This window comes from Electrona antarctica (genome assembly GCF_951216825.1).
Source record: "Electrona antarctica genome assembly, chromosome: 9".
Lineage (NCBI taxonomy): Eukaryota > Metazoa > Chordata > Actinopteri > Myctophiformes > Myctophidae > Electrona > Electrona antarctica.
Window position 1 is genome coordinate 46,506,965 of NC_136790.1, and position 288,358 is coordinate 46,795,322.

At 43.1% G+C, this 288,358-nt stretch overlaps 3 protein-coding genes across 4 annotated transcripts; all 3 read left to right on the forward strand.

Annotated features, from left to right (window-relative positions):
- The first annotated feature begins 20,304 nt into the window (after positions 1 to 20,304).
- On the forward strand, positions 20,305 to 31,821 carry park7 (parkinson protein 7). The gene is made up of 6 exons (XM_079510148.1): positions 20,305 to 20,623; positions 22,623 to 22,724; positions 23,758 to 23,817; positions 24,569 to 24,638; positions 29,533 to 29,619; positions 30,732 to 31,821. The coding sequence occupies exons 1-6, from the start codon at positions 20,534 to 20,536 to the stop codon at positions 30,890 to 30,892; spliced, it is 570 nt and encodes a 189-aa protein (XP_079366274.1). The 5' UTR covers positions 20,305 to 20,533; the 3' UTR covers positions 30,893 to 31,821.
- Positions 31,822 to 32,454: 633 nt separating this feature from the next.
- kcnab2a (potassium voltage-gated channel subfamily A regulatory beta subunit 2a) lies at positions 32,455 to 232,517 on the forward strand. 2 transcript variants are annotated; one of them, XM_079510145.1, is made up of 15 exons: positions 32,455 to 32,526; positions 103,447 to 103,626; positions 198,951 to 198,994; positions 201,177 to 201,214; positions 201,625 to 201,704; positions 205,448 to 205,492; positions 206,612 to 206,656; positions 208,882 to 208,925; positions 209,695 to 209,781; positions 220,172 to 220,257; positions 220,507 to 220,627; positions 221,330 to 221,424; positions 224,147 to 224,267; positions 229,116 to 229,204; positions 230,873 to 232,517. In XM_079510145.1, the coding sequence occupies exons 2-15, from the start codon at positions 103,553 to 103,555 to the stop codon at positions 230,960 to 230,962; spliced, it is 1,059 nt and encodes a 352-aa protein (XP_079366271.1). In that variant the 5' UTR covers positions 32,455 to 32,526; positions 103,447 to 103,552; the 3' UTR covers positions 230,963 to 232,517. The 2 variants fall into 2 exon arrangements, with proteins under 2 accessions (XP_079366271.1, XP_079366270.1); XM_079510144.1 differs by lacking the exons at positions 32,455 to 32,526; positions 103,447 to 103,626 and adding an exon at positions 166,009 to 166,341.
- LOC306930021 (bolA-like protein 2) lies at positions 73,628 to 73,912 on the forward strand (the record flags this gene model as incomplete). Its single annotated transcript, XM_079510760.1, has 1 exon — positions 73,628 to 73,912. One exon carries the CDS (start codon positions 73,628 to 73,630, stop codon positions 73,910 to 73,912), a length of 285 nt encoding a protein of 94 aa, XP_079366886.1.
- Positions 232,518 to 288,358: the final 55,841 nt, after the last annotated feature.

Genomic DNA, 288,358 nt, shown 5'->3' on the forward strand with positions numbered 1-288,358 from the left:
TTAATGAAATAAACTCCTCTGACTTCACCAGCATGAAGTTTGACATTCCGAGCGAGAGCTGAAGTAATTTCAGTATGTAGATTTTTAGACTTAAACCGATAGCCGTGTTGTGTGTGTCTGCGGTGCATAACCACCCCCACCCACCACCCGCTCAGCGGAGAGCAGACGGCATAGGGATGAGCATGACGGGATAGGAAACCTGTCCATGAGACACGATATAGGCCCCAGTGTTGCTTTTGGCAGCACATTTTGATTTTACTTTTAGTCAAATAGTCTCTTGAATAGCTTTTCATTTAGTTTTATAGTCACATTTTAGTCACCTGGAATGTTTTAGTGTTTAGTCTAGTTTTAGTCGACTAAATGTCATACGATTTTAGTCAACTAAATCTACAGTTGATTTAGTCGACTAAAATTTATTTTGACGGGCCTTGATACCGTAATGACTGATTTTACACTTGATACACGTAATGACTGATTTTACCTCTATGCTGAAAATAGCCAATCTACAAGCTCACAACGCGTCGCACTGCGACGCTTTGTGAGCTATTTTCAGCATGCAACCAAGTGTAAAAGGAGTTTCCTCTCCTCTATGGTCCTCTCTGCATTATATTCAGTGTCTCCTCTCCTCTCCTCTATGGTCCTCTCTGCATTATATTCAGTGTTTCCTCTCCTCTATGGTCCTCTCTGCATTATATTCAGTGTCTCCTCTCCTCTATGGTCCTCTCTGCATTATATTCAGTGTCTCCTCTCCTCTATGGTCCTCTCTGCATTATATTCAGTGTTTCCTCTCCTCTCCTCTATGGTCCTCTCTGCATTATATTCAGTGTCTCCTCTCCTCTCCTCTATGGTCCTCTCTGCATTATATTCAGTGTCTCCTCTCCTCTATGGTCCTCTCTGCATTATATTCAGTGTCTCCTCTCCTCTATGGTCCTCTCTGCATTATATTCAGTGTCTCCTCTCCTCTCCTCTATGGTCCTCTCTGCATTATATTCAGTGTCTCCTCTCCTCTATGGTCCTCTCTGCATTATATTCAGTGTCTCCTCTCCTCTCCTCTATGGTCCTCTCTGCATTATATTCAGTGTCTCCTCTCCTCTATGGTCCTCTCTGCATTATATTCAGTGTCTCCTCTCCTCTCCTCTATGGTCCTCTCTGCATTATATTCAGTGTCTCCTCTCCTCTATGGTCCTCTCTGCATTATATTCAGTGTCTCCTCTCCTCTCCTCTATGGTCCTCTCTGCATTATATTCAGTGTCTCCTCTCCTCTATGGTCCTCTCTGCATTATATTCAGTGTCTCCTCTCCTCTATGGTCCTCTCTGCATTATATTCAGTGTCTCCTCTCCACCACAGACTATGGTCCTCTCTGCATTATATTCAGTGTCTCCTCTCCACCACAGACTATGGTCCTCTCTGCATTATATTCAGTGTTTCCTCTCCTCTCCACCACAGCCTGAGGCAATCCAAACAAAAAGCTGTATACACCAGGGGCTAACGTATAATTACGCTATAGATTCTATAACGTAATTTTAGCACGACAAATACAATGCTGTTTTTCCTCTCAATTAAACATTCACATGTATTTTCTAGTGGCTAGAAGAAAATACATGTGAATGTTAATTGAGAGAGAAAAAAACCCCACACTGCTAACCAATCTGCATGGAGGAAATTGGTTTCATCTCTGATTTGACAAATTTCATGTCAAGTGAAGACATAAGTGGTGATGGTCTAGGTGCGTGACCTCTGTAATTGGAATTTATGGAAAACACTGTACACATTGTGTATTATGATGTGCGTTGTTGTTGTTGTTGTTACTGGACAAAAGAAAAACAATGTTGACGGGCCGGGAGTGGGACCACCTTGCTTCAGTGCGGCATTTGCATGGTGCATATTATGCAGGCTGCAGCGCTCTCTCATTTTGCTAAGCATGTTTGGGGAGAATTGCACCAAACAATTTTCAAGATCAATTCCCTGCGTCAAGAACAATGCCCACAAATCCCATTTATTCAAACCCATATTGTGTTGGAGAGGGCCCCTGTGTTTGCATGAAGGTAATTACAGTGGGATTTGATGCTGTGGTGTGCCCAGAATTCTCCAGCTTTAGATCAGGCTCAGGGGTTGCTCCACCCCATTAATACTCCATATGGGGAACCCAGCTGTGATCCGAATTGGAAGAGCGGGAGGGGAAATCGATTTCATTTGCTAGGATTATTGGTGTAACCGAGATGCCATTTGTATGAAACATAAAGTCTCATTTCAGAGGTTATGGATAAAACTGGATCAAGGGGTTGGGGTGTTTGTTTTATTCAATCAAACATTACAGAAATAGAGAAGTCAGTATTATACACACACTGGAGGCGGCGCTCCCCATCTGCACTGTGCAGAATTTTAATAGTGTTCCCTCACACCGTGTTGTGTTTATAATAATACTACTAACACAAAGCACACTTTGTTTTCACCACTTTCAACCTGGCATTCCTATTTTGGACACGTCATTATTATATAGGCAGAAATCCTTCATTATTTTTGATAAATAGCCACCCTATAACAACGTGGCAAATCAAATGTGTTGTTGTCGTCGTCAGCTTACAGGCTATTTTCGCCAGCGGACACCGCGGTAAATGGTGCATTTATATAGCGCCTTTATCCAAGGCGCTTTACATAGATTGTGCATCAATTCACCCATTCACACACGGCGGAAACCATGCAAGGCGCCAACCTGCACATCAGGAGCAATTAGGGGTTCAGTGTCTTGCTCAAGGAAACTTCGACACTAACTCTGGGGGAGCCCGGGTTTGAACTGGCAACCTTGCGGTTACCATCCAGCCACTCTACCCCTGAGCCACCGCCGTCCAAATGACGCCTGAGGGTCGAGAAGCGGCCTCAACCCTAAAGGCCGGGAAGCGTGCACGCATCCGCCTGGGTGACAGCAGACTGCTGGGCGAGCGCTGGCGCTTTAATTGCCATGGGGGGGTCAGATCAACATATGGAATGAATTCAGTACTGGCCATAAATGGAGCGTGTCTTGAGTGTACATGCTTTGATGAGGGTCAGATCAACATACTATGGAATGTCAGAACAGGTCAGCTCCATGGAGATCTAAGGGTGGCAGCGGGGGCATGTGTCTTGAGTGTACAGGGTTTGATGAGGGCCCAGGTATAGGGCCGGGCCTTAATTTTCAGGCCTGTTGAGAACTCTAGTATTCGCCGGATGCCGGGCACGGGGGGCAGGCCCGTCTAGAGTTTAAATGGACAGGTATCAGTCAAAAGGGAGACATCGAAGAGGAATGATGCATGGATGGGGAAGGATCAACATATGGAATGAATCAATCACACAAAGCCAACACACCTGCCGTGTAAGGACCACAGCAGACATATCAGACAGGGCTTATCAACACACCTGCCGTGTAAGGACCACAGCAGACATATCAGACAGGGCTTAGGGTGGTCAAAGATGATAAATGTACGTCTCATCGAATCATTGTTTGAAGTAAAGAACGTTCATTGCAACGGATGGTGTTGGCAAGGGTGAAGGGATCCTGGCACACTTCAAGGGTGAAAGGATCCTGGCACACTTCGCACCTTTGCCCCCCCCCCCCCCCCCCCCCCAAAACAGCTGAAACTTTCAACTGCCGGCGCGGTGCTCTACTCAACCCAAAGCTCGTGCCAGACCACTGCAGTTCCCACGTGTTTGAGGCAGGCCTTGGAGTGATGACAGGCCAGATGGGCAAATCTTTTCTTTTCTTCGCAAATCAAAGCCTTTTGGAATCAAAGGCGTATTTATCACACGCTCATACAAGTATGTGCAGTGAAACTTTATACTGTTGACAGGGTAACACAACTGGATGGCTTTGCTGATAACTTTGGACATAGTTGTTGTATTGACCTGTACTTTCGTTTCAAATGTATACCCAGAATACTGCAATCAATCAATCAATCAATCAATCAATCAATCAATCAATCAATCAATCAATCAATCAATCACTAATTATACTGTATAATGGACAACACCTTTATATATTATTTTGGTCTCAAACAAACTATTGAGATATTAACAAAGTCTCTTAGCTGAAAATAGCCAATCTATGAAACTGCAGTGATACGCGTTGTGAGTTTGTATGTAGATCTTCTATTTTCGCTCAATATTTGCCTGTTTTGACTGAATGTTTGCCCATTCATCTTTTTAACGTTTTAAAGTTAACCTATAAGTAAGGAACAGCTGTGTACTTGAATCGGAGACAAAGAGGTTGTGGTCTGTCCCGAAGGTTGTGCAAAATCTTCTGAAGCTCATTCTGGTAGACAAAATGGAGTGATGAAGGTCCTGGTTGATGTTGGGGGTGTTCCAGAGTAGTGGTGGGAAGGATAAAAGCATGTGTTCAGATCGCCATATCGTTACTACAGCTGAAGAGGGAAGTTATGTCATCAAGGCCAGCTGGCTCCAATACAGGCTGCACGCCTGCACCACTGTGAGAAAATGTTTGAACAGGGGTGGAAACATTAGGACAAATGATGTTCTACTGCTCTGGTGACATTTCTTCAACTATCCTGTACGTATAGCACTGATGTTTGTGGAATTGTGGAACGTGTCGAACGTTGCGAAGTTCGCTATAGAGCCGACTCAGCCCCGGTCGAGGTTGCGACCCGATATGGACCGAATAGTAAATCTTTGTCCCACTCATGCGAGGGGGGCGTCGCCATTTACTGGTGCTCTGACACAGATGTTCGCAAATGTGACACATATATGACTAGAGGTCGAAACAGTTCCGCGTGCGTCACAGAAGGGTAGCGCAGAAGTGCATTAATGGCGCTAAAGAACACCCTTGAGGGTAATATTGCAATTATACAACAGTTACCCTTAAAAAGAGAATCACTGAAAAATTATATCACCACAAATGTCCCAAGAAACTATAGCTAAAACAACGCAGATGAAACGATGCAAAGACGTGTTGTGAGCTGATTTGGAGCATCATTCTGTCTTTGCAACTAAACTGCATTGTTTAATCTGTCCTGACGTGTGAACGTAACATTAGCGCCAAGCTCCATTGTTAATCCAGGCCTGTCAGTAGTGGTGGATGACGCTTTGTGAGCTTGTGGATCTGCTATTTTCTAAAGATTTTTATGCATTTGAAATCTTGAAATGGGACATATTCTGTACAATGACTGCTTGTACTGTTGGTATACTTATTACTTTAAGTCCATTTCTGAAGCCAATACTTTTACTCAAGTACATTTTGAATTCCAGACTTTTACATATAACATATGAGTATTTCTATATTGCAGTATTGATACTAAAGTAAAAAAAATTGAGAACTTTTCCCGCCACTGTCAATCATGTATAATTCTTGGTACCGCCCCTGATCACCAGGTGGGGCGGAAAAAGAAGTCACTTCCTGTTTTGCTGTTTATACTTGAAAAAGGACAGTTGAAATGTCGTCCACCTATTGTAAATGTCGTACACACTATTGTAAATGTCGTACACACACACACACACACACACACACACACACACACACACACACACACACACACACACACACACACACACACACACACACACACACACACACACACACACACCCAGTCAATCCTTTTTCTTCAGTTTATTTTCTGTCATAATAATTAACAGGTTTAACAATTGAGATTTAGGCTTGTTGTCGATGATAAAGGAAATTGCAGAATTCCAGCATACAGTCTTTGTATTTTGACAGACAGGGAGAAAGCTGAGCCAAGTGTAAAAGGAGAATACGGCGGCTTCGTGCTGTATGTCCATGAGGGGCCAGTGTTTTCTTATGGGCCCGCTGTGGACTCCATGGAGAGAGAGAGAGAGAGAGGGGAAAGGGGCTTAGGTCTCCATGATCTCCATCTATGCTAATAAAAACACTTTAACCCATTTTGGGCTATTTTTGAAAACTCGCAAATCTTTGAATATATATTCTTTCAGTGTGTACGTTTTTTTACTACAAAAAGTGATAGTCCAATGCCAATCCAAATAGTTTAGCAACGGTTGCTATGCAGGTCAAGCTTTCTTCGCTGCTAATGTGCCTATTGGACAAGGATGGGTTGGGGAGGGACTTAGTGAAGGGCTAATAGAGAGTATGCACATGACATCATCGTACCTGGAAGTTATGCGGGAACGCCCACTAGTGGCAAAAAAATACTTTCTGGCCATGACAGCCCATTCATCCAAACAGAAAAGTCCTGTCTGATTGCATTAGACAATGTTAAACTCACCAGCAGCAATAGCTGTATGAAAAGCTTGAATTATCCTCTTTCTACCTGCAAAGTTTTTGTTTCATAAAAATAGAAACGTTATGAGCTACTTTCTGTCAAGAAATGCCCTGCATTTGATTATTTTTTCTAAGTGTCAGAGTTTGGAAGTGCTTGTTTTCAATAACACAACATTTTGCTGCCTCCTGCATTATGTGACATTTAGAAACAGGTGGTACGCAGGGCGGTTGAGTGATTTCCAACGAGCGCTTCCAAACTCCAACACTCCATGCTGCTCAATGTTTTGTCTGTCTAGATGAGGGGGGCGTGTCCTGGTGGGAAAATCATGCATGTACAAAAGCACTTCCACTTCTGCCCATGGGGGGGCACCACAAATGCCAAAGGTTTAACCGTAATGTTGTAGAAACCCTATTTTCCCCTGTAGCTTCACAAAACTGCAACCCATGACGTCCACAGCCCTGGGTAGGCCACCCAACCTGGTGGAGACATGTGCTCCTCTTTCTATTCAATTTTGACTTTGGCTTTTTTCCCAAACTTTATTCATTGGGAACACACTTCCCAACTCATGTTTGTGCTTTATTTTCTCTTCATCCATTTATTTTGCTCAAGCTTTTTTTAGGCACTATTCTTTGATGGTGTTTATGGAGACACTTTGAAGCTTTCTCCCTATGCCACTGCATAATCTCCATTTCTGTTCAACACAGACCCTCGTATGAATGAGGAGCAATGCAATGAAAGACTCGTGTTGTTGGCAGTCCTGAGCCAAAATAAAAAGTGGCATTTTTTATTTGTTTTGCCTCCCGTTTTGATTCTTGGTAATGCAGACAATCAACAGGGTAGAGGAGTTAAGTGCATTATACATTACCGAGGGTTAGAGAGCCACCTCGCTCTTGGAGCTCATCCTGACATAGCTGCTGCCACTTTGGGTTATGTGAGGAGTAAAGTACTTTACCAGGGACCGTGGAGCCGCACCGCGACGCTCCTTTGCATATCAAATAAACAGCAGCAGGGCACTCCAACGGTGCCAACCCCGACATGTATATGTACATATATCGTACAGCCAGGCACATGCACGCTTTCACTGAGATGTCATTGAAGCCTATACTATACCACTTGAATGTCCTCTGTCAAAGATGGAATTCACAGCAACCAAAGGGATTGAGAATATGCATAAATGGTAGTATACTTCCTGGGCCTGAGATTTTTCTTTTTTTTTAACCGAGACCATGGGGGGTGGGGGGGATAGTTGATTAAAGGCAAACCATTCTCTTAAAACAGAGTCATGTGTTAATACAATATAACAGAGCAGCGTCACTGGCGATAGTGATTGCATGTTCATTATAATATCGCAGACTATTCTGCGTGTTTTCACTTTTTCATATATTACATTGTTTCGATAAATCGTTGTATTTCAATAGCACATGCTTTCATATATACAGTCATAATAAGTGGAGGTTTTCATGGCTAAATCACAGGTTTATAGTCCCCCCTATTCTGTGTCCTCAATCCGTGAGGTAAAGAGATCCATGACTCTTATTTTCATCACAAAGCGTCTCAGGGTCCAGCAAAACAAACTGTTGTATGGATGTACCATTGATTTCACATTCACACGTCCGGACTTAAAGGGCCTATGGGATTGCCCATGAATTCCAAATCTTGTGTGCTTATACTCAACAGTCTGTCAAGTTGACATTCACTCTGCTCTGTAAACCGGCAAGATTATTCACTCAACAGGATCTCTTCTCCCTTTCATCCTGCAAACTACAGGCCAATGCAGCCGCTGACAGCCGAGCGATAGCATACAGATGGAAATGAAGCACCGAGCGACAGAATGGTGCTGTTTGTCAGACACAAGAGGAGAGGAGGGAAGGCTTCTGGGTTCAGGGAGCACATCACCGAGGAGAGGAGGGTAGGCTTCTGGGTTCAGGGAGCACATCACAGTGCTGAACCGGGTCCGCCTGCAGCCTGTGCCACTAAAGCGTTCTAGTCTGGATAGTGGTGAGATGACCACCGAACTACAACATGACGTCACGAGCCGCGGTAAAAAGCAAACCACTGCCACCGCCCCAGCCCTTCTCTCTGTTTTTACTCACCACCGCTCAACGTTATTTCAGCTCCGGTGGTCACCTCACCACCGGAAATCCAGACTATGAATGAGCCTTAACTTTTCTTCTCTTGTGGTCGTGGTGGAAGGTTTCATCACCCCTAAAAAAGCCTCACCCAAAACACCTGAAACAGGTTATTAACAGTGGTGGAAAGTAACTAAATTGATTTTCTTTAGTACTGTACTAAAGAAAGAAAATAAATACTGTAATATAATTCTGAGGTATTTGTATACCTTACCGGAGTATTTCCAATTTCCAATACTACTTCTACTCCACTACATCTCGGATCCAAGTATTGTACTTTTACTCCATTACATTTATTTGAAAATGTTTAAGTTACTATAGTTACTTGGTAGATTTTGATAATTATTACAAAACATACATTAACCACTTCAGCTCTCAAGATTTGCAAAGGCAAAACAGAAGTGCGGAGATGACATAATAGCTTTATTTTCTACACATAATACATACCGGTAGGCGAACATGAACATTATGAACGAACATAAGAATCTGGATTTTTACAGGTTGCTGCGCTGTAGGAAATATGTGTGGGTGTACAGTACAGATATGTTAAGTGTAGCGCGTAGGTCAAAGGCCTATTCCATTCACTTTATAATGTTTATGTTAGCCTCTGGTTATTCTGTCTCTGCTTTAGTGAGTTCCCAAACTTTGAACGTGAAGGACACTATTCTAAGCTGAAGGGAAGTGTTATCAATTGAATGTGTGGTTCATGTCAGTTGTGGAAGTTAAGTTATTGCCACAACACTGATAACAATCATGTAACAACTGACTGGCCTCAAAAACCGATATGAGTTATATCTACTGTGAAATATATATTTCCTTTTCCTTGGGCGAGAGGAAATGTGCACCACTATCCAGTTCAAAGAATATACATTCTGTCCAAATTCAATCATACTGTTAGTTACTACTGGAGATGGACATTGTGCTCTGTGGATCAAGGTTTGATTTGTAACAAACAAACAAACAGAAAATCGCAGAGGGATGTCATAATTAGTTAAGCTACTTAATCTATAGATCTCTGTGTATGACTAATAGGGAAAATAGTTCGCAGATCTGCCATTTTTGGTATTTTTTGAATTAAAAGGTCTTTTGACACATTTTGACACATCTTTTTCAAATTGACCCAAATAGGGCCACCAAATAGTAAAATTGTGTCCGATATTATCGAACATAAATATCAAACGTATAGCCTATACATTTCTCAAAAGGAAATTAAATGAATGTATTGAATTCAGTCTGAGCAGTGACTACAAGCAGGTATAATATACTGGTACTGAATATTCCCACAGCGATACAAATTAATGAGTGTGTGTGTGTATGTGTGTATGTGTGTGTGTGTGTGTGGGGGGGGGGGGGTATCAAAAGCAGAGGTACGGATCACAATTCACAGCCGTCCAGAGTAAACTAATCGGAGTTCTTCCCAGCATAATGCAAAGAAATACTAACTCCGATTTGCCTGTTTTCCACGAGTTCTCTCTCTCCTATACCCCGTTATCAGCACATAGAGCGTTCCACTCTCTCTCTCTCTTAAGGATGGAATAAAAGGCTCCCTCTTTTCTTGGGAATCAAGGCGGAGGCAGAGCCTTGGTGCCAGGGCTGATTCATGTCGCTCACACTGGTGGGATGTTATGCATGGGTAATTGATTGTGGATGCAGCATGGTCACCGTTGGATCTTGATGGTTGCTGCTGAAATGTCACCTTACTGATGTTACAGCGAGCGCAGATATTAAAAAGGCTGCTCTCAAAGGCTTCCATCCCAACCCCTCTCGTCTCCCACTGTGTCTGGGAGAGGCCGCTGCTGTTTGTCAGGGTTCCATTTCAGAAGGACGGATCTCGCATTCGCAACCTTATCTGCACAGGACAGTGCAAACCCACTTCCAGAAGTGCATTGAACATTTCCAATCGTAGGGGTATATCACTTTCGTCTTTTAAGTGGAAATCAAAAGTGTGGGAAATGTGGGGGAAAGGAGGACATAATTGCGATACCAGAGCTGTCTATGTTTATTGGCGGTTTGTGTCCTCTCCAAGACCCAGAAAAATTACACTCTGCGCTGAAAAATATCCCCTCTGACAACAATAAAGAAGCCATCATCTGGTGGAAATGTTTTCATGCTAGCTCGAAGAAGTTTTCAGATTTCAGATTGTTTGGAAGCGTCTCAGACATTAAGTCAGATAATGCAACACACACACACACACACACACACACACACACACACACACACACACACACACACACACACACACACACACACACACACACACACACACACACACACACACACAAAATATATATATATATATACATATATATACTGTATATATATGGGATTAAGGAGTGTACCAAAACTATGCAGAGACAGGTAAATCCCAAAAGGCAGGAACAGATAGACAACTTCATGCTTTTTACGCAACATGTTGCTGAGACAGTTAACTGTCGAGCATCCATTTTCCAATACCAAAGGATAGTTTGCTGCTCAGTAGCTTATAGGGTACATTGTTCCAAGCATACAGCTGCCACCATTTTTAGATGCCTTTGGAAAACCTGGAAAGGTGTGGCATGTTTCTTAATTTATGTTTTATGGTATGTTACAATTAAAAATAGTCAAAGTCATACTATTATTGCTGAAGTTGCAAAGTTGTACAGATTTTCACAAATTTAAATTAGCAAGCCTGCCTCATTTTTCTGCTTTAGGTATTTCACCATACTGTATAACATAAGCTGTTGAGCAACGTTCTGTTATACAGTATATGTATTTCCTTTGTGCTTCTTGTTGAAGGAATGAGCCATTCCTCGTTTTTTTTCCCTCGCTTATCGTACACACTGAAACCATTCAGAACCATGCAGGTTTTTCCCCATAATCAAGTGTGAATGAACATGTAAACTTAGCCAAGTATTAACCCATTTCGACCGAGACTAAAAAAAAAATCTTCTAAACCATAAAGGCGGGAAAAACCCATGTTTCTATGTCAGTCGTCCTCAAACAATTTCATGACTCCCAAAAATATATGTAATTGGCCGCCGACCCCCATCTGATAATATGTTGTTCCAGTGACCCCCCCAGAAGCAAAGGTATGAGTTAAATACTCGCTCTGAAAGAATATTATATTCAAAGATTTGCGCCACATTTTCATGATTTTAAAAAAAATAGCAGACCTACAAGCTCATAGCGCGGCACTCGGTGCCGCGCTATGAGCTTGTAGATCTGCTATTTTTCAATAGCTAAAGTATGACAAAATGCTTAAAACACCAAAAGGGGTTCCCGCCCAGAATGTGTTAACAGAACCTGGCCTTTCTTCTACACACCGTGGTTCTGGTTCATGCTGCTGTGTGGATCCTGGCTGGCGTGACAGAGGGAGAAGGCAAACAGCTTGAGGAGGGAAGAGGGCCCACAACAGACAAGCTCGACCAGGGGGGAGATCGAGGGCTGCAGCTGAAGGGGGGGAGAGAGAGAGGAGCATTAATGGCCAACATATGTGTGCATATTCCGGGGGTCTCTCAGGAGTAAATTACATTACCCAGTGCGCAAAATGGCCCGCATCGACGAGACGTGCGTAACGTGGCCTGAGACAGCTACCGTGTGAAAAAAGCCGGCCGTTGTGTGTGAGAGCCATGGTCTGATCTGTCACGGTGGGGCTTTTAAAGGAGTAACGGGGGTAGCAGCTGTTTCATTCACCTGTCCTGTCCCATATACGGCTCTCCATCAAGGCCAGAGGCTCACATCCTGCGCAGGTCTGCACCTACAGCAGTGTTCCTCCACAGTAATCTCACATGTAACAGTCCTATCTAATGTGACAACTTTTACAAGGCCCACAGCCCCACTGTTTTGCAGACTTGTAGAATGATATGCTTTTCCAATTGTATAAACACACCGGTTTAACCATTTAAACCCTGTGTATAGTATAGCCTACCGGTATTTTGTTTTCCCACCAACAGCGAACGTGTATCCGATCTACGAGCTCACAATGCATTTGTGTTGTGAGCCTGTAGAGCTGCTGTGTTGGCTGAATTCTCACCGAACATTTGCCTATTTTCGCCTGATGCTATGGCATGCTATAGGTTAACCAGGCTAATGGCATGCTATAGGTTAACCAGGCTAATGGCATGCTATAGGTTAACCAGGCTAATGGCATGCTATATGTTAACCAGGCTAATGGCATGCTATAGGTTAACCAGGCTAATGGCATGCTATATGTTAACCAGGCTAATGGCACGCTATAGGTTAACCAGGCTAATGGCATGCTATAGGTTAACCAGGCTAATGGCATGCTATATGTTAACCAGGCTAATGGCATGCTATAGGTTACCAGGCTAATGGCATGCTATAGGTTAACCAGGCTAATGGCATGCTATAGGTTAACCAGGCTAATGGCATGCTATATGTTAACCAGGCTAATGGCACGCTATAGGTTAACCAGGCTAATGGCATGCTATAGGTTAACCAGGCTAATGGCATGCTATAGGTTAACCAGGCTAATGGCATGCTATATGTTAACCAGGCTAATGGCATGCTAGGTTTCTATAGGTTCATGCGTTTCAGAGTGATAGCCATAAACGGGGTGCAGAGATTAAAATAGGGTGCATTTTGCATCCCAAAACGCAGTTCATAGTCAAGGGACGCAATAAAACAACGACCTCTGCATCCACGGGATGCACTACTGTACTGTTTTTTTATTCTAGTTTATTTTGCTAGCTTTAGTTATAATAATAATTTCTTCTTCTGTTTTCTACATGAATATAACCACATTATAACCATATAAAATGAAATGCTGCAATTTGTCAAAATGGCAAAATATGACTCCTAACGTCGTTGAAGTGGGACTCATAAAATGTCCCTGGGACTCATCTAAAAGACCATCCCTGCATCCTGGGACTGATTACATTGAAAACCTATTTCAGTCCGACAGGCATTAGTCCGAAACACCGTCGCTCTCGACATGCATGGTCGGTTACAACTAACCCGTGGCCAGGTTAAAACTCACCCGTGGCTCCCGACATGAGCCAATACTCTGTAACAAACCGATATGTAGATATTTAGCAGGGCATATGCTTTTAGCACTGGACAGTCCACGGGGCAAATCAATTCAAACACATGGTGACTCAGCCAGCTGGTCTCCGTCAGACCAACAGGTTGGTCTGTGGGCTAAATACGCTGTCATGATAATGTTGTTGTTGTTGATGATTTACTGTCCAGGTTCAAAACACTTAACTGTGTTGGAACTCGGAACACACTGGAGGACTTTACTGTGGTATAACGTCTTAAGAGGGGGGAAACACGAGCACAACACAAGCACACGATGGAATTAAAATACTGTTTGTTTATTTATTTATGCATGTGTTCCCTTGTTTGTATGTTTGTTTGAGGGGGTAAAGTTGATACAGTGCTGCTTAAGCCGTGGATTATCTGTCCGCGTCTTTTACTCTCTGCCTGTTTAGCATCAGCATGAATTCACCCACACTCAGCGTCTATATCACACATGCACAGAGCTCCCCGAGAGAGAGCGGACCTTAGGGAAAGCCCAAACCTCGGGGTGGTGGGGTGGGGGGCTCCCGCAGAACCGAGGAGAAGAGCCACCAAACGGGGCTGCATGGGGTTGAGCCCATGGGCATGGCCTTCTGGCTCTCTGGCAACCACTTCGTTAGGCACACACAACACTAATCCTCCTTGTGTCTCTATTACCCCTCTCTCTCCCTCGCAGAGGAGAGGAGTGGGCTGCATGGGGTTGTTAGGGTGGTGGTGGTGGGGTTGCACCGCTGCGGGGCCAGCAGTGTGTCATCAGCATATTCCCGCTTAAAGATAGGCCATGGCTGTACGACATTACGGCTTCTAATAGAGGCAAAGACAAGGCAACCAAGAGAGATATACATGCAGGAATGATGAACAAGAATGAGAGAAGGGAGAGTCACTTAGCCCCCCCCGTCAAAATAGTATTGTTAGAGGCATAATCTGAGGGTAGGCAGATTAGGCTATATTGCAAGTTGGATGGCTGTGAGGCAATTTAGGTTTATGTGGTTACACATACTCAATAATCTAAACAACACATTAATGTGCTGCCTTAATTTGTAATACTGCGTCTGTGCTTGAAAACAATTTGTTATGCATTGGATTTGTAGGAATCTCATTCTGGGGTAATTCTTAAGCATTTAACACAGATATTTTTAATGAATGTTGAGACATACTGAAGCCTACATCAAAGTATTCCATTTGATTTGTGCATTTTTAATGTCTCCTATATATGCATCCTAAAATCTTTGACGGTTTGATAATAAAAACAAATACAACAGATTGCAGGTATTATAAATGTTTTTTTATTTTTTATAAATGCAACATTTTACTATAGATTCATCATTACATCTTCTCTCATCATGCTTATACATGAGCCATGTTACTGAACGCTCCTGCTCTGAGTTCAAATCACTCAATTGGCGCCATCTTGTGGCTGTACTTGTGGCTGTCATCTGCCAACACACAGGTGCATGAAATTCAATGTCACCTTTTTTTTCCTCCCAGATAGCCTTGCTCGTCAGCCTCCAGCTGTCACCTGGGCTCTTGGCAGCGTATGGTAATAACATCAATCTGCAATCAAGATTATATGCTTGTCACTCATTTCTTGTACTCAGTGGCTCACAATGCGTGAACACAAGGTAAAGCCTGTGCACAGATGGGCAGATAAAATGCCCCTAAATATTCATCAGTTTGTCAGCATTCATCTCGACTGCTGCAACAACAAGCACTTGAGTACTTCCATTAGTTGACTGGCAAACTGTTTGCAAGTTATCACAGGTTTTGGTGCAAATTGGGCTGAAATGTAGCTACAAACTCAACAAATAGCCCTACATTTGAGGAAACATTCTCGCCGTTTTAATCTGTCCCCGTAGAAGAAAATGTACTGGAACCACTTTGAAAATTTGCAGCACCTCCTTTACTGTGAATCTGAAACAGGGTCTGCAGCTGTATTATATCTCAACTGAACAGAGCCTATAAAGCATGGAAGCGACGACATCCTGGCATTTCAAGTTTATTTCCATGTTTACACCATTCGTTGCAATAGTAACAGGATTACTTTGTGACAAACAGTAATTTGTGGAATTCCCTCATTTCATTCTGTGGATTTCTCTCTCTCCTCTCTCTCTCTCTCTCTCTCTCTCTCTCTCTCTCTCTCTCTCTCTGAAAAAAGATCCTTCATTCTAGAATGCACAGAGGTTTGATTCCAGAAGCCCTTCAAGTCTGAATAGACCAGATAATATAAAGCAGAGCACATGGCAGGCCTGGTGCGATAGGCGTAATAATAAGGGAGAGGTATATAGAGAATATTAAAAAAACACCTTTCGCTGATGAGCACCCTAACCCTGTTTTTCCTACATTTTTCACACAATTTTATGACATCGTTTAAAAAAATGTCAGCAGTTCCAACAGGTCAGGGACATTAATGTTACCGCAATATATACGAAATGAGGAAAGATCTTGGAGGGTTATAACACTATAATTGAGCCTTATCATTCCTCATGCCACTTGTTTCTGACACTGCTGTGCTGACAGTGTTACAGGCATTTAAAGCTGCACCCTTCCTGCTGTTTCCAGGGTAATTCTTCTGTGAGATCACATACTTTAGGGGTTGCATGAAAGGAATAAGTAAGTACATACATACTGTACAAACATACCGGTATACATACATAAATGAATTAACAAATGGAAATGAGCTCGAGTGCCACCGTGGGTCTGGTTAAGTTGATCCCCAGCTGCATATGTTGGTAATCACCGCTGCCTCTTGGATTCTCTCACAGGCACGCAATAAACAACCTTCTGCCAGCACCCCCTACGCTTTTGTCTAATCTGCCGTTTCACTGGGCTCTAGTTTGTTGCACAAATATGAAAGTAAATCTCTGCCGCAGAATGCACAGAGGCACATTAACCGGGATGGGTGCCTGCATACTAAAGCCCCAGACATTAAGTCTGGGATTTACAGTGGAATATGATTCCCCAAGGTGTCTTACGAGTTCCCAGACGGAGCTACATGCACAAACTTGGTGACCTTTTTACAACCTGCTGCCTTAATGTGTCAGTTTTTAAAACAATGCTTATGATCTAATTTAAATTATACTCGAGAGTAGTTCTGGTGCCATGAGGAAATGTGTGGCTTGCTTTAAATTAATATAACCTTTCAGAATCAGCTTTCTTGTCACATCACAGTTTTAAAGTAAAGTAAAAAAAAAGTGCAAGGGGGAAATTCGTTTTGTGCATATGGGGATCCATTTTCGTCACCGCTAAACCCCTTATCCCTACTTCTTTGCCTTTTTTTTACTATTTTGAAAAACATTTTTGAATAGTTCAACTAGCCAATCTACATTTACATGCTGTGAGCTTGTAGACTGGCCATTTTAACTATTCAAAAATATTTTGCAAAATAGTAAAAAAAAAAAAAAAGGCAAAAGAAGTTTAGGGATAAGGGGTTTAGCGGTGACGAAAATGGAGCCCATAGTGTCCTTTTTCCAAGCTTTTGCTACAATTAACGTAATATATTTTATTTTTTATATTGTATAAACACAACCGTTGTTTTGTTATAAACAGCATGGGTGCATGACATTTACTATTATTGATAAAGCACTTTATCAATGCCACATAAACGTTCACGTTTCTGATGTATGGGTAACTACCGCCACCTGCTGGAAGAAGTACTATACTGTACTTCTTTCATGGGTGATGATGCACATGATCTATGTTGTTTAATCTCGTTGTTTTGACAATTCACGTTAAACGTGCAAGCCAGGTAGCCTATTTACATTCATTAATAGGCTTAATTCAACAATATAGGCTACACCTTTAAGCACCTTGTGTGCAAAATGAAGTACATTAAAATGAAGACATTGAATCCAAAAGACTCACCAATGTATTTCTGCACAATGGGTTTTCTTTCCTCACATCTGCTTTGGCTTTGGAGATGGCATATTTGGCATTCATGAATTCTGTAAAAAAACAAAAAAAACACAAAAGCAACAGGTGAACACTAAGCACTGAGCTATAAGTCAGCATTTTTGTTAAATGTTTACCATCCTAATCAGTCTCAAAAGATCACAAAAACCTTCAAGAGGACCAAAGATAGCCATGCAGAGTTATTTGGTGGCTCCCACCATTTAATATTGTTCAAGTCTTATAATAAAACATATTGTATTTTGACCAATTGTCAACCTGAGATGAGATGAGAAGGGAAGAATCTGTTCAATGGGATGATATAGGAATTTACAGTAGGCCTATACAATAGGCCTATAGTGAAAAGTGTAGTTTGGTTGCCCTCGGTTGGCTTAATTTCCTCCAATAAATGTCACAGGAAAAGGAAAACTTGATGGTCAAATAAGATTATTGTTATCAACCTGTTAATTTGATTGTCCCCCAGGCACTCAACCCATTACAGAATTTCACACCTTATTTTACAATGTTTTGTCATTTATACTCTCATAATGTGGTCATAAATCACAACAGCTCAACTCTTACATGGAATAAAGATAGAAAACAATTATTTGTGAAATTGTGTTTGTTATTTGAACAATATAGGCCTATCTGATGTGATTTCTTAATCTCATGCACAGGTAGAATGTAGTGGCCATCTATAGAGTAAAAAAACACACCTGTGAAGTGACTAAAGTGAGTGGTGCAACTCCGTGTGGGGGTCCCCGGGGGGTCCGCGGAAGTCCCAGACCCACAGGCCCGGTTCCGGCTAGCCGCCCCGCGTCTGAAACAGTCGAGAAATGACAGAGTTACCGTGTGGGGGTCCCCGGGGGTCCCTGGAACATCCAGACCCCCAGGATTGTGCCCAGGGGGCCGGGCCGGGTCCGGTCCGTTTCCGGCAAGCCGCCCCGCGTCCGAAACGGTTGAGAAATGTGAAAACCAACCAGAAGCTATTTTCGTGCTTGGACAGACAGACCCAGGGACAGACAGACCCAGGGACAGACCCCGGGACACACATAGCTGTGTAATCGTTAACTGGGTTGCCTCAAACCCGTTATTATTTTCTTCTTCTAATCATTATCTAATACGGTATCTAGGTACATGTATATACAAATAATGCCTGAGATGGGAAAATATGTTTTTTTCCTAGTTAAAGATATCCCTAACCAATTAATATTGTGGGGTAGGCCTATTCAGAAAGTAAAACCTTTCGGTCAATAAATAGGCTAAATAAAGTCCAAAATCGTACCGGTTTCGTGGACTCATTTACCACTCGCCTCCACAGAAAGTTAGTCCACAACAATTCTCCAAGATGCATAGGCTAAATAATATAAGTTGGTGGTGCAGAAGACAAAAACTTAAACCGTAGGTTGCAACGGGTAGAAATAAAGTAAGTGAACAACTTTGAAGCAGTTTGCGCTGTTGCCCATAGCTTTTAGTAGTGATTAACCGAGAGGAAATCATCTAAAAACGCAAGCTTAATTTACTTTGTGTTATGATGTTTCTAATGTATAGGTTACTAGTAGGCTACCACCCCCTGCTGGACGAAGTATACTACTGTACTAATATTGCTTTTCAAACAATACGAAATAAGTATTAAACCTCGCGTTCACCAGGCTTTTAACGAAATAAGAGATTCTCAGACTTTTACACCCCAAGTATTATGCATGTGTAACGTGGACTGACAGGGGATAATGTAAATGTAACGCAAAAATATAATAGGCCTATAAGGTTCTCTGTCTGGCGCATGGGGTTGGCCCCGGCGTTAGACCATGTGTTACACCAACATTGGCAACCTATCGATTTATGTGAGGTCACGGTGGCGCATACTCCGCATAGCTCTGGTCCACAGTGGACACTGGACTGCTTCGCCTTCTATGATTCTGCGTTTTCGGTGTTGCTAATAAATTATTAGCAACACCGAAAACGCAGAATCAATCAAAACAAAAATTGGCACCAGGTCACATGTGTTTTTTACCTGTGACCTGGTGCCAATTTTTGTTTTACACCTCTGCTGCTTAGCGGACAGTGTGGTGTTGTAGAGGAGGTCTCCCCGGACGCGTGCATATGTCACACTAGTCGAAACATAGCAGGGATTTTTGTCCAGCGTCCACTTTAGTCCACTGTAGTCTGGAAATGGGAAGTTTTTTTATGTTTTTTTACCTGTGACCTGGTGCCAATTTTTGTTTTACACCTCTGCTGCTTAGCGGACAGTGTGGTGTTGTAGAGGAGGTCTCCCCGGACGCGTGCGTATGTCACACTAGTCGAAACATAGCAGGGATTTTTGTCCAGCGTCCACTTTAGTCCACTGTAGTCTGGACATGGGAAGTTTTTTTGACATTTTTTGACCTGTGACCTGGTGCCAATTTTTGTTTTACACCTCTGCTGCTTAGCGGACAGTGTGGTGTTGTAGAGGAGGTCTCCCCGGACGCGTGCGTATGTCACACTAGTCGAAACATAGCAGGGATTTTTGTCCAGCGTCCACTTTATAAAGTCCATGCTCTCCAGTGAATAGCATTTATCCATTTAGATAACTTTTTAATTACTTATCTTTACACAGAAACATTACTTATTACTTATTTTTACACAGAAACATAATGTGTGTCCTATAGCATCGTTTAAATGCTTAATTTATAGTTTTAATGTGCAAATTAATCTTTTTTTCAATACTCTAGAGGGTACTCTTATTTTGAAGAGATCGTCCACCGGAAGTCTTATATTTGCTCACTTAGATTTGCCAAAAGAACAGTGCTATAACTCACACAGAAGGCAGGAGAAATAGACTCCGCGGGCAGTCGGGGCTTTATTATTTTTTAAATCTTGCTAACAAAATGAACAGGGACACATTATAGTAACGGGATTACTTTTTTGGAAATGTAACTAGGTAACTAACTACTAAATTGCAAAACTAAGTAGTTACTTTATTCCGTTACCAATGAAAGTAGTCCGTTACATAACGCCGTTATTAATAGCGCCGTTACACCCAACACTGCTAATAATGCTATATTATCGGTGTGTTATTTATTGTTATCTGCGTTGGTATCTCTGAAAAGATTAACAAGCTAATTCTGTGCCGACCACAGAATTCGATATGTGACCGCAGTGTCGGCATAACACATTCTCTCATAACCACAGAATTCGATAGGTGACCAGTGTCGGCATAACACATTCTGTCATAACACGGTGGCGCAGTCAGACAACTGAGCTGCTGAAAGTATCCAACCCTCCACCATTATATCACCATGGCGGGCAAGAGAGCACTGGTGATCTTATCAAAGGGTGCAGAGGAGATGGAAACGGTCATTCCTGTGGACATCCTGCGCCGAGCTGGGGTCTGTACTCTGTAACGAGCCCGCATGGTGTTGTTGTGGGCTTTATATTAGCCACTAGCCTAGCCATGGTTGATGGTTCACATGACGCAACTGCCTCCTGTTTTACGCGATCGCTACATTTACAGTCCAAACGTGTATATAAACATTCCGATTTCAAATATAAAGTACTCGCCACATGTGCCACGGGTGTTAGACATTTGCTGGTACAGCGATTAGCATTGCTGTATCCCGCGTTGTTTAATAAAAAGCATTTTTATCCGAGCTGTTTTTTGCCATTGGCTTTCAACTACGCGCCCCTATCGGTCGGGAGGAGTGTGGCACTCGGTGTGTTCGATATAGGCACGCTGACCGCACTGCCAATACAGACTAATAGGCAAGTGCGCTCCCGGTGTGCAACTTTGTTATTTCCCAAACGAACCCCGCTTGAGAAAAGTAGCCGGGGCGCCTCCGTTATTGTCAATGCACGGCGGCGTCAGAAAAAGTTATGATGTATCAGAATGCAATACACCACCCAAACCGATAGTGTCGCGTAGTTAAAAGCATAATGGTGAAAAACTGAGCAACTGGCCGACGGTCGGATTAAAATGTTTTTTATTGAACAATAGGGAATGCACGGGTGATAATACTCGCCCGTGCAGAGCTCTATCATCCGTGGCCCCCGGGGGGTGAGCACTTTAGAGTTGAAATCTGGACGTTTATGTAGACTTTAACGTTGTAAATGTAGCAAGTGGCGCAAAACAGGGTGAAGTATTATGACAGTCCTGTTTCAGGGCTAGGCTTTACCACTTAATATCTATTTGCGTAACGTCCGTGAGGCTCATGACAGATTTTTCGCCAAGGTTAATAATCTGATGCATTCATTCATTCATTCATTCATTCATTCATTCATTCATTCGATAGTGAAAGTTATGCTGCAGCAAGACGTAAGCTACGTTAATATTAGTTGCACTGTCTGGCAAGATAGCATAGCTAAATGTTTTCTTCCATTAGTGTTTGGCAAGTAGGAAAGGTTGGTGCACTGCAGAGGCCAGTCTCTAAATGTCAAAGTTTAAATTGTCACTCACTGTAGTCTGTAGCTGTCTTAAGGTCCAGCTCCTCGCCTAGCCAGTGGTGGAAAAAGTACTCAAATGTTTTACTTAAGTAATAGTATAAATACTGCAATGTAGATGTACTCAAGTAAAAGTACAAAAGTATCTGCATCAAAAGATACTTAAAGTACTAAAAGTCAAAGTACTCATATTGCAGAATGTCCCATTTCACAAGTTAAAAATGTGTTCAAAATCATTTGATAATAGCCGATCTACAAGCTCACAATGCGTCGCATCGTGACGCATTGTGAGCTTGTAGATCTGCTATTTTCAAATGGCCGAAATGTATATATGGTTGAAGGTACAAATAAAAAATAATAATAATTGAAAGTTTACTTAAGTACAGTACTTGAGTAAATGTACTTTCCACCACTGCGCCTAGCCCTGGTCCAGCGCGCTCCTATGCCACCAAAATGTGGAACGCCCTACCAACAGTCATTAAGACATGCAAATCCCTTGACTCCTTCAAAACCGCTCTCAAAGGGCACCTACGGACGGCTGCAAGTCGAAACTGGCCCCCATAAAATCTGAATTCCTGTTCTGTTTGACTATATAGAAGTGTCTATTTGTACGTCTCTAAATGTTTTTGATGAATTGAACAAGGTGGACCCTCTTGTAAACAAGTGTAATGCTTAATTGGGTCGTCCACTCACAGTTAACAGTCTTTGTATTGAGTTTGTACTTGAAATGTACTGTAATTCTGTTAAACTTCTTTAAATTCTGTAAAACTGTTAATAAATATTTCAATCAATCAAAAAGCGAGTCTAGACTCGCTATATAATAAGCACTGGACCAGGGCTACTCCTCGCCATGTCTTAGCCCATAATGCCTATACATAAATGCTGATTGATATGCAATTTTGTTTCATTGGAATTCTAACACTTTTCAATATTATGACACCACTTCTACAGATTGCTGTGACTGTAGCAGGACTGACGGGTACAGAGCCAGTTACGTGCAGCAGAAATGTTGTCATTTGCCCAGATGCCAGCCTGGAGGATGCCAGCAAACAGGTGATCAGCATCCCTGAGAGAGATCAATGCTTTATTACAGGAGCCTTAAAGCCCTAGTAGTGACACATGGCTGTCGGTTAATGAGCTGTTCATTGTGGTCACAGCAATGCAGCTTTATTTCCGTGTCCCCCAGTAGTACAGTATTGTTCAAATGTACTGTTGCCAAAAAGGAGAAGGGCAAAGGAAAACACTAGCCCCCCCTCACCCTCTTCTCGCATTTTTATTGTATATGGAACATAGCCTCAAATTGCACCTTCTTAATCTAAACTGTGTTGTATATAGGCAACATAACCTACTGTGAAGCTGTTCACAAAAACGTTTACCTAATTGCTACTACAGGGAACACATGCACATTATATGTTACAATTTTTCTAGCACTCTTTATTCTATCCATTTGTTTGCTGTGCTTGCTGTGTTTTTTATATTATATATGTACACAAGATGTCCAACCTTGAACCTTGAAGAACGGAAATAAAGCCATCGTGCCATTGACAGCACTGACACTGTTTAAAAAAAGAAAAATCACACTTCCCGTGTGAAGTGAGGGGCGCTCTTATCATTATACATCGTCTCATGAACAACTGAATTTATGTGATTAGTTGGCCGATTTGCTCGTCTACATATGACGTAAATTTTCCCTTCATTGTCAATGGCATTTAATGTTTTTGTTGCCACAAATTTACGTCATATTTGGCGGACATTTGACCTAATTTCTCCTTTCGTCGTCAATGGCAAAAAATATTGAGACGTGTGGGGACAAAATGTACGTCATACACATGTGACCTAATTTCTCCTTTCATTGAAATGAATTGAACTGAATTTATGTGATGGCATTTATTGTTTGTGTTGGCACTGGCGGACATTTGACCTAATTTCTCCTTTCATTGGGTTAGGTTAAGTTAAGCACCGGTATTGTGGACACAGTTAAAATCCCAAACGATACCCACCACTGCTATTGAGCCCTACTGGCTGGTGTTCTGTCACATTCAACCTCACCCTGCTTGCTATAACATTTTGTCATGTTGTGTCTCAGGGTCCGTATGATGTGGTGCTTCTCCCAGGGGGGGGGCCAGGTGCGCAGAATTTGGCAGAGGTGAGAAATATACAATTCTTAAGTATTTTGATCTGCCAGGTTGCCTTTTGTAACCACTTTGTAACCGCAAGAATTTGAATAGGTAAACTAGAGATTTAGTTTAAGTAGGATTAGAAGGGTGCGTCCAGGTGGCGCAGGTCTCTCCTGATAGTCACTGTGTGTTTGGTGTCCATGCTGTCTCTCCTGATAGTCACTGTGTGTTTGGTGTCCATGCTGTCTCTCCTGATAGTCACTGTGTGTTTGGTGTCCATGATGCTGTCTCTCCTGATAGTCACTGTGTGTTTGGTGTCCATGCTGTCTCTCCTGATAGTCACTGTGTGTTTGGTGTCCATGATGCTGTCTCTCCTGATAGTCACTGTGTGTTTGGTGTCCATGATGTCTCTCCTGATAGTCACTGTGTGTTTGGTGTCCATGCTGCTGTTTCTCCTGATAGTCACTGTGTGTTTGGTGTCCATGCTGCTGTTTCTCCTGATAGTCACTGTGTGTTTGGTGTCCATGCTGTCTCTCCTGATAGTCACTGTGTGTTTGGTGTCCATGCTGTCTCTCCTGATAGTCACTGTGTGTTTGGTGTCCATGTCTCTCCTGATAGTCACTGTGTGTTTGGTGTCCATGCTGCTGTCTCTCCTGATAGTCACTGTGTGTTTGGTGTCCATGCTGCTGTCTCTCCTGATAGTCACTGTGTGTTTGGTGTCCATGATGTCTCTCCTGATAGTCACTGTGTGTTTGGTGTCCACGCTGTCTCTCCTGATAGTCTCCTTTGGTGAAGGAGGTGCTGAGAGATCAAGATGGCAGAAAAGGCCTGATTGCTGCAATCTGTGCAGGTACTGTTCCGTCTGCTCGGACCGGTGAATGGAACTATGTGTGATTTGCATTACATCAGGGCTGGATCTAATTCACATTTTCTCTCCGTCCTGTTTTTATATAGGTGCCTATGTTTTAAACTTTAAAACCCTTTAAAATGTAACCCATTTAGACCTGGGAACGATTCTACAAATGCCTTCTAAATCCGGACAGTTTTCTGAAAAACCCCATGTTTCTATGTCAGTGGTTTTCAAACTATTTCATGTCAAGGACCCCCAACAATATATGTAATTGTCCAACCGACCCTCATCTGAAAATATGTTGTTCCAGGGACTTCACCAGAAGCAAAGATTTGAGTTAAAAACATTCGCTCTGAAAGAATATATAGTCAAAGATTTGCGCCACATTTCACGATTTTTCAAACATAGCAGACCTACAAGCTCGTACCTACTAGCTTGTAGATCTGCTATTTTTCAATAGCTAAAGTGTAACATAATGCTTAAAACACAAAGGGGTTCTTGCCCAAAATGGGCAGGAACACCTTTTAAAATTTAAAGGGTACATTTCAACGTGTATTGATCACAGATTTGGCCATCATGCATGTCGCCTATAAGTTAAGTGAACTATGTGTGATTTGCATTACATCAGGGCTGGATCCAATTCACATTTTCTCTTATATAGGTGCCTATGTTTATAGGGTACATTTCAGCATGTATTGATGCACTATCAGAGGTGGCCATCATGCGTATGTCACCTATAAATTAAGTAAACATTTTTTAACTGTTAAACTTTTTATTTTATTTATTTTTTCATTTCTTTTTAATGCAATAACATTTTATACATTACTGTTTTAAAATCATACCCCTGTGTTAAATCAATGATACCCCTAAATGTGGATTTACACACACAACCTTTTATCTTTGTATATGATGTGTAATCTGTTAAAAGCTGTTTATTTGACAAATTGGAGCCGTGGTGGGTTAATTATTGACACCCCCATTATTGAAAATAGCTGGGTGTCCTAAGGTGATGCGTGTCCTATGGGACCGGGAGCTGTAACCAATGTTTTAACATGGCAGCATTTAATCATGGCAATACCATTTTGAAATGTACTCCCTCAGAAAGGCTAACCTGTGTATGTTTAGAGCGGAAGTTCACGTTTTGGGCGGGAACCCCTTTTGGTGTTTCGAGCATTATGTTATACTTTAGCAATTGAAAAATAGCAGATCTACAAGCAGATCTACGGCACCTAGTGCCACACTACGAGCTTGTAGGTCTGCTATTTTTGAAAAATCGTGAACTTTGAATATAATCTTCCAGGGTGAACGTTTTTAACTCAAATCTTTGCTTCCCGGGGTGTCACTGGAACAACATATTTTCAAATGGGGGTCCTTGGCCATATACAGATAATTCTGGGGGTCCTTGACATGAAAAAGGTTGAGCACCACTGACATAGAATCATGGGTTTTTCAGAAAACTGTCAGGAATTAGAAGATATTTGTTGAATCTTTTCTCAGGTCTAAATACTGTAGGTTAACAAGAATCACACCACCAGGAGACTACATACAGTTGGAGGCCATCGATATTGTCCTTTTCTTTTTGCTGAGGTTTGCGTGATCTGCACAAAAGGACAGTTAACCCATTTTGGGCGGGAACCCCTTTTGGTGTTTTAAACATTATGTTATAATTTAGCTATTGAAAAATAGCAGATCAAGCTCATAGCGCGCCACCGAGTGGCGCGCTACGAGCTTGTAGGTCTGCTATTTTTGAAAAATCGTGAAAATATTTATTTCAGAAAACTGGAGGATTTAGAAGGATTTTTTAAAATTTTGAGGTCAGGCCTAAATGGGTCAAATGATAAGGGACAATATCGGTGGCACCCAACTGTACATACAACATAGTGTACATGCCTTTTTGTGACTGAAAAGACTGGGCTCGTTTGTGTTTGACACGTAGAGCACACAATAACCGCAAGCCCACAATCGCCAGTCATATTTTTATTTGACAGCTTGTGGTTTAGGAAAGGACAATGGAAGGACGTTATGAATTGGGTCATGGGACCCATGTGGCACAGTGGGGTCCTAGAAAATGACTGAAATCCTCACTGGATTGAAATGGTATAAAGCACCTTCCACCACTGGTAACACTGGTAGCCAGTCCTTATTAACCTTTTAACCCATTTAGACCCGACACAAGATTCTACAAATGTCTTCTAAATCCTGACAGTTTTCTGAAAAACCCATGTTTCTGTGTCAGTGGTTCTCAAACATATCATATAATCAATACATATAATTCTCCGGCTCCTTGACATGAAAACCTTTGAGAACCACTGATATGAAACATACGGTTTTGAAGAAAACTGTCAGGATTTAGAAGCCTTTTTTTTGTTAGAATCGGCCTCAGGTCTAAATGGATTAAGGTTGACATAATTCACAGTGTTTTTTTTTTTTTTTTTTTTCACAAAATAACCTGACTGATGATAAATAAGTAATGATAAATTACTCGTAGCAATAATTGTGTCTCGTTCTAGTGTGTAGGGGACCTTGCATTATACTAGGATCACAGTAGCAGTCCGCACAGCAATAGACTAACAACATGTACCCCGGTCATAGACACATTATGAGTCATCGGAGAACAGCAGGGTGCACACAGCCACACAATACTCCATCACCTCCCTTGCTGTGTGGGTTTCAGTCTCTTTTCCAGGCTAGTTCTGTCTGGAGATTGTCAGTAACAAATGCACGTATGTTTTAGCTCGGCTTGAACCAGAGCCATCTAATAGAGTTATGATAATAGAGGGGGCAGAAACCGAGCGCTGTTCATGCAGCCTGAACGGAGACAAGCTGGAGTTGGAAATACATTGTTTTCAACGAGGGCGTGCAAATAAGAGCTATTTTAAGCATGTGTGCAACTAGCTCTGGTCCATAGCTCTAAATGCGTTTCATTTAGAGCTATGTTACTCTCAACTTCCGCCGCTCGCATGAATGCAGACCAGCCCCTCCTCTTTAGCGTAAATAAAAAGAACGATTTTGCTACTCACCAAAACAAAGGCGAGTTGTGTCATTAGAAAGCCTACTTTCCTTAGTGGACGCACTCTGAGCCCCCCACCACACGTATAAACTGTACTTTTTGGCCAGAAAGGGATTTTTTTTCACCGGAGGAAAAATATTCTCTATGAGGCAGTTCTCTGGGCAATATCGGTAGAGGGCGCAGCGGAGTAACTAAAAGTATTTTTTTCCCGGTGGAAACAAAATCCCCTTTTGGCCAAAAAGTACAGTTTATACGTGTGGTGGGGGGCTCAGACTCAGAGTGCGTCCACTAAGGAAAGTAGGCTTTCTAATGACACAACTCGCCTTTGTTTTGGTGAGTAGCAAAAACGTTCTTTTTATTTACGCTAAAGAGTAGAGGCTGGTCTGCATTCATGCGAGCGGCAGAAGTTGAGAGTAACATAGCTCTAAATGCAACGCATTAGAGCTATGGACCAGAGCTAGTGTGCAACATGCCAACTGTTTTAAAGTATTGTACAGTAACAACTAAAGTCTCTTTAATGTTTATGTTGTACTATTACTAACAATCTAAAATAAAGGGATTTAAGATCATTAAAGCTGGGCTGTTGCCTGAGTCCAATGCATTTCTGCCTACTTCCGGTCCAGGACTTGTCCCAGTTGGTTGTCCCCATTCTCAATAGAAGTCTATGTAGGAGAGCCTCCATTGGACTGAAGCCCCATGAAGTGAACGCAGTTTGTGTAACTCTTGTCTATATCTAAGGCTCTGGCTTGAACTAGCAAGACTGCTGCTCTTGCCAGAGAGAGGTGTAATCTTTAGACTGCACGGGAAGGCAGCCAAGCAGCAAAATCGATAACCTTCTATTGATTAGCAGTCTTTGCATGAGCTCACTGCAGTGGAGCAAACGATATCCTTTTCTCTTGAGTATGGGTCGAGGTCTTAAAACTGTATGCAGTACGTTATTCTTAGGCTAAATAACCTCCAAGGGACAGTTGTTGAAACTTAGTATGAGCTACAAACACTACGATACAAACACTACGATACGTGTATTAATAATATAATAATAAACCTTTATTTGTATAGCTGCATTCCATGACATGGAATGCAGCTCAAAGTGCTTTACAGAGCAATGGAGAAAGAAAAAAGAAGCAAGGCATAACACATTAAAAATAATAGCAGTAATGCAATACAGTGAGGACAAAAACATTAAAAGATCAATTAAAAGCAAGAGTGTAGAAGTAGGTCTTGAGCTGTGCTTTAAAAATGTCTATAGAGGCTGCCTGTCGAAGGTACAGTGGGAGTTTGTTCCACGCCGTCGGCCCGTAGAAGCAAAAAGCTGCTTCACCGAGCAGGCCAGCAGTGGAAGAGCAGTATTGAGTTTATATCACTGTGGATTTCTATTTGCACTGTTGCACATATGGCTACATTGTGTTGTAGTCGAGCATAACCTTTAGAGTTAGTCTGGCATCACATATTGCCATCGTGGTTCCATCAAAGGGCTGTTTTCTAGGCCTATCTCACAGCCCGCTTTCCACGCCCATTAGCATTTACACGTTTTTTTCTCTGGAGAATCTAAGTACATTTTCTAATGTGAAAATGTGACAGACCAATATTATTATGAAGCAAACAAGATGGTAAATCAGCTCGAACAGATAGAACAAACCTTACCTTGAGAAAACAAAAGTTGTAGACTTCTTAAATTACCTCTGTTAACATGTAGCGTCTATGGAGTGACGTCACGCTATCACCACTAACCCCGAAAGGGGACGTATTAAGGGGGCGGGGAAATTCTGTGAGATACGCTTATCTAGAACTTTGTGAAAATGAGAAGGTCACAATTATATTCTTCTATAAAGAAAAGCCAAACGATTTAAACATGAAATTCCCATTCCTTTTTTTCCCCCACAGGTCCCACTGCTCTCCTGGCACATGGCATTGGCTTCGGCAGCACAGTAACCACCCACCCTGCCATGAAGGAGAAGATGATGGCTGGAGGTATACACAGAAAACCCCTTTAGAAACCTTGAAGGTCCTTAACCCATTTTGACCCGAGATCAGATTCTAAAAATGTCTTCTACATCCTGACAGTTTTCTGAAAAAGCTATGTTTCTATGTCAGTCGTTCTTCGATTTAAAAAAAATAGCAGACCTACAAGCTCGTAGCGCGCCACTCGGTGGCGCGCTATGAGCTTGTAGATCTGCTATTTTTCAATAGCTAAAGCATAACATAATGCTAACACCAAAAGGGGTTCCTGCCCAAAATGGGTTAACACACCCGGGGAGCCTGACAAATAAATGATCCAAAAATGCATCTTATTTCACATCAAACTTATTATTTTCACTATGTTTCATTCATACAGCTTCTTGATTTGCCGTTAAAAATCTTCTAAAACATAATGATGTTGCTTTATCGCCCCGTACTATTTGTGTTCTGTGTGGATGTACTCAAAAAGAGCAGTTGACGTTCATGCAAATTAAAAGCACAACATAAATGCTGTATAATTGTATATAGGCTGTAAGGCAAAACATGGGCTGAAACCTTAACCTACTGCTAATGTTTCTAGAGATTTCAGACACGAGGGCAATTGCAGTTGTTCATAAGGTTCAGCAGATGGCGCTCTAAAAACTGTTTCTTGTGCCTGCTCTGCAGCACCATCTATGCAGTAGAGTAGAGCACACCCCTCAGAGATGATAGTGGGTGTAGGAATTTCTGACAGAACATAAGTGGGTCAATTTAAGCGATTTTGCATGCAAGTACATAAAGTAACATTTCTTCAGTTTACCTTTGGCTCTGGGAATGTTGCTAATGTATCGATTGCCGATTGATTGATTGATTGATTGATTTATTAACAGTTTGCAGAATTACAGTACATTTCAAGTACAACTCCATACAAAAACTGTTCACTGCGAGTGGACGACAATATAAAGCATTACACTTGTTTACAATAGGGCCCACCATTTTCAATTCATCAAAACATTTAGAGACGTACGAATATACAGATCAATGCATCATGCATGTTACAAGTATGAGGCTCAGACCAGGAATTGCTCAGGAAAGGAAAGTATAATTATTTTTTACCTACCGGTATCTCCTCTCTCTTCCTCTAGACCACTATACATATTCTGAGGCTCGAGTACAGAAGGACGGCCATTTCATCACCAGCCGTGGGCCCGGGACCAGTTTTGAATTTGCTCTAGCCATCGTGGAGGAGCTCATGGGGGCTGAGGTCGCAGCTCAAGTCAAAGCACCTCTGGTCCTGAAAGATTGAGTGATGACTGAACTGAAGGTGGTTCGCTTCAGCCATGGAGTTGGAAGTAGCACTAGTAGTCTATATCAGTGGTTTCCAAAGTGGGGTCCGGGGACACCCAGGGGTCCTTGAGGGAGTTCCAGGGGGTACCCAGCTAAAAGCAAATGGACCCTTATGGGTCTGTAACTCTTGAGTGTACGAATGGAACCAAATGAACCCTAACGGGTCCATTTGATTCCATTCGTACACTCTCAGAGTTACATCAACATTGATTTCACAATATAAATTGGGGGTCCCAGAGATATAAATGCCATTAAATGGGGGGGTCCGTAGACTAATGCATGTCAAACTGGGGGGGTCCTTGAAATTAAACAGGGTGAGAATCACTGCTAGAGCTGTAAAAAACTTCTCTTATGGGGGTCCCTGGCATGTCTTTTCAAATGGGGGGTCCACGGGCTCATCAGTGTCAATTTGGGGGTCCTTGACATGAAAAAGTGTGGGAACCATGGTCTATATAACTGCTGCCTAGCCCCAGCACTGTCAACTTAGCCACTGTCATGAGCACTAAATGGAATTTAAATAATTGTCACCTGTAAAGATGGGATTTATTTTTTGTAATGATGGGTTAACTTATGCTCTTTGTTCTCCTTTACTTTGTGAGGAGAAATTGCCTTTGCACTTTTAGTATTTCATAAATGACACAATAATGTGACTGGGCTTTTTCAAAATAAGTTGGAACGGTTATTGTCACAAAATTCAAATTACAATCCATCATTATTTATTACTCTACCTGCTACACAAAATGTAACCATTAAAGAATGACCTTGAACCTGCTGTAACATTATATCAAACCTTCATTGCTGTAATTAGGCTACCTACATCCAAATGTTAATTACATTGCTGTAATAATACCTACTGTATAATGTCATTAAAACGGAATGCTCTGGCTACCTTTGTGTTGTTTTAATACCATAACGTCATAGCTATTTTTATATTTGACGGGCCTGCAATACGTAGGAACTGTTTTATGGTTAACCAATTTTGGTTGGTGTTATACTTTAGCTATTGAAAAATAGCAGATCTACAAGCTCATAGCGTGGCACCAAGTGCCAAGCCTATGAGCTTGTAGGTCTGCTATTTTTGAAAAATCATAAATGTGGCACAAATCTTTGAATATATATATATATATTCTTTCAAACGTTTTAAACTCATATTTGCTTCTGGGGGGGAGGGGGGGGGTCCCTCATAATGATCATGATGAATGATGGACAAAAATCATAAATGTGGCACAAATCTTTGAATATATATATATATATTCTTTCAAACGTTTTAAACTCATATTTGCTTCTGGGGGGGGGGGGGGTCCCTCATAATGATCATGATGAATGATGGACAAAAGCCTGATTTCCTGACGGCTTCACTATAGATACAGCGCGGGAAACACAGAACGCAAATAGATTGACAGTTCGGTCTGACCAATTACAATGTGTGGGTGGCTGCAGTGAACGGCGGAAGCCAATGGGTGGCCACCCCGCAGCCAACAGGGCGGGGCTCCGCAGTAGCGCGTGGTCTCCATGTCTAAACAGCAGCAGTAGCAGGAGAGAGAAGGCAGAAGAAAGCTTCACTTCAAAGGAGAGGACAGATTTAGCAGAAGGGTAAGTGACTGAGTGTGTGTGTGTGTATTACAGCAAACATGTCAACACGGTCTGTGTGCTTGTCTGTGCGTTGTTTACACAGTTCGGTAAACGTTCATAGACACAAGACATGCTCGAGGCGAGAGTTATAAAACAGGCAAGTCTGCAGGTTTAGTTTCCTTCTTAATGAAGGCGCCATATGTATCTTTTTATAGAATTTTATGACACTACCATACATGTGTCTGTCGGCTAATAACGCTGTAGGACTGAGCAGTGTTTTCTACAGCCAACCGTGGCTTTGTTTGGCTGCATATATGGTGTAAATTAGCTGCCATGGTGGCATATGATATATATATATATATATATATATATATATATATATATATATATATATATATATATATAATGATGAGGAGGTATGATGATACGTTGTATCCAGAGCATTCTGACCGTCCATATATATATATATATATATATATGGACGGTCAGAATGCTCTGGATACAATGTATCATCATACCTCCTCATCATTCAAAGTGTGGATACAATGTACCTCTGTCTGGCTGCTCTGTCTGGATACAATGCACCTCATCTAGAGCTACTCCACATCATTCAAAGCTTCATGGCACGGATCGTTTGCGGCAAAAAGAACAGAAATACAAGCCCAATATAACGAATGCGACGTGTTGTTGGGCTTTTAGTTCTGTTGTTTCCTTTCGGCAAGCGACACCGTTGTAGGCTGCTATACAGAGCAGGCTTGCCCCCTAAGAGAAATGATGCTGCAGCAGCGCTGCGGTCAGAATGCTCTGGATACAATGTATCATCATACCTCCTCATCATTCAAAGTGTGGATACAATGTACCTCTGTCTGGCTGCTCTGTCTGGATACAATGCACCTCATCTAGAGCTACTCCACATCATTCAAAGCTTCATGGCACGGATCGTTTGCGGCAAAAAGAACAGAAATACAAGCCCAATATAACGAATGCGACGTGTTGTTGGGCTTTTAGTTCTGTTGTTTCCTTTCGGCAAGCGACACCGTTGTAGGCTGCTATACAGAGCAGGCTTGCCCCCTAAGAGAAATGATGCTGCAGCAGCGCTGTATAGCAACCACCCACATGACGTTCTCATTGCACTCCTGACTGCTGTGCTGACGTCCTGGGGATGTTTGCGACTGTTTTTTCTCAATAAACATGGAAATGCAGAGTATTGCGGGCGCGCTTTATAACGATAGGCGTCATCATATTATAGAATCTATATATGATGACGGCATATCGTTATATAGCGGTTGGCTCATGGTTGTCACTTTGTCATGATTGTGTTTTAGACTATTCTTGTATATGCTACTTATTCCCGGAACATGAGTGACTGATGGTGATGGCCAGTGTTTGGGATCATCTCTTTCTCAGTAGAATCAATTGCAGAACATGACTGTACAGCTAATTGCTGTATACTGTATGTTTCACTTGGTTGTAGCCGCTGGAAACGGATGTTTCTTCTGCTGGGTAAATAAAGTGTTTAGTCATTTCTTACCTCACAGAGCGGTGAGTAGAGGAAGGGGTTTCTCAAACAAGAAGGAAGTATATCGTTTACAACTAGTGTGGACCACCTGCATAAGCAGAAGCTCTATAGCTCTGACTCCAGTATTCTGCCACAGTTTTGTGAGTCACATGTCAATGTATGTTTGGTACCTATTCATGTGTGAGTATGTTTGGTGCACTGCACAACAATTTAGAGGCTAGTTTGACTGTGCAATGTTATTTAAAAAAAAAAACGTAATTATGATGTTTGTCCTACTTCATGAGATTAATTTATAGACTTTAATAAATAAATCATCGTTGTCATTCTCTCAGAATGCAAATCATATTGTACATTCTTATTAATGCCCCAGTGTTTTTGAGTGGTGCAGCCATTCCAAGGAACAGCAATGTCCATCCTTATAATTATGTCCCTCCATCCCTGGGCGCGTTCCTGTGGGTCTGGAAGTTCCGGGGACCCCCACACGGAGTTGCACCACTCAGTTCACACAGGAATTGTGATTTTCAGTAATTTCTGGAATGTTAATATTTTTGCACTGTTGCACTCTGCACTGCCACATAACACGTTAGAATAAGCCTATCTCACAGAATTTCCCCGCCCCCTTTTTACGCCCCCTTTCGGGGCTAGTGGTGATAGCGTGACGTCACTCCATAGACACTACATGTTAACAGAGGTTATTTAAGAAGTCTACAACTTTTGTTTTCTCAAGGTAAGGTTTGTTCTATCTGTTCGAGCTGATTTACCATCTTGTTTGCTTCATAATAATATTGGTCTGTCACATTTTTACATTAGAAAATGTACTTAGATTCTCCAGAGAAAAGAACGTGTAAATGCTAATGTTAAATGACACCACTATCTACCGGAAGTGGGCGTGGAAAGCGGGCTGTGAGATAGGCCTATTATTATGCTCGAGTACACTGACAAGTTAAGAGCTTGCTTCCCTATTTCTCTCTCTCTGTGTGTGTGTGTGTGTGTGTGTGTGTGTGTGTGTGTGTGTGTGTGTGTGTGTGTGTGTGTGTGTGTGTGTGTGTGTGTGTGTGTGTGTGTGTGTGTGTGTGTGTGTGTGTGTGTGTGTGTGTGTGTGGGGTTGGTTTGGTTTGGCTAATGAATGATGCAATTAAATTACACTGGTGCACTTTGCATCTCCTGATTAGATAAACTAGATGTTTGGGCCCTCACATCTAGAGTTCAGGCCGCTGTGCTGCAGTGTTTGGGACCTCACATCTAGAGTTCAGGCCGCTGCGCTGCAGTGTTTGGGACCTCACATCTAGAGTTCAGGCCGCTGTGCTGCAGTGTTTGGGACCTCACATCTAGAGTTCAGGCCGCTGCGCTGCAGTGTTTGGGACCTCACATCTAGAGTTCAGGCCGCTGTGCTGCAGTGTTTGGGACCTCACATCTAGAGTTCAGGCCGCTGTGCTGCAGTGTTTGTGACCTCACATCTAGAGTTCAGGCCGCTGTGCTGCAGTGTTTGGGACCTCACATCTAGAGTTCAGGCCGCTGTGCTGCAGTGTTTGGGACCTCACATCTAGAGTTCAGGCCGCTGTGCTGCAGTGTTTGTGACCTCACATCTAGAGTTCAGGCCGCTGTGCTGCAGTGTTTGGGACCTCACATCTAGAGTTCAGGCCGCTGTGCTGCAGTGTTTGGGCCCTCACATCTAGAGTTCAGGCCGCTGTGCTGCATTGTTTGTGACCTCACATCTAGAGTTCAGGCCGCTGTGCTGCAGTGTTTGGGACCTCACATCTAGAGTTCAGGCCGCTGTGCTGCAGTGTTTGGGACCTCACATCTAGAGTTCAGGCCGCTGTGCTGCAGTGTTTGGGACCTCACATCTAGAGTTCAGGCCGCTGTGCTGCAGTGTTTGGGACCTCACATCTAGAGTTCAGGCCGCTGTGCTGCAGTGTTTGTGACCTCACATCTAGAGTTCAGGCCGCTGTGCTGCAGTGTTTGGGACCTCACATCTAGAGTTCAGGCCGCTGTGCTGCAGTGTTTGGGCCCTCACATCTAGAGTTCAGGCCGCTGTGCTGCATTGTTTGTGACCTCACATCTAGAGTTCAGGCCGCTGTGCTGCAGTGTTTGGGACCTCACATCTAGAGTTCAGGCTGCTGTGCTGCAGTGTTTGGGACCTCACATCTAGGGCTCCATTTTCGTCACCGCTAAACCCCTTTATCCCTAAACTTCTTTGCCTTTTTTTACTATTTTGCTAAACATTTTTTAATAGTTAGAATGGCCAGTCTACAAGCTCACAACGTGTCAATGTCGATTGGCTAGTTGAACTATTCAAAAATGTTTTTCAAAATAGTAAAAAAAAAGGCAAAGAAGTTTAGGGATAAGGGGTTTAGCGGTGACAAAAATGGAGCCCCTAGAGTTCAGGCCGCTGCGCGGAGCTCACACACTGGCGACTGGCGCTCAGCACAAGTTGGGCAAATATGGAGATCTGTATCTGTGGACAACACACTGCATATTTTGTCATAGGCTATTTTATTTTTGGATATTAGAGAAGGTGTAAGTAGTGAGTAACATGAAATGACTGTACAAAAACACATTGAGTATGCACATGAACAGTGAGGCAGGTAGGAAAACTGCATTTTTGCACAGTATACCTAACCTATAACACAATACAAACACAACAGGTCTTACAAATCATTAGTCCAAGTTAGTTGCAAGATATCTGATAACTATTCTCCCCATCAAAGCAAATACAATTAAAGTAAAATAAGCAGATTTTAACAGATGATGGTCGTTGTCTTCATGGCATGTTGTTTTGTTGTAGGGAGTAATGTAGGGTTATTGCCTGCGTCTTGTTGCTGGTGGTGACCGGCATGGGTCCTTATTAGTGTAGTCAACACTACGTGGAAGTGTATATACCGCGGCTACTGCCATTCTAGTGAACAGAGTTATCGTAACTGTGTCTTACTATGGCTGTGGTGTGGATGCTGTCAACAAAGTGGTGACGATTTTGACGTCACAGGCTCAGCAAGCAGGCTGGTGGTGTTGCAAGAATGTGGTTTTCGTGAACATGGGTATTGTACTGTAAATATGACATTGGCATGGATGCAAGGTAGTGCGTTAGGTCTGGACAGGCGTGCTGTTGGTGTTGTGCATGGTGAGATGTGTGGTTTGGTAGGAGCAGAGTAATCTCGTAGGAGAGTAATTGTAACAATGGAATGCAGAAGTGCTCATTCTATCTCAATGGGATAGTTCCAGCCATAGGAGCAATGTTTGGAACTATAGCCCGTAGGCACCCGCTTTGCGGCGAGATCAAAGCGAGTCGCTACTCTCCTACTCTACACTCTGGGTAGGAGAAGGCGAACTTGATTTTATCTTTAGCTACTACGTAGTAGTAGCCTTGCCGAGCCATGAGGCCCATAGGGCAGGAGCCTCTCTCCTGTTTCTGTAGCATGAGGCAGCTTGATATACAAGTACACCCCCTGGACAAGACGCTAGTATGTCGCAGGGACTTACCCCCAATCCAACCCTTGATGGCTTTAGCCATAGTCTCTTGAATAGTTTTCATTTTAGTCACCTGGAATGTCTTGGTGTTAAGTCTAGTTTTAGTCGACTAAATCTACAGTTGATTTAGTCGACTAAAATGTATTTTGGCGGGCCTGGCGATGCCATCGTAGTGACTGTTTTTACACTTGCTGAAAATAGTCGATCTACAAGCTTGTAGATCTGCTATTTTCAGCATGAAACCAAGCGTAAAATGACTTATACTGGATCTCTTGTCCACTAGTCCCTTCCTAACATTTTAGTGTAGTCTCCGAGACTGGAGAAGAAGTGAAAATACCTTTTGACAAAATGACCACTTCCAGAAGCACTACTTTGCACTCTTTGTTGTGTCTCTGGAGAGTATGATCTTGACCTGCTGTACACACCGGTATACGTAACGTGTCTGCTTTAGATAACTTGTTAAAAATCAGCTGCTGAGCTTCCTTTGCAACGTGCATGGGACTTTTTCCCCTCATACGTCACGAAATTCGCTGCCACACAACCTTTAGAAATCGCGTTATAGCAGTTGCATTCAAACATTGCTCAGTAGCACTGTTTGTCTTTATTGCTCAAATCCTGCACCTTGAAGCAATACATCTAGTAATCTACCGTTATGGTACCATGCCAGTAGCTGATCGAGGCTTAGGTGGAACTTTGTGTTATAGTAGATGTTATAGAGCCTTTAACTAGCTGGCTTAACCCATTCTGAACGGGAACCCCTTTTGGCATCATGTTATACTTTAGCTATTGAAAAATTGCAGATCTACAAGCTCATAGCGCAGAGTGCACAGAGTGCCGCGCTATGAGCTTGTAGGTCTGCTATTTTTGAAAAATCGTGAATGTGGTGCAAATCTTTGAATATATTCTTTCTGAGCCAATGTTTTTAACTCACATCTTTGCTTCTGAGGGGTTCCTGGAACAACATATTTTCAGATGGGGGTCGGTGGCCAATTACATATAATTTTGGGGGTCCTTGACATGAAAATGTTTGAGAATGACAGATTTAGAAGGCATTTGTAGAATCGTTCCCAGGTCAAAATGGCTTAATACCTGTCGCTGTCACTTGCTCTGTGTCTACTAATCCTCAAGGCGGGCAGGCCTAATGGCCTTCTCTGAGCCCTTCCCAGAGGACCAGAGTCATGATTCAACATGAGGCACGCATGTCTCAATCTCTAGACTATCCTTGATTTGCAAGCTGGTCATGTTTCAGTGGCTTTATATTTAGTTTCATAAAGTATCACAGGGTCTTTATTTAAAGACCCCCATGAAGTGGGAATTGGAGCTATACTGTATATTCATGTCAAGTGAACTAATAAAATAACGGGTGGGGGCTTCGCAAGCGGAAAGGTTGAGCTAGCCAAAACGTCCACTGAATGTAACGGATCATGCAGTGGCGGTTGTGGAGTGTTGGAGCAGTATCCCACGGCTCAGCCCGGCCCCCTACCACCCCATTGAGTATTAAACCATTCTGGGTGGGAACCCCTTTTGGTGTTTTAAGCATTATGTTATGCTTTAGCTGTTGAAAAATAGCAGATCTGCAAGCTCATATAGCGTGGCACAGAGTGCCACACTACGAACTTGTAGGTCTGCTATTTTTGAAAAATCGTGTAAATGTGGCGCAAATCTTTTAATGTATATTTTTTCAGAGCGAATGTTTTTAACTAAAATCTTTGCTTCTGGGAGGTCCCTGGGACAACATATTTTGAGATGAGGGGCCGGTGGCCAAATTCATATAATTCTAGGGGTCCTTGACATGAAATAGTTTGAGAACCACTGACATAGAAACATAGGGTTTTTCAGAAAACTGTCAGGATTTAGAAGACATTTGTAGAATCATCCTCAGGTCTAAATGAGTTAACTCGACACTCGAGTCCTGACTTTAGTATTGTAGGTATTTATAGTCGACATTCATCGTGATGTCATATCTGACTGGTGCTATAATAATTTAAGATTATGATTTCATAGTATTTGAATATTTGTCTTAGTATGCTTGCAGCTATTTCATGCCCCTAAAGGCCTGGTTGTCCATTGTCCATAGCCTACTACTTTCAGAATAGAATAGTATAGTATAGTATAGTATATGTTTGTGTTTTCCTCAACTTCTCAGCTGGTGTTGAGAATGGCAAACACTTGAGCACCTGGCAGGAACACAGAGGCATCACCCTTCCCTTACCCAGCCGTCTGGCAATTAGAGGGTAAAAATAACCATACACTTATAATGTTAAAGGGACAGTTAGAAGATGTAGAACACTTCCTGGGGGTTTATGTGGTTTTATATATTTTAGCAGTGAGCCCAGTGTCTCACTTCCTTCCTGGACTACAATTCCCATAATGCTTTGGTGCACTGCTCCTCCTTGTGGATGTGTGTGTGTGTGTGTGTGTGTGTGTGTGTGTGTGTGTGTGTGTGTGTGTGTGTGTGTGTGTGTGTGTGTGTGTGTGTGTGTGTGTGTGTGTGTGTGTGTGTGTGTGTGTGTGTGTGTCCTCAGTGATGCATCTCAAGGTCATCACCTGGGACGTATCCTCAGTGATGTATCCCAAGGTCATCACCTGGGACGTATCCTCAGTGATGTATCCCAAGGTCATCACCTGGGACGTATCCTCAGTGATGTATCCCAAGGTCATCACCTGGGACGTATCCTCAGTGATGTATCCCAAGGTCATCACCTGGGATGTATCCTCAGTGATGTATCCCAAGGTCATCACCAGGGACGTATCCTCAGTGATGTATCTCAAGGTCATCACTTGGGACGTATCCTCAGGATGTATCCCAAGGTCATCACCTGGGACATATCCTCAGTGATGTATCCCAAGGTCATCACCTGGGACGTATCCTCAGTGATGCATCCCAAGGTCATCACCTGGGACGTATCCTCAGTGATGTATCCCAAGGTCATCAGGGTTTCGGGTCTACCAACATCATACCCCTCACTCAGGTGACCCAGGTGATCAAGTCCCGACTTACGTCCCAGTAGCTATACCCACGATCAGACCCATTAGGGAAAAAACAGGGCCACATAATCCGTTGGAACTACTCCAGAACTACTCTGCCAGGGCTGGGAGGTACGCTTCTGGCACATGGAAGGACTAGGCTCTGTGTATCAGTGTAATCTGAATAATGGAATTAATGTTTGCAAAACATAATTGCACGGTGTAGAGAGAGAGAGAGAGAGAGAGAGAGAGAGAGCCTAGTCAACAAACGGCAGGGTAAATGGTCATGTAAATATTGTGCAAACATGGAACCAAATAATAATGTTACGTCTACTGTAAAAAAACATTCTTAGCATTTGTGGTCAAGCAAACGGCATCTCTGTGGAAGTTAGTAACAAACTAGGCCTACACATCGGAAAATGTCTCTGCGATTATTCTAGTGATTACTTACATTTTTGAGCGGTGCCTCCGCTCCATTACGCAGCTATGTGTGTCCGTGTATGTACCGTATTTGGACGTCAGTACGAGCACGGAAAGCTGCAAAATAAAATAAAAACTAAGCTATGATAAACTAAGACTAAATATACTGACAATTTTGTCAACAAATGACTTGTCCTGTAATGGGAATTTTAGAACGCCAACTACAGTTGGACCCCAGGAAGAGTAGCTGCTACTAAGGTAGTAGCTAATGGGGATCCAAATAAACAAATAAACAAATAAACAGTTCCACATATATGCATTATTGTGTATTTATCTTCCTTCCATTAAGTCTCTTTGCTCACCGCAATGTGCTCAGTCTAATTCATGCAGCTGTCAATCTAACAGCTGACTTGACCCCTCCACGCTGTCAGCAAAGGTATACTTATTTGTGTCAGCCTTATGTTTAGCGCAGATCCATATATGGACAGTTAGTATTTGCATCTCTGTTAAGACAAGACTATAAGGACTGTCTGGGAATGGGGTGGAGGAAGCTTGCGCCCGGAGGGGCTGCTGGAAAAGGCAAGGAGGCCTGTTCCTCACTCTCTGTATATTGTTTCTCTGCTGAATCTTCTTAATAAATTCTCAATACTTGAGAACACCCTGAATAACTTTGTCATTCCTTCATCTTTGGAAGATTATTTAATCTACAACAAAGGGACCACTGGACAAGAGATCCAGTATAAGTCATTTTACAATTGTTTGCATGCTGAAAATAGCCGATCTACAAGCTCACAACGCGTCGCAGCGCGGCGCGTTGTGAGCTTGTAGATCGGCTATTTTCAGCAAGTGTAAATGTCATCGTCAATGTCAATAAACAGTCATTACGACGGAATCAAGGCCCGCCAAAATACATTTCAGTTGACTAAATCAACTGTAGATTTAGTCGACTAAAATCTTATATTTAGTCGACTAAAACTAGACTAACACTAAAACATTCCAGGTGACTAAAACTAAATAAACTATTCAAGAGACTATGACTAAAACTAAAATCAAAACTTGCTGCCAAAAACAACACTGCCGGCTTCCCTGATTGTCGGCTTCACTTGGCTGAGCTTTGCATCATATTTGTACTGCCAATATGAATTATGGTGTCTGCGAGAAGATTTGAGATAATATATTCATTGCTTGATCTAGCCGAGTCCCCTAAACCCCTTGAAACCCCCCCTCTCTCCTCAAGGACTCAGTCAGATGTACCTCTTTGTATTTTGTAAATACTGTGTTTCAATGTGTATACCCATAACCTCTGGGACTTTCATATGTGACAAGATGACAGGAAACTCCGATATTTCGCCTTTAGTCCTATATATGCATTTATGGACTTTGATGTCTATTATTTAATGACTGTCTGAACTGCTGAATATTTGCACTTGTGGTACAAGTTGGCTGTGTGTTCATGTGTCTGCACGGGACAGAGGAAGTTGTCTCACCTAGGGAGACTATATAATGTGACACTTCCCGTGTCTCCAGCAGACAACGCTGATGAAGGCTTGAATGCCGAAACGCGTTCGTTGCTGCTGCTCTGCAGCATATCATGTCAACAATTAAATAAATTAAGAGTGCCTTAAAACATGAGTTCCGTGAGTGCTGGTTTTCTCTTTTAGAGAAATGTTTGTTTAAGTTATTTACGCGACCGCGCACCCGGTAAGAATGCTCAAGAAGTTTGAGACCGTTTGGAGTTGTGCGGGCTATACCTTCATAAGATTTGAGATAAGCCTGAGACTCCAGCATGTCTGCCATATTCTGTGCAACACTCGCGTAATCTTGTGCCGTTCTCATCACTAACTTACCCGAACTTAAGTTAACAGTTCTACTGCGTATCCCGTGTTCCCCGCTATTTAATCCGGTGTCGGTGCTGCGTAATACGCTAAACCCGCTATTTGTTTAATGTGTTTAATCCGTTTTTTTTAATAATTAAAAAGAGAGCGGATTTGTCATGATGACGAAACCGGAAATCAATCTATGCTCTGGGCTACTAGGGCTTCTGGGAAAATGAGTTCAATGCAAGTGAACGGGGGGTTTGTTTGGACTGCAACATGCTGTGGAGGCTGTGTTCGTCTCGCAGCGGCATGTTTTTCTCTTTAACAACAAACTATGGGACTATTTTCCGCCGGATTTTCGCCGATCAAAGCTGCAAATACTTCGCCGTTATGCTCCAAAGGTAATCGATCAATCCTGGCAGCCTAGATAGGATGGATAGATTAATCTAAGGCCCCCGAAAGTGTTAAAGACGTAGTCCAATGTCCATTTCGGTGGCATGGAGTTTGTTTGTTTACAAGTGAGACAGTCGGCCAGCTCTACCAGATTGCTGCCATGTGGCTGATTTCTAACCTATAATGTTTTCAGATACATATTTTAGCATGCTGATTTAGTTTGAAACAAGTAATAGACTGCCTGAATGTCATCTTGAATGTGATTTAAAAACTGAGTAGTTCTGTAATCAAAATCAGCTGCGTTTGGATGAACATGCAACAATGGGAATCAAACAGGTGAATGGAATCAAGATACATTTTTATTCATGCAGGACTTTGACACGTTTTCACGCGTCATGTTTTCGTTCAAAGGAAGTAATTCAAATTGGATTTTTATGGACTTTTGATATAAAAATACACGAGTGGAAATGTTCTCATTGTTTTGGCATCCATTGTTAGGTATGCCCATATGATGGCCACGGATACCGTCTAAATGTGTGAAAAACATATTTTTAATTTCACTACGTCTTTAAGTTGCGTCTTTGGAAGTACAAACTTGCAAGTTCGCCTTACAAACTTCAGCTCGTTCACTGTGGATATGTGCAGATCTACAAGCTACGTCAACGTGTCACATGACATTTCACAAGTTTGCTAATCGCTAGTACAGTACAGACAGTAAGTGAGCATATTGAGAAACGGCCTTGGGTGTTTAGTTTTTGTTCCTTTGGTGAGGGAGAAAAGGCAGAGAAGCCTGTGCCTGTATGATTTGTTCAGAATCATTGTGTTGCTCTTCTCCCTCTGTTCTGAATGCTCTTCTCCCTCTGTTCTGAATGCTCTTCTCCCTCTGTTCTGAATGCTCTTCTCCCTCTGTTCTGAATGCGTGCCGACATGCAAAGGGAGGTGTGTTCATTTTAGAGAAAGTAAGAAAGGAGGGAGGGAACGAGAGGGGCGGGGAGGGACATGTGCTCTCATCTACGACTCTCTAGGCTGACATTCATTCTGTCTCCCCCCTTTCTCTTAATTCCCCCCCCCCCCCCCCCCCCCCCCCCCCCCCCGATGTTTGCGTGGGCCAATCTCTCGCGCGTGCGTGTCTTGGGTTAGTCTGTCTCATGTCTCACACACACACACACACGGCTCTCTGGCAACAGACGAGGGAATCCGTAGATGTGTTCGCTTCCCTCATTCTCGTTCCTTCTGTCGGAATTTGGCTGCTCTTCCTCTTATCTCGTTGCCATCCTCCTCCTCCTCCTCCTCTGTTCGGAGCTGTGACCGGTGTGTCAGGCGTTTCAGCGAGCAGACTGAGGTGGGTGTTCAGATGCATCACAGCCAGGTCTGTAGCTCTAGGTGTTGGACTATACCTCTCCGTCTCCCTCTCTCGCACTCGTCTCTCTCGGTCCCTCTCTCTCGTGCACTCTCGCTGTTTCTCTCCTCCCATATGTCAGAGAGTGTTGTGATGACGGTTGACTGTGATGTGTGTTGTCATTCTTTCCAGCGGAGCAGCAGCAGACAGATGCTACGTTTCACGACTGTCTTAAACCCTATTATGTTCTTAGCTGAAGGGTTCATATAGGTTAATAAACAGTAGGCTAATGGAGTGTAGGGCTTTTCTACCTGTCTAGATCTTCTCCCACTCGCTGTCTCTTCGTATGCTGGCCGTTGGTGCATTGAGAACTATCCTTGCATACCGTATCTCACTGGAATGCATTATTTCACTGTCTTGCATATCACATTTTATGCATAGATACCCTGTCTTCTTGAATTCTTTCCAGGGAGTCAGGGACCAGCCAATGCTGTCATGTTGTAAAAGAGAGAGGGGGAAAAATAGAAGTATCTTAAAATAGGTTTGCTAGAAGGTAAATTGCACGCACGCTACGCACACGTCCATTTCTCCTCATCTGCCCCTGATGCTGCTGCTGCTGCAGTGCTTATTGGTTGCAGTACGTTGCTGACGGGATCGGTAACACCCTGAAGCCCGGGCTTTAACTAAACTCCAGAGTTGCTGACCTGTGTGTACTGCATCATTTGAGAGGTTGTGACAGTTGGCCATGTGTTATGCTGTCACTAGTGTGTGTGTGTGTGTGTGTGTGTGTGTGTGTGTGTGTGTGTCACGTATGTGCATGCATGCCCATGTGAATTTATTTGTGTGTGTACGCATGCATGCCCATGGCCACATGTATATTTGTATCGTGTCACGTGTGTGTGTGTGTGTGTGTGTGTGTGTGTGTGTGTACTGTACATGTGTGACTGCCTGCCTGTGGGCTTTAGTCCAAGGCTGGAGAGGAAGCAGAGAGAGAAATGCAGGCTGCAGAGGTTTGGTTTGGTGCAGTATTTATAAGCTGTTGAATGCTCTGAAACAAGCGGCAGTGAAGAGAGAAGAGATGGCACATCATCTCTGTGAGTGAGCCCAATCGCTGTTATTCCCATATACTGTAGAAAACTTGTTTCCCCAAACAAAACGGAAGAAAAGAGCCGATCTACAAGCTCACAACGCGCCGCTTCGCGCCACGTTGTGAGCTGGTAGATCGGCTATTTTCACTAGTCTAATTTCTGTTTTGGGTCGCGAGTAGGGATGTGCCGATGAGACATTTTGGCCAATATCGATATCCGATTAATTGCTGGTATGGCCGATGACCGATATTACCGATGTCGATATGATCTCATTCTGTATTGAAAAATTATAATTTGTCCATTCTGAAAAATAAATGTAACAGGGTATCTGCACTGCAGGCAGATTTAACTTTAATACCTTTTATATTTAATATGGTGACTGAGTAAATGGTAAATGGTGCATTTATATAGCGCCTTTATCCAAGGCGCTTTACATAGATTGTGCATTACATTCACCCATTCACACACCGATTGCGGTGGAAGCCATGCAAGGTACCAACCAGCACATCGGGAGCAATTTGGGGTTCAGTGTCTTGCCCAAGGACACTTCGACATGTAGACAGGAGGAGCCGGGATTCGAACCGCTGACCCATGGATCATTGGACGACTACCTCTTGAGCCACAGTCGCCCCTTGAGCTTGTAGATCTGTTCAAGCTGTTACTTTCGGCTTGTTTATCTGTAAAGACTGATTGATTAATCGAACCAATGCCGATTAATCTAAAAACTAAAATAATTGGCCGATACCGATGTGTTTGCCGATTAATCTAATCTCCCATCACTAGTCTCGAGCGTTTGGGAAGCACTGCTGCAGAAAGCCTGGGCCTCCCCTCAGTCACACATGCCTACAGAGAAGACTCATGTATCCTGAAATAGCATACAGTAGTACAGTATGTCAACAGCATGTGTGTATGAACTTACAGAGGAATATAACGGTTGTCATCACTTCAACACTTCAAGAGCTACAGTGTCTCACAGTGCTGCTGTGTCTAACTTTTTTTTTGAGGGGTGCTAGCCCCTCCTATGCCCAGCTTTCCGGATTACGCAAATTGTGATTGGTCAAAATGAGATGATGTATGATGATAAGAGCGCCCCTCACTTCCCACAGGTGTGTTTAAAAAGAATGTATTAACACTTTCTCTGCCCACTAGGTGGTAGCGTAGAGCATCCAGTTCTCAATGTGTGATGATTAGAGCGTCCCTCACTTCACACGGGTGTGATTTATTAATTAATTAAAATATACCCATGTTTAAAAATAAATACAAACAATTCCATGAACATATACCGCTAAGAGCTTGTGAGCAAAGCTGCATTTCACTATTGACTTTCGTTAGGAACTAGGATGGAGCACATATCTCCACCCGGCTGGGTGGGCGACCTACCCAGGGTATAATTGCGAACGCAGTGATTGCGAATGCAGTGAGCATTTACTATGAGACCCAGCAGATCATGTCTGTGTGTCTGTGTGTGTGTCACGCTGTAACACCACCCGCCCACCACCAGAGGGCGCAGCTGTATCACACACACACACACACACACACACACACACACACACACACACACACACACACACACACACACACACACACACACACACACACACACACAACTTAACTTAAAAAAAACTTAACTTAAAAAAAACTTAACTTAAAAAAAAATGTAAAAAGAAAACTTAAAAAAAAACTTAACTTAAAAAAACTTAACTTAAAAAAAATCTTAAAAGAAAACGTAACTTAAAAAAAAACTTAAAAAGAGAACTTAAAAAAACAAAATAACTTAAAAAAAAAACTTAAAAAAAAATATAACTTAAAAAAATACCCTTAAAAAAGTACGTAATTTATTCTAATTGTTGTTATTGTAATTTACGAGCTGCGTTCACTTCCCGCGTTCGCGCGTCTTACTTATATGTGTATGGTTCAACATTTCACATTTGTAACGCCGCCTATGGGCAGAAGTGAAAGCATTTTTGGAGCTGCAGCCCTCCTCAATGATGACGCGATCTAGCTTGGGATGGATTGGTTGTGTTCACGATATGATGGTGTTCTTACAGCATGGCTAGCCATATTATCAGAGGGTCTTTCTGTGTTTCTGGAGCTACTGTAATCTCACACTTCTGCACAACGTATTTAACTTGAGTCCATGGGACATTGGTGTGGCTGAAACTTCATAGTTCAGGTGTTCTCAACCCTTCCCCCCCCCCCCCCATATTTTTATTTTATTTTTAAGCAGTGCTTAACCACTCCAACTGTGTCCAAATGATTACAACAATAGCGCTGTGTGACCACCAAGTGTCACTGTTGAGCAGCCTAACAGACACACACGCACACACACACACACACAGGTCACTTCAGATTGTCTTTTATTTTTTTCCTTTTTTTGAGTGGTGCTAACCACTCCTATAGACGGCTATGTGTGTCCCTTTGTCCCTATGTGTACGTGTCCACGCACGGAAATAGCGTTTGACCACCACCAAGTGTCACTGTTGCGCGCGCACACACACATACATACATACATACATACATACATACATACATACATACACGCGCGCACACACACACATACACGCGCGCACACACACACACACACACAGGCCAGGGAGGAGAGACAGTACAGTACAGTACAGTACAGTACCCAGTTCAGACCGGTATGATTTTTTTTTTTTTTTTTTTACACATTCAGAAAATAACTTGGTGACCCCCGAAATAACTTGGCGACCCGCAGGTTGTGAACCCCTGCAATTATAGGCAAGCAATGTTACACGTTACAAAGGTGGTCTTTATTTGCTTGTTCATGTGCCTGATGATAGTCTGGGGGGAAGAAGCTCTTTACTGTATACTGTCTGTAGCCTAATGGCTTCTGAGCCATTCCAGGCGGCATCAACTAAAACAGACCGTGGTTGGTTGGGGTGACTGCAATAATTGATGAATGATTATGCAAGCCTTGCTGACAAGCCTTCATCGTATAATGTCTCGCATGGATGGAGGGAAGTTCACATCCACTCATGCTGTGTACACGTTGCAGTACCTTGGGGCCCTGCGTACTGTCAGTGATGCAAATAGCCTGCATCCTTAGACTCACTACGTTGAGACAGGATGCAATCATGTCACCCTCTGGTAGGGATTTCACTTAGTTCACTATTTCCTATTATAATATGTAAATAACCCCCATCTGAAAATATGTAGTTCCAGGGACCCCTCCAGAAGCAAATATATGAGCTCTGAAAGAATATATATTCAAAGATTTGCGCCCACATTTCAGAAAACTGTAAGGTTTTAGAAGACATTTGTAGAATCGTAATGTGACATGAATTTGACAGTGCTGAATCCCCCCCCCCCCCCACACACCTTTTTTGAGTGGTGCAAACCACTCCAACAACCAGCTTTGTCTGTATCTATGTTTGTGTCTGTGTACGTGTCCGTGCACAGGTGAGCATGGTTGCTATGGTTAGTGTGTGACGTCACTGACATAGCTGATCAGACTATATAAGACCTTGCACCACTCAGTTCACATGGGTGTGATTTTTTTATATAGAGGGGGAATGGGGAAGCTTTTGCAATAGGATCAGATACCGTTGCTGTGCTACACTCGGCAAGAATCAAAGGGCAAAGTCAAGACTCTGAGTGCCTTGATGATGATGATGATGATGATGATGATGATGATGATGATGATGTCATCGAGTGAAATTGTGTCTCTGCTGCTGCATTAACAGTGCGTGGTGAGCTCATTTCTGGGACACAGACAGTGGCAGCACATTGTTCTATAGCTGATGACTGCATTTCAGTGGGAAAAAAGCTGAATTGCATGTACGTACATACAGTTGGAGGCCATCGATATTGTCCTTTTCTTTTTGCTGAGGTTTGTGTGATCTGCGCAAAAGGACAGTTAACCCATTTTGGGCGGGAACCCCTTTTGGTGTTTTAAACATTATGTTATAATTTAGCTATTGAAAAATAGCAGATCTACAAGCTCATAGCGCGCCACCGAGTGGCGCGCTACGAGCTTGTAGGTCTGCTATTTTTGAAAAATCGTGACAATATTTTGAGGTCAGGCCTAAATGGGTCAAATGATAAGGGACAATATCGGTGGCACCCAACTGTACATACCCCAAACATTAAATAACACCATTCCACAGTGTGCAGGTCAATGGTAAAAGGACTAGCCTCAGCTTTTGGCTTCTCGTGAATGCCGTTGACCTCTGGTTTCTAGCAGTTGGAGAGCATTGTGAAAATGAACAAATTATAGGCCTATTGTTTCAACTCTTAAACTAATTATAGGCCTATTGTTTCAACTCTAATACCGGAGTACTGATGTGAACTCTGTTAACCCCCACCTTTCAGGTCAGTATTGACACTGACAGCGTACGGTCATTTGATGACTGTAACAGTTGGAGCCATTAGTTGCAGCACTCCAACCTTCAACATAATTTGACTTCCACCTTCGTTCTTGCACTACAGACTTTGGTTATAACCGAGGTTTAATTTAGCAAGGCTTTGTTAAATATTCATGAACTGTGCTTATCTCACATTTACTGAGACCTCAGACTCTTGAGCCTCCATTGAGATCCACAGAATGTCCATTGGGGGCACCGTCCACCACCAGGTCCCAGTTTGGACATCACTGTTGTAAGTTCCTCACAGTCCTGATGGTAGCCTAAATGAGCAAGATTATGTCATCTGACTTTCTGCCTCACAGTTCTCACCCTCCTGATGTTACCGCAGGTTTTTAGATTCACACTAATGTAGGCTACAAGATTCAAGACTTTATTGCCATGTCAACAGGGTTGATTGGAATTTGTTTCAGTGCACTAAAAACAGACACATATTCATATCACATATTCAGACAGTAGACACGATACAAAAGTACAAACATCATATGAGGGGGACCAATAAATAAGAAGAATGCAAAACGTTACAATTCATGTTGAATAAATAAATAGCAATTCATCGCAGTTACAAAGCAGCTTCACGCTGTAAAGTGCGAGTGAAAAGAGGGTCAGCATTCAGGAGGCGAACAGCCTCGGGATAAGTGCTGTTCTTAAAGCGGGAGGTATTGCACTTTAGAGACCGCATCTGTGATATAAACAAATGTAAGCACGGCTAGCCAAAACATTGCTTTAAACGTAACTGTCTTTTCTCTTATGGCCTGGGGGAGCAACAAGGTTTGACCCAACGTGTGCTGTTACCGCTGCAACATTGTGTTATTGTGATGTTCCCTGCCCTTGGCTGGTAGCCTATTGTATGTCCTTGGAGCTCAATAAATCATCGTGATAGAGAGGAATCCCTGGATTCCCTGTACATGTACAGCGCTGGACAACACTCTGTTGTTCGGCTAATAAAACAAAGTTTGATTGTAATTGATGTTGTGCTTACTTGCTGTTAACCCATTTAGACCTGGGAACGATTCTACAAATGTGACCAGATTTGACTGAGAGCCTGCCATCGCGCACATTCCAGCTTTTCACCAGAGGAGAAAAACTTTTTTTTTTTTTTTTCCAAAATGAGTTAATAGCACAGGCAGACTCTTCACATACTAGAGCATGTCTGAAATAAGTGTCAGAGCTGAAATCGACATGTAAATATGAAATAAATGCTTAAACATGTAGCTAGGTGTAATGTTAGAGACCACAGAAGTGAACCTTTCAAGCCTGTTTTCTCAACTCGCTGTTTTCTGCAAGACATTACTCTATAAGCCATATCTCCAAAACTGGTGGGCCAAACTGAACAACCAATATGTCAATTTGAAGCTATGAGTCCGAAACGAAAATTCAAAAAAATCCAATGGCAGTCCCTCAGTCAAATTTAGTCACAAATGTCTTTCAAATCATGACAGTTTTCTGAAAAACCCTATGTTTCTATGTCAGTCGTTCTCAAACATTTTCATGTCAAGGACCCCCAAGATTATATGTAATTGGCCACCGACATTGCTGCTGAATGTGCTCAGTCGGAGGTGAAAATGCTGCCTGGGGGAATTCATTGCTTTCAAATGGTTTGAAAACAAACATGAAAATGATGAATTGACAACATTTACATTTGGTTTGTTGTACCAGTAACTTAACGTAATCTAAATCAGTGCTTTTCAACCCATTTCATATCAAGGCCCATTATTTATTAGGCAATTGAGTCACAGACCACCATTTGTTGAGATTTAGCCTCTCAGACCCAGAACTTAGAATGTTTCGTTGTCTCTTGATAAGATTTTGTCCACAATTCAATCCATGCTGTGTTGTTATGGTACCAGTAGGGCTTTCACTGAACTAGTGATTTGTACTAGTTCAGGGGTTCTCAACCCGTGGGTCGCGACCCCTCGGGGGGTCGCCAAATTATTTTAGGGGGTCCCCAAAAAAAAAAAAAAAAAAACTCGTATAGCGGCGCGCTATGAACTTGTAGATCTGCTATTTTTAAATAGCTAAATTATAACAATGCTTAAAACACCAAAAGGGGTTCCCGCCCAAAATGGTTTAAGGTTATTGTAGCAGTCAATTTATATTGGGGGTCGGGAGGGGGCAGGGCGGGGGTCCCGAGACATTGCCAAAGCATTTCCGGGGGTCCCCGGCCAAAAACGTTGAGAACCCCTGGACTAGTTGCCCAGTTTACTAGTCGAGTAGTCGACTAGTTGTTTAACTAGGCCTACCTACCTTTGACATGTTCAAAAGCACACTCAAAACACACCTTTTCAGACTTGCTTTTCCTACATAATCCCCCTCCCCCCTCCTTGTCCACCACCTTGTTTCTAGTTTTAACCTTTTAACTTTTTTACTAGTTTACTTTTTCTAATAAAAGTGTTTTTATTTTATTTTTCTCTAAAGCGACTTTGGGTACCTTGAAAAGCGCTATATACATTTTATGTATGTATTATTATGTAAAAAAAAGGAAATAAATGTTATGTTTTTTAATAATATTTGTACATTTAAAAACTGTACATTGGTGACTATAACTATAATCTAGCTGATCTTGAGGCCTACAAAAACGGAGATTTGTTTTTCTTATCAACTAGTCAACTAGTACCAACAAGGTCGATCGTGGATTTACTAGTCGACTAGTTGAATAGTCGATAGTTGCTTAAAGCCCTAGACTATAGGAGAGACAACGGTCAAGAATAACAATTATTCTATATTCTCTAATTGTGTAGACTTCTTGTAAATTAAGCAATGTAGAAGGTTAACAATAATTTAACGCTCATAACTCTCCATTTAGCTGGGGACCACCTGGAACCCCCTCAAGGAACTCTCCATTTAGCTGTGAGCTTGTAGATCTGCTATTTGTAGATCTGCTATTTTTCAATAGCTAAAGCATAACATAATGCTTAAAACACCAAAAGGGGTTCCCGCCCAAAATGGGCTAAAGGAAGAAAGGGGGGCTGAAATTGCACACGGTCCAGTGGACTGTCGATCGACCCCTTTGGCACAGGTTAAATTAATCATTTCAGCAGCAAGGTACTTGTCAAATACCTTTTTATTCTGCTCTGCTGATAATCTTAAACGTTTGACCTCCATTCACTTAGTACCATAATGGGTAGCAAGTTCTTCTCTGTGTGTGTGTGTGTGTGTGGGGGGGGGGGGGGGGGGGGGGGTGTTGCCTTTATTGATAGTGTAAGTGGGGAGTGACACGCAGTACAGTTGGGGGGGGGGGATTCAATAGTGAGTCAGTAGTCACGTTTCCCTGGTTTTGGGCAATATTGGCTCATGCACATAAACGTCTGAATGGAAACGCCTCGAAATGCGAATAAGTCTTCTTTTTGTTTGGATAAACACTTTTGCGCTTGAAGGGGGGGATTTTGGGGCTCTATCGAAAAAGTTAAATGCGCAAATGAATATATTTCTCCAAAACACCTCGGAACGGACGACGCTATAGTCTAGCGACTCTCGTAGATGTAATATGTATTCTGACATTTGAAAATGTCACAATCGATACATGAATCTTAGGCTAGGTTCCCTCGAAAGCTATTACCAGCCCCTGTCAAGTCAACAACACACGCCGGGTTGAAAGACAGCCTCTGGATAGCATAGATAGAGGACTTGTAGCCCAATCGCCAACCAGGCAGTCCGTGTATAATATTTGTGTATAGCCTAAAAGAACGCCAACATGTAAAATAAGTGTAAAATAATATGCGTCTAGTAGTGCCACCTACTGCTTATTTCATGAACTTGTTTCATATCTCCCATGAATCACACTATCAGTGGACGGAAATGGGTGAAAAATGCGCTTTTCTTTTTCAGTGATTCCTGAATCGTGGAGTGCTGGGGGCGTGTTCTCTCCTCCACGTAAGATGTTTATAAGCTCTAAACATGTCATGGTGCAATGCGTTGCGGGATTTTAGATCAGCTTTTTTTTTTCTCGATAAACTAAAAATATTGAAAATTAAAAAAACTAGATTTTTCGAACAAAGCTTCAAATATTATTATTTTTTGGGTTAGCCCTGCGCTAGTCTCCAGACAACTGTTCCACAATCTCTGAATGCTATATAGAGTGGAACTACACCAGAGTAAGGAAGCTGCCATTTCCTCTATTTTATTTCTTTATTTTTGCATTTCCTTTCCTGCAACAAGCTATATAATGGTGATTTCTATTCATATTAGGATAAAAGTGCGCAACTGTAAAGATGAAACGGAAGTGGGGAGGAGGCTCCACTTCCGATTTATCGCTTACTCATGATGGAGCTTCCATTGCTCCAGACTGTATGACGGAAGCATTTGGAAATTGCGAGCAACAGTCTGGCAACGCAAGACTAGCCCTGCGCTAAAGCAGGATAAAGATGTCACAGCATCGATGACAGTCAGTAATTTACAATAATGTGCCGTACACGGTTGTCACTGCAAGGAATTAAATGTGACACGGGCGCGCACATGCGTATAAATCCAAGCATCGGCCTATAAGTAATGTGGCGATGGCATCAGTAAATGTAAGAAATCGTGATACAGTCTCTCACGTGATGTGATGTGAGCATGTGACTTACTGTATGTGACGGTGCCGGTTGATGTGAGCATGTGACTTACCGTATGTGACGGTGCCGGCTGACCGGTTGATGTGAGCATGTGTCTTACCGTATGTGACGGTGCCGGTTGATGTGAGCATGTGTCTTACCGTATGTGACGGTGCCGGTTGATGTGAGCATGTGTCTTACCGTATGTGACGGTGCCCGGTTGATGTGAGCATGTGACTTACCGTATGTGACTTACCGTATGTGACGGTGCCGGTTGATGTGAGCATGTGACTTACCGTATGTGACTTACTGTATGTGACGGTGCCGGTTGATGTGAGCATGTGACTTACCGTATGTGACTTACCGTATGTGACTTACCGTATGTGACGGTGCCGGTTGATGTGAGCATGTGACTTACCGTATGTGACGGTGCCGGTTGATGTGAGCATGTGACTTACCGTATGTGACGGTGCCGGTTGATGTGAGCATGTGACTTACCGTATGTGACGGTGCCGGTTGATGTGAGCATGTGACTTACCGTATGTGACGGTGCCGGTTGATGTGAGCATGTGACTTACCGTATGTGACTTACCGTATGTGACCTACTCTATGTGACGGTGCCTGGTCATTACATAATAGCAGATCTACAAGCTAGTAGCGAGCCACCGAGTGGCGTGCTATGAACTTGTAGATCTGCTATTTTTCTATAGCTAAAGTATAACATCATTCTTAAAACACCAAAAGGAGTTCCCGTCCAAAATGGGCTAGACATTTATTTAACTTTATGTCCTCCCTCCTTCACCGTGGTGGTTGGTAATTTCAGTGGGACCCAAATGAATGCTCATTGTTCCATCCGACGAGACATTAGGGGAAGTGATCGGAGAGCAGATGCCTCAGATGGTCTTACTACTACTACCCATTCGTTTCCCAGCTCATTCATCCCTCCCTCCCTCCCTCCCTCCCTCCATTCATCCAACTCTCCCTCCATCCATCCCTACTCCAGACGTGGTACTGCGCCTGTTCCGCTCCAGGCATGCCAGTTGGCCAGAGCACATGTGGACCTAGCTATAGCTATAGTGCTCAAAAGCAATGGCTATGTACTTAATGTGGTGCCTGCCTCCATAAGGTGGACTCAAAATAGACCAAGCAGACATAACGGCTCTTAAAGGAAATGGGTTGAGGAAAACACTGTTGTGCTGAAGAGGACAGTGGCCGTATAGCCGGCAAAAGACGGTGATCAAAGAATGTTTTAACCCATTCAGGCCTGACGTCGAAATTAAAAAAAAAAGTTTTCTAAATCATGACAATTTTCGGAAAGATTTGAGGCACATTTTAACGATTTTTCAAAAATAGCAGACCTACAAGTTCATAGCGCGCCACTCGGTGGGCGCGCTATGAGCTTGTAGATCTGCTATTTTAAAATTGCTAAATTATAACATAATGTTTAAAACGATAACGCTAACGTGACATGGATGCGTTCCAGGTCTCAATGGATTAACAAAGATAAACGCATAATAAGGTTGAGAAACACACAGAAAATAATACAAAACGCCCTATATAAAATTATAATAAATTGAAAATACAAAAAAAAAAGGAAAAGAAAAGACATTACTGAATACTAGAATTGTTTGTTTTCAGTGAGCGCAGCGCAACGCATGTCTAGCAGAACCAGAAAGAAAGCAGAGAGAGAGATGCTGAGGTTGGAGAGAGGGACAGAGAAACGGAACTATGTCGGTGAGGAGCGAGGCAGAGAGAAATGTACTGTATAGTGGACTTGCCCAAGTGTAAGTGTTTCTAAGCGTGAATAGCTGTCATCTGCTAAGCTTTAACATGAGAATTACAAGAGGACATTCACAGTAGCATCCTCCATTTGTCCTCATGATGAAGGTCATCATCATGGCCGAGTTATTAAGGTCAAATGGAAATAACGACCGTAGTAACCTAGACAGGAATTGGCAGGTATAGGTAGGCTGTGCTCAACAACACCCATGGACCGTTGAATTTGTAATGGGACGTCTAATTGTTTAGCATAAGGTTTTCTGACTTGCCCTGTTGAAACTATACACAGGGATCCAATACACACTGGACCTGTATATTGGATAGGGGGCTCTGGCCCCAAAAAAGGTTGGGAACCCCTAGCTTAGATGAGTGTAAGGAGAAGGACAAAGGGTCCACTTGAGGGTCTTTGTGCGTGCGTGTGTGTGTGTGTGTGTGTGTCCGTGTCTGTGTGTGTCTGTGCGCGTGTGTGCGCGCACATATAAAAGCACACACAATACAGTTTCCTCTTATGTTCAGTGACATCCATCACATTTAATATTGTAACACCAATGTTAAGAATATAGAGTGTTACTTCTTTCCGAACATAACATATCGCTTGTTGCCGACCGACCTTTGCAATGCGTTTCCATTGACGTACTGCAAACGACCTCCTTGTTTCACTATGAGACGTGGAGACATTTCATTGGCATCCGTACAAGCGCCCGCACCTTAACACACTTAGACACTTCAGCTGCTGTTACACCAAGGAACACAGAAATAGACTGGTAAACAAGCACTTGAACTCCTCCGTACATTGATTGCCCGTGACACAGATTATGCATGCAGGCCGAAGGCGTGTATGTGGACATGCATAAACAGCATGCCGTTAACGCTTCATGCCTCCAGAAAACCTCCTGCACGCTTCACAGCACATGCACTGAAGCACTGTTGTTTTCGTCGACTGAAACTAAGACGAATTGTTTTTGTTGACTACCTTTTTCCACTGACGAAAACTAAATGAAAACTAAGCCTTGATGCCTAAAACTAAGACTAAATATACTGACAATTTCGTCAACAAATAAAACTAGACTAAAATGTTAGGAAGGGACTAGTGGACAAGATATCAAGTATAGTGATCGACCGATATGGTTTTTGGCCGATATATCCGATCACCGATTAGTGGACAATCAAAAAGCCGATAGCCGATTTATGAACCGATATTAATTTAAGTTAAAAAAATATATATGTTACTGTAAAACATTTTTTACAGTAACATAAATTCCAACACAAGAATTCCTTTAAATGCATTGGAGAATATGTATCGCTTATAAAAAAGGAAGTGCAAGAAGCACCAACATCGTTTCAGTAACACTTCCCCCCCTCCATCAAATGCAGCTTTTTTTTTAATTCAAGTGCAAACATGTACTGTAGCAGCATATATATAATTTTATCTATCTATCTATCTATCTATCTATCTATCTATCTATGAATGCACCAAGTGTTTGTGTGTGTGTGTGTGTAATTGTCCAGAACCGCCCCAAAAAGGCCTCTGCCCGGGCTCTTGACCAGGCCCATGCCCAGCGTCCATATGGAGCTGGCCTGTTCTGACCTCACAGCACTCCATATTTGGGCATGCCTGACACAGAAGACAGAACTCCACAAGCTGGCTGCATATACTCCCTATTTGGGCATGCCTTACAAAGAACTCCATATATGGGCATAAAAGGGAGACAGACCTGATATCTGGGTGGGGCATTCATTTCCAACTTGCATCGTTCCAAGTAGATCAGTGCCCAATGGGCTGTAGAGGCCCTATGGGCACCGTTCTAGTTTATCAAAATTGGTGATCTACAAGCCCACAGCACATTGCATCATGACATGTTGAGAGCTTGTAGATCTGCTGCCCAAACTCTCCAAAGCCATGTTACCTTGTTTTTACTCCACCACTGAAATTTGCCACTTTCAAGATCACTGGCCACTTTTTTAATGCATGTAGAATTTGTTTTTACCATTCATTTTATAGCAATAAAAGACAATATGTCTCAAAACACTGGCCAACAGTAAAAATTATTGGCAACTAAATGAATATGAATTAGAAATGAAGACTGCCAATGCTACTGATTGTTTCATTCTTCATTGGCTTGCAGTTAGTTATTGCATATAGACAAAATGCAATAATCATATTAGGCTGGTCAGGATGGGGGAAAAAAAAGTTGTGCTTCAGTTGGCTGGCACACACACACACACACACACAGTCACACACACACAACAGGCAATCAATAGACAACGCGTTACAGCTGTTGTTTGCAGCCATAGATATTAAGAAATAGATGCCTCATTTGCCGCTGCAGTTCATTGGAGCGACGTGTATCCCAATGAAGGCGGAAGTGCAGTGCTGAAGGCTTTTTTTTTTTTTTTTAACAAATCTTTATAACAGTCATGACCGTATACATTACAATACAAAACAAGACAAACAAACAAACACAAACAACAAAGTTATTAACAATACAACATCAGAGCAAGGGGGATTAGATTACTAACAGAAAACATTAAAGAGTGAACACAAAGCAACAGTTCTCCGCAGCTTTATTATTTAGAAGTGCTGAAGGCATTTGCTGAAGGCGACTGCGTCGCTCCCCAAGTGACGTCACTCATGTGACTCCTCCATGTCTCTCGCTGTCACTCAAGTGACTACTGGCCAATCACAGCGCGTCTTTTCCGGGACTTATGTTACGCACGCGGAAGCTTGACAAGCTTCCGCTTTGCTTCCGCTATTCTTCGCAAGGAATGTCGGGAAAATAGTGCCTTCAATGGTGACACACGCCTCAGAGCCGGAAGGGGCGTCTATGTATATATGTCTATGGTGTCTACTACTCCACTGGGAGTGGAGCACTGGGAGAGTCAGACACGCAGCTATACATCTCCTTACAACCGTACTCTACCGGATTTTCAATGAAAGTGGTTGTTTCACCATGTTTGCGCATTTATGAGAAATATAATAATCGGCCGTTTTTTTTCCGATTATTTGTTTTTAGCACCGATACCGATATTAATGAAAAACATGAATATCACGGCCGATTATCGGTCGATCACTAATCAAGTATAAGTCATTTTACACTTGGTTGCATGCTGAAAATAGCATATCTACAAGCTCACAACGCGTTGCGCTGCGACGCGTTGTGTAGATCGGCTATTTTCAGCAAGTGAGAAAATCAGTCATTACGACGGCATCAAGGCCCGCCAAAATACATTTTGTTCGACTAAATCAACTGTAGATTTAGTCGACTAAAATCTTATGACATTTAGTCGCCTGAAACTAGACTAAACACTAAGACATTCCAGGTGACTGAAAGTAAATGAAAACTATTGAAGAGAGTCTATGACTAAAACTAAAATCAAATTTTGCTGCCAAAAACAACACTGCACTAAAGGTCTATGTAGGTACTAGGTAGGCTGATGTGTGTGTCTGTGTGATGCATTGGCATTGGGCAGATAGGGGAACATTTAGGCCGATGTGTGTCTGTGTGATGCATTGGCATTGGGCAGATAGGGGAACATTTAGGCCGATGTGCGTCTGTGTGATGCATTGGCATTGGGCAGATAGGGGAACATTTAGGCCGATGTGTGTCTGTGTGATGCATTGGGCAGATAGGGGAACATTTAGGCCGATGTGTGTCTGTGTGATGCATTGGGCAGATAGGGGAACATTTAGGCCGATGTGTGTCTGTGTGATGCATTGGCATTGGGCAGATAGGGGAACATTTAGGCCAATGTGTGTCTGTGTGATGCATTGGCATTGGGCAGATAGGGGAACATTTAGGCCGATGTGTGTCTGTGTGATGCATTGGCATTGGGCAGATAGGGGAACATTTAGGCCGATGTGCGTCTGTGTGATGCATTGGCATTGGGCAGATAGGGGAACATTTAGGCCGATGTGTGTCTGTGTGATGCATTGGGCAGATAGGGGAACATTTAGGCCGATGTGTGTCTGTGTGATGCATTGGGCAGATAGGGGAACATTTAGGCCGATGTGTGTCTGTGTGATGCATTGGCATTGGGCAGATAGGGGAACATTTAGGCCGATGTGTGTCTGTGTGATGCATTGGCATTGGGCAGATAAGGGAACATTTAGGCCGATGTGTGTCTGTGTGATGCATTGGCATTGGGCAGATAGGGGAACATTTAGGCCGATGTGTGTCTGTGTGATGCATTGGCATTGGGCAGATAGGGGGACATTTAGGCCGATGTGTGTCTGTGTGATGCATTGGCATGGGGCAGATAGGGGAACATTTAGGCCGATGTGTGTCTGTGTGATGCATTGGGCAGATAGGGGGACATTTAGGCCGATGTGTGTCTGTGTGATGCATTGGCATGGGGCAGATAGGGGAACATTTAGGCCGATGTGTGTCTGTGTGATGCATTGGCATTGGGCAGATAGGGGAACATTTAGGCCGATGTGTGTCTGTGCGATGCATTGGCATTGGGCAGATAGATGGGGGGACATTTTAGTGTAACTTGGATGTTGTCAATCTTCCTTTCGTGTGAGACAGTCGGTGTCCTATTGAAGGTGTGTGGACTTTATGGTATTACTGCCTAATCTCTTTCATGTACCCACTTCATTCTATTAAAGCATGCTCCAATGGATTGGATTCATAATTGCTGTGCCTTGTAGCATTCTGCTTTTATGGGCCAACAGCCTGGACCAAATTACCACTGCGGATCAGACAGGCACCCTCTATAGACATTTTTAAGACACAGTTTAAGACTCACTTTTTTACTCTTGCTTTTAGTTGAGTTTTAAAATATCTGTTCTTATCTTTGTACCACTGCCTTTGCCTGATTTGACACTGCCTTATTGTACTATTGTTTTAACGGCATGCCTGTTTTAATGCTGTTTTTTCTTGCTTTTGTTTTTATTATCTTTTCTGCTCTGTAAAGCACTTTGAGCTACATTTATACGTATGAAAGGTGCTATATAAATAAAGTTTATTATTGTGTTGAGGCTAAGGCTTTTAGAAGGTCACTGTCCACTATACAAGATCAGGTCAGATGAACAGTTCTACTGCGTATCCCGTGTTCCCCGCTATTTAATCCATGTGTCGGTGCTGCGTAATACGCCAAACCCGCTATTTGTTTAATCCATTGAGACCTGGAACACATCCATGTCACGTTAGCGTTTAACCACATTAACCATTAACCAATTTTGGGCGGGAACCCCTTTTGGTGTTTTAAACATTATGTTATAATTTAGCTATTGAAAAATAGCAGATCTACAAGCTCATAGCGCGCCACTCGGTGGCGCGCTATGAGCTTGTAGGTCTGCTATTTTTGAAAAATCGTTAAAATGTACCTCAAATCTTTCCGAAAATTGTCATGATTTAGGCCTGAATGGGTTAATTCGCCGTTTATTAACCCATTTAGGCCTGACGTCGACATTTTAAAAATGTCTTCTAAATCCTGACAGTTTTCTGAAAAACCTTATGTACAGTATCAGTGGTGCTCAATATTTCATGTCAAGGGCCCCAAAAACTATATGTAATATGCATCCGCCCAACATCTGAAAATATGTTGTTCCAGGGACCTCCCCAGAAGCAAAGATTTGAGTTAAAATGTTCACTCTGTAACAATGTATTCAAAGAATTGAGGCACATTTTCACGATTTTTCAAAAATAGCAGATCTACAAGCTCACAGCGTGGCACTCTGTGCCGCGCTATGTAGATCTGCTATTTTTCAATAGCTAAAGTATAACATAATGCTTAAAACACCACTCTGGCCTCACTCACTGTTTGGGGGAAACGGTGATCTCTAGATCCTAGATTGACTATTTGAGACAGTGTTGTGAAAAGAGCAGTCTGGACAATGGATGGGGTGTCCTGCAGTGGTGGCGTGCACAGAGAGTGACCCTCGCTCTCTGTGAGAGAGTGACCCTCGCTGCCAACGCATCGGGGGAGTGAGTCAGACGTCGCCAGACGACGTGCATGCGATCAGACAGATGGAAGTCAGTGACATTGTCTTTCTCTTCTTGAGGCGTTTATTAACCCATGAAGACCTGAGAACAGATTCTACAAATGCCTTCTAAATCCTGAGAGTTTTCTGAAAAAACTCTGTTTCTATGTCAGTCGTTCTGAAACATTTTCAAGGACCCCCCCAAAAAATATGAATTTGGCCGCCGACCCCCCCCCATCTGAAAATATGTCGTTCCAGCGACCCCCCTCCCCCCCAGAAGCAAAGATTTGAGTTCAAAACGTTCACTCTGAAAGAATATATATTCAAAGATTAATGCCACATTTTCAAGATTTTTCAAAAATTAGCAGACCTACAAGCTCGTAGCGTGGCACGCGCTACGAGCTTGTAGATCTGCTATTTTTCAATAGCTAAAGCATAACGACGCTTGAAACACCAAAAGGGGTTCCCGTCCAGAATGGATTAATAGCATGCGTCTGATCCTGAGGCATGCAGGACAAGACACGGCGTCGCCCTCTCGCTCTCACACAGCTGATGATGAGCACAGTTAAAAGCTGTTACCTCTCAGCTGGCATTTAGAATCGCACGTCCCTTTTACGAGCAGAAGGTCACTGCTCTGCAAATCTGCAACCCTGTGAACCCTATGTAGCCTCCCTATTCTGGGCATGTCAAAATAGGTGAACATTTCAACGAAAATGGCAGGTCTCGTCTACACTACAAGCTCGTTGCATTGTGAACTTGTAGATCCATCCATCCATCCATCTTCAACCGCTTATCCGTAGTTGGGTCGTGGTGGCAACAGCTCCACCAGAGTGCTCCAGTCTTCCCTCTCCAGAGCAACATCCCCCTCCTGGGGGATCCCGAGACGTTCCAAGGCTAGTGAGTCGATGTACTCCCTCCATCTGCGCCTTGGTCTGCCCCGGGGTCTCCTCCCAGTGGCCCAGTGCATCGAGGACCCTATAGGTAGACGCTCGAGAGGCATCCTAACCAGATGCCCGAACCACCTAAGCTGGCTCCTTTCCAGGCAAAGGAGCAGCGGCTCTACTCCGAGTCTCTCCCGCGTGACTGAACTTCTCACCCTATCTCTAAGGGAGATGCCAGCCACCCGTCGGAGAAAACTCATTTCGGCCGCTTGTATTCGCGACCTTATTCTTTCGGTCATGACCCACACTTCATGACCATAGGTGAGAGTAGGAACGAAGATTGCTCGGTAGACAGAGAGCCTGTAGCTTTGCTATTAAATAGACAATCTAATTTTGGCTATTATACGAGATTTTGTGTATAAAAGGATACAAAGTATACAAAGTATACTTTATGTAGTGGTTAACCCATTTTGAACGGGAACCCCTTTTGGTGTTTTAACCCATTTAGACCTGAGGATGATTCTACAAATGTCTTCTAAATCAGTCACTGTCACAGACAGTGTTCTGAAATACCTATGTTTCTATATCAGTGGTGCTCAATATTTCATGTCAAGGACCCCAAAAATGATATGTAATTGACCACCGACCCCCATCTGAAAATATGTTGTTCCAGGGACCCCCCAGAAGCAAAGATTTGAGTTAAAAACGTTTGCTTTGAAAGAATATATATAAAGATTTGCGCCACATTTTCATGATTTTTCAAAAATAGCAGACCTACAAGCTTGTAGCGCGGCACTCGGTGCCGCGCTACGAGCTTGTACATCAGCTATTTTTCAAGTACAAGTAAGAGTAAAGAACCAAAACCAATATTAATGAAATGTCAGTAAAGCCAGCAAAGCACAAGGTATACACCCATCTAAATTTACAACGCAAATGTATTAAAAGCATTGTGTGTTGTCTCCACCAGGCCGAAGGCATGGGGAGAGAGTATGTTTTGCACTCCGTCCGTGTGTGTGTGTGTGTGTTGATGTGGCAGTTTTTGCACTGAACTAACGCGTGAGAAATACAAAGATGAGCGAAAGACTGTCTTAATAGATGATGTTTATTAACGTGACCACAGATGCTGGTTCCCCCAACCACACAGGCACGTATCCAAAAGCTTAATGTCAGAATACAGGAGGCACAGTTCATATAGCGTTAGTCCCGCCCACAAGGTGGACCCCGAGAGATGGGTCTCAGACAGGCCCCCGGAGACGGGAACACAGACAGAATAACAAGCTCACAGAGATGGAAGAACCATTTGCTTACAAGGAAGGGGGGTGGGGGGGGAACAGGTGAGAAGGGGGTTCCAAGTCACCAGAGCCAAAGTGTCAGACACACTGTGTTCTCACAGCAGGGATGAAAGCTTCAAAGTCAGGGTGTATAGACTAACTATCAATGTATGTAAATGACCTTTTGGTCAGATGGGAAATTCCTCGTCAAATCCCTCCTTTTGTTAATTAAACAACAACTTAATTTAACAATAATTGTGAATTTTCCATCAATATCAAAATAATACATCATAATATCACATTTGAAGAAAATACATAGTAAGTGAAATGGTTTAAGCAAAAGAATGACACAAAGCCCTAAGCATACAGCAATACCCATCATGATCTACACATCAAAGGGATCGTAGGCTGGATTTCCGGGTTCAATAATTTGGATCAGTTGGTACTGTACCAACTGGCCATGGATTAAATGACTTACACACTTTCTCATTAAAGGGACAATGCAACAGATAAAACAGAAAACAAAATCATATAACCAAATAAACCAAAAACCCTAAAAATGATACTAATACAGTACCCTGTTGAATTCATTTGACCTGTATTAGCACAGCAAAATATAACATAACAGATAAACAGAAAACAAAATCATATATTTCAAACAATATTTTCTTTCCAGATGAGAAACGATTTTCCCATGACGCAAACTGTCCAACACGCGTTAAGAGTCCACCGTCAAGTGATTCTCCCCACTTTTTTTTTTTTTTTTTTTTTCCCTTCTTTTTTTAATTGGGCCGTCTGATAGGGGGAGGTGTATGTGTGTGTGTGTGTGTGTGTGTGTGTGTGTGTGTGTGTGTGTGTGTGTGTGTGTGTGTGTGTGTAGGACAGTCCTCCAGGGGGGGTGTGTGTGTGTGTGTGTGTGTGTGTGTGTGCAATGGGTGCATAACCTGGACTGGCGATTGTATTCTTGTCTGGAAGCGCTGTCCCTCATCGGCCCCAGTTATCCTGTCCACCAGTCCCTGCCAGCCGGTGCCCATAATCCTCTTCGTCCCTTCGGTCTCTGCTGGCTCCCTCTGATGAATGGTAGGCTTGATCGTCATAATAGCCTGGCTCTGATGAATGGTAGGCTTGATCGTCATAATAGCCTGGCTCTGATGAATGGTAGGCTTGATCGTCATAATAGCCTCTACTGTCGTCATATGGTGTCTCCTGCTGTCGTTCTTCTTTGTCTGTTGACAGCGTAGTGACAGCACTAATCATGGCAAGTTGGAGGGCTTCGGTCTTTTCTTGATCCTGTTTCTTCTCTTTTTCGTTCATGTCGTTTTCGACTTCCTCTGCATGAGTTGCGTGCCTGAGGATGTCGGCCGGATCAGCTGTTCTGTAGCCAATGAGAGATTGTTTCACACGCTTAGAGAGTTTGTCATGCATGTTGCTTATTAGCTGACTGACCAGGAAGGCTTTGGCAAATGGGTCGTTCGGATCTTTTCCCCCTCCGTGGGTGAGTATGGCTTCCTCCAGGCGGTGGTGGAACTGACTGACCGTTTCATCTCTGCCCTGCTTACAGTTGTGCACTTCAGTCAGATTTAATATCGTTGGGAAGAGTGTCATAATCTTCTCACAAACTGTATCCACAGCAGTGATGTATCTGTAATTGTTCTCAAATTGTACATGGACGGGCCTCTCATCTTGATATGTTTGGGCAACATCTAGGACTGCTTGCATTTCGGAAGGTTCCATGTTCTTGGCACAGATGTCAAGTACCTCTTTCATGGTAGGTCTGTATGTACGACAAAAAGCCTGTAGTTCTTGAGTCCAGCGGCGTCCTCCCACTTCATTGGGCTTCTTTAGTGTAGCGGCATATTGGGATATGTCGTCTGGGGACCATAAGCGTTGTACCATCATTACGTCGCCGTACGGGTTGGCTACTTCTACCATTGGACATTGCATGTCAGCTGCCTGTATTATGTTGTCTTCCTCTTCATCCATCCATGGGTCAGAATAAAGTTCATTTGAGGTGGGCGTGTTGCCTGGCAGATGATAAAACCGTGGCGCCCCCTGTGCACGTGTTACTGCCCCAGGCCTTCTTCTTCCCTGCCCATATGACAGTGTGTTGTCCTGGGTGATGGCGATATTCTTGTGACGAGCCGCTGTCTCCCCGTTGTGAATAGGGGTGGACCGATATACTGGTGGGGGCAAGGTCTTCTGTCTTGTCGATGCGGGAACTGGAGTTGTTGGCTGTGCTGTGTTTGTATTGTTACCGTTGCCCAGCTCTGGGTTAGAAATGTCAGTGTAGGATGGACGTTGGTTATTATTGGTGTCATTGGCTTGAGTGGAGTTCATGTTGCCTTCTTTGCGTTGAACTTCTTCCAATAGGGTGAGCATAGCAGACACCAGGGATGGCGTCGGAGCGGAGGGGGGCTGTGGGTTTCCCAGAGAGGAGGGTTGAATGTTCTGGGGGGGGGTGGGGTGCGAGCTTGCAGTGAGATCAGAAGGTGTGAGGAGAGCAGTCTGTAGACAGGGGGGTTGACTGCTCTGTGGGGGTTGCGGGCTTGTGGTGAGATCAGAAGGTGTGAGGAGAGCAGTGACGTTTCGGCTGGTAGACGTCGGGGGTTGACTGGCTGGCATAGGAGGGCAGTCGAGGCCGATTTGGGATGGCGCCTGCAGAGAAGGATAAAAAATAGAATTCTGCGAATATTTGGGCCCTGAAGCGATATATGGAGGAGGAGCCTGTGGTTGGCTCTCCTCCTCCATTAAAGAATCTATGTCTGGCAGTTCTTTCATATGACTCTCCCGTTGTCTGTACTGTGCTTCCTCCATCCACATTGAAAATACTTTTTTGTTCAGGTCACATTTGTCAAGTTTGGATGTTTTTACTGTCTTTTTCTGTCTCATTTTCTTCTCAGCTTTTTTTAGTAGTTTATCTAATTCAAGCAATTTTCCCACACTTAAAGAGCCTTGCTCCGGAAACCCCATTTGTTTCCACTCATCAAGACAGTCTAACGCTCCTAGGCCATATTTCGCAACCATATCGCGCATTAGAGAAGACCACCTTTCTCTGTCCTCTGGGAGTGCGACTGCACTTTTTTTATTACCCATATTTAATTACTGCTATGTACTTTTTCAATAGTTTATCACAATCACTGAGACAGTAAAATGCTCCTAGACTATTTACTAGTATTTTCCCACCATGTTAATCTGTCACCTGTCCCTGTTCTCTGGGACCGGCACACTTTTCTCTCAGTACACAGCAATGTGGACTGTCTAGTCTTAAGTAACACGGTGTCTTTTTGTTACAATTTTGACTGCAATGTAACACGGTATCGTTATGCTACTATGTGAGGACAAAATGTCTTTATGTTGTTTTATACAACAAGGTATCTTATGTTTTCCCACAGAGTAACAAGGTGTCGTTGTGTTACAAACTTGACTTCATGCAACTATCTTTATGCTATTTTGTGAGGACAACAAATGTCTTTATGTTGTTTTATACAACAAGGTATCTTTGTTGTTTCCACAGATTAACAAGGTGTCGTTGTTTTTCAAAACATGCAACTATCTTTGTGCTATTCTGTGAGGACAGCAAAATGTCTTTATGCTGCTTGTGCAACAAGATATCTTTTGCTGTTTCCACAGTGTAACAAGGTGTCGTTGTGTTATTTAATGCAAGGTCGTTTTCTGTCCACTAGGCTAGATTTACACAATAGATAGGCTGGCAAAATATGGTCTTAGAATTTAGCATACTTAATTAAACCCTTTAAAAATGTAGCACTTCAATTGTCAGGAATATGTTTGGAAATTGGAAATTTCTCACCGTTTCAGTGTAGCCAACTAGCCACGGGTTTTTTTAAATCCAGGCGCTGAACTCCGTAGATCGCAGCCGCGGATTTCCTGTTGATCTCTGTCCTTTTTGAGCGTTGATGTGATGGACAATCGTGGCTTGATCTCCCGGAGCTCAGACATCGCTGGATCCCACTTCTAGACACCAAATTGATGTGGCAGTTTTTGCACTGAACTAACGCGTGAGAAATACAAAGATGAGCGAAAGACTGTCTTAATAGATGATGTTTATTAACGTGACCACAGATGCTGGTTCCCCCAACCACACAGGCACGTATCCAAAAGCTTAATGTCAGAATACAGGAGGCACAGTTCATATAGCGTTAGTCCCGCCCACAAGGTGGACCCCGAGAGATGGGTCTCAGACAGGCCCCCGGAGACGGGAACACAGACAGAATAACAAGCTCACAGAGATGGAAGAACCATTTGCTTACAAGGAAGGGGGGTGGGGGGGGAACAGGTGAGAAGGGGGTTCCAAGTCACCAGAGCCAAAGTGTCAGACACACTGTGTTCTCACAGCAGGGATGAAAGCTTCAAAGTCAGGGTGTATAGACTAACTATCAATGTATGTAAATGACCTTTTGGTCAGATGGGAAATTCCTCGTCAGTGTGTGTCCGTCCGTCCGTCCGTCCTTCCGTCCGTCCGTTACCAGCTAATCTCCGGCACCGTTAACCCGGTCGATGCCAAACTTTGCACACACATTCCCTGGATGCCAACGATGAACCTCTGCCCCACATTTTCCAGAACGGCCTGTTATAGCGCCACCATGAGGCAGCTTTTCACATTTTTTACCTAAAACTGCACCGATCTGCGTGAAACGTTGCATGCACACTCCCTAGAGGCCAAGGACAAACCTTTGACCTGCATTTTCCGCATCTGCCTTTTATAGCGCCACCAGGAGACTTTTGTAAAACACATTTTTTGATATTACTCCTCCAGATTCTGTCCAAAAATCTCACAAATCGTTACACAGTATCTCTATAGTCATGTGCTCAAGTCGGATCTGTCTGATATTTCATATTCCATCCTAATTGCCTATAATTGGCTTTCAAAGTTTGCAAGATTGCCCCGTTTTGAACAAAAGCCTCAAATCATGAACGCAGCATGCAATTTACGTGAAATCTTTCACACATTTTCTTACTAGGCTGAGGAATATATCCCACCCTTTTCACATTGGCCTGTTATAGCGCCACCAACAGGTTGATTTTTGCAAAACACATTTTTGGAACAAAATGCAAAATGCCTCAAATCATCCAATTGCCATCAAAGGCGTATGAAGAAATGGCACCCTTTTCACATTGGCATATTATAGCGCCACCATGAGGCCACAACCTGACCTGGCTTGGTGGAGACCTGTGCCCCGAGGGGCACTTTTTCTAGTTTGTAATGTTTTCGGCTGTCAACTTGCCCTACAGTGCTGTGTTGTTCACAGACTTGTGGATGAGAGCCTCTTTGAGTGAGTCATTGTGGGAGCTGAACATAATATGTCTGGCTGGGTTAAGTTCTATCCAAGTTGGTATTAAGCCTAGTTTGTTCTTGTTCCTGCATGACTCCTGTGGTTGTTCTTGTTCCTGCATGACTCCTGTGGTTGCAGTAACTTGTCTGAGGCTGTAAGGGTGGCATAGACCTTGGGCTACCAAACTTTTTCATGTCAAGGACCCCCAAATTGACACTATTTTAGCCCGCGGACTCACATTTGAAAATATGTGCCAAGGACCCCCATGAGAGAATATTTTTACGGCTCTAGCAGTGATTCTCAACCCGTTTAATTTCAAGGACCCCCAGTTTGACATGCATAAGTCTACGGACCCCCATTTAATTGCATTTATATCTCTGGGACCCCCACTTTATATTGTAAAATCTATGCTAATTTAACTCAGAGTGTACACGGGTCCATTTGGTTCCATTTGTACACTCAGAGTTACAGACCCATAAGGGTCCATTTGGTTCCAAACTGTCATTTAGCTGGGGACCCCCTGGAACTCCCTCACGGACCCCTAGGGGTCCCCGGACCCCACTTTGGGAACCACTAGCATAGACTAGAGGTTAAACCAAATACAGGCCTTGCACGGAATGCTTGTTTAGTTCTCTCTTCCATCATGGCTGCCTGTAACTGTTACCATTGTTTACTTCTCTCTCCCAGCACGGCTGCCTGTAACTGTTACCATTGGTGGCCAGATTGGCCACAACAAAATGCCAAATTGGTGTGCATTGGTAGAGTACGAAAAGAAAATCACACCTGTGTGTAGTGAGGGGCGATCTTGTAAAAATATCATACTTCTTCATGAATTAATTTGTCAACTTATGTTATTATCTTTTAATCATGATGATGCAATGTTTAAAAAAAACTCCACCACCATGATCATGTAAGATGACAACTGAATTTATGTGATTGGTTAGCCGATTTTCTCGCCTACATGTGACGTAAATTCTCCTTTCATTGTCAATGGCATTTAATGTTTGTGTTGCCACAAATTTACGACATATTTCAGGCACATGTGACGTAAATTCTCCTTTCATTGTCGATGGCAAAATGTGAGATGTGACGTGACGGAAAGCTGCATATAGGAGGGGCTAGCGCCCCTCAACAAACATTGTAAAAGCATTCCACAAGATCCAGTTATCATTCAGGGTTTGACATTAAAGGGTAACTAAACTTTCAGAGCGAACGTTTTTAACTCAAATCTTTGCTTCTGAGGGGTCCCTGGAACAATATATTTTCAGATGTGGGTCGGCGGCCAAATACATATCATTTCTGGGGTCCTTGACATGAAATATTGAGCACCAGTGATATAGAACATTCAGAAAACTGTCATGATTGAGATGTAGGACAATAGTCCCTCATGTGTTTCAGTTGAGATGTAGAACAATAGTCCCTCATGTGTTTCAGTTGAGATGTAGAACAATAGTCCCTCATGTGTTTCAGTTGAGATGTAGAACAATAGTCCCTCATGTGTTTCAGTTGAGATGTAGAACAATAGTCCCTCATGTGTTTCAGTTGAGATGTAGAACAATAGTCCCTCATGTGTTTCAGTTGAGATGTAGAACAATAGTCCCTCATGTGTTTCAGTTGAGATGTAGAACAATAGTCCCCCATGTGTTTCAGTTGAGATGTAGAACAATAGTCCCCCATGTGTTTCAGTTGAGATGTAGAACAATAGTCCCCCATGTGTTTCAGTTGAGATGTAGAACAATAGTCCCCCATGTGTTTCAGTTGAGATGTAGAACAATAGTCTACATGTGTTTCAGTTGAGATGTAGAACAATAGTCTACATGTGTGTCAGTTGAGATGTAGAACAATAGTCCTTCATGTGTTTCAGTTGAGATGTAGAACAATAGTCCCTCATGTGTTTCAGTTGAGATGTAGAACAATAGTCCCTCATGTGTTTCAGTTGAGATGTAGAACAATAGTCTACATGTGTTTCAGTTGAGATGTAGAACAATAGTCTACATGTGTTTCAGTTGAGATGTAGAACAATAGTCTACATGTGTTTCAGTTGAGATGTAGAACAATAGTCCCCCATGTGTTTCAGTTGAGATGTAGAACAATAGTCTACATGTGTGTCAGTTGAGATGTAAAACAATAGTCTACATGTGTGTCAGTTGAGATGTAGAACAATAGTCTGTGGTGGGTGACGTGACATGCTGTCCTTTGCTGTCCTCAGTGTCAAACGCGTATAAATACAAAATATATTTGTCAAAAACCTTCTGATTATTGTGCAGATTATTGTGCATGTGAACATACTCAAGATTAAAACATTTCATTCCTCATTTCTTCAGAATTTTCAACCAAACATAGCAAAACTCATATGGTGCGACTGTCCTGGCCCTGTTTCTCAAAGTAGGAACTTGAATAAAACTAAGGGGAAAAAATGCTAAAATTCTTAAAGAAATTCCATAAATATAATATAGATGTCTATTTGTGAGCCTAATCTTTTCAAAGTCCAAGCATAATGTTTTCAGTCATTTCTGATCAAAAAGATTTTGTCCCCCAAACCAAAATCATATTGTGTGACACCATTTTGGGAAATTTCAACAGGCAATTGTTTGGACACCCATTGGGATAGAGAGGTCCTTCTTCAGTAAGGCTGCTCAGCACTTGCATTACAATAGCATGACAGGTGTCTGTGGTGAATTATCATTTTAACATTTCCATGAAATACGATCTTGTTGGAACGCTGACCAATGCGACTCATCCGAGTGTCTGTGGGTGTGACACCTTTTTCATTAAAAAAGCTAAAGTTATTAGATTTTTTGGTCATAATTACATGAAAATCTATGTTGCTTTGTTATAGCTAGCATGTTGTTAGCATGCTAATGTGTAGCTAGTAGCCTCAAGGTTATGTTAAGTGCAGAAAACATAATATGGTGTGACACTATATCATAATGGTGTGACTGTCTGCCTGTCACGCCATATGACTTTTTTGTCTCACCATATGATGCAAACACCATATGATCCTACAGATATAACAATAAATAACAAAGACCCTTTTGTCCATTTAAACATTTGTTTTAAACAGCTTCACCTAAAACTTTCCTGTTGCTGTTTTTCCTGAGTAATTGTTTAATCAATCTGTAAAGTTCAGTACTCACTAATAGGTAGGTTAAAACACAGTTTGCTTTGAAAAATGAAGATATGATCATACGGTGTGACACTAAATCATTTGGTGTGACGTTCCAAATAGTGAAAAAATCATACCTTTATTAATGATGAAACCATTCATGTTCATGGATTAAATAGCAAATAGTATCAGGAAGAGTCACAAATATTTGTAATTTTAGAGAAAGTTTTGTCACAATAAATACAAAATATGTTGAAAGACAACATGGGCCTCACATTGAGTGTTGATTACGAAAATAATATACAGATTTAATACATTTTCACAAAACTATAGTGGATTACAGGTTAGTTATGATAAAGGACTTTGATAAAGTGAGTAACTTAAGAAAGGTGTACTCCATTTTCATTTTATAAACAATTATTGTCATGTCACACCATATGATGATTTTAGGCACAAGTACAACAACATGCTGAATACATTCTGATTCCAATAAAATATCTAAAAACAAAATATGTTTCCATAAAGATGAGAGTGAGTAGAACAAAAGTAAATCATTTTTATTCCTGTTATTTAAAGGTTTTTAAAAAACACTTTTTAGGGGTGTCACGTCACTGACCCACGTGTGTCAGTTGAGATGTAGAACAATAGTCCTGCATGTGTTTCAGTTGCGCGAGCGTGACAACATACAGCTCGTAATGACGACACTAGGCTAGGCGAAAAGTGCAAAGTATTTGCCAGTGATGTCACTGGCGGTGAGCTCGTCGTAGCGTGACGTCACGTCGGATGACATCCCTGAAGGAGTAAAGCCATCCCATATATGAAAGTTGCAGTTTGAGATTTCCCCCAGTTGTATTCCGCTGAACTCTCTGCAACGTCGGCCACAAACGAACGTGAAACAACCGTATTTAAGGTGTTACATCGTATTGATACCCCCGCGGAGGCCATGGCCGTAACCGCGGATCTTATCCGCGAGAAGCTCACCAAGGAGCTGGTGGCGATGCACGTGGAGGTGGAGGACACCTCGGCCGACAGGTGCGCTGCCAGCTTCAAGGTGTTGGTGGTGTCGTCGCGGTTCGAGGGGAAGCCTCTCCTACAGAGACACAGGCTGGTGAACGCGTGCCTGGAAGAAGAACTGAAAGAGATCCACGCCTTGGAACAGAAGACCCTCACGCCAGAACAATGGGAGAAACGACTCACGACACACGACGCACACATACCTCGCAGTTGAATACCACGCATACCATTAGGTGTGAGTACTGGGTACCAGTGTTTGGCAGTAAGTAATGCAGGGGTTCTCAACGTTTTTGGCCGGGGACCCCCGGAAATGCTTTGGCAATGTCTCGGGACCCCCGCCCCGCCCCCTCCCGACCCCCAATATAAATTGACTGCTACAATAACCTTAAACCATTTTGAGCGGGAACCCCTTTTGGTGTTTTAAGCATTGTTATAATTTAGCTATTGAAAAATAGCAGATCTACAAGCTCATAGCGCGCCACCGAGTGGCGCGCTACGAGCTTGTAGGTCTGCTATTTTAGAAAAATCGTGAAAATAAAAACATTTTGTTTTTGTTTTTGAAAATAAATTGGGGACCCCCTAAAATAATTTGGCGACCCCCCGAGGGGTCGCGACCCACGGGTTGAGAACCCCTGAAGTAATGTACTGTAATCGTTTTACCAGGGCGACATCCGACCGGACAGCGTCAAACTTTCCGCGCTTGTTCCAGTGGTTATTCGATCGGACCAGCGGGTTTCCGAGAACCAAAAAATAAATAAAACGCAAATATCCATTCCTGAACTGCTGTGAGTTCACTGAATCTGTGTATTTGGGGTCAGTTTATGCATTGCAGATTACTTCATAAATTCTTATCCCATGATTTTTGTAACCCTTCACCCAGTGTCGATTATCTAATGTAATCCTGGGCGCTACACTCCCTCTGCCAACCTGGGGAGAGCAACGGACTGACCTCATGCTTCCTTCTCTGCATGAGTAGTCCAAGCTGCTTCTTTTCACCTGACGGGAGAGAGTTTCCCTGGTTGGACGTTGCACGTGGAAGGAACACGTTATTCCAACCAGTTCCTTTCCCCTCCATCAGATGCCCCGGCTGGCCAGGGGGAGGCAGTATAGAGACCAGGGATTACTGCATGTATTTTGTGGTGCAAACTCCACACGGAAAGGCACTTTTTGCCAATCCCACCTTGGAGTATGGGCACTGATGACGCGGAGGAGAGAACACGCCCCCAGCATCCCCAGTGGAAATTGAACCCAGGACCTTCTAGCTGTGAGGCTCGGTGCTACCGACTGCATCACCGTGCCCTTGCATGCATCTCTGATTGACCAACGCGCCGTTTTCACTGATTGACGCTTGACCCCTTCTTTAGTGCGGTGTTGTTGCCACAATGAGTGGCAGCACCATGAATGGAACAGAAAGTACAGTTGGGTGCCACCGATATTGTCCCTTATTATTTGACCCATTTAGGCCTGACCTCAAAATTTTAAAAAATCCTTCTAAATCCTCCAGTTTTCTGAAATAAATATTTTCACGATTTTTCAAAAATAGCAGACCTACAAGCTCGTAGCGCGCCACTCGGTGGCACGCTATGAGCTTGTAGATCTGCTATTTTTCAATAGCTAAATTATAACATAATGTTTAAAACACCAAAAGGGGTTCCCGCCCAAAATGGGTTAACTGTCCTTTTGCGCAGATCACGCAAACCTCAGCAAAAAGAAAAGGACAATATCGATGGCCTCCAACTGTATATGGGACAAGAGGAAGATAAGTGGCAGAGTAAAATGTAATGCGCTTGACGCTTACAACAGTATTATTGTAAAACATATGTCTGTATTCCCAACTTGCATGGCTCTTATAACTAATAATAGGGATGTCAATCGACTCATATTTGGCAAATCGATAAGTCGAGGCCGCAAATCGACGTGTCGATCGATTTTTTTCCCTATTTTTTTCCATTCTTTTTTTGTTATTTCTTTGTTGTTGCTGCGCAGCAGTTGAGAACGCAACTATGCATTCCTTTAAGCAACACAACTTATGCGGCAGCTGCATCCATTCCATATGTTTAGAATTAGCATCGATGATCAAAGCCCAATAATACAAAATAAACTTTATTTTGTACACAACGACACTGAAGGAGCAGTGGCGCTATCGGCTATGCTACAGTTGGAGGCCATCGATATTGTCCTTTTCTTTTTGCTGAGGTTTGCGTGATCTGCGCAAAAGGACAGTTGGGCGGGAACCCCTTTTGGTGTTTTAAACATTATGTTATAATTTAGCTATTGAAAAATAGCAGATCTACAAGCTCATAGCGCGCCACCGAGTGGCGCGCTACGAGCTTGTAGGTCTGCTATTTTTTAAAAATCGTGAAAATATTTATTTCAGAAAACTGGAGGATTTAGAAGGATTTTTTTTTAAATTTTGAGGTCAGGCCTAAATGGGTCAAATGATAAGGGACAATATCGGTGGCACCCAACTGTATGTCCCAACTATCAAGTGTCTGCAACCTGTCACAAGTCCCCTAATGAACTGATACGGGACGCATGTTGTTCCGTATTTTAATGTCGGGTCGGGGAATAAATACAGTATGAATGACGGCGGGATTTATTTGACAACTCTGTCCTGCTTTCTTCACGAGAAGAGAAGAGCGCTCACAGCTCAGAACAGAGCGGACCTGTCTTTGAGCGTGAGCAATGAGATGTGAACCTGGGGTCTGGGGGCTCAGAGCTGCAGCCATTGGCTCATGATACGAGCACACGACCAATGGGACAGAGCATTCAGTGTTGCTAAGATACCCTTCCCCTTCACCCCACACCCTTTGACGATGGCGCCCTAACTGCAGCCAGGGCATGCATGTGAGGAGCAACGCTGACAGGCGCAGCACAGCAGTGTCACACAGACAAACACGTACCTCTCCCATTTGGAAAACATTTGAAACAGTAAAGTTTATAACGTTTTATAATAAGCCATTACAAAAAAATAAAATAAAAACGATTTTTCGACTCATACGTTTTTGAGTCGCGGAAGGCATGAGTCGAAAATCGAGTCGATTTTCAACTTTTTTCAACATCCCTAATCTAAAGTATAACAATGCTTAAAACACCAAAAGGGGTTCCCGCCCAGAATGGGAAGGGGGCAGGGCATTCCACACCTGAATAGCAGTGGTGTGGAAGGTGAATTTACCCATATTTGTTTTATAAGTGGGTGGCACCAGATCGATGTTTACGCTCCCTCCAGTATTGTGGCTGTGGGTGTCGCTTTTTTAAGGTAATTATTCAAGTAAGTGGGCACTGAGGGCATGGAGGGCAGAGCTGCATGTACAATTTTGATTGTCAGACCCATTTTTTGATTGTTTGACTCAGTCTTCTGTGCATTTGAACACACTGACTTATTGAAATGTTATGCCCACAGTTTAAAATGTACCTGCTCAGCGGTCACTAATTGAATATCACTTGTGTAATGTGGATTATTATTCAGTCATATAGCATTTTATGCTAGGGTTTCTTTTCTCTTGTGTTGCGTATAGTCGGGTAAAGGGGGTACTTGGGTTCAGAAATCGGATAAACTTGAGTACAAAGAAGAAAACATTTTGAGAACCATTTTACTATATTCAACGCATAGCAATTGTTCTGCAATCTGCACATAACTGTTGTGTCTGCCAACATGGAGGATACAGGGGCATTCTAGGTATTTCATGAAGCTCTTATTGGCTGTGTTTGTGGGTGTGGAGCTGGCAGGGGGATTGTGTCCTTGTCACTGCACTTGCAACACATTGCTTGTTCAGCAGAGGAAGGAACTGGCGGAGATGGCATGAACCTCTGTGCACATTAGGCCATTCTGGGCGGTAACCCTTTTTGGTGTTTTAAGCATTGTTATGCTTTCGTGACCGGTGACGTCAGACGCCGGTTTGACAGCTGTCAGAGAGCTAAAGCGGTATGCAGTTTGGTTGACAGAAAACTCAAACTATAACTTGTAAGTAAACACGCAATATTGTGAAAACTTACTACAAAAATATACAATGCCACCTAAGAAGAATGCCGTCCAAAAGTCAATGGAAGACAACATCGAGGATATTAAAAACTCACTCAACTATGTCACGGCTGAGCTGAGCACCCTGGTCAAACAGCAAGCATCGCTGCTGGAACTGGTGAATGAAGTCAAATCATTGAAAAACACCATCAAAGAGAGGGACAAAAGAATAGACGCATTGGAGCATAGGCTACATGATGTGGAACAATACACAAGGATGGAGGACGTGATCATAAGCGGGCTGAAAGTGAAGCCAAGAACCTACGCCGCGGCTGTAGGCAGAAGCGATGGCGAAGACGCTACGATTGAACATCAACAATCACTTGAATCACAAGTAATCACATTTTTCCTCCTCGCCGTCAGATGAAAACAAGTGGCTCATCATAACTCGTGTATCGGAGGAGGCCAGTGGTTGTCAAGACAACAGTAGAGGTTGGCAGAGATGGGGGACAAATCTCTGCAGGGGATTTGGCAAAATGACTCAATTGGGATGTTTCTCATGATTATTGGCAGCAGCAGCATTGGTAATGTTACTTTTAAAAGTAACCTGTTACTTTACCAGATTACTGTGCCATGCCCATGGGTAACGAGTGTCTGTCAGATTTGCAGCATGTCATTTTGCATTTGATGTTCACCAACAAATTCATAATTGAATCATTGGAATACTTCAATGACCTAAAGTTTAGGTCATTGAAGTATTCCAATGACCTAAGAGTTTAGGTTTAGCTTTAGTTTAGGTCCTAAACTAAAGCTAAACCTAAACTCTGCCTACGTCAACAGACAGAATCCAACTTGTTCAAAATGCGGCTGCTAGGGTTTTAACCAAAACTAAGATGAGAGATCATATTACTCCAGTTTTACACTCACTACATTGGCTCCCGGTGGTTTTTAGGATTGATTTTAAAATTCTTTTACTTGTTTATAAATCCCTAAACGGTCTTGCACCCTCATACCTCCGCGAATGCCTACCCAGATACGTTCCTAACCGCCCCCTCAGGTCCTCCACTGCTGGCCTGCTTGAAGTGCCTGAAAGAATGTCTACAAAAAAGTATGGTGAGGCAGCCTTCTGCTTCTATGGGCCTACAGCCTGGAATCGACTTCCATTTCAATTTAGACACGCACCCTCTGTAGACATTTTTAAAGCTCAACTCAAGACTCACCTTTTTACTCTTGCTTTTAATTGAGTTTTAGTTTTAGTTGAGTTCTCTATTCTGACCTTTTGCGGTGTGCTTTGTTTCTCGTCCATCTATGTTTTTATGCTTTTTTTGTTGTTTGCTCTTTACCATTGTTTTATCCGTCTAACTGCTTGCCTGTGTTTTATTGCTATTTTTATGTACTGCCCTGTGAAGCACTTTGAGTTGCATTTATGTATGAAAGGTGCTATACAAATAAAAGTTTATTATTATTATTATTACTCTGAATTAATGGTAAATGGTGCATTTATATACTGTAGCGCCTTTATCCAAGGCGCTAAGTGCATTACATTCACCCATTCACACGCACATTCACACACTGATGGTGGAGGAAACCATGCAAGGCACCAACCAGCACATCAGGAGCAATTAGGGTGTTCAGAGTCCTGCTCAAGGACACTTCGACACTAACTCTGGGGGAGCCCACAGGGATCGAACTGGGAACCTTGCGGTTCCCATCCGGCCAATTTACCCCTAAGCCACTCTACCCCTGTCTTGCTGTAGCTCATGGGTTCCCAAAGTGGGGTCCGGGGACCCCTAGGGGTACTTGAGGTAGTTCCAGGGGGTACCTAGCTCAATGTGAGATAGTTAGGAACCAAATGGACCCTTATGGGTCTGTAACTCAGAGAGTGTACAAATGGAAACGGGTCCATTTGGTTCCATTTGTACACTCTCAGAGTTAAAATAACAGTGGTTTTACAATATAAATTAGGGTACCAGAGATAGAAATGCCATTACATCGGGGGTCCGTATCATAATGCGTGTGAAACTGGAAACTGAAATGAAATGAATGTTTCGGAATCACTGCTAGAGCCGTAAAAATCCTCCCTGATAAATGTTGATTTGGGGGTCCTTGACACGAAAAAGTTTGGGAACCCCCGCTATAGCTGACACACACACACACATGGAAGGTTCCCCCGTGTGCCTCGCTGTCAACAAGTAGGAAATAAACGGAAATGCTGCGTAATTTTCTATTTTGTTTGTGTTTTGTGGCAACAAAAGTAACAGATTATATTTATTAGAAATTTGGTAAAACAAGTAGCACTTGCCCTAGCCTCGACGACCTTACAGGCGTGTGCAAAGGCTCAATTTATGTAACTTGGATAGCATTTTATGTAGACAGCATATACGCATAGATTCATTAGAGATATTCCACTGTTAGGTTCTTGGCATACGTACTGTATGACTCTTGATGACTATTTTTATGTTTTTGATGTATTACTGTGCATGTAGTGTTCTTACTTACTGTAAATCACATCTGCTAAATGCCTAAATTGTAATTGTAATCATTGGTAAACTAGTTGGTTATGGTTATACACTGGCATTCGGAAGCCCGCCATTCCGACTCGCCGCACTACTAACCCCGTCCATATAAAGGCTCATTCATACCTCACGTGACCACCGGAGCTGAAATAACGTTGAGCGGTGGTGAGTAAAAACAGAGAGAAGGACTGGGCGGTGGCGGTGGTTTGCTCTTCACCGCGGCTCGTGACGTCATGTTGTAGTTCGGTGGTCACCTCACCACCGAAAATCCAGACTATGAATGAATAACGCTTAACTCTAAGCGCACACCGAAGCCACGTCGTCTGAATGGTGGTGTATCAGAATGGCCACTCTATCCCCAATCTAGTTTTACAGTTACCATGGCAATAATCAGAATAGAAACAAGAAAAGAAGCGCTGTCTCCGTTGTGTGCCCCCCCCCCCCCCCCCCCCCCCATATTGGTACGATTATTGTTTTAGCTGTGGTGCGTCACGCGCACGCACGTGCACGAGCCAACATGAGCGCATCGCAGCATGCGAACAGAACAGCCGATATAGCCTATAAGCCTATATTGTTAAATAGAAACGTGTATGTTTGTGTGTCATAATCTCGTGCTTTGCGGCCGTTTGCGTGTGCTGTCTCCATTGTGTTCTCCCCCCCCCCCCCCCCCCTCCCTCATATTAGTATGATTATTATATTTTAGTAACGTGTATGCAGCCACGTTTGGTTTGAAGTTACATGGAGTGACGTTGTAACATTGCAAATACAGTTGTTCCGATACCGATACTGGTATCGGGTACTCGGGCCAATACCACCCTCGAGTACTCTTACTCGGTACTCGGAACCGGCCCCGATACTCTGACCCGAGTACCAAAACATCCAATTGACACTATAGGCTGAACGAATGCAACGGGAGCAAGTCTGACTCAACACTGCAGCAAATCCCCAAAAACAGCCGATCTACAAGCATAGATGACAACTGACAAGTGTAGATTGGAGATCCATCTGCATCTATGAGAAAAAGGGGGTACAATAAGTGGTTACTCAACAAAAATAAAAAGTACTTGTATCGGTACTCTGTATCGGCGAGTACTGAAAATGAATTACTCGTACTTGTAAAATGGTATCGGGACAACTCTAATTGCAAACGTGCCTGCACTGCCGCAGACAGTGTGTTAGTCTGCGTGGCTGCCAGGGATATCCCATCATAGACATATATATATATATATGCTTCCCATTGCCCAGAGGCTGCTTTGCCGTCCCATTGGCTAGAAGCAGCCAATCACGAGGTTGTTGCCAGTGTTGCCAGAAATAAGCTAACCAACCTCCAAAAACCAGGCAAGCAACTGTGGGGGAAAAAAAACAATCCAAGTTTTGCTGGAAATAAGCAGACTTGGCAACCTTGGAGTCGACTAGGTGGCGAACTGTGGTCTACATTTCACAAGTAGATAGTCAGATTTTCACCTGACAGAAAAACCTTTGGTTTGGTGGGTGGACGACACCTGCCTTTTACGTAGACACAGCTACAATGAAAGTTCTCTTTATCTGCTCAAAATAATGGTCTCAACAAAACAAACATGAATCAAGTTGTTAATGTTAATGCTTGTCATGTCACCCTGCTAGTGCTGGTATCAGAATACATTTGGGGCTCCATTCTCGTCACCGCTAAACCCCTTATCCCTAAACTTCTTTGCCTTTTTCTTTTACTATTTTGAAAAATAGTTCAACTAGCCAATCAACATTGACTTGTTGTTAGCTTGTAGACTGGCCGTTTTAACTATTTAAAAATGTTTTGCAAAATAGTGAAAAAAAGCCAAAGAAGTTTAGGTGGTTTACTTTAGTTTAGTTTATTTAGGATCCCCATTAGCTGTTACACCTGGCAACAGCTATTCTTCCTGGGGTCCTCACAGAATAATATACATACAATTTTCTTTTTTAAATAAAAACAACATTACAGATATCACAAAAGGAAAAAAAAAGAAATACATTACAGCATAACAAATATGGTTAGTGCATTCACTCTAGATTACATTAACTGGTACAGTATATTGACATAAATAGAATTACAATTTTACCATATATATAAGAAAATCCTTCAGTCTTTTCTTAAAATGCCTTTACCCTTAATGTCTGTGATGCATACTGGTAGAGAGTTCCAGAAAGTCATTGCCCTGTACATGACTGTATTCTTCATTGCGCCAGTTCTTGGCTTAGGCACTGTAAATCGACCCATTGCAACATGTCTGGTATTATGTCTGTGTCTATCACTGCTATAATGAATATTTTTATATAAGCATTTTGTTTTTTTTATTTGAACAAATGTTCCTAAAAATCCAGCCAGACTAGCAGCTAATCTCTGCTACACGCACAGCCATGACAGCTTCTGATGATTTAACAGTGTACTACAGTTGGGTGCCACCGATATTGTCCCTTATCATTTGACCCATTTAGGCCTGACCTCAAAATTAAAAAAAAATCCTTCTAAATCCTCAAGTTTTCTGAAATAAATATTTTCACGATTTTTCAAAAATAGCAGACCTACAAGCTCGTAGCGCGCCACTCGGTGGCGCGCTATGAGCTTGTAGATCTGCTATTTTTCAATAGCTAAATTATAACATAATGTTTAAAACACCAAAAGGGGTTCCCGCCCAAAATGGGTTAACTGTCCTTTTGCGCAGATCACGCAAACCTCAGCAAAAAGAAAAGGACAATATCGATGGCCTCCAACTGTACTAGATCTAGTATTGCAGTTCAGGGCAATGCGAGCTGCCTTATTCTGGGCTATTTGCAATTTACGCAGGTCCTTTTTAGCTGCATTGGACCACACAACTGGACAATAGTCAAGGTGGGCTATCACTATTGCCTGGATGACCTGGACAGCAGATGTTGGAGTTAAAAACGCAGCACATCTCCTAATCATGGACAAACCCCTCCCATTTTCTTAGTTATGTTTTCAATATGAGTAGACCATGTTAGATGAGTTTTGTTTCATCTACCTGCTCAATTGCTAAATCGCTCAGATTCAGATTCAATTTGGGTTTTGACTTGAGCATATGCTGTGATCCAAATACAATGGATTTAGTCTTTGAGATGTTCAGGACCATCCTATTGTTCACCACCCACTCTGATATGTTCTGTAGTTCCTTGTTGAGAGCTACAGACAGATCTTCCACATTAGTGGCAGACATATACAATGTAGTGTCATCAGAATACATGGCTATTTTGGCCCTGTCTAAGACCAGTGGCATGTCATTTGTAAATATAGTGAACAACAAAGGACCTAAGCAACTTCCTTGTGGAATTCCACAGTGAATATGTTTAGTGTCTGAGAGACTCCCATTATAGTATACTCTCTGTGCTCTGCTGGATAAATAGCTTTTTATCCACCTTAGTGCAGATAAGGTAAAACCATAACATGAAAGTTTGTAAAGCAATAGCTTGGGATCAATAATGTCGAACGCGGCACTACAAATCTAACAATACAGACCCCACTAGTCTCTTAGAATCCACATTCATTAGACAGTCATCTATTAACTGTGTCAGTGCTGTACATGTAGAAAGCCCATCTCTATAGGCGTGTTGAAAGTCAGTATTCAATACATTCTCAGATACATATGATTGAATTTGGTTAAAGACATATTTTTCCATTAGTTTAGCAAGAACTGGCAGAATGCTAATAGGGCGGCTGTTAACCCCTGTGATGTTTGTTTTAGAATTTTTTGGTATTGGAATAACTTTAGCTTCCTTCCATATTTGTGGACACACCCCCCACATCAGGCTTTGGTAAAAAATGTGAGTAATTGGATTAGTTACCAGGTGTACAGTGGGCTTCAGTAACTTCTCACTGTGTATTGAAAGGAACAGTTTCTCCACCACCTCAGAGCTGATGGGTTCAAAACTAAACATACAACACTTATTATTCATAATTTTGTCTAATATAGAGGAAACAATGCACACCATTACAAGACATATCCTTTCTTAACCTTTCTACTTTACTGGTGAAGAAGTTGTTAAAGTATTGAGCTATGTCATACTGTATGGCTTAGTGATAAAAGCCCCATCCACCTCAATGAAGGAGGAAGCCCTATTAGAGCAGGGGTTCTCAACGTTTTTGGCCGGGGACCCCCGGAAATGCTTTGGCAATGTCTCGGGACCCCCGCCTCGCCCCTTCCCGACCCCCAATATAAATTGACTGCTACAATAACCTTAAACCATTTTGGGCGGGAACCCCTTTTGATGTTTTAAGCATTGTTATAATTTAGCTATTGAAAAATAGCAGATCTACAAGCTCATAGCGCGCCACCGAGTGGCGCGCTATGAGCTTGTAGGTCTGCTATTTTTGAAAAATCGTGAAAATAAAATATATTTTTTTCACGACCCCGAGGGGTCGCGACCCACGGGTTGAGAACCCCTGTATTAGAGCATTGTTCAATGTTTCCCACATCATTTTACTGTCCGATTTTATTTCATTTATCCTTGTTTGATAATAACATTTCTTCATTATTTCTTAATTTATACAGTAGATCTGCCAGACTGCCAGATTCACTTGCCTTTTTCTTAGCGGTATTTCTTAAAGCCATGCAGTTTTTAATTTCATTATCAATCCAAGGTGCTCTTACAGATTTAACTAACTGGAGCATGCTTGTCAGCTATTGACAGAAATAACTGCATAAACAAATTCAAAGCTATCTCTGGATTTTCCTCTTCACCTACAGTATGGCATGGTATGTTTTCAAGTTCTTCTAGAAATGAGCCCTCCCTGAAGTTTTTAAAAGATCTTTTGTAAATTACTTTTTTTTTGGATTTTTGCCTTTCTCGTAAAAGCTACTATGTTGTGGTCATCCAAATTCAACAGAAATCACCTTTGAGCATAGATCAGCTGCATTTGTACAGATATGATCAATACAAATAGAGGAGATGCCATTTATTGTTATTTGTGTTCTGGTTGGCTTGTTTACTAACTGTGTTATCTGCAATAGCACGGAGAGTTTTCTTAAGTGAGCATGTTGGAGAGAACCAGTTAATATTCATGACTCCCAGTATATGCAATTCCTTATTACTGTCTGATGCTCTGTCCACCATGTCACATACACTGCTTAGGTACTGAGCATTGGAATCCGGTGGTCTGTAACAGCAACACAGCAATATAGGTTTAATATTAGGCAAGTGGACTTGTAGCCATAGAGCTTCAATGTCACAAGGTCATCTCTCCTCTTTACTGGAATATCATTTAAAATATAAAAAGCCACACCCCCACCATGAATATAGACTCTCAATTTCATATACTTTGTTGCGTAGACTGCAGATATTAATATGTGCAATCTTTAACCCCTTCTTTGGTAGATTGAGTGACATTGAGTCGTCTGACTGCATATCCATAGGTTAGTGTTCACCACCGACCCATAGGCCTCTCCTAAAAGAGCCCTTGGTGTAGTATGATAGACATTTGGCATTGAGCTGTGTGCAGTCCTTGTGTGCACATACAGTAACATGTTTGTCACATACAAGCGTTTGAGAAGGAAGCAGGAGGCTGCTGGGAGAGTGATGCATATTCGCCCTGCCTGTTTTATTTTAAAAAAACTGTATAGCACCTGCCTGCTCACTAGTGCATACTCAGCCCTTTCCCACAATCACTCTTCAACTACAGTTAACTCCCCCCCCCATCCCCCCCCCCCCCCCCCTCTCGCTCCCACGCACACACACACTTTATACACACCCATCTCACTGATGTGTGTTTGTGTTTGTTTTTTTTGCTGGCGGATTCACCTGGGGACGTAAATAAAGTGTCTGCTCAAAGAGCCGCCAGCCACTTGCTGCATTTGCGCCAGATTTCATTAGGAATTCTGGAACATTCTCAGTGTTTTCCTCCTGTTAGCAACGGCGTCTGTCAGCAAGCCGAGGGGGGGGGGGGGGGGGGTCTGTGGGGAGTGGGGCTGCAGAGGGAGTGAGGCTGCAGAGGCTACACAGGCTGGTAAGAGGACATCAGGATAAGGCATTTGAAAAGCTTGTGAATTATTGAACTACACTTTTTTTTTTAACAGCAGAAAAGAAAGCAACGAAACGGAGCGCACAAATCAAAGCACTTCTATCTGCCGCAGTGGCTCCGGTCCGCCCAGACTGAATCCTGTAGGAATCTATTCCATGGCTCTGGTCCGCCCAGACTGGATCCTATAGCGTGTGAAAACGTGTATGTCACCAAGAGGGGGGCGGCGTCTGAAAAGCTAGGGACAGCCCTCTCGTGGGCATTAAATTCTAGACCACATTACTCAGAATAGATCGAGTGACGGTGGTATGTTTTTGTAAATATTGAGCTCGTTCTTGGCGACAACATAGTGAACCAACACCAGGATGGATAGAAAGAACGTTGGGCCCAAATACATTACAAGGACAAGGAAAATGTTGTGAACAAACACGGCTGTGCTTAGATACTTTGTTGAACGTTATGTCTCTGCGCCCGTGTGCCGTACAGCCGAGATCCAAGCCATTCTATGTCTTTTTGTAAACTCGTCAATCTGGGTTCCTTGATGCTGTCTCCATGCTGGAAAGCTGAACATCTAATTCCGTTTTCTGGCTCATTTCCTCGACGTGACCTGCTGTGACACTTATTTCCTGAGCAAGTCTGCACCATTGTGAGGTCAGTTAAAAAAAAGAACGTATACAAGCACACGGATAGTCGCTCAATGTAAACAAACCAGACAAGCCAGCAAGTATGGCGGCCGCTACCACGTGACACATATGTTGACGCCCCCTCCAGGAGATTTTGGTACACCCTATAGGAATCTATTCCATGACTCCAGTCCACCCAGACTGAATCCTATAGGAATCTAGCTCCAGTCCACCCAGACTGAATCCTACAGGAATCTATTCCATGGCTCCAGTCCACCCAGACTGAATCCTATAGACTCAGAAATGGGTCTCATGGTCGCAGGCAACGTATTTCCTGTAGGCGGAGACGACATATCTGCGGTTTCCCCGCACCTCCTTCTACTACAGTGAATGGAAAAGTGACTGATGTTAGTCTGCCTCAAACGTTACTCTTTTACCTGCTTTTTACTAACACTAACATTACAAAGATGCCCAGAACACTTTAATGCAGGTAAAAGAGTAAAAGAGTATACGTCCGGCCGGGGAAACTCCCCCCTGTCAGGTCGAAAGAAGCAGCTTGGACTCCTCATGCTTAGAAGGAAGCATGAGGTCAGTCCACTGAATTCTTGTGGAGAAAAAGCGAGGTTCACATTTGAGCAAGAATTGTGCAGCACTAATATTGTGTGTGTGTGTGTGTGTGTGTGTGTGTGTGTGTGTGTGTGTGTGTGTGTGTGTGTGTGTGTGTGTGCGTGTCCGCGCTCTTAGGGGAGACCGCACACAACAGGTGATGTCATCTTTTGCACCTGCAGTGCTATCATATGATAATTGCACATCTCCAATTCCATCTCGGCTTTCAGTTTTGATACTTCCTCCGTTGGCTTATAATGCGATATCGTCCATCTATAATATGATTACATAAGGGCCATGTCTGGGTATGGGCTTATGATCGGGCCATCAGTCTTAGCCCACTGCATTTGAAAATGGGTTGGCTTATTATTTCTCAGTATCGGTGAAATTAAAATGCTGGGATGACATTGTACTGTTAACCCATTTAGACCTGAGGATGATTCTAAAAAAAATCTTCTAAATAAAGTTTTCTGAAAACCCTATGTTTCAATGTCGGTGGTTCTCAAACATTTTCATGTCACGGACCCCCAATGATATATGGAATTGGCCACCGACCCCCATCTGAAAATATGTTGTTCCAGGGACACCCCCCCCCCTAATATTCGAGTTAAAAAAAAGTTGTCTCTGAAAGAATATATATTCAAAGATTTACGCCACATTTTTCACGCCACATTTTTCAAAAATATTTTTCAATAGCTAAAGTATAACATAATCCTTAAAACACCAAAAGGGGTTCCCGTCCAGAAAAGGGTTAAGCAGGGGCCGCCTGAGGCCCACAGGCCGCAGGTTGAGTAGCACTGGTCCTGAACAACATGTTCCAGCGGGACATGTTGGATGGATGGTGTCAAAATGCGGGAATTTAGCTGATCTTCAAGTTCAGCTTTTAGGTTGTCTATTTTCGTCACGGGGACACCTTGGTACGACTAATTACAAGATTGGCTTCAGATCTGCTATACTTTGTAAGACCTTTGAAATTTTCCACACAAAACACTGAAAAACGGAGATCTATGCTAGGTTGACGGGACATGATCTGTGATTGCTGTAATTGCCAATACCGAGTCTAATAATGGCTGATTTCTGTGTTCTGACTGTATTGGTCTGGCCGATATATTTATATGGGCCTGGGGCTCTAGTATAAATCAGTAAGTGAAAGTTTCACTTTTTTTTTTAATATAATTTTTATCCCACAATTTTGTAACCCATTTTTCACCCCTGTGTCAATTATCTAATGTGATCCTGGGCTCTACACACTCTCCGCCAAACTCATGCTTCCTTCATGCATGAGTGTCCAAGTTGCTCCTTTACACCTGACAGGGGGGAGTTTCCCTGGTTGGACGTAGCGCGTGGAAGGAACACGTTATTCCGACCAGTTCGAAAGTTTCACTTTGAACATGACGTGTCAAAGATGAGTCATGCCAGACGATGACAAGGGGATGTACAGGATGCTGTGTGGGGCAGTGGTGTGAAGGGGGAAGCTGTCTCATGGCAGCAGACACTGATATATCTGCATTCTAGCGACAGCTAGCTGCCTGTCGGTTCAGTGACCTTAAACCATACACATCAGAGACGCCCAGTCCATAGTTACTTTGAAATGCTTAATTGCTTAACCCATTTAGAATTGAGGTCGATTCCCATGTTTCCTATGAAACCCATGTTTCTATGTCAGTTGTTCTCAAACATTTTCATGTCGAGGACCCCCAAAGATATATGTAATTGGCCGCCGACCCCCATCTGATAATATGTTGTTCCAGTGAGTATGGTGGGGGGGTCAGAGTCGGGCAGCCAATCATGACTAGGTCACGTCAAAGTCCGTAAAGCCACCAGCAGCGATCATAAGCCAGGTTTCACCTGCCAAAAATAGCTAGTCTCCTATCACGATATTGATATAATATCAATATATTGCCCCACCCTAGTTTCCAGACACTACTAGTATTCCGTCCCCTGTGTGTGTGTCCGGCAGTTCTTTGGATCAAAATTCAATTGTCTGGCGGCTGGCCCGAGGCTTTAATCCATTGAGACCTGGAACGCATCCATGTCACGTTAGCGTTTAACCACATTAACCATTAACCCATTTTGGGGCGGGAACCCCTTTTGGTGTTTTAAACATTGTTATAATTTAGCTATTGAAAAATAGCAGATCTACAAGCTCATAGCGCGCCACCGAGTGGCGCGCTATGAACTTGTAGGTCTGCTATTTTTGAAAAATCGTTAAAATGTGCCTCAAATCTTTCCGAAAATTGTCATGATTCAGAAAACTTTTTTTTTTAAATTTCGACGTCAGGCCTGAATGGGTTAATGGGATAACATTGTCCTTGACTCCGTTTCTTTCACTGCTCGCTGTTCCTTTTCTCCCTCCTCTCTTTCCCTTCACCCTCCTCTTCCACCCTGTTACTTTCCCGTCACCCTCCTCTTCCACCCTGTTACTTTCCCGTCACCCTCCTCTTCCACCCTGTTACTTTCCCGTCACCCTCCTCTTCCACCCTGTTACTTTCCCGTCACCCTCCTCTTCCACCCTGTTACTTTCCCGTCACCCTCCTCTTCCACCCTGTTACTTTCCCGTCACCCTCCTCTTCCACCCTGTTACTTTCCCGTCACCCTCCTCTTCCACCCTGTTACTTTCCCGTCACCCTCCTCTTCCACCCTGTTACTTTCCCGTCACCCTCCTCTTCCACCCTGTTACTTTCCCGTCACCCTCCTCTTCCACCCTGTTACTTTCCCGTCACCCTCCTCTTCCACCCTGTTACTTTCCCGTCACCCTCCTCTTCCACCCTGTTACTTTCCCTTCACCCTCCTCTTCCACCCTGTTACTTTCTCCTGTCTGCAGTTTTAATCTGCAAAGTGCACCATGGCCCATTAGAGCAGTACATCTGAGCTCTCTCACTCTCCCCCAAGTTGAGGGGTGTGTGTGTGTGTGTGTGTGTGTGTGTGTGTGTGTGTGTGTGTGTGTGTGTGTGTGTGTGTGTGTGTGTGTGTGTGTGTGTGTGTGTGTGTGTGTGTGTGTGTGTGTGTGTGTGTGTGTGTGTGTGTGTGTGTGTGTGTGTGTACCGACCGCAATGCTGCAGTCAGCAGCAGCACCGCAGGCATCATCATAGCATCTCTGTCGGACTGACTATGATTATAGTCATAATAATAGTCTTTTTGAATAGTTTTAGTCACCTGGAATGTTTTAGTGTTTCATGTATTTTGGTGGGCCTTGATGCTGATACTACACTTGCTTGTAGATCTGCTATTTTCAGCATGTGACCAAGTGTAAAATAACTTGTGTCTTTTCCTTGGGATCTCATGTCCACTGGTCCCTTCCTAACATTTTATATAAGTCTAGTTTTTATTTGTCGATGAAATTGTTAATACATGTAGTTTTAGTCATCATAGCTTAGTTTTCATTTAATTTCCATTTAGTCAACATATACAGTTGGGTGCCACCGATATTGTCCCTTATCATTTGACCCATTTAGGCCTGACCTCAACATTTTTAAAAAATCCTTCTAAATCCTCCAATTTTCTGAAATAAATATTTTCACGATTTTTCAAAAATAGCAGACCTACAAGCTCGTAGCGCGCCACTCGGTGGCGCGCTATGAGCTTGTAGATCTGCTATTTTTCAATAGCTAAATTATAACAATGTTTAAAACACCAAAAGGGGTTCCCGCCCAAAATGGGTTAACTGTCCTTTTGCGCAGATCACGCAAACCTCAGCAAAAAGAAAAGGACAATATCGATGGCCTCCAACTGTACGTTGTCGTGCGATGAAGTCAACGTGCTGGCAAATGAAACAGCAGATTTACAAGCGCCGCCACAACGTGCCACGTATATATACAAAGAGTTGTTGTGAGCTTGTAGATAGGCTATTTTTGGCACGCGACGTCGCGACCACATTAGTAGTACACAACAGATTATATACATACATTGAGCGTGACACACGAATCATGGAGTAATCGGCTGTATACGTACAGTACGTGCTAAGGCAGGGGTTCTCAACCCGTGGGTCGCGACCCCTCGGGGGGTCGCCAAATTATTTTAGGGGGTCCCCAAATTATTTTCAAAAAATAAATAAATAAAACATTTTAAAAAATAGCAGACCTACAAGCTCATAGCGCGCCACTCGGTGGCGCGCTATGAGCTTGTAGATCTGCTATTTTTCAATAGCTAAATTATAACATAATGCTTAAAACACCAAAAGGGGTTCCCGCCCAAAATGGGTTAAGGTTATTGTAGCAGTCAATTTATATTGGGGGTCGGGAGGGGGTGGGGCGGGGGTCCCGAGACATTGCCAAAGCATTTCCGGGGGTCCCCGGCCAAAAACGTTGAGAACCCCTGTGCTAAGAGACCAGACGTTGTGTGTCTTCACAGTATAGCTGCTCTCGGAATGATCTACACGCAGCTGTTTTCACTGGTGGAAACATGTACTCGCATGTTTTACTGAAGTGAAAGTATATCAATACTGCAATATAGAAATACTCTGGAATTCAAAATAGTCTTGTAACTTGGGTAAAAGTACAAAAGTATTGGCATCGAAATGTACTTGCACTACCAAAAGTAGTCATTATGACAGAATGTCTCATTTAAAAATTTCAAATGTATACAAAATCTTTTGAAAATAGCCGATCTACAAGCTCACAATGCGTTGCGTCGCGACGCATTGTGAGCTTGTAGATCGGCTATTTTCAAATGGCCGAAATGTATATAGGGCTGGAGTTGTTGATGCATGTTTTGTAATACATCTACAAAGTTACAAACTCGTAACTAAACGTTTTCGAAATAATGTAGTGGAGTAAAAGTACAATATTTGCCTCTGAGAGGAGTGGAAGTAAACTTATTGGAAATCGGAAAAAATACTCAAGTAAAGTAATTAAGTAAATTTACTTAGTTACTTCACACCAGTGGTTCCCAAAGTGGGGTCCGCGCCAAATAGCCAGAGGGGTCCGCAAAATAATTCCGTTTTTTTTCTTCTTTTTTTTTGCCAGTGAATTATGGTATGTGTGATATGTGAGCTTACCATAATAATCACAGTATTATTCAAGGGCTTTTGGATAGAAATTAAACAGACTGCATCACTTACAGTTGCAGAGGCTGAGTGTCTATGACTGTGACCAGCTGATGGTCGTTGACGCTTAATTGATGCATCAAGGAAGGAAATTATATGTTTCTGCACTGTCAAATAGGTCTACATCTATTCTAAGATAGCATCTTAAATACATGAAAATGTGTTGAAAATGAGTTTCATTTGTTTTAATACTGTACAAATAGTTCCAATGGCATCTAAATGTAAGGTTTCAAATTTGCTTATCGGTGTTGCAAGAATGAGGGGGTACCTGGAAAAACGTCTTCCTCCCCCAAGGGGTACCTGGGCCAAAAAAAGTTTGGGAACCCCTGCTTTCCACTACTGGGCTGTTTTGTGAGCCGTTGGCGTGCATGTGGCGCTCGTTGCACCGTGTTCTTCCTCTTGTGAGCCGTTGGCGTGCATGAGGCGCTCGTTGCACTGTGTTCTTCCTCTTGTGAGCCGGTGGCGTGCATGTGGCGCTCGTTGCACTGTGTTCTGTTTTGTGAGCCGGTGGCGTGCATGTGGCGCTCGCTGCACTGTGTTCTGTTTTGTGAGCCGCTGGCGTGCATGTGGCGCTCGTTGCACTGTGTTCTGTTTTGTGAGCCGCTGGCGTGCATGTGGCGCTCGTTGCACTGTGTTCTGTTTTGTGAGCCGGTGGCGTGCATGTGGCGCTCGCTGCACTGTGTTTTGTTTTGTGAGCCGGTGGCGTGCATGTGGCGCTGTGTTCTTCCTCTCGTGTGTCTCTCTAAAACAGTTGAAGACTTGCGTCATTTGAACTGCAGAGGAAATGCAACTGGATATCATCCATGGTCTCTTGCCAATGGCTAAAAGTGTTTCACTTAAACCTGGCGTGGCCTCTCTCTCGTCTCTCGCAGCCTTATGTCTCCAGTCCAGCGCACAGAAGCAGCGGTGGGACTATGTAAGCGATTATTAGCGATAGATTATAGCGATTATTTTCATAATCGATTTAACCCATTTTGGGCGGGAACCCCTTTTCGTGTTTTAAGCATTATGTTGTACTTTAGCTATTGAAAAATAGCAGATCTACAAGCTCATAGCGCGGCACCGAGTGCCGTGCTACGAGCTTGTAGGTCTGCTATTTTTTTAAAAACGTGAAAATGTATGGTTGAATATATTCTTTCAGAGCGAAGGTTTTTAACTCAAATCTTTGCTTCTGGTGGGTCCCGGAACAACATATTTTCAGATGGGGGTCGGCGGCCAAATACATTTTTGGGGGTCCTTGACATGAAAATGTTTGAGAACGAATGACATAGAAACATGGGTTTTTTCTGAAAACTGACATTTGTAGAATCGTCCTCAGGTCTAAATGGGTTAAATGATTTATCGATTAGTCGGATTATGGTCGGATTACCCATTTAGCTATCGCCTTTAAAATTTGATTTTATGTTGCTAACAAAACATTAAAGATGAATACCGGTAATTCATTCATAACCATGTGTTACAGTATGTCACTACTGTGCATGTGCAACTATCAGCAGATTGTACGGAGAGGGAGATGGCTCACCCCTTTTTTTTCCTTTTTTTTTAATGTATTTTTATTGAGGCTCTGAGATTTCACAACTGTTCAATCACAATTCAATGTATATAGAACCACACTTTTCTTTCTTCAACATAACATATGAAAACAACAAGAACCACAATACGGACATTACAATGCACACACAAAAAAAAAGACAAAACGAGTACACCACAGTCTTGACATGATTACATTACAGGTCACCAGAGTCTTTGTTATTCACTACCGTTCAATAAGGTACATTGAAGCACAGTCTAGAAGGGTCCACTGTATCTAAGACTGGTTCCCATACCTTTGTGAACCCTTCCATGTTATCACGGAGGAGATAAGTCAGTTTATCCAGAGGAACCACAGTCATTACCTCCGGCTCACCCCTTTTTAACTTAGTTACATTTAACACTGGAAAAACATCCACAAATAATTGCAAAAAAAACTCCAGCAATTAGCTGCCGATTCGATTACGATTACCAAAATGACTGTAGTTGGCAACTAATTGAATAATCAATTTGATTACGATGAATCGCTGCAGTCTTATATAGTAGAGGCCATAAAATCGCACCTTGAAAAGCCCTCCTGTATCCTCTGACAGAGATCAGAGAGATCAGAGACCGATGATGAGCTCTTCCTGTCCGGGAGGATTCTGCCTTCCGTCTGCCTGATGTCACAATTTAGATCTACGACCCAACGCCCCGTGACCCCCCATTCTCATCCCTTCAGGGTCATGCCATCATCATCTTTGTCGCCTCGTAGCCACGGAAGCGACCCGGGGAACACATGGCTATTCCGTTGCGCCGTGATTGAAGCGAAGAGAGCAGGCAGGCGTTAAATGAGCCCTTGAGGAGAACAAGGGACACCATATTCACCCTGCCGGGGTGGGTGATTGATGCCAGGAGAAAGTCACCTTCACGATGTCGTTATGACCCGTGTCCCTTTACGAGTGGCAGCTGGCCTTGTGTCGTCGCCAGTGTTGATTTCTTTTCTTTTTTTTTTGGCTTTCGCCTTTTTTTTTCCTACAGTTGGAGGCCATCGATATTGTCCTTTTCTTTTTGCTGAGTTTTGCGTGATCTGCGCAAAAGGACAGTTAACCCATTTTGGGCGGGAACCCCTTTTGGTGTTTTAAACATTATGTTATAATTTAGCTATTGAAAAATAGCAGATCTACAAGCTCATAAAACTGGAGGATTTAGAAGGATTTTTTAAAATGTTGACGTCAGGCCTAAATGGGTCAAATGATAAGGGACAATATCGGTGGCACCCAACTGTATATCTTTTTTTATGGCGGGACAGACAGTAGGCTGACAGGAAATAAGGAGAGAGATGGGGGAGTGACATGCAGTAAAGGCCGTCGGGATCGGGAGTCGAACCCGCGGCACACTGCCAGACTGGATTGCCAGCCAAGGTGCCTGGACCACAGAGCCGTGGCCCAGGCAGCCGCCAGTGTTGATTTTGACAGCAACATTTTGATTTTAGTTTAATTATAGTCATAATCATAGTCTTTTTGAATAGTTTTAATTTAGTTTTAGTCCTGGAATGTTTTAGTGTTTCATGTATTTTGGTGGGCCTTGATGCTGATACTACACTACACTTGCTTGTAGATCTGCTATTTTCAGCATGTGACCAAGTGTAAAATGACTTGTGTCTTTTCCTTGGGATCTCTTGTCCACTGGTCCCTTCCTAACATTGTATAGTCTAGTTTGTATTTGTTGATGAAATTGTTAATACATGTAGTTTTAGTCATCATAGCTTAGTTTTCATCTAGTCTCCATTTAGTTTTTGTCAGTGATAAAAGGTAGTCAACGGACATTCTTCTTCGTCATAGTATTAGTCGACCAAATCATCACTGCGACCCATACATACATACAGTTGGGTGCCACCGATATTGTCCCTTATCATTTGACCCATTTAGGCCTGACCTCAAAATTTAAAAAAATCCTTCTAAATCCTCCAGTTTTCTGAAATAAATATTTTCACGATTTTTCAAAAATAGCAGACCTACAAGCTCGTAGCGCGCCACTCGGTGGCGCGCTATGAGCTTGTAGATCTGCTATTTTTCAATAGCTAAATTATAACATAATGTTTAAAACACCAAAAGGGGTTCCCGCCCAAAATGGGTTAACTGTCCTTTTGCGCAGATCACGCAAACCTCAGCAAAAAGAAAAGGACAATATCGATGGCCTCCAACTGTACATAACTCATCTGCGTCCCCAGATCACCGCCGACACCACTTCCATTCTGGGTAACGTCTGCCATGTATCGTGGATCGGAAATGCTCCCACAACGTAGCCTCAGGGCTATTGGCGATATGGACCAAATACCTCCATCGATATTGTGATGATGTTATTGTATTGACAGTAATTCTTAATTTTTCAAGCATTTTTTTTGAAAATTGTAGATCTACAAAAATGGATAGTAGATCATCTTTTTGATTATTTTAGAAAAGGTATGAATACAAAGCAAGGCTTTTGCACACCTCCAGGCGACGGGTGTGTAGGAGAAAGACAGAAGAACCTCCCTCACACTGTCTTCACATGCAGTGAAAAGGTTTATTTAGACAGAAGAACCTCCCTCACACTGTCTTCACATGCAGTGAAAAGGTTTATTTAGACAGAAGAACCTCCCTCACACTGTCTTCACATGCAGTGAAAAGGTTTATTTAGACAGAAGAACCTCCCTCACACTGTCTTCACATGCAGTGAAAAGGTTTATTTAGAGACAGAAGAACCTCCCTCACACTGTCCTCACATGCAGTGGAAAGGTTTATTTAGACAGAAGAACCTCCCTCACACTGTCCTCACATGCAGTGAAAAGGTTTATTTTAAAGACAGAAGAACCTCCCTCACACTGTCCTCACATGCAGTGAAAAGGTTTATTTTAAAGACAGAAGAACCTCCCTCACACTGTCTTCACATGCAGTGAACAGGTTTATTTAGACAGAAGAACCTCTCTCACACTGTCTTCACATGCAGTGAACAGGTTTATTTAGACAGAAGAACCTCTCTCACACTGTCTTCACATGCAGTGAACAGGTTTATTTAGACAGAAGAACCTCTCTCACACTGTCTTCACATGCAGTGAACAGGTTTATTTAGACAGAAGAACCTCTCTCACACTGTCTTCACATGCAGTGAAAAGGTTTATTTAGACAGAAGAACCTCCCTCACACTGTCTTCACATGCAGTGAAAAGGTTTATTTAGACAGAAGAACCTCCCTCACACTGTCCTCACATGCAGTGAAAAGGTTTATTTTAAAGACAGAAGAACCTCCCTCACACTGTCCTCACATGCAGTGAAAAGGTTTATTTTAAAGACAGAAGAACCTCCCTCACACTGTCTTCACATGCAGTGAAAAGGTTTATTTAGACAGAAGAACCTCCCTCACACTGTCCTCACATGCAGTGAAAAGGTTTATTTTAAAGACAGAAGAACCTCCCTCACACTGTCCTCACATGCAGTGAAAAGGTTTATTTAGACAGAAGAACCCCCCTCACACTGTCTTCACATGCAGTGAAAAGGTCTATTTAGACAGAAGAACCTCCCTCACACTGTCTTCACATGCAGTGAAAAGGTTTATTTTAAAGACAGAAGAACCTCCCTCACACTGTCTTCACATGCAGTGAAAAAGGTCTATTTAGACAGAAGAACCTCCCTCACACTGTCTTCACATGCAGTGAAAAGGTCTATTTAGACAGAAGAACCTCCCTCACACTGCCTTCACATGCAGTGAAAAGGTCTATTTAGACAGAAGAACCTCCCTCACACTGTCTTCACATGCAGTGAAAAGGTTTATTTAGACAGAAGAACCTCCCTCACACTGTCTTCACATGCAGTGAAAAGGTTTATTTTAAAGACAGAAGAACCTCCCTCACACTGTCTTCACATGCAGTGAAAAAGGTGTATTTAGACAGAAGAACCTCCCTCACACTGTCTTCACATGCAGTGAAAAGGTTTATTTTAAAGACAGAAGAACCTCCCTCACACTGTCTTCACATGCAGTGAAAAGGTCTATTTAGACAGAAGAACCTCCCTCACACTGTCTTCACATGCAGTGAAAAGGTTTATTTAGACAGAAGAACCTCCCTCACACTGTCCTCACATGCAGTGAAAATTTTTATTTAGACAGAAGAACCTCCCTCACACTGTCTTCACATGCAGTGAAAAGGTTTATTTTAAAGACAGAAGAACCCCCCCTCACACCTTTGACCTGAGATCAGATTCTAAAAATGTCTTCTACATCCTGACAGTTTTTCTGAAAAAGCTATGTTTCTATGTCAGTCATTCTTCGATTTTTCAAAAATAGCAGACCTACAAGCTCGTAGCGCGCCACTCGGTGGCGCGCTATGAGCTTGTAGATCTGCTATTTTTCAATAGCTAAAGCATAACATAATACTAACACCAAAAGGGGTTCCTGCCCAGAATGGGTTAGACATTAACTTTTTCACGTCAAGGACCCCCAAATTGACGAATTAGCCCCATTAGAAAATATACGCGGTTGCTTTTACGGCAACCGCAGTGATTCTCAACCCGTTTAATTTCAAGGACCTCCAGTTTGATCTGAATCAGGCTACGGTTCCCCCATGTAATGGCATTTTTATCTCTGGGACCCTCATTTATATTGTAAAAGTCAATGTTAATATTGAACTCTGAGAGTGTACCAATGGAACCAAATGGACCCGTCAGGGGGGGGGGGGGGGGGGGGGGGGGGAACTACCTGTGAGTGGGGAGTGTTGGCTGATGAACGAATATCAACATCCTAATACATCCTAATGACTGCTGTCAAAATATGACCCCCAGTCAAAAATCACTTTGTTTGAAATAGACACTCATGCTTTCCAAGGTGTGATTTGGGGTCCTAGGGATGAATACAAAATGAATATCAACATCTTAAAACCAAAATGTTGAATTGTGGGTTTGAGCTCACATGCCCTTTTGATGTAAATCGAAAGGGGGGGGGGGGGGGGTCCATTTGGTTCCAATTAAACATTCAGTTCATTTATCTTTATCTTTATCCATAAAGATAGCCTGAAGGCCGTATAGGCACCTTGTTGTGAGCGTGTAGATCGTCTCTTTTCACTAGTTTTCTTTTCTAATTTATGGGATTGCTTAGATTTTTATTTGATTTCTTCATGAAATCACTGAAAGAAATCATCATTGACTTTGCTTTTAATTCATGGGAAATTGTAGCTTTTCTCGGGTATGTTTGACCCATAAAGGTTTGTCCGCGACCCACAAATGGGTCCCCGACAGTGGCCTACTGTATGATATGATATGATATAGTACTTTATTGTCAGTTTGCACTGAAATTTGTCTTGCGGCCCAGCGGCCTTGTATGCAACACATAGGCCATTCTTCGATTTTTCAAAAATAGCAGACCTACAAGCTCATAGCGCGCCACTCGGTGGCGCGCTATGAGCTTGTAGATCTGCTATTTTTCAATAGCTAAAGCATAACATAATACTAACACCAAAAGGGGTTCCTGCCCAGAATGCAACACATACGTAGGCCTATACACACGTTTAACAAAACACAAAAACAGAAATAAAAATACAGTTACATACATAGAGACATATAATAAGGGCACAGAGCAATGTCCACAGCTCAGTCTAGTGATGGACAAATCCCCCCACCCCTCACGCACACACACACACACACACTCCCCTGCTTTTAGTCTGCTGCGTGGCAGTGCCCTGCTTGCTGGGCACAGAATGCTGAATTATTCATAGAAGCAAGTCACGCCAAGCAGTGGATGATCAGCTGTGGCGTGCAGCTCACATGCATAACGCATTCAATGACGATGAGATTGTGAAGTAGCCTATTGTGAGAGTGTGAGTGTCGGTGCTTTTTTCTTTTTTCAGTATAAGTTTGCAAATGGAAAGAGCACAAAGTGTTGACGCAGGATGTTCCAAATAAATATGCTTTTGTCTCACAATAGAATTGTTCAGAGTGTTCCAGTTTCCACAGCCATGGATGTGAAGTAGATATTTATCTAAACTAATAAACGAAGGGGTGCGTGTGTGTGTGTGCATGTGCGTGCGTGTGCGTGCGTGCGTGCGTGCGTGCGCGCACCACACAAGCCGGCAGGGACAAATAACATAACTCTACCTATGGCAAAGATGTCCCACTGTGTGTGTGCGTGCGCGTCAGAGAGAGACATTTGTTTTTTGTTTATTTGGCATTTTTGCCTTTTATTGATAGGGTACAGCAATTAGACAGGAAAGGGGGAGAGAATTGTGGTGGGGGGGGGGGGGGGGGATATGGCAAAGGCCGACTGGCTCGGGACTCCAACCCGCGACGCCCCGTCAGGCTGGGTTACCAGCCCCTGTGCCTGGAGAGCAGTGTGGTTTTTGGCAGCAGATTTTGATTTTAGTTTTAGTCATAGTCTCTTGAATAGTTTTCATTTAGTTTTAGTCACATTTTAGTCACCCGGAATGTCTTAGTGTTAGTCTAGTTGTAGTCGACTAAATATCATAGTATTTTAGTCGACTAAATCTACAGTTGGTATGGTCGACTAAGATGTATTTTGGTGGGCCTTGATGCCATTGTAATGCCTGTGTTTTCAATTGCTGAAAATAGCCGATCTACAAGCTCACAACGCGTCACGCTGTGACGCGTTGTGAGCTTGTAGATCTGTTATTTTCAGCATTCAACCAATTGTAAAAGGACTTATACTGGATCTCTTGTCCACTAGTCCCTTCCTAACATAGTCTAGTTTTTATTTGTTGATGAAATTGTCAGTATATTTAGTCTTAGTTTTAGTCAACAAAATCAACACTGCAAGAGAGAAACATACAGTATTTATGTGAGTCCCAGTAACACACAGACCCCACCAGGGAATGAGTCCCAGGAACACACAGACCCCACCAGGGAATGAGTCCCAGGAACACACAGACCCCACCAGGAACACACAGACCCCACCAGGGAATGAGTCCCAGGAACACACAGACCCCACCAGGGAATGAGTCCCAGGAACACACAGACCCCACCAGGGAAGGAACACACAGACCCCACCAGTCCCAGGAACACACAGACCCCACCAGGGAATGAGTCCCAGGAACACACAGACCCCACCAGGGAATGAACACAGACCCCACCAGGGAAGGAACACACAGACCCCACCAGTCCCAGGAACACACAGACCCCACCTGTCCCAGGAACACACAGACCCCACCAGTCCCAGGAATACACAGACCCCACCAGGGAAGGAACACACAGACCCCACCAGTCCCAGGAACACACAGACCCCACCTGTCCCAGGAACACACAGACCCCACCAGTCCCAGGAATACACAGACCCCACCAGGGAAGGAACACACAGACCCCACCAGTCCCAGGAACACACAGACCCCACCAGTCCCAGGAATACACAGACCCCACCAGGGAAGGAACACACAGACCCCACCAGTCCCAGGAACACACAGACCCCACCAGTCCCAGGAATACACAGACCCCACCAGGGAAGGAACACACAGACCCCACCAGTCCCAGGAACACACAGACCCCACCAGGGAATGAGTCCCAGGAACACACAGACCCCACCAGGGAATGCTTCGCGGAACACTTGCCTAATAATACATAATATACATTTTGTGCCCATCTCGACTTCCCAACACTCCCCTTGACAATTCCCTCCCAATCAATAATTTCAAATTATTAATTTGATCTATTTCATCGCATTAAGTGTTCCAGTTCCAATGTGTGTCTGTTCATGTCTTTGTGTCATCACTTAACCATTCCACTTGTTTAATATGTATCCTGACTGCGTTCTCTATCCTGAGTTTCATTTTCGGGTTCTGAAAATGCATTTTCTGTTTTAATAAAAAGCTGGAGAAACATGGAGACTCCTGTTACTGAAACAAACACTTTATAGCAATGAGTACTACTAACACAATATAGAGCTCTTTTTTTTAATATTTAGGACTGACAATACAAACATTTTCAGTCTTTTGTTTCATCTTGAATCCATGTTTACTGCTCTACTTTACTTTATTTGTTTATTTGGACAGGACAATGCATATTAATGGACGTCACATGGACGTAAATACACCGGATATAGCACAGTTGCTAATTTTCATCCGCAGTCCTCACAAGAAACACAAAACGGAAAACAGACAGGCAAACAGTGGAATACATTTACATAACATTAGTGTCCTGAACCATCAGATCACGTCCTCATAGTGAGGAGATGGTGCCATCTTGTGGCCGTTTATGTGAATCAGCCAATATGATTTGTTACTTGACAGATGTGGAGTTTGACCTTTTGCTGGCCTTATACGCTAAGACAGTGGTTTTCAACCAGTGGTCCGGGGACCACCGGTGGTCCTTGCAGGGCTTCCAGGTGGTCCCCAGCTAAATGATGGAGAGTTGGTAAACAAATGGACCCTTATTAGATTGTTAACTCTTGAGAGCGAACAATTGTACACACTCGAGAGTTAAATTATTGTTAAACATCTGCATTACTTACTTTACAAGAAGTCTACACGATTAAATAATGTAGAATAGTTGTTATTTTAGGCCTGTTATCTCTCCTGACTAGCTCTTATGGTACCACATCAACACAGCATGGATGGAATTGTGGACAAAGTCGTATCCAACGACAACGAAACATTCTAAATGTTGTGTCTGAGAGGCTAAACCTCATCAAATGGTGGTTCCGTGGCTCAAATGCCGAATAAATAATGGACCCTGATATGATACCGGTTGAAAACCACTGCACTAAGAACATACAAGGACGTGGGCCTCTCGCTCTTTCTGTTTTCTGTTTTTTTTTTTTTACTTTAACTATTGAAAAATAGCAGACCTACAAGCTCGTAGCGCGGCACCGAGTGCCGCGCTACGAGCTTGTAGGTCTGCTATTTTTCTAAAATCGCAAAAATGTGGTGCACATCTTTGAATATATATTCTTTCAGAGCGGACGTTTTTAACTCAAATATTTGCTTCTGGGGGGTTCCTGGAACACCATATTTTCAGATGGGGGTCAGCGGCCAATTACAGTTGGAGGCCATCGATATTGTCCTTTTCTTTTTGCTGAGGTTTGCGTGATCTGCACATAAGGACAGTTAACCCATTTTGGGCGGGAACCCCTTTTGGTGTTTTAAACATTATGTTATAATTTAGCTATTGAAAAATAGCAGATCTACAAGCTCATAGCGCGCCACCGAGTGGCGCGCTACGAGCTTGTAGGTCTGCTATTTTTGAAAAATCGTGAAAATATTTATTTCAGAAAACTGGAGGATTTAGAAGGATTTTTTAAAATTTTGAGGTCAGGCCTAAATGGGTCAAATGATAAGGGACAATATCGGTGGCACCCAACTGTACATATACTGTATGTTTGGGGTCCTTGACATGAAAATATTTGAGAACGACTGACATAGAAACATAGGAGTTTTTCAGAAAACTGTCAGGATTTAGAAGACATTTGTAGAATCGTCCTTATGTCTAAATGCCATGCTGATCGTGCTCGTGTCTTTCTTGTGTCGCCCTGCAGAGGCCTTGTTGTTGTCCGGTGACAGACTCTACCCTGCCGTGCCGTCCCAGCGAATAGAGAGAACGCCCCCCAGGCAGGCTGGCCTCACCCTCACCCTCCTGCCTCCATGTATCCTGAATCCCAGGACTCGCCGGTCCGCCTCTCCAACCGACCGACTGGCTCACCTGGCATGAACTACAGGTGAGTCCTCGACACTGTGTGTGTGTGTGTGTGTGTGTGTGTGTGTGTGTGTGTGTGTGTGTGTGTGTGTGTGTGTGTGTGTGTGTGTGTGTGTGTGTGTGTGTGTGTGTGTGTGTGTGTGATTCAGCCGTGTGAACACTGTTAGATAGATGGATACTTTATTTGTCCTTTCGGACATTTGTTTTGTGCCAAGCAGTCATCAGGATACAGAAAACATATACAAACAAACAAGATCACAAAGTACATTGACGATAAAGAAACGATGCCAACAGAAGGCCACCAGTCATAGTTCCAAGAGGCATCACATAACACTTTATGCACGGAACTGAGATGGGGCCTGTTTGTTCATAAGTCCTATACTTATAGGAACAAACAATCTTGAGGCCCTAGCCCGCAGAGAAGGTACCATGCACCGTCGCCCTGATGGTAAAAGATGGTATAGACCAATTAATTGTTTACAAACATTGGGACTGGGCGGGTGACTGTTTCATGTAATCAATTCCCAACAGATCTCCAAACCTGTTGTTTTGGGGAGCGCTGGTTTCAGTCCATTCAATCTCTCTTGTGTGTTGGCTAGTGAGGTGCTCCCTAGGAGACATTTATACTTCAAAGCGCAACAGTACTCCACGCAGAGAACAGCTGATATACAAGCTCACATCGCGGATGCGACTGTTGTGAGCGTAGAGGTCTGTGTGCGTGACACCATCGCGGGACGAAGCATAAATTATACTTGATGGACTGCAGGTGCGCGTGCAGCCGACAGCCGTGCACAAATAGGCTCTGCTGCCATGTTCATGAGCGCACCTCCTGTGGTTTTGAGGACAACTGTTTTGAATTGCTATTATTGTTCAAACACGACAGAAACCAATGGATTATATATTTCAAGGGCGAGAGATCACAATAAAAATCCTAATCATTCTTCCTCCACACTGGGATAAAAACAGCATCTAAAAGTTTGATGGGGCGTTTTTTACACGTGAGTGTAGTTAGAACTTTTCCATTGCATCTTATGAGAGGTGGTGTTCTTCTGCTGCCTTTATGCGTGCACATGCTGTTGCTTATCAGTGTGACGTTGTCTGTTAAGGCGTCTATTGGCTGTGTAATGGGTGTGTATAGAGCGTCGCAGTCCCACCCCCTACCAGGGCCCAGGAAAGGATTCCCCGTTCATTTCAAAAAGTATTTATTTAAAGACCTTTTAAGCCTCGTACAAAGCCAACTCTTGTCGTGACAAATCATGACAACAAACAAATTAGAAAGAAGAAAAAAACGGCAGGTTACAACACTTTTTTTGTTGTTTTTCTTCTTTGTAATTATTTGTTTGGTCCAAAATATTGTGTTTGTTGTCATGAGTTGTCACGACTCGAGTTGGCTTCGTACCCCAGCTATTTTGCTGGACACGTTGATGATTTTATGGAGTTTGTTCTTATTAACCAATGATAATGAGCCATATGCTGTGTGTGTGTGTGTGTGCGTGTGCGTGTGCGTGTGCGTGTGCGTGTGCGCACTCGCACTTGTCCCCAGTGTCCCCACTGTGTCCTCAGTGTCCCCAGTAACAGCCACCAGGTTCACAGTATCACCGGGTGGTTTCACAGATCACAATATTTAGTATTGTGGCTTTGTGATGAAGTTGGATATAAGGATATGACAGTGACGGTGATTTATTTTCTGAATCAAGCCTCTATTGTTGGTGGAAAAATACCGTATATTGAAAACACATACCCAAACACATACAATTGAAGTATTGCTTGATTCTAAACGCCTGCCTTAAATGAACCCTGTACCAAATTTCTAAATTAAATATACATTAAATACATAGTAGGGAATATGACTTTTCTGTACGTTTTCTTTTCTTTGCCTACTTAAAATAAAAGCATATCATATCATATCATCATACTATAATTAACTCAACTAGACCTGTACGTGCTCGTCGGCCACCGGCCTACTTGAGAACGATGCAACTTGGGAACCTAATAATACCCATTGTCAACTTGTCATAGCACCCGTTTTAACTGTCTGTCTGTGTCCCACATGGAGATCTCTGTATCTGCCAGTCTGCCTGTGCCCGAAGAGTGCAAACTGACTGTGAAAAGTGTAGTGGTTAAGTAATCAATTGGCAGGTGTGGGGTTGCCATGGCAATCAATGAGGCAGAGGCTGGGAATTGCACAGGTAAGGGGACTTAGGCTGATTAGGCCCACTGGCAGAGCCTGACCAGAGCTTTTTGTGGTGGTTCTGGAGAACCGTGGGTCCGACCAACTCGATACCGGGCACTGCACTCCCTGTGGGGGTGTGGAACGTGTGTGTCCAATCTCCAATGTGAGTTGCGTGCATTCCAACCGTACACACACGCACGCAGACTGACGGAGACGTGGCGCATTTATAGTAGGATGTCTGAATGAATGTCAGAAACACTGTCGTAGCTCCTCACTGCCTGCACCAATCGCTCCCACTTTTCACACAGGCATTGACCATACTATTATGGAGGTCTTAACGAAGCCCTTTTTTTCCCCATTTAACAAATTATAAATGAAGAATTACTTTATTAGTGAATGAAAATAGCCCCACATGGGAAAACGCGCAACCTCACACCTCCTTCCCCCCTAGCGACACCTGCATCACAGGCCACTGGTGTTCATTACTGTAAGGGTGGGTGCAGGCTTTTGTTCCGCCATACAATTGGTCCGACTGGCATTAGACCGACAACCTACCTCAGACCCTATTGGTCCGACTGGCATTAGAACAACAACCTACCTCAAACCCTATTGGTCCAACTGTCATTAGAACAACAACCTACCTCAGACCCTATTGGTCCGACTGGCATTAGAACAACAACCTACCTCAAACCCTATTGGTCCGACTGGCATTAGAACAACAACCTACCTCAGACCCTATTGGTCCGACTGGCATTAGAACAACAACCTACCTCAAACCCTATTGGTCCAACTGGCATTAGAACAACAACCTACCTCAAACCCTATTGGTCCGACTGGCATTAGAACGACAACCTACCTCAAACCCTATTGGTCCGACTGGCATTAGAACAACAACCTACCTCAAACCCTATTGGTCCAACTGGCATTAGAACGACAACCTACCTCAAACCCTATTGGTCCGACTGGCATTAGAACAACAACCTACCTCAAACCCTATTGGTCCGACTGTCATTAGAACAACAACCTACCTCAAACCCTATTGGTCCAACTGGCATTAGAACAACAACCTACCTCAGACCCTATTGGTCCGACTGGCATTAGAACAACAACCTACCTCAGACCCTATTGGTCCGACTGGCATTAGAACGACAACCTACCTCAAACCCTATTGGTCTGACTGGCATTAGAACAACAACCTACCTCAAATGCTATTGGTCCGACTGGCATTAGAACAACAACCTACTGTACCTCAAACCCTAACCATAACCACAAGCATTGCATGTTCGCCAACCTTAATCCGATCGTTGTTTCCCCCCCCCCCCCCCCCTCTCTCTCCCCTGCAAGCACGCACGCACACAGTCAGGCTGTCAACATTAGCTTTTAGCAATCATTAGCATGGTCTGTGTAGCACCAAACTTTCACAACTAACTGCTATGTTTGTCAACCACAACTGCCAGAGTTTTGCTTTTGCCCAATGCCCACTTCAAAGAGCTTCTGGTCTAACACATCGTGGAGCAAACTCATTACGAGCCCAACGGAGGCATTCAGCCTAGCTGACGACAGCTCCCACACTAGTACACTCCGCACCTGGCCGGCGGCCGCACAGGCTGTCTGACGGAGAGGGGGAATGAGAGAGAGGCGGGGCTATTGGAATCTCTGGCTGCCTGCATTCACATGCATGCGTCTCTCAACCGTTCTGTCAAACTTCATCGCGCGTTAATTAAATTAACGCCGGTAAAAGGACTTTGCGTTAACGCACGATTAACGTGTTAACTTTGACAGCCTTAGTTTTATTATATATATATATATATATATATATATATATATATATTTTTTACCCCCGGGTGGGGGAAGCTTATTCCGCTTACCACCTGGGGGGGGCTCGCGTACCACAGGTTGAGAACCACTGGACTAGACAATTAAACACAATAAGCACAAGGAATTGACACTGCTGATTATAGTACAATTCCAATCACAGAGATTTGTGGAGAATTAAGACAGAACGAGACCTCTGAGCTGTGAATGTTGTGCAACATGACTCAAGCCGAGGCAGCTCCAACTCAGGTCTCACCGTCTCAGAGTCAGGAGCTCATTCTTTTATCAAACAGAATTTGCATTATGGGTGGTTTGAAGAGGCACTTTCCATGATTGTCCTAAACCTGTGTGCATAAGATAGCAAATATATAGGGAAAGCGCATCAACACGCCTACAGACACACCTCCACCCGCAAATATAGGAGTCAGCAAAATGAATAGTGGGTTGTGTGGCAGCAAGATAACGTTTACGGATAGTGGAAGCTCCTAAATGCGCAATCACGGAAAATGTTTATTACTTGAGGATAAAGCATGGCATAAGATGGAGCCCCTAATCTAGATTGCTTGCTATGAGACAATTAGACACAGGCATGGATGATTTTGGTTTAGAATGCACCTTGAGGGACCACTACACCTTTTCAACTTAACTTCGTACAGTTGGTCGTCGCTAATGTTCATGATAAAATACCACTTTTTTCCCCTACTCAGTCTGTGTCTCATAGGAGGGCTGCGGGCAGTTCAGAAACCAGTCTGTGTCTCATAGGAGCCTTTAGGAGGGCTGCGGGCAGTTCAGAAACCAGTCTGTGTCTCATAGGAGTGCTGCGGGCAGTTCAGAAACCAGTATGTGTCTCATAGGAGGGCTGTGGGCAGTTCAGAAACCAGTATGTGTCTCATAGGAGGGCTGTGGGCAGTTCAGAAACCAGTCTGTGTCTCATATGAGGGCTGTGGGCAGTTCAGAAACCAGTCTGTGTCTCATAGGAGGGCTGTGGGCAGTTCAGAAACCAGTATGTGTCTCATAGGAGGGCTGTGGGCAGTTCAGAAACCTGTCCACCAGTGACATCATCGTTAGGCAGATATGTTTTAAAGATGAAAAAATAAATAATAATAACGACATTATTATCGTGAGAACGATGGCTTCCATTTTCGCATTGCAACTTTTCAGGAATAGAAAGCCTGCAGTTTCTATTAGCTTAGTAGGAAAACAATTGTGTAATTTTATCATGAACATTTGTGAGGCCCAAGTAAAGTTGAAATGTGCTGAAGTTGTGCTATAAAGCTGCAATAATGTCTTTGTGTACTTGCTGGCATTCGAACCCTGGTCTCCCACTTTACAAATCCAATATCTGAGCAAGACGGAATCACAGCTTCTCCAGTGGTGACATTGGGCTTATTATGAGCTTCAGGCAGTGCTACCTTTGTCCAAGCAGTAGTTCTCCTACCGACGCCCTGGGTCTAAATGTCTCAGTGTAAGAGTATTAGTCTAGATGGAACGACACCCTTAGTCTAAATGTCTCAGTGGAAGAGTATTAGTCTAGATGGAACGACACCCTGGGTCTAAATGTCTCAGTGGAAGAGTATTAGTCTAGATGGAACGACACCCTGGGTCTAAATGTCTCAGTGGAAGAGTATTAGTCTAGATGGAACGACACCCTGGGTCTAAATGTCTCAGTGGAAGAGTATTAGTCTAGATGGAACGACACCCTTAGTCTAAATGTCTCAGTGGAAGAGTATTAGTCTAGATGGAACGACACCCTGGGTCTAAATGTCTCAGTGGAAGAGTATTAGTCTAGATGGAACGACACCCTGAGTCTAAAGGTCTGAGTGGAAGAGTATTAGTCTAGATGGAACGACACCCTGGGTCTAAATGTCTGAGTGGAAGAGTATTAGTCTAGATGGAACGACACCCTGAGTCTAAAGGTCTGAGTGGAAGAGTATTAGTCTAGATGGAACGACACCCTGGGTCTAAATGTCTGAGTGGAAGAGTATTAGTCTAGATGGAACGACACCCTGGGTCTAAATGTCTCAGTGGAAGAGTATTAGTCTAGATGGAACGACACCCTGAGTCTAAAGGTCTGAGTGGAAGAGTATTAGTCTAGATGGAACGACACCCTGGGTCTAAATGTCTGAGTGGAAGAGTATTAGTCTAGATGGAACGACACCCTGGGTCTAAATGTCTCAGTGGAAGAGTATTAGTCTAGATGGAACGACACCCTGGGTCTAAATGTCTCAGTGGAAGAGTATTAGTCTAGATGGAACGACACCCTGGGTCTAAAGGTCTCAGTGGAAGAGTATTAGTCTAGATGGAACGACACCCTGGGTCTAAATGTCTCAGTGGAAGAGTATCAGTCTAGATGGAACGACACCCTGAGTCTAAAGGTCTCAGTGGAAGAGTATTAAGGTCATTACACACTGGCGAATTAGCGACGCGAATAAAAAATTCGACACCGGAGCGAACACCGGAGCGAACAAATAAAGAGCGAAAACGGTCGCATTTTCGCACATTCGCACATTCGCCACTGATGTGGAAGCTTGCATTGACTTCAATTGGTTTTAAAAAAAGGCGAATTATTCGCACGAATAATTCGCGTCGCTAATTCGCCAGTGTGTAATGACCTTTAGTCTAGATGGAACGACACCCTGGGTCTAAATGTCTCAGTGGAAGAGTATTAGTCTAGATCAGGGGTTCTCAACCCGTGGGTCGCGACCCCTCGGGGGGTCGCCAAATTATTTTAGGGGGTCCCCAAATTATTAAAAAAAAAAAAAAAAGATTTATTTTTAAATTTAATTTTCACTTTTTTTCAAAAATAGCAGACCTACAAGCTCGTAGCGCGCCACTCGGTGGCGCGCTATGAGCTTGTAGATCTGCTATTTTTCAATAGCTAAATTATAACAATGCTTAAAACACCAAAAGGGGTTCCCGCCCAAAATGGTTTAAGGTTATTGTAGCAGTCAATTTATATTGGGGGTCGGGAGGGGGCGAGGCGGCGGTCCCGAGACATTGCCAAAGCATTTCCGGGGGTCCCCGGCCAAAAACGTTGAGAACCCCTGGTCTAGATGGAACGACACCCTGGGTCTAAAGGTATTTTGGTAGTATTATGAACAGTGATGGAAAAGGTGCTCAACCTTTAGCTATCGCAAATGTGCCAGTATGGTATAACATACTCTTCTACTACACAGACTGGTTAAACTAATGTTTTATTCACCAAATCAAGTTCAGAGGATTGCAGCTTTTAAAGTGCTTTCTCTTGCACAACAACATAAACAATTAAACATTTCAACATTTAGACTGCGAGGAGGACAGTTCTTTAGGTCTAAACTAGATCCTGGTTTGTCATAGTAGCTGATATTTCCTATTCCCTTTGTCTTCACTTTTTCCTCCGTGATTCTAAGCTCAACATTTCAAACTTGGTGTTCAGTGACGTCTTTCACCGTCTCCTTATTTCAGAACGGTGCCTTTTTGTTGTGGTCCTAATGGTCTCCGTTCCTCTCCTGCCTGCCTGTATCGATCTTGTTGCCAGAACTAACATCTTCTTTTGTACTGTTTTCCATTAACCCTAGTCTTTCCTCTTCTCTCTCTGTGCATCCAGTGCTCGCTATGGGAGCCCCAAACGACAGCTGCAATTTTACAGGTACCTGTCTTTCTGTCTGTCGCTCTGTCGATCTGTCGATCTGTCTTTCTGTCTGTCTGTCTTTCTGTCTGTCTAGTCTGTCTGTCTCTTATGTCTCTCTGGGACAGCCACAGTTTTCAACAGTTGGAGAATTTCAGAACGATCATATCCCATTCATTGCTACACAGTTTTAAACTCAGCAGTGCTGAGTCATCTGCGAACAGGAACAAGTTGCAGTCACAAGCTGATGTCATGTCGTTAACATTTACTAGGAACAGTAAAGGCCCTAGTATGCTTCCTTGTGTAACGCCACAGCTCACTGGGAGGGGGGGCAGTGTTCCGTTCACCTCCACCATCTGTTCTCTCCCCTCCAGGTAGGATTGTATCCAGCTCACTGGTGTGCTATCAAAACCAATTGCTTTTAGCTTGTTAACCAGTATGGAGTGGTTCACGGTGTCAAAAGCCTTTTGGAGGTCCAGCATGACCATGCCACAGTATTTGCCAGCATTCACCTCGTGTTTGATGTGGTCGTTCAAATAGAGGAGGCATGTGTCAGTGGAGTGGGATGTTCTGAAGCCAGATTGGAACTCGTACATTAATTTATTAGTGGCAAGATACTTTTCAACCTGTTCATAGACAATCTTTTCCATCACTTTCGAGATGGAGCTTAGAATAGAAATAGGGCGGTAGTTGCCGGGGTCTAATTTACGATAAGCACCTTTTAGGTGATAACCTTATCACCTTTAGGTCATAACCTTATCACCTAAAACGGTGACAAGGAGTTGAGGCCAGCATACCTTAGGTCTAAATGGGTTAAGCATTGACCCCGCCTCCCTCTGGTTCAGATATCCGAACCGCCGTGCCTGCAAATCCAAGGGGGACCACCCACCCAACTTCTAGACCAATCAGTGAACGGGGGGTGATAACCCGGAGTGAAAGGAAGGAAAAAGAAAAAATCAATCTGTGGATCTGTGAAATGAATAAGGTGGAGAAGAAGCACTGGTGATGTTATGTTCTTCCTTCATCATCACAGCTGTGTTGTTGCCGTGCTCATATGGCGTACAGCAGGGGTTCTCAACCCGTGGGTCGCGACCCCTCGGGGGGTCGCCAAATTATTTTAGGGGGGTCCCCAAATTATTTAAAAAAAAAAAAAAAATGTTTTTTAATTTTTTTTTCACGATTTTTCAAAAATAGCAGACCTACAAGCTCGTAGCGCGCCACTCGGTGGCGCGCTACGAGCTTGTAGATCTGCTATTTTTCAATAGCTAAATTATAACATAATGCTTAAAACAACAAAAGGGGTTCCCGCCCAAAATGGGTTAAGGTTATTGTAGCAGTCAATTTATATTGGGGGTCGGGAGGGGGCGGGGCGGGGGTCCCGAGACGTTGCCAAAGCATTTCCGGGGGTCCCCGGTCAAAAACGTTGAGAACCCCTGGTGTACAGTATGACTCCATCCATCTTCTGGTTGAGACAGCCAGGCCATTAGCTAAGTAGTTAAGGTGGAGCATGAGTCACGCTCTATCAAATGAAATGACTAACCAATCAGGAAGTAGACAGGCAAATCGACCAATGGCAAAGCTTCTAGGAAAATCTTTGAATGCAGATTGCGGCCCCTAGATGTGTCACAGAGGCTAATTTTTTGCGGGAGCGTTTAACTCATTGCTGGCTGTCTGAATACCAATTTTGAGGTATTTGTACTTGTACTTGAGTATTTCCAATTTCCGACTTTTACTGCACTTCTACTCCACTACGTCTCAGAGGCAAATGTTGTATTTTTACTCCAGTACAATATGAAAACTTTAGTTACTTTGTAGATTTTGATTATTATTACAAAACATACATTAACCACTTCAGCCGTATATTTTGGTCATTTGAAAATAGCCGATCTACAAGCCGATATGCATTGTGAGCTTGTAGATCTGCTATTTTGAAAATATCTGTATACATTTGAAAACTTTCAAATGGGACATTCTGCGACAATGAGTACTTTTACTTTTGGTACTTCCAGTACATTTTGGTGCCAGTGCTTTTGTGTACTTTCACTCAAGTACATTCCATTACGTGAATTCCAGACGTTGTCTTGTATTTCTATATTGCAGTATAGGTCATTTTACTTAAGTAAAACGTTTTGAGTACTTTTTCCCCACCAATGTCAGTAGGTGCCCTCCCTGTCTCGAGTGTCTTCCTATTGCTTTAGACTCAGAGCTCAGATCTACAGTTGGGTGCCACCGATATTGTCCCTTATCATTTGACCCATTTAGGCCTGACCTCAAAATTTTTAAAAATCCTTCTAAATCCTCCAGTTTTCTGAAATAAATATTTTCACGATTTTTCAAAAATAGCAGATCTACAAGCTCATAGCGCGCCACCGAGTGGCGCGCTATGAGCTTGTAGATCTGCTATTTTTCAATAGCTAAATTATAACATAATGTTTAAAACACCAAAAGGGGTTCCCACCCAAAACTGTCCTTTTGCGCAGATCACGCAAACCTCAGCAAAAAGAAAAGGACAATATCGATGGCCTCCAACTGTATAGACGATGCTTTATTCTGCTGATCGGGTTATAAAACGCCCTGCCCAGTCGGGGGATGATGTTCCCATAATGAGTTCTTTATCGGATTTTTATCTTGGCGCCTCGCAGCACATTTATATCCTTTTGTAAAGTGCAAGCCGTCCTACTAAGCTGTTCTTTTAGGTGAGAGGGGGGGGGATCAATAAGATCTGTCTGTCTGTCTGTCTGTCTGTCTGTCACATTTAACAGCTTAACGGGCAGATTCTGGGGAAAAAAAAGTTTACCCGTTTTCAATCATGCATCGAAACAATTAAGCCTAATTCATATTTACTATTCACCGCTGCACATGTTTAGTATTTACTGCGCTCAACGCTTTTGAGCGGTGCTAAGCACTCACAATTATTGTAGGGCTTTGTGTGTCGGTCTGTCTGTCTGGAGCACAGCATGTAGCATGACCTATTGACCCTTGCAGATTATTGGGGTCATTCACAGTTCATTCTCTCTCTCACACACACACACACACACACACACACACACACACACACACACACACACACACACACACACACACACACACACACACACACACACACACACACACAGCACTGCTCAGTTCACACGTGTGATTTTATTTTAGCTTTCAATTGTATTTGTTGTTGAGCGTTGGAGCATAAATCAGTCTTCCGTGGGAGTGATAGTTGCAGTAACGTTACTGTGTGATACTCAACTTATTAAGTTGCAGGACTGTATTCCCTTCGCCGTGATCTGCATTGCTTGCTTCATTGTCGGCATCATCTACCTTGTTGTTATAACCGTTGTCTGGTAAGTTTTCTCGTTGATAATGCTCACAGGTGTAATAATCACAGATGTGTGAATTGACCTGGATACGAATCGTTCATACAGTGTAGCACAACATATTAAAACGTTCGTTTATAAAGGGATGCGATAGAACCTTCCCCCCTCTTAAAAAAACGCTGCTAGGTGCACATAATGTAGGGGAAACACTGCTGGCGTGCTGGGGGGGGTGAAATCACGGCATTCCATCTTGAAGTGGTTATATGGGGCAGGAGCCACCAGGGCCTACAGTAGGTTTTGGCATTTGCTTTCATGTGGGGTGTGGCCTGGGGTTTTGACCTGCACTACAGTAGTCCCATAGAGCCATGTGGGGTGTGGCCTGGGGTTTTGACCTGCACTACAGTAGTCCCATAGAGCCATGTGGGGTGTGGCCTGGGGTTTTGACCTGCACTACAGTAGTCCTATAGAGCCATGTGGGGCGTGGCCTGGGGTTTTGACCTGCACCACAGTAGTCCTATAGAGCCATGTGGGGCGTGGCCTGGGGTTTTGACCTGCACTACAGTAGTCCTATAGAGCCATGTGGGGCGTGGCCTGGGGTTTTGACCTGCACTACAGTAGTCCTATAGAGCCATGTGGGGTGTGGCCTGGGGTTTTGACCTGCACTACAGTAGTCCTATAGAGCCATGTGGGGCGTGGCCTGGGGTTTTGACCTGCACTACAGTAGTCCTATAGAGCCATGTGGGGTGTGGCCTGGGGTTTTGACCTGCATTACAGTAGTCCTATAGAGCCATGTGGGGTGTGGCCTGGGGTTTTGACCTGCACTACAGTAGCCCTATAGAGCCATGTGGGGTGTGGCCTGGGGTTTTGACCTGCACTACAGTAGTCCTATAGAGCCATGTGGGGCGTGGCCTGGGGTTTTGACCTGCACTACAGTAGCCCTATAGAGCCATGTGGGGCGTGGCCTGGGGTTTTGACCTGCACTACAGTAGTCCTATAGAGCCATGTGGGGCGTGGCCTGGGGTTTTGACCTGCACTACAGTAGTCCTATAGAGCCATGTGGGGCGTGGCCTGGGGTTTTGACCTGCACTACAGTAGTCCTATAGAGCCATGTGGGGTGTGGCCTGGGGTTTTGACCTGCATTACAGTAGTCCTATAGAGCCATGTGGGGTGTGGCCTGGGGTTTTGACCTGCACTACAGTAGTCCTATAGAGCCATGTGGGGTGTGGCCTGGGGTTTTGACCTGCACTACAGTAGTCCTATAGAGCCATGTGGGGTGTGGCCTGGGGTTTTGACCTGCACTACAGTAGTCCCATAGAGCCATGTGGGGTGTGGCCTGGGGTTTTGACCTGCACTACAGTAGTCCCATAGAGCCATGTGGGGTGTGGCCTGGGGTTTTGACCTGCACTACAGTAGTCCTATAGAGCCATGTGGGGTGTGGCCTGGGGTTTTGACCTGCACTACAGTAGTCCTATAGAGCCATGTGGGGTGTGGCCTGGGGTTTTGACCTGCACTACAGTAGTCCTATAGAGCCATGTGGGGTGTGGCCTGGGGTTTTGACCTGCACTACAGTAGTCCTATAGAGCCATGTGGGGCGTGGCCTGGGGTTTTGACCTGCACTACAGTAGTCCTATAGAGCAGGGGTTCTCAACCCGTGGGTCGGGACCCCTCGGGGGGTCGCCAAATTATTTTAGGGGGTCCCCAAATGATTTTCAAAAAAATATATATATATATATTTATTTTTTTCATTTTTTTTTCACGTTTTTTCAAAAATAGCAGACCTACAAGCTCGTAGCGCGCCACTCGGTGGCGCGCTATGAGCTTGTAGATCTGCTATTTTTAAATAGCTAAATTATAACAATGCTTAAAACACCAAAAGGGGTTCCCGCCCAAAATGGTTTAAGGTTATTGTAGCAGTCAATTTATATTGGGGGTCGGGAGGGGGCGGGGCGGGGGTCCCGAGACGTTGCCAAAGCATTTTCGGGGGTCCCCGGCCAAAAACGTTGAGAACCCCTGCTATAGAGCAGCGGTTCCCAAAGTGGAAGTCGTTTTTTTTAACATTACAATTATGTTTATCTACGTGGTCATTTCTGCCAAGTTGCACAATACAAATATTTTTTGTGTTCATTGTGTTTCTCCCATGTTTGCTTTGGGCCAATAGCTGACATGATTACTAAAACTACAACATCAGTCAACCTGTCGTGACCCCAAACAGTAACAGCAGGACGCATGCTGCAGAAACAACAAAAAGACTCGGGACACTTGAAAGGTTTCTGCGGCCGCTTCAGATGAGGGGGTACCTGGAAAAATGTCTACCCCAAAAGGGGGTAGACCTGGTCCAAAAAAGTTTGGGAACCCCTGCTATAGAGCCATGTGCACTGCTAATGTTGCTGTGGTTGACACTGCATTCTGGGCCTCCCAAGTTACACTGGCTGTGGCTTTGTGGTAAGACTGGACTTGAACATGCTTAGTGGTTAGTTAGCCGCAATTTGCAACTCTAGATTTTTTTATAATGGGATGAATCTAGAGTTGCAATACCCTCCATTGACTCCCCACTCATCATTTTGCGTTTGCGATCTGCTTGTCTTAAACGACGTTAAACTCACCAACATTGCAGCTGTAGTCCAAGCTTGAATTATTCTCTTTCAATCTGCCGAGCTTGTTTTTCATAAAAATCCCCCGTAGACATGTTATGAGCTACTTTCTGTCAAGAAATTCTGTGCAAGTGATTCTTTTTCTAAGTTTGGAAGCGCTCGTCGTAAGTCACTGAACGTCCCTGCATGCATCTGTTTCGCATTTGCACATAATGCAGGAGGCAGCAGCGCGACCCCTTAATACAAACGAGCGCTTCCAAACTCCAACATTTCTTCTTCTTGACAGAAAGTAGCTCATAACATGTCTATGGGGGATTTTTATGAAAAACAAGCTCGGCAGATTGAAAGAGAATAATTCAAGCTTGGACTACAGCTGCAATGTTGGTGAGTTTAACGTCGTTTAAGACAAGCAGATCACAAACGCAAAATGATGAGTGGGGAGTCAATGGAGGGTATTGCAACTCTAGATTCATAACATTATAAAAGTTGCAAATTGCGGCTAGTGGTTAGTTAGTCTCTCTCTCTCTGTCTCTAGGTCGTCCTCAGACGCAGGCACGTGCAGAGAGTGTTAGAGGGGCAGGGTCTGAAATCCCGTAAGAGGGACACTTTTGGACAAAGAATTGCAGATCTACAAGCTCACAACGTGTCACAGCGATCAGCTATTTTCGGGGCGCAACCCAGCACTCTTTAGCTAGTGGACATGCAAGTGTATACGACATGGATTTCTAAACAACATGCAGCAAAATGCTGCGTTCCAAGGTCTGGAGACTTCTGAAAAAAACGCAATTCTCCTGAATGCTGCCTTTCCGGCAAGGCAGTAAATGCTGCATTCGTGGTCTGGAGAGGGCAGTTGTTTTACAGATGGGGTAAAAGGGCAGGGGCTGAAGCCCCCTTTGATGTCTCTGCTCAGACGGGCCTTCCATCGTCACTTCCAGTCATCCCGGTTCTCCATACATCCTCATCCTCGTTTTCAATGTAATGAGTCCCGGGATGCAGGGATGGTCTTTTAGTTGAGTCCCAGGGACATTTTATGAGTCCCACTTCAACGACGTTAGGAGTCATATTTTGCCATGTTTACAAATTGCAGCAGTGTTCTACATATTCATGTAGAAAACTACAAGAATAAATGATTATTATAACTAAAGCTAGCAAAATAAACTAGAATAAAAAACCGTACAGTAGTGTATCGCGTGGATGCAGAGGTCGTTATTTTATTGCGTCCCTTAACTATAAACTGCGTTTTGGGATGCAACATGCATCCTATTTTAATCTCTGCATACATGTGTGTGCGTACGTGCGACCGTGCGTGCACACGCCAGATCTGTGTGCGTGTTTGTGTGCGCGCACGCACATGCACACGCAACATCCAGGGCCCTCATTATCATCGTCTGAGCATTGTTTCCTGTGGAGCAACAATCAGAGGCTTTTAGTGCGAGAGAGGTTCTGGTGAATTATTCAGGGCTGATATTATTTGCTGCGGTTTGCAGAAACAAGCCGGTGCACTAAAACTAAATGACATAAATGGATTTCCTTCCATGAGATCTGTCTAAACGGGGAGGGGTAGGGAGGTGGGGTGGTGTACAGTACAGTACAGTGTGTGGGGGGTGTAAATGGATGCACTTTCTCATTCACTTAGACATTTCCTAGTAAGACCACTCCCAGTTTGGGTGGAACCCCGGCCAGCGCCGTCGACTGCAGTGGGTTTTATAAGATCACAGTGAAACCCCGCGACCCCCTGCTCATGAGCCGACCCCCGGTCCCAAGAAATCGGGTGAGTTTCAGGAAAGATTTGGCGCCTGTGATTTGCATCAGGAGGCTTACTGTACTGTAGGCTACTGTATGTGTTGTACTGTACGGGGGGGGGAGGGGATCCGGCTCGTTGATAAGTGGGCTTTGCCTGTCTGTAGTGTGCAGAGGGTGTGCTGTGCATGCTGCCTATAGCCTGGAGTTATCGTCTCATCCCCTTTGTCTTCTCGTGCGATAGAGACCAGTGGATGACATGCGATGGACACCCGTGGATGAGCAGCGCTGTGTGATGTGTGTCAAAGTCCTTCTTTACTAGACAGACCCCGTATCGAGAGATGGACTCTATAGACATTGGACTATACTTAAAACTGTGACAAAGTCGCTGAATAGTAGGCTAAATGGTGACAAAATCTATGAGATTTTGTGTCTGTTGAGATTTTGTTTTTTTTACGATTTCGTATTAGTTTATATCATTTTTTCGGTGTAGGTTTCATGAGTGCTGTTTGAGTCTTAAGGACTTCATCATAATCATAATAACTATATCCTTTTAGTCGCGGCAGGATACTGTATCCTCTCTTTATTATTCACACATTCCGGTGTTTGATAACACAAGTTGAGATTTCTTTCAATGCATTAATGCTGGGGGACTGACAGGAGCTGACATTGCGGAGACAAATATTGAAGCCTAAATAATTGAATTAAGGTATGTATTAAATTGATTATTGGATATTGTATTGATTGCATGGCTAAACGGGCACCTGTCCTTCACTTGTTGTTTGTACTTGATGAATCAGAGTTGGACAGAAGGGACTTTATTTTTATGTTTTGTGATTGAATTGAAAACTATATATTTATGTAGCCTATTCTAACTTGCTGGATTGAGGCGTGGTCATCTAGTATGCGTTCATAAATATGTTTAGGTCTACTCGTACCCTTTTTAGCTCATGTTTATTATCGCTTTTAGGTATTATACAATAGCCACCAACTTTTGTGGGGCGGGAAAAAAAATATTTGCTGTGTTCACAATGGTTCTCATTAACTAACAGTGCTTAACCCAGCTGTGTGTGAACATTTTCTGCAACATGTTGGGATTATTCAATGTGTTCTTACTCTACGCACACATTTACAACTGCCTGAAACCATAAGCATGCAAAAGAAATAATAGACCCCAGAGTCTTTGAAAATTTATGAAAATGTGAAAATGGATCTTGAATATATTAGAAATTGGCTAATATAGGTTAAATGTGTTCATGTAACTCAGAGTGTAAAAGTGGAGCAGGATTTATAGCATTACTATCTAACTGATTACAACTAACTTTATCATGATGATAATTAAAGCCGCAAATGTTAATGAATAAAACATTATTTTAGCCAGTCTGTATGTTATGTTATAGTATTATATAGCTATTGAAAAATAGCAGATCTACAAGCTCATAGCGCGCCACCGAGTGGCGCGCTACGAGCTTGTAGGTCTGCTATTTTTGAAAAATCGTGAAAATATTTATTTCAGAGGATTTAGAAGGATTTTTTTTAAATTTTGAGGTCAGGCCTAAATGGGTCAAATGATAAGGGACAATATCGGTGGCACCCAACTGTATGTTATGTTATAGTATTACAATATAAGTGGCACATCTCCAGCGGTTGGATTTGGTCTCCCTACTCAACCACTGAGGAATTTAGGCCCCATTTAGACTGCAGTCACATCCAGTGAAATCTGATTCAAATCTCATTCATTTCTCAAATCTGATCTTTTGGCCCGACCATTCACACTGACCAGCTATGATCTGCGTGTTCAGACTGGTAGTCAAATCCAGCCTAAATCTAGATCTGTGCCACATGCAGATTGGAATCTGATTTGTTTAACCCATTTAGACCTGACGTCGAAATACATTTTAAAAAGTCTTCTAAATCCTGACAGTTTTCTGAAAAACCTTATGTTTCTGTATCAGTGGTGCTCAATATTTCATGTCAAGGACCCCAAAAATGATATGTAATATGCCTCTGCCCCCCATTTGAAAATATGTTGTTCCAGGGACCCCCCAGAAGCAACCATTTGAGTTAAAATGTTCACTCTGTAACAATTTATATTCAAAGATTTGAGGCACATTTTCACGATTTTTCAAAAATAGCAGACCTACAAGCTTGTCGCCTCACAGCTAGAAGGTCCTGGGTTCGATTCCCGCTGGGATCGCTGTGGGTGCTGTGGGCTTGTTCTCACCTCCATCAGTGGGCATCAGTGCCCATACCCGAGGCGGGGTTGGCGAAAGGGCCTTTCTGTGTGGAGTTTGCATGTTCTCCCCGTGTCCCCTAGGGTAGGTACCCTCACAAAAAACATGCAGTAATCCTGGTCTCTGATGGAGGGGAAAGGAACTGGTCGGAATAATGTGTTCCTTCCACGCGCTATGTCCGACCGGGGAAACTCCCCCCCCCCTGTCAGGTGAAAAGAAGCAGCTTGGACTCCTCATGCATAGAAGGAAGCATGAGGGCAGTCCCCCCCAGGTTGGAAGAGGAAGTGTTGCGCCCAGGATTACATTAGATAATTGACACTGGGGGAAAAAATGGGTTGCAAAATCGTGGGATAAAAATGTAGAGAAAAAAATAAAAAAAATAAAACTAAGCTATGATGACTAAAACTAAGACTAAATATATTGAAAATTTCGTCTACAGTTAAAAACTAGATTAAAGTGTTAAGAAGGGACTAGTGGACAAGACTCACAAGCTCACAACGCGTCGCAGCAAGTGTAAAATCAGTCATTACGACGGCATCAAGGCCCGCCAAAATACATTTTAGTCGACTAAATCAACTGTAGATTTAGTCGACTAAAATCTTATGGCATTTAGTCGACTAAAACTAGACTAAAATGACTAAAATGTGACAAACTAAATAAACTATTCAAGAGACTGCCAAAAACAACACTGGTTTCCAGTTCAATCTGCTGGGTCAATAACAACGCTATGGGGAGATGAAACCCAACCGGAGAACGGGCAGTGGAGGAAAGTACAAAAATAAATAAAAAATAAAATAAATAAGTACATTTACTTAAGTACTGTACTTGAGTCCAATCTTGAGGCATTTGTACTTAAACTAATTTAGACCTGAGGACGACTCTACAAATGCTAAATCCTGACAGTTTTCTGTAAACCCCATGTTTCTATGTCAGTGGTGCTCAACCTTTTTCATGTGAAGGACCCCCAGAATTATCTGCATTTTGCAGCAGACCCCCCATCTGAAAATATGTTGTTCCAGCGACCCTCCGGAAACAAAGATTTGAGTTAAAACCGTTCACTCTGAAATAATACAGTCTATATTCAAAGATTTGCGGCACATTTTCACGATGTTTCAAAAATAGCAGATCTATAAGCTTGTAGCGCGGCACTCGGTGCCGTGCTATGAGCTTGTAGATCTGCTATTTTTCAATGAAGAATAACATAATGCTTAAAACACCAAAAGGGGTTCCCGTTCTGAATGGGTTAATCCAATTTCCAATACTTCTACTCCACTACATCTCTGATCCAAATAATGTACTTTTACCCCACTACATTTATTGGAAAGGTTTAGTCACTAGTTACAGTACTTTGTAGATTTTTAATATTATTCCAAAACATGCATTAACCACTTCAACCCTACATGCAGTACTGAAGTAAATGTTGAATTCCAGACTTGTAACAGAGTATTCCATTGCCGTATTGATACTTTTACTTAAGTAGAGTACTGGAAACGGGTACAATATGCCACCTTCTGGGAACCCAGAACTAGTCTATTTAGAATTATTCTGATTGATTCACAAGCAATGACAAAATTGACCAGTGTGCATCCGCCGTGAATCTAGCAGTATGTTTGCATGTGTACTTATTTTGTGCGCAGAGTAAGAACACTTCTATGCATACGTATATCATGTTAGTGAATAAGGCCCAACGTTGTGTTCTTCAGGAGAAGAACCTTTGGCTTCCATTGCTCAGTGGAATGGAAGTGAATTTATTAGCGGAACAGTAGTATAACCTCTACATTTCTGCCCTCTACGGGCAATACAACACATTACATGGTTATTGATATTGTCCACATTGAAATGTTGTGTTATACAAATAATTGAATTACGAACTAAGTTACCGTAGGTGTTACTTATTTCAGGTACGCAGTCGTAAAGGAGGCTACTGATGTTTAGAGCTAATAAACGGGTCCTTGGCTGAGCTCTGGTAAAAAAATCCACGAGTATTAGTGCAGGGGTTCTCAACCCGTGGGTCGCGACCCCTCGGGGGGTCGCCAAATTATTTTAGGGGGTCCCCAAATTATTTTCAAAAAAAAAAAAATAGCAGACCTACAAGCTCGTAGCGCGCCACTCGGTGGCGCGCTATGAGCTTGTAGATCTGCTATGGTTAAGGTTATTGTAGCAGTCAATTTATATTGGGGGTCGGGAGGGGGCGGGGCGGGGGTCCCGAGACATTGCCAAAGCATTTCCGGGGGTCCCCGGCCAAAAAGGTTGAGAACCCCTGTATTAGTGCATCGGCGGTGGCTCGGTTTGCTTATTCTTTTGTCTCTCGATGTGCTGGCCTATTTGTTGATCATCAGAAGTCCAGTGAGACTTTGATGGGATTTAAACCAATCGATTACTGAAAAGTTTGTCCTTCGGCTCTCCAGCCGGGCGAGAACCAGAATTATGCGACCACGGAATTGATTGTCCGAACACTGGGGTGCTTGATGCATGTGAATGCCTCCTCTCTCTCTCCCCCCAGTGAAGATGCAAATCGCATGATGATACGTCCTGTCTTTATACTACCTCCTCCTGTTCCTTAATCACCAGCCAGTCACCTGAATGCCTTCCCCTATCAGTGTAACCCTGCCATTGTGTGCCTGTCAGGGCTGAGTGGTGCCTCTGTACTGGGGCGACTCTGATTACAGAATGCATGGCTGTGTTCGGCGCGCTGCCCCAAAGCGGGAGAGAGATCTCTCTTTCATGGGAGGAGCAGGTGCTATTTAAGGAGGGCCGTTCGTTGTGTGCCCTGCTGCCGCCTCTCCGTTCCGTCCGTACGCCGCGGCCCCACTTTTCTTTCGCTCTGAGCCGCCTGCGCGGCTCGCCGCGGCAACAGCAGCAGCAGGAGGAGGAGGAGGAGGAGGGGGAGGAGGTTGGGGAGGGGGCATGTATGGGGGCATGTATGGCGGCGGCGGCGGCCCCGGCCGGGGGATGCCCATGCGGCGGCCGTCTAGTCTCAATTATACCAGCCATCACCAGAAGCCTCCGGGCGGCGGCGGCGTTCGGAAGAGCAGCAGCACCGGGAGCAGCGGCGGCACCACCACTGACGACGGCGGCGGCAAGATGCTGTCCATGTCCTACAGCGAGAGCATCCGGAGCGGCATCAGCCGCTACCACTCGGACCAGGGCCTCAACCAGCCCACCCCGCGGCCCGCGGACCCGGCCGAGCTGCAGCGGCTGCGGGAGCAGCGCATCGCCGCGCAGATCAAGAACATGGAGGACTTCCTGAAGATGAACGGCCTGGCGCTGGAGGAGTGCGTGTCCTACCAGACGGGCATGAAGTACAGGTAAGAAGGATACAGTTATTGGCAGAGCTTGGCCCGGGTTCCTGAAGGGACCACACTGGTGGCTGGTTGGTTGGTTGGTTGGTTGGGGGATGAGCGCACGTGACACTGCGCAAAAAAACATGGAATACGGATGTGTATATTACAGGAAACTCCCGTTTAAACTTTCCAACAAACTCCGGTAAACTCTCGAATTATATCATCACACCTGTATATTACCGTATTATATGCCTGCTAAACTTGAAGTTTACGGGTAAGTCTAGTGCCCATAATTGCCCGTTAACTCCTCTTTTCACGCATTGTGAGAGTGGCTGACGTTCGGAGATCCCACTGAAAGGACAGTGGGGATTCTGGTAGGATGTGGAAGGGCGAGGCTCCTCCTGTCAGTTTGTTAGGCGTTTGAAATGTGTAGCTTTCGAATTGGAGACTTTCCATAATCCTGTCTCTTTTCGACCTTTGCTGTTGATTTCATTTTCACAAGAAAAAAAGGGACGGATAATTGGAGCGTGTGTAATCTTTTCCCGCGGCTCACATCTTGTCTAGTCTTGCCATCATGTCCTCTAGCCCCGGCCGCGTGCTAAGATACTGGCTGTAGTATTATTCGTCTAGGTCGGCAGCATATTTGCCAATCTTTTCCCCCTCCATCGCAATTGGCCCGAGATATTGTCGCCCCTCTCTCTCTCTCACTCTCCCCCTCTGTCTCTGTCTTTGTCACTGCCATGCTCTCTTGCTACCGGCTTCTTCTTTACAAGCTGCGCGTTCCCATTCAGACCTGTTCCAGGGGCCACGCTGGTCTCTGTGTGTTGAGCGGAGCAGTGAGCCGTCCGTCGGTTCCGGCTCTGCAGTTCAGAAAGGCCCAACATGTGTCTCTGGAAGCGTGTCAAGCTCCTATACACTCATACGGTGGACTCCTCTTACTTCATACGTACTCTTCTTTGTACTCTTCTTACAATGTGCGGTATAGCTATAGTGTATTAGCCATGCAGTCACCTCGGTGGGTGGCAGGGGGGGGGGGGGGGGGGGGGGGGGGTCTCGTGCCTTGGGCAGGCTTAGCGGCTGTTGCTGGGACCCATGAGTCCTTTTTAGCTGATGTTGTTGTTGTCATATAAATATATATATGGACACGGATGGCTTTCATCAACACACAGGCTTGGCTGCTGCTGTTGTTTATCCAACCGAGAGCAGCAGGCACCACCAGGCACCACGGGGTAAGAGTATGGATGGACGCGGGGGGGGGGGGGGGAGGGGAGGAGGTGCAAAGGCGGTGCGGTTGTACCGCTGTGTGCTGGCACTGCAGTGTTGTGTGTCATTAACCCATTTAGGCCTGAAAAATTCTTCTAAATCCTGACAGTTTCCTGACAATACCTATGTTTCTGTATCAGTGGTGCTCAATATTTCATGTCAAGGACCCCAAAAATGATATGTATTTGGCCGCCGACCCCCCATCTGAAAATGTGTTGTTCCAGGGACCAGCAAAAGCAAAGATTTGAGTTAAAACGTTCACTGTGAAAGAATATTATATTCAAAGATTTGGGCCACATTTTCACGATTTTTCAAAGATAGCAGTCCTACAAGCTCATAGTGCGCCACTTGGTGGCGCACTATGAGCTTTAGATCTGCTATTTTTCAATAGCTAAATTATAACATAATGTTTAAAACACCAAAAGGGGTTCCCGCCCAAAATGGGTTAAAGCTGTGTTGTGTGTCATTAATGCTGGCCCGTTGCCCTGTCTATGGACGTCTCGGTCGCCGTTGCTTTAACCCTTTAAAACCGGGACAGCACAATCTGTCACTTTTAGATCTTGGCTGTGAGCTTGTCGTACATAATTCTATTTTTGAAGAATCGTGGAAAATGTGTGCAAAATTTTGAATACATGATGTGTTAATAAATATTTTGTCCCTGGAACTAAATGAAACATTTGGAGAACCACTGACATCTGACATAGAGACATACGCTTTATATGAAAACTGTGACGTTGTGCGTTTTAGTAGCGGGCGTATTGTCCGTGAAGTGTGTTCATTGTCGACGGGACCCTACTGGCGAAGAGGCGATCGTCGGAAAGTGGGGGCGGGGGAACGTCGCACAAAAACATGAAAATATTTGATCTTTGGACGGCGATAGCCAATCAAATTCATGCGTCGCTTTGTTTACCTTCCGTGCTATACCACCAATACGAGGCCATACGGTCGCCCAGAGTGTGAGGATTTAGAAGACATTCATTCTGTAGAATGGGCCTCCATGCAGGTCTTAATGGGTTAATGCTCGGTCAGTGACCCGTGCTGCGCTGGCGCCCGCGCCGTGCATGGCGGTCTTCAGTGACCCGTGCTGCGCTGGCGCCCGCGCCGTGCATGGCGGTCTTCACCCACTGCTCTGCGATCAGTGTTGTTTTTGGAAGCACCTTTTAGATTTTAGTTTTAGTCATATAGTCTCTTCAATAGTTTTCATTTAGTTTCAGTCACATTTTAGTCACCTGGAATGTTTTAGTGTTTCAGTCTAGTTTTAGTCGACTAAATATCATAAGATTTTAGTCGACTAAATATACAGGTGATTTAGACGACTAAAATGTATTTCGGCAGGCCTTGATGCCGTCGTTATGGATGATTTTAGAATTGCTGAAAATAGCCGATCTACAAGCTCACAACGCGTCGCAGTGCGACACGTTGTGAGCTTGTAGATTGACTATGTTCAGCATGCAACCAAGTGTAGGAGAAAACTATCGCACACCTAGCAATCAGGCGTATGCACAGGTGCGTAGGCCAGTGGACATCAATGAAAGCAATAAGGTACACCCGCACACTGTGTATCTGCTCGGCACAAGAGTATACTCTTGTGCCGAGCAGATACACAGTGACGAGCAGATACAGTGTGCGGGTGTACCTTATTGCTTTCAAGCATGCAACCAAGTAAAATTACTCTTGTCCACCAGTCTCTTCCTAACATTTTAGTCTAGTTTTTATTCGTTGACGAAATTGTCAGTATATATTTAGTCTTAGTTTTAGTCATCATATCTTAGTTTTCATTTAGTTTCCATTTAGTTTTCCATTTAGTTTTCAGTGAAAAAAGGGTAGTCGACGAACATTTTTCGTCTTAGTTTTGGTCGACTAAATCAACACTGCTTTGCGATGGAGCATGTAGAAACGGGGTGTCAGGTTACCCGCTGCATGGCTGACCTCCCTGATACGTCCACATCGATTCCTTATCACAACCACAGCCATATACAGTTGGGTGCCACCGATATTGTCCCTTATCATTTGACCCATTTAGGCCTGACCTCAAAATTTTGAAAAATCCTTCTAAATCCTCCAGTTTTCTGAAATAAATATTTTCACGATTTTTCAAAAATAGCAGACCTACAAGCTCGTAGCGCGCCACTCGGTGGCGCGCTATGAGCTTGTAGATCTGCTATTTTTCAATAGCTTAATTATAACAATGTTTAAAACACCAAAAGGGGTTCCCGCCCAAAATGGGTTAACTGTCCTTTTGTGCAGATCACGCAAACCTCAGCAAAAAGAAAAGGACAATATCGATGGCCTCCAACTGTATAAAGGCTAGATGGCTCAAGGCGGAGTCTCTGACGTAGTTCACCCGGCGGCCATCTTGCCTCGGGGCTACAGTACAGTATGTTCTATGGCCGCTCAAACAAAAATACTCATAACTCTTGACGGATTTACAAACAGGTTGGTTTATTACAAACGTTGTCAACGTGGCTATGATTCAGGACGCTTATCTGCTTAATTTTGTTTTTTATATGAACGTCGTATAAAAGCATATAAGAATGCGGACGTCTCTGACATTTATAACAAACCAAACCGTTTGAAAATCGGTTGAAAAGTGAGCAAGTTATGGTTATTTAAAAAGTACATGCCCCATAGACACAATGTTATGCTGCCTCGAGGTAAGATGGCCGCCACGTAGCAACGTCACTCTCCATTGGCCAGAGCGCGGGTGAGCCATCTAGCTTTCTTATAGCCACAGTTGTCCATCCATTTCCCAAGAACCACCTTTTTTCTGTCTTTTATTCTACTAGGACTGTCTCCGAATCTTAGAGTATATATTAATAGAGACGGCACCGGGAGGAAACCCTGAGGCGAAAAAGACATAGTGGCCAAATCTGGTACTGCAGCTCGAGCCAGCACTGGGCCGTTGACTATCATTGCACACGTTCATGTTATTGGGCCCATGACATGTGAACGCCCATGACACGTTCATGTCATTGGGCCCATGACACGTGAACGCCCATGACACGTTCATGTTATTGGGCCCATGACACGTGAACGCCCATGACACGTTCATGTTATTGGGCCCATGACACGTGAACGCTATGTTTCATAAGTGCGTGCAAATGGCGCAATGATAGTCAACGGCCAGCACGTTCATGTGTTTGGCCCAATCCATCCCAGAATGCACTCTGTTCCTACCCAGAAGGAGGAGTGAAATCGCCTCATGCGCTTTTGAGCAACGTAATGCAAGTGGATGGGAGGAGAAACCCGGTGCTGTCTCTATTCATATGTGACAAAAGTTGACTGAGAGACTGCCATTGGATTTTTTGGAATTTTTGTTTTTTCATGTCCTATGAAAGCTTCAAATGGACATTGATTGTTCAGTTTGACCCACCAGTTTTGGAGATATGGCTTATAGAGTAATGTCTTGCAGAAAACAACAAGTTGAGAAAACAGGCTTGAAAGGTTCACTTTTGTGGTCTCTAACGTTACACCTAGCTACATGTTTGGGCATTTATTTCATATTTACATGCCGATTTCAGCTCTGATACTTATTTCTAGTATGTGAAGAGTGCTATTAAATCATTTTGAAAAAAAAAAAAGAAAAAAAAAGTTTTTCTCCTCTGGTGAAAAGCTGTAATGTGCGCGATGGCAGTCTCTCAGTCAAATCTGGTCACATATATACTCTAAGCTCCGAATGGAAACCTGGATTGCTGCATAGCGTTCGGGTGCCACCGGATGGTGTTGTGTTTAACAGTGGGTGTTGGTTTTCCTCCGCCGGTACTTGTTGTTTCCTGAGATCAGCTGCAATTGTGTAATTGGCACCAATTGGGTCAGCGGTATAACATGCAACTTGGCAACCTCTGAGTCAAAGTGGAACTCATCATTATTTCAGGTGTGTCTGTGGTTGAGGTTCTGAAGCAGTAACGGTTGAGCTGCCTTAAACCCTATTTTATTGGATGAGGTAGAAACTGTTAGGCAATATGAGTACTCGACCAGCGTTGACACGAAAGGTTGCCCACCTGGCCAAGCCTGGCAGGTAAATAAAACGTTATTTACCTGGCCACGCCTGGCACTGGCAGGTCAATAAAACGTTATTTACCTGGCCACGCCTGGCACTGGCAGGTAAATAAAACGTTATTTACCTGGCCAAGCCTGGCAGGTAAATAAAACGTTATTTTCCTGCCAAGCCTGACGGGTAAATACAACTTTTGGCCAGGTGGAGTTTGCTTTCAGGTAACTTCCTGACCGGGCAAGTGTCCGTTTCAGAGGGGGGCGCAACCGTCAATAAACACAACACCATATATCTGTCTAAACACCTGGATGTGGCCAGAGCTCTGTCTTCTATAAACACACCAGATATCTGTCTAAACACCTGGATGTGGCCAGAGTGCTCCGTCTTCTATAAACACACCAGATATCTGTCTAAACACCTGGATGTGGCCAGAGCTCTGTCTTCTATAAACACACCAGATATCTGTCTAAACACCTGGATGTGGCCAGAGTGCTCCGTCTTCTATAAACACACCAGATATCTGTCTAAACACCTGGATGTGGCCAGAGCTCTGTCTTCTATAAACACACCAGATATCTGTCTAAACACCTGGATGTGGCCAGAGTGCTCCGTCTTCTATAAACACACCAGATATATGTCTAAACACCTGGACGTGGCCAGAGTGCTCTGTCTTATATAAACACACCACCAGATATCTGTCTAAACACCTGGACGTGACCAGAGCTCTGTCTTCTATAAACACACCAGATATCTGTCTAAACACCTGGATGTGGCCAGAGCTCTGTCTTATATAAACACACCACCAGATATCTGTCTAAACACCTGGACGTGACCAGAGCTCTGTCTTCTATAAACACACCAGATATCTGTCTAAACACCTGGATGTGGCCAGAGCTCTGTCTTATATAAACACACCACCAGATATCTGTCTAAACACCTGGACGTGACCAGAGCTCTGTCTTCTATAAACACACCAGATATCTGTCTAAACACCTGGATGTGGCCAGAGCTCTGTCTTCTATAAACACACCAGATATCTGTCTAAACACCTGGACGTGGCCAGAGTGCTCCGTCTTCTATAAACACACCAGATATCTGTCTAAACACCTGGATGTGGCCAGAGCTCTGTCTTCTATAAACACACCAGATATCTGTCTAAACACCTGGATGTGGCCAGAGTGCTCCGTCTTCTATAAACACACCAGATATCTGTCTAAACACCTGGATGTGGCCAGAGCTCTGTCTTCTATAAACACACCAGATATCTGTCTAAACACCTGGATGTGGCCAGAGTGCTCCGTCTTCTATAAACACACCAGATATCTGTCTAAACACCTGGACGTGGCCAGAGTGCTCTGTCTTATATAAACACACCACCAGATATCTGTCTAAACACCTGGACGTGACCAGAGCTCTGTCTTCTATAAACACACCAGATATCTGTCTAAACACCTGGATGTGGCCAGAGCTCTGTCTTCTATAAACACACCAGATATCTGTCTAAACACCTGGATGTGGCCAGAACTCTGTCTTCTATAAACACACCAGATATCTGTCTAAACACCTGGATGTGGCCAGAGCTCTGTCTTCTATAAACACACCAGATATCTGTCTAAACACCTGGATGTGGCCAGAGCTCTGTCTTCTATAAACACACCAGATATCTGTCCAAACACCTGGATGTGGCCAGAGTGCTCCGTCTTCTATAAACACACCAGATATCTGTCTAAACACCTGGACGTGGCCAGAGCTCTGTCTTCTATAAACACTCCACCAGATATGTCTAAACACCTGAGCGTGTCCAGAGTGCTCTGTCTTCTATAAACACACCACCAGATATCTGTCTAAACACCTGGAAGTGGCCACTGGCCAGAGTGCTCTGTCTTCTGGTCTGTCAAATAAGAGAACTGTTTACCTTTTAATGTTCTATTTTCACTGTTGCTGCACTTGAATATGAAATACTATATTCATAGCTATATGTAGGTATTTGGCCTACAAATTGAGGTATGGCATTGCTTTTATCGCACAGCCCCAGACAGGAAAAAAAAAAGGAAAAAAAAAACATATTTTACTCCTCATTTTATAATGGACAATTTACTTTTCCGGCAAGTGCACAGTTTGGACAGTTTTTGGACTGTTCCAACACAAGCCCTGCTTGATGACTGTTCCAACAAGCCCTGCTTGATGACTGTTCCAACAAGCCCTGCTTGATGACTGTTCCAACACAAGCCCTGCTTGATGACTGTTCCAACACAAGCCCTGCTTGGTGACTGTTCCAACACAAGCCCTGCTTGATGACTGTTCCAACACAAGCCCTGCTTGATGACTGTTCCAACACAAGCCCTGCTTGATGGCTGTTCCAACACAAGCCCTGCTTGATGACTGTTCCAACACAAGCCCTGCTTGATGACTGTTCCAACACAAGCCCTGCTTGATGACTGTTCCAACACAAGCCCTGCTTGATGGCTGTTCCAACACAAGCCCTGCTTGATGGCTGTTCCAACACAAGCCCTGCTTGATGGCTGTTCCAACACAAGCCCTGCTTGATGACTGTTCCAACACAAGCCCTGCTTGATGGCTGTTTCAACACAAGCCCTGCTTGATGACTGTTCCAACACAAGCCCTGCTTGATGGCTGTTCCAACACAAGCCCTGCTTGATGACTGTTCCAACACAAGCCCTGCTTGATGGCTGTTCCAACACAAGCCCTGCTTGATGACTGTTCCAACACAAGCCCTGCTTGATGGCTGTTCCAACACAAGCCCTGCTTGATGGCTGTTCCAACACAAGCCCTGATTGATGAACTGTTCCAACACAAGCCCTGCTTGATGACTGTTCCAACACAAGCCCTGCTTGATGAACTGTTCCAACACAAGCCCTGCTTGATGACTGTTCCAACACAAGCCCTGCTTGATGACTGTTCCAACACAAGCCCTGCTTGATGACTGTTCCAACACAAGCCCTGCTTGATGACTGTTCCAACACAAGCCCTGCTTGATGACTGTTCCAACACAAGCCCTGCTTGATGACTGTTCCAACACAAGCCCTGCTTGATGACTGTTCCAACAAGCCCTGCTTGATGACTGTTCCAAGGTTGTAATAATAATATCTGGGATTTATATAGCGCTTTTCATGACACTCAAAGACGCTTTACATGTGTTGGGGCCAGGGGGGGAACAAGAAAAGGACAACTTTATTAGAAAAAACTATAAGAATAAAACCAATAAACAAGTTTTAAAAACACATCAGCTTGGAAATGCGATGGTGAACAGGTGGGTTTTTAGTGCAGATTTGAAGGTGGGAAGTGAGGGGGCATCTCTGATGTGTTTGGGGAGAGCGTTCCAGAGGGTAGGGGCAGCCACAGAGAAGGCCCTGTGTTGTCATGGAATTCAAGCAGTGATGGCATTTATCAAGAAAGGTCAGCAGAGACATTTAATGTACAGACTGAGATAGTATAGGGCGGATGAAATCTGAATGAAGCTGTCTTCTGATCCTAGCGAGTATCCGCAAAATATGGCCTGGTCAACCCTGTGTGTGTGTGTGCGTGTGCGTGTGCGTGTGCGTGTGCGCGTGCGCGCCGAGCAGGTTATTCAAATAAAGTAAAACGATAACGTCTTTTTCTTCTCGGGGGGGCTTGAAACTATATCCTGTCACTCGCCACTCGGCCCATTAGGACTCTGGAAAACTTTCTACATTGTCCGTGTTGTGGTGTGCGTGCGTGCGCGCGCGCGCCGAGCAGGTCGTGTTGTTCAAATGAAGTAAAACGATAACGTCTTTTTCTTCCCGAGGGGCTTGAAACTATATCCCGTCACTCACCACTCGGCCCATTAGGACCCTGGAAAACTTTCTCCATTGTCCGTGTTGTGGTGTTGAATGAGCCTAGAGTTTACTGAGGCCAGACAGGAAGCCTCGCGTCTCCTGTTAGTGGATCTGTGGGGGATATTGTAGAAGAAGTATTGATTTCTCCTACTATTACTAATGGATATGGCAATGACCTCCATTATTTTTAGTCCATCACACATTATGTGGAACCTATGTGTTATCTTCACCTTTGAATGTGCTTCATCTTATCTTGTGCTTCATCTTATCTTGTTATAGTTACTGTACTGTACTGTGCTCTGTACTGTATTGTAGTGTACTGTGCTCTGAACTGTACTTTCATTATATTTGGAAAAAATAAATGACAGAAATGTGGGGGTCCCAGGAACATTCAGACCACCAGGAACGCGCCCAGGGGCAATTTTCGGCATTTACCATTTCCGCCCAAAGCTCGAAAATGATCTTGTGCCAAGACAAAGATCACGTATGGTCGGGAGCTTTCGTACGCTTTGTCCTCACCTGTTTTTCTGTCGTAGAACAGCGGAGCAGCATTGTTTGACCAGCTGAGAGGCTGTCACAGGCATCGAAACATATGTATTCACTCCTAAAATGTTAATATAAAACTGTATGTAGGCCTATATGGGCTACATGTAAAAAAAGAAAAAGAAAAGAAAAAAAAGCTATAGGCCTACATCAACGATGTGTCTGTGTCATATGAAATTGGTAGGAGATAATTACCAACTTTACAAGCAGTTAAAATCGCGCAATTAAAACAATGTTGCAAGTTTAGATGCTTACGCCATTTAAACAGTGTTTTCTGTTTTGCATGAGTGCATACCGTATGCGAGGATCTGCGCTGCCTGTGCTGGAATCCCCCTTTCTCGAGTTACATCTCGTCGTTTTAAGGATAAACCCGACGCAGCGCAAGTGCAGGGGAGTCGAGGGGACCGCACTAAGCCAGCCAGCCCACCACTGCCAGTGCCATGTAGGCTACATGAGGCTGGTTTAGGCCAGGGGTTCTCAACGTTTTTGGCCGGGGACCCCCGGAAATGCTTTGGCAATGTCTCGGGACCCCCGCCCCGCCCCCTCCCGACCCCCAATATAAATTGACTGCTACAATAACCTTAAACCATTTTGGGCGGGAACCCCTTTTGGTGTTTTAAGCATTGTTATAATTTAGCTATTGAAAAATAGCAGATCTACAAGCTCATAGCGCGCCACCGAGTGGCGCGCTACGAGCTTGTAGGTCTGCTATTTTTGAAAAATCGTGAAAATATATATATTTTTTAAAAAATATATATATTTTTTTTTAAATAATTTGGGGACCCCCTAAAATAATTTGGCGACCCCCCCCGAGGGGTCGCGACCCACGGGTTGAGAACCCCTGATGTAGGCTACATGAGGCTGGTTTAGGCAGCACATTCATATAATTGACAGTTGCCAGCCAGGCACTGCAGCGACTCGCGAGGCAATCTAAATAGATTGTCATAAACGTGCATGGTCATGGTGTCATGGACGGACCATCACAGTGATAGAGACAGACAGACAGACAGGACAGGACAGGAGGGAGGAGATCCAAAACAGCAGCGTGTGTGCGCGCCTATTTGTTATTTAATTCATGGTTCACAGGTTCAGCCAGGTTTTCCTTTCACTAATATATCTTGTTGTATATTAAATGAATAAAGACTTTAATAATTGAATATACAACTAACAACACACAGCAGGCGCGTAGCGTGGATCAAATAATTGACTGGGCAAATTAGCATGGGGGGGGGGGGGGCATCCCCGGCCGATAGGTGTGAAGTGTGAACGGTTTGGGGGACCATTTAAAACAAAGGAGGCTTGCATGCTGTGGTTTACTAACCAGAAAGGCAGGCGAGGCGATAGGAGAACAGACAGGGTAGGCATACAGCATTATTTAATTCATGCATGGCGTTCGTTCTTTATATATTTAAGATACAACACACTGCAGTTGCCGTTGGGCTTGCAAGTTGCGTGTGCGTGCGTGCGTGCGTGCGTCTGTGTGTGTGTATGAGAGGCGGGGGGGGGGGGGTGAGGCGGGCAGCAACTGCAAGGCAACTTTTTATTGACTTTTTTCGTCATGTAACTATGGTTTCCAAGGTCGTACTGCAGTTGTTCATGTCGCAAAAACGAGGGAGAGGCTTGATTTCATCGGGCGTGCCAGATAGATTTCAGCCGTCACATTTATTAACGTCGGAACGAAAATTATGGAAGGATCAGCTGTTTGCGATCACTTCATAAATGCCGTGGCGACGTGGGTGTACTACGAAACCTACACTCGAATTTGGGGCAGATTTTACACTCAATTGATAAATGAGGGCCATACCCTCTATAGACAGAGTTACCGTGTTGCCACCGAGTGGCGCACTACGAGCTTGTAGGTCTGCTATTTTTGAAAAATCGTGAAAAGGATTTAGAAGGATTTTTTTTTTAATTTTGAGGTCAGGCCTAAATGGGTCAAATGATAAGGGACAATATCGGTGGCACCCAACTGTACTGTACATACGTAGGGACACGCATGGCTGCGTAATGGAGCGCAGCCACCGCTCAAAAATGGCAACAAAACTGATCTCACTGAACCCAGTTTTGGCACAAAAACGGGGTGAAATTTTGACCTAACTGCTATGCCGCCAGAATGAACCAACAGACATAAAAGACGTGTGACTCCTTCCTTACCCTCCTTGAAGAGTGCTCTAAAACAGTAGTTCACAAAGTGGGGTCCGGGGACCCCCAGGGGTCCTTGAAGGAGTTCCAGGGGGTCCCCAGCTAAATGATAGTTTGGAACCAAAGGGACCCCTATGGGTCTGTAACTCTGAGAGTGCACAAATGGAACCAAATGGACCCTGGTCCATTTGGTTCCATTTGTACACATTCAGAGTTAAATTAACATTGATTTTATATAAATTGGGGGTCTCAGAGATAGAAATGCCATTAAATAGGGGTCTGTAGAATTAAACGGGTTGAGAATCACTGCTAGAGCCGTAAAAATCTTCTCTCATGGGGGTCCCTGGCATATCTCTTCAAATGGGGGTCCGCGGGGCTAATTAGTGTCAATTTGGGGGTCCTTGACATGAAAAAGTTTGGGAACTAGTGCTCTAAAAGAGCACCTTACAGGTGGCTGCAGTGTGCAACTGGCCCCTGTAAAAAGTCTAAGCTTATCAAGTTATCAACGGAGGTTTTGTGGGGGAACGGTTGTCACTTACCAGGTATATGCAGTTTATTGTTTATACCCCATGTTATGCTTAGCTTAATTTGTTTCATTTGTAAATGTTTCTTAATACTGTTAATTCAGTCTAATGTAACAACCTCCCCAAGACAAATTCCTTGTATGTGCAGCGTAGACATACCTTGCAATATAGGCGGTGCATAGTTACTTTCCTGAATTAATTCACAACCCTCTTTGTGACCATTGTAATACCACTTTAATGAGTAGACGAGTAATATTATGTGTTATTACTAAATGTACATCTAATCTAATAGCCTTGTGAAAAATAAGCATATAGACTTTTTTTTCTCTTTTTATTTAGGCTTATCTTATACCCTATATGGCACGAGCCATAACTAGAAAAAAGTACCCCAATTGGGGCACAGGTCTCCAGCAGGATAGGAGCATTTTTTTGGAAAAATGTCAAGTGGCATTTCTTCCTAAGCCTAGTGGGAATATGCGTGTATAGTTTCACCGCAATCGGACGCTGTGTTCATGATTTGCATTCCATTTAGCCTGCCTGCTCCTACGTACTTTGTGTGTGAAAGTAAAACACATGGTTAAAGATAACATAGAATAATGCTGAAGTACCATAATACGAAATAGTACTTTTGAGTTGGACATAATTGATAATAATTAACATCCCCACCACGGGAGTATAACCACTGACAACATGACGGCCTTCATTTCTGGTACTGACGGCTGTTCACCACTAGATGGTGCACATGTTCCACTTTAACTGTATTTATAGCTGCACACCACAGTACCTTTCACTGTGTATGTAGACTGTGTACTTACTGTACAGTAGGTTGGACTATCTGGATCTTTGTTTGATATAAATGTGACTATTTTCGACGTGCAACGCGTCATACGACTAAGTATGAATTAGGCTTGTCCTTTGAGAACACCCTGTGTCCAAACTACTAGCACATGTTATGGTATTTGGTTTTGTCAATTCTGACATTTCTTTAATACTTTAGGTGGGACAATATTGGACTGAAGCAATTTGAGAAAGATTGTGAATCATAAGTTAGAATGGAAAGCCAGTATTGTATGTGAAGAATGGGAACGTGGCCTTTGAATGAATCCAGTTTTCATCTGACAAGCATACATGCCCAAAGCAAAGAATACATTCAACATGAAATTATCTTTCTGGCGGGAAGTATGCACAAAAAAAACGAATTTCACCCACTTTTTGTTTACTTGTAAAACTGTGGTGTGACACTACAGTTCAGTTGATTCTGATTCTGACATCTCATCAATTATATTCATTATTAATCGTGCATAATTTCAATTTAAGGGGTGCTCCACCTAAAATGTTTTTCCCCCTATCAACACTATATATACATTGTTTTCTTCACATTTTTACATTTCGCCAACCCCACCTCGGGTATGGGCACTGATGACGCGGAGGAGGGAACACGCCCACAGCGTCCCCAGCGGGAATCGAACCCAGGACCTTCTAGCTGTGAGGCGACAGCACTACCGACTGTGCCACCGTGCCCCCTTTACTCTATCATTTAGAGTAAAGCTACTGTAGTAGGACTCTGGGCCAGCCTTGCTCTTCCTCTGTCTTTTACCCCATTTAGACCTGAGGTCGATTCTACAAATGCCTTCTAAATCCTGACAGTTTTCTGAAAAACTCATGTTTCTATTTCAGTGGTTCTCAAACATGTCAAGGACCCCCAAAAATATATGAAATTGGCCGTCGACCCCATCTGAATATATGTTGTTCCAGGGACCCCCCCCCCCCCCCCCTCCAGAAGCAAACACACTGTGTGAGTAGTTAAAAACGTTCACTCTTAGAATATATATTCAAAGATCTGCGCCACATTTTCACGATTAAAAAATAAATGGCAGATCTATGAGCTTGTAGATGAGCTCTTGTAGATCGTCCTCTTAACCATGTATACATGGTTGCAAAAATCGTGGGATAAAATATATTAAAGAGAAAACCGTCGCATGCCATTTGAGGCATCACAGCCACTTAAAACAGTGGTTAAGAGGAAGGGCCTGGAATTGTTACTTTGGATGGATCATTCCGCCTTTTACATGCACGCATGAATGCAGACGCATTCTCACACACACACACACACACACACACACACACACACACACACACACACACACACACACACACACACATGCCATGTATGCTGTGAACATTTCAGCTAGTGGCAGTGCTTAAGTTAAGTACACTGGATATGTCACACACACACACACACACACACACACACACACACACACACACACACACACGCCGTTGTACTGTACTGTATAGAGCTGCTATCTCTTCATGTGAAAATTGCTGTGCAAGAAATGTGCTGTACTGTTTGTTGTACTGGTCATCTCTCTCTCTCTGTGTGTGTGTGCGTGCGTGCGTGCGTGCGTGCGTGCGTGTGTGTGTGCGTGCGCGTACATTAGCCACAGGGCTCTGTATAGAGTGACATACCTCGTAGTGACAAGAGGAAGTGGGAGCTGGCCTCCGCTCCAGCCTCTCAGAACATTGTACTCATTGTCTCTTTGCATCCTGTAACAGTTTGTGGCTCAATAGCAGTACATTAGTACAAAATGTTTCCATTCGTCCTCCTCAATAGCAGTACATTAGTACAAAATGTTTCCATCCGTCCTCCTCAATAGCAGTACATTAGTACAAAATGTTTCCATTCGTCCTCCTCAATAGCAGTACATTAGTACAAAATGTTTCCATCCGTCCTCCTCAATAGCAGTACATTAGTACAAAATGTTTCCATTCGTCCTCCTCAATAGCAGTACATTTATACATTAGTACAAAATGTTTCCATCCGTCCTCCTCAATAGCAGTACATTAGTACAAAATGTTTCCATTCGTCCTCCTCAATAGCAGTACATTAGTACAAAATGTTTCCATTCGTCCTCCTCAATAGCAGTACATTAGTACAAAATGTTTCCATTCGTCCTCCTCAATAGCAGTACATTAGTACAAAATGTTTCCATTCGTCCTCCTCAATAGCAGTACATTAGTACAAAATGTTTCCATCCGTCCTCCTCAATAGCAGTACATTTATACATTAGTACAAAATGTTTCCATTCGTCGCTGAATAATGCATGAAGCTCTTCATGTTTTCTTGAAAGTGTGCCTTCCTAGTTCATACTGAGGCTGGCTTGTGTCCTTCCCTGAGGTACACATGCAGACACAATAAAACGCTGAATATTGTATAATATAATATCATATGAATACTTCTGAAATCCCCAAACTAAAAAAAAATGTGAAGAGATGCAGAATGATGCGGCTCTCCCCTCCTCCTGTCTTCTCCACCTTTCTCTCCATCTTTCATGGACTACTTTTCTTTTCTCCCCTGCTCCACTTGCTCCTGTGTGGGTTCCCATTCTCACTCTCTTTTGCCCATTTATTATTATAATAATAATAATATTGTATAGCACCTGTCATGACATGAAATGCAGCTCAAAGTGCTTTACAGAGTAATGGAGAAAAAAAAGAAAAGCAAGGCATAAACATTAAAAAACAAGAGCAGTAATGCAATAGGGTATAACCACTTAAACCCTATAGTATGTACTTGGTTGACCGGGGGCTCCCCCAGGGATGGGGTCTATCACCTCCTAGTATGTACCTGGTTGACCGGGGGCTCCCCCAGGGATGGGGTCTATCACCTCCTAGTATGTACTTGGTTGACCGGGGGCTCCCCCAGGGATGGGGTCTATCACCTCCTAGTATGTACCTGGTTGACCGGGGGCTCCCCCAGGGATGGGGTCTATCACCTCCTAGTATGTACCTGGTTGACCGGGGGCTCCCCCAGGGATGGGGTCTATCACCTCCTAGTATGTACTTGGTTGACCGGGGGCTCCCCCAGGGATGGGGTCTATCACCTCCTAGTATGTACTTGGTTGACCGGGGGCTCCCCCAGGGATGGCGTCTATCACCTCGTAGTATGTACTTGGTTGACCGGGGGCTCCCCCCAGGGATGGGGTCTATCACCTCCTAGTATGTACTTGGTTGACCGGGGTCTCCCCCAGGGATGGGGTCTGTCACCTCCTAGTATGTACCTGGTTGACCGGGGGCTCCCCCAGGGATGGGGTCTATCACCTCCTAGTATGTACCTGGTTGACCGGGGGCTCCCCCAGGGATGGGGTCTATCACCTCCTAGTATGTACTTGGTTGACCGGGGGCTCCCCCAGGGATGGGGTCTATCACCTCCTAGTATGTACTTGGTTGACCGGGGGCTCCCCCAGGGATGGGGTCTATCACCTCCTAGTATGTACCTGGTTGACCGGGGGCTCCCCCAGGGATGGGGTCTATCACCTCCTAGTATGTACCTGGTTGACCGGGGGCTCCCCCAGGGATGGGGTCTATCACCTCCTAGATTCACTCTCACTGAAAGTCTGCATATTAATAGGGTCTCTGGGGTTCAAGTTATTAACCTGAGGATGTCTTCTAAATCTTTTCTGAAAATCCCCTGTTTCTATGTCGGTGGCCGTGGCTCTCAAACTCATGAGTCATGTTAAGGACTTGATTTGAGTTAAAAACGTTTACTCTGAAATAATATATACAGTATTCAAAGATGTGTGCCACATTTTTGCGATTTTTGTACAGATCTACTGTACAAGCTCGTAGATCTATAGCTATTGTAGATCTATAGCTATTTGTCTATAGCTAAAGCATAAGATAATGCTTAAAACACCAAAAAGGGTTCCCGCCCAGAATGGGTTAAGACCTCCCTCACCTGCAGGCAAAGTGCACTGGACCCCGTACTTCTATAGACTTTAAGTACACTGGACCCCGTACTTCTATAGACTTTAAGTACACTGGACCCCGTACTTCTATAGACTTTAAGTACACTGGACCCCGTACTTCTATAGACTTTAAGTACACTGGACCCCGTACTTCTATAGACTTTAAGTACACTGGACCCCGTACTTCTATAGACTTTAAGTACACTGGACCCCGTACTTCTATAGACTTTAAGTACACTGGACCCCGTACTTCTATAGACTTACCATAAGTCTATAGACTTAGCATAACCTTTTGTCTTTTTTAGCTCCTGGCTTTTCTCGTCTTCCTCGTGTGTGACCTTCCTTCCACTGTTCTTCACTCTCCGTCTGCTTCACTGCCCGCCCTATTCTATATTCTTTCATTCATGTATTTATGGTATTATGTTAACGTACTCGAATTTCTCCCTGATGTTTTCCGTAAACAATGGCGTTAGCATTTTGGAAAGAAAATGCTAACGCATTCACGGTCTGCTATTTCTCCCTCGGCCCATCCCTGGGTTATTTTAAGGCATCATGTCGTTAGTGTCATTGAAGACCACCTTGGCGGGACCACCGGGGCTGGCGGTCGGGCCCGGACGCTGATGCTGCCTCCGCTGAAAGAATGTCCAGGTCAGGCATTTTGCCCGTGGAAAGTCAGTAACCGTAGAGCAGAGTAGGATCGCGCCAAGAAGCAGCCACCTGACCGTGTGATATGGCGTCTACAGAGACTATATTATGTACCGCAGTACAGGCGCATACGACATTAGACACACACACACACACACAGTCACACACAGACACACACACACACACAGTCACACACACACAGTCACACACACACACACACACCTAGGGAGGCGATGATGGCTCGTCCAGCAGACAGCTGAGAGAAACAGCTGTTTGACAACCCCTCTTTAACCCCCCCACGGGGCTTCTAGTCTGTGTCAACACCCTCTGAGGCGTTCTGAGTTCAACAGTGCACTTGTCCCAATAATAACGGCAGTAAACGCACGACGGGGTCATTCCGTTTAAAGGGTTTTCTTACCTTGTTGTTTGCCTTGTTGCACCTTGTCTCCCTGGCTTGGCCTCTGTGCCTGGAAATGTGACGGGTCTTTAGATAAGGAGGTGTTTGTTCTCACGAGTGAATTGTGAATCACACTCTGCGGGGACTGTATAAGCTTTAGTCTCACCTTCCCACCAGGTGACTGTATAAGCTTTAGTCTCACCTTCCCACCAGGTGACTTTACAGATCGCAAGGCCACAGAGGAAGGTGTGAGGGTGTTGTGTGGAACCTAGTCTCGCGTAGCCAGACAACTATTCCACAATCTCCGAATGCTATACAGAGTCTGGAACTATAGCCCCCATGAGCTGAGTAAGGAAGCTGCCATTTCCCTCTCCCGACCCCCAACGCACCTCGGACCAATGCTCCTTCGAACCAATGCTCCGTCGGATCATAGTATGCCTCCCCCTCTCACTTACAGGGACACAAAAAAATGTTAATGACGTTTAGAAGATTTAGAACACTTTCCTGGGGGTCTTTATGTGTGTAATATGTGGTTTTAGATATTTTAGATTTCAGCAGTGAGCCCAGTGTCTCTGATGTCATGGACACTGGGCTCACTTACTTCCTGGACTACAATTCCCATAATTCTTTGGTGCACTACTCCTTGTGGATAGGGGGAGGGGGCTGTCTTACTAAGACAACATGTAGAATAGTTTTGGAGATCCAAGGTTTCCGCCCGACTGCATCAATAACGGTAGATTGTCCATCTCTTGTTCTGTCTGGACATGACGACAAGGGACAGTGGAGGACTCTCTCCTGAGCCCTGCTGTCCCTCGGGAATGTCCCTGTGTTCACTGGAGAATTAAAAGCTGCAATGAGCTTCAACGCTCACAGATGTGGCTCTCGTTGATTTCCTTTAGATTTCCTTCGCTCCCTCAGTTTCTTTTCCTTTTCTTTTTTTTGTTTCTTGTTCACTAAAACCTTTAGGATTTGCTGACCTGGTACAGTATTTAGCTGGAGGAGCTCTCGGGGTCATCATAGCCTACTTGAGAGAAAAGCTTTCTCTTCATCCAAATTGCTGCTGAGACTGTAGAAATCGGCATTGCGTGTCGATGCTGCAGTTCCGCCGCCTCCAATTTATATACTGTGGTGTACGACTACTATAGTGCATACTTGACTTTTGTTTGTTGTTGACCGAAGTCGAGACAAAATGAACAATTTGTAATTAGAAGAACACACATTTAGAACACAAGATTTCAAATGGACTCATGAAGATTTCGTCCGTGATGTCACTGTGGTTTATAAATGTCTTCCGTGTTGCATAACAGTGACAACACTGTCCAATCTTTGGTATCTTCGTGGGAGTTTCACATGTGTTCATGATCAGATTGATGCGGTCGCCGCAAGCTCTCCTATTATGTCATGTTCACGCTAATGAAATGATTCATTATTATTTAAAAAATCACACCCGTGTGAAGTGAGGGGGCGCTCTTATCATCGTACATCATCATGAATCATCTCATACTGGCCAATCAGAATTTGCGTCCTCACCTTCATCATCAAGTTTGTGTTACGCAATGTTTGTGTTTACACAAACACCCACATTGGCCATTCGTTGTCAATGGCATTCAATGTTTGTGTTGGGACAGGATTTGGGTTACAGTAAACCAAAAGCTGGACATAGGAGGAGCTAGTGCCTCTCAAAAAAAGTCTATTTCATGTCAACATCCAACTACAGAATCTCAGAATATGTAACCCTTACCCAGGTAAAAAAAAAGTTTAACTAAAGTTTTCCACCTGTCCAAAAAGGCATTTCTGATGCCCATAACCTTAATAATCCCCCTATGCTTGTTGATATAACATTATGCAGTGAAATAACAACATATAAATAGCAGCCATTGACTGCATCAGTGTTGTTTTTGTTGACTGAAACTAAAACTAAAAATGTTCGTCAACTGCCCTTTTTCACTGAGGAAAACAAAATAAAAATGAGCTACGATGACTAAAACTATGACTAAATATACTGACAATTTTGTCAACAAATAAAAACTAGATAAAAACTAAGCTATGATGACTAAAACTAAAACTAAATATAATGACAATTTCGTCAACAAATAAAAACTATACTAAAATGCCAGGGAGGGACTAGTGGACAAGAGTAGAACAATAAAGAGAATTTAATGTTTGTTTTACATCACCATTACATCACCTAATCAACATGAGTTAGACTTTAATATATCGCCCCTCACTTCACACGGGTGTGATTTATTTAATTTTTTTTGTATCTAATGCATCAACTTTTCTTTTTGGCGTGTTTATCCATGAATGTGGATATGTACATCCATCCATCCATCTTCAACCGCTTATTTGTAGTCTGGTTGCGTGGGCAACAGCTCCACCAAAGAGCTCCAGACTTAAGTGGTTGACACCCAGCACAATTAAACATACACATAGTACATTTAGCCAGAAGCTTATGTTTCATACATAGAAAATGTCAAAACCTACTGTGTAATGAAAGGTAGAAAAGAAAAGCAGCACCGTGGCCCAAAATGGTTGAAAATCTGACAACATGTTACAATGTTTATTCATGCGGGCCTCGATGCGTCATCATGCATCGCGTTTTCGGAAGTAATTAATTATGGACTTTTGATACACAAAAAATTACATTTTCCCATTGTTTTGGCATATATTGGATATGCTCTAAAAGTGTGAAAAACATATTTTTCACTGGACAGCAATTATGTATCCATTTAACCCAGTGGGAGTGAGTCATTATATTAAGTTTTCCATCATGCTCGCTTGAAGCACAATTAGGTAATTGTGCTCCTATTCAGGCACACCATTTAAATGGCTTGGTTGAATGCTTCTGAAAGTTATTCTGATTGTAATTCTACTTCGTCAATGTTCAAGTATGTTATTTCAGTATATGGACTGCTGAGCTTAATAACAGCACCTGATTGCACCTCTTGAATTGTTAAACGGTGACCACAAGTTACAAGAATCAGTTGAGAATCATCTGACGAAACCACGTCAGAGTAGTTGAACTGGACATTGTTCTATAACTAGAACAATGTTGTCTTGTTAGTCTATAGGCTACTAGCCTGGTAAACCAACCACCCTGGAAGTAGGCTACTGCATGGGTTCAGTTGGTTGAACTGGACATTGGTTCAATCATTTGGTGTTGTCTTGTTGTACTGTACTGGGATCAGTAGTTAAACAGGATGCAAGCGTCGATATTTCTGTGACTGGTTATGGTTCCAAATACATTTGCAGATTCAATCAAAACATGTTCCATTCCTGGATGTATTTCTTACAATTGTGTTTTTTATCAAAAGGATGACAGAAAATGCTTTTTTTTAGATTAGATGGAAAAAAGTAAAGGGCTAAAATAATTGTCAGACTAAAACTAGACTAAAATGTCAACAGTTTTTGTTGACCAAAACTAGACAAATACATTTACGGATTATTGGACTAAGATTAAGACTAAAATGCTCAACTTTTAGTCAACTAAAACGTGACTAAATAAAAATAGGATGAGTTCGACTAAATACTATAAAAACTAACAACGGTGATTGAAACTGGACTAAGACCGAGACTAAATTTAAAAATAGCCGACAAAAACAACACTGGACTGCATGCCAGTCAACGTCTGTGTCTCGTCTTGGTACGATTGACACACCACCGCGTGACCCCCTCCCCCAACCACAGCCCCCCCTTTTGCCCCAATTACACAACACTGCTTACCACACAGATTATGAGTCACACACCCCAAGGCCAAGGGTGCTCTTTTTTGTCTTCTCTAGTCATTTGAAAAGGCCACAAATTTGCACTTAGTGTATATAATAATCTACACGTGTAACTGAAATAATACCTTGCCCTACTATGGGACCAACAACACCAGCTGCTGTCACATATGACTCTCGCAGTCAATTATACATCCTTCTTATCGCAGTGATGAAAAGCTGACGCCGCCATTAGATCTGTTTGTACACAACGCAGCGGTCGGGCTCCTGTGAGATGCGACACGATGGCGCGGATCAAGAGATCCTACAGATCCTACAGATCGGCTTTGACACGCCGTGTCAATCTGGGTGTCATCGCGATGATTTCCAACTAATCTCCATTAACCCTCTTCACATTTATCCCCTACTACCATGCTGTTTGCTGCAACCCGCCACACCCCGGCCTTAACCAATCCCTCCCAGCCCAGCCGTGCACGTCTCATATTATTTGCTGTGTTTGCAGCCCTCCTGTCCCTCAGGGCGCGGCCATCTATCTCACTCGGTCACTCAAATCCTCTCTAATGGTGTTCAATTAAACCCCCGCGTCTGTGGAACGTAAACCTCTCCCACTAGACAGCTGGGCCCGACGGTAACACGAGTCCCGATGACCGCGTGGCCACATTTCTACACTTCACTCACACTGTACTCACAAACACTGGGGACGGCCTGTCACATGGCCTTGACTCTCTGATCTCAGGATTACACACTGTGGGGATGTTGTCCCCATCACGTTGTTTTGCTCCCGATCCGATTCCGATCATTTTGATTTTGAGCATCTGCCGATACCGATTTTTTCCGATTGAATATTTATATTTTATAGAACACGTTTATGCCATATCATAATAGTACAATATCCCAAAGCACAGACCATTTCCAGTCTAATATCATGATATGGATATAATACTGATACTAGGGATGTCCCGATCACGTTTTTTGGCTCCTGATCCGATTCCGATCATTTGAAAATGAGGTGATCGGCCCCGAATTCCGATCACCCGATCCGATTTGGACAACCCTACCCTGCTGTTTGATCTGCAGCACTGGTTCAAGTAATTTATTTGGATGTGTAAACTTGAAACATTATTGTACTGTAAAAAGGTCTCTTTTCCCTTCGTCTTTATCCTTTTTAGTATAATGGTATTAGTTTACTATAATCAACACAAACACTTTATTTAGAAACACACCCAAATGTGCGTTGTGAGCTTGTAGATATGCCATTTTCACTAGTTTGGGCCCCGGCCTCGGCCTCAAGCTCAATGCCAAGAAAACAAAGGTAATGACAGTCAACAACGAGGTCAAAACCATTGCCACTGCCTCAACTGAACAGGATCTGAAGGTTCGGAGAGCAATTGCCTGGAAAGCCTTGCACGGGATGTGGAGAGTGTGGAAATCAGATATGGGAGAAGACCTTAAGAGGCTGCTCATAGCTACTGTGGAGTCAGTACTGCTGTATGGGGCCGAGACATGGACCCTTACAATACAACAGGAAAAAGCCCTGGATGGAGTCTACACAAGAATGCTACGAATGGCACTAGGTGTCACATGGACGGACCGCATCAGAAATGTGGACCTCTATGGGGACCTACCACGCGTCACGGACAAAGTCGGAGAGAGAAGGATGAGGCTGGCAAGGCACTGCGTCAGGCATCCAGTAAATTGACCCTATGGGAGCCAACCCAGGGCAAAGCCAGGAGGGGAAAGAAGCGTACCACCTATGTAGACGTGATGCGGAGCTCAAGAACCTGATGTTGGATAGTAATTTGTGGAGGGCAGCGATCCAGGAATCCCGAGTTGGTGTTGGCTAGACCTCACTCTCGCAGCAACAACATTTATCTTTCTTCCACGAAGACTACTCATCTTTAGATTTTCTCATGGGGCATGCTGTACAAAATTGATGCACCAAATTCACTATTTTTAGAGGGGGATGTTGCCAAGATTGTACTACAGTACGGTGGAAGGAACATGGATGCTCATGGACGGTGCTGTGAGGTGTATAAGTGGTCTCTAAACGTGCTAGTGTAGCTGAGAGGGGAGTCCAGGTTATTACTGCAGTGCCTCCGGCTTGGCTGGAGCATCCAAAGGTCAATTATTGTGTACTTTAGAGACCAAAGAAACAGAATAATTGACCTTTTTCACAACCATAACCTCAAACGTCCATGTCCAGTCCTATACCAATGGATTGCTGCTTGAAGGTCAGTCAAGCTGTCACAAAATCAGTGTTTTTGGCAGCAAATTTTGATTTTAGTTTTAGTCATACTCTCGTGAATAGTTTTCATTTAGTTTCAGTCACCCGGAATGTTTTTGTGTTAGTCTAGTTTTAGTCGACTAAATATCGTACGATTTTAGTCGACAAAAAAAATTTTGGCGGGCCTTGATGCCGTCGTAATGACTGATTTTACACTTGCTGAAAATAGCAGATCTACAAGCTCACAATCTGAGCTTGTAGATCTGTTATTTTCAGCATGCAACCAAGTGTAACATGACTTATACTGGATATCTTGTCCACTAGTCCCTTCCTAAAATGTTAGTCTCGTTTTTATTTGTTGACGAAATTGACAATATATTTATAGTCTTAGTTTTAGTCATCATAGCTTAGTTTTCATTTTTTTCCATTTAGTCTTTGTCAGTGAAAAAACATTTTTCGTCTTAGTTTTAGTCGACAAAATCAACACTGCTTGGCTGGAGCATCCAAAGGTCAATTGTGCACTTTGGACGGAGACCAAAGAAACAGAATAATTGACCTTTTGCACAACCATAACCTCAAACGTCCGTGTCCAGTTCTATACCATAGCAACGGATTGCTGCTTGAAGGTTGCTGCTTTCACAAAAATGAAGAAAAAGTGTGCAAGAGTGCAGAAGCAAGCATTTGAGTTAAAAACGTTCGCTCTGAAAGAACATATTGAAAGATTTGCGCCACATTTTCACGATTTTTCAAAAATAGCAGACCTACAACCTCGTAGCACGGCACCGAGTGCTGTGGATCCTGTGTTTTAGGATCCAAGATGGCCACAGCACCAGGAGGGGGTGGCCTTACTGGGCTGCGTTCACAAATTCAAGACACCTGTCTTGCGTTTGTCTTGTGTCTGTGTTTAATGGCTGCTCCAATGCATTTCCATTGGAACCCCATATGGTTTGACCAAACATTTTGTTTGATGGGGGGGGGGGGGGGGCAGAACACATCCATCGAAGCTGTGTTCAGACACAAGTCAGGTGTCAGACACAAGGCAAGTGTCTTGAATGCAGCCCAGTAAGGTCATATGTCGACCCCGCCCACTCGCCTCTGCCCCACCCCCTCCTGGTGCTACGGCCATCTTGGATCCTAAAACACAGGGAGAGAGGTGGGGCCGAGAAAGGCCCTTATTGTGTTATATGCCATCGGTCATTGATTTCCAAAGACTCCCCGTTGGCCTGGATGGACAACAGTGGACACAGTGAGGGGCAGACAAAGCAAAGCCAATAGTTTGTCTAAATCCGCTAATGTTCCATTCTTCTATCGCTGTTGACGAGGGAATACGTGAGTGGCGCGCCACAATTCTTACAGTATGTGCAACTTTCCTTCTTAAGCCTGACTTGTAGTATGATTTGATTTGCACTTAGTTGTGCGAGCCGAGGGTGTCATTGGACCGACCTCCCGCTAGTCAGACCATTACCTAACACTATCCCGACTACAGCAGTTTTGCTCTGCTGTAGTCGTGATCCCAGCAATAACACGTGTACCACCATTGTGTCTCTCCAATCCGTCCCCGGGCCTCTCTCTCTCTCTCTCTCCTTCTCCTCCCCCACACATCCAGTGAAGGGTTGTTGAGCGCTATCAGCGCTCTGCACTCACTCACCATGATTGAGGGTCCGAGAGGGGTTTTAGCAACTGGCTAGATCTTTTTTGGATAAGCACAAATCGGGCCATTTAATCAGAGCCCAAAGGAGACAGAGGCCACAGCACGAGGGAGTTGGACCGCGCACAGTCATACAGGAGGCTAGAATGGATTTTATTTTTCTTAAGACTTGAGATTTGTTCTGCACAGCTAACAGCAGAGATAGGCTATTGCATGGCTGCCTCTGTCGTGACTATACTGCTAACAGTGAGAACGCCAATGAACAAAAAGGATGCTTGTATGTTTTGTTATTTAAAGGTATATTCAGTGATTTCACTTAATTCAAATATCACTTCTTTTTTTCTTTTGTTGTGATAATCCTCCCTACTATAGAGTGTGCTGACCATATAAGGAGTTCCTCCCTGTCCCCAGTTAACCCCTGGGGGTCAAAAAAACGTAGGTTTCGTTTTTGGCTAGGTGGCCCAGCCTTCATCCAATCAGGATAGAGAGGGGCCTTCCGTCAATCATGATCGAGCGGGGGCGGGCCTTGGTGTGTGTGTGTGCTGTTGGCCTGTCGTCTGCCCCCCCCCCCCCCCCCCCACTACTGTAGTGCGTGCATGTGCACATCTTATTACTGGGGCGGACCGGGGGGTTTTCCAAATCACCCAAATCACTGAATGCTCCTTTACTCCTTTATTTTGTCCTTCTTGGTATAGGACAAAATGGGTGTCATCTTAATCCATTGAGACCTGGAACGCATCCATGTCACGTTAGCGTTTAACCACATTAACCATTAACCCATTTTGGGCGGGAACCCCTTTTGGTGTTTTAAACATTATGTTATAATTTAGCTATTGAAAAATAGCAGATCTACAAGCTCATAGCGCGCCACCGAGTGGCGCGCTATGAGCTTGTAGGTCTGCTATTTTTGAAAAATCGTTAAAATGTGCCTCAAATCTTTCCGAAAATTGTCATGATTTAGAAAACTTTTTTTTTTAAATTTCGACGTCAGGCCTGAATGGGTTAAAAGCTATAACTCCTGCATGCTGCGAAGAAGCCTACATTGTACAGTAAACGGTACAGTATGGTAGAGTGATAGTTTCAGCGTTGAGGTACAGTATATTCCATTTGAGCCCGGCTGAGCTGTGCAATATTGTGATTCGAGTGCCGCTGAAAAAAAGCCTACTTTGTCCAATCAAGACGCTTGGCTGGACGTGCGTGTCGTATAATGAGAACTCTTAACCACAGCACTTAAAAGGTTACATAAAGGTTACAGGCATACACATGAAGGTCAACGTTCTTAACCCCCGCAGCATCAAAACGGCCCAATTATTTAGTGTTTGCGTTATTTTTAGATTTGTTCCATCATGCCACATTGACAGATTTTTTTATAAATCCTAATAACTGACAATGAATAGAGCTTCATTGTGAAATTAATTGCTGCTTCTCCAAATGAAGCCAAGCGCAGAACCTCCCCAGTAATAGTGTTACTATATTTAGGATATATTCATAATCCTAATTAATGGCAGGAAGTGGCTGATTGAGGTGGTGATGGAGTTAAAAGTACAGTGACCCAGTTAGGGATGTCGGGGGTTAACCAGCTAGCCGGTTAGCCGACCGTTAAGAAATATCCGAGTATGCTTATCAGCTTTACGGTTAATTTGCATAATAATAAATGCGTGTTCTTAAATCCCTTTTATTTTAGATCGTTTTTAGTAATAGTACAACATAAACATTACAGAGACTGTAGTTGTCACTGTACAATACTTTAAAACAGTTGTCATGTTGCACACATGCCTAAAATTGCTGTTTTTTGCGCCGGCCAGCTTGTCACACTCCAGGCTGCATGAACAGCAGCGCTCAGGCGCTGTTTTCTGCCCCCCCAATGTCACAAAGTTCTCTGTTGTACTTCAATGGTTAGTTGGCTACCGCTACAACGGTAGCTTTGCGGTAGTCAAAACTTAAGCGAGTGACAGCAGGACGAGATTAACACAACATGTCGACCGTATCAATGCAGAGACCTACTTGGCATTATTAAATCCATATCCATTATTAGAACGTTTACAGCTGCCACCGCCGCTTCCTCCTCCTCCTCCTCCCCACACTGGCACAAGTCAGCCATGTGCTATCGATGTTTGAGGGTTTTCTCGTCAGCGAAAAGTCAACAAACAGAACACGGTCACATGCATGCTGATCTTCCTTAATAATAAAAAAAAGTCTTAGCCCATGCGTCCAGTGGCTTTATAGGTATAGGCTGCTCAGATTTGGACTGGACTTATTTATGTTTTGGACTAGAACCGGCGGACCTCTGTACTGTAGACGCGCAGATGCATGCATGCAGATGCGATGCGTTGTTTATTGATGATTAAGCCTACAACAATTTATTTATATTGTTAAATGTTGTTTGTCTTTTAAAAAGGAACATAAATAAATGTATACCATTCGTCTACCAACTTTAATTATGTAGCCTATACATGCATATTACATTTGGGGTAGCCTATTAAAAAAAAAAAAAAAAAAAAAAAAATCAACAACCGTTAATTAACCGGATAATGCCATCGGCTACCCGGCTGGCAAATGAACCGTTACCGACATCCCTAGACCCAGTACCGTGCATGTGTCCAATACAGCGTTGTTTTCGTCGATGAAAATTGTTCGTCGACTACCTTTTTTCACTGAGGAAAACTAAATGGAAACTACATACAAACTAAGCTATGATGAGTAAAACTAAGACTAAATATACTACAAGATTGTAGATCGGCTATTTTCAGCAAGTGTAAAAACAATCATTAAGACGGCATCAAGGCCCGCCAAAATACATTAAGGTTTACTAAATCAACTGTAGATTTAGTCGACTAAAATGCTATGATATATATATAGTCGACTAAAACTAGACAACTAAGACATTCCAGGTGACTAAAATGTGACTAAAACTAAATGAAAACTATTCAAGAGACTATGACAAAAAACTAAAATCTAAATTTGCTGCCAAAAACAACACTGGGTCTTGGCTGGCCAGGATGCAGTGCATCCAATGAGCTGCAGTTTGACCTGGCCAGGATGCAGTGCATCCAATGAGCTGCAGTTTGACCTTTCTATCAACCAGGGTTTTTTTCCCGTCATAGAGGAATTTGTGGCACCTCAAAGAGCTTTTATCCGCCTCCAAAGGAAAATCACCAGTATGAAAAAAGTATTGAGAGAGAGACATTTGTTTTTATCCTTGGTGCCCAAGACAGTAATATACAAGCTGTTACTTGCTGTTATCAACACATCAGTCACTAGGATGGTGGCCGTCAGATGGTTTCTAAGAATCACTCCCGTCCTCCTCCAACTCGCTCTCCTCCACCCCTTCAGTCACTAGGATGGTGGCCGTCGGATGGTTTCTAAGAATCACTCCCGTCCTCCTCCAACTCGCTCTCCTCCACCCCTTCAGTCACTAGGATGGTGGCCGTCAGATGGTTTCTAAGAATCACTCCCGTCCTCCTCCAACTCGCTCTCCTCCACCCCTTCCAGTGTTACAATACACAAAACTTATTCAATCATTTTGTTATCCCATTTAGACCTGAAACCTATGTTTCTATGTCAGCGGTGCTCAACCTTTTTCATGTCAAGGACCCCCAGAATTCATCTGTAATTGGCCGCGGACCCCCCCCCCCCCCCCCCATCTGAAAATATGTAGTTCCACAAAAATCTGAGTTACAAATGTTGACTCTGACTCTGATTTCTGCCACATTTTCACGATTTTTTCAAAAATAGCAGACCTACATGCTCGTAGCGCGGCACTCGGTGCCGCGCTATGAGCTTGTAGATCTGCTATTTTTTCAACAGCTAAAGTTTAAAATAATGCTTAAAAAAAACACCAAAAAGGGGTTCCCGCGCCCAGAACGGGTGTTAATTGGTGGAGCCTAATGGGCATCCGTGTTTAACAAACATTATATCAGAATTAACAAGAAAATGCACGGCCGGTGATTGTGATCGCTGTCAAATAAGGTAACGCAAACTCATTGCCTCATTTACTGTCGCGGTGGTGTAGTCAGTCACGGGTCACGACACCGACCAATCAGGTTTACTGTCATGCTTAGTCACCCCCCCCCCCCCCCCCCCCCCTTCCTCCCCCACTCCCCAGGTCCCATTCTGAGGCAGGAAAAGCCCACGTTAGTAATGAAAATGCTCCCGCTAGTGAAGTCAGCTGGGAGGCGTGCGTGTGACACGGGGAGGAATCTCTCCCCGTCTTCCTCTGCCATGGCGTGACTACTACACTGCAGCAGTTTAATGATGAGACATTTGTCTCATTGTCATTGACTTAATATGGAATGTTGTTGCATTTGCAAAAAAAACACGTATGACCTTTGGATGAATGTGAATAAATGGGAATTCCATAAAAAGGTCACCTGTTGATGATTAATTGTCACACAAATGATTGCAACTAAGGATTGAATAGTGTTTCTGACATTGGAACTGATGAATAAAGAGTACATTTCTGTTTGCCTGGTAATCAAAACACTGGCACATGTAGGGCAGATATGACAAACAACTGAAATATAACAAAGGAATTAAATTACTGACATATTCATTATTGTTATACTAAAACATTTAAAAAAAAGAAAATGTGGAATTGGCTGATCTATAAGCTTACAGTGTGTCGCAAAGTGACGTAAGTTGTAAGGTCTGCTATTTCAGATGAATGAAATGGACACAATTATGATGATTATGACAAAATTACTGCGATTTATCTCAAGTAATTGCGATTAAACAGTTATGGAATAATTGTGACAGGCCTACTTACTGTACTTAGCCGTTTGACCGCCAGGATTAACTAATCTATCTAGCGTGCATTGCATATACAACATAACAACATATTTTGAGATGGGGGTCGGAGGCCTATTACATGTAATTCTAGGGGTCCTTGACATGAAATAGTCTTCTAAATCATGACCGTTTTCTGAAAAACCCTACGTTTCTATGTCAGTGGTTCTCAAACTATTTCATGTCAAGCGCCCCAGAAATTATATACTTGGCCGCTGACCCCGCCCATCTGAAAACATGTTCTTCCAGGGGACCCCCCCCCCAGGGACCCAGCAGAAGCAAAGATATGAGTTAAAAAAATGTCCTCTGTGAAAGAATATATATTCAAAGAATTGCACCACATTTTCACGACTTTTCAAAAAATAGCCGCTCATAGCGTGGCACTGAGTGCCGCGCTGTGAGCTTGTCGATCTGCTATTTTTCAACAGCTAAAGTATAAAATATAGTTTAGGTTAAAAGCTAAAGCGACACCCATCCTTAATAATGGGTTAAAAACTGAGTATTTTACTTTGGATGTAATTCTTTGGCAAATGCACCGAATAGATAGACTGTTTTAGGTTCGGCAGGTCGGTCAGTTAGATTTAATGCCGTTAGAATCAGTACAGGTTACATCTGAAAGTGTTGATCTATCGATCCGTTCCGTGTGATGGATCACTAGCGTGTCACATGACGCATGCTCGTATTGATCAGCGTCGTTGCACGCCAGTTAATAAATGGGTATATATTCAGACTTGGAATAAATCAAGAGGTGAACAACGGGGATTATTTTGTGTAATGATGACAGGACATCAGTCATCGCCCAAATTCAGCAGTCAATAAAAAGCCATGGCTTTTGCAACGTATATTACTCTTTAACGGTAAAAATAATGGATGGAAATTCTACTTTCGTTCATATTTATTGTTGGCTTTAACCCCGTTCAGGACGGGAACCCCTTTCAGGTGTTTTTAAGCATTATGTTATACTTTAGCTATTGAAAAATAGCAGATCTACAAGCTCATAGCGCGGCACCGAGTGCCGCGCTACGAGCTTTGTAGGTCTGCTATTTTTGAAAAGTCGTGAAAATGTGGGCGCAAATCTTTGAATACATATCCTTTCAGAGTAAATCTTTGCTTCTGGGGAGCGTCCATGGAAGAGCATAATTTAAGATGGGGGGGGTCGGCGGGCCAATTACATATATTTTTTGGGGTCCTTTGAATTGAAATAATTTGAAAAAACACTGACAGAAAACTGTCATGATTTAGAAGACATTTTGTAGAATCGGTCTCGGGTCTAAATGGATTAAATAACAACACAAAAGTCCTGCTCGAGGCCCCGACCTCCCCAACGTGGTTCGAACCGACCACCATTACCATCCTTAGAGCCCGTGCTCTTTACTAGAGTGTGTAAATATTGAAATTGGAATAAGGGCCTTTCTCGGCCCCACTCCTCTCACATTGTTTATATTGTGTTTAGTTTCCAATATGGCCGCATAGGGGTTGGGGGTTGGGGCGGAGGTGAGTGGGCGGGGTCGACATAATGCCCTTACTGGGCTGCATTCAAGACACTTGCCTTGTGTCTGACACCTGACTTGTGTCTGAACACAAACAAAATGTTTGGTCAAACCATATGGACTTCCATTGGAAATGCATTGGAGCGGCCATTATACACAGACACAAGACGGGTGTCTTGAATGTGTGAACGCAGCCCAGTAAGGGCCCCCCCCCCCCCTCCTGGTCCTGTGGCCATCTTGGAAACTAAAACACAATATAAACAATGGGAGAGAGGTGTGGCCGAGAAAGGCCCTTAATGGTGCCTTAAAATGGCATGCGTGATATTGTACAGTGTGTATATACACTGAATAATTAACATTGTATGGTAAACTATAAGGGGTATTTTATAATGTTGGGTATCTAGGTCTTCTGTATGGTAAACTACAGAAGGTATTTTATAATGTTGGGTATCTAGGTCTTCTGTATGGTAAACTACAGAAGGTATTTTATAATGTTGGGTATCTAGGTCTTCTGTATGGTAAACTACAGAAGGTATTTTATAATGTTGGGTATCTAGGTCTTCTGTATGGTAAACTACAGAAGGTATTTTATAATGTTGGGTATCTAGGTCTTCTGTATGGTAAACTACAGAAGGTATTTTATAATGTTGTGTATCTAGGTCTTCTGTATGGTAAACTACAGATGGTATTTTATAATGTTGGGTATCTAGGTCTTCTGTATGGTAAACTACAGAAGGTATTTTATAATGTTGGGTATCTAGGTCTTCTGTATGGTAAACTACAGAAGGTATTTTATAATGTTGGGTATCTAGGTCTTCTGTATGGTAAACTACAGAAGGTATTTTATAATGTTGGGTATCTAGGTCTTCTGTATGGTAAACTACAGAAGGTATTTTATAATGTTGGGTATCTAGGTCTTCTGTATGGTAAACTACAGAAGGTATTTTATAATGTTGGGTATCTAGGTCTTCTGTATGGTAAACTACAGAAGGTATTTTATAATGTTGGGTATCTAGGTCTTCTGCATGGTAAACTACAGAAGGTATTTTATAATGTTGGGTATCTAGGTCTTCTGTATGGTAAACTACAGAAGGTATTTTATAATGTTGGGTATCTAGGTCTTCTGTATGGTAAACTACAGAAGGTATTTTATAATGTGGGTATCTAGGTCTTCTGTATGGTAAACTACAGAAGGTATTTTATAATGTTGGGTATCTAGGTCTTCTATATTGTGAGATATCTTGTGATATCAGCATCATATGTATTGTCACATCACAGTTTTCCCTTCTCCCTTAGAGATAGGGTGAGAAGTTCAGTCACGCGGGAGAGACTCAGAGTAGAGTCGCTGCTTCTTCGCCTGGAAAGGAGCCAGCTATGTGGTTTCGGGCATCTGGTTAGGATGCCTCTCGGGCGTCTCCCTAGGGAGGTCCTCGACGCACGTCCCACTGGGAGGAGACCCCGAGGCAGACCAAGGCGCAGATGGAGGGATTACATCGACTCACTGGCCTTGGAAGGTCTCGGGATCCCCCAGGAGGAAGTCACCAATGTTGCTCTGGAGAGGGAAGTCTGGAGCTCTCTGGTGGAGCTGTATTCTTGTTTACAATACAAGTAATGGGTTTCACAAGGAAGTGCCCTAAGGGTGGCCTTAAGCCCAAACCACACCAAAGGGTCGGGTTGGGACAAAACCTTTTTTTGAGGTAGACCGCATTGGTGTGGTTTACCTTAACCCTTTCTGGACGGGAACCCCTTTTGGTGTTTTAAGAAAATTGTGCTCGTAGCGCTACGAGCTTGTAGGTCTGCTATTTTTGAGTGGTGCAACCACTACCTTACGGAGCTATGTGTGTGGCTGGCTGGGTGGGTGGGTGGGTGCGTCTGAGCACGAAAACAGCATGGTTGTGCGCAACCTAACACACACAAACACACATGCACATATTAACTGTATATATGGTGATTTTGGGTGTGCCAGTACAGTGCCAGTACAGTACAGTACAGTAGAGGGACCCCCACACGGTAACGGTCATTTCTCAACCGTTTCGGACGCGGGGCCAGTGACGGATCAACCCCTCTCAAGGCCCTGGCGCTTCACAAAATCAAAAGGCCCTACAGATTCAGCCAATTAATTAATTAATTAATTAACATGCATTTCGCCTTTAGCACATGCACTACTGCCTGCGCTGCCCGCTGACAGCCTGACACAAGACACAGCCGCACTGGGCACAGCCTTTCCAACTTCAGTCTCTGCTAAACTATTATGTAAGGACTAGGAGATTACTTTATGGTTATTAATACAGTCATTAACAATAAACATGCAGCAGCGTGTTTTGTCTAAATTGTCTTTGTGGCCAACAAATGTAGCTACATTTGCAAACAGTGCTGTTGACCATGTTGTTACATGGTCCATATAACGTGTGTACCAACAGACAATGCCAATATGCTATATTAATATTAGAACGTTTTAAAGACAGATTAATTATTGACGACAATGCAACCAAGTTGTGGTGGGTGCAACGTCACTGAAAACTTTCATAATAGCAAATTAGCAATTACATTAATTTACTCACGAGTGCTGAAATCGTGAAATGGAGGATGTAAGAACACACTTTTGTTGCATTAGAGCAGGGTAAATATGAAGTTTTGCGCCAAGGTCTTGTGTTTATATTCCTCTTACATAGGCTGTAGGCTATGTTATTGTCGCAACAACAACACACGTTGGTCGGTCTGAGAGAGGGGGCCTTCCTGAGAGGGGGCTTCTGACGGCGTTGCTTACGAAGCGACGCGCAGCCGTCGGGAACCCCCCCAGGCCCCCCTTGCTGCTAGTATCAGGCTGCTACAGAAACTGTCAGACGAGAAGACCAAAAACACTAGCGGGGGTTCCTGTGTTGCGTTATATTTTTCGACAGAAGCAACAGTTGTACCTATAGTCTCGTACCGGGCCCTGCAAGCTTCGGGCCCTGGCGCTTAAGCTCCACCTAGTTCCATTGTTAGTCCGGCTCTGCGCGGGGCCGCTCACCGGAATCGGGCCGGCACCCTGGGTGCGTTCCTGTGGATGAAAATGTGGCCCAAATGTTTATGTATATTCTTTCAGAGCGAGCGTTTTTAAGTCAAATCTTTGCTTCTGGGAGGTCACTGGGGACAACATTATTTTCAGATGGGGTTCGGATGGGGTTCGGGGGCCTCACAACAAGAAGGTAGAGTCATCGTCATACCCCGGGGATCGTTAATGTGCACAGTACTAAATTCTACGACTCTATTTTGAGTTTTATTATCCTGAGTGATACACAGTAGTAACATTCAGAGGGTGGATGCTGGTGTTGGGTTCCTTATAGCCAGGCTTACAGGGGTTTGGACAGGCTAGGTGAGTGGGCCGGTGTGGATTACAGGACTGACACTCTATCTGAGCCCCCCCTATCCCCAGTTTCTGCTACCTGTCACTGGCTCCTCAATGCCTCCCTCCTTTCCCCCTGTGTGTCGTGACTCCCGTCCCGGGGGCTCTGGAGCGAAGCGGGCTGCAGCGTCAGGTCCCCCCCCCCCCCCCCCCCCCCCCCGGTGATAATGATAACGAAGGGAGGTGGTGGTGTAGTGGCACGATAAAGCATTGGACGGTGTGTGGCTTTTAGGGTCAAAGCAGCACACCGTTTCACACACGACCGCTTTGTTGATCGGGGGGGGGAGAGACATAAAAGCTGGAAGCCTTAGAGAGAATGGCATCGCCCCTCTTGACCTTTTCTACCCAAACCGGACCCAGAGCCCGTGACCTTATCAGCCTGAGTGAAGTGGACAAGGGACCAGTGAAGTGGACAAGGGACCAGCCAGCAGCCTTGTGTCATGATTCTGCAGCGATACTGCTGAGGATGGTGGATACTGTACACAGGCTGCCTTACAAAGCCAAACGTGCACTTGTTGGGTTTTTTGGCTGATATTGGGTTTATTTAAGAGTTTCAACTGGTCAGCCAAATGAGATATTGGCAAATAAGTGATATTACACTAATTGTAAAATAATGTTCTTGAGGTAATTGTTTTCCCCCTCCAAATCACGAAGGCTAATTATTTAAGATACACAACAACGTAGTTACTGTACTGCAGCATACAGTGTGTTTTGTGATGGAACCTTCCTCTCTCTCTCTCTCTCTCCCTCTCTCCCCCCCCCCCCCCCCCCCCCCCCGTTTGTTTTCTGTCTCATGCTCTCTCTCTCATTCTCTCTGTCACATCTGGTTTGGGGTCAATTCACTTTCAGTTTAATCAATGTGCAGGGGGTGGATTTCCAATCAAATGAAATTGTAAATCTTTCCACAAATGGGTTCATATATTCCAGTCAATGAAGGAGATCTGAGAGCACGTTGCTGTGTGAATCGCTTTGACCTGGATTGACTGGATACGAATAATAATGTTAATAGCTCAGTGCTTTTCTAAGTAAAAGGAATGGAACCGACTTCATTAGAAAAACAAAAACAATAAGTGCTATAGATAGCTATAGAAAAGATAGCTTTAAGCATGGGTTGGGGAGTCATCTTAACCAGGCCTCAGCTGGGAAAAGCTCTCTTGAAGGTGCGTGCGTGCGTGCGTGCTATAGGTGCTTCTCTGAAATTATGTGAAATCTAATTTAGATTATAGTTGCATCAAATCAGTTTCCCCTTTCACGGCCCTCTCGGTATTCTATTTTTAAGTCTGCGTGGAGAGCCAAAGGTCACGCGCTGGTTCCAAGAATAGGGCTGTCAGTTGGCAAAGAGGCTGCATGCTGTCTGCTGTATCTGTTCTGTTGTGATGGAGGCTTGCTGCCGAGGCAGCAGCTCAGCCCCTTTTCCTCCACGTCAGGCCCTGACGGCATCTCTTTTAATTATCTCCCCGGCACGCTCTAGAGCTGGCCACACTCTGATAAGTAAAGCCTCCGTGTGGTGTGGAAACTGGAAAGTAACTATAGGTACATTCACTTAACTCGTTTAGACCTGAGGACGATTCTACTGAATGTCTTCTAAATCCTGACAGTTTTCTGAAAAACCCCTATGTTTCTATGTCAGTGGTGCTCAAACTATTTCATGTCAAGGAGCCCAAGAATTATATGTAATCGGCCGCCGACCCCCACCTCCCAGAAGCAAATATTTGAGTTAAAACATTCGCAAGATTTGCACCACATTTTCACGATTAAAAAAAAGAAATAGCAGGTCGGCCTGGGCCATGGCTCAATGGTCCAGGCACCTTGGCTGGTAATCCAGTCTGGCAGAGTGCCGTGGGTTCGACTCCCGATCCCGACGGCCTTTACTGCATGTCACCCCCCCATCTCTCTCTCCCCATTTCCTGTCAGCCTACTGTCTGTCCCTCCATAAAAAATATAAAATAAAGTGGAAAGCCACAAAAAATAAATAATAGCAGATCGATCTACAAGCTCGTAGTGCGGCACTCTGTGCTGTGCTATGAGCTTGTAGATCTGCTATTTTTCAATAGCAGATCTACAAGCTGAGCGGTTGAGAAATGACCGTTACCGTGTGGGGGTCCCTCTACTGTACTGTACTGTACTGTACTGTACTGTCACTGTACTGTACTGGCACACCCAAAATCACCATATATACAGTTAATATGTGCATAACATAAAACCCAAAAGGGGTTCCTGCCCAGAATGGGTTAAATACCACTTGGAGGTGTTTGTACTACACTACATGTATTTGAAAACTTTAGTTGCCATGGTTACTTTGTAGGTTTTGATTATTATGTTATTCAAAAAACTGAAAATACATTGAAAATAGCCGATGTGCATCTATAGCGTTGTACATCTATAGCGTCTAGATCTGCTATTATCAAAGGATTTTTGTATACAGTACATTGTACTGTATATACATTTGAAAACATGTGTAACAAGTACTTTTTGATACCAATACTGTTGTACTTTTACTCAAGTCAATTTAGACTTCAGGACTTCTACTCGTCACGGAGTAGTTCTACGTCGCAGTATTGATATTTTTTACGGAAGTAAAACTTGCGAGTACCTTTTTCCACCAGTGTGTGTGTGTGTGTGTGTGTGTGTGTGTGTGCGCGCTGCCATCTGCAGCCATGGCTGCTCTGAGTCCAATCACCTTGTCTTGTTTACCTTTTGGCCACCCGCACAGCCGTTATACTCACACTCTCTATAGCTCCGCGGTTCACTGTTACCATACCACGCTATTCATTTTAAAACGGTTAGTCCCAATATTTGATTCTGATTGGCTGGTTTCTGATTAGACCACGTAGTAAATCTCACGATAATCCACACCTTCAATCACTTCATATCGTTCCCAGCTGCGTTACATTGATCCCGCAGCTCTGTAGCTGAACTTTGGGAAGGGGGAGCGCTTGATTGCCTTACGTTGTACAGACATCGAGCGCCTCCTATTCCCCCATCACAGAGACTGGCCCGAGTTAAAAACAAGGAAGTGTGGCTCGCTCTGGTGGGCGCACAAAATGTAGCTACTTTTGTGAATTAGGAATAGTTTTATGAGGTTAATATTGAATATTGATGTTTGTAACAGTGTTGCGTCGTGTCTCACTATGCCTCTCAGCCATTATAAAACACCTGGTAACCTGAGACCTCTTGTGGCTTATTGCAGGGTAACCTGAGACCTCTTGTGGCTTATTGCAGGGTAACCTGAGACCTCTTGTGGCTTATTGCAGGGGTTCTGCATGGGGACCCCCAATACAAACCCCAGACTGCAAAAATAACCATAATAATAGAGAAAATATATCATAATTGAATACTGAAACCAAAAAGTTTATGCATGCGCCACATACTATGTAAACTCTTAATTTCCATTTTCCAGCCATTCAGTTGCAAAAAAAAAGACTAACGTTTTTTTATTTATTTTTTTATAATAATGTGGTGACCCCCCAAAATAATTTGGCGACCCCCTGAAGGTCTGTTTGTAATAATAACTACATGAACTCCTAGCATCCCTATTCTGGGGCAAACATCTGATGGAAAATTAGCAGTAGATCGCTGTTTTCGGCGAAGACATTTTGTGTAGTGGGCGGTAAAATAGGGCGCCTTGTATAGACCCCTGGGGTCTCTGGTCAACTATTTACCATATATATATATATATATATATATATATATAGCATCTTACATGGAGGATAACCCAACAATAGCCAATATACAGTGCAGCATAGCACGGTAATTGGTTGTGGAGGCTTCCTCCTAGCTGGCATTGTGTGTGTACAGTGTTCTGATGAGATAGCATCATTCAACTGAATGAACGTGCCAGTGCTGATCATTTCTTCAGACTATTTCCATACCAAGTTGGGGTTGGGGAGGAGAGGGGGACGACGACAACAAACAATGCAGTTCCTTAGCTGCCAGACGCCATTGACATGCAATGGGTTCAGATAGAGTTACATAATGAATATTTCATGGGCCGCCGAACAGACGAGAGAGAGAGAGAGAGAGAGAGAGACCCCTTGGTCTGAGTGCCACGCAACGCGACACCAAGGATTCCTGTGTGATGAACGCGCCGCTCCGTTCATCTCATGGACTATTTGGCTATGCCAAATCCCTTCTTTTGAATTGTTTTCATTTAGTTGTAGTCCCATTTTAGTCACCTGGAATGTTTTAGTGTTTGTCTTGTTTTAGTCGACTAAATGTCATGGGATTTTAGTCGACTAAATCTACGGTTGATTTAGTCTACTCCAATGTATTTTGGCGGGCCTTGATGCCGTCGTAATGGCTGATTTTACACTTGCTGAAAATAGCTGATCTACAAGCTCACAACGCGTCGCAGCGCGGGGGTAAACAATAGGCCCATTGAGTATGAATGAATGAATGAATGATTGATTGATTGATTGAAAATGGTATTAACAGTTTGTATAGAATGGGTACAGTTCAATGACAGTACAGGTCAATACAAAATCTGCTATATACGAGGATAAAACCAGAAAAAAAGCACTTTTTATGTTTATTTATTTATTTATTTATTTATTTGACAGGGACAATGCTCATTAATCAACATTTCAGTTTTCACTTCCATGTAAATGTGCCAGAGTTAGCCATAAGCTAATTTTCATCTGTAGTCCCTGAGCAGGCTCTTAAAAAGTTAGTAAAACTAAACATACAATGACACATACAGTACAATACAATGCAATACAGATAAAATAAAGACTATACAGAGTGTGTAGTGGGCCAGCACACAACACCATGCGTTGATGCCATGTGTGCATATGTGCCAGCACCCAACACTATGTCCATACAAAAACACTATACAATACTGTACAATACAGGAACAGATCAACATGGTACAGGGAACAGAACAACTGCAAAGTGAAGTGAAAAATGACACCGGTGATGAATACTAAATAGTAAATAGAGTCCTCCATTTTCAATTCATCAGAACATTTATAGACATACAGATGTACACTTATATGCAACAAAATATGAAATCATACTGTAAGGGAAAATAAATGTGTAAACATAATATGTACAGTATAGTAGAAAAAGGGGGGGGGGGGGGCTTTAACTAGTTCTGAATAATAATTTAACTCGAGTGTGAAAATGGACCCATAAGTCAAATTGACCCTCTGGATTGTATATTGAAGACAGCCAGAGAGGTTATTTGAATACAGCCAGGCTTTTCTTGTGACAGCATCCATAAACATTCTGAACTCTCTCTCTCTCTCTCTCTCTCTCTCTCTCTCTCTCTCTCTCTCATATTGCTACAGCTCTCTCAATATCCCCCCCCCCCCTCACGGCTCCTCTTCACATCCCTCCCACTACACGGTCTTCCCTCCCCTCCCCCCCCCCCCCCCCCCTCTCCTCCTCTCTCTAGCCTGAGCGCACCACCACCGTGCCTCTTTTGTGCAGAGCATAAGGCGTAGAGCGTGCACATGTAAGTTTAATCCAGGCAGCGGTGTGTCTGTGTGAATGCATGGGGCTGCACACCCCCCCCACCCCCCCTTGACTGACAGAGTCGGTGTGTGTTCAGCAGCCGAATGGACAAACGGAACTGACTGGACAGACCTGGCGTTCTTGCACACTGTGCTCTCTCTCCTTCTCCTCTCCATCCCTTCTTCGTGTGGGTGGGTGTGTGTGTGCATCTTCTTCACTCCGAAAATTTTGGCAGCAAGAGGTGTTATCTGTCTACTGCTGAGCTCGGCTTAAAGGGGAAATTGCGAGAGTAAATCTTCCCGGCGGGCTCTGATGAGATTCTGAATCTGATTAATTGAGGAAGCGAGCACACATGGGACATAGGGAGGATTAACGAAAAAAAAGAAAAATCCACTTTCAGTGGAAATTCTCAGAAACGTATTTTGTGTTTTTGGAAGGTTTGAACTCATTTGTGGTGAAATGTGCTGGAACTGCTGTAGCCTGAAGTGACCTGAACTGAACTGTCGTGGTGTCTTTGGTGCACATGCACCTAAAAAGAGATGCTTTAGAATTTGTGGGATTTTGGACTACCATACGTTTGACTCAACGCGGTTCGATCTGCTTCCACGTGGATTTCTTTCATAGTCGCAAACGGTCTGCTGACCTGCTCCCCCCCCCCCCCCCTCCTCCTCCCCCTCTTCCGTCTCATCCGCTCACCCCTCCCCACCCCCCCCCCCCCCACCACCAGCAGCAGCAGCACCTCAGTCTCTGTGAGCGAGTCAGTCGGTCCAGTGGCTGCGCAGTGATTTCTGTGCTATTGAACGCGTGAGACCAGACTGGGGAAGTTATAGCTGCCGACCAGGATCCTAGAGAGCCTCTGCCTCAGGAGGAGGGACTTCTGGAATCTCTTGTCTTGACACCTGGTTGTTATACCCGGGAGGACAGTTTTTGTTTTTAATTTGTGTGTGGGGAAAGCGGCCCCGGAGGGCCACCACCACCACCAGCAGCAACAATGCAGGTGTCTCTGGTGTGCACGGAGCACCGTGGCGGCATCAGCCGCAGCACGGAGGAGCGTCTGAGGGGACAGAACGCCAGCAGCCCCGGGACGGGCACCCGGAACAAGTTCCGCGCCGTGGCCATGGTGGCCCGCCACCTGGGGCAGCTGTCTGTGCAGAGCGTGCCCTCCACCAGCGAGCAGAGCATAAGGACGGGCATGAAGTATAGGTAGGGCACCAACACCAGTCCAGTGGCCATGCCAGCGTTGGCACAAAGCAGTGTTGTTTTTTTTGTTTTGTTTTAGTCAGTCTTTTTGAATAGTTTTCATTTAGTTTTAGTCCCAGTTTAGTCACCTGGAATGTTTTAGTGTTAGTCTAGTTTGAGTCGACTAAATGTCATGGGATTTTAGTCGACTAAATCTACGGTTGATTTAGTCGACTATACAATGTAATTTGGCGGGCCTTGATGCCGTCGTAATGGCTGATTTTACACTTGCTGAAAATAGCTGATCTACAAGCTCACATCTGCTATTTTCAGCATGCAACCAAGTGTGAAATGACTTATACTGGATCACTTGTCCACTATAGTCCCTTCCTAACAGTTTTCGTCTTAGTATTAGTCGACGAAAACAACACTGGCACAAAGGAGGGTGATTGAAAAGTTTGAAAATAAAACTATTAAAAAAAAGTAGTCGTCATATAAATGACATTTATAGGCCATGTAAACTTCATCCTGCACATAATTCTACATTAATTAAAACTCTGAACTCTGACTGCAGGGGAAGCTGTTTTATATTTGAAAAAAGAGTGTTATATTTGTGTACAATCAAAATATGTTGGCTTTTTTTATTATGGTGTCATGAAAATGAATGTCGATATGTACACTGACTGAAAAATAAAAACATGGCACTTAATTTTTCTTAAATGTTGCAGACCCCTTGCTGTAATGTATGCTCCACACTGTAAACGGGTCAATTTGTACACTTTCAGAGTTAAACGGATACTTTGGTTTGATAGTGACTGAGTGTAGTGGTTTGATAGTGACTGAGTGTAGTGGTTTGATAGTGACTGAGTGTAGTGGTTTGATAGTGACTGAGTGTAGTGGTTTGATAGTGACTGAGTGTAGTGGTTTGATAGTGACTGAGTGTAGTGGTTTGATAGTGACTGAGTGTAGTGGTTTGATAGTGACTGAGTGTAGTGGTTTGATAGCGACTGAGTGTAGTGGTTTGATAGTGACTGAGTGTAGTGGTTTGATAGTGACTGAGTGTAGTGGTTTGATAGTGACTGAGTGTAGTGGTTTGATAGTGACTGAGTGTAGTGGTTTGATAGTGACTGAGTGTAGTGGTTTGATAGTGACTGAGTGTAGTGGGATGTTTTTTCTTGTTTTTCTTTTATGCCCGGGGCAGTCAACCTCCATGCCGTGCTTTCTAATCCACTAAACAACCGTCATAATTATTGAATCCATTAAAAACGTAAAGCCTCTATACTTAGTAAACTAATACTTAGTTGACCGAGGTCTTAGTGGACCTGTACTGTCCATGGTCGGTCTGCTCTTTTTATCCCTGCGATCTGCGAGTTAACACATTGCGTTGTGAGCTTGTAGATCTGCTATTTATTTCTGGGCCAACATAACACCCAGGAATATGGATTCTAGGGTTGAAGGGCTTAAGAGGACTTCCGAGTCCCACATCTCCTGCTGTGATTGGCTGTCAAATACCTGCTCTCAGGACTCGAGAGGTATTGGTTAACACCACGAACGCCTGGGTGTATTTAGGACCATTAAATCAGAGCGCCCAGCGATTTACAACAACGGAGCACATTTAGTGACGCACCAGGCGCCATCCCCGATGTAGCTGAAGTAGCTTGATGTAGCCAAAACACTCTCGAGGCGATCGGCAACAGCGGGACGTACCGCGGTGGGCCGTCTGACACATAATCTTTAGCATTGGACGGATTGATTTAGATCAAGAGTTATTCATGTTTTAAGATTTTCGGTCTCATCCGCTAAATTTTTTTTGGGGGGGGGACATTTTCGATGACGTCCCAAATCGAATGTTGCGCAACAGACGCTCCCAAGCCTGTGGAGCGATGCAATCAGTTTTGATATCCATAAATCTCCGTCCTTTTATTAATCTCCATCCTGAGCGCTGGCCGTTACTAATTGATAGGACGGAGAACTCCGCTTATGCCGCTCGGGGTGTTAATTAATCACACACACACACACACACACACACACACACACGCCCGTTTGCAATGTTCTAAGCTTGTCTTGCATGCTTCCCCCACTCGGACATGTCAAACCCTGATCTGTTTGGGATCATTTAGATGGATGTAGACATAGAACCTTATAGTGTACAGTTGGGTGCCACCGATATTGTCCCTTATCATTTGACCCATTTAGGCCTGACCTCAACATTTTAAAAAATCCTTCTAAATCCTCCAGTTTTCTGAAATAAATATTTTCACGATTATTAAAAAATAGCAGACCTACAAGCTCATAGCGCGCCACTCGGTGGCGCGCTATGAGCTTGTAGGTCTGCTATTTTTCAATAGCTAAATTATAACATAGTTTAAAACACCAAAAGGGGTTCCCGCCCAAAATGGGTTAACTGTCCTTTTGCGCAGATCACGCAAACCTCAGCAAAAAGAAAAGGACAATATCGATGGCCTCCAACTGTAGCTTTACTCTACAGAATGTTCTACTGTTAGACAGATGCTAGGTACTTAGCTTCCTTATGATTCTTGATGCCTAATGTTTATGTAGTTGATGTATTACCATGTATTGTTCTTGCTTACTGTAAATCGCTCTGGATTAAGAGCGTCTGCTAAATGCCTAAATTGTTTCCACAAAACACAACCGTGCCTTTTGGTATACACAGTGTGAGCTCTTGCATATCATCACATCCGACCTCATGAACGAGTGAGTGAGTATGTTGTTTCTGTTGTTGTTTTGTAGGTATGTAGAATTCAGATTGATCACAGTTGTCCATTCGTTCCAACTATGGCGAGAGCTGTAAGTTAAGCACATCATAGCCGCTCCAGAAAGGAGAGCGGTGGTACAGTCACCTCAAAACCAGGCTTCTCATTAGTGTATAATTATTAGACCAAAATGAGTCAAGACGTCCTTGAATTGCAGAACGCAGTGTGTTTTTTGAGTGGTGCAACCACTCCTATAAACAGCTATGTGTGTCCCCGGGTCTCCGAGCACGGAAATAGCGTTATAGCGTTTGTTCACCACCAATTGACTGTCTGCGTGCGTGCGTGCGTTTGTGTGTGCGAGCGAGAGAGAGAGAGACTGGAGTATTTCCAATTTTTACTTCTAACGACAAATATTATACTTTTACTCCGGTATACAGTAACTTAGTTACTGTGTAGATTTTTATTATTATTTCAAAACGTAGATTTGAAAACTTTAGGTTTTGATTATTATTCAAAAACACATTATATACATTACACATTACAATACATTAACCACTTCAGCCGTATATACATATCGACCATTTGAAATTAGCCGATCTACAAAGCTCACAATGTGAGCTTCAAAACATTTGTACATTTTGAACATTCGACATGGGACATTCTGCATAGTAATGAGTACTTTCTACCTCGGGTACTTTACTCAAGTAAATGTTGAATACCGGACTTTTACTTGTGAGAGAGAGGGAGAGGGGGAGAGAGGGAGAGGGGGAGAGAGGGAGAGAGGGAGAGGGGGAGAGAGGGAGAGGGGGAGGGGGGAGAGAGGGAGAGAAGGGAGGGAGCTAAGGTTAGTACTAGTGTGTGGGGAGCTGCCTGGGCTAGTGTCAGTGAGTATCATTTCAATGTGTCCGTTCAAGGAAAAGCTCGCCAGCACCACTGCATCCAAGAGATTGCATTTCAGTTCACATTTCACTGCTTTACTTCACTTATTGACATATTTATTTCATGTTTATTTCTTATCATCACCAGCTATTACACTTAATTATTTCACTGCCTAGTTTGTTAACCCATTCTGGGCAGGAACCCCTTTTTGTGTTTTAAGCATTTTGCTAGGCTTTAGCTATTGAAAAATAGCAGATCTACAAGCTATGAGCTTGTAGGTCTGCTATTTTTGAAAAAATCATGAAAATGTGGTGCAAATCTTTGAATATATATATTCTTTCAGAGCAAACGTTTTTAACTCAAATCTTTGCTTCTGGGGGGGTCCCTGTAACAATAGAATCGTTCCCAGGTCAAAATGGGTTAAATGAATACAGTATACTCAGTAATAGAGTATCACCAATACTCAGGTTTACGATACGTACAGTAGAATATTGCAGAGCCGTTATGCCATGTCAGACTGTTCCACGCCGTTACCCAAGCTGGAGAATAACATGCTGATATGCTGATGTATCCAGATCAGCCTTGTGTCGTTTGCAACGAGTCTATTCCAATTCCACGACGGCTCGAGACTCGAGAATAGATCAATGCTGACACAGTCTCAGCCCTGGGGCTAGGAATGCAACGTACTCTATCTATACGTGTGCTAATCTCCCCACAAGGCCAGGGAAAAGCATCAAATTGACTGTCTTTGGAGCGGTTTCGGATGTCATCTCCGTATTTAATGTCCGTCATCGGCTGTTATCAACACCAGTTCAGTGCAGCCAGTATGGACATTTCCACATACCGACGGTGTTGTCGGTATGTGGAACATCACGCCTACTTGTGTGCAACAAGCAAGTAGGCACTCGACAGAGTGCAGTTCTAATTTAAAATAGTTCAACATTGTGAGCTTGGTTATTTGAACTATTGTAAAAGGACTTATGGTCTTGATAAGAGCATACTGGTGAGTACAGGTTGATAACATTGGAAGCGGGTGGTCTTTTCAAGGTACGAAAGCACCGTGTACAGCTTTAGTTACCGCGAGCCAGCAGCCTGCCTGCCTGCCTGCCACAGCACACAGACGGACTGAGACATCCTCCTATGTGACACTGGGCCCGGCGTGACACCACTGCTTAAAATCATCACTGGCCCGGGCCGCGAGAGTTCGCGCTTTCCGCCGAGGAATGATTCTAAGTGGCTTTTGTCACTCAGGACTGAATTAATGATGCACACGACCAAAAAACGGCTTATTACGATTATGTAAAGTATTCAAGAAATGGAAGGGAGTAATCTGTGGGAGCGGGGAGACTGGGCAGGTGGTGGAGACAATCCCATAAGACCCCCCCCCCCTCCCTGTTCTTCACAGCCCCGTTCATAAGCCCTCTTCTCCATCCACTGAACCCGAGGTGTTAGCGCTTATGGGATTCACTCAGTCTCCGTTCCAGCGATGTCGGAGTATTTGCTTAGGCGAACCACATAAACAGCAGTGAAGTTGAATGTTTAACCCATTCAGGCCTGATGTCGAAATAAAAAAAACGTTCGCTCTGAAAGAATATTATATTCAAAGATTTGTGCCGCATTTTTACGATTTTTCAAAAATAGCAGACCTACAAGTTCATAGCGCGCCACTCGGTGGCGCGCTATGAGCTTGTAGATCTGCTATTTTTCAATAGCTAAAGTATAACATAATGCTTAGTTAAAACACCAAAAGGGGTTCCCGCCCAAAATGGGTTAAAAGCTATAATATGACACAGATGCGTCCTCAGGTCTAAATGGGTTAAGTGTGGATAATATGCACACTTCACATAGGAGTGCACAGTGTGCACTCCTCAATCTTGGCGGACCAGAAAAGCAAAAGCAAGGCTTCTTTGAACGTGCAAGAACAGACAGTTTTTAGAACACTTTTGTACGAACAGCAATCAGGCTCTTTATCTCCATGGCCAGTTATTTATGGGTCTACTGTATGTGCAATATCAAGTGACACCTTTATAATTATTTTTTTATGCTTATTCATAATACATTTTTTCATGTAATTGTCTTTTCTTTTTCTTTTTATGCTTTCGCCTTTTTTATATTTTTTTCATAGAGGAATAGACGGTAGGCTGACAGGAAATGGGGAGAGAGATGTGGGGGGTGACATGCAGTAAAGGCCGTCGGGATCGGGAGTCGAACTGACTGGACTACCAGCCAGGGTTCCTGGACCGCTGAGCCACGGCCCGGGCCGTCTCTCTCATTCTTATCCCCCCCACCCTCCCCCTTTTTGTGCTGTATTTTTAACCTTATATTGTATGCCTGTATGAGCTATGGGATCATCTGAATTTAACCTTATATTGTATGCCTGTATGAGCTATGGGATCATCTGAATTTAACCTTATATTGTATGCCTGTATGAGCTATGGGATCATCTGAATTTCCCCTCTGGGATCAATAAAGTATTTGTTTGTCTTTCTGTCTGTGTACTATTTTAAAATAGTTCAACATTGTGAGCTTGTAGGTTGGTTATTTGAACTATTGTAAAAGGACTTATACGGCAAGATATAGCTTTGCTTTAAAGTTTAACCCAAATTCTCTCCATGCACTATGGTTCCCCCTAGTCTTAAGGTTTTCTGTGTGCGTGTGTGCGTGTGTGCGTGTGTGCGTCCAGCTCCTCTTACCATGTGATTTTATGTCTAGATTGTAAATCCTTTGTGATTTGCTTCAGTTGGTGTACTGGCGCCTATTGATTGTTTGATCATCAGGCTTTAGTTTCGACATACTATTGGTCCGACTGTCATTAGACTGACAACCTCAAACCCTATTGGTCCGACTGTCATTAGACCGACAACCTACCTCAAACCCTATTGGTCCGACTGTCATTAGACCGACAACCTACCTCAAACCCTATTGGTCCGACTGTCATTAGACCGACAACCTACCTCAAACCCTATTGGTCCGACTGTCATTAGACTGACAACCTCAAACCCTATTGGTCCGACTGTCATTAGACCGACAACCTACCTCAAACCCTATTGGTCCGACTGTCATTAGACCGACAACCTACCTCAAACCCTATTGGTCCGACTGTCATTAGAACAACAACCTACCTCAAACCCTATTGGTCCGACTGTCATTAGAACGACAACCTACCTCAGACCCTATTGGTCCGACTGTCATTAGACGACAACCTACCTCAAACCCTATTGGTCCAACTGACATTAGAACAACAACCTACCTCAAACCCTATTGGTCCAACTGTCATTAGACTGACAACCTACCTCAGACCCTATTGGTCCGACTGTCATTAGACTGACAACCTACCTCAAACCCTATTGGTCCGACTGTCATTAGACGACAACCTACCTCAAACCCTATTGGTCCGACTGTCATTAGACGACAACCTACCTCAAACCCTATTGGTCCGACTGTCATTAGACTGACAACCTCAAACCCTATTGGTCCGACTGTCATTAGACTGACAACCTCAAACCCTATTGGTCCGACTGGCATTAGAACAACAACCTACCTCAAACCCTATTGGTCCGACTGTCATTAGACCGACAACCTACCTCAGACCCTATTGGTCCAACTGTCATTAGAACGACAACCTACCTCAAACCCTATTGGTCCGACTGTCATTAGACGACAACCTACCTCAAACCCTATTGGTCCGACTGTCATTAGACTGACAACCTCAGACCCTATTGGTCCAACTGGCATTAGAACAACAACCTACCTCAAACCCTATTGGTCCGACTGGCATTAGAACAACAACCTACCTCAAACCCTATTGGCCCGACTGGCATTAGAACAACAACCTACCTCAAACCCTATTGGTCCGACTGGCATTTGAACAACAACCTACCTCAGACCCTATTGGGCCGACTGGCAACCCATTCTGGGCGGGAACCCCTTTTGGTGTTTTAAGCATTATGTTATACTTTAGCTGTTGAAAAATAGCAGATCTACAAGCTCATGAGCTTGTATTTTTTTTTAATCGTGAAAATGTGGCAAGTCGCAAATCTTTGAATATATATTCTTTCAGAGCGAACATTTTCAACTCAAATCTTTGCTTCTGGAGGGTCCCTGGAACTGCATATTTTCAGATGGGGGTTGGCGGCCAAATACAGATAAATCTGGCGCTCCTTGACATGAAATCGTTTGAGAATGACTGATATAGAAACATAGGTTTTTCAGAAAACTGTCATGACTTAGAACAGGGGTTCTCAACGTTTTTGGCCGGGGACCCCCGGAAATGCTTTGGCAATGTCTCGGGACCCCCGCCCCGCCCCCTCCCGACCCCCAATATAAATTGACTGCTACAATAACCTTAAACCATTTTGGGCGGGAACCCCTTTTGGTGTTTTAAGCATTGTTATAATTTAGCTATTGAAAAATAGCAGATCTACAAGCTCATAGCGCGCCACCGAGTGGCGCGCTACGAGCTTGTAGGTCTGCTATTTTTGTAAAATCGTGAAAATAAAATTTAATTTAATTACATTTTTTTTTTTAAATAATTTGGGGACCCCCTAAAATAATTTGGCGACCCCCCGAGGGGTCGCGACCCACGGGTTGAGAACCCCTGACTTAGAAGACATTTTTGTAGAATCGTCCTCGGGTCTAAACGCGTTAAAGCACAAACTGAACTGAACTGAACTTCACAGACACAGTCCCGGAGTCAGTTAGCCCACATTAGAACGTGTGGGTTTTGCAGCTCTTCTCTGGTGCTCTACCATATCTTTTTACTGCAGTGCCCGCGTAAATATGAGGAGCTGACTTGCCGCGTCTTGCCTTGGCATAACTCTACAGTATAAACTGGCATATGCTGAGACTTCTAGCAGGGTTGTTGACGACTGAGGAGGTCCACTAGTTAGTTGTAAAATGTTGAAATTGAACCGGCGCCATGTTTTATAGCTCACTCGGCAAGAGTCGAGTTTTGAGCAGATGGCGTTCGCATCACATAGCTGACTGTGTGGGGAAGGCGAGGGGTATCATTGACAGGGACAGAGAGAGGTGGGGGGGGGGAAACGCAGCTTCACCTACAAAGCAAATTCACCGATAACATGTCTTCATTTGGTCTCACCTTGAAGTCTGATGCATTGTACACACAGGTCTGAGCAGATGGACGGTGGCATTTCCCAAGGAGATTATTTAGACATGAAAGCTGAAACATTGACTCACTTTACGCAGATAATCACTGTGTTCTCACCTTGAAGTATGATGCATTGTACACACAGGTCTGAGCAGATGGACGGTGGCATTTCCCAAGGAGATTATTTAGACATGAAAGCTGAATCATTGACTCACTTTACGCAGATAATCACTGTGTTCTCTCATGTATGTCTAATGTGAAAAATGCATGATTGGGAACTGTGGTATAGTAGTAATAATAATTTAAAGTCAAGTTGTTGTTGTTGTTTTTTTCCCCTTGTACTGTATGTCAGGGGTTCTCAACCCGTGGGTCGCGACCCCTCGGGGGGTCGCCAAATTATTTTAGGGGGTCCCTAAATTATTTTCAAAAAAGAAAAGATTTATTTTTAAATTTTATTTTCACTTTTTTTCAAAAATAGCAGACCTACAAGCTCGTAGCGCGCCACTCGGTGGCGCGCTACGAGCTTGTAGATCTGCTATTTTTCAATAGGGTCCCCGGCCAAAAACGTTGAAAACCCCTGCTGTATGTAATGCAATTGTGCTTTATATATGTTGTTATTGGAGCAGGAAGGCAGGCTTGGTAGAGGTCTGGGTGGTAAAAGACGTGGGCTTGTGATATGAATATGAGGAGCGTGGGTGGCTGCGTGCCAGGACCGTTCAGTGCTCTCGGACTTCTCTCCTCCTACTGACAGTATGGTGTGCATGTGGACCGTGGAGACTGCAAGCTGAGCACAACCCAGCAATGCACTGCAGTAGAAAAACAATACGGTCATCCACTGCTTACAGACTGCAGAACCGACGGCTCTGAGTAATCACTTAAAACTGGAATGGAATTTTTTGGACAGGCAGGCAGGCCAATAGGCGGCAGGCCACCAGGAAAGGTCCGGGCGTGCTGCCATTCTGCCAGTGCCATCATGATAATGTCACTGTACCTGTATCAGTGATTGACAAATAAACCCTCTACAAAGGGTTGTGTAGTTGTCTGTTGGTTTGTATCATTTATGTTGTTCTGTAAAAGTGGTGGTATTAGGGCTTGTTTGTTTGTGTGCCTCAACGGAGTGGGCGGTAGAGTTTCTGCTATCTGCGCGCTGGTTGTGGTGGGCCGGTCGGTCTGGGCCAAATTCACGCGAAAAGGACCGGGCCGAATTTTTGTCCCAGTCCAGCCCTGTGTCAAGTCTGTTTGACCTATTTCCCACCATTGTATCAAACGGTATTAATTATCAAATAAAAAAACGAATAAATAAACTCCCAGTAAGCGCAGCAGAGGTCACGCTCAAACTTAATACGGTCGAGAAGCAGGAGTTAAACTATAAATCTGGTGTCAGTGAGCGAGGTCAGATGTAGAGTTTCTGGCCGGCTCATATATGCAGATCTAGTACTGTATGTCAAACCATGTATGGCTATCCGGGGTTTGTCGTGACTTTCATATATGGAGATCCATTTGTTGTACCAACTGCGAGTGCTGTTGCTTTGGCTTTGACCAAGAAAAATGCACAATGAATACTGTATAGCGTGTCTTGAGTTTAGAGGGTTTGATGATGTCAGACTGACATATGGAGCGTGCCACGAGCTGTGATGTCACGAGGCGTGACGGACTGACAACTAGATATAATATAATGGAGATCTAGGCAGGTCTCCATGATGTCACTATAGGCGTGACCATTATATGGAGGCGTGATGTCACGAGGCGTGACCATTATATGGAGGCGTGATGTCACAAGGTGTGACCATATATGGAGACGTGACGTGACACACAGAAATGCAGATTTTCATAGTAAATGTGGACACATTTTTATCCAAACGATAAGAAAATATTGTACGTTTTGGGTCTGAGAGGCTAAATGTCATCAAATGGTGGTCCGTGGCTCAAATGCCGAATAAACGATGGGCCTCAGTATCTGAACCCTATTCAGTTATGAATAGGGTTGAAAACCACTGTCCTAACGCTAAGTGACTGAGTCCAGATATGAATAGGGTTGAAAACCACTGTCCTAACGCTAAGTGACTGAGTCCAGATATGAATAGGGTTGAAAACCACTGTCCTAACGCTAAGTGACTGAGTCCAGATATGAATAGGGTTGAAAACCACTGTCCTAATGCTGTGACTGAGTCCAGATATGAATAGGGTTGAAAACCACTGTCCTAACGCTAAGTGACTGAGTCCAGATATGTATAGGGTTGAAAACCACTGTCCTAACGCTGTGACTGAGTCCAGATATGAATAGGGTTGAAAACCACTGTCCTAACGCTGTGACTGAATTGCAGTCACAGCGTTCTAAATTGCAGTATTGGTACTTTTACTTAAGTAAAACAATTGAGTACTTAAGTTATCTGTAAGTAAACCTGTAAAAAGCTTTGTAGCATCAAGTCTCTTGCACACCTGACTGACCTGAAGAAATTTGCGTCAGTAGAGTGGACACAATTTAAGAAAACAGGGACGCCTGCATATACTGTCTGCACTTGTTCAATAAAGGTGCAATTTAATACACAACGTTTCGGTCAAGGACCATCTTCAGGCATAAACAGGTCCCATATTAAATTATGTCTTTATTGAGCAATGTGCAGACACTGTGTGTCGGGACATTGCCTAATAAATAGTGTCTTTATTGAGCGGACCATTTGCGGGTGTCCTTGATGCCTCGATGGCATCGGATTCTGAAATCATATGCCTAATACAGTAAGTTAGGTATGACATGTTGTTTTCAGTTGTAAACCCCTTTTGGATAGTTCAACCCTATTTTTCAGTGAGACAGGATAGCTGGGAATCGTAGTTCTTATCGTCAGTGAGGGAAAGTAACTAAGTACAGTACATGTAATTAAGTACAATGTCCAGGTATTATTTTTGTACTTTACTTGAGTATTTACAATTTCTAATACTTTTACTTCTTCAACATATTGTACTTTTACTACATTTACTACATTACATACAGTATAAACATACAGCGCTATATACATTTCGGCCAACTATTTGTATAAGTTTGAAAACTTGAAATGGGACATTCTGCACAATGAGTACTTTTACTTGTTGTACTTTAAGTACATTTTGATGCCAATACTTTAGTACTTTTCCTGGAGTACATTATGAATGCCGGACTTTTAGCTGTAATGGAGTTAGTTCTACATTGCAGTATTGATACGTTTACTTAAAGGACCACTTCACCACTTTTCAACATCTCTTCATATAATTGATCCTCACTAATGTTCATGATAAAACACCACCATTTTTTCCTACTCGGTCTGTTTCTCATAGGAGGGGTTTGGGCAGTTTGGACACCCGTCCACCAGTGACATCATCATTAGGCAGATTTTTTTTTAAACAAGATTTGTTTTAAAATATATTTAGATTTTTATTATCGTGAGAACGATGGCTTCAACTTTTGCATTGCAACTTTTCAGGAAAAGAAAGCCTGCCGTTTCTATTAGCTTGGATTCACCATCGATGATGTCACTGGTGGACGGGTTTCTGAACTGCCCACAGCCTTCCTATGAGACACAGACTGAGTAGGGAAAAAAATGGTGGTATTTTATCATGAACATTAGTTAGGACCAATTATAGGAAGAGAAGTTGAAAAGTGGTGAAGTGGTCCTTTAAAGCTTGTATTCCCAAAATTAATTTAGTCTCTGTGACACATCTAAGGGCCGCAATCTGCATTCAAAGGTTTTCCTAGAAGCTTTGTCATTGGTCGATTTGCCCGTCTACATCCTGATGGGTCATTTCGACCAGTTTTTTTAACCAGTGACAAAGCTTCTAGGAACATCTTTGAATGCAGATTGCGGCCCCTAGATGTGTCACAGAGACTAAATCATTTTCCCATTGCTGGCTGTCTGAATACCGACACAAAAGGTCATTCAAATGTTGACATAGTATTGCTTATAGCTACTTCAACCCATTCAGACCTGAGGACGATTCTACAAATGCCTTCTAAATGCTAACAGTTTTCTGAAAAACTCATGTTTCTATATCAGTGGTTCTCAAACCTTTTCATGTCAAGGACTCCCAAAAATATATGTATTTGGCCCCCGACCCCCATCTGAAAATATGCATTTCCCGGGACCCCCCAGAAGCGTAGATTTGAATTAAAAACATTCGCTCTGAAATAATATATATTCAAAGATCGTAGCACGGCACTCGGTGCCGCGCTATGAGCTTGTAGTCTGTCTGCTATTTTCCAATAGCTAAAGTAGAACAGAATGCTTAAAACGCCAAAATGGGTACTTCCCGCCCCAAAAAGTGTTAAAGGGGAAAACCACCCATTTTCAACATTTTACTATGTCATTAATATACCTTAGAGCTGTTGTGTGGAAATAATAAAAGACGTCCTCCCATTTTGTGTTTCCTAGAACTGTAATTATGAAAAAAATCATTAACATGGTGAAACACATCTTGATGACATCATCAAGATGCGTTTCACCATGTTAATGATTTTCTTCAGACCTCTAGTTCTAGGAAACACAGAATGGGGGGACTTTTTTATTATTTCCACACAACAGCTCTAAGGTATATTAATGACATAGTAAAATGTTGAAAATGAGTGGAATGCCCCTTTAAAACGCCAAAATGGGTACTTCCCGCCCCAAAAAGTGTTAAGTAAAACAATTGAGTACTTTTCCCACCACTGCAAGTACACCCATATACAGTATGGCCTGATGTCATGAGCACTGTCTGGCGTGCATCAGCGCAGATCCAGCAGCATGTTCATGAATGTTGTCGAGTGCAGGAGCTGGAGCACCGTAGGCCTGAACTACGTAGGTATACCATCTTTAATGTGAACAGAACATTCACCATCTGTTTGCCCTGGGCACACTGAGAGGAAATGCAGTGGGATGCTTCATTTATTGATGGATACTTGTGATTTGTGCATGCATGCGCACACACATTTCAGTGTGTGTGCTCCACCCACTGAACGGTGGGTGGAGCGGTTTGGGTGTTCTGTGTCAGTAGCGTCAGAGTCACAGTTGTGTTAACCCATTTTGACCTGAGTTCGATTCTACAAATGTCTTCTAAATGCTGACAGTTTTCTGAAAAACCTCATGTTTCTATGTCAGTGGTTCTCAAACTATTTCATGTCAAGGACCCCCAGAAATATATGTAATTGGTCGCCGACCCCATCTCAAAATATGTAGTTCCAGGGACGCGGCACTCTATGAGCTTGTAGATCTGCTATTTTTCAACAGCTAAAGCATAACGTAATGCTTAAAACACCAAAAGGGGTTCCCGTTCAGAATGGATTAAGTTGAATGGAGAAATGGAGACAGCTGCTCTTCCGTTGCCTGACTGATGGAGTTTAATTAGAGCCTGCGTTGTCTGTGCTTCAGCGGTGCTTTGATCTCAGAATTGTCTTCTAAAACAACACACTAGAAATAGCCTAGTGTGTATTAATTCTGCCTCTGCATGGACCAGGAATAGGGCTTCCCCTGTTTCACTCTCTTCCATCGTCAACGACTTAAAGGACCACTTCACCACTTTTCAACCTACACTGTATCTTCATATCATTGGTCCTTACTAATGATCATTATAAAATGGCACAATCTTTTTCTACTCAGTCTGTCTCTCCTAGGAGGGCTGTGGGCAGTTTAGAAACCAGTCTGTGTCTCATAGGAGGGCTGTGGGCAGTTCAGAAACCAGTCTGTCTCATAGGAGGGCTGTGGGCAGTTCAGAAACCAGGCTGTGTCTCATAAGAGGGCTGTGGGCAGTTCAGAAACCAGTCTGTGTCTCATAGGAGGGCTGTGGGCAGTTCAGAAACCAGGCTGTGTCTCATAAGAGGGCTGTGGACAGTTCAGAAACCAGTCTGTGTCTCATAGGAGGGCTGTGGGCAGTTCGCTAAACAATATTTACTTAAATTACACATTGACTGACATATTTTAACTTGGGACCGTCCCAAAATAATCATATTTGAACTGGGGTCCCCCCCAAAACACTGGAGCTGTGTGGAACTCCATATTTGGATGAACCTGACATCATATCTGATGAGGTCAGATTCCATGCATCTCTCAACGGCTTAAAAGGCTGATTCCACACAGTGTGAGGAGCAGTAGCTTGAGAGAGACGAACCAAACCCAGAGAAGAGATGGAGAAACTGTGTGAGTCTGAGATGAGGAGAATTCAACAATACTCTGTGAATGTAACTCTGGACCCTGATACAGCACAGCCCTGCCTCATCCTGTCTGAGGATGGAAAACAAGTGAGTGATGGAAACGTAAGGAAGAATCTCCCAAACAACAAAGAGAGATTCTCTACATGTATAGATGTCTTAGGAAAACAAAGCTTTTCCACAGGAAGGTTTTACTATGAGGTCCAGGTTGGAGGGAAGACTGCCTGGGATGTAGGAGTGGTCAGAGAGTCCATCAACAGGAAGGGAGTCATCTATGCGTGTCCCAACAATGGTTTCTGGACTATAGGGTTGAGGAATGGAAATGAGTACAAGGCTAATGCTTACCCTCATGTCCTCCTCCCTGTAAGAGAGAAGCTCCAGAAAGTGGGAGTGTTTGTGGATTATGAGGAGGGTCTGGTCTCCTTTTATGATGTGGAGACCAGAGGAAATCTCTACTCTTTCACTGGCTGCTCCTTCACTGAGAGACTATATCCATACTTCTGTCCTTGGCCTAATGCTGGTGGTACAAACTCTGCTCCTCTGATAATCTCTCCTGTCAATCACTCTGATATGAGAGCTGATCTGCATTTACAAGAGAATGTGTGAATGACACAGTACAAGGACGGAGCACGCCGGCCTACTTGGGGCCATGCATGTTGGTCATAGTCTTTGGAATTTAACTTCTAGTTTTAGTCGACTAAAAAAAGGCCAAACTCAGATCTACAAGCTCACAATGCGTCGCAGAGCGACGTGTTGTGAGCTTGTAGATCTGATATTTTCGCCATGGAAACCAAGTGTAAAATGACTTACACTGGATCTCTTGTCCACTAGTGCCGTCCTAACATTTTAGTCTAGTTTTTATTTGTCGATGAAATTGTCTGTATATTAAGTCTTCGTTTTAGTCATCGTAACTTAGTTTTCGTCCGTGAAAAAAGGTAGTCGACGAACAAGTTTCGTCTTAGTTTTAGTCGACAAAAACAACACAGGTCTGGTATAGGGTTATCGGATGCTGCTTTTGTCTGTTGATTAGTGTGATTCTGCGAGACAAAAGGCCGGTGTTATGTTACGTACATGGATCATGTTATATTACTCTCGTATGACGAGAGAGGATAGGGTGGATGATGCCATTTCTGGTTTGAACTTTAATGCTTATTTATACTCTGGTTACTTTTATGTTCCATGTTGCATTTAATGAGCTATAGTTTGTTGAACTGTGTTTATGTAATGTCCTGATGTCGTCTGTGATTGGTGAATAATAACAACGGGGCTGTCACTGTACCGTATAGTCTAAGCCTGACTGGCAGGCTGCCAAATGAAGACAGACCGATACAGTGGTAAACAATTATGTCTTCTCACGGCGTCGCGGCTCAGTCATCCTTTTGATATGAATAATTCTAGTCAACAGTGTTGGCATTGAATCATTTGAATAGATGCAGTCACCGTTTGGTGGTTGTCTTCACCTCGAGTGACACCACAAAGTTCAAATGTGAAATAATAAGCCTTGGGACTTGTCTGGCTAGATTTTGATGTCACTGTTACATGCCCGATATCTAGGAGGAGAGTATACTATATCTAGATAAAGTGTGTGTGTGTGTGTGTGTGTGTGTGTGTGTGTGTGTGTGTGTGTGTGTGTGTGTGTGTGTGTGTGTGTGTGTGTGTGTGTGTGTGTGTGTGTGTGTGTGTGTGTGTGTGTGTGTGTGTGTGTGTGTGTGGTCTCTGTTGGAACATGACAACGCCCAGTCGGTCTGTATTAGAACATGACAACGCCCAGTCGGTCTCTATTAGAACATGACAACGCCCAGTCGGTCTCTATTAGAACATGACAACGCCCAGTCGGTCTCTGTTAGAACATGACAACGCCCAGTCGGTCTCTATTAGAACATGACAACGCCCAGTCGGTCTGTATTAGAACATGACAACGCCCAGTCGGTCTGTATTAGAACATGACAACGCCCAGTCGGTCTCTATTAGAACATGACAACGCCCAGTCGGTCTCTGTTAGAACATGACAACGCCCAGTCGGTCTCTATTAGAACATGACAACGCCCAGTCGGTATGTATTAGAACATGACAACGCCCAGTCGGTCTGTGTTAGAACATGACAACGCCCAGTCGGTCTCTATTAGAACATGACAACGCCCAGTCGGTCTCTATTAGAACATGACAACGCCCAGTCGGTCTCTATTAGAACATGACAACGCCCAGTCGGTCTCTGTTAGAACATGACAACGCCCAGTCGGTCTCTGTTAGAACATGACAACGCCCAGTCGGTCTCTATATTAGAACATGACAACGCCCAGTCGGTCTCTATATTAGAACATGACAACGCCCAGTCGGTCTCTATTAGAACATGACAACGCCCAGTTGGTCTCTATTAGAACATGACAACGCCCAGTCGGTCTCTGTTAGAACATGACAACGCCCAGTCGGTCTCTATTAGAACATGACAACGCCCAGTCGGTCTCTGTTAGAACATGACCACGCCCAGTCGGTCTCTATTAGAACATGACCACGCCCAGTCGGTCTCTATTAGAACATGACAACGCCCAGTCGGTCTCTATTAGAACATGACAACGCCCAGTCGGTCTCTATTAGAACATGACAACGCCCAGTCGGTCTCTATTAGAACATGACAACGCCCAGTCGGTCTCTATTAGAACATGACAACGCCCAGTCGGTCTCTATATTAGAACATGACAACGCCCAGTCGGTCTCTATTAGAACATGACAACGCCCAGTCGGTCTCTGTTAGAACATGACAACGCCCAGTCGGTCTCTATTAGAACATGACAACGCCCAGTCGGTCTCTATATTAGAACATGACAACGCCCAGTCGGTCTCTATATTAGAACATGACAACGCCCAGTCGGTCTCTGTTAGAACATGACAACGCCCAGTCGGTCTCTATTAGAACATGACAACGCCCAGTCGGTCTCTATTAGAACATGACAACGCCCAGTCGGTCTCTATTAGAACATGACAACGCCCAGTCGGTCTCTATTAGAACATGACAACGCCCAGTCGGTCTCTGTTAGAACATGACCACGCCCAGTCGGTCTCTATTAGAACATGACAACGCCCAGTCGGTCTGTATTAGAACATGACAACGCCCAGTCGGTCTCTATTAGAACATGACCACGCCCAGTCGGTCTCTATTTGAACATGACAACGCCCAGTCGGTCTCTATTAGAACATGACAACGCCCAGTCGGTCTGTATTAGAACATGACAACGCCCAGTCGGTCTCTATTAGAACATGACAACGCCCAGTCGGTCTCTATTAGAACATGACAACGCCCAGTCGGTCTCTGTTAGAACATGACAACGCCCAGTCGGTCTCTGTTAGAACATGACAACGCCCAGTCGGTCTCTATTAGAACATGACAACTCCCAGTCGGTCTCTGTTAGAACATGACAACGCCCAGTCGGTCTCTGTTAGAACATGACAACGCCCAGTCGGTCTCTATTAGAACATGACAACGCCCAGTCGGTCTGTATTAGAACATGAAAACGCCCAGTCGGTCTGTATTAGAACATGAAAACGCCCAGTCGGTCTGTATTAGAACATGACCACGCCCAGTCGGTCTCTATTAGAACATGACAACGCCCAGTCGGTCTGTATTAGAACATGAAAACGCCCAGTCGGTCTGTATTAGAACATGAAAACGCCCAGTCGGTCTGTATTAGAATATGACAACGCCCAACTCATGTAAAAAGAAAGAAACCCTTCTTGCCAAAAGCCTCGCCCAGTAGGGGAGAGGTAGGGTAGCCGCTGCCTCGCCCATATTTCTGGCAGATATAGTTGAGGGGTGATTTCTCCATTCTGCGTCTATTGGCTAGATCGTCTTTATTTTATTTATTTTTGTTTGCTATTTGTCATACAAAAATCAATTTTTTAAATGTTTTGTTTTTACAAATCATTCAAACCCCCGACATTCCACCTGCAGCCAACTTTTGAACTTGGGGCCATCTGCGAGGTGGTATTAATAGTTTCTGCTCTGTGTGACTGACTGTATCCCTGCTAAACAAATTCCTCCTCACACAGCTACGTGACTCCGTTTCTCCATTCCTCATCCCGACCTGTCCGTCCATTGCCTTCACTCCGAGCCACAGCCCTGCCGCGCGCCTCTTTTCACGCCATTGACCAATGTTTCCTCCTCTCCGCTACGCACCCCTCTTATACTCCCTACCTGAGTTCCGCAGGTCTTTGCAGTGGTGTAATGCAGAGGTTCTCAACCCGTGGGTCGCGACCCCTCGGGGGGTCGCCAAATTATTTTAGGGGGTCCCCAAATTATTTTCGAAAAAAAAAAAAAAAAAAAGATTTTTTTTAAAATTTTATTTTCACGATTTTTCAAAAATAGCAGACCTACAAGCTACGACCTATGAGCTTGTAGATCTGCTATTTTTCAATAGCTAAATTATAACAATGCTTAAAACACCAAAAGGGGTTCCCGACCAAAATGGTTTAAGGTTATTGTAGCAGTCAATTTATATTGTGGGTCGGGAGGGGGCGGGGCGGGGGTCCCGAGACATTGCCAAAGCATTTCCGGGGGTCCCCGGCCAAAAACGTTGAGAACCCCTGGTGTAATGTAACTAAGTACATTTACATAACTTTATTGCTGCCGCTAGGTGGCAGCATAAGCACACCCAAGGAAGGCCACCCGTCCACTCTAACTCTACGATCCTTGTTTCCTTTCCAGGTTATTCAGGGAGGTGGGGGCTTTTGTTATGAGCACAGTGTTCAGTCGCATTAGCTCAGATCCCTTAGCTATCATTACAAACGGTTACATGTGCTCAGCGATGCGCTACAAACTCACAAATGATTTACGATCGTCGGGATGCGCGGCGGCTCACCACGGACAGCGCTCGAAGCTTTAGAGATACAGCGATTTGAAAATCCTGTTAAAATGGAGGCTTAATGGAGCTGGATTTAAAAATCCCATAGCTGGTGGGGACGGAGGCTCTCCATACTAACCAGAGCAATGCTAAAAGGTAAAGTGACGGTCGCCGCTTTCATATATGGAGTATACGGTTGTCTACGAACATGCGCGTAGTTAGCACCAGTAGGTACCGATAGCCTAGCTATGTTTATCAACGTAGATAGCAGCGAAAAAGTTAAGCTCTGTACTTACTGTAAGTACAATTTTGAGGTACTGGAGTATTTCTAAATTGAAGTGCTCTACATTTTAGAGGTGAATATATTACTTTTACTCCACTACATTTAAAAACTTTAGTGACTAGTTACTTCGTAGATTTTTACAAAATTATTGTAATTATTACAAAACATTCACTAACCACTTCAGCACTATATACATTTTGTCCATTTGAAAATAGCCGATCTACAAGCTCACAATGCGTCGCATCGCAACGCATTATGAGCTTGTAGATCGGCTATTTTCACACAAAAAATATTTTTTTTACATTTTGAAAACTTGTGAAATGGGACATTACTTGTATGTTGCAGTATTGATTTGTTTACTTAAGTAATTTTCCACCACTGGGTATTAGATGAACGGGGCCGAAAATAATCTGGGCTGAATAATGCATGCTATCACATAGTCAGCCTTTAATGGCCCCGCTTGAACGGAGTGATGCCGCGCCACACAATCAGCTAAAGTGTTCCGCCGCGTCCACTGCCAGCGACCTCGCCGCCAAAGGAAATCGGCGTGTTTGTTGTCCATTTCCCTCCTCTTTGAGAATAAATATGGCCATGGGTATGTGTGAAAAACAACTTGCGGTATCGCACGGCATTTGTCTTTTTGTTTTACCACATGAACCCTATACCGTTTCTATTCTGAGGTGAAAACATTCCCATTTAGGCCTGACATCGAAATGTTAAAAATGTCTTCTAAATCATGACAATTTTCTGAATAACCTCATGTTTCTATATCAGTGGTTCTCAATATTTCATGTCAAGGACCCCAAAAATTACCGGTATATGTAATTGGCCACCGACCCCTATCTGAAAATATGTAGTTCCAGGGACCCCCCCCAAAATCAAAGGTATGAGTTAAAAATGTTGGCTCTGAAAGATTCAAAGATTTGAGGCACATTTTCACTCTTTTTCAAAAATAGCAGATCTACTACTTATAGATCTGCTATTTTTCAATAGCTAAAGTATAACAGAATGCTTAAAACACCAAAAGGGGTTCCCGTACAGAATGGGTTAAAGTAGCAGATCTACAAGCTCTCAACATGTCACGGAGCATTGTGAAAGAGATTTTGTGTAGAGACAAACGTTTTCCAGTCTTGACTATAGTTTGACGCCCTGTCAGTCTGCAGTTCCATGCCTCTTCTCGAGCAAGAATCTCGTGACAGTGGTTGAGACTGTGTACGACTGTACGTTATCCTCCACCTCTCTTCTATCTCGGAATTGTCTGTCGCTCTAATTCAGCAACGGCACGACGTGCTGCATCGTTGAAGTGTCCAGACGTTGCAGGTCCAATGCACACATTTCCACCTGGGAGGCAAAACTATGGAGATCAGATGTCGGACTCTAAGATATCAAAATAAACACGGTACGGCTTGGGTGTTACCTGACGAAAAATAAAATAACCTTCAACAACATTTCCAAACACATGTACAGTTGGAGGCCATCGATATTGTCCTTTTCTTTTTGCGTGATCTGCGCAAAAGGACAGTTAACCCATTTTGGGCGGGAACCCCTTTTGGTGTTTTAAACATTATGTTATAATTTAGCTATTGAAAAATAGCAGATCTACAAGCTCATAGCGCGCCACCGAGTGGCGCGCTACGAGCTTGTAGGTCTGCTATTTTTGAAAAATCGTGAAAATATTTATTTCAGAAAACTGGAGGATTTAGAAGGATTTTTTAAAATGTTGAGGTCAGGCCTAAATGGGTCAAATGATAAGGGACAATATCGGTGGCACCCAACTGTACTGTAGGCTCTCTACGGGTCCGTGCTCAAACAGGCACGACGGCACACAATCAGAATAGAAAATCACACCCGTTATTGTGAACTGATTGGTGCAACTCCATGGTGGGGGTCCCCGGAACTTCCAGACTCACAGGCCCGCGTCCGAAACGGTTACCTTGTGGGGTTTCCCCGGAACATCCAGACCCCCAGGGGGCCGGGCCGGTTCCCGCAAGCTGCTCTTTCACTATAGCCTACGACTTTAACTCATTGAAAAATATCGGCCGATATGTGGCTGATATATCGGCTCATGCCTCTAGTGGCAACATCTCACATTGCTCTGGTGTGCCTGGAGGAGACCCATGCAGCCCTACTGAGCTGAGATAGGAACTCCATCTGCCATTATAGGAAACATATTATGGCAGTTCTCAGAGGAGGCAGCACCTCCGTCCAGGCCAGGGCCCCTAGCGGGGGTCATCAAAAAAGGCCTGGGTAGAGTGAGGATAATGTATGCGTCATCTTTTTGCCTACAGCCCAGCTCATGTGCAAGTGCAACACATTATATAAACAGATATAGGCCCCCGAAATAGACCTTCAGTTATGGGAACAAATAAACAAACCAGAGGATGGCTGCCTAACCTAGAGGTGGTGGTCATTAAACGGCCACTTTGCCCCTTTAGCAACCAGGTCTTATGTTAATGATGTTTAGGACACAAGAAACACTTGCTCCTGCTCTTATGTGTGTTTTTGGATATTTTAGTAGCCTAGTTTAAAATGCCTGTGATGTCACAGGCACTGGTCTGTGGTCTCACCTCCTTACTGGACTATTAAAAGAGGCCAGAAGTGAAGACCGTACGGTGGACTCCATGTTGCTCCCTGGAAGGAAAGACACATGCGCAATTGAGACCAAGGAAGCTGAACGTGGAAGTGTTGGCTGCATATAGCCCATTGCGCATGTTTCTTTCCTTCCAGGGAGCAACATGGAGTGATGGAGTCCACCGTACGGTCTTCGCTTCCTGTCCTCATTGAATAGTCCTTGACTGGACTACATGTTGTCTCAGTAAGACAGCCCTCTCCCTCTCCACAAGGAGGAGCAGTGCACCAAAGCATTATGGGCATTGTAGGAATTCAGCAATCCAGTCAAACCCTCTAGTCAAACACACTTCATTATATTTTTCTCTGGCCATAGGGTGCAAATTTCAAATTGTACTACGGTTATCTACTACAAATAACATTGAGTGACTGCTATTTCTTCCAGTGGTGAAATGACCTTTCAAACGACAACTTCAACCATTTTCAACCTATACCTTCCTTAGAGTATATATTAATAGAGACGGCACCCAGAGGAAACCCTGAGGTGAAATGGACATAGTGGCCGAATTTTGTATTGCAGCGCTGGGCCCAAACACATGAATGCGCTGGTCTGTTGACTATCATTGCGCACGTTCATGATGACATGTGAACGCTGAACGCGTGCAATGATAGTCAACGGCCAGCGCGTTCATGAGTTTGGCCCAATCAAACCCAGAAGGCACTCTGTTCCTACCCAGAAGGAGGAGTGAAATCGCCATATGCGCTTTTGAGCAACTTAATGCAAGTGGATGGGAGGAGAAACCCGATGCCGTCTCTATTAATATATACTCTAAGATACCTTTGTGTAATTGGTCATCACACTTTTGTAATGAGCATCAGTGAGGAGTCGGGCCAATTGTCTCGAGACACGAGAGCACTTAAGCATCTCTTACCGGGTCCACGGCTCAGAATGACTTCCAATAACTTGAAAAGATCAATAGCACTCACTTAAAAAGTGCTTTTTAGGCTCTTTTTTTATTTTGGTCCGGAAACAAAATAATGTTTTGGCCTAGTGTAATGATTAACGTTTTTACAGGTAAAAAAAAAGTAAGAAAAATAATTCACTTAGATTATTCATTACCCTGAGGAAGGCTCTGGCCTAAACATTAATTTGTTTAATAAGGGCCGCCAGACTGCAGTAAGAGTCCCGGTCTTCGCAGCATAGTACAGTTGGGTGCCACCGATATTGTCCCTCATCATTTGACCCATTTAGGCCTGACCTCAAAATTTAAAAAAAATCCTTCTAAATCCTCCAGTTTTCTGAAATAAATATTTTCACGATTTTTCAAAAATAGCAGACCTACAAGCTCGTAGCGCGCCACTCGGTGGCGCGCTACGAGCTTGTAGATCTGCTATTTTTCAATAGCTAAATTATAACATAATGTTTAAAACACCAAAAGGGGTTCCCGCCCAAAATGGGTTAACTGATCACGCAAACCTCAGCAAAAAGAAAAGGACAATATCGATGGCCTCCAACTGTAGTAGCTATTCCATTATTGAGGAGGATGAGAGGGGCAGGTGACCTTATGTATGGCCAGGGTCCATGTCTACCAGCGCTTAGCGAGAACCTGACCCCTTCATGGAGGGCAGTGTTCAAGTTCAGTCCAGTAAAATGTTATGAACAACAAACACGCCACTGACAATGATACTTCGTTATGACGAAGAAAAGCAGCTGTCCTGATATCCCTGTTCATTTTTAGATTTTGTGAAGAAGTCTACTCTGGTACGGTGTGCAGTATAAGGGCTGTGCCAATATATCCATATTGCGATATATCGCGATACTTCCTCCCGCGATATATATTGTCTCGTCCTCCCAATATGGTGATAGTGATTAGTTAGTAGTAGTTGTGAACGCAGTGAGCATTTACTATGAGACCCAGCAGATCATGTCTGTGTGTCTGTGTGTCACGCTGTAACACCACCCACCCACCACCAGAGGGCGCAGCTGTATCACACACAAAAACACACACACATGCACGCACACACACACACACACACGCACGCACGCACACACACACACACACACACACACACACAAAACTTAACTTAAAAAAAAACTTAACTTTAAAAAAAAACTTAAAAAGGAAAAACTTTAAAAGGAAAAACTTAAAAAAAACTTAACTTAAAAAAAATCTTAAAAAACACAAAAAAACGAGAACTTAAAAAAAACCTTAAAAAATTACGTAATTTATTCTAATTGTTGTTTTTGCAATTTACGAGCTGCGTTCGCTTCCCGCGTTCGCGCGTCTTACTTGTAGTAGTAGTAGTACTAGGCTACCCATTGTTGTGGGTAAGTTGCAAAGTTACAGTCAGTGATTTACTGTTTGGAGGACGCAAGATTCATGTACTTAACCCATTTAGACCATTTAGACCTTCATTCTACAAATGTCTTCTAAATCATGACAGTTTTCTGAAAAACCATGTTTCTGTCATTCTCAAACATTTTCATGTCAAGGACCCCCAAAATTACATGTAATATGCCGCCGACCCCCATCTGAAAATATGTTAAACATTGGCTCTGAAAGAATGTATATTCAAAGATTTGCGCCACAATTTTTCAAAAATAGCAGACCTGCAAGCTATGTGTGAGTGCCGCGCTATGAGCTTGTAGATCTGCTATTTTTCAATAGCTAAAGTATAACATAATGCTTAAAACACCAAAAGGGGTTCCCCGCCAAAATGGGTTAATTGCCAGTTTAACACACAAAATATTGTAATTTGTTTGTATTTCGGAATAAATAAATTATTCCAGATTGTTTCGCCTTTTACGGTTATCTTTTTCATTTTCAGTTACAGATATCGTGATTCGTGATATATCGTTGATGAAATCTCTCTTGCAACATATTGAATATCGCAATATATCGAATATTGCGATATTATCATTATCGATGGCCTATAATATCGCCACAAATATGGTATCGTGATGTGCCTGCATACAGTTGGAGGCCATCGATATTGTCCTTTTCTTTTTGCTGAGGTTTGCGTGATCTGCGCAAAAGGACAGTTAACCCATTTTGGGCGGGAACCCCTTTTGGTGTTTTAAACATTATGTTATAATTTAGCTATTGAAAAATATCAGATCTACAAGCTCATAACGCGCCACCGAGTGGCGCGCTACGAGCTTGTAGGTCTGCTATTTTTGAAAAATCGTGAAAATATTTATTTCAGAAAACTGGAGGATTTAGAAGGATTTTTTTTAATTTTGAGGTCAGGCCTAAATGGGTCAAATAATAAGGGACAATATCGGTGGCACCCAACTGTATCGTCCCACCCCTAGTGTGCAGCGGCCGTCTTCCAAACAGTGTTGTTTTCGTCGACTAAGACTATGACGAAAAATGTCCGTCGGCCACCTTTTTTCACTGACGAAAACTAAATGGAAACTAAATTAAAACTAAGCTATGGTGACTAAGACTAAATATACTGTCGATGTTGTCAACAAATAAAAACTAGACTTAAATGTTAGGAAGGCACTGGTGGACAAGAGTCATTTTACACTTGGTTGCATGCTGAAAATAGCCGATCTACAAGTAGATCGGCTATTTTCAGCAAGTGTAAAATCTGCCATTACGACTGCATCAAGGCCCACCAAAATACATTTTAGTCGACTAAATCAACTGTAGATTTAGTCGGCCAAAATCGTAGGATATTTAGTCGACTAAAACTAGACTAAACACTAAAACATTCCAGGTGACTGAAATGTGACTAAAACTAAATGAAAACGTTTCAAGAGACTATGACTAAAACTAAAATCCAAATGTACACTGTCAAAAACAACACTGCTTCCAAAGCCTGCTCATGCTTATCGTTGACGCGATAACCTTACGTTTCTAGCCGCCGAAAACGGTGTGACTCTGGAGGCTCTGTCTAACACGTGCCCCCCCCGCTGCCCCCCCCCCCCCCCCCCCTGTATAATTGAACGTGTTTGATTGTACATCTCGTTGTGCGAGCATGCTGCCTCGCAGTGTTTTCACACATTATAAGAATAATTCAGCTAATCACGTTAACCGGACGCGTTTGATGATATGAATATGATGCCAGAGCGCCGCAAGGCAGGAAAGACATTCGGTGCTGGAAGCTTTATATTATTCTATAGCACATGACGCAGTGTCTAGATAGAGAGAGAGAGACACACACACACACACACACACACCTCCCCACTCACCTCCCCGTTTGTCTAGAGAGAGACTGAGTCAGATTCAAAGGAAAAGAGGGCGCTGTTTTTCCTTTAACAATTGACAATTTTCAGAAAGATTTGAGGCACATTTTAACGAAAATAGCAGACCTACAAGTTCATATGAGCTTGTAGATCTGCTATTTTTCAATAGCTAAATTATAACATAATGTTTAAAACACCAAAAGGGGTTCCCGCCCAAAATGGGTTAATGTTTTGACGATGGGTTCTCAGATCGGTCTGGAGAGAGACACACACACATATATAAACACCACCAATAATACAAAATAATAAACGCAGACACCGTCCATCTCAAGCAGGGAAACCGCAGAAGCTAAACAAAGAGTTAAATATCTCAATCCACCATTAACCACTTGTACTCGTGTGAAAGGGATTCTGGCATGTCCGTTGCATGAGCACGTATATAAACAGGGCTTGAGTGGTTATTAGACCTGAGGGCGATTCTACAAATGGCTTCTAAATCTTGACAGTTTTCACAAAACCCCATGCTTCTATGTCAGTGGTTCTCAAACATTTTCATGTCAAGGACCCCCAAAATGATCTGTATTTGGCCACCGACCCCCATCTGAAAATATGTTGTTTCAGGGACCCCCCCCCCCCCCTGATTTGAGTTAAAAACGTTCACTCTGTAACAATAATATATTCAAAGATTTAAGGCACATTTTCACGATTTTTCAAAAATAGCAGACCTACAAGCTCATTTATTTTTATTTTTATTTTTTGTCTGGGAATATCTCAATTTGCTCCCTCTCCCACTGTCCCCCCTGGGTTATTTTAGCCAACGCAATTAAGAGGCATTTAATTGTACAGTAGTTTGCCTGAGGGGAGTTGTTAACCTTGCCACCATGCCCCCCCCCAACCCCCAAGGCATTGAGAGAGCAAGGTGGTCAGACCAGATAGCCTTATCATGCGGCATGCAGTCACACATGGGGGTCGGGGTGGCCTGTGTAGAGCGGCCAGATGGGAACCGCCAGATTCTCAGTTTCATCCCGGAGAGCAACGGTCTTTACACCCCGGGGCAAATAATTACCTTTTTTATTTGTGAGTGTGTCCCTGGGTCCCTGGGTCTGTCCCTGGCTGGGTCCCTGGGTCTGTCCCTGGGTCTGTCCCTGGCTGGGTCCCTGGGTCTGTCCCTGGGTCCCTGGGTCTGTCCCTGGCTGGGTCCCTGGGTCCCTGGGTCTGTCCCTGGGTCTGTCCCTGGCTGGGTCCCTGGGTCTGTCCCTGGCTGGGTCCCTGGGTCTGTCCCTGGGTCCCTGGGTCTGTCCCTGGCTGGGTCCCTGGGTCTGTCCCTGGGTCCCTGGGTCTGTCCCTGGGTCCCTGGGTCTGTCCCTGGCTGGGTCCCTGGGCCTGTCCCTGGCTGGGTCCCTGGGTCTGTCCCTGGCTGGGTCCCTGGGTCTGTCCCTGGCTGGGTCCCTGGGTCTGTCCCTGGCTGGGTCCCTGGGTCTGTCCCTGGCTGGGTCCCTGGGTCTGTTCCTGGCTGAGTCCCTGGGTCTGTCCCTGGCTGGGTCCCTGGGTCTGTCCCTGGCTGGGTCCCTGGGTCTGTCCCTGGTCCCTGTTTTCATGTCCCGGTATATAGGGCTGAAGTGGTTATTGTATGTTTTGTAATAACACAAATCTACAAAGTAACTAGTAACTACAGTTTTCAAATAATTGTAGTGGAGTAAAATACAACATTTGCCTCTGAGATGTAGTGGAGAAGTAAAAGTATTAGAAATTGGAAATAGTAAAGTACAAATAACTAAAGATGTTACTTAAGCACAGTAAACAGACTTTGTTACTTTACACCACTCGGCACACTTGGCAGTGCGAACAGGAGTGGTGAGGCTGGGACGGACGCGAAGGGTTCAAAAACACACGACTAAGCCTTTATTAGATTCGAGGGTGATTTGACATCCCTGACGGATGAGACGGGTCGCAACCTTTTTTAACCCCCTTTAAACCCTGCATGCTTCATTGATGATCTGTCTGCACCCAATCTCTCAACATTCTAGAATGTCCGCCTATTTTGGGTGTATTTCTGCCTTGCCCGGGGTATAGGGACACAAGGGCTTCCAGTTCAAGTACTGTCCGTTTGTGTAGAACGGACATTTACTAGATCAGGGGTTCTCAACCCGTGGGTCGCGACCCCTCGGGGGGTCGCCAAATTATTTTAGGGGGTCCCCAAATTATTTTCAAAAAAAAAAAAAAAAAGATTTTTTTTAAAATTTTATTTTCACGATTTTTCAAAAATAGCAGACCTACAAGCTCGTAGCGCGCCACTCGGTGGCGCGCTATGAGCTTGTAGATCTGCTATTTTTCAATAGCTAAATTATAACAATGCTTAAAACACCAAAAGGGGTTCCCGCCCAAATTGGGGGTCGGGAGGGGGCGGGGCGGGGGTCCCGAGACATTGCCAAAGCATTTCCGGGGGTCCCCGGCCAAAAACGTTGAGAACCCCTGTACTAGATTGTTAATGCGATTTCACTCAACAACCAGAGAGTAGCAGCTAATGGAGATGTTCAGTGTGAAGGGGAGACTTAATCCATTCTGGGCCGGAACCCCTTTTGGTGTTTTTAGCATTATGTTCTACTTTAGCTATTGATCTACAAGCTCGTAGCGGCACCGAGTGCCGCTACGAGCTTGTAGATCTGCTATTTTTGAAAAATCGTGAAAATGTGTTGCAAATCTTTGAATATATATATTCTTTCAGAGCAAACGTTTTTAACTCAAATCTTTGTTTCTGGGGTGTCACTGGAACATATTTTCAGATGGGGTCGGCGGCCGATTACATATAATTCTGGGGGTCCTTGACATGAAAATTTGTGAGAACCACTGACACAAAAACATAGGGTTTTTCAGAAAACTGTCAGGATTTAGAAGACATTTGTAGAATCTTCCTCGGGTCTAAATGGGTTAAGAGGAGACCAGACATTTGAGGACATTTGTTTCTGTTCTCAGTACAACACAAATCTATTGCCCACTTAGCTTGCTTTGAGAGGAGATGATATTGTCCGGATTTAGACGTATGCGTTTTAACACGGTTTAGCCGACGCCGCACAGTGCAGCTTTTAGCAGCCTGTCTTTATTTGCCATGCAGAGGAGGATGATGAAAGACATGATTTTTTTGCTTCTTTGTCACTGCGGCAGTTTAGGAATCTTAACCGCCGCTTCAACGAGACAACCCACACAGGCATAATCCCACTCACACGCACACACACACACACACGCACACGCACACACGCACTGTTCAATACACACTGACACACGCATGCACTTCGAGACATATGTTCACTCAGCCGAACCCCCCCCCCCCCCCCAGTCTCTCTCCTTTCTCTCTCTCTTCGCACATGCTAGAGGTTCTAATTGTAATTCTATCCAAACAGGCCCGCTGTAACAAAAATACTCCTACACATCTGTTACATCATCATCCCTGATCCCACATCTCTTCCATCTACACGGCACGCTTTGCCACTTTATAATTTATCTCTGCTGCCGCATTAGGACACACAGCCTTTTTTAATGTGTTTAATGGCGTCTTAGATTAAGTACATTGTGTCGCGTGCGTGCGTGCGTGTGTGCGTGCGTGCGTGCGTGCGTGCGTGCGTGTGCGCGCGTGTGTATGTGTTTGTATGTATGTGTATCACTGTATAATTAATGTGATGTTAATTCCAACAGATCTTTTTCGTGGTTTGATTCTAAACCTTGTCTCTTGTAATCTTCAGTCTCCGATGATCAGAATGTAACATAATTCAACGTCTATGTTTCTGTGTGAAAATAGCTCCATTATATTATATCATCATCTCTCTATCTGTGTACTTGAACTGTACGTGACTCACCCACTACTGTGCCGCTACAGTACTACTGGATGTGAATCTCTCACAATAACATTGACTCTCTGCTTTATATTCTGTTTGTTGTTGATAGTCAATCGGTGACTCAGCTTTTTCATTTGAGATGATCATTGTGACTAAATTTGACTGAGGGACTGCCATTGGATGTTTTTGAATTTTCGTTTTCTCATATCATATGAAAGCAGGGAATCATAGCTTCAAATTGACATATTGGTTGTTCAGTTTGACCCTCCAGTTTTGGAGATATGGCTTATAGAGTAATGTCTTGCAGAAAACAGCGAGTTGAAAGGTTCACTTCTGTGGTCTCTAACATTACACCTAGCTACATGTTTAAGCATTTATTTCATATTTACATGTCGATATCAGCTCTGACACTTATTTCAGACATGCTCTAGTATGTGAAGAGTCTGCCTGTGCTATTAACTCATAAAAAAAAAGCAGTCTCTCAGTCAAATCTGGTCACAGATGATGATCATTCATCAGTGGTGGAAAAAGTATTCACGCTTTTTACTTAAGTAAAAGTATCAATACTGCAATGTAGAACTATACTACACCGTTACAAGTAAAAGTCCTGGAATTCAAAATGTACTTGGGTAAAAGTACAAAAGTATCGGCGTCGAAATGTACTTAAAAGTACAAAGTGCTAATTTTTTGAAAAGATCGTGAAAATGTGTCGCAAATCATTGAATATAATATTCTTGCACAGTGGAGGGGGGGGGGGGGGGGGGTCTACTTTTTCCACCACTGTCCATAAGCATCCACACTACAACAATAAGAGTCAGTTCTACACAGAGCTTACCCATTTAGGACTGAGACCAGATTCTACCAATGTCTTCTACATCCTGATTCCTGACCTGTGTTTCTATGTCAGTGGTTTTCAAACTATTTCATGTCAAGGACCCCCAGAAATATCTGTAATTGGCCCCGGAACCCAATCCCAAAGAAGCAAAGATTTGAGTTAAAAGTGTTCACCTGGAGGAAATAATATCATTTTATATTCAAAGATTCGCACCACATTGTAAAGATTTTTCAAATAATAATAGCAGATCTACAAGCTAGATCTGCTATTCTTTCAATAGCTAACGTATAACATAAACACCAAAAGGGTGTTTCCCCGTCCTGATTCTGAATGGGCTGTTAAACACTGAGGACTTTACTGTACTGTACTGTACTGTACTGTACTGTACTGTACTGTACTGTACTGTACTGTACTGTACTGTACTGTACTGTACTGTACTGTACTGTACTGTACTGTACATGCAGGGCAGTCTGTCTGTCTGTCTGTCTGTCTGTCTGTCTGTCTGTCTCAGCCCAAATACATTCTGCCTCCAAAACCCTCACTCAAGTCAAAACCCGCTTTTTTTTAATTTAAATCTCCAAATCCATACAAAACCCCATCCTCCCTCCCCTTCTGTCCATAATCCCTCGTATCAGACACTTTGCAGCAGACTGTTGCGTACAGTATATACAGTATACACAGCATGGGGTAAAAACCAGAGATTATACAATACAGACCTCCGTGTCTCTTATCCCATTCTGGATGGGAAACCCCTCTTGGTGTTTTGAAGCAATTATGTTATACTTTTAGCTATTGAAAAAAATAGCAGATCTACAAGCTCGTAGCACGGCACTCGGTGCCGCGCTACGAGCTTGTAGATCTGCATTTTTTTTTTTTTTTTTTGTGAAAATGCAAGCGCTCATCTTTCAATTTATATTCTTTCAGAGCGAACAAGTCTTTGCTTCTGGGGGGGGGGGGCGACCCTGCCCTGGAGCAACATATTTTCAGATGGGGGTCGTGGCCAATTACATATAGTTTTTGGGGTCCTTCACATGAAATAGTTTGAGCGTCACTGATAAAGAAACAGGGGTTTTTCAGAAAAAAACTGTCATGATTTATAAGACTTTTCTTTTTTTTCTTCTCGACGTCAGGCCTAAATGGCTTAAATGAGGCTTGAAGTTCCCATCTAATGGTGTCTCACGTACTGCATATGTAACTCAATTCAACATTAATGCTAATGCCTTTCTGCTTTGACAGAAACCTTGGAAAGTCGGGCCTGCGGGTGTCCTGCCTTGGATTAGGTAAGAGTTCCTGGGCCAGCAAGAATAAATAAAGTGTGTGTGTGTGTGTGTGTGTGTGTGTGTGTGTGTGTGTGTGTGTGTGTGTGTGTGTGTGTGTGTGTGTGTGTGTGTGTGTGTGTGTGTGTGTGTGTGTGTGTGTGTGTGTGTGTGTGTGTGTGTGTGTGTGTGTGTGTGTGTGTGTGTGTGTGTGTGTGTGTGTGTGTGCGTGCGTGTGCGTGCACACGTAGTTCAAGCATCTATTGTTTTCGCACTGAGGGCATGTGGGCATGCACAGACTGAAAGACTGCATAATTTAGATAGATGGACTCGTATGGCTTCACAAACGGGGTTCACAAACAAACAAACACAAACTCAATTTTCATAACCAATTATGGCTTATTTAGCCAATCCACAAGCTCACAACAAGTTGCATTGCTCACCTTCAGACTTGGCTAAAATATGTAATTTAGATAGCATATTATGTAGACACACATATCATTCTATGGTGTTTATTTACTTATAGTTTCATTGTACAGACATTCTACTGTTTGCTTATGATCCTTGATGACAGTGGATTGTGCCTTCTACCTGCACTATTCATATGTTTAATTCGTCATTTTATTGCCAATAGAAAAATCTGTGACATACACACTATATATCATTCTAACACGGTAATCCTATAGTATTATACCCAGTCCTGATGGTGGCGGTAACTTCACCATTATGCCGATTTTGACCAATCAGAGCGAATCTGGCGATGTTGTTTGCTGTTAACAGAACATCAACATCCGCTATCTTTCTGCACTGTGCTACACAGTCAGATGTCCGGGATGCTAAACTATCATCGTTTATTTTATGAACTAAGTCAAATTAAGCTCTAATCAAGCCCCAAATATCGCATTTTACGCAGCGATGCACATAGCGTGCACATAGCGCGTGCGAGAGCGTGCACGCGCGGATTTTGGCCAGTTTTAGATGGATTACATCGGCCATTAGCCAAACAAGCTAAAGGTTGCTACATTTTGCTACATTAAGCCCCCGATTACAGGGAATTAAACGATTACGTCAATTACGGCAACGGTTATGAGGGATTTTTTTATTCATTACATCAATTACGTCAATAGCCATAAGAGGGATATTAACTATGTGAAAACGGAGCCGAGTTGCACTGCACTTGGTGTGATCCTCTTCAACCTACAGTGCACCAAGTCTCTTCACAAAAAATAACAGATCTACGAGCTCACAGCGCATCATGTTGTGACACGTTGTGAGCTTGTAGATTGGCTATTTTTTGGTGGATGTTCCCCACCAGAATAGGGACGCTGGGGTTTCAGTGCAGTTAAACGCCAATTATAACAGGTCGTTTCGAGGAAGCAATCCCATTGGTTGAAACAGCTTTCTAGCTGGATGAAGAGGTTATTTTTAGGGATGTCCCGATCACGTTTTGTTTGCTCGCGATCCGATTCCGATCATTTGATGTTGAGTATCTGCCAATACCGATTTTTCCTGATCCGATATTTATATTTTTATAAAACACATATCACAATAGTGCAATATCCAAAATCACAGACAATTTCCAGTCTAATATCATGATATGGATATAATATTGATACTAGGGATGTCCCAATTTCGTTATTATTATTTATTGATTTTGTTTTGCCCCCGATCCGATTCCGATCATTTGAAAATGACGTGATCGGCCCCCGACCATCACGTCATTCGGTTCGGGACAACCCTAGCTATTGTTCAGGGGTGGGCATGAGCCCCAAACAAAAACGGTGTTTTTGTATGATAACGCATGTTCAACTGCATGTATGGTACAGTTGGGTGCCACCGATATTGTCCATTATCATTTGACCCATTTAGGCCTGACCTCAAAATTTTAAAAAATAAATATTTTCACGATTTTTCAAAAATAGCAGACCTACAAGCTCGTAGCGCGCCACTCGGTGGCGCGCTATGAGCTTGTAGATCTGCTATTTTTCAATAGCCAAATTATAACATAATGTTTAAAACACCAAAAGGGGTTCCCGCCCAAAATGGGTTAACTGTCCTTTTGCGCAGATCACGCAAACCTCAGCAAAAAGAAAAGGACAATATCGATGGCCTCCAACTGTATGTATGACTGTGTTTCATTTCAATGCGTGCACCGGTATATATATCCTCACACCTACGTTGTCTCTCTCTCTCTCTTCCTCTGCAGGAACATGGGTGACGTTTGGCGGACAGATAACGGATGAGGTGAGAGCTTATGGATATAGATTAGTCTATTATTCTCCAACGTCAGTCAGTCAGCACCGGGAGGGCGGGATGGGGGGGGTTCACAGATTGCCTGTATGATCCTAATGCGCCCCGTGTCGACTCGGGGGGGGGGGGGGGGGGGGGGGGGGCAAGGACCTTCTTTCCTGCTTACTCTGCAAACGTATTGAAAGAGGGGAAAAAGCTGTGCAGCCAGAGCATATAAACATGAGCCATATATGGAAGGTGCATGCAATGCAGCCAGAGCATATAAACATGAGCTATATAGGAAGGTGCATGCAATGCATCCACTGAGGCATAATGAAAAGGCGTGCGGAGGAGGATTCATAATTGAATGGCATTCCCTCTTTAAGTAAAATAATCCACTGCTTTGCTACTTCCCCGTTCACCAGATGGCAGAGCAGCTGATGACGATGGCCTATGAGAATGGCATCAATCTGTTTGACACGGCCGAGGTCTACGCAGCTGGAAAGTGAGTTGCACCTCCTCCTCCTCTAGCTCCTCCTAATCATCTAGCTCCTCCTCTAGCTCCTCCTCCTCCTCTAGCCCCTCCTCCTCCTCACAACCACAGGTTCACTGATCAGCGAGGAAGCCTAGCACCTCCTCCTCCTCTAGCACATCCTCCTCCTCTAGCTCCTCCTCCTCCTCTAGCCCCTCCTCCTCCTCACAAGCACAGGTTCACTTATCAGCGAGGAAGGATGCCGTCGGTCACACCAAACAACTGGCCCTGAATGCTAGGCCTTATAAGGCATAGTTAACACCCTGCGCGGCAAGGACGGAGTTCTCCGTTCAATCAATTAGTAACGCCCAGCGCTTTTGATCAAAAGGAGATTGATCAAAAGGACGGAGATTATTGATATCAAAACCGATCGCATCGCTCCACAGGCTGTGAGCGTCTGTTGGGCAGCATTCGATGTTATTTTCTGGTGGGACGTCATCGAAAATGTACCCCCCCCCCCCCCCCCCCCCCCCCATTTTAGCCGACGAGATCGAAAATCTTAAAACGTGAATAACTCTTGATCTAAATCATTCCGTCCAATGCTAACCAAAGATCATGTATTAGATGGCCCACCACGGTCCCGTCGCCTGCCGCGTTAGAATGAATCATACCTCCCGTTGTTGTCGATCGCATCAAGAGTGTTTTGGCTACATCAAGCTACTTCAGCTACATCCGGGATAGCATCCGGTCCGTCGCTAAATGTGCTCCGCTGCTATAAATCGCTGGGCGCTATGATTTAATGGATTAAATAACCCTGGGCGTTCGGGGTGTTCAGGTCAAACATTCCTAACCATAAACATAATGACCTTGAAGTATAGTTCACTTATTATTATTATTATTATTATTTTTCAATAGCTAAATTATAACAATGTTTAAAACACCAAAAGGGGTTCCCGCCCAAAATGGGTTAACTGTCCTTTTGCGCAGATCACGCAAACCTCAGCAAAAAGAAAAGGACAATATCGATGGCCTCCAACTGTATTTAGACAGAGCAGGCACAATGCTGATTCCGTTCACCCGTGAGGGTACAAATCGACAGGCGAGGAGGACATATCGGTGCAGCACATGCAAACAGCTGTGACAGCCTGTCACAACTCACCATGTCTTATAGCTGCAGGTGCTAATCCTGACGGCTTGCACTGCGGCCTACTGTATATACACACATGCATATACTGGCACATGGAGTAGAATGATTCAAACACTTTACACGCAACAATCGCCAAGAGCTTTTCCTGAGACATCACACTTGCCCCCCCCCCCCCCCCCCCCCCCCCCGGTACACTGCACATCCTGTCATCAGTCAATTCAATTACATTCAATTCAAAGGGCTTTATTACAATACAGCAATACAATCAAAACAAAAAATAAGTACATTTTAACGTCAGAATCTTCAATAGATCAATTTCTATATTGTACCAAGATCACTGGATGCAGGTATAGTGCAGGAATATACACAATGATTAGTGTCACGATATCTGTCCGTGGTGGAAGGTGACAACGTGTCCAGTGTTGATTTCGTCGACTAAAAATAAGACGAAAAATGTTCGTCGACTTCCCTTTTTTCACTGACGAAAACTAAATGGAAACGAAATTAAAAGTAAGATATGATGACTAAAATTAAGACTAAATATACTGACAATTTCGTCAACAAACAAAAACTAGACTAAAATGTTAGGAAGGGACTAGTGAACAAGTATAGTAACAGTATAAGTCATTTTACACTTGGTTGCATGCTGAAAATAGCCGATCTACAAGCTCAACACGTCGCGCTGTGATGAGTATTTTGGCCATTTTTAGGTAAACATCACCGACCGTTAGCATAAAATGTTAGCGGTTGCTACTTATTTCATTTTTTACCGCTGGATCATGGGGAATAAAACAAATCTCGGGATGCCGGGCATGGCATCCATTGCAAAGGCTAATTTAATCTCGGTTTCTCGGGTACGGTGCGGAAACAGTTAATGGTAAATTGTCAGGGTGAAAAAAAAAAAGTAAACCGTTTTTTCTGTGTTCTATAGGGTCCATAGAACAGAAAAAACATGGTTTACAAGAATCTTCACGAAACGTTCACTAAAAAATTTGTTTCAGAAAAGCTTTATACCCTGCATATCCTCCACCAGTATACAGTATTTTATTATATTATGACACTTGCTTTTGGCAATGTAAACCTTTGCCTTTTCATGCCAATAAAGCTCCTTTGAATTGAATTGTTATTTCTATTATTATGTCAGTCTCTCATGGGAGTGATGAGCTGTGGTTATGAAGCAAAACAGGAGCCCAGCTGTTATTCTTCACCTAATGTACAAACGGCAGGATGCACGCACGCACGCACACACACACGCACGCACGCACACACACACACACACACTGGAGGAGAGAGGAGAAAAACCGAGAAGTGGAATGTGATGGGGTAGATGGAGCGTGAGGGAGGTGAACAGAGGGAGGATGTAGAAAGAGAGAGTGAGTAAAAGAGGGGGTGATGGAGGAGGCAGATGGATCATTGATAGCTTGAGCTCTCGACCTCACTTTGTGCGTCGAGTGTGTGCAGGTCACGTTAATTAACACAATCAGCGCCGGGATTTCTTTCAAAATAGAAGCTTGGGGGTGTCCGGGGAAGATATGGCAGCTTTTACTCTGAAAGCCAGGGTGCTTCCGTTCCATACAAAAAACCGGGAGGCATAATGTTTCTTGCTTACCTCGCTATGATTAACGACCGCGTCTCTCTAGAAGCGTTAATATTCCTGGTGAGAGGCATGTTGAAGTCAAAACCACGGAGAGCATCCCTAGATTACGCACGGCGAGCCTTTCTTTCTGATCGCTAAACAGGGAAGTGAACGGGACCGCGCGCATGCGCCAAAAGCAAGGAGTACATTGCAGAAGGTTCTCCGTTTGATATCAATGAAAAAGCGGTAGGACGTGTGTACAGTTGGGTGCCACCGATATTGTCCCTTATCATTCGACCCATTTAGGCCTGACCTCAAAATTTAAAAAAAATCCTTCTAAATCCTCCACGATTTTTCAAAAATAGCAGACCTACAAGCTCGTAGCGCGCCACTCGGTGGCGCGCTATGAGCTTGTAGATCTGCTATTTTTCAATAGCTAAATTATAACATAATGTTTAAAACACCAAAAGGGGTTCCCGCCCAAAATGGGTTAACTGTCCTTTTGCGCAGATCACGCAAACCTCAGCAAAAAGAAAAGGACAATATCGATGGCGCCTCCAACTGTACACACGTCGTCGGTTGGATTAGTGATGACGTTCCCGTGCACACACGTCGTACGGTCTGAATGTGTTAACGCGGGGGGCGCTGCGATCTGATTGCGACAGCGAGGCGAGTGGTTGGCATCTCCCATTGACAGCATCTGCTGCTATCTCTAATGGGACTCATAATGGGAATAATTAGCAAAGCCTGCTAATGAGACTCCCCCCCCCAACCCCCCCACCTGGCCTAAAGACTGGCAGGTCGTTCTGTGCTCGTGCTGCTTTTTTCACTGAAAGCATATCCTTCATGAATTATACATGTTCAGAGTTGTTACTGTGTTCTTTTTTTATTCAGCGTTTCAAAATGCTTTTGAACTTGTTCATGCGTTCATGCTCTCGTATTGTTGCTGAATGTGCCCTTATTATCTCGTCTCACCGTCTGTCTGTCTGTCTGTCTGTCTGTCTGTCTGTCTGTCTGTCTGTCTGTCTGTCTGTCTGTCTGTCTGTCTTACAGGGCAGAGGTGGTCCTCGGGAACATAATAAAGAAGAAAGGATGGAGGTATGAATCCAATGGAGTTCTTTCCAATCCCGTCGGGGTTTCTCTGCATCATTGCATCATTTCCCCTCGTAATTGTGGTATTGCGGTTGCACTTTTTCACAAGCCTGCCAGCCCTTTTGGTGTTTTAAGCATTGTTATAATTTAGCTATTGAAAAATAGCAGATCTACAAGCTCATAGCGCGCCACCGAGTGGCGCGCTACGAGCTTGTAGGTCTGCTATTTTAGAAAAATCGTGAAAATAAAAATTTAAAAAATATATATATTTTTCTTTTTTTTTTGAAAATAATTTGGCGACCCCCCCGAGGGGTCGCGACCCACGGGTTGAGAACCCCTGAGGTAGAGAATGCGAAATGAATGCACACAGGCAGACAGGCAAGGCAGGCAGCCATGATGATGCCCGCAACTCATGCGTCTCCTCCTCAAAGGCGCTGAATTATGGATCGCCAGCCTCTGGTGCCAGGAGCTGTGACACTTTGTCATCCTGGACTGGCATCCATGTAGACCTGTCAACGTGTGCCTCTGTATCATTCACTCATTCATTGTCACACAGGCTGACTTCTGGCACAGTTAAGAGGCTGATTTATTATATCAGATCTACAAGCTGGTCGCAGCGTGCGTGACTCTTTGCGAGCTTGTAGAAGATCTACCGTCTTTGGTGCGTGACACCGGCGTGCGGCAAAGTATACAGACAAAGTATACAATCATGCAGTACTGGGGGGGGCATTCAAGGACATTGTCTGCCCCCCTACCCTCAAACCAAAACCATGTTCAAATTGCTGGGGTAAAGTGAATGTCGATGGCATGCTGTCAACTTGAATGTCTCCAACGCTCGTTCCTTGTCACTGTCTGAGTTCCAGGGCACAGTTACTCACACTTGGGGTCATTCAGGGCCGTTTTAAACGGGGAATACGACTCATTAAAAACACTGGAGCGGTGCCTTTGGGCGCCTCTACAGCGCTGCCCGTTGGGTACTGGCCTACTTGGAACGATGCAAGTTGGAAATGCAAGGCCCACCCAGACCTGTGCTCCTATTGACCTACCTAGACTGGAGGAGACCTGTGCTCCGAGGAGAACTTCTTATTTATTATCAGTGTTTATCATTTCCTTTCCTGTTTACAGGCGTTCCAGTCTGGTGATCACAACAAAGATCTTCTGGGGCGGAAAGTAAGTTTTGACATGATTAATTTGTTTGTGCCTGAAGTGTCTAGATGAGAAACGATCCTCTAGGTAATATTCTCTCTGGTTGAGTGATGTTCGCCCCTAATACTAATACAGCCTCCGCTGTGGCTGTTTAATGGCAGTTTTTGGCAGCAAATTTCTATTTTAGTTTAGTCATAGTCTTTGGAATTAAACTTCATTTAGTTTTAGTCACATTTTAGTGACCTGGAATGTCTTAGTGTTAGTCTAATTTTAGTCGACTAAATGTCATGCGATTTTAGTTGACTAAATCTACAGGTGATTTCGTCGACTAAAATGTGTTTTGGCGGGCCTTGATGCCGTCATAATGACTGTTTTTACACTTGCTGAAACTAGCCGATCTACAAGCTCACAACGTGTCGCAGCGCGACACGTTGTGGGCTTATAGATCGTGGTGATGGTCAGTCTTTAGAGGCTGCCGCTGTGTCCGTGTTGATGGTCAGTCTTTAGAGGCTGCCGCTGTGTCCGTGGTGATGGTCAGTCTTTAGAGGCTGCCGCTGTGTCCGTGGTGATGGTCAGTCTTTAGAGGCTGCCGCTGTGTCCGTGGTGATGGTCAGTCTTTAGAGGCTGCCGCTGTGTCCGTGTTGATGGTCAGTCTTTAGAGGCTGCCGCTGTGTCCGTGGTGATGGTCAGTCTTTAGAGGCTGCCGCTGTGTCCGTGTTGATGGTCAGTCTTTAGAGGCTGCCGCTGTGTCCGTGGCCATGGTCAGTCTTTAGAGGCTGCCGCTGTGTCCGTGGTGATGGTCAGTCTTTAGAGGCTGCCGCTGTGTCCGTGGCCATGGTCAGTCTTTAGAGGCTGCCGCTGTGTCCGTGGTGATGGTCAGTCTTTAGAGGCTGCCGCTGTGTCCGTGGCCATGGTCAGTCTTTAGAGGCTGCCGCTGTGTCCGTGGTGATGGTCAGTCTTTAGAGGCTGCCGCTGTGTCCGTGGCGATGGTCAGTCTTTAGAGGCTGCCGCTGTGTCCGTGGCGATGGTCAGTCTTTAGAGGCTGCCGCTGTGTCCGTGGCGATGGTCAGTCTTTAGAGGCTGCCGCTGTGTCCGTGGCGATGGTCAGTCTTTAGAGGCTGCCGCTGTGTCCGTGGTGATGGTCAGTCTTTAGAGGCTGCCGCTGTGTCCGTGGCGATGGTCAGTCTTTAGAGGCTGCCGCTGTGTCCGTGGCGATGGTCAGTCTTTAGAGGCTGCCGCTGTGTCCGTGGCGATGGTCAGTCTTTAGAGGCTGCCGCTGTGTCCGTGGCGATGGTCAGTCTTTAGAGGCTGCCGCTGTGTCCGTGGCGATGGTCAGTCTTTAGAGGCTGCCGCTGTGTCCGTGGTGATGGTCAGTCTTTAGAGGCTGCCGCTGTGTCCGTGGTGATGGTCAGTCTTTAGAGGCTGCTGCTGTGTCCGTGGCGATGGTCAGTCTTTAGAGGCTGCCGCCTTGTCCGTGGTGATGGTCAGTCTTTAGAGGCTGCCGCTGTGTCCGTGGTGATGGTCAGTCTTTAGAGGCTGCTGCTGTGTCCGTGGCGATGGTCAGATCGGCGAGGTTCAGGTCTCATTTCAGATTTTTACAATTACAATATTAACGTTTCTGGAGAAATATGTGACTCTTTGATACAAAGACAGTCATGGCAGCAAGACTAAGGCCCCATTTACACTGGCAGCCAAATCCAGCCTGAATCAGATCTGAGCCACATCCAGATTGGAATCTGATTTGTCTAACTGAGTCATGTGACCATTTAAACCAATCGGATTTCAATCTTGATGAATCTGATTCAGGCTAGATTTGTCTGCCAGTGTAAATGGGGCCTAACTGTTCAGGAGAGGATGAAAAATAGCTTTAATATTCAAGCCTTTCAAGCCTGTTTTCTCAACTCGCTGTTTTCTGCAAGACATTACTCTATAAGATCTCCTAAACTGGTGAGTCAAACTGAACAACCAATATGGCAATTTGAAGCTATGGTTTCCTGATTTCACATGACATGAAAAAACGAAAACTAAAATGAAAAACAAAAATTCAATGACTTAGCCTCGGTCAGAAATGGTCACATATAGACATTGGAGGCTAACGCTAGCATTAGCTGCTTCTTCTACGTTTTTGAAAAAATAAAAAAAGTTCAGTGAATCTCCCTGCATCCGGCTGGCAGACAAGCGAGTACCACTATTGGCCACACGGTGGCAGCAAAAGTGTTAAAGCGCTGTGCTTCTTTTTTTCTTTCTAGGGCTGAGACTGAAAGAGGATTGTCCCGAAAACACATTATAGAAGGTAAGCTCCATGTGTCACAAAGCCCAGCTCGGGAACGTAACTGCTGACTCTGCGTTAAAAATCCTAATTAGTCCCCCACGTCCTCTTGGGCTCATATGAGCCTCTGAGAAAGCTCAGGCAGTCGTGGGCTGCACTATTACACACACAGCCCCATTGTTTTGGGGCTGTGTGTGTAAGTCCCACTGTCCCATTGTTTTTGCCAAATCCTCATGACATAATTTTGTCATGATTTCTTTGTGTATTGACTCGACTGTTGTTGTCTGGACTCCATAATGTAGACTGTGGTGCTGATTTTTTGCGATGACTGGCCGCATCTGTCTGTCCGTCCGTCCGTCCGTCCGTCCGTCCGTCCGTCCGTCCGTCCGTCCGTCCGTCCGTCCTTCATTCCTTCCTTCCTTCCTTCTGTATGAGGCCTCAACAGCTGCAATACCGCTGGGTGACCTAAAGTGGCACTGTTGGGCCGCCTAAAAGGGCCATTCACCCTGAGCATTTTTTACTATTTTGAAAAACATTTTAAAATAGTTCAACTAGCCGATCTACATCGAGACATTGTGAGCTTGTAAATCGGCTATTTGAACTATTTTAAAGGGTTTTGCAAAATAGTAAAACATGGCAAATTAGTTTCGGGATAAGGAATAAGGGGTGGCGCAAGATGGAGCCCTTATAACTATAACTGCAGCCAGCTGTGGTGGTGTTGTTGAGCAGCGGTGTCCGCTGCTCAACAACTGCTCAGTTCACACGGGTGTCTTTTTTGTATTCTTATTTCTAGGTTTAAAAGCCTCACTGGAAAGACTGCAGTTAGAATACGTGGACGTGGTTTTTGCAAACAGGCCGGATCCCAATACTCCTATGGAAGGTAAGGGCTACAATCTCTCTACTATCATTGCTGTGCTTACTGGTGTTTGGTGAAATCAGCTATTCCTTCAAGAAATATGAGAGGGGAAGCCTCGCCGTGTTATGTAAGGGATAATATCTGGCTAGGTGGTCATTGTCAGGAGATAATTCACCGACAGGGAGTTTAACCACCGAGGCGAAGCCGAGGTGGTTACACTCCCTGAAGGTGAATTATATCCCGACAATGACCACCTAGCCAGATATTATCCCGCTTATTACATGGCTAACTAACATAAATTAATCCATTGATCCAAAACACAACAAAAAAAGTATTCCATAACTTCGCGCTGGCTGAGTCTGCCCAGCTGCAGGGCTGAAGCACTGTCGGAAAACAAGGAAGTGAGTTGATCAAATAGAATCCATTTTCGGGTCCAGCTGCTTCGTCTATTTCTCGCTCAAATGTTTTCAAAAACATTTTTAAGAGCAATGTTTAGCTGTAAATTACATTGTGTGTCAGTAGTGTGTGTGTTTACATGGCTGTTATGTTGGAAACGGCAGTAAATCAAGCGGGCGCAGCCGCGCAGCTGGTGGTGCTCAGAGGGTTTGATTAGGCAGCGGTCATTATACAGCGGAGCGGTCATTATCATGAGATAACTCACCGCTGAATTAAGCGATTGACCAATCAGAATCAAGCATTCAACCAAGCCATGTAATAAAATCTAGTAGTCTCTGCAAAAGCATTCCAGCAGCCAGCTCGTAGCATGGCTCGTTAGGCAATAGACTTTGAATCCGTACCTCCTGGGTTCGAATCCTGTTCACGCCATCATTTTTGTGTCCATCGCAAACGACGTGTATTTTTTTTGTTAAAAGTAAAAAAAAAAATTGGATAAAGTAAAGTGCTCTGGTCCAACATGCGCTGCGTCATGCTTGCGGTTATGTTTAGGTTTGGCGTTTGGGGTTAGTAATAGTAATGTCCGACATACAGTAGCCTACATGTCCACCCACATGCGCTGCGTCATGCTTGCGGTTAGGGTTAGGTTATAGGCAGGCCCGGCCCTTCCTACAGGCCGAGCATGCAGCCGCCTGGGGCGCCACCACCTCTCAGACTGTCTGCTAAAGCAGCTAACTCCACCACCTCTCAGACTGTCTGCTAAAGCAGCTAACTCCACCACCTCTCCCCCTCTCAGACTGTCTGCTAAAGCAGCTAACTCCACCACCTCTCAGACTGTCTGCTAAAGCAGCTAACTCCACCACCTCTCCCCCTCTCAGACTGTCTGCTAAAGCAGCTAACTCCACCACCTCTCCCCCTCTCAGACTGTCTGCTAAAGCAGCTAACTCCACCACCTCTCCCCCTCTCAGACTGTCTGCTAAAGCAGCTAACTCCACCACCTCTCCCCCTCTCATGGAAGTAAATGACAATTCTATAAAGTCACAACACCAACTTTGATGAGGCAGTATTGCCTTGTTTTCAAAATATAATCTTTTCTTCCCTGATGTATTTTACATTTTTCATGTCCTGCAAAATGACCATTTTGGAGTTACTGTAGGTGGTTTCTTCTAGTTACTGTAGGTGGTTTCTTCTAGTTACTGTAGGTGGTTTCTTCTAGTTACTGTAGGTGGTTTCTTCTAGTTACTGTAGGTGGTTTCTTCTGAGTTACTGTAGGTGGTTTCTTCTAGTTACTGTAGGTGGTTTCTTCTAGTTACTGTAGGTGGTTTCTTCTAGTTACTGTAGGTGGTTTCTTCTAGTTACTGTAGGTGGTTTCTTCTTTAGTTACTGTAGGTGGTTTCTTCTAGTTACTGTAGGTGGTTTCTTCTAGTTACTGTAGGTGGTTTCTTCTTTAGTTACTGTAGGTGGTTTCTTCTAGTTACTGTAGGTGGTTTCTTCTAGTTACTGTAGGTGGTTTCTTCTAGTTACTGTAGGTGGTTTCTTCTTTAGTTACTGTAGGTGGTTTCTTCTAGTTACTGTAGGTGGTTTCTTCTAGTTACTGTAGGTGGTTTCTTCTAGTTACTGTAGGTGGTTTCTTCTTTAGTTACTGTAGGTGGTTTCTTCTAGTTACTGTAGGTGGTTTCTTCTAGTTACTGTAGGTGGTTTCTTCTTTAGTTACTGTAGGTGGTTTCTTCTAGTTACTGTAGGTGGTTTCTTCTAGTTACTGTAGGTGGTTTCTTCTTTAGTTACTGTAGGTGGTTTCTTCTAGTTACTGTAGGTGGTTTCTTCTAGTTACTGTAGGTGGTTTCTTCTAGTTACTGTAGGTGGTTTCTTCTTTAGTTACTGTAGGTGGTTTCTTCTAGTTACTGTAGGTGGTTTCTTCTAGTTACTGTAGGTGGTTTCTTCTAGTTACTGTAGGTGGTTTCTTCTAGTTACTGTAGGTGGTTTCTTCTAGTTACTGTAGGTGGTTTCTTCTAGTTACTGTAGGTGGTTTCTTCTAGTTACTGTAGGTGGTTTCTTCTTTAGTTACTGTAGGTGGTTTCTTCTAGTTACTGTAGGTGGTTTCTTCTAGTTACTGTAGGTGGTTTCTTCTTTAGTTACTGTAGGTGGTTTCTTCTAGTTACTGTAGGTGGTTTCTTCTAGTTACTGTAGGTGGTTTCTTCTAGTTACTGTAGGTGGTTTCTTCTAGTTACTGTAGGTGGTTTCTTCTAGTTACTGTAGGTGGTTTCTTCTAGTTACTGTAGGTGGTTTCTTCTTTAGTTACTGTAGGTGGTTTCTTCTAGTTACTGTAGGTGGTTTCTTCTAGTTACTGTAGGTGGTTTCTTCTAGTTACTGTAGGTGGTTTCTTCTAGTTACTGTAGGTGGTTTCTTCTAGTTACTGTAGGTGGTTTCTTCTAGTTACTGTAGGTGGTTTCTTCTTTAGTTACTGTAGGTGGTTTCTTCTAGTTACTGTAGGTGGTTTCTTCTAGTTACTGTAGGTGGTTTCTTCTTTAGTTACTGTAGGTGGTTTCTTCTAGTTACTGTAGGTGGTTTCTTCTAGTTACTGTAGGTGGTTTCTTCTTTAGTTACTGTAGGTGGTTTCTTCTAGTTACTGTAGGTGGTTTCTTCTAGTTACTGTAGGTGGTTTCTTCTAGTTACTGTAGGTGGTTTCTTCTAGTTACTGTAGGTGGTTTCTTCTAGTTACTGTAGGTGGTTTCTTCTAGTTATTGTAGGTGGTTTCTTCTAGTTACTGTAGGTGGTTTCTTCTAGTTACTGTAGGTGGTTTCTTCTAGTTACTGTAGGTGGTTTCTTCTAGTTACTGTAGGTGGTTTCTTCTAGTTACTGTAGGTGGTTTCTTCTTTAGTTACTGTAGGTGGTTTCTTCTAGTTACTGTAGGTGGTTTCTTCTAGTTACTGTAGGTGGTTTCTTCTAGTTACTGTAGGTGGTTTCTTCTAGTTACTGTAGGTGGTTTCTTCTTTAGTTACTGTAGGTGGTTTCTTCTAGTTACTGTAGGTGGTTTCTTCTTTAGTTACTGTAGGTGGTTTCTTCTAGTTACTGTAGGTGGTTTCTTCTAGTTACTGTAGGTGGTTTCTTCTAGTTACTGTAGGTGGTTTCTTCTAGTTACTGTAGGTGGTTTCTTCTAGTTACTGTAGGTGGTTTCTTCTTTAGTTACTGTAGGTGGTTTCTTCTAGTTACTGTAGGTGGTTTCTTCTAGTTACTGTAGGTGGTTTCTTCTAGTTACTGTAGGTGGTTTCTTCTTTAGTTACTGTAGGTGGTTTCTTCTAGTTACTGTAGGTGGTTTCTTCTAGTTACTGTAGGTGGTTTCTTCTAGTTACTGTAGGTGGTTTCTTCTTTAGTTACTGTAGGTGGTTTCTTCTAGTTACTGTAGGTGGTTTCTTCTAGTTACTGTAGGTGGTTTCTTCTTTAGTTACTGTAGGTGGTTTCTTCTAGTTACTGTAGGTGGTTTCTTCTTTAGTTACTGTAGGTGGTTTCTTCTAGTTACTGTAGGTGGTTTCTTCTAGTTACTGTAGGTGGTTTCTTCTAGTTACTGTAGGTGGTTTCTTCTAGTTACTGTAGGTGGTTTCTTCTAGTTACTGTAGGTGGTTTCTTCTAGTTACTGTAGGTGGTTTCTTCTAGTTACTGTAGGTGGTTTCTTCTAGTTACTGTAGGTGGTTTCTTCTTTAGTTACTGTAGGTGGTTTCTTCTAGTTACTGTAGGTGGTTTCTTCTAGTTACTGTAGGTGGTTTCTTCTAGTTACTGTAGGTGGTTTCTTCTAGTTACTGTAGGTGGTTTCTTCTTTAGTTACTGTAGGTGGTTTCTTCTAGTTACTGTAGGTGGTTTCTTCTAGTTACTGTAGGTGGTTTCTTCTAGTTACTGTAGGTGGTTTCTTCTTTAGTTACTGTAGGTGGTTTCTTCTTTAGTTACTGTAGGTGGTTTCTTCTAGTTACTGTAGGTGGTTTCTTCTAGTTACTGTAGGTGGTTTCTTCTTTAGTTACTGTAGGTGGTTTCTTCTAGTTACTGTAGGTGGTTTCTTCTAGTTACTGTAGGTGGTTTCTTCTTTAGTTACTGTAGGTGGTTTCTTCTAGTTACTGTAGGTGGTTTCTTCTAGTTACTGTAGGTGGTTTCTTCTGGAGTTACTGTAGGTGGTTTCTTCTAGTTACTGTAGGTGGTTTCTTCTGGAGTTACTGTAGGTGGTTTCTTCTGGAGTTACTGTAGGTGGTTTCTTCTGGAGTTACTGTAGGTGGTTTCTTCTGGAGTTACTGTAGGTGGTTTCTTCTGGAGTTACTGTAGGTGGTTTCTTCTGGAGTTACTGTAGGTGGTTTCTGGAGGAGTTACTGTAGGTGGTTTCTTCTGGACATCAGAAGCTGCCAAACGGCTCATGTGTCTCAACTCTCTGCCTTCGAGACGGTGCAGAAAACAGTGTGATGCTTATTGTTCAGTGATTGGACGGTTGCAGTGCAGAGATTCAGATGTACAGTACAGTATGGTGAGAGATTCAGATGTACAGTACAGTATGGTGAGAGATTCAGATGTACAGTACAGTATGGTGAGAGATTCAGATGTACAGTATGGTGAGAGATTCAGATGTACAGTATGGTGATAGATTCAGATGTACAGTATGGTGATAGATTCAGATGTACAGTACAGTATGTTGAGAGATTCAGATGTACAGTACAGTATGGTGAGAGATTCAGATGTACAGTACAGTATGGTGAGAGATTCAGATGTACAGTATGGTGATAGATTCAGATGTACAGTACAGTATGGTGATAGATTCAGATGTACAGTACAGTATGGTGATAGATTCAGATGTACAGTACAGTATGGTGATAGATTCAGATGTACAGTACAGTATGGTGATAGATTCAGATGTACAGTACAGTATGTTGAGAGATTCAGATGTACAGTACAGTATGGTGATAGATTCAGATGTACAGTACAGTATGGTGATAGATTCAGATGTACAGTACAGTATGGTGAGAGATTCAGATGTACAGTATGGTGATAGATTCAGATGTACAGTACAGTATGTTGATAGATTCAGATGTACAGTATGGTGATAGATTCAGATGTACAGTACAGTATGTTGAGAGATTCAGATGTACAGTACAGTATGGTGATAGATTCAGATGTACAGTACAGTATGGTGATAGATTCAGATGTACAGTATGGTGATAGATTCAGATGTACAGTACAGTATGTTGAGAGATTCAGATGTACAGTACAGTATGGTGATAGATTCAGATGTACAGTACAGTATGGTGATAGATTCAGATGTACAGTACAGTATGGTGAGAGATTCAGATGTACAGTATGGTGATAGATTCAGATGTACAGTACAGTATGGTGATAGATTCAGATGTACAGTACAGTATGGTGAGAGATTCAGATGTACAGCATGGTGATAGATTCAGATGTACAGTACAGTATGGTGAGAGATTCAGATGTACAGTATGGTGATAGATTCAGATGTACAGTATGGTGAGAGATTCAGATGTACAGTACAGTATGGTGAGAGATTCAGATGTACAGTACAGTATGGTGAGAGATTCAGATGTACAGTATGGTGAGAGATTCAGATGTACAGTATGGTGAGAGATTCAGATGTACAGTACAGTATGGTGAGAGATTCATATGTACAGTACAGTATGTTGAGAGATTCAGATGTACAGTACAGTATGGTGAGAGATTCAGATGTACAGTATGGTGAGAGATTCAGATGTACAGTATGGTGAGAGATTCAGATGTACAGTACAGTATGGTGAGAGATTCATATGTACAGTACAGTATGTTGAGAGATTCAGATGTACAGTACAGTATGGTGATAGATTCAGATGTACAGTACAGTATGGTGAGAGATTCAGATGTACAGCATGGTGATAGATTCAGATGTACAGTACAGTATGGTGATAGATTCAGATGTACAGTACAGTATGGTGAGAGATTCAGATGTACAGTACAGTATGTTGAGAGATTCAGATGTACAGTACAGTATGGTGAGAGATTCAGATGTACAGCATGGTGATAGATTCAGATGTACAGTACAGTATGGTGAGAGATTCAGATGTACAGTACAGTATGGTGATAGATTCAGATGTACAGTACAGTATGGTGAGAGATTCAGATGTACAGTATGGTGAGAGATTCAGATGTACAGCATGGTGATAGATTCAGATGTACAGTATGGTGAGAGATTCAGATGTACAGTACAGTATGGTGAGAGATTCAGATGTACAGTACAGTATGGTGAGAGATTCAGATGTACAGTACAGCATGGTGAGAGATTCAGATGTACAGCATGGTGAGAGATTCAGATGTACAGTATGGTGCGAGCGAGGCGATGAGGAGGAGGAGGAGGGGGTGGTGAAGAAAATCTATTTTAAAGTGTTTCACGTTGGCCGGGCTGCGCGTTCAGCCTCCAGCGGACTGGGAGACGGATGTTGGAGACTGCTGCCGTGGTCTGGTCCAGTTGTTGTTTTTCTCAGCAAATGTTTATTTTAGTTTTAGTCACAGTCTTTTGAATAGTTTACATTTAGTTTTAGTCACCTTTTTTTAGTCACCTGGAATGTTTTCGTGTTAGTCTAGTTTTAGTCGACTAAATATCACAAGATTTTAGTCGACTAAATCTACAGTTGATTTAGTCGAGTTGCTGAAAATAGCAGATCTACAAGCTTGTGAGCTTGTGGATCGGCTATTTTCAGCATGCAACCAAGTGTAAAATGACTTATACTGGATCTCTTGTCCACTAGTCCCTTCCTAACATTTTAGTCTAGTTTTTATTTATTGACAAAATCGGCAGTATATTTAGTCATAGTTTTAGTCACCACAGCTTAGTTTTCTTCTAGTTTCCATTTAGTTTTTGACAGTGAAAAAAGGTAGTCGACGAACATTTTTCGTCTTAGTTTTAGTCGACGAAAACAACACTGGTCTGGTCAGAGTTCCCTGTGTCATCATCATCATCATCTCCCAATCCTCACAAAGCACTCCGTCCTGACGGAGGGCTGTGCACTCCGTCCTGACGGAGGGCTGTGCACTCAGTCCTGACGGAGGGCTGTGCACTACGTCCTGACGGAGGGCTGTGCACTCCGTCCTGACGGAGGGCTGTGCACTCCGTCCTGACGGAGGGCTGTGCACTCCGTCCTGACGGAGGGCTGTGCACTACGTCCTGACGGAGGGCTGTGCACTCCGTCCTGACGGAGGGCTGTGCACTACGTCCTGACGGAGGGCTGTGCACTCCGTCCTGACGGAGGGCTGTGCACTACGTCCTGACGGAGGGCTGTGCACTACGTCCTGACGGAGGGCTGTGCACTCCGTCCTGACGGAGGGCTGTGCACTACGTCCTGACGGAGGGCTGTGCACTCCGACATGACGGAGGGCTGTGCACTCCGTCCTGACGGAGGGCTGTGCACTCCGTCCTGACGGAGGGCTGTGCACTCCGTCATGACGGAGGGCTGTGCACTCCGTCATGACGGAGGGCTGTGCACTCCGACATGACGGAGGGCTGTGCACTCCGTCCTGACGGAGGGCTGTGCACTCCGTCCTGACGGAGGGCTGTGCACTCCGTCCTGACGGAGGGCTGTGCACTCCGTCATGACGGAGGGCTGTGCACTCTGACATGACGATTTCAGGCTCCATTGGGCTGAGAAATGAGCTCTGTGCACACGCGCCACTTTGGAAAGAGCTTGGGCCCCTTCCCTACTTCCTTCACAGGTGTTACCAATGATACTAAATGAAGGCTGTCATGCTGGTCAAACAGAGTCAGGGTGCTGCTATTGTGCATGTTGGCTCACTGGAAACACTCTGCTACACCAGTGGGTCTCAAAGTGTCCTTGAGTGGGTTCCAAATGGCCCCGTACGGGTGTGTAACTCTGAGAGTGTACAAAATTTACAAATGGTCCATTTGGTTCCATTTGTACACTCTCAGAGTTATGGGGGTCCTTGAAATTGCATGTGTGGATGTCCTAGGTGTCATAAGTGTTCATTAGTATTAGCAATGTCCCGATACACTTTTTTTAGCTTCCGATCCGATCCTGGTACCTCAATTTCTGTGTCCCCTGTGTCGGATCGGTGGTTAGACTGGCATATTCACCGATACCGATATGACCAAATAAGGGATACTTTTCCCGATACCGATACAGTATCGGGACATCTCATCGTTAACACCTGTGAAGGAAGTAGGAAGAGTTATTCTATGTGCCTATAGGGGGTGCATACTTAGTTTAGACTAGTCATTGGTTAGACATAAGGTTGGTGAGGGGTGCGTTAAAACTACCGGATTAAGGTTAGTGAGGGGTGCGTTAAAATTACCGGATTAAGGTTGGTGAGGGGTGTGTTAAAACAACCGGATTGAGGGGTGCGTTAAGGGTTGGGAGGTTAGGGTTAGGGTGAGGGTTTGAGATAGGTTGTAGGACTAATGACTGGTCTAACCATTGCATATAGCCCATTGTGGGTTCTGCCTGGGTGTAGAGCTGTTTGTTTATTGTTTCTTTCTTTCTTTTCTTGCCCATGTACCCTTGTAGAGATTGCAAATATAGTTCACAGTTAGTTCACTGGGACAGCTTTGAACTTGCCTTTTAAAAAGGACAGCAGCAGCGCGGCCATCTGGTGCATTTTGATTGAGGCTGTACGGTAGTGAAGGACCGGACCGTCAAACAGGGGAGGGTGAGCTGAACTGCTGTTCCGTCTGTTTCCAAGAACACTCTGTCGTAGCGTGATCCTCATTAAGCTTGCTGTGGTGGTCACACACGCTGGGTAAAGGCAAGCAGTACGTAGAAATCCTGGCTCATGCTTTGTCAGTAGCTAAAATACATGCAGAGTAATATCTGAGTGACGAACCAAATATAGCAAAAGAGGTGGATGTCTGCGATAATTGACAGTGAGGCGCAGAATGTGTTTCATCATGTCAACCAATCTGTAGTCTCACGTTGCCAGACTGCATGTTGACTCTCGTAATTTCCAAAATGCTTCTGTCACACAGTCTGGAGCAACGGAAGCTCTGTCATGAGTAAAATATAAATGCTTCTGTCACACAGTCTGGAGCAACGGAAGCTCTGTCATGAGTAAAATATAAATGCTTCTGTCACACAGTCTGGAGCAACGGAAGCTCTGTCATGAGTAAAATATAAATGCTTCTGTCACACAGTCTGGAGCAACGGAAGCTCTGTCATGAGTAAAATATAAATGCTTCTGTCACACAGTCTGGAGCAACGGAAGCTCTGTCATGAGTAAAATATAAATGCTTCTGTCACACAGTCTGGAGCAACGGAAGCTCTGTCATGAGTAAAATATAAATGCTTCTGTCACACAGTCTGGAGCAACGGAAGCTCTGTCATGAGTAAAATATAAATGCTTCTGTCACACAGTCTGGAGCAACGGAAGCTCTGTCATGAGTAAAATATAAATGCTTCTGTCACACAGTCTGGAGCAACGGAAGCTCTGTCATGAGTACAATATAAATGCTTCTGTCACACAGTCTGCTCTAGAGTGAAATATGACACATGTTTGGATGTTGTTGTCGTATTTGTATGTTTGCCTTTACAGAAACGGTGCGTTGCGCTGCGACGCGTTGTGAGCTTGTAGATCAGCTATTTTCGGGGCACAACCCAGCACTCTTTAGCTAGTGGAGATGCGGTGTACGACATTGGATTTCTTTTTTTTTATATTATATATTTGTTTTTCAAAATCGTACAAAATCTAGGTTCAGTACAAAGCAGCATTACAAACATTACAACATACCGACATTGGATTTCTAAACAAATTTGTTCAACGCAAAATACTGTGTTCCAAGTTCAGGAGACTTCGGAGAAAAAGCAATTCTCCTGAATGCTGCCTTCCGGCATGGCATGGAAAGGAGAGGCATTTTGCATCTTTCACCATGCAGTAAATGCTGCATTCGTGGTCTGGAGAGGGCAGTTGTTTTACAGACGGGTAAAAGGGCAGGGGCTGAAGCCCCCTTTGATGCCTATGTGTGCACGTCCCTGAAACCAATGTATGTTTGCCTTCACAGAAACGGTGCGTGCAATGACCCATGTGATCAACCAAGGCATGGCCATGTACTGGGGAACCTCTCGCTGGAGCCCTATGGAGATTATGGTGAGAATAAGTTGTTTTGTTAAGCCATTTCGCGTTAAAGGTTATGTACGCGACATCATCGTGCCAGGATGTTATGTGGGAACGCCTACTGAGTGGCAAGAAATGTATCTGGTCTTACGAGGAAAAGCTGGACTGAAAATATAAAAACGTCCTTTGGGAACAGTCAATGTTTGGGGTTGTGTTGTGTTAAACGTCATGTTGTTCTTTTAGGAAGCGTACTCTGTGTTAAACATCATGTTGTTCTTTTAGGAAGCGTACTCCGTGGCGCGGCAGTTCAACCAGATCCCGCCTATCTGCGAGCAGGCTGAATACCACATGTTCCAGAGAGAGAAGGTGGAGGTACAGCTGCCCGAGCTCTTCCACAAAATAGGTAAGGATTGGTTGGAACTAGAGCTGCATGGGGTCCGTCTGGGTTTTCAACCCTTTTCATTATCAAGGTCCATTTTTTATTTGGGATTTGAGGCACGGATCATCATTTTGATGAGATTTAGGGCTCTATTTTCATCCATGCTAAACCCCTTCTCCCTAAACTACTTTGCCTTTTTTTTTTTTTTTTTTTTTTTACTATTTTGAAAAACATTTTTGAATAGTTAAAATAGCCAATCTACATTGACACGTTGTGAGCTTGTAGATTTTAACTATTCAAAAATGTTTTTCAAAATAGTAAAAAAGGCAAAGTAGTTTAGGGATAAGGGGTTTAGCATGGACAATAATAGAGCCCTTAGCCTCTCAGACCCAAGACATAGAATATTTTGTTGTCGTTGATAAAATAAGATGCAATTCCATGTTGTATTGATGTGGTACCATTAGGAGAGATAACAGGCAAACATTGATCAAAACATTTTCGATGACGTCCCAACCGGAATTGACATTGAATGTTGCCCAGCAGACGCTCCCAGCCTGTGGAGCGATGCGATCGGTTTTGATATCAATAAATCTCCGTCCTTTTATTAATCTCCGTCCTGAGCGCTGGGCGTTACTATTGATAGGACGGAGAACTCCGTTTATGCCGCTCGGGGTGTTAATGATAATGATAATGATGGTGATGGTGATGATTTTGTGCTTATTTCAGGTGTCGGGGCCATGACATGGTCACCGCTGGCCTGCGGGATCATCTCGGGGAAATACGACAGCGGGGTGCCTCCGTACTCTCGTGCCTCTCTGAAGGTAATGTCCTCCACTCAGCCCAGCCACCCGCCTGCCCCTCTCTCTTTCTCCCTCACTGTTTTCTGTGTTTACCAGTAGTGGAAAAAGTACTCAATTGTTTTACATAAGTAAAAGTACCAATACCGCAATTTAGAAGTACTTTGTTACAAGTAAAAGTACGGAATTGAAAATGTACTTGAGTAAAAGTAATAATTGTGCAGAATGTCCCATTTCACAAGTTCAAAATGTGTAGAAAATCTATTGAAAATAGCCGATCTATAAGGTCTCAATGCGTCGTGTTGCGACGCATTGAGAGCTTGTAGATCGGCTATTTTCAAATTGCCAAAATGTATAGGGTTGAAGTGGTTAATGTATGTTTTCTAATCAAAATTTAAATCGTCAAATTAACTAGTAGTTTTCAAATATTTGGAGTAAAAGTTAAAATTTTGTCTCTGAGATGTAGTGGAGTAGAAGTAAAAGTACTGGAAATTGGAAATACTCTAGTAAAGTACAAATACCTCAAATGTGTACTTAAGTACAGTACTTAAGTAAAAATACTTAGTTACTTTCCACCACTGGTGTTTACACTGTCGTAGTGTCATCTGTGATGCCGTTGCCAATGTACTGTACCTCTTCTCACTGCCTTTACCAGTCATCTTAACGGATGTGTTTTTGTCTCTTTCAGGTTCCTAGAACTCTCAGTGTCCCTCTAGACATCGATATTGTCCTTTTCTTTTTGCTGAGGTTTGCGTGATCTGCGCAAAAGGACAGTTAACCCATTTTGGGCGGGAACCCCTTTTGCTGTTTTAAACATTATGTTATAATTTAGCTATTGAAAAATAGCAGATCTACAAGCTCATAGCGCGCCACCGAGTGGCGCGCTACGAGCTTGTAGGTCTGCTATTTTTGAAAAATCGTGAAAATATTTATTTCAGAAAACTGGAGGATTTAGAAGGATTTTTTTAAATTTTGAGGTCAGGCCTAAATGGGTCAAATGATAAGGGACAATATCGGTGGCACCCAACTGTATATGTTGAACTCTCGCTGTCCCTCTAGACATGCGTGTATATGTTGAGTTCTGTTGACGAAATGCGATGTGTGTTCCCAATGCAGTGCCTCTTGCTGTTTCATACCACTTGTCAACTGGCTTCACCACGGCGGTGCCGATTAGCGCACGCACGCACGCACACACGCACGCACAAACAACACGAGTAGACGCTATGTACCATATACAACCAAACACAAGGTGTAATGGTTAATAATAACTGAATAACTCTTATCACAGTAGAGGCTATTCGTTTGTGCATTTGTTGCTCGCCATCACTTCAGCTAAGTTGTTTCTAAAGGCTGAGCTCAGGAACTACGGAGCAACAGAAGCCGATATGAATGAAGAAAAACAATACGTGTTTTTCTAAAAAATATTCATATATGTACATATTTTACTTTCTTACTGCAGCAAAGCTGCGCTCAACATCAAGCAGCACCAGCACAGCCTCCGTCTACAAGTTACCACATTTTTCTTCTGTGTGTGTGGGTGTGTGGGTGTGTGTGTGTGTGTGTGTGTGTGTGTGTGTGTGTGTGTGTGTGTGTGTGTGTGTGTGTGTGTGGGTGTGCGGGTGTGCGGGTGTGTGGGTGTGCGGGTGTGCGTGTGTGCGTGTGTGCGTGTGTGCGTGTGGGTGTGTGGGTGTGCGGGTGTGCGTGTGTGCGTGTGCGGGTGTGCGTGTGCGGGTGAAGCTAGACTGTAACTTGTGGACTAAGCCCAAGTGTTTCCTGGTTCCTAAAAGTAGCTGTCCCATCTTGGTGTTGTACTTGGTGTAGTACTTGGTGTTGTACTTGGTGTAGTACTGTGTAGCTCTTGTGGAATGTGACACACATCCTCCTACACATCCCAACACTGTAGCTGTAGTGTTGCTTGTGTTTGTCGGTGGCATATGGGATACCTTGGGTATCTAATGCTAGTACTTGAATAACACAATGCTGGACCAACATTCTTCCTACTGTCTTTTCTTACACATGATTCCATTCCTCTAATCATTAAAGCTGATAATGTTTTGGTGAAACTTTCAACAGTTTTTTTAAAGTTCTATTATTCTGGTAGAAATCCTTGCTATAGAGTGTTTGTTCAGTAACAGAGGTCTCCCTCAGTCTCGGTCACATTATCCTTAAAGGTATATTCAGTGATTTCACTTAATTCAAATATCACTTAAAAAGAAAATCCTCCCTACTATAGAGTGTGCTGACCATATAAGGAGTTCCTCCCTGTCCCCAGTTAACCCCCCTGGTTAAAAAAAGAAAAAAAACCTTATAGGTTTCGTTTTGGGCTAGAGGGCCCAGCCTTCATCCAGCCAGGATGAGAGAGGCCTGTTGTTACAGAACACACACTATAGAAATGTTTGCTATTGGAATGTACTGTATCGCTATTTAACCACGTACGCTACCATAAACCCCTAAAGGTCTTCAGGTATTGAATTGGTATAAAACATGTTAGTTTTGTAAACACACAATACAGTTTCAGTTAGTTATCGTTTTTTTATTTTCCTTTTCTAGTTTTTATTTAACGAAAATGTTTATTTAATTTTAGTTTTAGTTTGTTTTAGTAAACTATAATAACCTTGCGTCCGACGCAGAAGACAGAGTCCGCGTGTTTAAAAGCAGGCCCTGGTCACACGAGGAGCCCCCCCCAGGCAGCACCCCGTTTGAGCAGGGCCGTGTTTTTGAGCATCGTGTGCTGGTGTTTTTTCAGGGTTACCAGTGGTTGAAGGACAAGATCTTGAGCGAGGAGGGCCGGCGTCAGCAGGCGAAGTTGAAAGAGCTGCAGGCGATCGCAGAGCGGCTGGGCTGCACTCTGCCCCAGCTCGCCATCGGTACATATGCAGATATACAACTCTTGTCTGCTGCTCTCTCTCTTTCTGTCTGTCTGTCCGTGTCCCTCTATATGCCTCTCGCTTCGTGCTCTCTCCCGAGGGCCGAGGGTTCCCCCCTCCCCACATCTGCTGGTCTGGTGTGCCTGCCTGTGTGTGTGTGGTGTGGTGTGGTGTGTTGTGCTGTGTGTGGTGTGTGTGTGTTGTGTTGTGATGTGCGTGTGTATCAGTTTCTAGAGATGTACTAGCCTGACGCACAGTCAGAAGCAGGGACGTGCACACATAGACGTCAAAGGGGGCTTCAGCCCCCTGCCCTTTTACCCATCTGTTAAACAACTGCCCTTTCCAGACCACGATTGAATGCAGCATTTACTACATGGTGAAAGAAATGCAATTGCCCTCCTCTCCTTTCCATACCATATACCGGAAGGCAGCATTCAGGAGAATTGCTTTTTTTCCCAAAGTCTCCTGAACTTGACGGCAGTCTTCCCCGATTGGTTCATTCACACCAACCAATCAAAATAGTAGGAAAGCAGATGACGTCGTTGTCAATCATTGTGGCTAACCCGGATGCTAACCAAACAAACGCAGTCAGCGAGCGCTACTACCTTGTAAACAAACGCGGTGAAACATGTCGGATGATGATGTTTCTAAAAACATTATTTATCGTAGGGCGATTTAATAGCCAGGTCGCAAGTTACCACTGTGGGGGTCAGCCATGTTTATCTACAAGCTCATAGTGCGCCACCGAGTGGCGCGCTACTAGCTTGTAGCCGGTCTGCTATTTTTGAAAAATCGTGAAAATATTTCTTTCAGAAAACTGGAGGATTCAGAAGACATTTTTTTAATTTCGACGTCAGGCCTAAATGGATTAATGGCCGTGGCTAGCGATTAAGGACTGGAGCCAGGCTAGAGAATCTGTATACTGTAGATATGTCACTTTATTAGAAAGGCGTTGCAAATAGAAATGACAGTAATGAATCCCGACGGAGCAGACATAATATCTACAGTAGTATGCAGATGTATGTGGTGGTTCTCCATCAAAATGCAGGTCGGTGCTTGGCGGCATTCTCTGGCGTATGTGTGTTACGTTGGGGGGGTGGGCGTGGGTCCCGGTTTCCCCCACATCAGCAGTAAAATGCAACACCAGACATAAATCCGACCCCGGTGGACATTATTGATCCGCCGTCAGAAGAGGCGTGCGAGTCTGGCGTTCCCGGCAGCTGGGCCGTTAACCCTTTTAGACCTGAATGTATTTTTTGAAATGTCTTTTTTTCTGAAAAACCTCATGTTTCTATATCAGTGGTAGGGCATTCACTTCTAGTCATTTTTACTAGTTGACTAGTCGACTAGTTGTTTAACTACCTATTATGTAAAAAATAAAATAAATTAAAAAATAAACTTTTTTCTTTTTTTTTTGGGAAATAAATATTTGTACATTGAAAAACTGTGTACATGGTGACTATAACTATAATCTACCTGATCTTGAGGCCTACCAAATCGGGAAAAAAATAAAAAAAATAAAACTTATTTTTATTTGTATCAACTAGTCAACTAGTACCAACAAGGTCGACTAGTGGATTTACTAGTCGACTAGTAAACTAGTCGACTAGTTGCTTAATGCCCTAATCAGTGGTGCTCAATATTTCATGTCAAGAACCCTCAAAATTATATGTAATTGGCCGCCAACCCCCATCTGTTGTTCCTGGGACCATCCCATCCCCCGGAAGCAAAGATTTGAGTTAAAAACGTTCGCTCCGAAAAAAGAATATATTCAAAAATTCGCGCCACATTTTCACGACTTTTCAAAAATAGCAGACCTACATACAAGCTTGTAGATCTGCCATTTCTCAATAGCTAAAGTATAACGTAACGCTTAAAACATCAAAAGGGGTTCCCGCCCAAAATGGGTTAAAGCGTCAGAGATGAGAGAAGCGCCGAGTAAATCTGGGGAACTCCACAAAACCATCTGGGTGAATATGCGACCGCACCGCCACCACCACCATCCGCCTCCTGGTAATGCTGTGCCATAGATTAGGTTTCACGGCCCATTAGCAGACAGCCCCGGTCTCCCCCAATTACTATAAATCCATAGGACGGTCCTATGAGCAAGCACGTGTTGTGATTTACCATCTCGCCCAAGTGCCACTCCACGGGGCTCTGTGATATCGAGTTAAAGCGGAGATGAAATACTGTAATGCCGCCGCTGTTTGAAGGAATTGACTTTGAGGCTTGGTCGTATAAGCAGTGGAACAGGCGAAGAACTTCAAAGTTGAAGTGTGGGGAACGGCATAATGTTGTGAAACGCTCTGTAGTTCCTGAAACCTCACGTTTCCTTCTATAAAGGTCTGGTGACATAGAAAAGGTTTTTTGTAAAAAAAATAAATAGGTTTTCTGAGCTCAATTGCGCCCCTAAAACCTGAACTTTTAACATTCAGTAGATTTGCTGTGGTCTGGGGTTTTCTGGCTCAAACAAATAATGCTCTGATGTGCCTGTGGACTGTGAGTCATGGCTCGTACACACTGCACCATATTTGCTCCGATTACGCTCTCGGGGGGGGGGGGGCATTTTTTGCGCTCGCCGACAAAACCCCCCGATCTGAGGCAAGATCGGGTTTTGATCGCCAAGTTTTTGCTCGCTGTGTGTGAAAGGAGCTGCGAGAAGATCCAGCGCCGATAAAAGCGCTCGCCGACGCCTTCCCGAGCGATTCTGAATATCTAGCAGGTTTGAACAAACATTTCGCCCTGCATGTGTGTAGCCTATTCCTGTGTGTGTGTGTGTGTGTGTGTGTGTGTGTGTGTGTGTGTGTGTGTGTGTGTGTGTGTGTGTGTGTGTGTGTGTGTGTGTGTGCGCAGAGAGAGAGGGTAGGGGGGCGTCCTGTTTCGGTCTCACGCTTGTATCACGGCATCCTGCACGTACGTGCAATGTCAAAATGAATTGGAATAAAAAACAAATCATGATTGTAGCCTATAGCCGATGTATCGGGTCTGCATCACATCTGGGTGAACTCTTGCAGTGTGTGATCCCTAGTCGCCGACCAATCGTTTAGTGCAGGGGTTCTCAACCCGTGGGTCGCGACCCCTCGGGGGGTCGCCAAATTATTTTAGGGGGTCCCCAAATTATTTTAAAAAAAAACACCAAAAGGGGTTCCCGCCCAAAATGGTTATATTGGGGGTCGGGAGGGGGCGGGGCGGGGGTCCCGAGACATTGCCAAAGCATTTCCGGGGGTCCCCGGCCAAAAACGTTGAGAACCCCTGGTTTAGTGTGAAAGCCACACAGTTTTGATAATTAAAAAAAAGACTCCTGTACTGTGAAATACATAACGATCTGATGACTCGCCGACTACTTTAATTAAAACTCCTACAATGTGTAGGGGCCATTAACAGTCCACAAATCCCATATCATAACAATTTGCCAGCAGATGTCAACTGTTGAGGGAACTAGTATAGTACCAACGAGGTCAACTAAGTGGATTTACTAGTCGACTAGTTGAACAGTTGACTAGTTGCTTAAAGCCCTACCCCAGGCGCTAGGATTCAAGTGGTCAATACAGTAGATGAAGTGAAGTGGAGTGTGAATGCCGTGGTTTGTGAACATAGTGGCTAGTGAATTGTGAATGATGTGAAATGTTAGCCCGTGGCTGGCTGGCTGGCAGGTTGCAGTCCTTGATTACCTGAGGCCCGGGCAGTCTTGTGATTCAGTGTATCGGTGATCCTGATCTTCTCTCCTGTAGTAGTAGTAGTTTGTCGTCGTCGTCGGAGGAGGAGGAGGAGATGGTGACTGGCCGTTCGATTGAATTACCCTTCAGCAAAACAAGCGACAACAAGGAGACAGTGTGTCACACGGCATGTTCTAAAGGCTTGTTAAGCGCTCACGGAGGATATGTGACATTTGCACTACAGGGCCAGGCCCTGTTACTCTGTGGGCGGAAGACGTGAGTCATGAGCAGTGGTGCGAAGTAGATAAGTAACATTTACTTCTAGGTGTGGTACAGTGCTGAGGTATTTGTACTGTATTACTTTACTTTTTAATACATTCTCACAGCTTTGAAAAGGGTGTGAAATAAAATTGCTCCTGCCCCTCCCCCCCCCAAAAAAACAAAAGCAAAAAATGGACAGCTGCCCTGTATCCAATGTGTGCTTCAGTCCTCCCCCCTACCTCCCCCCCCACAAAACTGCACACGATTTTGACCTAATAGATTGCGCAAATCACGGAATTCACAAACGTCTTGCAATAGAGAGACATCGGGCTGTGTGTGTGTGTGTGTGTGTGTGTGTGTGTGTGTGTGTGTGTGTGTGTGTGTGTGTGTGTGTGTGTGTGTGTGTGTGTGTGTGTGTGTGTGTGTGTGTGTGTGTGTGTGTGTGTGTGTGTGTGTGTGTGTGTGTGTGTGTGTGTGTGTGTGCGTGCGTGCGTGCGTGCGTGCGTGCGTGCGTGCGTGCGTGTGTGGGGGGGGGGGGTCAAGGTATGTACGTTTTTTTGATCGATGAATAAAAAACATGGAAGAAAGATTTGACCGTTTTCGTGGGTCGCCCCCCCCCCCCCACTCAACCGAATCGGTATGTGGGAATTACATGGAAATTAACAGCGTAAACAGAGGACTGTGTGTGTGTGTGTGTGTGTGTGTGTGTGTGTGTGTGTGTGTGTGTGTGTGTGTGTGTGTGTGTGTGTGTGTGTGTGTGTGTGTGATGTGGGAATGTCATGGGTGTGTTGTTCTTTTGTACATCTACAAGTGTTCGTGCCTGTGTGTGCGTCTGCATGCAAGTGTGTGTGTGTGCGTGCGTGTGCGTGCGTGTGCGTGCGTGTTATCTATCTGCAGCAGGCATGTAAATGTTGTCTACGGTCTCCCACAGCGTGGTGCCTACGGAACGAGGGAGTGAGTTCTGTGCTTTTAGGTGCGTCTAGCACCGACCAGCTGATGGAGAACCTGGGGGCCATACAGGTGAGACCAACATCCTGTCTGTCTGTCTGTCTGTCTGTCTGTCTGTCTGTCTGTCTGTCTGTCTGTGTCTGAGTTCTTGTGTCTCTTGTTCAATGTCACATTTGTGTCACATTTGTATAGTACTGTAGAGCAGGGGTTCTCAACCCGTGGGTCGCGACCCCTCGGGGGGTCGCCAAATTATTTTAGGGGGTCCCAAAATTAAAAAAAAAAATAAAAAAAAAAAAACTTTTTAAAAGAAAAAATGTCACGATTTTTCAAAAATAGCAGACCTACAAGCTCGTAGCGCGCCACTCGGTGGCGTGCTAGTACAGTAACTATCACAATACAATACAAGTATAGTTGCACCGCTCAGGTCACACAGGTGTGATTTAAAAAAAATAATGTGTCACCTGACCAGTGTTGATTTCGTCGACTAAAACTAAGACGAAACGTTTTCGTCGACTACCCTTTTTCCACTGACGAAAACTAAATGGAAACTAAATGAAAACTAAGCTATGATGACTAAAACTAATTAAATATACTGACAATTTCGTCAACAAATAAAAACTAGACTAAAATGTTAGGAAGGGACCAGTGGACGAGATCCAGTACAAGTCATTTTACACTTGGTTGCATGCTGAAAATAGTGAAAGTGAAGTCATTACGATGGCATCGAAGCCCGCCAAAATGCATTTTGTTCGACTAAATCAACTGTAGATTTAGTCGACTAAAATCTTTTGATATTTAGTCGACTAAAAACTAGACTAACACTAAAACATTCCAGGTGACTAAAATGTGACTAAAACTAAATGAAAACTATTCAAGAGACTATTATGACTAAAATCAAAAATGTGCTGCCAAAAACAACACTGCACCTGACTTGCTCGTTTGCCCTGTTAGTGTTGGAATGACAGCGTGGCCTCCTGGGCAGCAGTGGTGTTTGTTACATGCTCGGGTGGTCTTATACCGTACGAGTTAATAAGGTCAGTGGAGTGTCTGTTGACAGTCTGAGGAGTAGCTGGAGGCCGCGCGCTGCTTCCTTTCCCTCGTAAGATGCACTCGTTTAATGGGATTCTCAGTCCACAGGGGGGTTCATGTGCTCTCATCACATTATGTCTGGCCTGAGGTGGTGTTTTTTTTCCATTTCCTCTCAGTTCTTCGATTGCCGTGTATGTGTGTGTGCGTGTGTGTGCGTGCGCGTGTGTACACGCGTGCGCAGTACAGAGGCATCGTATTTAATACACGTGCCGTGTGTGCGCTCATGTGTGCACGTCTCATAGCCCCCTCAGTGCATTTGATATTTCATTTCTGAAATGCTATGCTCCGATTACCACAGGAGTTACTGTGTCCCTTCTACTTTCAGCGCTGATAGACATGAGCGCGTTCGTCCCTAATGATCAAAAGGCCTTCCCGGTCAACTTTTTTTTTGTGCCCCAGTTACACCGATGGGCAAGTGGAAATCTCACAGCATTCCTGGATTCATAGTGGAGATTATAGTGGAGTGTAAAACAGAAAATCAAACATGTGCCACACGGACAAGACCAAGTCTTTGCCACGGACACATTTTTGACATGTTGGTGACCCTTGCTTTTTCAGTGAATATTGACTCTCTCTCTCTCTCTCTCTCTCTCTCTCTCTCTCTCTCTCTCTCTCTCTCTCTCATATATATATATATTGTCACACCTGCAGGTTCTTCCCAAGTTGTCGTCGTCCATTACTCACGAGGTGGACAGCATCCTGGGGAACAAGCCGTACAGTAAAAAGGACTACCGCTCCTAACGCGCGGACGGAGGCACAGCCATCCCCCCACCCCCCTCATCGCCCCTGCAGAGGGCCCCCCCCCCCTCCCCAGCCTTTTTGCCTGATCCTCTGTTTGCTTGAGCTTTTTACTGAAGAATGAGACCCTGGGCCGCATGAGTCAGGCTGCCGCGCCTCACGGGCCAACCCAGGACCACCTCACGTTAAGAGTTATAACGGAGATATGATGATGAGAGAGAAGTGAGACAGGGGAGGGGGAGGGGGGGGGGGGGGTCAAGTTAACCTCCACAGGAGAGGAAGCGATGGAGAAAAAAACCAAGAAAGAAAGAAAACAAAGAAGAGTGGTTGTTAGGGATTTGCGCTCATAGTTAAATCAGTTTACTGTATGTTCGATTCAGCTGAAACTGAAAAGACAAATACCTTTTTCTTTTATTTTTTTTTAGGGAAAAAATAATACGAAAAAAATAAGCACACGCTTGCTTGGCAGCCAGATATTCTTTTCCTTATTGCTTTTTTTTTGTTTACTTTGTTTTGTTATTATTATTATTATTATTATTATTGTTTTCTTTTTTTTAAAGGAATGCATTCAAAAGGAAAATGAATTACGTTCATGCTCTATGAATATACAAGGGTTACTCTGTTGTCTGTTCTGTTTACAAACACCCAGTCCAGGTGTACAAGTCTGTTCTATAGTCGTCTCTCCAACAGCCCTGTTTGCAGCAGTGGAAAAAAGTACTCATCACATGTTTTACTCAAGTAAAAGTACCAATACTGCAATGTAGACGTACTCTGTTACAAGTAAAAGCCCGGAATTCTAAATTCACTTAAAGTAAAAGTACAAATGAGTAAAAGTACAAAATGTATCGGCATCAAAATGGAATTAAAAGTACCGAAAGTAGGAAGTACTCATTATGAAGATTGTACCATTTCATGTTTTCAAATGTATAAAACTCTTTTGAAAATAGCCGATCTACAAGCTCACAATGCGTCGCATCGCGACACATTGTGAGCTTGTAGATCGGCTATTTTCAAATGGCTGGAAATGTATACAGGCTACTGTAGGGCTGAAGTGGTAAAATGTATGTTTTGTAATAATAATAAAAATCGACAAAGTAACTAGTAACTAACGTCAAATAATTGTAGCTTAGAAAAAGTAACAACATTTGCCTCTGAAATGTAGTGGCGTAAAACTAAAAGTACAGAAGATGTGAAGTACTCGAGTAGTACAAAGTACAAATATACCTCAAAGTTTTAAGTACAGTACATATACTTGATTACCTTTCCACCACTGCGTGTTTGAGTGCTGTGACATTGATCGGTGCAAAGAGCCTCCTTTACCAGGCTTACACAATCTGCAGCATTTTAGCATAATGCCTATTACTGGGGATGATGTCTATGATGAGGAGATCATATTTGGAGGAGATGGGGAGGATCGGGTGTTACTGTAACCGATACGTCATCATTGCACTGTAAAGGGGCAACCCAGACCTTTTTCTTTGTTTGTTTCTCGTTTGAATGTTTGATTTATGCTACGGTATACGTTGTGCAGCGGTGTCTAAAATTGGGCGTAAAACTGTTTGGGGTCCCTTCGTGATCCCTTCTTCTGGTCTGAAGTGCTATAGCCTTGAAATCATCCTGGGGCCGGGCGCATACGTTGGTTGGACATACCAACAGTCGTACAGTCATTAGTCAGACAAACCCATGCGGCAGGTTAAAAATCACTCGTGCTGCAGGTTAAAAAGCACCCGTGGCTTCCCTGTGAGGTATAGGGTTTGGTGTCTGACTCATGGTGGGTCTGTCTGACTGTATGTCGGTATGTCTAACTTAACACAACGCCTCACCAGATCCTCCATCCCCCTCTCTTCCCTACAACCCATGATGCAGCATGACATGTCTCTCTATACTCTCTGTCTTAACATCTCTTCTCCTCCTCTTCCCTCTTGCCTTATTATTACCCCCCCCCCCCCCCTCCTTTGGTTGTTGTTGATGATCAAAGCGCTGTGCTCTTAACCCATTTTGACCCGAGGACGATTCTACAAATGCCTTCTCTAAATCATGACAGTTTTTTGAAAAACCTCATGTTTCAATGTCAGTCGTTCTCAAACGTTTTCATGTCAAGGACCCCCAAAATTACATGTAGTTCCAGGGACCCCACCCCCAGAAGCAAAGATTTGAGTTAAAAAAGTTGGCTTTGAAAGAATATATATTCAAAGATTTGCGCCACATTTTCACGATTTTTCAAAAATAGCAGATCTACAAGCTCATAGCGTGGCACTCGGTGCCGCGCTATGAGCTTGTAGATCTGCTATTTTTCAATAGCTAAAGTATAACATAATGCTTAAAACACAAAGGATGCAACTGTTCACCTGAGAGTAACTGCTGCATGTTGCTGCTGCCTGTGTCACGACACTGAGAAGAGACTGCCCTCTGCTGGAGAGAGGCTCTCACATCCTTACAGCAGTAGAGCCAGTAGTATTCATCTCATCGGAATGCCAGTGGTTGTTTTGATATCTCTGCTGTCCGGAGGAAAACCTCCAAAAACTCCAAAAATGTTCATTTTTCAGGAAATGAAAAATATACGTTGGGTTGAAGTGGTTCAATTCATGATATTTTTTTTTGCTAATGTTTTTTTTTTTTTTACCGCGCACGTTCTCGGCTGCGCGCAGCTTAAATTCTGAGTTTTTAGACAGCTGGTGGATGGAAAAGAAGCTCCACCTCCGCAGACTTTTTGCGCGACGGCCAGATTCCCGTAAACGCTCTCCTCCGCGCAAAAAGTCCGCGGAGGTGGAGCTTCGTTTCCATCCACCAGCTGTCTAAAAACTCGGAATTTAAGCTGCGCAGAGCTTAAGAAGTGCGTGGCTGTCGACCGTTTTACGCTTAGGTGTGGAAAGGGCTATAGCGTGAGACACATCCCCAGAGCACGGACCCTCTCTTCAACCCAACCTACAGTATAGAGCAGGGGTGGGCAACTTTGACGATGGAGAGGGCCACTATATTTCCACACTCACTCCAGAGGGGCCACATTGCATACTGTCTTGAGCATACTGTCTTGAGCTTGTAGATCAGCTATATTTGCTATTATTTGAATTGAAATCCTGAATTATTTCTTGCCATTTTTGCATTGCAATCCTGAAAATCACCCTTTTATTTAATTTCAAATGCATTTAGTTATAGTTATGTTAACTTCAAATATATTGGACATGGGTCATGTTTGCATGCATGTTTGGAATTGTAACAGCTGAAATCAATAATATATCAGTATTCTGATATTAACCTGTGGGCCGCATTAAGTGAAGGTGGGGGCCGCATGTGGCCCCCGGGCCGCCAGTTGCCCATGTATGGTATATAGAGGGTATGCGCATGCATACAGTGAATGGAAAATCGAGTGGCAAAGTGAGTTTAACATTGTTTAACGTTGTTTAATGCAATCAGATAGGACTTTTTTGTTTGTATGTATGGGCTGTCAAGGCCAGAAAGTTGTTCTTTGCCACTCAATAGGCATTTCCTCATTACTTCCGGGTATGATGATGATGTCACATGCATACCCTCTAGTCTATACAGTTGGGTGCCACCGATATTGTCCCTTATCATTTGACCCATTTAGGCCTGACCTCAAAATTTTAAAAAATCCTTCTAAATCCTCCAGTTTTCTGAAATAAATATTTTCACGATTTTTCAAAAATAGCAGACCTACAAGCTCGTAGCGCGCCACTCGGTGGCGCGCTATGAGCTTGTAGATCTGCTATTTTTCAATAGCTAAATTATAACATGTTTAAAACACCAAAAGGGGTTCCCGCCCAAAATGGGTTAACTGTCCTTTTGCGCAGATCACGCAAACCTCAGCAAAAAGAAAAGGACAATATCGATGGCCTCCAACTGTACCTACTAGGGGGACAAGCAAGCAGTGTTGTTTTTGGCAGCACATTTTAGTTTTAGTCATAGTCTCTTGAATAGTTTTCATTTAGTTTTAGTCACATTTTAGTCACCTGGAATGTTTTAGTGTTAGTCTAGTTTTAGTCGACTAAATATCATAAGATTTTAGTCGACTAAATATCATAAGATTTTAGTCGACTAAATCTACAGTTGATGTAGTCGACTAAAAGGTATTTTGGTGGGCCTTGATGCCGTCGAAATGACTGATTTTACACTTGCTGAAAATAGCAGATCTACAAGTTCACAACACGTCGTGCTGCGAGGCGTTGTGAGCTTGTAGATCTGCTATTTTCAGCATGCAACAAAGTGTAAAATGACTTATACTGGATCTCTTGTCCACTAGTCCCTTCCTAACATTTTAGTCTAGTTTTTATTCGTTGACGTAATTGTCAATATATTTAGTCTTAGTTTTAGTCATCATAGCTTAGTTTTTTATTTAGTTTCCATTTAGTTTTCCTCAGTGAAAAAAAGGTAGTCGACGAACATTTTTCGTTTTAGTTTTAGTCGACGAAATCAACACTGCAAGCAAGGTGATGCCACTCAAAGCTCACTAACACATGTAAATTAGACGTCTTTACTAACATAACAACTCTCCTCCTTCTTAGCTATAATGCAAAATTACGTTTTTGTTTCGTTTCGTTTTAGTGTTTTCTTTTTTTTTTTTTAACTGTGCTGCCGATACAAAATGATGACATTATTCGAGATTATAGTTCTCAGGCAAAAGTGGAGGGGATGGGAGTTTTCTTTTTTACACAACAGAGTAATTGCTGTCATTGGCATAGATACTGTGAGCGTATGGTGGGAGGGGTGAATTACTCCATCCCTCATTTTAGTATCAGTTGACCTCTTGGTATGTTTTTCTTTGCTGTGTCTGCTATATGGCTGTGAGTGAATTAAAAGTGGCCCAAGACATTTTTTACTTTTCTTGGAAGAAAAAAAATATATATAAAGAAACATATGTCAAGATTATGAAGAACGGTTAGTTCAGTTTAGTCTGTGAAGTTCCTGTGTCTTAATATTTTCAACAGCTCAGCGAAGGGACATGTATTCATTTTGTAAACCTTAATACTTTGTTTGTACAATGGTGTCCCCCTCTACAAAAAGATAGCAGATCTACACGCTTTTATAGCTTGGCTATTTTCAGAAGTATAAATTAGGCTTAACGAGCACTGTGGAAGACTGGAGCGAAAGCCTTTGATGTATAGTAATGGCCATGTTCTTATCAGCTGTGTCTCCCTCGCCACCATGCTGCACAGTGCCCCAAGTTCTATACGGAGATGTGTGAAACTCGCCCCCCCATCCAACATGCTGTGAAGGACTTAAATAACCTGTCTATATGCAGCAGTGTCACGTATACGCAGTGTTTCCCAAATGTTATAGCTGTTAGAGGCCCGAAAGTGAAATTCGGGTTGCGTCCGAACTGAATACATACGCTATCTTCAGCCTACTGTTTAGTACTATACTATACAACTTTGTACATTGCTGTTCGACATACAGTAGAGCTGAAATCGCTTAAATTGGAGAGTTATTAACGACAGCCTTTGTTCCCCCGGAGTCCGCTATCGCTGTTTTGAATGGAAGCGGGGAAACTACTGCATTGCATTGTGGGATATTTCTAGCCGCAGTAGTGTCCACTGTTGAATACTACAAAATCACCTGAATTTAGTATGCAAACTCAGGTAGCCAACTAAGTAGCTAATAAGCTTTCGGACATACTCGCATACTAAATAGTATGTTAGTATGCAATGTTGTACGGGGCCTTAGTTAGTATGCATCACACGTACTATGTAGTAGATCTATATACTAAGCTTTCGGAAAATCGCACATACAAAAGCGTAATGTGGGATACTAAACGTGTAGTATCAATGTTGTCAGCAACCTGGTCTATGAAAACAAGCCCAAAAGATGCAATTATAGGCCACATGAGAATTGGATATTTGAAAATAGCCGATCTACAAGCTAACGAGCTTGTGAGCTGCTATTTTCAGAAGGAATACGGTGGTACGGCCGGGGGTCACAATACTTTTAGATGGAGGGGGTCTGTGGATAAAATGCATATTCATTTTGGGGGTTCCTTGACATGATTATGTTTGACAACCACTGGGTTTCATATTGGGAAGCAAACCCAAATAAGAAACTACACTTTAGAAACGAGCAAAAAAAAAAAGACAAAAATGCAAACCTTTTTAAACCTGCATTTACAGAAATACAAGCCCAAAGACGCGTCTAATAAGCAGACCTGATGGCAACCCACTGGTTTGTATGCCATTTCGGATGGGGGCCATTGGTGTTTTCCTGGGACCCAAACGTAAAAAGATCAACCACTTAAGCCCTATTATTGCTATTGTTTAAAATATTTATATTTTAAAAAAAATGGGAAACATTGATATAAAGGCTACAGTACTGGGTGCTGTTGCCAGCCTCGGGGTATAATTTATGGGAAAGTCACACTTTAAGAGGCCTGTATAGTTTAAACACGGTTTGCTATATTTTAACATGATAACAATAGCTTCAGAAGTGAAGTCAGACCTGCAGACCGATATAGAGAGCTTATTTCATGGAAAGACTAGGTTACAAAGAGATTTATATTTTTTATGTTTGAGCCTTTGATGTGGTAGTGGTGAGAAAAGAACGTCTGTGTTTTTGGGGGTTTTTCACCATGCTGCTTTCCTATGTTAATATTGTATCAATGTAAAGAGACAAAATAAGCAATTTCTTTGTACCATGTATGCATTGTAAGGAACGCTCTGAGCTGAATACAATGGTGGAGTCAATTAATTCGTTATGGTGCGCTAGAGAGAGACGGATATCTCCTGTTCTGTATATATTTTGACCTTTGTATGTATATATATATATTTCTGGTTGTGATCACCTCTGCCTTTTTCTCTTTCATTTTTTTATTTTATTTTCGTTTGCAGGCATTGCTAAACTGCACTGAGCTTGAATCGGAATTTAGACACGATATGTACAGCTTTGATCTTTAATTAAAAATGAACTGACAATGAAAAACAATATCAAGAATGGTAAATAATACCTGTGTCTGTCTTTTATTGGTATCATGGTTGAGATTAGATTAGATGTCTTTATTATCCGCACGGGAAATTTGTTTTGCTCAGGTCAATGCATACATTCAGGACAATACAATAAAGCATGGTCACCTCATGAACTCATGGTTGAGCTGGTCACCTCATGAACTCATGGTTGAGCTGGTCACCTCATGAACTCATGGTTGAGCTGGTCACCTCATGAACTCATGGTTGAGCTGGTCACCTCATGAACTCATGGTTGAGCTGGTCACCTCATGAACTCATGGTTGAGCTGGTCACCTCATGAACTCATGGTTGAGCTGGTCACCTCATGAACTCATGGTTGAGCTGGTCACCTCATGAACTCATGTGGTTACCAAGTGGTGTTGCTTATAGGACACTGGTTCCCAAACTTTTTCATGGACCCCCAAATTGACACTAATTAGCCCGTGGGCCCCCGTTTGAAGAGATATGCCAGGGACCCCCCATAAGAGAATAGTTTTACGGCTCTAGCAGTGATTCCCCAGTTTGATATGGCTATACGGACCCCCATTTAATGGCATTTGTATCTCTGAGACCCCAATTCCTATAAGGGTCCATTTGGTTCCAAACTATCATTTAGCTAGGGACACCCTGGAACTCCCTCAAGGACCCCTAGGGGTCCCCGGACCACACTTTGAGGACCACTTGCCAGCCCATAGAGCCCCATTGTGAACCCGGACATGCTGAGTACACCAGGGGTTCTCAACCCACTTTCACCTATAAACTCCATTCACACTTTTTGAGTGGTGTAAACCACTCCTACGACTGGCTTTGTTAGTTTACGTGTCTGTCTGTCTGTCTGTCTGTTCGTAAAAAATGAGCATGGTTGCTACGGTCACTCAGTTCACACGGGTGTGATTTCATTACGTCAGACATTACGTCAGACCACAGCTGATCAGGCTATATAAGACCTTACACCACTCAGTTCACACGGGTGTGATTTTTATAATTCAGCTTACTGTGGAGCACATGCTGGAACTTTTTACTTTGAAATGTTTTGTAGTTTCTGAGTTATTTAACTTAAACGCCCAATGCATTCTCAATGGAAATAGCACAAACGTTGGCATGCTACTAGTCCTACATACTTACACCTAGAAACCCCATTCAACCCTATTTAGGTTGATCTCATGGTGGACATGTTTGCCTGAAAATTAATCTTCGAAATGTTTTAAGAGTTTTAGAAATATAGTGCTTTCAATTTTGAGAAATTTATAATGGGGCTCAATGGCAGGTTATGGCACGTCAAAAAAAATCACTTTCACCTAGAAACTGCATCTGCGATCTGCTTGTATTAAACAACGTTAAACTCACCAACATTGCAGCTGTAGGGCAAGCTTAAATTATCCTTTTTCAAACTTCAAAGCTTTTGTTTCATAACAATCCACCGACATGTTATGAGCTACTTTCTGTCCAAAATATTCCTAGAATATTCCGAGCGCCCATGTTTACTAAGTGTGCATGACCAGCCGTCAAACAATTTGTGTGGGAGAGCGCTTGTTTTACCTGTGTAAAGATGACACCGACGCAGGCGACACCCAGTCCCGCACAGCGTTCTATTAAACTAGCGCTCCCTCACACAAATTATTTGACGGCCGTCGTAAAAATTATGAAAACATGGCGGCTCGGAATATGCTGTGCAATATTTTGGACAGAAAGTAGCTCATAACTTGTCTACGGTGGATCTTTATGAAACAAAAGCTTTGCAGATTGAAAGTTGATCATTCAAGCTTGGCCTACAGCTTTGGATGAATGGGGAGTCAATGGATTCATCCCATTATAAAAAAAAAACTAGAGTTGCAAATTGCGGCTAGAAGATATTTGACTAAACAAACATTTTATGCCAGAACTTTCACATGGATCTGAAAGTAGAGGACCATATCTGACTCCCAAGTCGGCGCCGACCACATTTATGCTGTCGTTCTGCCGCGGCTAACTGAAAGTCTATGGATGCAAATCATGCATTCTATGGCCGTGACATTCTAGGGCTAGGTGGCACAGTCGGTAGTGCTGTCGCCTCAAAGCTAGAAGGTCCTAGCTCTGATCCATAGCTCTAAATGCGTTTCATTTAGAGCTATGTTACTCTCAACTTCCGCCGCTCGCATGAATGCAGACCAGCCTCTCCTCTTTAGCGTAAATAAAAAGAACGTTTTTGCTACTCACCAAAACAAAGGCGAGTTGTGTCATTAGAAAGCCTACTTTCCTTAGTGGACGCGCTAAAATCCGCCTTTTTGTACACAATCGTTTTGGAATAATAATATAGCTTCAGATTATTTTGATATCAGCTCTGACAACATGACATGAATAATAATATAGCTTCAGATTATTTTAGACAGAAAAATAAAAAACGTCAGAGCGTGACCTTTTTACATTAAAGTCACGCCATGACGTAATATTTTTCCGAAATACGTCAAGAATTGAGGTAATTGAAGTATTTGCCAAACGTCAGAAGGCGAGATAAAATTATGACATGGGATGAGAATGTGTTGGTGTGGTGGGGGGCTCAGAGTGCGTCCACTAAGGAAAGTAGGCTTTCTAATGACACAACTCGCCTTTGTTTTGGTGAGTAGCAAAAACGTTCTTTTTAATTACGCTAAAGAGGAGAGGCTGGTCTGCATTCATGCGAGCGGCGGAAGTTGAGAGTAACATAGCTCTAAATGAAACGCATTTAGAGCTATGGATCAGAGCTAGAAGGTCCTGGGTTTGATTCCCGCTCGGGACGCTGTAATGAAATGAAATGAAATGATTACTATATTTACCCAGGGTATATACCCTGGGTAAATATAGTAATCATTTCATTTCATGATCTCCTACGCATCTGGGTTGTCCAGTACATTTATTATGAGGAGCTGTGTGGGTGCACAGTGCACTGCTACGTCCATTATGTTTTTGAGAGGTGACCATGCCATGTTGTGTGTTGTGTTGTCTTGTCTTGTTAGTTTTTTTATCCTACCACACTATTTTGTGGTTATATGGTGGTTATATGACATTTATATGTAAACATATTATACTCTTTGGTGTTATTTGATTCGATTTACTGTATACCCTGAAATCTTGAATAAACAAAACAAAAAAGAACTGAAGCCAAAAAAACAATACTTCTTCTGGCCCTGAAGTGGGAACCAAAGTGGGTGTGTCACTATTCAGGTTCATGGAAGATGCTGAGGTGTTCTAAACCAGGGGTTCTCAACGTTTTTGGCCGGGGACACCCGGAAATGCTTTGGCAATATCTCGGGACCCCCGCCCCGCCCCCTCCCGACCCCCAATATAAATTGACTGCTACAATAACCTTAAACCATTTTGGGCGGGAACCCCTTTTGGTGTTTTAAGCATTGTTATAATTTAGCTATTTAAAAATAGCAGATCTACAAGCTCATAGCGCGCCACTACGAGCTTGTAGGTCTGCTTTTTTTGAAAATAATTTGGGGACCCCCTAAAATAATTTGGCGACCCCCCGAGGGGTCGCGACCCACGGGTTGAGAACCCCTGTATTAGAGTAATGTTAACTCCATAGACACATGCAAAACACCTGGGGGTCTATTAGAGTAATGTTAACTCCATAGACACATACTGAACACCTGGGGGTCTATTAGAGTAATGTTAACTCCATAGACACATACAGAACAGCTGGGGGTCTATTAGAGTAATGTCAACTCCATAGACACATGCAAAACACCTGGGGGTCTATTAGAGTAATGTTAACTCCATAGACACATGCAAAACACCTGGGGGTCTATTAGAGTAATGTTAACTCCATAGACACATGCAAAACACCTGGGGGTCTATTAGAGTAATGTTAACTCCATAGACACATACAGAACACCTGGGGGTCTATTAGAGTAATGTTAACTCCATAGACACATACTGAACACCTGGGGGTCTATTAGAGTAATGTTAACTCCATAGACACATACTGAACAACTGGGGATCTATTAGAGTAATGTTAACTCCATAGACACATACAGAACACCTGGGGGTCTATTAGAGTAATGTTAACTCCATAGACACATACTGAACACATGGGGGTCTATTAGAGTAATGTCAACTCCATAGACACATACAGAACACCTGGGGGTCTATTAGAGTAATGTTAACTCCATAGACACATACTGAACAACTGGGGGTCTATTATAGTAATGTTACCTCCATAGACACATACAGAACACCTGGGGGTCTATTAGAGTAATGTCAACTCCATAGACACATGCAAAACACCTGGGGGTCTATTAGAGTAATGTTAACTCCATAGACACATGCAAAACACCTGGGGGTCTATTAGAGTAATGTTAACTCCATAGACACATGCATGCAAAACAGAAAATGTACAAAAGTCACGGCACTCCATCTTTAATTGTTCAGCCTGATCGGATTTTCACTATCAATGATAATATACACGTGAAAGGCTCTCTTATATGATTACAAAAAGTATACATGTATCGTCAGAGTGGGGCTATACATGTGTGTTGTCAAGTGAATAAACTTAATGATGAACTATTCTTCTGCCAGTGGGAGTAAATTCAATCACATATTATATTTTCTCTCTTCTCATCTACAGGGCCATGGCCTCCTTATACAAAGAGACCAACTGGTCCTCCGAACTGGAGTCTGTAACCAAGGAAATAGTGTCAAGGCTGAGCTGCGTGCCCAGGCGGTGGCGTAACCGTCTGGGCACCCGACTGGTAATCCAGTCGCAGTGTGCCGCGGGTTCGACTCCCGAGCCCGACACGGCCTTTACTGCATGTCTTCCCCCATCTCTCTCCCGTTTCCTGTCAGCCTACTGTCTGTCCCTTCAAAAACCAATAAAAGGCGTAAGCCGCAAAAAAATATCTTTAAAAAAAAAAAAAGGCTGAGCCGCGTAGTGTGGTTGTGGCCTCCTTGGGCCCTTGATAGCAAATGGTGGACTTACAGAGAAAAACACGAGAACTTCAATTACACCCACTAGTCAGGGAGCCAAAGGCTGATTTTTGGCTGAACGTGGTTTCGTCAGATAAAGTTTTTTTCTCAACTGATTCTTGTAGCTTGGGGTCACCTCTTAATAATTCAAGAGGGTGCCCGGTGATATCCCTTGGGCATTTTTTGTTATTAACCCCTTAATGTCCAAAACACAAAAAATCCACCCAAAATAGAGTTTTATGGTATTTCATGCAAAATACTTAGTCTAAATGCATCAAATTAGCTTTCTACAGTGTTTATGAATGTGGAGATGCACAGTGTATTTAATTTATGATGAATGTATTATTAATTCATGCATATTAACCCCTTCATGCCCGAAAATCCCATACAATCTTTTCAGATTGTATGCACAATAATCAAGTGAAATGTATCAAATTTGCATTCTACAATCTGTATTAATCTGTATTAATTAATCTGCTTTGCATATTAACCTTTTCAGGCCATCCATCTTGAGCATCTTGCACCAAACATCCACCGAACATTTCCCACAAAAATAGGGTTATGCTAGCCTATTTCATTTACTTAAATCCAAACCATCAAATTTACTTTCTCCAAGATGTATTCATACATGTGGTGATGTTCAATGTTTTGAACTGACAGAGTACTTTGACCCCATTAAATAATACTGGTCTATAGAACACAGATACTATTCCACCAAAAATAATAAACATACTCAGCTGAAAATCACAGCTATGAATATTATCAATTCAATGCTGTAGGCTACAGATAATAACCCCAATTCATACATACTTTTTCCTGCTATGCATGCCTTGATGATTTTGTTATATATAGGCCAGTAGGTTCACTGTTAGCTGAAAGTGGGCTTTCTGGTGTTCTGTGACTGTCGGATGTTTTTGCCAAGATGTTGAATGGGAAAGAAGTTCCTTCAGAATGTGTGTGCGTGCCCTGCAGTTGATGGCTGAGCATGTTCTACAGAGTGATTGTAGATGGAGGCTCCATCTATGATGGAGGCTCCAGAGGCAGAGGACCTGATGTGAGCCCAATTGGGTCAGATTACAATTGCTGATGTCAATTGTCATGACATCTAGTCTGAACATGAGATGACTGCCTTCTCCATCTGATGGTATGGCCTCTACTACATGTACTACATGTGCTAACTCTACAGTGTACATGTTCAAAGGTATTTTTATGTGACATCACCTATTGCTGGAGCATGGAATGGTCGGTGGACCAACAGTTCATAGAGTTCACCTTCATGAGGTATGGCCACAGTGCAGGATGGGTTACCTATTTGAATAACCTTGAAGCAAGTGACCCGGAAGACCTTGGACCTGACTTGTCACATCTGCTCCAAGATTAAGACAGACATGGAAGAGACAGGGATACTGCAAAGTCTTCTCCCATGTCTGACTACACTCTCCTCATCTTGTGCTATAGGCATTCCAGGCGAGTGCCATCTGGACCTTCAGGTCCTGTTCCCTTAAGGAAACTATGGAGGAAACTAGACTACTAGCCTGGGAGAAAAGAATGTGGGAAAGGACATGCATCTACTTCAAACCTATAGCTGCACTACTACCACCAACACATCAATCATTCATTGAGAATGTTAAGATACAAATACACCAGAGTAAAGCCAAGTGTGGACAAGGACGGACACATGGTGGTGAATGGAACACTGTCCCCCCCCTCCCAGTGAGCTGTGGCGTTCCACAAGGAAGCATACTAGGGCCTTTACTGTTCCTAATATATGTTAACGACATGACTTCAGCTTGTGACTGCAACTTGTTCCTGTCCGCAGATGACTCGGCACTGCTAGTCTCGGACAGGAAGAAACTGCAGGTTGAAAAGGCCCTCAGCTCTGAACTCGGTAGAATCTGCACCTGGCTCGCTGATAACAAACTATCTTTAAACCTGGGAAAAACTGAATCCATTCTCTTTGGCTCTAATAGTAATCTCAGCAAGGCAAATAGCTTCTTGGTTAGAGTGGGTGACAATGTTATCACACGTAAAGATGAAATTACCTACCTAGGTTCCATCCTGGAGGCTAATCTTTCCGGTGATTAAATGGCCACCAACGTAATCAAAAAGGTCAACCAAAGAACAAGATTCCTTTACAGGATCTCCTCACTGGTCAACAAAAACACCTTGAAGACCTTAACAGGAGCCCTTGTACAACGTTTCTTTGACTATGCATGCACCTCCTGGTACCACAGCACCTCAAAGGCCCTTAAAACTAGGCTCCAGACTTCCCAAAACAAACTGATCAGGCTCCTACTTGGCCTCGCCCCCCGAACCCACCTCACCCCTGCCCACTTCGACAGGCTGGAATGGCTTAGGGTCGACGACAGAGTACAGCATCTTGCAATGGGTCTGGTCCACAAGATTCGATACACCACCAAGATACCCATGTACCTGTCTAGATACTTCCTTAATGTTAACGAAGTCCACACCCACAACACCAGAGGGAGTGCAACGAACCATGTACAACCCAGATTCGGCACAAACAAGGGACTAAATTATTTTTGCTCCTATGCCACCAAAATGTGGAACGCCCTACCAACAGTCATTAAGACATGCGAATCCCTTGACTCCTTCAAACCCGCTCTCAAAGGGCACCTACGGATGGCTGCAATTCGAAACTGCCCCCCTAAAATCTGAATCCCCCAAACACGGACGCAAGGACAACACAAGAGACGGTCGCGGCCACACAGCCAACTCAAGGTATGGCCACGGAGCCGACTTGGGGACCCAACGCAAGGACAACACAAGAGACGGTCACGGCCACACAGCCAACTCAAGGTACGGCCACGGAGCCAACTTGGGGACCCAAAGCAGCTCCTCCAAGGCAAACAAACAAAGGATATCTGTATATGTTTCTTTTCCCTTTTTACCTCCATTATGATGAATTCCTGTTCTGTTCTTTGTCTATATAGAAGTGTCTATTTGTACGTCTCTAATGTTTTGATGAATTGAACATGGTGGACCCTCTTGTAAACAAGTGTAATGCTTAATTGGGTCGTCCACTCACAGTTAACAGCCTTTGTATTGAGTTTGTGCTTGAAATGTACTGTAATTCTGCAAACTGTTAATAAATATTTCAATCAATCAAACAAACATGCACACCGCACAGATGAACAGTCTGGTGAGACGTAGGAGGACACTAGGCAGGAGGCCTCTCAGTGCCTGATATCCCCCAAGAACACACAAGGCAGAGAGAGCTTCCTGCTAGTTCTGGCAGGAGAGAAAGGACAGTGGGTGGGTCCGCGGGGGGTGCCCTGGGCGCGGCGGTCGCTGGGGTGTGGTCAGCACTGGTTTGCTGCACCTGGCCGGCAGGTTTTTCGCACTTCCCTGTTGGCCGGGTGTGGCTCTCTCTCCCGGTGCAGGTTGCGCCTCTGTGATGGCTGCTCGCGGGGTGCCCCTCCGTAGACTTGTCTATAGCTGGAAGCCTAGAGGAGCAGTGACTTGGCCAATCACTGCTGACCCGCCAACTGGAGAGTCCAACCTTCTTAGAGGGTTGAAACTCTCTAAGAAGGTTGGAGACCACCTGATGACCTCTCTTCCAGGCCAAGTCATCCATTAGAAATGGATTATATTCGCATCTTTGATGTATTTACAAACTAAACAGAAGGCCCACTTTTAAGCAGTTTTGTGGCAAAATATTTTTTTTTGTGATTAGTATTTTATTGGATTTTCTTTTTCAGACACAGACACTTTTTGTCTGTGTCTTTTTCAGACACAGACACAACACCCACAATACCAGTAACAACAATACAGAACAAACAAACGAAGACAAAAGAAAAGAAAAGAAACAAGCGTTTGACACAAATCGACAGTCACATTACAAAGGATAAAAAAAGACACAACTAGGAGGGAAGGAGGGGGAGGGGAGGCTGTGTTCTTCTCGATAGAGACATATATGTGAGCAGGCGAGGATCTACTGTAGGGGGGGCAGCCAGTAGTCTGTCATTACGTAGTGCTATCATACAGAAGGAATCTGTCCCACTTCTGGTGGAACTGATCTATCTTATTTTTCATAGAGAATGATACTCTTTCATATGACGCTGTACTGTTTAGTAAGTTATGCCATTCTGTAATTGATGGTACGTGGGCTGATTTCCATAATTGGACTAGCAGCCTCCTGCCCAGCATTATGGCTGTTTGGATCCATTCCACGTGTGTGGAAGGAGTTATATCTTTAAGAATAGAAGGATCTCCTAGTATAAATAAGCGGATATCGAGAGGGATATCTTGACCAATGATTCTCTCAATAAGATCATGTATTTGTGTCCAAAAATCTTGTACCCTGGGGCACTTCCATAAGACATGGGTCAACGTACCTTCGTTCGGGCACTTCCAGCATCCTGGATCATTTTTGAGCTTTGCTCTATGTAATTTAGAAGGGGTCCAATACATTCTATTAAAGATTTTAAACTGAATTAGCCTAGTGCGAATATTGCGTGACATGTGCTTTGAATTGCCTAGTATGTTGACCCATTCTTTTTCTGTAAAAGTAGTTTGCATGTCTTTTTCCCATACCATCTTCAGAGCACTAGTAGTACTAACTTTCTCCAGCAACATCGAGTAGTAGAGCGATGCTTCATGACCCCTACCGTAGCTAGTGATAATAGAAGAGGGAGTCTTCCCATTCTGAGGGACCAAGGAGCTTCTAGACATTTTTCTCAACAGGCTTTGAAGTTGGACATAATGCCAGTATTGTTGTCTATTTAAGTTAAATTCTGCCTGTAGGTCATTAAAGGATTTGAGTTCCTGGTCTCTGTAGAGGTCACCAAGCACCGCCACTCCCTTTTCCACCCATTCCTTCCAATAGATGGAGGATCTGCCAATATGTATACGAGAATTAAACCATATGCTAGAAGTCTTATTTAATAATGGATAAAAGTTAAGAATTTTAGCTGCCTTGTTCCAGACCCCCTTCAGACATGTCAACACTGGGTGAGACTGTACACTTGAAGGTAGGGAGGCCGAGGCATAGGCCTTCAAGGGGAGAGCAGAACACTGATATCCTTCCACGTCAAACCACGGGGGGGCACGTTCGGGGGGAAGTGACCACTGTGCCAAATGTCGCAGGCAAAAGGCATAGTGGTACAAAAGTAGATTCGGTATCCCTAAACCACCTTGATCCACCCTGTTCTGAAGTTTCTTGAGACATATCCTAGGTCGTTTCCCCTCCCACAGAAAAAGGCTACACAACTGGTTGTACTTGTGGAAGTACTTCATGGGAACCTCAACGGGCAATGATTGTAAAATATAGTTAAATTTGGGAGCTACAGTCATTTTTAGCACATTCGCTTTTGCCCACAAAGAGAGACGAAGAGGTGCCCATCGTTCTATGTCAAGCTTAAATTTTTCAAATAGGGGTTCTATGTTAACCTTTATGAGATCTGACAGATTAGATGGGAATACAACTCCAAGATAGCCTAGGCCCTTCGTTGGCCATCTAAAGTTTCCTGATTGGAACAGGGTTCTGGGGCAGTATGCTGTGAGGGGCAGCGCTTCGCATTTAGACCAATTTATTTTGTAGCCTGAGAGTCTAGAAAATGAATTAATAATAGACAACAGTGTGGGGACAGAGGTTTCTGGTTTGCTTACCATAGTCAAAATGTCATCTGCATTACCTTATGTGATATTGGGCCCACTTGTATGCCAGGAAAATTCGGGTCCAGGCGAATGGCCGCTGCCAGCGGTTCTAGGGCGAGCGCAAAGAGGGCAGGAGAGGCAGGGTCTCCTTGGCGAACCCCTCTACCCAGCTTGAAATATGAAGAAATTAACCCATTGGTTGTTACAGCTGCTGTAGGTTCTCTATATATCAAGCGAAGAAATTTAAGAAAGGGTTCTCCAATTCCAAAGTGCTTTAGGACTGTAAATAAATACCCCCACTCGACCCTGTCAAACGCCTTTTCGGCATCTAATGACAGGGCTGCAACAGGCTCCGCCTCTTCCCTGACAAACCACATTAAGTCAATTAGACGTCGTATATTGTCTGTAGAGTAGCGATTACGCACAAACCCCACTTGATCGGGATGAACCAAGAAGGGGACAGCTTTATTTAGTCTATTAGCAAGGATTTTTGAGAAAATCCGACTATCATAATTAGTCAGAGAAATGGGTCGATAATTACGACAGTCTGTGGGGTCTTTATCTTTTTTCAAAATAAGGGTGATTATAGCTTGGGAGAGTGTCGGTGGAAGCATGCCTCTTTCCAGCGAGTCGTTGTACATGTCAAGCATCATTGGAGCAAGTTCATCTGCAAAATGTTTGAAAAATTCAGCGGTAAAGCCATCCGGGCCGGGGGCCTTGCCTACGGGTAGTGTCTGTATGATTTCTACAATCTCTTTAACTGTTATTGGAGTATCAAGTTTTTGTTTCTGTTCCGTCGACAGAGTTGGAAGATTTAATATTGATGGGCATCTTCCACCAGCATGGGACCCAGAGTAGTAGTTTGAATGGAAATACACAGATCTATCAGGTCACTGAGCCCTACCACTACCTGAAGATTATAAAGTGTGGCTGTAAGTAAGAGCGAAAACCTGTGTACATAGTCATTCACATAATGTTCTGTTGATGTTTTGGTGTAGAATGCTCATGACAGGCCTGAAATAATTAATTCATAAGAAAAGAGTGGTGGACATGACCACTTCCAAATAAGCATTTTTTTAGAATGCATTTACATTGATTATTGTATTTTATGGGATTTTTCCGTTTTAAGCATGAAGGGGCTAATATAAAAACATGCCCTATTCTTAAATCAAATATTGTACATATCCACATTCATGGATAAACACCCCAGAAAGTACATTTGATGCATTTAGATCTCAAAATATATAGATTTTATGGGATTTGAGGGTTTTCGGACATGAAGGGGTTATTATGCATTTATTAATAATGCATTAATCATAAATGAAATACACTGTGCATATCCACATTCATGAACACTGTAGAAAGCTAATTTGATGTATTCAGATCAAGTATCTTGCATGCAATATCATAAAACTCTATTTTGGGTGGATTTTTTGTGTTTTGGACATTAAGGGGTTAATAACTAAAAATGCACAAGGGATATCACCGGGCACCCTCTTGAATTCTTAAGAGGTGACCCCAAGCTACAAGAATCAGTTGAAACCACGTTCACCCCCACGGCTCCCGGACTATACTCAAGTCTAGTCTATCAAGGTTGAAATCTAAATGATGATGGCTGATGCCTCATTGTGAACAATAACAAATTCAAATGCAGAGATTAAACCATGTGAATGGTCACTGGTTATCATATAATAAATAATTAAATAAAAGGCCTTGCCCCTAAAATGACGGAATTCTAGGCCTGGTGCTCAGTGAAACTATACCCTGGATAAAAACAAGTTTAAAAATAAAAATTATAGTCCTCAATGTTTTCTCAAAAATCTGTTAAATCTGTTATATCTGATGAAATTTGATGATTTTAACAGATACTTGGATGTGCAGGTGTTTGTGAAGCTGATATAATACACATTAAAATTAACCAATAAATATCCCTTATAATGAAATATAATTAAGCAACAGTTATGCGTCTTAAAGAAACTATGAAACCACAGGCTGTACCACAATAAGAAAGTACACAATGTTTCCTTCAATCAAGTTTTATTTCAATCATGCTTACGATTTGGGCTTACAAAATAGATCACAAAAACATTTATGCAATGCATTAATTTGCTAATTTCTTCTCTCTCAGTTGGAATGCAGACAATGATGTGAAACAGAAACCAGAGAACTGGCAGAGGGTGGAAGAAACACCTGGTCTTTTCTGTGTCACTGACCACATTTGACCACATCACAACACTCACTTGTGCCACAATGTCTAATATAAATATAAAATGTCTAATATAAAATGTCTTATATACTATAAGCTGCATGGTCCAATATACAATGTCCAAGTTACAATATCAAGTATGCATGGTCAAATTTGACAAATTCTTGCACAAGTACAGAGAAAGATTTGCAGCAGCAATGAGTAGCAGCAGAGATATCAATGCAGTCTCTTGTACAGGTGGGAGAAATATCACTGTACGTGACAGTACCAGTGCAACAGCAGTGGAGTGTAATCTCTCCATTGATTCGGTCGAAAGTTCTAATTGTTCCTCAAAACAAAAACCTCCACCTCAAGATCGCACACTATTGTGTGGACTTGCTACGACGCAGTGGTTAGGTGGGACTTGGCTTGGTGGTGATGAAGGGATGGTCCAACACCTGGTCAGGTGTTATCCTCTCCTCTGGATCCAGATGAAGCATTTGTTTCAATAGGTCCATGAAGACCCACGCGTTGCCGCTTTCATCAGCATCGTCACACAGGGAGGCGAACACTTCTTCCAGGGAGCAGCTATCGTCCAAGAAGAGGTCTTCATCTTCTGCTCCAAACTCTACCACTGCGGAATACTCCTCCGGTTTCTAGACAAAGTACATAAATAAACAAAAAGTTAGAGTTTCAGTGATTTGAATGAAGAACAATGTTTGTCTCTCTGTGTATGTGTGTGTGTGTGTGTGTGTGTGTGTGTGTGTGTGTGTGTGTGTGTGTGTGTGTCATACCATGAATCTCCATGTATCGTCGTCCTGAATGAAAAAGCTGCAGGTTGTTTTTCCAGCATCCAAGAGAGATTGCTCTGGCATACCAAGTGTCAAGAAGATGGATTGAACCTGCAGAAAAAAACACCAGGATATATTTCACATAATCATGTGTGATCACTTAAGAATGCGTGTTGTAATGTGCATCTGTAGATTACTCACCAAATCATATTCAGTCTTTCCACAGAATAAATACCGGCTCAGCATCACATTGGTCACGACACAGCCCAGTGACCACATGTCAAGTGCCTCTGTGAGCGGGAGACCCAGGAATACTTCTGGTGCTCTGTGGGTTTTAAAATAACAGAATGTTAGCGGTATAATAACTGTATAACAATTCTTGTTCTTTCTGGAGAGCAGATAAGGCCAGGATAAATACAATTCAACACATAAATGTAGCACACATACCTATACTCAAGATTTGGCACAATCCTCCATTGCTTGGTCTCGGAGGCAGGAACGGCCAGACCAAAGTCAATGAGTTTGACTCTGAGGGGTTGTTGTCGTTGGTTCACCAGCATGATGTTCTCCATTTTTATGTCTGTGTGGATCAGACCGATGCCCTTCAAGGCCTGGAGTGCAATGGCAAGCTGCAAGTCCAGAATAAAGACCATGATTAATATGAATATGTGCAACACAAGGTGGTGTGAAATTTAACCAAATGTTTTGTTTTTGTATCACATTTCAAACTCATACCTGCCGTATGATGGGCCTCATCTCAGTCATGGACATTGGATTATTTCTCCCTTCCACGAATTCCAGGAGATCAACATCCAGAGACTCAAACACCATGCACTTAAATCCGTTATGCACAAAGCTGTCGAAATATCTCACTATTCCACACGCGTCTGGGTCCAGGACTTGCAGCTTTCGCAACATGGTCATCTGCAAATTCAAGAAGACAGATTTAGAGACAGGTATTAGAAATCATCATTGGTCGTATTATTTAGACAGGTAAACCATGCCAAAACTCTCAAAGCCATGCTCACCTCGTGTTCTGCCACTTCATCGTAATTGGAGCGTTTTTTTATTATCTTGATGGCCACCTTGTCATGTGTACGCGTGTTGATGGCTTTGGCCACCATCCCATAGCACCCTTCCTCCATGAAGCTCTGGACGACGTACTGGCCTCCATCCAGCATGTCCTGCTCGACTATGAAACTCTCTGAATCCAAGAGTCCATCATAGTGTTGGAAGGAGCTGGTGATCACTTTGGTCAGTGGCGTCATTGGGGAAGAGACAGCTGAGCAGGACACGACAGGACACGACAGGACACGACGAACGTAAACCGCCGGGGAAGGGACGATGACAAACTTGAACAGGTCCTGCTCGACGGTGCCCCCTTCTGAATCAAAGTGCTCAATGGAAGTGGTTGGGCAGGGCCCATCGGAGTTGAACACCTCTTGGTCACCTGTGTCCCACTCTGGTTCAGATCCACTGGAGCTGGACATGCTGGAGTGTCGGGGCAACACGGATTTGTCCATGGAGGGTTCAGAAAGCTGCTGCTTTTTCTTGGTGCCTACAGAGAGTGAAGAGACGGAGGGAGAAGTTATCATTATACACACAAGAAGAATATACCAGATCTACAGTTCCCTTCCTTCCCACACCACCCATGACCACATTGTGTATTTTAAAACAAAATACCAGACCAGAGAAGCCATGATCACACTGATTATTTAGGCTTTTGTCACACTGATTATTAGCTTCCTTGTCAATATTGTATGAACTGTAAACTGTACATCTGTACTGTTGTGTATCCAATCAATCACATTCAACAGTTAATTTGCTTCCAATCAATCACATTTAACAGTTCATTTGCTCGAGTAGCCTCACTTGAAATCTAATAAAATGCCATCATAACTATTTATTTTCATTATAACATCACAACATATAAAGACATGAAGACATATCATGCGGCTGCATGCCACCATATTAAATGACAAGCTCTTATGGTCACAGTTGAGCATGAAAACGCTTGCAATATTATTTGAGTGATTATTGTATTAGTGTTTGTATTCAGAGTTTGCGTGTCTGCATGCATTTTAATTCGGTCATTAACCCTTACCTGTAGGCCTACATGTCCTTGAAGAGCGCTGGTATGGTTCAAAGCGATGCTTTTTCAGGCCTTCTAGTTTGAGTTTTAATCTGTTGCTCTCCTGTTGTCTCGTGGTCATTAATGTAGTCATGGTGTTGAGTCCTCTTTCTCCTGCTGCTTCCTAGGTTCAAATGATCTGCTCTGAAGGAAACACTGACCACTCTTTATATGCAGTCTAGTCAGGGTACTCAGGGAAGATGTTACCTGGTTGGTCACAGTACAATGGCCCTCTCTGACCATTAACACCTTTCCCAAGGTGTCTGTGAGGGGGGTGGGGGTGGGGGAATCGATTGTATTAACATCTTGCAGAATGCGTACAGTTCAATGAAGGTACAGGTCGACTACAAAAGCTGCTAAGAGGATAAAACCAGAAAAAGCACTATAAGACTTGTTTACATCAGGGTCCTCCATTTTGAATTTGTCACAACATTAAAGACATACAACCAGGCGGCGGTGGCTCAGGGGTAGAGTGGCTGGATGGTAACCGTAAGGTTGCCAGTTCGAACCCGGGCTCCCCCAGAGTTACTGTCGAAGTGTCCTTGAGCAAGACACTGAACCCCTATTTGCTCCCGATGTGCTGGTTGGTGCCTTCAGCCTTGCATGGTTTCCGCTGCCATCGGTGTGTGAATGTAATGCACAATCTCTGTAAAGCGCCTTGGATAAATTCACCATTTACCATTTACAAATATAGACATCTATGTAAAAAGAATAATCAAATACAGTTCAAAAATCACACCTGTGTGAAGTGAGGGGCGCTCTTATCATCGTACATCATCATGACGTAACATCATAACAACAATGGTAATTTAAACAAAATTACTGATTTGCTGTCACATATGACGTCAATTCTCCGTTCAATGTCAATGGTATTTTATGTTTATGTTAGAGAAAAATCTACACTATATTGATGGATTGATTGAAGTATTTATTAACAGTTTGCAGAATGGGTTCAATTCACATGAAAGCACAAAGGCTGTTACTGTGGACAACCAACTGATAAAGCATTACACTTGTTTACAACAAGGTCCACCATTTTCAATTCATCAGAAATATAGCTGAATATAATAAGGGCCTGCGCCCCTCGAAAAAGAGAATATGTGTACAATATATAAAAATAGAGGGGGATGACCAAAATAAAACTACTAGTATTTATATTGGCCTGGTCCACATATGAGGAATTGGACTTTGTGTTCTCACATGGAAAAAACAAGTACACAGCAACATAAGAAGTGGAAAGTATAAATTATGATTAAAGAGAGAAAAATAAAAGTATAGCAGTTACAATAAGTGAGTATTGGTCACACAGTCAGTGTGAACAGTAATAGTTGAGTGAAGTCATATCACTTTATACTTCCAAGTGATTTAATAATACTACTATCTGTACCAAGTAGACCTACTGCACATGTAAACAGAGCTACTACCTTTAAACACTGCATCTTAAATCTGTCTTAAATAGTCTTGAGAAGAAATGCTGCCATTTTCCCAAAGTAACTGCAAACAAATGCTGCCATTTGTTTAAAAAACAGCTTTATACCCTTTATAACATGTGTGTAACGATACAATGTGACATGGCTCTGTTTTTCAAAATCCAACTGTATATACTTTCCCCATATCCAACCGTTTTCATTGTATTTTGACACTTGCTTTGGCAATGTAAACGTATGTTTTCTCATGCCAATGAAGCTCCTTTAAATTTAATTGATTTGATTTAACTCACCAGCCCAGAATGAAAAGGGGCTTCCAATATATGTAGCTAAACTTATTCTGCATTGATGATATCAATAAAACGACAAAGCTTTGAGTGGAATGGAATGTGGTGATGTGTGAAATGACCTTCAGTAGGGTTTTGATAATTTCATTCAATGCATTTTGAATGGAAACAATGACACCAGGATTCTCTAGAAGAGTCTAGTCTATCAAGGTTGAAATCTAAATGATGATGGCTGCTGCCTCATTGTGAACAATAACACATTCAAATGCATAGATTAAACCATGTTAATGGCCACTGGTTATCATAGATCAGCTCATGATCACATTATGGAAGGACGCCATTTTACCCCAATATAATCCTGTCACGGTCAAATACTAATACTATACTATACGATGGCTCAAAGTGACATTGATGAAAAATAAAACTGACTTTACGCAGTGTGAGCTTGTAGATTGGCTATTTTCAAATGGCCGTAATGTATATAGGGCTGAAGTGGTTAATGTGCTTTGTAATAATAATCAAAACATACAAAGAGTAACTAAAGCATGCTGCTTTGTTGTTGGTAAGTTCTTTAAACCCCCAAACACAACAACGATGGCTGTTGTGTTTGACTCTGAGCTCTGTATTGAGACCCAGGTAAAAGGGGTCGTACAGTCCAGACACGTTTCCTTTGAGAATCATTTCTCTAGAACAGGGGTGTCAAACTGGTGACCTCTCCCTGGGCCTGCCCCGCTAACGGCCCTGCTGTAGACGGCTTTGTCTCTGCCCAGGTGTGGAATGTTGTCACTGACGGGCTCGTTAACAGTCTATTCAACTACTGCATGTAAAGATTTTGCAGTTTGTGGTTGTTCCATTTCAATGTATTTGCGCATACTGCTGTGATCAAATGTGCTAATGGCCACCTATTAGGTATTGAATAGCTCAGATCACCTGTGAATGACCACATTATCATCATTAAAGGTGTGCTTCCATTGTTTTGTGGGGAAGCAACAATCTGTACCAATGATGGTGGCTCATTTGCAACAACTTGTTCTATTGTTCACCAAACCCTGAACACAGGACGTCAATGATGTCAAGCTTTGAGGCAGAGGGCATTACATTCTAGAAATGATTCTCAAAGGAAACGTGTCTGGACTGTACGACCACTTTTACCTGGGTCTCTTGGCTTTGTTTTCTTTCTGTTTATTGACATAAATTGACTTTATTTGTATTACAGTTGTAGGCTACAAGACATTTTGTAGGAGGTGGAAAAAAATACCCAAAAAAAACATTCGAAAATTGACTAGTTAAAAATGCAATTATTATTTTGTCAAAAATATCCAAAATGGCAAATTGACATGGTGTAGCCATCATTAAATCTGACACTTTGCATCTCTTTGCTTTGACTATCGTGTGGAAGTAGACTATATATTCCTCACTTGAAACTTGACATGAAACTCTACTGAGCTATAACAACTATGGTTAGCCTTAGAGTGTGAGGAGAGTATCCAACTCAACTAGTTATGTGCATCAAATAAGCAGTAAGCCATCTATATTCCTTGTTTTACTGTGACAGTTTGAACTGTGAGTAGGTCCTACTAGGGGTCTAACGATACATTTTAACAGCGATGCGATAGTATCACGATACATGGTTGACGATACAATACATGGATGTTATTGGTTCATTATGACAATACAATACGAAATCGATAGATATGATTATAAAGTTTAAAATATAAAGGGGTGATTTTTCACAAGTTATTATGTAGGCCTTTTTACTGTCGTATCACAATAAGTGTTCCAATTCAGACTCATACATACAGTTTGTGTTAAATGTTATAGTATGACTCTTTTACTGTTCTAGTATTATGGCACTAAAATGTGGAACGCCCTAACACCAGCAATCAGAAAGTGTCACTGTTTTTATGTAAAAATACCTTTATTGCTATATTGTATTGCTTTTATGGATGGCTTCTTAGTATTTAATGCATTTTATGTATCAATTGATGAATTGGTGTTGCTATGTACTGTACCTCTGTCCTTTTTGCAAACTGTTAATAAAGTGTTCTATCAACCAATGTAGGCCTAGTACATGTCCAGTGAACAGCACAGTATCAACAATAACAGCAATGTGTTTTGGGAAACCTGACAATAAAAGGTTTAGGATAAGTGTTGTGCTGTTCTCAGTTGTTTGAAATATTTGGAATTTGTTTCTGTAGGGTTTTGATGGTGCTTTTCAGCCTGGTGAGTTTCAGCTAAACTGGCATAATCACATTGGAAATGATGACCCTCTGTGAAATGTTGAAGATGCTGTAAGGGATAGTAATCATCATTGTTTGTTCGGGTGGAAGTGTCTTGAGTGTACAGGGTTTGATGAGAACCCTATAGGTCCGGGCCTTAATTTTCGGGCCTACAGCAGCTGTGAACTCTTTCATTGAACAGGAAGTGTTTGTGTGATGAGTCATACAGTGTGTGCCATGTTCTGTTACTCATGAGGTTGGATTGAAGTAATATTAAAATCTACACATCGTCCTTTGTGCGTGCATGTTCAGTCTGTTCACACCACGGGAGCCCTGGAGGCTAGCGATGGATGCTAAAAACAGCCAAACTGACTTTACGCAGTGTGAGCTTGTAGATTGGCTATTTTCAAATGGCCGTAATGTATATAGGGCTGAAGTGGTTAATGTGCAAATACAAAACTGATCAAATTCAGGTTTGTGTGTCTTAAATGAAATACACTGTGCATATCAACATTCATGAACACTGTAGAAAGCTAATTTGATGTATTCAGATCAAGTATCTTGCATGCAATATCATAAAACTCTATTTTGGGTGGATTTTTTGTGTTTTGGACATTAAGGGGTTAATAACTAAAAATGCCCAAGGGATATCACCGGGCACCCTCTTGAATTCTTAAGAGGTGACCCCAAGCTACAATAATCAGTTGGAAAAAAAACTTTATCTGACGAAACCACGTTCACCCCCACGGCTCCCGGACTACACTGGTGGTCTACACTTATAGTCAGCATGTTCGTGAAAGAGGTCAGCCCATCATTTACACAGAGGGTATTAACCTATTTAGACCTGAGGCCGATTCTAAAAGAAATTCTTCTGAATCCTAAACGTTTTCTGAAAAACCTATGTTTCTATGTCAAGTGGTGCTCAACCTTTTTCATGTCAAGGACCTCCAGAATGATCTGTATTTGGCCGCGGACCCCCATCTGAAAATATGTTGTTCCAGGGACACCCCCAGAAGCAAAGATTTGAGTTAAAAACATTCGCTCTGAAAGAATATAACCGAGTGCTGAGTGCCGCGCTATATGAGCTTGTAGATCTGCTATTTTTCAATAGGTAAAGTATAACATAATCCTTAAAACACAAAAGGGGTTCCCTACTGAATGGGTTAAGTAAAAATCCATATGTGGCGGATAAAAGCATGACATTTGATACAGATGACCTTGGGTCGGGTGCCCAACAAAATCTTAAACAGGAAGTGAGTTGTATTATTCAAAATGGCCACCTACACCTTTACTGTTGACACACCAAAATAATCTCCAAAAAGCATACAATTTGGCACACATGTCACTTAAGGTTATCCTAAAACATCCTAGTAGGGTTGCACAAAATATTCTGAAACAGGAAATGAGTTAATTATTGACTAAATGGAAAATGGAATGAAATGAAATGAAATGAAATCTATATTTACCCAGGGTATCTGGGCTAAGCTCAAGAACTTGTTTCCAGCCAGGCCCTGCTCATAGAACACATTTCATCGTAGTGGTTCAATGCCTTGTTCAAGGGCACTTCAGCGGTGGTAATTTTTAACCGTGTCGGACGGCTGATTCGAACCAGGAACCTTCCGGTATCAAGACCGCGCCGCTATCCGTTCGGCCACCGCTGCCACAGATGCCACAGACGCCTACAGATGATGTAAAAAACACCTATAGAATCTCATAAAAGCATGAAATGCGGTACAAATGTCCCTTGATTTTAATGCATCCTACAAGGGATGCCCAAAAAGGTTTTAAACAGGAAGTGAGTTTATGAGTCATAACAGGATATTGAGGCATTAATTGTTGTGTTTTCAGATAGATGAACGTGTTCTTTCAGAGCAGAGAGGAAAGCATGACGAGGATCCCTATCCCATCTACACTATCATTGACAATGAGTTCAAAGACCAGAAAGAAACAGGGCTAAAAGGTATATTTAAAGTGTATAATTTTTGTGTATGTGTGTGTGCGTGCATGCGTGCGTGCGTGCGTGCGTGTGCGTGTGCGTGCGTGCACATGCACGCGTGTGACTTTCTTGCCATTCAACACTCGAGTGTCTAAAGCCATGGGGAGTCAGTCAGGGACATACTTGTGCATGTTTTCACATGCATTTGCAAGGAGCGCACGCAGGCTTTTTACGTCTGCATAATGTTACTTGCGGTACATTAAGCATGCGGTACATGCTTGTGTCAAATAAAAACATTGTTCTGAACAATACACCAATTCATTTTTATGTACTATTTAAGGGTAACTGTTCACTGTACACTTCTGCATTGCTTTTGGAACTCGCCCTGCAGCATCGCAGGCGTGCATTAATGTAATGACGTTAAGCCACCCTCTCTTGTGTAATATTGCTAATCGTTCTAGCTGTATCCACCAGGCCGAAAGGCTTGGCAGAGACTAGGGGCTCCATTTTCGCCACCGCTATACCCCTTATCCCTAAACTTTTTTGCCTTTTTTTTTACTATTTTGAAAAACATTTTTAAATAGTTCAACTAGCCAATCTACATTGACACGTTGTGAGCTTGTAGACTGGCCAAAAAAGTAAAAAAAGGCAAAGAAGTTTAGGGATAAGGGGTTTAGCGGTGACGAAAATGGAGCCCTATATGTTTTGCACCCTGTCTGTCTGACACAATGACTTTAATGTTTGTTTAGGGTAAATAATCAGCAACGTCTTCTCACTTAAATCTGGGCGTCCCTTACTGGTCACTTCCCACAAGTGTGATGTTTTTGGTATTTTTTTTAATGGTTCAGTCAGAGCCTGACTGTGTTTCCTTGACAGACGTGTGGGTTGAGATGACCCCCCATGAGGCGGGGTACTCTCTCACCGGGGCCTTCGTGGACCAGGAATACTTTGGGAGTAAGTTTGACCACGGGATGTTGATAAAGGAGCAGCCAGAGAAGGACATGCTCTACGTGCAAGGTGAGACTCCACCATGTCAGTCCACTGTTCTGTTGGTTTGTTTCTTCCAAAGCATTACATTTGCAATTCAATTGAAATTACGGTAAATTACATTTTGTGTTCATCTATTGGCAGGCTTGTGTGGTAGTGCTGCAGCTGATATATCACAATTCAAACACGGTTGGTTCACTGGTTGTTCATACAAGCATTCCCTCTCTCTCTGCGCGTGTGTGTGTGTGTGTGCGTGTGTGCATACGTGTGCGTGCATTCTTTAATATGGCATACAACATTGTGTGTTTTGCACTGTAATCCACAGTATCTATTTAGCGTATAGCCGTATAGTAATTCCGTATGTACTCTCCACCTATGAAAATACCTACTTTACCTACTACACACTGTATTTATGATGCTCAGCCTCTTCTTTCATCTTTCCATCCATCCATCCATCCATCCAGCCAGCTGCACACCCACCTACCTACTCACTCACCTCCACCCCCCTCTCCATCTCTCTCATATTTCAGGGTTCAACCCCCTCATAAACCCCACTTGGGGAATCACATACAACTTCCTGCACAACATGACAGGTGAGTCCAGAGCTCTGACACAATTCACTGATCATAATTATGGTGGAATGTCATTTTTCTGAAGTCCCTAACATCACACTAACCTAAAGGGGCTTTTATTGGTCACCATAAGTGGTCAATGGGTATAATTCTGACATTCCTAGATGTGTTCTTGCATAGATGTTTTGCTCACTTTACACTTACAGTACAGTTACTTATAATAATCACACTATAATGTATTAGAACAGTGATTATGATGCAATTATAATGCATTATTATGATACTGGCCAAAACAAGAGTGCAGTAATTATAAAGTATTATGACACTTGATCTTATCCTGTAAGTCAGTATAAAATGCTTTAAACTTGTCACGACTGGCCACGACTTAATGACGCGTGATCGCCGAGACAGTTTGTTTATTTTTGGACCACAATTCTTATATGAGACGATTTTTAAGATGACCCCATGTTATTCTCCATAGAGAACCAGGAACCAGGGGTTGACGTCCAGGGGTTGACGTCAGGACTTCGGCGCTCTATAGACAGTGCTCTACTGTGTTTTGTAATGTATTGTGTTTTCTATGCAGCTGAAGAAGCAAGAGAAGAAGACCCTGATGTCCAAAATCAGGGTCTACAGGTTCTTTCTAAATCAGAAACGAGGGACTACATCGACGCTGGACTGCTGCTGAACTCTCCCTACTTCTCCGTCCTCAGGAAAGAGAGAAAAGTCGACCTCATCATCTCCCTCGACTTCAGCGAAGGATACCCTATGCAGGTAGCACATACCCCCACGCACACACGTATAGGGCAGTATTATGCGTGTCTTAAGTACCAGGTCTTATTACTTAACTTAAGACCTGGAGGCGTGATCAATGTCATTTGGCTATTCTGAGTGGCCAAACAGCATTGACCACGCCTCCAGGTCTTACGTTAAGTCATAAGACCTGGTACTTAAGACACGCATAATACTGCCCACAGAGTTTAAAGGTTTACATTAATTTTCATTTATTTATTGTTTTTCTTTCAGGTTTTATGACCTAAATTATACCCACACAACCTGAACCGGCTTTTCTGTGGTCTGCGGGGTGTTTTCTCTGTGTGTTCTGAAGCCTTGAGCTGCAATGAAAACAGGCAAAATCCCTCAACAGTGACATCTGCTGGAAAATGCCATATATGGGATGTGTGAACTCTTACCTCACAGTCCACAGGCAAATCAGAGCACTTGTTTGAGCCAGAAACCCAGACCACAGAAAGTCTACTGAATGTTAAATGTTCAGGGTTTTTGGGTGCAATTGAGCTCAGAAAACCTAAAGAAAATAAAACAAATTACAAAACCTTTTATAAGGTCACAATCCCTTTAAGTGTTTTCACTGAAAGCCGTTAGTATGCAGGTTTCACGACATCAGGACACGATCCCAACATGTTGTCAGAGTGAGTACCCAGTGATGTATCCACTGCAGCAAACGCCTGATTGACTAAATATGAGTATATTAAGTATACTAAGTATAGAACGCGTATTCCATAAGCACACTGACATTTCCATCTTGCATCGTTACTAAGTAGGACTGGTGGCTGTTTATAAATATCCCAATAATTGTATTCTAACATTATTAATACTCTCTGTGGTAGGCTACTGCACAGCTGAATACACTCAACGAATGCAACAAGTACCGTACTCACAATCGTTCCCGACTAAATTGGTATTATTTTTGCATCATAACCACCAGGGTGTTGCCATCATGCAATTATTGTCCGAGTCATCTCACTGTCAGTATGCAGAGCGAGTTGAACCCAAAATGCAAAGTCACAGCAAACGGAGCAGATTTTTAAAGTCTTTAAAAATGTAGAAATTAGGCAAATCTTACACTGAAGATGCAGGCAGGATTACAGTGAGTGTGTGCAATGAGTTCGGTTTTATAGGGAACAGTTTGACTGGAGAAGTGTTCACAAATTTGGACATGGCACTGCATTAGGACTGACAGATGGAATGGAATGTGGGAGTGGTCTAACTAATCGTAATCACAAATATATAATAATCAAGACATTGTCTTTATCATTTTGTTTCTACAGACAATTGAGGATGCTCATAGGATGTCCAAGGATATGGGTATAGCTTTCCCACACGTTGAATTTCCAGAAGATGACAGAAAAGAACCAAAGGACTTCTACGTGTTTCCTGGAGACGACAACACCCCAACAGTGATCCACATGCCTCTGTTCAACAGAGTGAACTGTCCCGGTAACTGTTCTGTTTGCATTGTACTTGTAGTAGTGCTGTAGTCGAGTCCACCTAACGCGAGTCCAAGTCAAGACCAAGTCCGAGGGGGATGGGAGTGCGAGTCAAGACCGAGTGTTGGAGTGGTTGAGTCGAGACCGACGGGAGACGAGACCGACCGAGTTATTACTTTATTTGATAGGTACAGAATTCATCAATGATGTTTATAGAACAGGTTTTAGTGAATTCCAAGAGTTCAACACTAGCCAAACCCATGCCGATCCTCGTTTCAAACCTACAGAAAATACAGTTTAAACATGGCAATGAATACGGAGCTAAAGCAGTGTGTAGATTTCCATGATATTAAATAGCGAACGGCACTTTGCCAAACGATAATGGATTCCCTGACGAAACCACTCTCTCTAAACTACTTCGAATACACTACTACGTGTTCATAACATTATTGGTGACTCGGCTGTTGGATTTGAATTGATCATATATTGTAATAGTGTGTCTCTGTCAGGCGATTAAACATTCTGCATTCATATATAAACAATGCTTTGTAACACAGAGGGAGATGGAGAGGGTAACAACTTGTGCAATAAAGATAAAAGCATAATCTGACTCTGATTATAAACCACTTGAACCCCACCTTCTGTATTCTGGGGGGAATATAAACAATTGCTATTGTTTATATTAGATGTGTTTTTGTACTATTCTGATACATTATTACTCTATGAGAAAATGGCCACTGATCGTATTAAAAAGCTTGTTATGAACAATGCGGAAGATACGGGTACTAATACATCTATGGGGAAGACCATTATTCTTCCCCCAGCCTAAAACCGGATTACGGACGTTTATGGGTGTTTCTTTCTATCTCTGTGTGTGTGTATACTGAAGTGGGTTTTGACTGCAGTTTTCAAGGAAGGTAGGGTGGGGGCTTCTTTGATGGTAGGCCTATGTAGTGCATTCAACAGCGATGGGGCAGCAACAGAAGAAGTCAAGATCGTATAATGAGCATTATTGAGGAACAAATTAACAAATATTATGAAGATAAGGTTGAAAATTGGTGAAGTACTCCTTTATGGTATTGGATAATTAGATAATTAAAATGTTCTCTAACATTGGAGACCCATAATGTAAATGAAAACAACACTGTCTCTAATAAAGCTATGCACCTGAAATATGTGATGAAAAAAGGAAAGAAACGATTGATAGTACCGGAAATACCTACCGTAGAAACCTTAATTCAGTGAAAAACCTTTTTATTGCTCTGTGAATTTAGAACAATGTAAAATATTTGTGTTTCCACTTTCTCCTCGTTTCTGCATCAGATGATCTTGAACCAATGAGAAAGACATACCAGACCAGACAATTACCCTTTGATGCTGCAAAGATCAAAGAGCTGATGGAAAGAGCCGCCGCAAATGTGAGCAACACCAAATCCAAGCTCCAGGAGGAGATTTGGAATGCTGTGAATAAGATAAGGTACAATGCATTGATGTTGCTTCTAGATCTCAACCTTTTCAGGCGGTGACCCTCCCAAAATAATAATATTTAAACTGGCGACCCACCAAACGAATCATGTTTGAATCCCCCTCCCTGATATGCACTTGGAGTGTAGAGGAAAGTCATTACATTTAGTTAATAGTTTGACTCGGTTCCACAGATAAATATTGGGAAAATAGCAGACCTACAAGCTCACAATGCCTTGCGTTGTAATCTATCAACAGCCATAAAGAAGTGTTAGTCCCTACTGCGGTTATACAACAATGACTAAACTGAGAGCAACTGAAAATTAAATAAACTTGTTAGTGCTCAGAGCACATGTGAGACGTTGGTGATTCTGCTTCTCTCTTCTAGAAAGGAGCTTTGACAATTCAAATTACACAATAGACTTTGTAGTCTAATAGTTTCATTTGAACAGTAATAATCTCTTTAACAAGTAGAAGATTTGCAATACACATTATTTGTTCTCCTATTTCTCCGACTCCAGAATGGAGGCCCTGTCGGCTGTTACTGGGTGTAACGTGGAACAAACCGCGGCATCGTCTCAGACTGACTCCTCAAGATATCGTCAACATCGTGGCTTTGAAGGAATTTTACAAGCAAGAAGGCTTCCAGGAACTGGAGTACCCGAGTTTGGGGACATTATCTCTGCGGGAGACCCATGATATGGACTTGTACAGTGCCCCACCATCTCTGCGGGAGACAGATGATATGGACTTGTACAGTGCCCCACCATCTCTGCGGGAGACAGATGGTATGGACTTGTACAGTGCCCCACCATCTCTGCGGGAGACAGATGGTATGGACTTGTACAGTGCCCCACCATCTCTGCGGGACACAGATGATATGGACTTGTACAGTGCCCCACCATCTCTGCGGGAGACAGATGGTATGGACTTGTACAGTGCCCCGCCTGCCTTAAAGGAGGGACCATCTACGGCAGGTCCGGATGCCAGCATGAGGACAACGGTGAAAATTAATCCGCAAGACTTCTTCGACCCACAGTATGACTACGACTTCACCGATGTTACGGTAGGAGTAGATTAGCAGTATTGGTGCTTCCTCAAAATATTTAAGCTTGACAGTGTAATCAAAGATGCAATTATTATAATCCATTTCAACTGGATAAAGCCTTGGCTTGGAAGAGAGGTCATCAGGTGGTCCAAGGCGGGTCAGCAGTTAGCAACTATAATAGGCCTTTAAAACTCATTCAGTGCTACCTGGAGACACCAGGTTTGGCCCTCGTTGCCACAAAAGCCCATTATAATAAAAAGAAAGAAAATTAAAATCCATTGTGCACGACATGCACTGTTGTCACTTGCACACCGGATTTGAGCAATAAAAAAAAATGCTGCCTATCCCTACGAGTGGAGCTGCTGCTTCACTTCAGCTTCAGCTTCAGCAATTTCCACAATAAATCAAAATATAGTGTGAATACTTCCACAGCCTTACTAAAGGATAAACTCTGTCTTCTCTCAATCTCATGTCGTGTACACACGTGTTGACAACGGAATGTGTAAACAAGAGCCGTGGTGTCACACCAGAAGTGGTGACCTATTGAATCCCGTATGACCCGGCCGGGATCAAACCCCATGTTTTGTTGATGGCAAATTGCTAATACATAACTAAGTAGTTCATTCTCTCAACTGTTCCTTCAATCTTATAGGATGGTGACAAGAGCTTCACGCGGGGCAGCGAGCAGTTTGTGCGGATGGAGACGCGTCGCCGTGCGCGTGGTGGGAAAGTACGACGTGGAGAAGCGTGGCTCGGCACCAGGAGCGGCGCCTGGCCAGTCTCCTACCACGGCAACGACATGGACGGCACGCCCGGAATCATCCTCCCATAATAAATCATAATCGTAGATGCATTGTACCCAAAAAAATAAAAAAAAAGTAATGATTTAAAAATAAAAAAATAAAACAAAGTGTATGTGTATGCCAAACGTGTTGAAGACTATAAAGTCCCACAGTAGTTAAAACGGCTTGCCATAAGTGGGTGCGTATTGCACATCATATCAGCTGCAGAGGTGAGTGGGTGTGTATTGCATATCATATTATGGCTTTTCAAAGGACAGTGTTACTGGGGGGGAAAATGTTTTTGTTTTTGTTGCTCATTTTCAGCAACGCCCTGCACATAGAAACACATTAAAACCTGGGTCCATAGGGTCCATAGGGTTTTCCAGCAAACTGAAAATGTCCAACACCAACAATAACATACTATAAACTCAATTTAACAGCTTAATTTGGAGCAATCAGGTGGAAATTAGGTTTCTATGTGTACTTGATTGTCACATCTCTCTGAATGGTTCTGCTTGAATAGCAAGTGGAATGTGAGGAAGACTCAGACAAGGACATGGATATGGGTTTAAATGTAATCCGAATGTAACTCACAGCAGAATATGCAGAATAATATATCACATTCTTGTCAATACCAGCTTTACTCAAACAAGCTAAACATATTGCCACCATGGCTGTAGGTAAAGCTCACTGTGCCTTTGTTGGATTTGGCTTTGTATGTTTTCCTTCCATTCTCAATATTCCCCTCACCAAGCTCACCCATAAACCAAACCACAGAATGCAAGAAAACACTACATTCTATAGTTGTTGTACAGTTACAGTAGGAATAGACTTGAACAGATTTAATAATGGTATAAACAGTATGTCATAGTTTATCATAACATATTTTACTTATTGAACGTCGGTCTTGCAAGATCATAATTATGGTGTTAGTTCAAAGTAGTGACATTGTTTGCATTGGGTAAGGGTTCAGTTCTGAGCTTGTAGATCTGCCATTTTCATGTTTGCCTCTTTCATACACAATGTTTGTCGATTTGGTATTAAAAGGGTCTTAAATGTAGAAATGTGCAGATACCCTGCGTAGGTGTAAAGTGGTGGAGATTCAATAAAATATTATACTGTAAAATCCAACAGGATTGTTCATGGAGAAGAACATGATGAACAAGGACAAGGTTCTCACTCTCAAGCATGTAGGTCTTTATTGCATATTGATCACAAACCATATCATTTTAACTTATAGTACTAAGTTAGTGACATGTAGGCCTTTATTGCATATTGATCACAAACCATATCATTTTAACTTATAGTACTAAGTTAGTGACATGTAGGCCTTTATTGCATATTGATCACAAACCATGTCATTTTAACTTATAGGACTAAGCTAGTGACATGTAGGTCTTTATTGCATATTGATCACAAACCATATCATTTTAACTTCTAGTACTAAGTTAGTGACTCACTTACATCTCAAAAGTAAAACTATAGACCAAGCAATTGCAAATGAGCCATCATCATTTCACACATTATGTAAATCACTACTTTATTCTCAATGAGTCAATGGTCTGACTGAATTGCATCTCAATAGCATAGCCATATAGACCCCCCCCCCCTCCCCCCCGCCCATACACACATCAACAACGAATCAGTGTAACTTGGGTCAAATGGTGAAATAGCAGGCAAACTATACATTCAACAGATTGTTTTTGTTGCTCATTTTCAGCAACGCCCTGCACATAGAAACACATTAAAACCTGGGTGCTAAACTATTTGTTTGGTTTAGCAAGATAGCGGCAATAGTTGTGGGTCCTTTAAGGTGTTCTCTGTTCTCTGAAAAGGCACGCTCTCAACTCAGACACTCTTTAAGGGTTCAGGCACATGCGATTTAGGCTTTGATTGATTGAAAAATATATTAACAGTTTGCAGAATTACAGTACATTTCAAGCACAAACTCAATACAAAGGCTGTTAACTGTGAGTGGACGACCCAATTAAGCATTACACTTGTTTCCAATAGGGTCCACAATGTTCAATTCATCAAAAACATTTAGAGACGTACAAATAGACACTTCTATATAGACAAAGGACAGAACAGGAATTCATCATAAAGGAGGTAAAAAGGGAATAGCGGGGCAGATAACAGAAATAATCCTTCACTTGCGGATACAAGCACCAAAAGTGGCACACATACTCCTTATGGATTGCTCTTTTGATAAAACCATTGTGCCAAATAAAATTTCAAGATGGCGGCCATTTTTCAGCCATTGAATATACAGTAATATTGCATTTCGCAATAAAATCCTGCATAGACTTGTCCTATTTGAATGATCTTGGTGTCAAATCATACATTTTTCACTATGTAGAATCCAAATTTGGACCCATGGACTTACTCACTGGCTTCCTTGTACCATATATCAGTCCCGGAATCCTAATATTCTGCTAAATTAGAGGTTTGTGTTATGTCTGACGTCTGACTCGGGTAAAATGGATGGTAGTGTATACCTTAGTATTGTTAGAGGTTTAGTGTGTGTGTGTGTGTGTGTGTGTGTGTGTGTGTGTGTGTGTGTGTGTGTGTGTGTGTGTGTGTGTGTGTGTGTGTGTGTGTGTGTGTGTGTGTGTGAGGCTGTAGTAGCCTGGGCACACTGGTGGCACCGCTGCTATGAAACTCAGCATGGGGTTCAGTATCAGCTGAGTAATTAGTTTGGTGTAGCTAAATAATGACGTCAGTGTCCCAAATGTTGTCTAATAACCCTCACATCAGTTAGCTAGTGTAGATTACATGTAGTTTACCATGTATGATGTTCAGTTAGACAGCCGCGCCTGAATTGACAGGGTATGCCAGCGCGGGAGAGCCGAGCCAAGGGTAAAGGGATATACATGACTTATTCATGACTCATTCATGGACTTACCCAGATGATGTACAGATCACACAGGACTTAAATGATACTGGATGAACGATTGGGCTACGTAGGCCTACAGTAGGTGTAGATCATATATTTTATTGTCGAACCTAGTCGTATCCCATACCTTATTGTGAATGATGGCGGTAAAAGGATAACCTCTGCCTTGATTCACTGAACACTGAAGATTCAGGACCGAGACTGAATTCTTCTCTCTCATCACCACATGCAAGACAATCACAACAACAACTAATATTCCCCTGGTGGTGGCATTGAAGAAACTCTGAGGAGGAACAAGGCGCAATAGCACGAAAGTTGTCGCATTATGTTCAACAACACAAAACTGGAGAGAGTGAGAACCAGAAATCGAAAAAGCAGAGAGTGCTCAGTCAGTGGAATGCCAGACCAAGCTGAGTAGAACCAGCATTAAAAGCCAAACATGTTTCAGATGTGACAAAGAAGCTGCATACTCTGAACTCACAAGAAAGCTATGACGATGAATCTCAATAAGATTGTTAATGATTTGGAGGGACTTGTGATCCAGCATAATATGCTGGATCACAAGTCTTCCCCATGTCTTCGCAAGATGTTAGCTGCTTTGCTAAGGACAATAGCTTCACTATAAGAGTCAAGGGGCTTCTGACAAGCCAAAGCCTACATCTTTCTGGACAGCCACAAGAACATCCCTTCCCTGCTTGTGAACCCCCCTATACTCAGGTATTTCTGACAGCAGGTTTTCCTTCAGTCTTGTGGAGTTGACAGCAGATGCATCAACACCCAGCTGCATTCCACTGGCTGAGCAATCTCTGCTTTTCGTTTTGTGATTATCACTCTCTCCAGTTTCGTGTTGTTGAACATGATGCGACAACTTTTGTGATATTAATATGCATCTCATTCATTGTGTGAAAGAAGGGAATATTAGTTGCAATCATAGTGTAGCCATCATGTTGTTGTGATTCAATCATAGTGTAGCCATCATGTTGAATAAGTCATGTACCCTTACCCTTGGCTCGGCTACACCCGCACTGGCATACCCTGTGAATTCAGGCGCGACTGTCTAACTAAACATCATACATGGTAAACTACATGTAATTTACACTAGCTAAAAGATGCAGGGCTTATTAGACAACATTTGGGACACTAAAGTCATTATACACCAAACTGATTACTCAGCTGATACTGAACTCCATGCTGAGTTTCACACCAGTGTGCCCTGGCTGTTGACATCCGCTCTGTTGAGCAATTACATTACCCCCCCCCCCCCCCCCCCCCCCCCCCACACACACACACACACACACACACACACACACACACACACACACACACACACTAAACCACCTCTAACAATACTAAGATATATACGCTATCATCCATTTTACACAAACCTCTAATTTAGCAGAATATTAAGATTCCGGGACTGATATATGGTACAAGGAAGCCAGTGAGTAAGTCCATGGGTCCAAATTTGGATTCTACATAGTGAAAAAGTCTAACTTCGAAGAGAGGGGGGAGAGAGGGGGAGAAAGAAAAACAACAAAAGATACTTGGCAGCCCTTGTGCATGCAAATTAGTCGCAAACTACAGCAAGCTGCCTTTGTTTTAAATTGTCCCCCATTCGCACGTTGGCAAAGCCGTTCACACCTGGAGATGCGCGTTTTCAATACCGGCGGACCCGTCTCACCGTGCTGCGCGCATCACGTGATTAAATAAAATGTGGTATCGGATTGGTGCATAGAGTATATTTGCGGGGCGTACTTGCCGATTCCGATATGACCAAATAAGGGCATATCGGAGGGCATTCCGATACAAGTATCGGTATCGGGACATGCCTAGTTCAAATGGTGAAATAGCAGGCAAACTATACATTCAACAGATTCATGTTTGAAATATTTCCACTTGCTATGAATGAATTGTTTCCTCTGCTGTAAAGTATTGGACTTGCATTCCTTGCTGATTTGAGTAAATGCTGAAACATGATTGCTAATTTAATTGTAGCTTTTATTTTCTCATACATGGTGTACAAGTCTTCACTGTCTTGTATGTGGGCTAAGCGGTCATTTTATGATATTCTGTACAAAACACCAGTCCTGTGAAACCAGAAAACTGAATTATAGATAATAAAGCAACTTAATTCTAATAATGTAGAATAGTTGATGTCAATGTGTGATGACTTGTGTACTATTTAGTACAGGGGTGGATGGCAGTTTGTGTCTTGGAAAACAAATAACTGGTAGACTCATTGATTTTACTTGTGATTTATTTATCTTGGTTAAATAGTCAGAGTCAAGAGTTGTTGTTAATCTGTGGTTTGTAGGAGTGCTGTGTGTTGTCTCATGTGTGTTCACACATTTAGCGAGTAACATAAAATAGAGTCAATATTAAACTTTGTAATTTTAAAGCATATACATTTTATAAGATAAATTAAGATCACAGTATAAGGAGCAGTTGTTTCTTCATCAGAGCTGGTTCTACTTGGTTCTGTTGTGACTGAAGGAATATGTCTCTGCTTAAGTAACAATTCACTGTACAGATACAGTACAGACATTTATGCTTTTAATACTATGTACATAATGTCCATACATATATGTATTGGATATAGATAGAGCATGCCTGAGGGAGGGGTGGAGCATGCAGCAGTTTGTTAGGTTGTGATTGGCTGAGAGATGGTTCTATTGTTCTCCTCTTCGGCCTATCAATCCAAGCAGTTAGTGGCTCCACCTCAGGCTCTCTAGTATAAGAAGAGTTGCTCTGTGTCATTTTCCACAACTGCTCCCGGATATCATTCATTTCTGATCAGATCTGACTGTGGACTCCAGGATAAGATGAACTCTATCAACCTCAACTCTGCTGAACAGGAGGAACCCAAAGACCATGGTATGTTACTTGCCCTTTTCACCTGTCATATTTGGATAATTAAAACATTGCATTCTCAATCTTCCGCTTTGTTTCATTGTAATTTGATTCAGATTGTGTTTTTGCCTTTATTGTCTCACAGGTTCATTCACTCTAAAAGTGTGTGTAGTGGGCGGGGCCTATTACTTACCACTGATCATTATATAATCATGTCATTTATTATTATTTTGTAATAGTTATTTAGCTAGCTGTAAATTCTTGCCCAGCTAATTTGATTCTTTCTTAAAATGCACAAACAATAAATTGTAATTCCTTTGCTGGTGTTAATTGGGGAACTAAATGTACGTTTCAGTCCATAAAAGTCTGTCGTTCAACCTCTCAATGTTTTTTTTCCCTTATCTCTGTTTCCAATCCAGTGTTGCATCATCAGTCTGGCCTCCCTATCTTACCAACAGTAAATGAACATATGAGCTTGGCTAAACCAAAACAGCACGACTGTGACCAGTGTGGACAACGCTTCCATTACAAATCTCACCTTAAAAGCCACCAGAGAATTCACACTGGAGAGAAACCCTATGGATGTGATCAGTGTGGACAACACTTCTCTCTAATGTCCAACCTTAAAAAGCACCAGAGAATTCACACTGGAGAGAAACCCTATGGATGTGATCAGTGTGGACAACACTTCTCGAGATTGTCCAGCCTTAAAATCCACCAGAGAATTCACACTGCAGAGAAACCATATGGATGTGATCAGTGTGGACAACACTTCTCTCAAATGGCAGGCCTTCAAAGCCACCAGAGAATTCACACTGGAGAGAAACCCTATGGATGTGATCAGTGTGGACAACACTTCTCTCAAATGGCAGGCCTTCAAAGCCACCAGAGAATTCACACTGGAGAGAAACCCTATGGATGTGATCAGTGTGGACAACACTTCTCGATATTGTCCAGCCTTAAAAGGCACCAGAGAATTCACACTGGAGAGAAACCATATGGATGTGATCAGTGTGGACAACACTTCTCTCAAATGGCAGGCCTTAAAAGCCACCAGAGAATTCACACTGGAGAGAAACCCTATGGATGTGATCAGTGTGGACATCACTTCTCTAGAATGTCCGACCTTAAAAGCCACCAGAGAATTCACACTGGAGAGAAACCCTATGGATGTGATCAGTGTGGACAACACTTCTCGAGATTGTCCAGCCTTAAAAGCCACCAGATAATTCACACTGCAGAGAAACCATATGGATGTGATCAGTGTGGACAACACTTCTCTCAAATGGCAGGCCTTAAAAGCCACCAGATAATTCACACTGGAGAGAAACCCTATGGATGTGATCAGTGTGGACATCACTTCTCTAGAATGTCCGACCTTAAAAGCCACCAGAGAATTCACACTGGAGAGAAACCCTATGGATGTGATCAGTGTGGACAACACTTTTCTCAAATACACCACCTTAAAAGGCACCAGAGAATTCACACTGGAGAGAAACCCTATGGATGTGATCATTGTGGACAACACTTCTCTCTAATGTCCAGCCTTAAAAGGCACCATAGAATTCACACTGGGGAGAAACCCTATGGATGTGATCAGTGTGTAAAACACTTTTCTGAAATGTCCAGCCTTAAAAAGCACCAGCTAATTCACACTGGAGAGAAACCCTATGGATGTGATCAGTGTGGACAACACTTCTCTAGAATGTCCAACCTTAAAACGCACCAGAAAATTCACACTGGAGAGAAACCCTATATGTGAGTAGAAAAGCTTTCAGTTGCTCAAATGATGTAGACTTTCACAAGGTTGTACACAATGGATTTAAACTGCTCCCTTGCGGTCAATGTGTAAATAGTTTTACTACTTCAAGCAAACTGAAAATGTCATGTCGTACAGATGTACACATACCATATACATATGTTTAGTGTGAACAGTATCCATAAACAATCTGATTAAATAGAGGCCAATACATATCAGCACATCTACATAAAAATGTTGCATGATGATGTATTTTTGTGATGAATGTGTTGATTAATTGCAAGTAAACTTAGCATAAATAATGTCTGTGCAGTCACAAATAAAGGCAAACAAGTGAGAGGTGTTTTCTGTTTTTCTTTTGTTTTTTTGTTATTACTGTAACTTTTTTGCACTGTGTGGTAATTCCAGTCAATCACTTAGAAGCTTTAGAAGGCAATACACACCATGTAACAGCAAGATAAATGAAGATGCTGTTATGAACAATAACATACTATAAACACAATTTAACAGCTTAATTTGGAGCAATCAGGTGGAAATTAGGTTTCTATGTGTACTTGATTGTCACATCTCTCTGAATGGTTCTGCTTGAATAGCAAGTGGAATGTGAGGAAGACTCAGACAAGGACATGGATATGGGTTTAAATGTAATCCGAATGTAACTCACAGCAGAATATGCAGAATAATATATCACATTCTTGTCAATACCAGCTTTACTCAAACAAGCTAAACATATTGCCACCATGGCTGTAGGTAAAGCTCACTGTGCCTTTGTTGGATTTGGCTTTGTATGTTTTCCTTCCATTCTCAATATTCCCCTCACCAAGCTCACCCATAAACCAAACCACAGAATGCAAGAAAACACTACATTCTATAGTTGTTGTACAGTTACAGTAGGAATAGACTTGAACAGATTTAATAATGGTATAAACAGTATGTCATAGTTTATCATAACATATTTTACTTATTGAACGTCGGTCTTGCAAGATCATAATTATGGTGTTAGTTCAAAGTAGTGACATTGTTTGCATTGGGTAAGGGTTCAGTTCTGAGCTTGTAGATCTGCCATTGTCATGTTTGCCTCTTTCATACACAATGTTTGTCGATTTGGTATTAAAAGGGTCTTAAATGTAGAAATGTGCAGATACCCTGCGTAGGTGTAAAGTGGTGGAGATTCAATAAAATATTATACTGTAAAATCCAACAGGATTGTTCATGGAGAAGAACATGATGAACAAGGACAAGGTTCTCACTCTCAAGCATGTAGGTCTTTATTGCATATTGATCACAAACCATATCATTTTAACTTATAGTACTAAGTTAGTGACATGTAGGCCTTTATTGCATATTGATCACAAACCATATCATTTTAACTTATAGTACTAAGTTAGTGACATGTAGGCCTTTATTGCATATTGATCACAAACCATGTCATTTTAACTTATAGGACTAAGTTAGTGACATGTAGGCCTTTATTGCATATTGATCACAAACCATATCATTTTAACTTCTAATACTAAGTTAGTGACATGTAGGTCTTTATTGCATATTGATCACAAACCATATCATTTTAACTTCTAGTACTAAGTTAGTGACTCACTTACATCTCAAAAGTAAAACTATAGACCAAGCAATTGCAAATGAGCCATCATCATTCATTTCACACATTATAGGCTACTGTCCCATACACACAGCTATGTAAATCACTACTTTATTCTCAATGAGTCAATGGTCTGACTGAATTGCATCTCAATAGCATAGCCATATAGACCCCCCCCCCCCCCCCCCCCGCCCATACACACATCAACAACGAATCAGTGTAACTTGGGTCAAATGGTGAAATAGCAGGCAAACTATACATTCAACAGATTGTTTTTGTTGCTCATTTTCAGCAACGCCCTGCACATAGAAACACATTAAAACCTGGGTGCTAAACTATTTGTTTGGTTTAGCAAGATAGCGGCAATAGTTGTGGGTCCTTTAAGGTGTTCTCTGTTCTCTGAAAAGGCACGCTCTCAACTCAGACACTCTTTAAGGGTTCAGGCACATGCGATTTAGGCTTTGATTGATTGAAAAATATATTAACAGTTTGCAGAATTACAGTACATTTCAAGCACAAACTCAATACAAAGGCTGTTAACTGTGAGTGGACGACCCAATTAAGCATTACACTTGTTTCCAATAGGGTCCACAATGTTCAATTCATCAAAAACATTTAGAGACGTACAAATAGACACTTCTATATAGACAAAGGACAGAACAGGAATTCATCATAAAGGAGGTAAAAAGGGAATAGCGGGGCAGATAACAGAAATAATCCTTCACTTGCGGATACAAGCACCAAAAGTGGCACACATACTCCTTATGGATTGCTCTTTTGATAAAACCATTGTGCCAAATAAAATTTCAAGATGGCGGCCATTTTTCAGCCATTGAATATACAGTAATATTGCATTTCGCAATAAAATCCTGCATAGACTTGTCCTATTTGAATGATCTTGGTGTCAAATCATACATTTTTCACTATGTAGAATCCAAATTTGGACCCATGGACTTACTCACTGGCTTCCTTGTACCATATATCAGTCCCGGAATCCTAATATTCTGCTAAATTAGAGGTTTGTGTTATGTCTGACGTCTGACTCGGGTAAAATGGATGGTAGTGTATACCTTAGTATTGTTAGAGGTTTAGTGTGTGTGTGTGTGTGTGTGTGTGTGTGTGTGTGTGTGTGTGTGTGTGTGTGTGTGTGTGTGTGTGTGTGTGTGTGTGTGTGTGAGGCTGTAGTAGCCTGGGCACACTGGTGGCACCGCTGCTATGAAACTCAGCATGGGGTTCAGTATCAGCTGAGTAATTAGTTTGGTGTAGCTAAATAATGACGTCAGTGTCCCAAATGTTGTCTAATAACCCTCACATCAGTTAGCTAGTGTAGATTACATGTAGTTTACCATGTATGATGTTCAGTTAGACAGCCGCGCCTGAATTGACAGGGTATGCCAGCGCGGGAGAGCCGAGCCAAGGGTAAAGGGATATACATGACTTATTCATGACTCATTCATGGACTTACCCAGATGATGTACAGATCACACAGGACTTAAATGATACTGGATGAACGATTGGGCTACGTAGGCCTACAGTAGGTGTAGATCATATATTTTATTGTCGAACCTAGTCGTATCCCATACCTTATTGTGAATGATGGCGGTAAAAGGATAACCTCTGCCTTGATTCACTGAACACTGAAGATTCAGGACCGAGACTGAATTCTTCTCTCTCATCACCACATGCAAGACAATCACAACAACAACTAATATTCCCCTGGTGGTGGCATTGAAGAAACTCTGAGGAGGAACAAGGCGCAATAGCACGAAAGTTGTCGCATTATGTTCAACAACACAAAACTGGAGAGAGTGAGAACCAGAAATCGAAAAAGCAGAGAGTGCTCAGTCAGTGGAATGCCAGACCAAGCTGAGTAGAACCAGCATTAAAAGCCAAACATGTTTCAGATGTGACAAAGAAGCTGCATACTCTGAACTCACAAGAAAGCTATGACGATGAATCTCAATAAGATTGTTAATGATTTGGAGGGACTTGTGATCCAGCATAATATGCTGGATCACAAGTCTTCCCCATGTCTTCGCAAGATGTTAGCTGCTTTGCTAAGGACAATAGCTTCACTATAAGAGTCAAGGGGCTTCTGACAAGCCAAAGCCTACATCTTTCTGGACAGCCACAAGAACATCCCTTCCCTGCTTGTGAACCCCCCTATACTCAGGTATTTCTGACAGCAGGTTTTCCTTCAGTCTTGTGGAGTTGACAGCAGATGCATCAACACCCAGCTGCATTCCACTGGCTGAGCAATCTCTGCTTTTCGTTTTGTGATTATCACTCTCTCCAGTTTCGTGTTGTTGAACATGATGCGACAACTTTTGTGATATTAATATGCATCTCATTCATTGTGTGAAAGAAGGGAATATTAGTTGCAATCATAGTGTAGCCATCATGTTGTTGTGATTCAATCATAGTGTAGCCATCATGTTGAATAAGTCATGTACCCTTACCCTTGGCTCGGCTACACCCGCACTGGCATACCCTGTGAATTCAGGCGCGACTGTCTAACTAAACATCATACATGGTAAACTACATGTAATTTACACTAGCTAAAAGATGCAGGGCTTATTAGACAACATTTGGGACACTAAAGTCATTATACACCAAACTGATTACTCAGCTGATACTGAACTCCATGCTGAGTTTCACACCAGTGTGCCCTGGCTGTTGACATCCGCTCTGTTGAGCAATTACATTACCCCCCCCCCCCCCCCCCCCACACACACACACACACACACACACACACACACACACACTAAACCACCTCTAACAATACTAAGATATATACGCTATCATCCATTTTACACAAACCTCTAATTTAGCAGAATATTAAGATTCCGGGACTGATATATGGTACAAGGAAGCCAGTGAGTAAGTCCATGGGTCCAAATTTGGATTCTACATAGTGAAAAAGTCTAACTTCGAAGAGAGGGGGGAGAGAGGGGGAGAAAGAAAAACAACAAAAGATACTTGGCAGCCCTTGTGCATGCAAATTAGTCGCAAACTACAGCAAGCTGCCTTTGTTTTAAATTGTCCCCCATTCGCACGTTGGCAAAGCCGTTCACACCTGGAGATGCGCGTTTTCAATACCGGCGGACCCGTCTCACCGTGCTGCGCGCATCACGTGATTAAATAAAATGTGGTATCGGATTGGTGCATAGAGTATATATATTTGCGGGGCGTACTTGCCGATTCCGATATGACCAAATAAGGGCATATCGGAGGGCATTCCGATACAAGTATCGGTATCGGGACATGCCTAGTTCAAATGGTGAAATAGCAGGCAAACTATACATTCAACAGATTCATGTTTGAAATATTTCCACTTGCTATGAATGAATTGTTTCCTCTGCTGTAAAGTATTGGACTTGCATTCCTTGCTGATTTGAGTAAATGCTGAAACATGATTGCTAATTTAATTGTAGCTTTTATTTTCTCATACATGGTGTACAAGTCTTCACTGTCTTGTATGTGGGCTAAGCGGTCATTTTATGATATTCTGTACAAAACACCAGTCCTGTGAAACCAGAAAACTGAATTATAGATAATAAAGCAACTTAATTCTAATAATGTAGAATAGTTGATGTCAATGTGTGATGACTTGTGTACTATTTAGTACAGGGGTGGATGGCAGTTTGTGTCTTGGAAAACAAATAACTGGTAGACTCATTGATTTTACTTGTGATTTATTTATCTTGGTTAAATAGTCAGAGTCAAGAGTTGTTGTTAATCTGTGGTTTGTAGGAGTGCTGTGTGTTGTCTCATGTGTGTTCACACATTTAGCGAGTAACATAAAATAGAGTCAATATTAAACTTTGTAATTTTAAAGCATATACATTTTATAAGATAAATTAAGATCACAGTATAAGGAGCAGTTGTTTCTTCATCAGAGCTGGTTCTACTTGGTTCTAAGTAACAATTCACTGTACAGATACAGTACAGACATTTATGCTTTTAATACTATGTACATAATGTCCATACATATATGTATTGGATATAGATAGAGCATGCCTGAGGGAGGGGTGGAGCATGCAGCAGTTTGTTAGGTTGTGATTGGCTGAGAGATGGTTCTATTGTTCTCCTCTTCGGCCTATCAATCCAAGCAGTTAGTGGCTCCACCTCAGGCTCTCTAGTATAAGAAGAGTTGCTCTGTGTCATTTTCCACAACTGCTCCCGGATATCATTCATTTCTGATCAGATCTGACTGTGGACTCCAGGATAAGATGAACTCTATCAACCTCAACTCTGCTGAACAGGAGGAACCCAAAGACCATGGTATGTTACTTGCCCTTTTCACCTGTCATATTTGGATAATTAAAACATTGCATTCTCAATCTTCCGCTTTGTTTCATTGTAATTTGATTCAGATTGTGTTTTTGCCTTTATTGTCTCACAGGTTCATTCACTCTAAAAGTGTGTGTAGTGGGCGGGGCCTATTACTTACCACTGATCATTATATAATCATGTCATTTATTATTATTTTGTAATAGTTATTTAGCTAGCTGTAAATTCTTGCCCAGCTAATTTGATTCTTTCTTAAAATGCACAAACAATAAATTGTAATTCCTTTGCTGGTGTTAATTGGGGAACTAAATGTACGTTTCAGTCCATAAAAGTCTGTCGTTCAACCTCTCAATGTTTTTTTTCCCTTATCTCTGTTTCCAATCCAGTGTTGCATCATCAGTCTGGCCTCCCTATCTTACCAACAGTAAATGAACATATGAGCTTGGCTAAACCAAAACAGCACGACTGTGACCAGTGTGGACAACGCTTCCATTACAAATCTCACCTTAAAAGCCACCAGAGAATTCACACTGGAGAGAAACCCTATGGATGTGATCAGTGTGGACAACACTTCTCTCTAATGTCCAACCTTAAAAAGCACCAGAGAATTCACACTGGAGAGAAACCCTATGGATGTGATCAGTGTGGACAACACTTCTCGAGATTGTCCAGCCTTAAAATCCACCAGAGAATTCACACTGCAGAGAAACCATATGGATGTGATCAGTGTGGACAACACTTCTCTCAAATGGCAGGCCTTCAAAGCCACCAGAGAATTCACACTGGAGAGAAACCCTATGGATGTGATCAGTGTGGACAACACTTCTCTCAAATGGCAGGCCTTCAAAGCCACCAGAGAATTCACACTGGAGAGAAACCCTATGGATGTGATCAGTGTGGACAACACTTCTCGATATTGTCCAGCCTTAAAAGGCACCAGAGAATTCACACTGGAGAGAAACCATATGGATGTGATCAGTGTGGACAACACTTCTCTCAAATGGCAGGCCTTAAAAGCCACCAGAGAATTCACACTGGAGAGAAACCCTATGGATGTGATCAGTGTGGACATCACTTCTCTAGAATGTCCGACCTTAAAAGCCACCAGAGAATTCACACTGGAGAGAAACCCTATGGATGTGATCAGTGTGGACAACACTTCTCGAGATTGTCCAGCCTTAAAAGCCACCAGATAATTCACACTGCAGAGAAACCATATGGATGTGATCAGTGTGGACAACACTTCTCTCAAATGGCAGGCCTTAAAAGCCACCAGATAATTCACACTGGAGAGAAACCCTATGGATGTGATCAGTGTGGACATCACTTCTCTAGAATGTCCGACCTTAAAAGCCACCAGAGAATTCACACTGGAGAGAAACCCTATGGATGTGATCAGTGTGGACAACACTTTTCTCAAATACACCACCTTAAAAGGCACCAGAGAATTCACACTGGAGAGAAACCCTATGGATGTGATCATTGTGGACAACACTTCTCTCTAATGTCCAGCCTTAAAAGGCACCATAGAATTCACACTGGGGAGAAACCCTATGGATGTGATCAGTGTGTAAAACACTTTTCTGAAATGTCCAGCCTTAAAAAGCACCAGCTAATTCACACTGGAGAGAAACCCTATGGATGTGATCAGTGTGGACAACACTTCTCTAGAATGTCCAACCTTAAAACGCACCAGAAAATTCACACTGGAGAGAAACCCTATATGTGAGTAGAAAAGCTTTCAGTTGCTCAAATGATGTAGACTTTCACAAGGTTGTACACAATGGATTTAAACTGCTCCCTTGCGGTCAATGTGTAAATAGTTTTACTACTTCAAGCAAACTGAAAATGTCATGTCGTACAGATGTACACATACCATATACATATGTTTAGTGTGAACAGTATCCATAAACAATCTGATTAAATAGAGGCCAATACATATCAGCACATCTACATACAAATGTTGCATGATGATGTATTTTTGTGATGAATGTGTTGATTAATTGCAAGTAAACTTAGCATAAATAATGTCTGTGCAGTCACAAATAAAGGCAAACAAGTGAGAGGTGTTTTCTGTTTTTCTTTAGTTTTTTTGTTATTACCGTAACTTTTTTGCACTGTGTGGTAATTCCAGTCAATCACTTAGAAGCTTTAGAAGGCAATACACACCATGTAACAGCAAGATAAATGAAGATGCTGTTATGAACAATAACATACTATAAACACAATTTAACAGCTTAATTTGGAGCAATCAGGTGGAAATTAGGTTTCTATGTGTACTTGATTGTCACATCTCTCTGAATGGTTCTGCTTGAATAGCAAGTGGAATGTGAGGAAGACTCAGACAAGGACATGGATATGGGTTTAAATGTAATCCGAATGTAACTCACAGCAGAATATGCAGAATAATATATCACATTCTTGTCAATACCAGCTTTACTCAAACAAGCTAAACATATTGCCACCATGGCTGTAGGTAAAGCTCACTGTGCCTTTGTTGGATTTGGCTTTGTATGTTTTCCTTCCATTCTCAATATTCCCCTCACCAAGCTCACCCATAAACCAAACCACAGAATGCAAGAAAACACTACATTCTATAGTTGTTGTACAGTTACAGTAGGAATAGACTTGAACAGATTTAATAATGGTATAAACAGTATGTCATAGTTTATCATAACATATTTTACTTATTGAACGTCGGTCTTGCAAGATCATAATTATGGTGTTAGTTCAAAGTAGTGACATTGTTTGCATTGGGTAAGGGTTCAGTTCTGAGCTTGTAGATCTGCCATTTTCATGTTTGCCTCTTTCATACACAACGTCGATTTGGTATTAAAAGGGTCTTAAATGTAGAAATGTGCAGATACCCTGCGTAGGTGTAAAGTGGTGGAGATTCAATAAAATATTATACTGTAAAATCCAACAGGATTGTTCATGGAGAAGAACATGATGAACAAGGACAAGGTTCTCACTCTCAAGCATGTAGGTCTTTATTGCATATTGATCACAAACCATATCATTTTAACTTATAGTACTAAGTTAGTGACATGTAGGCCTTTATTGCATATTGATCACAAACCATATCATTTTAACTTATAGTACTAAGTTAGTGACATGTAGGCCTTTATTGCATATTGATCACAAACCATGTCATTTTAACTTATAGGACTAAGTTAGTGACATGTAGGCCTTTATTGCATATTGATCACAAACCATATCATTTTAACTTCTAATACTAAGTTAGTGACATGTAGGTCTTTATTGCATATTGATCACAAACCATATCATTTTAACTTCTAGTACTAAGTTAGTGACTCACTTACATCTCAAAAGTAAAACTATAGACCAAGCAATTGCAAATGAGCCATCATCATTTCACACATTATAGGCTACTGTCCCATACACACAGCTATGTAAATCACTACTTTATTCTCAATGAGTCAATGGTCTGACTGAATTGCATCTCAATAGCATAGCCATATAGACCCCCCCCCCCCCCCCCCGCCCATACACACATCAACAACGAATCAGTGTAACTTGGGTCAAATGGTGAAATAGCAGGCAAACTATACATTCAACAGATTGTTTTTGTTGCTCATTTTCAGCAACGCCCTGCACATAGAAACACATTAAAACCTGGGTGCTAAACTATTTGTTTGGTTTAGCAAGATAGCGGCAATAGTTGTGGGTCCTTTAAGGTGTTCTCTGTTCTCTGAAAAGGCACGCTCTCAACTCAGACACTCTTTAAGGGTTCAGGCACATGCGATTTAGGCTTTGATTGATTGAAAAATATATTAACAGTTTGCAGAATTACAGTACATTTCAAGCACAAACTCAATACAAAGGCTGTTAACTGTGAGTGGACGACCCAATTAAGCATTACACTTGTTTCCAATAGGGTCCACAATGTTCAATTCATCAAAAACATTTAGAGACGTACAAATAGACACTTCTATATAGACAGGACAGAACAGGAATTCATCATAAAGGAGGTAAAAAGGGAATAGCGGGGCAGATAACAGAAATAATCCTTCACTTGCGGATACAAGCACCAAAAGTGGCACACATACTCCTTATGGATTGCTCTTTTGATAAAACCATTGTGCCAAATAAAATTTCAAGATGGCGGCCATTTTTCAGCCATTGAATATACAGTAATATTGCATTTCGCAATAAAATCCTGCATAGACTTGTCCTATTTGAATGATCTTGGTGTCAAATCATACATTTTTCACTATGTAGAATCCAAATTTGGACCCATGGACTTACTCACTGGCTTCCTTGTACCATATATCAGTCCCGGAATCCTAATATTCTGCTAAATTAGAGGTTTGTGTTATGTCTGACGTCTGACTCGGGTAAAATGGATGGTAGTGTATACCTTAGTATTGTTAGAGGTTTAGTGTGTGTGTGTGTGTGTGTGTGTGTGTGTGTGTGTGTGTGTGTGTGTGTGTGTGTGTGTGTGTGTGTGTGTGAGGCTGTAGTAGCCTGGGCACACTGGTGGCACCGCTGCTATGAAACTTAGCATGGGGTTCAGTATCAGCTGAGTAATTAGTTTGGTGTAGCTAAATAATGACGTCAGTGTCCCAAATGTTGTCTAATAACCCTCACATCAGTTAGCTAGTGTAGATTACATGTAGTTTACCATGTATGATGTTCAGTTAGACAGCCGCGCCTGAATTGACAGGGTATGCCAGCGCGGGAGAGCCGAGCCAAGGGTAAAGGGATATACATGACTTATTCATGACTCATTCATGGACTTACCCAGATGATGTACAGATCACACAGGACTTAAATGATACTGGATGAACGATTGGGCTACGTAGGCCTACAGTAGGTGTAGCTCATATATTTTATTGTCGAACCTAGTCGTATCCCATACCTTATTGTGAATGATGGCGGTAAAAGGATAACCTCTGCCTTGATTCACTGAACACTGAAGATTCAGGACCGAGACTGAATTCTTCTCTCTCATCACCACATGCAAGACAATCACAACAACAACTAATATTCCCCTGGTGGTGGCATTGAAGAAACTCTGAGGAGGAACAAGGCGCAATAGCACGAAAGTTGTCGCATTATGTTCAACAACACAAAACTGGAGAGAGTGAGAACCAGAAATCGAAAAAGCAGAGAGTGCTCAGTCAGTGGAATGCCAGACCAAGCTGAGTAGAACCAGCATTAAAAGCCAAACATGTTTCAGATGTGACAAAGAAGCTGCATACTCTGAACTCACAAGAAAGCTATGACGATGAATCTCAATAAGATTGTTAATGATTTGGAGGGACTTGTGATCCAGCATAATATGCTGGATCACAAGTCTTCCCCATGTCTTCGCAAGATGTTAGCTGCTTTGCTAAGGACAATAGCTTCACTATAAGAGTCAAGGGGCTTCTGACAAGCCAAAGCCTACATCTTTCTGGACAGCCACAAGAACATCCCTTCCCTGCTTGTGAACCCCCCTATACTCAGGTATTTCTGACAGCAGGTTTTCCTTCAGTCTTGTGGAGTTGACAGCAGATGCATCAACACCCAGCTGCATTCCACTGGCTGAGCAATCTCTGCTTTTCGTTTTGTGATTATCACTCTCTCCAGTTTCGTGTTGTTGAACATGATGCGACAACTTTTGTGATATTGCGCCTTGTTCCTCCTCAGATTTTCTTCAATGCCACCACCATCATCAAGTCTGTCTGGATCCATTTTATTAATATGCATCTCATTCATTGTGTGAAAGAAGGGAATATTAGTTGCAATCATAGTGTAGCCATCATGTTGTTGTGATTCAATCAGTGTAGCCATCATGTTGTTGTGATTCAATCATAGTGTAGCCATCATGTTGTTGTGATTCAATCATAGTGTAGCCATCATGTTGTTGTGATTCAATCATAGTGTAGCCATCATGTTGTTGTGATTCAATCATAGTGTAGCCATCATGTTGTTGTGATTCAATCATAGTGTAGCCATCATGTTGTTGTGATTCAATCATAGTGTAGCCATCATGTTGTTGTGATTCAATCATAGTGTAGCCATCATGTTGTTGTGATTCAATCATAGTGTAGCCATCATGTTGTTGTGATTCAATCATAGTGTAGCCATCATGTTGTTGTGATTCAATCATAGTGTAGCCATCATGTTGTTGTGATTGTCGTGCATGAGGTGAGTCTTTAGCAACACTTGCTCCAGTCAGTCTTGAATTTAGGTGGTCCTGGATCTATATTTGACATCTTGGTGAATGGTAAGTAATCAAGGTATCACAATATGATCATTATCTGTATTCAGTGAATCAAGGCAGAGGGGTTATCCTTTTACGGCCATCATGCACAATAAGGTATATGGAATAGCCTATACGACTAGGTTTGACAATAAAATATATGATCTACACCTTGCCCTGATCGTTCATCCAGTATCATTTGCCCTGTGCGATCTGTACACCATCTGGGTAAGTCCATGAATAAGTCATGTACCCTTACCCTTGGCTCGGCTACACCCGCACTGGCATACCCTGTGAATTCAGGCGCGACTGTCTAACTAAACATCATACATGGTAAACTACATGTAATTTACACTAGCTAAAAGATGCAGGGCTTATTAGACAACATTTGGGACACTAAAGTCATTATACACCAAACTGATTACTCAGCTGATACTGAACTCCATGCTGAGTTTCACACCAGTGTGCCCTGGCTGTTGACATCCGCTCTGTTGAGCAATTACATTACCCCCCCCCCCCCCCCCCCCCCACACACACACACACACACACACACTAAACCACCTCTAACAATACTAAGATATATACGCTATCATCCATTTTACCAGAGTCAGCAGACATAACACAAACCTCTAATTTAGCAGAATATTAAGATTCCGGGACTGATATATGGTACAAGGAAGCCAGTGAGTAAGTCCATGGGTCCAAATTTGGATTCTACATAGTGAAAAAGTCTAACTTCGAAGAGAGGGGGGAGAGAGGGGGAGAAAGAAAAACAACAAAAGATACTTGGCAGCCCTTGTGCATGCAAATTAGTCGCAAACTACAGCAAGCTGCCTTTGTTTTAAATTGTCCCCCATTCGCACGTTGGCAAAGCCGTTCACACCTGGAGATGCGCGTTTTCAATACCGGCGGCCCCGTCTCACCGTGCTGCGCGCATCACGTGATTAAATAAAATGTGGTATCGGATTGGTGCATAGAGTATATATATAATAGAGACTGAACTGGCGCGAAGCTCCGCCCCCCAGCTATTCATGTCAGTGGAAGTTGCTCAGTGGCGTTTTGAAGCACCCGGAAGACTGCCGGAAGTCCCTCCCAGGACCTCAACTTTGAGGTCCTGAGTGACGTAGGGCAACCGAGCGCTCAACGTTAAAGCCCAGCTGCACGGGGTTTCCCGGTCATGAATCCACGGGTCCGCCTGTAGTCCCTCCTCCTACCACTAGGACCCAGAGCTTCAACGTTGGAAAGTCTGCCTGCCCCCTTGGATTGGTGCGGGGCGTACTTGCCGATTCCGATATGACCAAATAAGGGCATATCGGAGGGCATTCCGATACAAGTATCGGTATCGGGACATGCCTAGTTCAAATGGTGAAATAGCAGGCAAACTATACATTCAACAGATTCATGTTTGAAATATTTCCACTTGCTATGAATGAATTGTTTCCTCTGCTGTAAAGTATTGGACTTGCATTCCTTGCTGATTTGAGTAAATGCTGAAACATGATTGCTAATTTAATTGTAGCTTTTATTTTCTCATACATGGTGTACAAGTCTTCACTGTCTTGTAAGCGGTCATTTTATGATATTCTGTACAAAACACCAGTCCTGTGAAACCAGAAAACTGAATTATAGATAATAAAGCAACTTAATTCTAATAATGTAGAATAGTTGACATGTCAATGTGTGATGACTTGTGTACTATTTAGTACAGGGGTGGATGGCAGTTTGTGTCTTGGAAAACAAATAACTGGTAGACTCATTGATTTTACTTGTGATTTATTTATCTTGGTTAAATAGTCAGAGTCAAGAGTTGTTGTTAATCTGTGGTTTGTAGGAGTGCTGTGTGTTGTCTCATGTGTGTTCACACATTTAGCGAGTAACATAAAATAGAGTCAATATTAAACTTTGTAATTTTAAAGCATATACATTTTATAAGATAAATTAAGATCACAGTATAAGGAGCAGTTGTTTCTTCATCAGAGCTGGTTCTACTTGGTTCTGTTGTGACTGAAGGAATATGTCTCTGCTTAAGTAACAATTCACTGTACAGATACAGTACAGACATTTATGCTTTTAATACTATGTACATAATGTCCATACATATATGTATTGGATATAGATAGAGCATGCCTGAGGGAGGGGTGGAGCATGCAGCAGTTTGTTAGGTTGTGATTGGCTGAGAGATGGTTCTATTGTTCTCCTCTTCGGCCTATCAATCCAAGCAGTTAGTGGCTCCACCTCAGGCTC

Excerpts from the sequence above, each read along its gene's own strand:
- park7 (XM_079510148.1), top strand. The coding sequence starts at position 20,534 with ATGGCGGGCAAGAGAGCACTGGTGATCTTATCAAAGGGTGCAGAGGAG. Across the intron at positions 22,725-23,757 it reads TGGAGGATGCCAGCAAACAG|GGTCCGTATGATGTGGTGCT; the intron begins GTGATCAGCATC and ends GTTGTGTCTCAG. Across the intron at positions 23,818-24,568 it reads GTGCGCAGAATTTGGCAGAG|TCTCCTTTGGTGAAGGAGGT; the intron begins GTGAGAAATATA and ends CTCTCCTGATAG.
- kcnab2a (XM_079510144.1), top strand. The coding sequence starts at position 166,130 with ATGCAGGTGTCTCTGGTGTGCACGGAGCACCGTGGCGGCATCAGCCGC. Across the intron at positions 201,215-201,624 it reads GCGGACAGATAACGGATGAG|ATGGCAGAGCAGCTGATGAC; the intron begins GTGAGAGCTTAT and ends CCCGTTCACCAG. Across the intron at positions 205,493-206,611 it reads ATAAAGAAGAAAGGATGGAG|GCGTTCCAGTCTGGTGATCA; the intron begins GTATGAATCCAA and ends TCCTGTTTACAG.